The 231,643-nt window shown below is 42.9% G+C and overlaps 3 protein-coding genes across 3 annotated transcripts; 2 read left to right on the forward strand and 1 right to left on the reverse strand.

Annotated features, from left to right (window-relative positions):
* Positions 1 to 17,885: 17,885 nt before the first annotated feature.
* Positions 17,886 to 198,410, reverse strand: RSPH14 (radial spoke head 14 homolog). Its single transcript, XM_065417932.1, has 6 exons — positions 198,212 to 198,410; positions 195,678 to 195,780; positions 195,336 to 195,454; positions 22,643 to 22,868; positions 19,224 to 19,360; positions 17,886 to 18,124 (listed from the first exon to the last, which is right to left on the reverse strand). Exons 1-6 carry the CDS (start codon positions 198,408 to 198,410, stop codon positions 17,886 to 17,888), a joined length of 1,023 nt encoding a protein of 340 aa, XP_065274004.1.
* Positions 84,485 to 172,877, forward strand: GNAZ (G protein subunit alpha z). Its single transcript, XM_065417587.1, has 2 exons — positions 84,485 to 85,207; positions 172,533 to 172,877. Exons 1-2 carry the CDS (start codon positions 84,485 to 84,487, stop codon positions 172,875 to 172,877), a joined length of 1,068 nt encoding a protein of 355 aa, XP_065273659.1.
* Positions 198,411 to 204,909: 6,499 nt separating the features above from the next.
* On the forward strand, positions 204,910 to 219,586 carry RAB36 (RAB36, member RAS oncogene family). The gene is made up of 11 exons (XM_065417845.1): positions 204,910 to 204,994; positions 205,752 to 205,858; positions 208,817 to 208,908; positions 211,842 to 211,907; positions 213,429 to 213,530; positions 215,099 to 215,163; positions 215,305 to 215,356; positions 216,420 to 216,501; positions 218,505 to 218,595; positions 219,148 to 219,267; positions 219,522 to 219,586. The coding sequence occupies exons 2-11, from the start codon at positions 205,790 to 205,792 to the stop codon at positions 219,584 to 219,586; spliced, it is 804 nt and encodes a 267-aa protein (XP_065273917.1). The 5' UTR covers positions 204,910 to 204,994; positions 205,752 to 205,789.
* The last annotated feature ends 12,057 nt before the right edge of the window (positions 219,587 to 231,643 follow it).

Genomic DNA, 231,643 nt, shown 5'->3' on the forward strand with positions numbered 1-231,643 from the left:
ATCAAATCAGTATAATCTAAATCCTAATGCAAACTGTCTTCTTTTAATGAATACAGCAGCAGGGAGCATCTTAAGTCATCACTTTGTTGTGCTATGGAATTCATTATATTTCACTAACTATGAAGGTTTGTATGTATTAAAATTTTTCTAATGTGTTTGGGGTCCACAAAGTCAAGAGTTGGTTGTATAAGACAATGGAAAATGTAAAAAATAAAAAAAATTGCTCTTTGATCACATGCTGAAATCAAATCTCTTAAGTCCTGGTCACTTGCACACCTGGGAGTCCAATGCCCATGTCTAGGGGTCTACAGCTGTTCTTAGGATGGCTCTGGGTTGCTGTAGCAGATGAGAAACTGGTGAATGAGCCCTTCTTGTGGATGATGCAGCTCCTTCTTAGCTACAGTTTGTAACTAAACTGAAAACACTGAGATGATGAGACCATTTGGATAAAGGCAGAAATAACACAGCTGGATCTCCCAGCCAAGCTGAGCAGCCTATACCATGACCCCTTTCTTGGGCAATCTTGATAGTCAGGGTCTGACCTGCTTGTATGTTTCATTTCTCCACCCAGGCTGAGTAATGAAGCTTTTTGGAACTACAGACTGAGAATTGCAGGGACAGACATTTGAAACACATGTGAAGTGACCTGCCTTGGCTCAGGTTTGACAACTAGAGCTGGCAGAGTCCAGGGTTCACAACCATAGCCAAAGCTGACTGCTCCTTAGGGTAATTTGTCTTGCCCTGTAGGAGTTCTACTAAAAGCTGCCTGTGAAATTGCAGTACTGTATGGCTCAGTGGATTGGCGATGGGACACGGAGCCTTTCAACTCTAGGTCACCAGTTCAACTCCATCTTCGGTTGGTAAGTGCTACTATCTGATGTCAGTTTCATGGTCTTATTAATCGAGTTGGTGGTTTCAGTCCAATTTCTAGCAGACTACTGTCTGCACCCCATAGGTGCTGTTAAACTGGTGCATATCAGTAGACAAAGCCAAGAACTAATGTGCACAGGAATTGAACATCCCCGTTCCTGTAGAGATGGGGGTGGCAGATTCTGGTCTCTCATCATTGTACATGTGGAATTTCTGAGGTCAGTGGAGTTATTTCAGAAAAACATCCGGGCACCCTCATGACATGATATAATCAAATAGCAAGAGACTTTTGGGGACAGCTTAGAATAGCCTGTCATGTTTTCATATCTAGATGTATACATTTCCCATAAACTAGTTCTGCAAATCTACATTAATTTCTAGTGATATAAAGGAAGAACCATGTTGTGAAAAAATATCTAGGCTAATAGCACTCTGAGCCATAAGCAGTATGGATTTATAAAGAACAATAGCTAGCCCAGTGGTTTGAGCATTGGCCTGCTAAACCCAGGGTTGTGAGTTCAATCCCTAAGGGGGCCATTTAGGGACCTGGGGCAAAAATCAGTACTTGGTCCTGCTAGTGAAGGCAGGGGACTGGATTTGACTTTTCAAGGTCCCTTCCAGCTCTATGAGATAGGTCTCTCTCTCTAAATGCTGTCAGGCAAGTCTGATCTTTCATTAATAGAATTACTAAGTTAGGGCCAAATCCTGTGAGGTGCTGATTACCGTCATTTCAACCCTACTCTCATTTTATTTTCTGTATCATTGTAACTGAAGTATCTGAGCATTTCCCAAACGTTAATTAATATGCTTGAGAATGTGCTGTGAACTAGGGAAGTATTATACGATCCTCATTTTGCTGATGCACAGAGAAGCAAAATCACTTGGGAAGTCTGTGGCTTAGTTAGAAATAGAACCCTGATCTTCCAAGTCCCAGTCCCAGTCCTGTGCCTGGGCCTCCAAGACCATGGGGAGTATAGAACTCTCAGCACCGCACAGGACTGGGATCTTAAAGCACAAAGTGAATGCAGTAGCTGTACCACATTCAGATGTAACTATTCACAGACTGACTCAAAATTCATTCCAAATTGGTTTGGCTAGGAACACTTTCATGCATTAAAAACTTACTGGAGGTCCACGACCAAGGGTAATGACAAATTGCAATGTGTTGCATTGAGGTGATGTTTGTGCATTGGGTGTCTCAGTGGTAGGCTCTGCATAACTGTACCCCGCATTAATGATTGAAAGATGGGGTAAATGATGTATTGGAACACTGGTAATTTTCTTTGACGAGACCTTGAATTTGTTTGATTCAAATACTGGAGGGGGGTGCGAATCTGCTGCACTGGAGATGGAGGGTTAAGAGGGACAGTAAGGGTATGAGTAGGTAGTGGGATAATGGAGTAAACTAGAGAGGCTGCTGACACGTGAAGGAGGTTTTTTCTAATGCTGTGTAGACTGCCCAGCTGTTTTTCTTTGTGTTCTGCATGCGACACAAACAACTGTAATAGAAGCTAACTAGAGCAGCAGGGGAAGGGAGCTGCATTTATATAGCTCTCATTCTGCTTAACTTAAAATAACGTACCACTAACACAGATGTAACAACAGAGGACAACAGATCACTAGGAATTACGATGAATAAAACGCCAGGCACAGTTTTCAACAGGGCTTCATGCCATTGTTCAGTGAAATGTGTATAGAGGACCAATTCCAGTGCAGTTCTGGGATGGAAACACCTTGGGTGCACCTATAGTCTCTCCAGTGACTTCAGTGCAAGAGACTTTTATCTTCCTTATAGTGACCCCTGCTGGGAGAGACTGGGATAGAGCATCTGAATTTCCCTGAAGTCACCACTCCCACCCCATTCCCTCTAGTGTGAGAGGCTCAGGCTAGAGTAGCTGTGAGTGCCCCCCAGCCAGCACTTCTTAACTGTTCTCTGGATTGACTCTTACTGGAAGAATCACAAACTGGAGTAAATGTAAACTCACAGAGGCAGAATGCGGACCTGTTCTCTACAGAGAATGATGCTCGGACAGATTGAACTCCCTCACAGCCTGTCCTTATATTAGAAGAGGCTGAAACTCAAGTAACAGAGTTGATATTCAAAATTGCCTTTATAACACACCAGTGTAATAGCTATGGAAATCTTTTATCAATGGCAACAACTTGATGTCTAGGCAAGGCAATAGAGGGAGAAGTCCCCAAAAGCTGTTGGCCTTGCTAGCATGGGTCTGAGGTTCCAATTTTTAGTGTACTGGTTTTGCATTTGGGTATGACAAACCATTCTCCTTTTTACAGATATTGTAGTAATTAACAGTGAACCAAAACAGAAGGTCCTCACTTAGTTTTTACTCTGTTCTTAGACAAAATGCCAACTGATGTCTTTCCCTTTTGACATAAGTCTGATCCTACAACTCTTCACACAAAATGATGGGAGGAAAATTTTCTTTTGGAGCATCAAAAAATAGAATTAAAAGCTGCGCTGCCATTTCCCAAAGCTTCTAAAACTGACATTGGTGTTTAATGGCTTTCAATTCCCGCCCCTAGATCAGCGTATTTTAACAGTGACTGGAAACACGTGACACTAGCATGTAAGAACACATGGTAAGGCATATCCATGAGCAGACACAGCCACGGGGTCCTTATCCTTCCAGAAAATAAGGGTGAGAAAAACAATATATATCTTTGTGCCTCCAGGATGAGATTCATCCACATGGAAAGGGAAGCACAAGACCTATACATAGGGGTGAATTCCACTCCCAGTGAGCATAGTTACCCTCCCGCACCACTTCATCTGTCATTCTTGTAATCAGAAAACCTTTATCAACTGACAGTGATGGCTGGCTAAGCTGAAAACGTGATCTCTGCATGTGTAAGTGAACTCATCTCATTGATCTATGACCACATTAATTATAGCTGGGTCTTAATCACTGTTGGCGTCAAGCTGAAAAAACAAATAGATTATTATCGATGTACGAGTTTGTCTACATGCTGATGGCGTCACAATGTAGAACAACACTGTTCGGGGAGCATAAAAACATAGTGCTAAAAACAAGGACTTGCTGTATCCAACACATTTCCTCAGAAACACCAGGCTTAATTACAGGGTATGAGGATGCCAGCTCCTGACATGTTAATTTAAGTATTTATAATATGCATGAGGCAATTCAAAGGGATTTTTTAGCATTTGTGAGTGACTAAGTCTTTTGCAATTATATCACTCGGTATAGTCAGTTGAAAAACGGTGGCATCAACTGAAAAGAACAAGGAGTCTAAGGCTTACAGTAACTAAATGTGGGGACTATTCAGTGGTCTTTAATTAGTCAGTGAATGTACCTACAGTCAATTAGCCACATTTTGCTGATGCAGCTGTTGTGCCGCTAACCCCCAGACTTCTTTTACATACATGTCAAGCCCACAAATTAGGGGCTGTTAACTCAAATGTAGATGTGTTGTAAAGACACTTCAGAGCACTTCGTAACTATAAGATACTGTTTGGGACTCAATCTACCACCCATTTAACTCAATGGGAGTCTTTCCATTGGCTCCAGTGAAAACTGGGTCAGGTCCTTAATTGATAGTGTTTGGATTCTACACAGGCACCACATTTTAGGACTTTGCATGTTCCTCTATTGTGCTCTCTCATTAATTTAACACAGATGTACCTGACAAAGAGCAGGGATGTTTAAGATGCAGCTGGTTCTGTGCTTAAACCAGAATATAAGTCCAAAGTTGAACAAGGAAGAGAAGGAAGCTATGCAGAGAAACTTGACCAGCACTTTTGGCTGCCCATTTGGAGACAGGTAAGTAGCATCACTGTCATCATCTCACTGGAGATGACCACAAAGAACTCAACCAAACTGAATATTAACAAAACCAAACACCCTCTAAGTTACTCCTGTCTCTAGGCTTCCCAGTGCATCCATCCTGTTATCTCTGTTTCTATTAGAATGTTAGTTTTTCAGGACTGGGACGGTCTTATTCTGTGTCTCTGTCTGTGCTGACCACATTGTTGGCATTTACTAATTAAGAAGTAACAAATAAGAGTAACTTAGCACGCTTGTATTTTGCTATGGATATTTTCCACCTATAAAACAGTGTTGCTATGATGACCTAAATAGCTCTAGTGCTGTTGGTTTGAGATTGTGTTGTGTTCTTCAAAAGAGAAATCTTAAATTTGTTAATTATACAGAGTCAGAGAAACTTATGTGAAATATAGATTTGTATTAATTAAAATGATTAATTGTTAAATTCAGAATTTAAACATGCCTAACGGATGAAGAGTAGAAGTACTGAGCCCTACAGGTAAAATTCCAATCTAGTATTTCAGAAACAAAAGTTTCAGGAAAATGCTCTGCTAAATTTCATTCACCTATAGTTTCTGTACATGATTGACTTTCTCTTCAAAATTTACTCTAGGTCTTCTGTCAATATGTATACAGTTCCTTTATTTCATAGAATCATCGAACTTAGAAGGGACCTCGAGAGGTCATCTAGTCCAGTCCCCTGCACTTGTGGCAGGACTATTATCTAGACCATCCCTGACAGGTGTTTGTCCAACCTGCTCTTAAAAATCTCCAATGATGGAGATTCCACAACCTTCCCTAGGCAATTTATTCCAGTGCTTCACCACCCTGGCAGTTCGGAAGTTTTTCCTAATGTCCACCCTAAACCTCCCTTGCTGCAATTTAAGCCCATTGCTTCTTGTCCTATCCTCAGAGGTTAAGAAAAACAATTTTTCTTCCTCTTCCTTGTAACAACCTTTTACATACTTGAAAACTGTTATCATGTCCCCTCTCAGTCTTCTCGTTTCCAGAGTAAACAAATCCAGTTTTTTCAATCTTCCCTCATAGGTCATGTTTTCTAGACCTTTAATCATTTTTGTCACTCTTCTCTGGACTCTCTAATTTGTCCACATCCTTCCTGAAATGTGGTCCCAAAACTGGACACAATACTCCAGTTGAGGCCTAATCAGTGCGGAGTCGAGCGAAAGAATTACTTCTTATGTCTTGCTTACAACACTCCTGCTAATACATCCTAGAACGATGTTCGCTTTTTTTGCAACAGCATTACACTGTTGATTCACATTTAGCTTGTGGTCCACTATGACCCCCAGATCCCTTTACTTCTCTATGTGTGAAATCTTCTTTACATATATATTCCTGTTTGGCTTGATTTCCCCAGTGCAATCTTTCTAAATTATAATCTCTCCTTTCATTTCATGATCACCACTTTAACAGGAAGGGTTAGGAAATCACTAAAACTGACCTACTAGACATACTAAGTAGTAATCCTTAACATGGATGAATGTTCTTGGCACCAGAATGTTGGTCTTGTGTCCACAACACATTGGAAGCCTTGCTGTATAATTCATGCATAGCTGTGGTTCTTCCTTCTCTGTTAGTTCCTCTAATAAGAAATGAGATTATTTTGTGCCATCTATTGTAAAAATGTTGCATTATAATATTTTTCTGAGGAATGCAGCAAATCCTGGTTAAGAGCATCTAACCCATTTAGCTTCTTATTGCCCTATCTGAGGGTCCCAGACCCCTTCATGAGATTGAACAGGAGAGTCTGATCCTGGAGGGGACTCTCCGATATCCATCTGAGGCTGAGGGTGTGATTTTTGCAGGGAGATGCAGGAATCACCATGAAGTTGTAGGGGAGGCAGTATGAGTCACTACAAATTTAAACTGAAAAATTAAAAAGTCCCTCCTAATTCAGGCTCTTGAGGGGCAGGGATACAGTGATGGCATTGGAGCAATTTTCTGATACTGCAGGTAAACCTGTATTTTGTTCCTTTGTCTCCTGTGGTATTCCACAGTTTTCTGCACTGTGCCAATGCAGTGCCTCACAACACACTGCTCCTCTGCAGTATTTTACAGCATGAGATACCATGCACTTAGCTACCAAGGTGACAAGGGCTCAAGAATTACTATGGCTTAGATAGATTAGAATGGGTAGATGCATTGTGCTGCAATAACTGGGATTATTTCTGCACTAGCATACATTCTCCTGTAGCATTCTTCGTATTTTATGTGCTGCTTAATACTTTCACCATTATGCAGCATGCTCCACTTTGCTACTGCAAATGTTTATCTGTGCAATTCACACTCCGTGCAGTATACTGCAGCAAGCAGCGCTGTACCAAAGCAAATGAGTTTAATCCATTGTTACACACAGTCTGGCAGCAAACATAGCCTCATAATGCAAATGGCATCATACAAAGGATCACTGCCGTACTGTGTGTGGAATTTAACATTTTAAAATTAGTTTTCAATTAATCTATGTACATAACAATATATGGCCAGTACAGAAAAAATTGTTGTGACTGAAATGACACACGCATTTTAAACAGGCAGATGTAATAGTACTAATGCGGTACTTGGGAAGGAAGCATGATGCATCCTCATACTCGGGGTGCAACTGAGCCTAAGACCCAGGTCTATTTAGTATGGACTTCTTGTTTCCCGAGTAGGGATCTTACATTTTTATCAACATTCTCATCTAGTAATGTAACACGTCTATCCTCTTGAAACTAAGTCACCAACCATTGTAAGTCATTTGTCTGGAAGTAATATTTCAAGCCTGACACCAGCAAACTTCCTCTCACTGCGGAAAGGCAATCATTTTGAAGCTCACTCTTGGGATCTTACTGCTCCATAAACAAACTGATTATTCTGGCAGTTCTTTGAAATGTGGTATTTGATGTATCAATGGAAAGTATGGCATTCGGGAAGAATTCTCATTGTTATGATACTGCTGCAACTAATGACCGTAAGTGGAGATGAGTATTCTCTTTAGCCCTGTGATGGGGAGCCAACCCCAACAGGAGAGGAAGGACTTAAGGGAGGCCCGAGACTCCTACCATACTACCCTTTCTCCAGGAAGGAGTAGTGGAGGTGAGTCCTCCAAGTAGCATAGAGAGGCTATGTGGAGCGCAGCCAATTAGAGAAGGGCTGCAGGAAGCTGCCAATCCAGGCCCAGCAGGCCCATATAAGAGGCGCTGCAGTGCAGAGCAGGATGAGTTGCTGGGAGATCAAGGAGTGAAGACTGTCTCTTGAGCAGGCTGAGAGACCTGCAGCACCTTGGACAGAGCAACTGCTAGCAGAGACCAGTGGGAGCAAGAGGGAGCTCCTGGCTGGCTGCTGACACTGGGTAGCTGAATGCCCTGAAATAAGGGCGAAGAAGGTGCTGGGGCCGTGGGTAAGTGGCCGAGGGAGATGGAGCAGCATTGGGAGAAGGTAAAGAGTCACAGCAAGAAGCTGCTATCTATAGGGTTTCTGTTTTGGAACCCGGAGTAGTGGGTGGGCTGGGGTCCCTCCCACTTGCCACCGAGGAAACGGGTGGACTATTGGACAGTTGTACTCCCCTCCCAGAAGCGGGAGAAACAGAGTGACCTAGCTGGAGGGCTGAGTTGTGAAGAGGATGTGGCGGTTCCTGAGGCTGATAGGCCACAGACCGGACAGAGAGGCAAAGTGATGGTGTGCAAACTGTGGACATGGGCATCGGCTTCGAGCTAATCCCCAAAGGACCAGTAGGAGGCACCAGCCCAGCGGTGAGAGGTGAACCCCTGACAAGCCCCTTGATATTTATTGCAAAGCTCCCTGGTTATTAAGCTTGGCTTTCTCTTCGTGAACTGGGCACTCTCAGGTATTATAATTATTTATTACATGTATGTTCCATAAGTTTGTGAAGTGCTTTACAGAGCACACAGCAGTTCAGCCAGGATCCCGGGCAGAAAAACCATTTCCAGTTGACTCAGATATCTTTATAAGAGAACAAGAAATTCCCTTTGGTCGAGCTGCAAATTCAAATCCCTTTGATCGCTTCCATAGTGGCTGAGACAGGGCTACCCCCTGGATCGGCACTGAAGCTGCTCACATGGCAGCTCTGGGCTGCTGTAGCAGATGAGAAACTTTGGCAAATGAGCCCTTCTTGTGAATGATGCAGTTCCCTTTTTGCTACAATTTGTAACTAACTGAAAAACACCATGAAAGAGTGAGACCATTCGAGTCAAGGCAAAAACAACTCTCAGCAGACTGTACAGTGATCCATCCCCACTTGGGCGCTCTTGGATTATTCGACTCTGTTCTGTTTGTTCACTTAAATTTCTCCATCCAAGCCTAGTAGTAAAGGCTTTTGAAAGTAAGGACTGGCAATTGCCAGGACAGACATAGTTGTAGCATTTCTGGAGTGACCCACCTGGGTTCTGCAGTGAGTACTCTGATCCTTAACTCTCTTTTCTGTTCTTTAACAACTATCCCTCAGCTTTTAAAACAGGAACCAATGGAGTCCAGAGTTCACAAATTTTGTTTCCTTAAGTCAATATTTGTGTTGCTTGGCAGCATTTTTACTCAAAGCTGCTCATGTAAATATTACGTTATTTTCAATTCTGTGAACAGGAAGATTTTTTAAAAGTAGTGAATTAGTACAAGGAAAATTCAGGGAAGAATTTCTTCCAAAGTAGGGAATTATCCTCTTCAGTTCACTGCACTGTTTATTTCATCTATTCATTTATAAAAGTAATTTCAATGTTTACTTTTTTTTTTTTCAACCTTTGAGGGGTTTTGTTGTTGTGGCGTCTTAGTTTGTTTTTTTTCTCAAAAAAAAAATTTTTTTTTGATTTGATTATTTGTTTGTTTTTTACACTCAAATGATAGATCAGCTTCAGAGACCTACACATGTCTAGGCCTTCCACTCGTGCTTGGGCAAATATTGTTCCATAGGGTGCTGAAAGAGTAACAAAAACAATGCATAATGAACCTGTGGAACTCACTCCCAGAATATATAAAATTATATAGTAAAGAGCTTAGTAGCATTACAAAAATCAATAGCTATTTATTAGGAAAAGAATGTATATCCACAGGTAAATTAACTAGGTTAAAATATGTAAGGGATATAAAACTTTTGTGCTTCAGGGCATATGCCAACCATTAACTGTCTGGGGTTAGGCAGAAAATTTGGCCGTAGGAAGTTACTGCATAATTGTCCACAATGAAGGTTTACACCTTCCGCGGATGCATCTGGTATGTGCCACTGACTTAGATGGACCATTGTTTTAAAGTAGTATGGTCATTCCTGTGTTTTTATGGGATAGACTGATTTAGCTCTATCCTTATCCTGCATTCCTGGTATGTTCTCATCTTAAGTTTTGTCTAAAGTGGGAAAATGCTCTATTGCTGACTGCTGTTGTTAGCAATGGAACCCCTTGAAACTGTGCTGAAAATGATTTAACTACTAGTGCAGACTGGACAAGATGGCTATCGGCATCTTTACAGAATGCATGTCCCATCAAGTCTCTGTCAATTGTCAGTAATGGGGCAGTTTCCAAGTATAGACAGGGCTGTTCAGGAAGTTTAAAGGAAATGCTTGTAATGGTAATTGGTTACTGCTTGTTCAGCTAAGATAAGGAAGGGAAAGGAACTCATACTGAGAGAGGGAGAGAATGGATCATGTAGGGATCAATTTCTCCTATTGCAGGAAAATAGGAAGGTTACTCACCTTATAGTAGTTGCAGTTTTAAGATGTGCGGTCCCTATGGCTATTAATTGTAGGTGCGCACGTGCTCTGGGTGCCCAGGATTGGAAATTCTTTAATAGCAGTGTCTGTTGGTCCATGCCTGTGCCCTGTGCCTCCTTGTGCTTCCATGTGAGGGCATAAAGGGCAGCGCAGACTGACTGCACCCCAGTTCCGACTCTACAGAGAGAGGAAGGAGGGTGGGTTGTGAATACCAATCGGGACCACACATCTCAAAGACCTGCAGCTACTCTAAGACGAGTAATCTGCCTTTCTTCTTGAAGGGATGGTCCTTACAGTTATTTATTGTGGGTGACTCCCAAGCACTGCTCATTGAGGTGGTGGTGCGAGGAAGTATGCTGTACCACAGAATCGGGGATCACTGAGCAAAGGAGGAATCTGTGGCCAAAGCTTGGACCAGAGCATCATGCCTGGTGAATGTGTAGGGAGCTCCAAGTGACTGCTCTGCATGTCTTTGAGAGGGGAATTCCCTGTAAGGAAGCTAGAGATGCAGCTTGAGCTTTCATAGAATGGGACCTGACAGTTTGAGGAGGAGGGGCTTTCATGATGACACAGCAGAGGTATTCAGATTGGTTAAGGTAAAACTCAGATGGCACCTTAGGTATGAACTTAGGATGTAGGTGTAAAGAAACTTTGTCCTCGTGAAAAATAGTATAAGGTGGGTCTGACATAAGGGGTCCAAGTTCCCCTATCCTTCTGGCAGAGGTAATAGCCATCAGAAAGGCAACTTTGAAGGACAGGTGCAGGATGGAACAAGGAGCTAAAGGTTCCAAAGGTTGTCCCGTGAGGGCAGAAAGGACAAGGTTGAGGTCCCAGGCAGGGACTGGTTTCAAAACTGGAGAAAATGTCCTTATGATGCCCTTTAGGAACTTTGCAGTAATGGGATGAGTAAAAACAAAGCATCCTTTCACCCGGGAGTGGAAAGTGCCAATAGCTGCCAAACCAGACGTCTTTAGCGAGAGAAAAAATGGCCGTACCAGAGTGATATCTGATGCCTATGCACATAAGTGATGCTACAGGCACCAACAGGAGAATCGTTTCCATTTCGCGAAGTAGCATTTTTGTGAAGTGGCTCTCCTGCTGTTCTGGAGAATGGCTTGAACTCCCTCAGAGCAGGCTCGCTCTATCCATCGAAAAGTCTCACTGTCAAAAGTAGGGATGCTGGATTGAGTTGGCTCGCCCTGCCCTCATTCCGGGACAGTAGTCCCTGAAATGGCTGCAGGAGGATGCATGGGCAAAAGACTAGTAGTTGTATGGTGGTGAACCAAAACTGCCTTGGCCACCAGGGTGCTATGAGGATCACTGTCACTCTGTCAAGTTAGATCTTCCTGAGAACCTGAGGAAGCAGAAGGGATGGGAGGTATGGCACATATCAGCGGTTTTGACAACTGTACCTGGAATGTGCCCTTGGCAGTCCCGGAACAATAAACTGGACACTTTTTGTTGTGGTGGGTTGAAGAGATCCCAAGATGGGATGCCCTGTTGCTGGGTGAAGTTCCCATTTGTGATCCATGCGGAAATGCCTGCTGAGGCTGGCTGTCCATAAATTCATTAGCCCTGGGATGTGTACAGCTGAGAGGGTGATCCGATGCACTGGTTCCAAAGGCAGATTATGTCTTCAGACAAAGGGGGAAATCTCACTCCTCCCTGCTTGTTTAAATAGTAGATGGTGGTCATGTTGACTGACCTGACATGGACAAGTATGAACAGAATGATGGTGTGACGGGTTCCCCCCCACCTTCCGGGGTGCCACCTGATGTACTGACGTACCTCTGAGCCCGCCTGTTCCACCAGCCTGGGCTCCCTTATACTGTCTTGCCGAGCCAGGCCCTCAAGTCTCCTCCAGCACACACACAGGTAGGGACACACCCAGCTGCAGAAAGACACAGACACTGAAATCAGCTCTGCATGGGTAGGCTTCAGCTAGGGAACTGCCCAGCACTCCAGTGCACACCCCCTCTGGAGTGTAAACCCAAAATTATATCATCTTGCGCTGCACAGGGAACTATACAGCGTACGCTCATGACATTCGCTCCCTCCCTCAGTGTGGAGGAAGATCTGCACAGCTTTTTGTCCCCCACTTATGAATTCCACAGACTGGTTTAAGAGAAAACAAGTTTATTAACTACAAAAATAGATTTCAAGTGATTATAAGGGTTAGCAAACAGATCAAAGTAGAGTACCCAGCAAATGAAACAAACATGCAAGCTAAGCTTAATACTAAAGAAACTGGTTACAAGTAGTAATTTCTCACCCTAAATGTTGTTTTAGACAGATTGCAGAGGTTTTTGCAGGCAAACTGCTCTTTCTTGCAGCTTAAAATTCCAGGTAGTTCTTTCACAGGCCAGACACCTCTCCACTCTGGGCTCAGCTCTTCCCCCCAGCCTTGTCTTTGTTTCTTAGATGTTCCCAGCAGTCATCCTGGGTGGGGATTCAGTGAAGAACGAACGCTCATTATGTCACTCCCCTGCCTTAAATAGGTTTTACATATAGCAGGAATCCTTTGATTTTACAGTGTGGTCGGTTCCCCCCCCCCCCCCCCCCCCCCCCCGTCGAAAAATACTGGTATTCTATCATGGAGTCCAGTACCAGGTGACATGATCACATGACCCTGTAGTGTCAAAGCAGCCATGAGTCAAAGGCTGTTTATAGCATCCCAGGAAGGTAGGAGATTAGCATCTTCAAAGATCTATTGTTCTCCCTAATGGTCCATTGACTGGTCCCCAGCTAGTCAGCCAGACTGATTGCATTCTGTTTGGTGGGCGTTCCCCAGGTGCAAACACTTTTGTAGTACAGATGTATAGTCAATATTCCTAACTTTAGATACAAAAATGATACATGCATACAAATAGGATATTCCTATTCAGTAAATCATAACCTTTCCAATGGTATCTCACAAGACCCATCTTGCAAAAAAATACATCTTAGATATTCTATAATCATATTATAACAATATTTCTATGAAGAATATGGGGCGTAGATGGGCAGGAATGTCTTGCATGCTTTGAGAACTGCTCAAAGCCTAAGGTTGATATGTAGTCTGGATTCCTGTGGGGACCAGGAGCCTCAGGCTGTCTGGCCATCGAGATACCCCCATGCTAGTAGGGAGGCATCTGTGATAAGAGTCTTTGTAGGTGGTATGGGAACAAAAGGGACCCCCACACATACTGTCTCTTTCTTTTCCCACCATGTGACCAATGTCAGTATGTCTTCAGGAAGAGAGAGCTTCTTGTCTAGAATGCTCCTGCTTGGGGCATAGATTGTCCATAACCATATAGGAAGACATCACAGATGCAGGAGTGACACAGGAGAATGCCATCATGTAGCCTAACAGAACCAAGCAGATCAGGCTGTAGGAGGAGGGCTGAAATGAAGCTGGCTGATGAGAGCCTTCATGGCTAGGAATCAGTCCAGAGGTAAGTAGGCCCTTGCTGTGAATAAAGTTCAGGTCTGCTCTAACGAACTGTATGGTTTTCAAGGATGTTAATATGAACTTGTCTAAATTGACTTGAAATCCTAGGGAATGAAAGAATTGAAGTGTGGCTGTGGTAATTGCCTGTATCTTTTGGCAGGACCAACCCATGAGCAGCCAGTTGTCCAGGTAAGGAAATCTCAGTCTCCCTTATCTGCGGTGACCACCACAAATTTTTTTGTAAATACCGTTGGAGTCACTGAGAGACCAAAAGGGAGTGCCCTGTATTGAAAGTGCTTCTGGCACAGGGACCTTTTGTAAGTTGGGTGAAGGTCCAAATGAAAATGTGTGTCCTTCAAATCAAGGGTCGTAAACCAGGCAACTGAGATGAGGGAGGGTAAGATAGAGACCAAGGTGGTCATTCTGAAGTTTCAGTGTCATATAAAGAGAGAACTTAGGAGGGCAGTGGTGCTGGGTGTCTACTCCACTGCATCCTCTGCCACTTCTTGGGAAGTTCATATGTCCTCTGATGGAAAAAGAATGGAGGCGATGAATGATGATGAGGCGGAGGAATCCTAGGATACTTTCTCCAGGGTGCCAGAGTAAAAATATCTAAAGAGTGGAGGGTAACACAAAAGTCTTTGAGGGTATGCAGCGACTCATCAGTCTTGTCACTAAATAAGTTGGTAGCCTCAAACAGGAAATTCTCAGCTGTGGTTTGGATCTCTTTGGGGAAACTGGAGGCCTGTAGCAATGAATCTCTTCTCATGACTATCGAAGTAGTCCTAGAGTGCATCAGTCACATCAAGGGGCACCTGGAGGGAAGTTTGTGCAGCTAGCTTTCCCTAATCCAGGATGTCCTGGAATTGAGGTCCACATTCTTGAGGGAACTTGTTCACAAATTCTGATAGCTTATTGTAATGTAAAAAGTCATATCTGGACATTAAAGCATGTTAGTTTGCTCTCCAGAATGCTAAGGTAGCCAAGAAAAACAGCTTCCTTCCAAAGATGTGTAGTTGCGTGGTATCTCTGTCCAGGGGAGTGGACTTGGGCTGGTATAGCCGACTTGGTTCTGTAACTATATGCATCACCAGGGAATTGGGGTTAAGGAGGGAAAACAAAAATTCCAGTCTCTTGGGGGGAAAGAAGTAATGCTTCTGAGCCTGCTTTGGGGCTGGGGGCTTGGATGCAGATGTATGCCAGACTACTCGGGGAGGTTCCATGATAGCCTCAATAATCATGAGTGCCATTTTAAAAAGAGCTGTAGCCTGAAATATGTCTAGGAGCTTAAGGGTTGCATTCTGGACCTCCTCCAGAGGAGTCTGGAGAGTGCTGCAATTCTCCCGAGAAGGTCTGCTACTGGTTACAATCATCTGGATGTGAGGGAGACATTGGTGATACTGCCTTGTCTGGAGAGCAGGTGGTGCTGATTGATCCTCCTCCATCAGCTGCTCCCATGGAGATTACTATTTTGCCTTGCTGGGTGAGGAACTCAGGATCCTCATACTCAGATGCCTGGAAGCATGGATCCCAGGAGCTCCATTAAAGTCAATGTGATGGATCAGAGTGGAAGAGAGGTGATCCCCATGCTGGGTACCATTGGTCCCTGGTCTAGAATTACTGTTGACAAGACAGGGAGGTGGAGTTGATCTGGAAGCCATGTCCGGACTGATTGTCCTCTGTTGGCTATCTGAAGGGAATGACAGTACTGACTCATATTTGTCCGGTAGGCCTCCTCGTGTTCCATTATTGGGGCTGGGGGTACCATGGGATCTGTGAGCTCCCATTACTGTTGCGGGGTTTGTTTGTTTTCTGTAGGGGCTCCAGGTATGTCTGTTCCAGGGTACAGCATCTTCTAGCAGTGCTGGAGGAAGGGGCAAAGTGGGCCTCTTTTTTGAGGACATATGAGGGGATTTGTCCTGTTTCTGCTGGGGAAATTTGATCTTGTTTGTTTAGTGTCTCTACTTCATGAGGGTTGTGTATTTGGAAGAGGACTCCAAACTGCTGATACTGGACACTGGCGATGCACTGCCTGATGGTTCCAGGTGAGTGGGAGGGCCCCAGATCTGAATGGAGCCTCATGGAAAGCTACGTAAGGCGCTTGTGGAACCTGAAATCTTTTCTGGTACATGGAAGGAACGCATGGCAGATACTACACTTCAAGGGAATGTGAGTTTCCCCAAGGCAGTACAGACAAATTTTGTGAGGGTTGCTCACTGGGAAAACCCAGGGGCAGGCCAGGCAAGGTTTAAAGCCAGGCACTTTGGGCATAATTGATGCCCTGTAGAAAAAAGGGGGAATTAGAGGAGGAAGAGCCTCCAATCCCCAAATAACTAACTAGCACTAAAACTAAGCTAACTAAGAATATTATTTTCAATAGTTTGTTGAGTCTAAGTCGAACACTGACAAGAAGAACAGACACAGGAGGTTCTGTCGCAGACTGTGAGCAGTAGAAGAGGAACTGGGGATGTGGGGTTGGTCTGTACCACCCTTTATGCCCTCACAAGGAGGCACAGGGCATAGGCATGGAGTAACAGACACTGCTGTTAAAGAATTTCCAGTCCCAGATGCACACTGTGTGCACACACTCATAGTGACTACCCATAGGGACCAGTGCTCAAAGAAGAACTTCCTGATATCCAAATATTTTTTTTCCAGTGGAGATTTCTAGGCTGCACAGCGGTTTCTTTCAATGTTCTGCAAGTGACCTGTCATGAAGATGAGGCTGTTTGATAAGTGGCCTTTCAGTAGAAGCTGTTCCAGAACAACCTGGAAAGAGAACTGGAGCTCTCATTCTGTTTAATATAAAATAAAATAACATAATGGAGGGTAACAGATCACTAGGAAATATCATGCCTGCAAACATGTAGATGTGGGGCCAGATTTTTGGCTACTAATGGGTGTGTAAGTTGGGGCAAGTCAATCCACGGAAGTCTCCTAGCGTGTGCCTGCACAGGGGACAGCTAGAATCTTGGTGCTTGCACTCCCAGAACACAAGGTGTGGGAGTATTAGTATAACCAGCAGTGCTAGACACCCCAAAGGGGTTTTGTGTTGCGAGAGTCAGAAGGTTATTACAGATGAGCTCAAGCCATGAAGTTCAGTTTTAAATTTAAATCCCTCTCCACCAAATTTCAAGTCTGTTTGAATCTGGGGGGTTGATTTGGCCCATAATAGGATGGGGCTAGCTGCAAAATTTGGATTGGATCTGGATTGTGGTGCTCCTCCCTCCAAAAGTGTGAACTGAGTTTGGTTCTGGAGGGTTGATTCTGGACCATCTGTAATGTTTGTACTGAAAAGTTGGGCTTTATCAGCTGAATAATGTCCAATTAGGTGTATCTATGTAACCTGCCCCCCTCCCCCTCTTCAGAAAATGGACAGAACTATCAAGAAAGGGTTAGGTTCCATCAAAGAACAGCATGGAGATCCCGGAAGGCATGGAGCCTTCAGAAGATGCTTATTGCCATAGTGGATGGTAGTTTCCACTCAAGAGATGTCACAGAAAAATCACCTGGAGAAGCATAAGCCATCAAAGAGCTCCAGGATTGGGCAGTCCCTGCAGAAGATGCTAGGAGGCTCTGAAGGTGTGACATCTTTCAGGGAATGTTAAGGTGCTCCAAGATAGGTTGATTCCATTTGGCTTATGCCAAGGAGCTCAATGAGAGGGCATGAGGGGTTGGTCTCCTTTACAAAATGCTACTGAGCTCTGGGAAAAATGAACCCCTGAGAATGTTTCAAAGTTCTAGAATGCTCGTGTCCAATTTGAGGGATGGCAACATTGCATGCCATTCAGTTTGGTGCCTTGTAGAAGGACAGAGAAGGTACAGGGTGGGATGTAACCCCCAGCTATAGTACCTTCACTTATCACAGGTAAAAGATAGTTGCACAGAATGGCCATGCTGGAGTAATTTCTACGTGCAGAAATACTGAGGAGCAGTTGTAGGTGAAGTAAAACTCTTCATATGCTAAAACAGATAGGAATTTAATACAGAACATTTAAGAAAAAGTCTGAGTCACACAATGTGCAGGGGTTTTGCTGCTATTTTATTGCTTTATGATGCCCTGGGTTTAAGGTTTCCACTCGATGACTTTGATGGCTATTTTTGCTGCTCTGTTTACAGCCTCACTGGAGTCATTCAGCTGCCCTCGAAAGAGGTCCACATGGTTCAGTAGTGTCTTGCGACCCTCAGGTGCCTCAGACAGCATGGTCAGGGCTTTGATTGCATTCAAGCGTACTTTGCTGGTTTCATCATCGACCAGCTTCAGTAAAGGTGGAATGGCATCTGCACTAAGGGCTGCATATTTCCCTGAGCAAAAAATAATTAGACTTAAAATTTGTTATTGAATATAATCAAATAACCACTTAACAAGCCTGAACCTGTTAATAAACCATGACCACACACTAGAACGGGAGCTAGCTCGATCTCCACTCTGGTTCTAGATTTTGAACACTTCAATATTTGGTAGTGCTGATGGCTGTTGGTTCAGCCCATCTCTGCTAGCGACCACAATAAACCTCCATTTTTTATTCTTAAGAGAGCAATCCCACTACTTAAGTTAACTCCCCTTACTTTCCACATTTTATTTATTTTACTTTGGAAAGAATCACTTAGCTCTCAAGAGACACCAAATGATAAGAAAAAATTTCTCAGGGCAAATGTCCTCAGGAGCGCCCTCCATTCTTTTCTTTTCTAAGACATTCTGAGTAAATACTTAAATCTACTCCTGTATCATCTTCCAGAGCAAGGGGGGCATTTGCAGTGGTATGCAGAGGAGGACTGAAACACAATTACTGTTATTAAGGATTCTTGTATGTCCAATCACATGTTCAGCACACTGAAAAGTTACCCGTTAGTGTTTTCAAAGTCATGTATCTGACTTTGATGAGAACTCCCCCCCCCCCCCCGCCCCAGTAGTGGGGAAAACGGTACCTTTTAAACACACACACAAACTACAGGAAAGTAATGGAAAACGTAGGCACTCCTGCTCTCAGCTAAGGATTGCAGGTTCAAAGCATTCCCAGGGCAGTTGCTGGTTGTGGGACTCTGACCTAGCAGCACCTTTGAGGGAGGGTGGTGCTATAACCATTACTTGCCCTCTGCCAGAAAGAATCTTCCCCAGGCACAGGTAGGCCTGACATACATTTCCCTTAGCCAGTGGAGGTGGATCAAACCAACTATATTGCAATACCTAGACACTATGGGTGAACAAAGTAGCTGAGGGACAGACCTAATGAAATGTCCTGTTTCTGCAACTTTAGCATTATCTGAACCTAGATTTTTTTAAATTTATCTAAGAAAGTTATGAAATAAAACTGTCAGCTGATCAAATGGCACTAGTCTGATAGCAGAATGAGGAATGCTCTGCTTTACAGGAAGTATCCCCAGCAGGAGCTGCCTCTCTCACCTTGGGTCGTAGTGGTGGCATTCATCAGTGCTCCTGCTGCATTGGCTCGGACCTCAGGATCTGAATCCTCCAACAGGCTGACCAGCACTGGGATAACCTCTTCATCCCACACAATATTTTTTCCTTCCAGAGGGATACTGAGGAAGAGAGAAGGTTAACGTGCTTTCTTGAACCTATGTCAACAATCAGTACAACTGACTACAGCCTCCTACCATTTCCCCCCTTCATTTCATGACAAGAATGCTGATGCAGAATTCTCTTCTGTTCTGTTTGGAGCCAGATTATTCTGAATGTTAGAGGGCACTTTAAACACCCATGCCAGAGTTACAAATCGGACAAGGGAGAGGTCAGTTTGTGGTAGAGTGGTTACTGTTGAAACTACATGCTCAATGCATAGGAAAGATAGGAAGTATGGCAAGAGACCACCCTGGCTTAACCAGGAAATCTTCAATGATCTGAAACTCAAAAAAGAGTCCGACAAATTACAAAGGGTGAATATAAACAAATTACACAAGTATGTAGGGACAAAATTAGGAAGGGCAAGGCACAGAACAAGATTAAACTAGCTAGAGACATAAAGGGTAACAAGAAAACATTCTCCAAATATATTAGAAGCAAAAGGAAGACCAAAGACAGAGTAGGCCCGTTACACAATGGGGGGGGGGAGGGAACAATAACAGAAAATGTGGAAATGGCACAAGTGTTAAATGACTTTTTTGTTTCAATTATCACCAAAAAGGTTGGCAGTGATTGGACATCTAACACAGTAAATGCCAGTGAAAATGAGAAGGATCAGAGGCTAAAATACGTCACCAGGGCCTGATGAAATGCATCCTGGAATACTCAAGGAGCTGACTGAGGAGATATCTGAGCCATTAGCAATTATCTTTGAAAAGTCATGGAAGACGGGAAAGATTCCAGAAGACTGGAAAAGGGCAAATATAGTGTCAATCTATAAAAAGGGAAATAAGGACAACCCGGGGAATTACAGACCAGTCAGCTTAACTTCTGTACCCGGAAAGATAATGGAGCAAATAATTAGGCAATCAATTTGTAAATATCTAGAAGATAATAAGGTGATAAGTAACAGTCAGCATGGATTTGTCAAGAACAAATCATGTCAAACCAACCTGATAGCTTTCTTTAACAGGGTAACAAGCCTTGTGGATGGGGGGAAGCAGTAGACGTCGTGTATCTTGATGTTAGTGAAGCTTTTGATACTGTCTCGCATGACCTTCTCATAAACAAACTAGGGAAATGCAATCTAGATGGAGCTACTATAAGATGGATGCATAACTGGTTGGAAAACTGCTCCCAGAGAGTAGTTATCAGTGGTTCACAGTCAAGCTAGAAGGGCATATCAAGTGGGTCCCTCAAGGATCAGTTCTGGGTCCAGTTCTGTTCAATATCTTCATCAGTGATTTAAAGAATGGCATAGAGAGTACACTTATAAAGTTTGCGGATGGGGTTGCAAGTGCTTTGTAGGATAGAATTAAAATTGAAAATGATCTCGAGAAATGATCTGAAGTAAATAGGATGAAATTCAATAAAGATAAATGCAAAGTACTTAACTTAGGAAGAAACAATCAGTTGCACACATACAAAATGGGAAATGACTGCCTAGGATGTAGTACTGTGGACAGGGATCTGGGGGTCATAGTGGATCACAAGCTAAATATGAGTGAACAGTGTAACACTATTGGGGGGGGGGGAAAGCAAACATCAATCTGGGATGTATTAGCAGGAATGTTGTAAGCAAGACACGAGAAGTAATGCTTCAGCTTTACTCTGCACTGATTAGGCCTCAACTGGAGTATTGTGTCCAGTTCTGGGGTGCCACATTTCAGGAAAGATGTGGACAAATTGGAGAAAGTTCAGAGAAGAGCAACAAAAATTATTACAGTTCTAGAAAACATGACCTATAAGGGGAGATTGAAAACATTGGGTCTGGAGAAGAGAAGACCTGGGGTTGGGGGGGCATAACAGTTTAAGTACATAAAAGGTTGTTACAAGGAGGAGGGAGAAAAAAAATTCTCCTTAACCTCTGAGGATAGGACAAGAAGCAATGGGCTTAAATTGAAAAAAAGGCCTTTTAGGTTGGACATTAGGAAAAACTTCCTGTCAGGGTGGGTTAAGCACTGAAATAAATTGCCTAGGAAGGTTGTGGAATCTCCATCATTGGAGATTTTTAAGAGCAGGTTAGACAAACATCTGTCAGGGATGGTCTAGATAATACTTAGTCCTGCCATGAGTGCAGGGGACTGGACTAGATGACCTCTCGAGGTCCCTTCCAGTCCTATGATTCTATATAGTAGTATAGCTCATGGAGGTATTTTGGTGATACTAGCAGTGAGCACTGGGGTTGGGTGCCTATATTTCCACAGCCATTTGCCTTTAAAGCCAGAAGCCAAGTGTTCATATTATCTAATACTCTAACTGTTAAATGTGGTGCCTCACAAATAAGATAAAATACAGGGTCCTTGCCTTGATGCAGGCTTGTAGTTGAACTCTTGGGTTTGACTCACTAAAAACTCTTATTGGTGTACTCTGTGGATGATGAATTTAAGACTTAAATAAAGAGCCACAGGATGATTCTGAGTGCACAGATCTCATTTCTTTAAGAGGATCTGCCATATTGTAGCTCCCTATTCAGCATGTGTTTGGGCTGAACTTAGCATGGTAGTTTTTATAAACAATGATGCCATTTCCATGGAAGATTATTATATTGAACTGTATTACATCATAGTGACCAAATATGTTATCCTTCACCATACTGCATGGTTCTATTAACAACAACTTGCATTTATATTGTGTATTTTACTCCAAGGATTGTGAAATGCTTTACCGACTTAACTAACTGATATACAAAGTATACACAGGAATGTTTTATCCATTGAAATGCAGCCACTCTAGGATAAAATATAGCAACTATTTAACCCAACATAGTAACAAATGACATAAAGTTTATAACAGGAGATGAAGAATGCTGTATCCAACTGAAAATGTAGGTAGGTACAAAATAATTAGTTTAGTCTAACATTCCTCCTCTTGCAAAAAGTTATGATGGGATCTATCTGGTCAAATGGGATCGATCACAAATGATCAGGGTTTTGGTTCTCCACTGTCTCATATACAAAACAGTACTTCCAGCCGTGCTGCACTGCTTAGCACCATGCAGGGACATTAGCTCACTACTAGCGTGAGTGGCAGGGGTGGGAGGGAAGAGTGCCATCTACTGAATCGCCAACACCAGAGCAGCTAAGTCCATGTACACATCTAGCCTGATGTTACTTTGCAATGTGAGATGTGACAAGTTTAAAGTGTAAGGTGGTACAACTGCAAACTAGTGGCCGGGACTCAATCAGTAGACAGATATTGTCTTGGAACAACCCAGGTGCATAGTCCTTTCTTTCCCTTACCTAATTCCCAAGAGGGCACGGGCAGCTTTGCTCCTGATGGCCACTGATGGATGAGTGAGCTTTTCCTTCAGAATGGGAACAGCGCCTGTTGCAAGAGCTTCAAAAGCCTCTACACATAGGCAGCCAGAGAGTGTGTCCAGTATCAACTCTTGGATTTCATCCAGCTCAGTTTTCAGTTTAAGGACAAGTGAAGAAATCAAACTGCTTTCCACTATGCCAACAGCACCTGCAGGCAGAGACAGAAAGGAAACTTGGACTGAAAGTGCTAAGGCATTTAATGCTTCAATCAACATTTTGAAATTTGCTACCACGATTAAAATGACCCAGCTATTTCTGTCCCCATAATAGTGTGGTGTTAAGAGAGATGGAGACTGTTGTAACTGTGGACACTTTACTAGCACTCCTCCAACATTTCCCCAGGATTTATTTGGCAAATTTCACCTCTATTTGCAAACTGTAAGCAGTTTATAGTTTTCTCAAATGTATTCTCTTGCAGAGTCATTCCCTTCAACCTTATTCTGTCCAGTATCATTTGCTAAGAGAGGCAACAAATTATCTACTGCCACAGCTCATGCTTGTTCCTACAATGATATCAACCCAGGTGAGGCTCAAGTTAACAGTTGCTCTGATGTTCTCAATATCCACAAGTGCAATATTTTGTCCCTATAATAACTCCTGCTGAGAGATTACAGGAGTGGAATAGCTGTGTGCTCCCTGTCACGGAGTGTGGGGGGACACAAGGCTCTGCACCTCCGGCTTCCTGTGATTTACCATGACTCTCAGCCAGCCAGTAAAGCAGAAGGTTTATTTAGACGACAGGAACACAGTCCAAAACAGGTCTTGCAGGCACAGACAACAGGATTCCCCCCAGTTAGGTCCATCTTGGGGTCCCAGGACACCACAGCCCCCTTGGGAGGTCAGAGCCCTGTCTGCCTCCCAGCCATTCCACCAGCCAGCTCCTGAAACTCTCCCTTCAGCGACCCCTCCCACAGCCTTTGTTCAGTTTCCCGGGCAGAGGTGTCACCTGGCCTCTAACCCCTTCCTGGGTTCTCAAGTTACATGCTCAGGTATCTTCCCTCAAGGCCAGTCTCCCATCCCCCAATGCAGACCGTCCTAGCCAACCTCCCCTGCCTTCCCAGTCAACACTCCCCACTCAGCATTCAAAGACCAAATTAAGCACAGTCCCAGTTTGTCACACTCCCTTACACCATTCCTTGCAATGATTTATACTGGGAGAAACAGGGGGTTTGAGCTTCCTAGCAGTCAGCACTTCACTATTTCCTAGAAAGAATAATCTTGCTGGGCTACAGCACAGCTGCGAGGGCTGAGTGGCTTACTCTTAAGCGTTCCATTTCTTAGACAATACTAAGCCAACATTGAAACAGCATTGCCATGGAAAAGTGAAAGCAGAAGAGAACACATTGTCCACCAGTAACTATGTGGAAACAAAATCCTCAGCGTCTGGTTGCTAAGACAATTCTTTGGTTACTAAGAGAAAAGTGGCTCCATTTGAATTGATTCATATGTAGTTGAACAAGGAAGTTCAGTGTATGAAAAGCAACAAGGCTACTTAAAAGCAATCTCCTTATTCAGGGATAAAGGGATCTTTCCCCCAAGTACAGCTAGAAAAGGATTTCAATGACCCTTTGGTAACCCATGGGAAAAATTCCCTGAGTTCACAGTCAAGCCTATGACTACTATGGCCCTTTATCAATGTATAGAACCGAATAACCTCTACTCTACTTCTGAGGTTTCGCTGACATTGAGTAATTTCATATGTCATTAGCTTACTGGGCTTTCCTCTCCTAATGCAGAAGCAGCCGTGACAGTGATGTTATTAAAGCTTTTGCTACATTTGGAAACCAGTTGCTGTAAGAGTACAAAAACCATCAAGTTGGGAAAAATGAAAATTGGAATCACAAAAATTATGTTGAAGGCTACAAATAAGTGATGTTTTAAGCTGAGAACTGTGTATTGTGACAGGACAGTGATGTGGGGAGAGCATATACATGTCTTCTGTAATGCCATAGATCAGTGTGACTGCACTGGGGAGTCATGTTGCCAAGGCATGATATTGTAATTAAGCATGATTTCCATTTTCCTTTCTTTAATCAATTTTCTTTCTTTTTCAGGCACGAGGAGAAAGAAACTCATGACCAGATTCTGGCCCCATGTTCCATCCCATTTGTGTTGCTTTGATGGAACAAAAGGGATGATTGGCTTCTCTAATGGGCCAGCTAGAGATTCTCCTCATAAAGGAATAAAGTCTGTATCGCTGATTCTCACTGACTTTTGGCTCCTTTGTAATAGCGCTGTGTTGGGGGTGGGCTGGAAAACAGTGGGGATATAGCAGGGAGTGCTTTGTGTGCCAAGAACCCCTGGCTGGCAGCATGGTCCCTAGAGAACTGATCCTGCAGGAATAACTGAGAACAGCCTAAATTATAACCTGGGGCTGACCTACGCATATTTCCCCCACTGGTCTGGATCCCAAGAATCTGCCTCCACATGTTTTGAAGGTCTTTTGAAGTAAGTTGTATAGTGAGAGAGAAACTTTCAAAAACCAGCCTTTAAAACTGCTCCCATAGTTGTTCATGAGAAAAATCTCCCCATAAGCCCACTGGCACGTAAGACTAGGATAGCCAAAAACTTCCTACTATTTGCAAATGTAGGTCTGCCATGCAAATAATTGTATGTGCAAAATTGGGGGTTTCAATGTCAGAGGAGGAGTTGACCTGCAAGCAGATGGTTCCTGCAGCATCCATCTACTTCCTGTAGACCTGCTGTGATAGCTACTCTGTGATATTTTCAACAGAAAGCACATTTGGCCAACTTGACCTTAAAGTAATTTTATTCTTCCCTGATAAGATGGCATGCTGAATGCAAACGTAAAAATAAATACAAATAGTGGGAAGTTAAAAGCTCTACACTCCTCCTGCTTCCAGGCCTAGTGTGTAGTTTTCATACTGCTGTTCCTCAGGCAAGGGTCACAAGCTAGGCATTAACAGTTCATAAGACAAATATGCTTCTCATATAGCACACTCAGCTCTGATCGAAGCCAAGATAAGCAATCGCTCGCTTTCATTTTCCTTCGGTCTGTTATTACTTTTCTCTTAACTCTTTTTCTGTCATGCCTATTTTCTGTTTGTCTTTGTCCATTCATCAACTCTTCTTAATCCCTTTTTGCCAAACATTTGCCATGCATCTCTTTCTGCCTCGTGCAGTCCCAGCATTTTTTCTCTCCTGTTTGTCTCTCTCATGCCTGCCTTCTTGAATGCTAGCCTAGCACTCTTGCTATCTCCACTACCATTGCTCTTCCTGCAACCATACATATGTGTCTTTTGCTGCATCTCAAAATTAATGGCCCATATCTCTGTTTGCATCCTTCGTCTTTTCATGTGGCATTGATCTGTTTGACTGTTTGCCCCATTTTCATTGGCTTTTGAGTTTGTTTCTGCCAGTTAATGTTTATTGAGCTTCTTTGACTCAGTCATTTTTCCTCTTCATGTCTTACCATTGGTGGAGGCCCTTGCTATTGAGGCTCTGAGTGCAAAATATGTGTCGAACCCAGCCATCTTGTCTCCTTCTGTTACAGTGAGTTGGCTGGGGTTGTACAGAGCATCTTACATAGTGCCAATAGTGGGCTTTGTGCTTGACAAACTAAGTAGGAACACAGGGTCTCTCCCTAAAAGAATCTACAATCTGCTGAAAGAGGCTGCTGGCTGGACTGTAACAAGAAACGATGACTGAGTTGAGGAATCACAGCAAGTTCCATGATTTCTGTTTAGATGGTTATTTTTTTTAAATATTTCATTTCACCTATTTAGTTGACCCTACTTTTGTGCAAGCACTTTGGCTCTTTTCACTGCTAACATTCATCTGCTGTGTCAGGTGTTCTGTGATGGGGGTTCAGTCTCTGCTCTAGCTGCTGGAAGCATAAACATGCATCCCTAATAAGTCTCAAACTTAGCAGCATCTCTTTTTTGTGTCATATAGAGTCAGTAAGCCTTATCCGTAACTGCAACGTCACATCTATGACATCACCAGCATTCTAGATTAGGAGCAACCTATTTTCAGGGCAGTTGTGTGACTAGCAACATAGATTAAATGCATGCAGTAGCTCAGTGCTTCTCCAGTATTTCCTTTCTGCAGGCCAGTTTGTAAAGGAGTGATCCTCTCTGTGCTTCTCCCATCACAACACCCTGATCCACCACTTTGTGGTTCTCAAAATGTTTCATTCATTGGACCACTGGGAAGAATTGACCACTGGCAGTCCATAAAACACAGTTTGAAAGTCCCATATTAGCTAATGTAATTTTAAGATTGAGAATGCAGGGTCCTCCACTCTCCCCCAAAAGATGTGTCAATGAGTAGATAAAGGATAGCAGTATTCTTGAACTAGACTAAAATTTCCATCCAGGGTGTTTGGAGCAGTGGATAGGCCCACCAAAAGTGAAAAAGAGCCCACCTGTGTGCACCACTTCCAACATCTAGCTAAATATGTTCAACCTTCTTACTGAAGAGAGAGACTTTATAGTCATCCCTTGAAATGTCAAACTAATTCTCTTTTAAATTAAGATCCAAATCAGTGATCTGTTTCCAGTAAAGTTGTCTTAGAAAGAAAGTCTGTCAGTGTCTCCAAGAATACTTAGAAAACAAAAATAATCTTTTGTCTGAAAGTTCTCAGCCAGGCAGAAAGGAATAAACTTTAGGGTTTCCACATTAAAAAATAGATCCTAGATTACATTTTTACATAGGAATTACACACTAGATCACACCAATGATCCATCAAATTCAGCATCCTATCACTGACAGTGGTCAGTACCAGATGCTTCAGGGAAGGGCACAAAAAAACTCCCTTATGAAAAATTATGGAACATCTGTTTTTTCCCAGCCCTGTCAGTTAGTGGTTGGCTTATGCCCTGAAGCATGAGCATTTTATCTTATGATACAAATTTTCATCCTGTCTCATTTAACTCAATGTTCACCATCCATATAAATGTCTAATCTCTTCTTCTAAGATCTTAGCTTCAACTGTATATATTGGATTATCATAAATTAGGAAACATCTTGTAGTGTATGCAAAATAATTTAATTTATTTTGTTCAGAAGAAAATGTTGTTTGGCCTACCTACAACAGGTACGTGTCTGGGATAATTCACTTACTAACTGCAATGTGATCCTCACATGTTTATGAACTCCCTCCACTGTGAAGATCTTTCTAAAAAACAACATGAAGGCAGGAAAAAAATCTGACATTGTATTGCTTGCTCTGAAGATCTGAGTTCAAATATAGTGAATTAAAGTATTCAGATGATAACTAATCCTCAGGATCTGTGCTCCAGCCATGTGCTACAATCAAGTTTCAGATGTGACAGATTACAAATCCCTCCTTGCTCCTCTGAGCAGTAAGGGAGACATAAAAAAATAGAGTAAGAGCAAAGTGACTCATAAAACACCCTGCCATAAAAGGCTCTGATGACATCATTGCTTCCACAAACACCTGGCATGATTTATTTAAGTTGTTTACAGAAAGGAAAGATAATTCAATGCGTATAACAAAGCGAACATGTTCATAAGAGAATTTGGATTGATTCAGGTCTCTTCAGTTAATATTGGATTTTATACCTGCCTAAATACTTGCGCGTGTAGATCGAGGGCCCAGACAATCATTAACTGTTACTACAATAAGCCTCTACCAGATCCAATCATTTATCAAACTGCTGCTCTGCATTTTCCATTGACTGTCTGAGTCCATGATCTAGCTCTCTGAGTTGGGCTGCATTGTTTTTTCATTATTTGTTCTATTGCCTGTGTTCCTGTTCTCAACAGGCTTTGATATTGCATATAGGATATTCTCATTTAAACCATTTACCTTATTATATTTATGAAAAGTCCTAAAACTGACTCCTGCACATAGAATTTGACTTTTCACTTCTCTGACAGTAAGGCCAAGAAGTTAGAGACTGCCTTGGCACCCCCAAACAATTATTTTAAGCTCCGATTTAAGGATGGACAGCCCAATATTTAAAAAGAGAAAAAATCATTAATTCAATTGCAGCCAAGGGATACACTAAAACAAATAAAATAATCATCCATTTTTATGATACACAGGCTCTGTAAATATATACATGTATTATATTTTCTATCACAGTTGTTCCTAGAGGATTCAAATGAGATCATAGTTCCATTGTGCTAGGCACTGTACAAATGCATAAGAGCCAGTCTCTGCTTCAACAAGATTACAGACTAAATGGATAAGATGGACAAAGGAGGGGAGGGGAAATATAAGTATATAGAGGTAGAGGTCAGTGAAAGGGTATAGAAATGATCCCAGGTCTCTTGATGCTCAGCCCACTGCTCCATCCACTAGACTACATTGCCTCTCAGGATTCTCTCTCTCTCTTTTATATGGCATTATAAGTATGCAAAGCTAGTATAACTATTCATTTTAATCTACAACAGGGGTAGGCAACCTATGGCACACGTGCCAAAGGCGGCACGTGAGCTGATTTTCAGGGGCACTCACACTGCTCAGGTCCTGGCCACTGGTCCGGGGGGCTCTGCATTTTAATTTAATTTTAAATGAAGCTTCTTAAACATTTTAAAAACCTTATTTACTTTACATACAATAGTTTAGTTATATATTATAAACTTATAGAAAGAGACCCTCTAAAAACATTAAAATGTATTACTGGCACGTGAAACCTTAAATTACACTGAATAAATGAAGACTTGGCACACCACTTCTGAAAGGTTGCCGACCCCTGATCTACAATGTACACTTACAGGTAGAGATGGCATTTTGGCTCTATATCTCTATTTTCAGACAACTTTCTTGAAACACTACCTTTCGGACTGAAATGTCTTACGTTTGGTCTTAATACAGAAATGTGTTTTTTTTTAAATTAAAGTTTCATAAAAATGTGTTGAGCAGTTTAAGTTATCTGAGCATCGGGAAAGAGTGGTTTATAAATGTTAATTGTTTTAAAACAATGTTTTTACAATCAGGCTTTTCATTTGTAAATTTTATTTAAACAAGAGATGGTGAAACATTTTGGATGAAATATGAACTGACTCACCATTCTTCGTCCAAACAAAACATGAATTTCTGATGTTTGAAAAGATTTTTCTATCTTTTGGGAAAAAAAAAAAATCTCCATATCTCAGTACCTGCTGGATATAGCTGAAATCCCATGAAAAGGGCTATTCTGGCTTTTCTCCCACTGTTTCCAATCCAAACTGTGTTGGAAATGGTGATATTTCCAGTCTCCTTTAAAGGGCAGGCACACAAGAAGGGAGTGTTGTTTTCTCCATGCTGTGAACAGTTGTTGGCATTAGTGTACAGCTAGATTACTTAGATAGCTTGAAAAGGGGCCAACAAGCAGCTCCACTCTTAGAAATAGCAAAATAAATCAACACAGCAAAAGGGGACCATATTATGGGGATATACATGAACAACTCACATTGGCTTCAACAGGAATTGCTTGCATATATCTGAGGTCAGAATTTGGCAGAGAGAGAAAGAGAGCGCACACATATTTCTCCCCCAATAAAGAATTAACACACTCAATGTTCAAACACCTTCTTGACCACTTGGACACTGGGAAAGGTCACTGCTGAGAGCAGTGGTAGTGCTTCACACTAACAAAAGTGGTTTTCAACTTTTAAGTCCAGCTACTTTAAGGGTCAGAGGAATTAAGGGCACTTCACTTGGGCTCCTTCCTAGAAATGTGTACTTACAAGTTTTCATTTTTCAGATTTTTTTGCTGTGAACACTGCTTTTTCCTTTCTTTTTTTGTGCAAAAAATTAATTAGATTACTCATTGACATTTAGGTAATACTTTTGTTAATTCTTTGATTTTTGTAAAGTGTGTGTTAATGTTGCAATATCAGCATTATTTCTTAAATTCTGCCCTAACTATTTTTGTCAGAGAAAAGAGCTTCTCCTGCTGTTGACAGCAGAGATGGGAGATTTACAGAAGGCCATGTGCTGCCGGACTCATACAAGCTGAGTTCTACTTTACGCCATGAATACTCCCAGTTACTTCAGTGGGGCTACTTGACAGATAAGGAACTACTCAGCATGAATAACGGAATTAAAATACAGTCAAGAGAAAGGTAGTTTTACAAGTGAAAAATTGTCTTTGACACAGAAAAAAAATGCAAACTATTTAAGGCAAGTATGCCCCTTTTTTCTTTATGCTTCATTGCTAATTCCACAAAAGCAGAGACTTAGCAATACCCTTACAGGATAACATTTAGCTTTTTGACTGGCTTGTGAAGTCTTCTGGTGGCCCTGAGGATCTCTTTGTGGAAGTCTGAAATATCTGCTGACGTTTCTACCACAAAGCATCAGACATGACTCCTGGGGTTGGGGTGTACTTGCTGTAGCGAAATAATGCCTCACCAGTGCAGCACCTCCTGCTGGTTGTCTTGGGAATTAGCTCTTTCAGCACTCAGAGTGCCCTCTGCTGGCTGGTCTCTCACCTGCCTCAGGCCCCATGTCCCTCCCAGACCCCAGTGCCCCTTTATCTCAGGGTTCTGCCCCAGCAGTATCCCCACTCTCTGGGTCTCCCCTCCCCAGGGAACCCCCAACCCTCTATCCCCACCTTGCCTCAGTGGCTACTGCCAGTCATCATCTAGCACCCACTCACTGGGGCAAACTGCAGTCTGTCATGGCCACTCATCATTGGCAAAGAGGTTAGACCAGCTGCCTCTGCTTAACCCCGGGCTGCACCTCTCAGACAGCCCCAGTACCTGTTTTGGCCTTTAGCAAGGCCCAAAGCCTGGGAAGATGCCAGGCTAGAGCTCCCCAGTTCCTCTTGCTTTTCCCCAACCCTGCTCTATTCCCAGTACCCTGCACTCTTAGGCAGTCGGGTCCTTCTCTCTCTACAGCTAGAGAGAGACCGACTCAGTGCTTGGCTCACAGCCCTTTTATAGGGCCAGCTGTGACCTGATTGGGGCGTGGCCCTAGCTGTGGCCCAATCAGCCTAGCCTTTCACAGGAGCGGGGTAACTGCCCCGCTACACTTGCCCCGCTCTGCTCGGTGTCCCTGTCAGGTTCCCTTCTTTTGACCCTTTAATCGCACTCCTGTCCCTGTTTTCACATTAGTTGTCCCCCGTAATCATTTGGGTTTTAGGTCCTGTGGGTCCTCCCCTTAGGCTTGGGGGGGGGATCCTTTAGCAGTGGGCGGGCTTTGCCCGCCCACTTCCCGGAACCCAATAGGTACACTTACCCGGCACTAGAGAGGAAGAGGTTAAGGCAGCGCTTCTGGCAGTGGAAGCCATGCCCCTTTGTCCCTGCTGGGCATGTGCCAACTGCTGCTATGGTATAAAAAGGAGCAGCCCAGCTCAGTCAGGGCTGACTGCAGAGGAGGGAGGATGTACCTTACCAACTCCACGGGATCAGGAGACACCAAGACTCAGACTGGTACCCAGATACCGGCAGATGCCCCATGGAGATTGCAGTTGCTGGGAGTAGCATTGCCCGAAGAGCACGGGGACTCCGAAGACGCCCAGACTTCAACTACAGGAATTACGGTAGGAAGTAACCCAGGAAGGGACTCAGGGCTGGCCTTAGGGAAAATGGCATCCTAGGCAAACTTGCATTTTGGTGCCCCTGGCCCCTGTGGGTGTGGTGCCCCCCCCCATTGTCCCTGACCCCTATGAGCTCCCCAGCTCCTCACCCTCCCTTTGCCCCAAAGGCCTGCTCCCACTCTTGTGCCCCTAATCCCTGCATCCCCTTCACTCCTAACCCCTGCATCTCCCTCCTGCACCAACGTGGGGAAACTGACCTGGATGCAGGAAGCAGCTGGCATTGCTGCTTGCTCCCCCAGGGACTGCTGCTCCTCTGCCCTGCATACCCCTAGGGGGCTGTGAGGGGAGAAGCGAGGAGCAACATCAGTGCTCCCTGCATCAAGGTCACTTTCCCTGCCTGGGCTGCATAGGGAGATGAAAGCAGCAGCTGATGATGCCTCACAGCACAGCCCAGGTGGGGAAAGGTGTGTGTGTGTGTCAGTGTCCATGTCAGTCAAAAGCTAGAGCTGGCCAAAACACCAGCCACGTGCTGCTCCCACTAAAAGGGAATCATCACACTATCTCATCCTTCACATTTCTCATATGAACTACCAGGCCTTGAATTAAAATTTTGTATGAAATTGGGGCAAATTAAAAAACTGTTTACAATGTTTTAAAAATAAAAGTGTGAAAAACGTGAATACATTTTATTCACGGTATCATTATTCATACTACTCTTGCTAGTCCTTCCCCCTCCACCCCCAGGCAGAGAGGCACAGAGACTAGGATCAGGACCAGCTGTGCTCCCAAAAGACAAGGCCAATCCTCCAAACTAGACCAGACCCACATCCCTCCCCAGACCAAACTGGACCAGACTCGCATCCCTCCCTAGATCAGGGGCACTCGTGGGGGGATGGGGCAGGGGGAACTGGGGGTGTGTGTCCAGTCTCCCCCAGGGCTGCTGGTGGGGGGATGGGGCAGGGGGCACTGGGTCTCTCCCAGGGGTGCTGGTGGGGGGATGGGGCGAAGGGACTCCAGTTGCTCCATGGGGCCTGTGCTGAGGGGGCTTACCTGGAGCAAGGAGCACCCACTGGTTGGGATGTCCATCCACTGGGTGGCGGAGCCGCCTGCTGCCCAGCATGGTTCAGGATCCCCACGCTCCCCGGCCTCTGCATTCGAATAATGGTGGGGCATGGGTGGGTGCACAGGGCGGGGAGGGAGCTGCATGCGCAGCACCCTCCCACCAGCACTGCCCCAGGCCAGGCAGGGGCCTGAGAGCCCAGGGAAGAAGCAGGGGGCATGCCATGGGGGATCCCAGCTGTCCACAGCACACGGCAGCCAGAAACCCCCAGGCCTGCCGCCAAGCCTCCCCCTCCACCCCTGATCGCACCACCAAGTGGTACGAGCCTCTGGGGGAGGAGGTGGGACCAGAGCAGAGCCACAGCGGCTGAGGGCGCCTCTCCACCCCAGTAACGGCCGGAGCCCTCAGCTGGCCGAGAGGAGCAAGGGGGGGGGGAGGGCTGGGAGAAGGCAGCCCTGGGCTGGCTGGCCGAAAGGAAGAGAGGGGCTGGGCCTGGGGGTGGGGAAGAGGAGCCAGCGCTGCCCACCAAACCTCCACTATTGACACCCTTCCCTGCAGTCGAGGGGAGTCCTATTGATTCTGCCCATTAGGCCACATATCTCTGAGGCTAAGGGCAGCCATACTGATTCAACTGCGGAGCTACCATGCCCTTACCCTCCCCCACGAGTGACGGGGCGTACTTGCTCCATGACACGACGCAATAAATTATGTTTTTCCTGGTAATCTCTCTCCCCCTCAACGTATTTTCAGTTCTAGGTGCTTCCAAGAACAGCTGTTTCCTATCCCAGTGAAATTGTTTACAGTGGTTTCTGCCTATGGTTGTGTGAATTTTTCATAATGAAACACCAAGTCAGGTTAAATTCTGGGGATTTCCTATATCCGCATACAGGGTGTATCTCAGACTACCCCCACGGTAGATTTGCCCACGCCAAAGTGGTTCACGACTGACCGGTAGCTGTCTGGCGTTGCAAGCTTCCAGAGGGCTATGGCCACTCACTTCTGGACAGTCAGGGCTGCTCGCATCTGGGTGTCCTTGCGCTTCAGGGCAGGGGACAGCAGCTCACAAAGTTCCAGGAAAGTTCCCTTCCGCATCCGAAAGTTTCGCAGCCACTGTGATTCATCCCAGACCTGCAGCACTATGCGGTCCCACCAGTCCGTGCTTGTTTCCCGGACCCAGAATCGCCGTTCCACAGCATCAACATGACCCATTGCCACCATGATGTTCACGGCGCGGGGTCCCGTGCTTTGCGAGAGATCTGTGCCACTCGCAGACTTCATGTCCTCACCGCAATGCCGTAACCTCCTCGCCCGATTTCTCAGCATCTGCCTCTGGAAAAGGTGGACGATAAGGTGCGAGGTGTTGACAACGGCCATAACTGCAGCGATGGTCGCAGCGGGCTCCATGCTCGCAGTGCTGTGGCGTCCGCGCTGTCACTGACCAGAAAAGTGCGCGAACTGATTTCCCGCCAGCGCTTTCAGGGAGGGAGGGTGGGAGTGACGGTTGGATGACGACAGTTACCCAAAACCACCCTCGACACATTTTTTCCCCCAGCAGGCATTGGGGGCTCGACCCAGAATTCCAATGGGCAGCGGGGACTGCGGGAACTGTGGGATAGCTGCCTACAGTGCACCGCTTCCAATGTCGACGCTTGCCCCGTTAGTGTGGACTCACAAAGTCGAATTACTGCCCTTACTGTGGATACACACGTTCGACTTTGTAATATCGATTCCACATATTCGATTTAAGTAAAATCGAACTACTCTCATAGTGTAGACATACCCTTAGGGTCAATGAGAACCAAAGACAGAAGGAGCATTCACTACCCCTGTAGAGAAGGGGCCAGATTGCCCAACCTCCTGAGGTCGTTTCCCAAAGAGGTAGAGGCAGGAAAGGCAGACAATGCAGATGCCTTGTAAAGCTCTGGAATGAGACAGGATGCCAGCCAGCGCTCCCCTTTACGTATTCGGCAAGGATGAAGTAAAAGCCAAATACCCACTCTACATAAATAGATAACAAAAGGCAACTTGGGGAGCAGGTTGAGCTTGGTGGGCGACAGCGGCCCCTGAAAAGAAGGGTGGTGGAATTCCCTGATTTTGTATGAAACCAAGGAGTTTCACTCGGTTTCAGTCCAGATTTGCTTAGAATCTAGGGAAAACTGGAAACTCCATGTGAAATTTGGGAGACACAAATGTTTGAGTGAAACATGTTGATTTTAGATCACTATCGCTCTCCAAAACAAAACGGGTGGGTATTGCACATTCTAGAGACGTCTTTCTGCTTTTCAACTGAGGCTCTCTGTTGTGATAAGGGGCCTAGTTCTCTACTGCCGTGTTCTTTGTGTGCAGGGCAGTAGAGAGGCAGAAAGGATGCAAAGTGGGACTAAAATACTGTCTTTCTGATGTGGTAGCATTTGCTATCCGTTCTGATTATACACGGTGAAGGCAATGGAGAATCAGGCCCACAGACTCTGTCATATTTGTGCAAGCTGTACTAAAAAATTCAACCTGTGCCTGGCCCCTAGATGATGTGCATGAAATAGATAAAGAGCTCTGAAACACAGATAATCCTCCTCCCCATCTTTTACCTTACAGCAGCTTATGCACTCCATGCAGTAGTGTCTAGAGATCAGTATGCAGAACAGAGCTCTAGTGTGAGCAGCTCTCCCTTAGGGATTCATTTCCAGTCACTCTGCTCCAGTTTTTGGAAGATTATATTGTACTTTAGTAGATTTGCATAAAGGGGTGTGATTGGACACAGTCAACTTACAAATAATGTGGAGCAATCCCAGGGGAATGGAAAATCCCAAGGTGGGTGAAGAAAACCCTGATGCTCTTTGTAGAGTTTCTTCCAAATTCTTCTGTTTGGTCAGGTTTATTCCTCCCATGGAAGAAGCAGAGTGTGGCCCTTGAGCCCCATTAATCTCAGGAGGCACAACGCCATCCTTCACACTGGCTTCAAGCCACTCTGCCTCCCATCTGACTCATGTACAGCCCTGTTCCAGTTGAGCGGCCTGCCAGGGAATCCCCCACAGGCAGCTGTCTCTGGAACCAAGGGTTCCCTATTGGGCAGGGGCTTTGCACAAAAGGTAAGGCCAAGAATTTGTGGGGTTTGGGGAAGGATCATCTGTATTCAGAGCCCAAGGACCTCAGTTCCTTTGCAGTTTGCTTTTGTTTTGTATTAATATAGCCCAAGGGACTGGGGCAGGAAATAAAACTCATAAATTAAATCCATTGTAAAGACAGCCCCTTAACCCTACAGATGCTCAGTGCACATAAAGAAATGCAAAGACTTCCAATGGATGACACCTTTTGAGAAAAGGCAGGGTACTACACCCCTTTGAATAATTGGGGAAACTGAGGCACAGCACAGGGGCCAGACTTGCTCAAGATCAGAATGTAAGTCAGTGGCAGATTTGGGAATAGACTCCCAGGAGTTGTGAATGCCAGCCCCCCTGCTCTAACCACTAGACCTCACTTGGAAACAGAAACCAAGAGTTCTCCCTATTCATGCATATAGAGCATTTGTGGGAAAGGCTGACTTCTGACCCCCTTCCATAAAGAAGTGGGGATCCACACATGAAAGGCTCAGTATGCTGAGATCTGGGCGAACAATCAAGCTATGTTTCAGTGTGACCCACATCTTCAAAGGTATTCAGGTACCTAATTACCTTTGAAATCAATGGGAGTTAGCAACACCTGAATCCCTTTAAGGATTTGGGCCTGCAGCCTGTTGGTTAGACCATTATACTGCAACTCAAGAGATTTGGGTTCTATTCACAGCTCTGCCATTGATTTGCTGGATGACCATGAGCAAGTCATGTCACCACCCTGTGCCTCAGTTTCCCCATCTGTAAAATGGGGATAATGATACTGCCCTCCTTTGTAAAGTAATTTGAGATCTAATAATGAAAAGAGCTATGCAAGAGCTAATTAATTATTATTATTTATTATAAAATCTCATTTATATAAATGGGAATATTCTTTTAGAAAAGAATTTTCTAAGCATATTCTAAACTCCTTGTTGTCGTTGCATTATTGCCATTTAGGGAAAGAAGCTGTTGTTTCTCTCAGTGGGAGCTGCAGCCTTAATGATCCTCTGTTGCAAGGGCCCAGTTTGATGAAGCAGAAGAGACCTGATTACTCCCATTAAATTCAATAGGAGCAGGTTTGTGTCCAAAGGTTGAAAAAACTGATTTTCCATTTGAAAAAATTATAAATCAGAAAATTTCAAAACTTCTGTAAGGTACAGTCCTTGAGCCTTAAAATTCCACCTCTTTTTGGGGGGTGTCTTTGCTACTGGAATTCAGTGGTTTTTTCAATGGCATTCGCCCGGCAAGGAAGGGAGGATTTTAAAGCCACAGGACAGCAAGTTTTATCATTTTAATATAAATATATTCTGGTTATTTTTATAGTTGGCTGTACAACAATTAAATTAACCACCCCCCACACACACTTTTTTTTTTTTTTGATCCCTAGGAAAGATATGTAATCAATATGGAGAGAAACTCTACAAACATCTAGAGGTAACGGAACCAGGAGCACCCAGAAGTGTGGATTTTAGGGCTTTAACATGGACAAGGCTCCTATGGCCAGATCTCCTGAACTAGCAAATGGTACATCTACCAGAAGCCACTGAATCCTTTTCTACACTACAGCTCCCATTGGTGCCAACACCAGGACAGCTGAACAATGAAAACAGGTGGTCGTTTTTAGTAATTTTAGTAAAAAGAGTACAATGCTACAGCATCCCCATTAGTCTTCTAACCTTTCAAGATTAAAAAGGACCTCCTATTTAATCTGCCTTAAAGTATTAGACTCAGAGTCTGCAAAAATACACATTATTAACTTAAAGCACAAGAAATCCCATTGACTTCATTGGGACTACTCATATGTTTAAAGTTAAGTACATGCAAAGGTCTTTGCAGAATTGGGGCCTTTACTGGGAAGGGAAAACAAACAATACCTGAATTATAAGAGATTCCAGGAACTGTGTCCTCTTAAAAGGACACAATCAACTCTAAAAACACACTTCTTTCTGGAGCTTTTAAAATGTACTGTTATAAGCAACTCCTAAAACTACATTAGCAGAAAGATTATGACATTTTTTTTTCCTTCTAATCAGTTTGTTTGCTGTGTATACTTGGCAGCAGATTGTCATCTGTGACCCACCACCCTCCTAGTGAAAAAGTTTTTCCCAATATCCAGCCTAAACCTCCCCCACTGCTACTTGAGACCATTATTCCTTATTCTGTCATCTGCTACCACTGAGAACAGTCTAGATCCATCCTCTTTAGAACCCCTTTTCAGGTAGTTTGAAAGCAGCTATCAAATCCCCCCCTCATTCTTCTCTTCTGCAGACTAAATAATCCCAGTTCCCTCAGCCTCTCCTCATAAATCATGTGCTCCAGCCCCCTAATCATTTTTGTTGCCCTCCGCTGGACTCTTTCCAATTTTTCCACATCCTTCTTGTAGTGTGGGGCCCAAAACTGGACACAGTACTCCAGATGAGGCCTCACCAATGCCAAATAGAGGGGCATTTCATGTTCATGTTCCAAAGGTCTAGTCAGAAGTCTGTAAGAGAGAGCTCTATTTTGCAGCCCACCTTTAAGGTTATTAGAACCAAAGATATTCTTGTTAAGGGCAAAAACCCTCTTCTCAAATCTGAACCCTGAAATACAAAGCCAAAGATACTGATGGCATGCTGTTTACTGCACAACTGAGAATGAGCTAAAGACAAAAATTTTACATGATCTAGAGTCTGAAGTCAACCTGCTCTTACAGCGCAAGAGCTAAGCCATGACTTCTGCCCACAGCACAATGACGAGGAAATCCAATGGCTGAATATTTCAGTTTTTCTCTTTCTTCATTACTGAACTCCTATTCTAATGGATCAGATACTGGTTGGGAAGTAATATGGGGCCAAATATTCTAGTGCTGGCTAATCATATGATGGCTGTGTTCTATAATCTTTTCCTGCCAATGGCACTACCACCTGAAAATAATACAAATAGAACTGAACTTTGTGAAATCTGATGTATTACTTTTTCTGTGTTTGCTTATTTTGGGGGGGGGGGGCGGGGAGGCATTCTTTTGAGAGTTAAGTTTACTACTGTATCTCCTTTGTCCCTCAGGAACCAATGGGAGATGTACTTTATTTTCTTATTGGTCATAAATGACAGTTTGTCAAATACTCACTTTTTTGATTGTCTGTATTTATTTCTCAGTAATATGAGCTAGGTCTAGTTTGGGTGTGGTGTGTGTGTGTGTGTGTGTGTGTGTGTGTGTGTGTGTGTGTGTGTGTGTGTGCAACAGCTGCAGATTCAGGGTCACTTTGTGTACTTTTTAAATATAAAACATCTTTTTTGTTTGAAAACCAAAAATACATTTTACAGTTTTTCATGATCAATTATTACTATCTTGTGAAAGACTGTTTTTTCCCCTTATTCCCCACAAATGCATGAAGACAAAACTACAGACAACAACCCAACAAACAATTTATTTTTTAACAATGTTTTCCAAAATATTTCCATAAAGCAGCAGCTCCCTAATGGTGCTGTAATTTTGAAGGCTGAATGCTTTACAAAGAATTACACTTTTGTCTTATTTTATACAATCCCTGTTTGTTTGTTTTTTTCCTCTGAGTCTCTGAAAGAGTTAGGGCCCACCTTTCAATCATGAAGGTTATGATAAGTGAAAACTGCTATGTAATGTTAACTGCACAGCTAAAACTAGCATATCTTCCAGGTCTCTAGGCTAGCCCTTAGGCAGCTGTCCACGGGCTGCTGGATTCAGTGCTTGTTACTGTAGACTTGGCTTCTGTGGTGAATGCTGATTCAGCATTTGACCCAGTGACTGGGAACTACAGATACACTAGGAATATAACAAAAATATGAAGAAAAACTCCTACATAGTAAGAACTGATCTGCAGATGCACTCAGTTCAGAGGAATAACTTTCTCAAAATTTTTTTGTTCATGGGACACCTGATCCTTAGATTTTTCTAGTCTTTCAAGATACAAAAATAGAAAAGACATCCCATTTAGCCTACTGGCAATATTAGCAGTATCAAAGGGGACATCAAGGTTTAAATCCTCGAAAGTCTCTTTCACCATCAAACCTGACGGAGACTAGGGTTATGCCCATACTATGAGCAAGGGGTGTGATTCCCTTGCTCCTATACACATACTCTCTTTGGCTCTTCTCAAGCTAGTGTGAGTATAAATAGCAGGGAAGCCACAGTAGCATGGGTATTGGCATTGTAAGTATGTGTACGTGAGCTGGGGACTCATTCTCTCCCCCGCCCCCCCAAGCTCATAGTGCAGACATACTCCAAGGGCTTGATCTTCTGCAAAGCTCCCATTTACTTGAATGATGCAGGATTAGGGCCTAAATGTGAAAGCCTGACTGGGGCCAGAATTTCACCCGAACAGTGCTGAGATCCACTGGGCTCTCACCTTTTTGAACCTAAGCTGATACCACCTTCAGGAAAGTGCATTCATGATTTCTTTCCTCTTCTTGAAGCCATTGGTATCAAAGAAGCTGTATCCTTGAAAGTTATAAATATTAGAATCCAGTCATCTGTATCTGATGCTATTTCAAATAATTCCACAAGAGAAAAATAAAAATACAGCTACTTGTAATCTTCTTTAAATACTCTGTTCAATTCTTCATGTGCTAGAAAGTGAATCACAGGCCTTTCTTTGTATAATTAACCCAGATCTAAAATTACTTGTTAAAAAGAGGGTGCTAGATAGACAGTTGAATGAAATGAAACTATTATAACTAAATTTTGCAGTACAAAGAAGGGAAATTGAGAGATACCTCTGGTCTTTGAAAACCTCAGTGAAATAAATTAGAAAAAAACCTACTGGATTTTGCAGCTTCTTCTAACGTATTCCTATTTTATGAGAATTTACATTGAAACTAAACATGTATGAATTCTGTATAACTTCAAGAGTTTTGATTGGTCTGAGAAATAAACCTACCCCTCCCCAAAATGCCAGTAAACAAGCAAGGATTCAACTTTGGTGAGTGATTGGCAAAGTAAAGATGCCCAAATACTTGGACAAGCATGGATCCAGCTATACTGTATATTGGGTATTATACAAGAAAAGGATTTCATGACATTTTGCTAGTTAAACATTATCTCCTTCAGACTGACATAAAAATTCTTATTGACAATATGGGTAAAATCCTGGTCTGCCCTACAGAGAGGCATTAGGGGAAGAAAGGGTCCAGACACATCACCCTAACCAGACTACTCTCTCAAACAGTTATTCATCAAGACTCACCTCACAAAGTGACATTTATGGAATTCCTGAGAAGGCAGCAGCATAGAATTGTCCAACAATCTCAAGAAACGAAAACTATACATATTCTTTTTTCAACATGTGCTGTGGATTTTGGGGGGATAGGGTTATATGGGCATATAATCAGAACAACAGTTACAGCATTGAAATCTACTAATAATAAATGGCTTTTCTGGTTATCAAACACCCCAGATTTATTTTGGCATTTAATCTCCTGTAAGAGTTATTTGCCAGCCTCACAGGCTCATCTGCCATATATTTTCCTTACAATTATTGTGGGAGTTGGAGTGCCAATGTTGCAATCAATTAAAAAGAGAAATGCCGTACTGAAGACTTGCTTGCTGCAAGATGTAGAGACTCCTTGTCTTCAGGAGGCTGTGGAGATGAAATAGAGGGAAAGATATGCTTGTGTTCAGTATAGGGATACTGAAACCCCTTTTGCTTGTATTCGATGAGTTTGTATGGAAACATGGGTTTTGTCTGTACCGTTGATCAAGAACATTTGAATTGTCGCCTTAGTGTTGCACTGCCACAACAAAACTAAAAATTGTGTCACCAAAGAGTTGCCACACCACTGATTTGCCTCATTCTCAGAAGAGCTTCACTTCTAAAATTCATTATCCATGTATTGGTGCTGTTTTTCAAATGTAAAGTACATTCCACTGTACCTTCAGAATAGTAAGTTCAGCTTCTTTTGTAACTACAGTACTTGTTCTTTATGGAACAGCAGATTAACCTGCAAAACTTATGATGCCTTTATCCACATACTGTCCTTTCACATATATGGAAACTGTTCTGTGGTTGCATTCCTTTAGCAGTGTAGTTGAGATGGCCTCGTGTGCAATGGGAAGGAAAAGGAATATTAAAAATTAAAAGCAAAACATTATTTCTAGTAGGATTTCAAAACTGGTCATTGTCTCTTAATGCATATGCACCTTGGAATGTATTTGCATATTTAGAATTTCTAGCAACAGTCTCCCAGAACAGTGGGTCTACACTTAAAACTTTTGCTGGTATTATAATGTTGGTTGGGGTTTGAATATTTTTGACATTTTCATGCCAGTAAAGCTCTAATGTAAATGCAATTATACAGGCAAAAAAGTGCTTTTGACAATATAGCTTATTCTGTTAGGTGAATTGGTATAAGCTTTATTGGCAAAAGCACATTTTTGCAAGTATAAGTTGTGGCTACACTAAGAGGGTTTGCCGGTATAGCTGTACTGGCAAACCTTTTCTAATGTTGACAGTGCCTAAGAAGAAAATGCCTAAAGCTTGGGGGCAAATCTCCCTTTTACTCTGAGGTTCAATGCTGGGCTTTTATTTATGTGTTGGATGTGAGAGCACGCTTTTAGGCTGTATCTGCACTTGAAAATTCAACCAGTGCTGCAGCTCAACCAGCGATAACAGTGGAAGTGGTAATGTAGACAGGACTCAGGTGCTTTTACCACCTTGTAGTCTAGCCCCACTTGTTGGTTAAAAAAAAACACAAAACACTCAAGGCCAATCTACACTATAGTTTCCACCATTGCTACCTCCAGTGGAGATGCCCAAGTGGTGAAATATGGCTAAGAAATGGCCTTAATCAATCAGGACAGGAGGATCACACATTTTTAGAGGCTACTGATATACAGTTTGAGAAGTTTCTGATCAGCTTGAAAGAATTAAAAGGAAAAAGTCATCAACAAACAAGGAAAATAATAAGTAAGATAATGTAGGCATTAACGTGATAATGGAATGCTTTATTGCACAGGTAAATTGAAGCTTGTAAGATGTTGATATTGGACACTGACTGCAAAAGAATGCAATGGTCAACCAAATCTATAGCTGTAAAAGGGACAAAGAATGAGAAAATGTCAAAGGCAAAAGGAAAAAACAAGAGAAGAAAATATGTGCAAAGTACAGAGTGAGTGAGAAGGAAAAACTGCAACAGAAACACAAAAATAAACATATGCCCTACTACACTGAATTATGTTTTTCTCCCTCAAGAGAACTGTCATTCTAAAATGTATGTAGATGGTGGCTAATACAATACTATCACTGCCTTAGAAAGAAATAAACAGTAAAATTGTTTTAAAAAATAATCAACACTAATTTAGACTGGGACAGATATGAGGGAAATCTGTACAACTGCAGAAAAAATGGAAGAGTAAAATGAGTGTATGTATGTGTGTGTGTGTGTATAGGTAGAGTGTGTAGTGCAGTGTGTATATGTACATTTGTATTATATAATGTGTGTGTAATATAGCAGTGAAGACAAGAAAATCATTCAGCAGCACAGCTCCTTATACAACGAGACCTATCTAGCAGACAGGGAAAGAGCAAGAGAAAGCGAAGCGCTGCAGTGAGCATGGTTCCAGCACTGCCTTTCCCCTCCCTAAGCAGCAGCACATTCCCTGCTATTCCATTGGAGAGCACGTGTGACAATCCAGGCTCTGTCTTCCAAGATAGCCAATCCCGAAGTACAGTGCCTCTGCAAGTTAGCAAGCGCCTCAGACCCAGACAGCTGTGCTCTACAGTGTGGTCCTCCTTTCAGTGTAAAGATAGCTGTACCCCCACCTTCTGTTGACTTGGAAACAAGCTCTCTACCTCTGACTCCTCCCACTACAGCCAACCAAAAACTCCCCCTGCGCTCTCTTCTGTGTGTGATCACTAAACACCTCCCTGTCTCACACCAGGGGACCACGGGACACAGACAAGTGCTTCTGTTTTATTTTTTTTAAAGGAAGAAAATGGAAAAAAAGCAAATTTTCCTGCCTCACATGGGCTTTTGGTCTAATGCCTCTGCAGCTGCTGTCCAGCTTCTCCCTGTGAATCCTAAATACTGATGTGAAAAAGGGCCACAGGAGAGACAGGGAAGCTCTAGTGGATGTGAACATTTGTACTGATGAATTGAAGAGGTGGAGGCTCCCTGCTTGCCTGGCTGTGAGAAGGTAAGTGAAATGCTCGGCATTTCTCTGGCTCTCTTAAATCAGATTAAGGATTAGCGTAACTCTCTCCTCTGTTTTCTGAATAGGAAGGAATTTGAGAAAGGGAGGAGGGAAAGCTGTGATTTTGAAACAATAGGGAAGGTTTTGCTGGCTGAAGGCACAGCTGAATGTCACTGTGAGCTGGAAATGTTTTACTGTGTAGAGAGAAAATTAGTAAGGGTAGGAAGGCTGCTGATACAGTGAAAATGACCTTCCCAAGGGATACTGGCCTTGTGTCAGCTGCAGGTTCAGCCTGCTATCTTTTTCACAGAATAAAGTCATCATCTCCCTCACTATCCTGGATTCTAATCCACATATATCCAATACCTGAGCCATACTAAGGTCCATTGTGCTCAGCTAATATTTCAGAAAGGTAATTAGCCAGATTGTCTCTGCTGGAAGCCATCCTCCCTCCCTCCATCCCCTCACATTTCCCTGTACAAGACCACTTCATCCTAGAGGGATGCAGATAGCATAACATTAATTAGAAAAGGCACCTAGCTGTTGGATTCTTATGATAGCTTCTCCCTATAAATGGCACATCTTGCTAAATCCTAAGCATGCCTGGCTCTGAGGAGCAGCTCTGTGGCGCTGGGGCGCATTATCTCATTGTGTGTTCATGAATGTGAAGGCGTGGAGAGGTTTTATTATATTAATCTGTACCTGTGCATGCTTCCCATCTGCAGTTCTGAACCACGAGTTTTTAGATACGTGTGTATCTACATTTTAATAAGTTTCAAACATGGAAAGATACCCCAGGAAACTACAGCCCTGCATACCTGCAGGGAAATACATGCCAGTTTTGTTTCTGGTAATAGAATTCTTCTGTTTGTGGCCATTGCTTTATACAAACTGTTTAATATGAGCTTTCGCAGTATTTATTCTAAGGGCTACTGACCTACCTTAATTATATTTTGCCTTTGCAAGATTTGTGAAAAATTCAGTGCTTTTCACTCAGCATTCATTGGTATGCTGTCACTGACACTCCTGTCCCCACAATTCTTAACATTGACTCCATAATTCGCGCCATTGTGGGTCACACCCTTAGGGTGACAGACAAAAATCAATTTCACTGTAAAGGTTATAGCAGTAGGTCAGTTAGAAAACCCTGCCAATGTGAATACTTATATGTGTTAACAAGAAGTAAAAACTAGTTTTGTATTTTGTTGTTTCTTAAGGAGGATTTTTTTAACCTTATGGATTTAGATATTTTATATCCAAGTGATAGCTAAAATCCTCTGTTTTGTGTAGGTGTATTGACTTTTCTTTAGTGGTGCATCTATCTGGTAATAGAAGGGATACTTTCAGCTTTCTGCAGGAGACAGTGCTTCATGCCATTAACATGGCTCACTACTGACTGATTTGTTTGGGAAATGGTCACCCAAAAGGGATTGATCTCTGCCCTTGGATAAAGGACACTATCACAGGATGGGCCCAAATATAAGGAAGGATGAGGTTGCTTTCTACAAGAGAGCAGGGAATTTGTACAATCAAGTAGAGGAGCTCTTGGGTATGCAGCACATTTAAAATTAAAGCCTTTGACATCCCCCAGTACCAATGCATTGGATCTTGTTTTGTTTTTTTGTAGAAGAGTCCCTATTCTGTGTGTATGTGCATGTATGGAGGGGAAACCAAACAACTTCTGTGGAAGCTGGGAAGACCTCTCTCATATCTGAGAGTTGGACCTTAAAAAGATGAATCATCTCTTACATATTACCTAAAGAATGCTTCAGAGCACCCCAGTTTGTGGAATCTGTTCTTGCTTCATTGATCAGTGATGAACTGAACTGAGACTCTTCTGAAGTAATTAATATAGAGTCAGAGAAAATAAGCTTCCAGTACAGTAGGGATTTCATCTACAGGACTTGGGTTTGAATTTAGTCATGACAAAGAAGTGTTTAAAAATGATTTTCAGGTGGCTCTGAAAGTCTGAAATGGAAGTGTGTACCTTGTTTCAGGTCAGTTTACATGTGAATGGTTTTCTGCTATTAACAGTAAAAAGTTAAAATCGATTAACAATTTATAGACAGAACCAGAAGATGGAACCTGGCCCTCCATCTTACGGAGTGTGTGTTGGGGGGAGGGTAAGAGTGATAATGATGTTAGGTGTGTGGGAAAACTCAAGAGACAAATATAAGGGATCAGATCCTCAACTGGTGTAAGTGAGCACAGCTCCCTCGACTTCAGTGGAGCTATGTGAATTTACACCAGCTGGGGATATGGCCCAGGGAATGATTTCCCCTCTATCTTCAGCAGATAATGATCTCACCACGTACAGACTGAAGTGCAATGATGAAGCAGTATGGAGGAATCTTATCATTGTTTTAATCTGATTAGAATCCTTGGTCCAAATTTTACTCTGTTACTTTGGTGTGAATAGCAGTAACACCACTGACTTCTAAGGGGCTTCTCCAGATTGACAGCAAGGTCAGTGAGAGCATAATTTGGCCCATTGTCTCTGCTTAAAGACATGAACCTGATCTCAGAAGAGTTAATGAAAGTTTTGTCACTGATTTTAGTGGGAGCAGGAGCAGACTCAATATGAATGTGCACAGATCCACTATGTTTGCTAATCAATTTCTCCTAAACCCTCTAAGAACAAAAATGCTGAACATTTTAGTGGCAGATTTCAACAAGGTCACTGGCACAATGGCAAATTCCATAACTCTATACAACATCATCAACTCTAATATGTAACATATCAGAAATCATATTGCATAGTTCACAGCAACTACAGTGTTATTGCTAAATAATTGGCCTTCCATAAATACTGTAAAGGATGACACTACCCACTTGCACCAGTAACAGCATGACAAAGTGGCAATTAACACATGTTTGTCAGAATAAAGTCAGAGATAAGTTTATTTTAAACTGTATATTTCCTGATAGTATGGCATATTCAATCATTCTCTTTAGACCAGATGACCTCAGATTCAAATCAGTACTAACACCACATTCCATAACAAGGAAGATCCTAACGAGTGGGATGAGTTGTCCTGTAATGAAATATATAGGACCAAATGTTGCTGTCCATAACACCAGTGAAAATCCAGAGTAAATCCATTGCCCTTAACAGTTACTCTGCATTTACTTCAGGATATCCAAGAGCAAAATTTGGCCTATACTTTATAATCCATACTCAAAATTCACATTATCAAATAATCTTTCCAGAGTGAAAGAAGAGTGATTAAAAAGTCCAAATTTCAGCTATCATAAAGTTGAGATGACTCCAGTGGGAAAACCCTGGACTCAATGAGCAAATAGTCTGAAATTCCTTCTCATTCCAAGTGGTCTTTGGAAATTCAGTCTAGGGTAGAGTTACACAGCTTATGATATGAGAGGACCAAATTCTGATATGAGAGGTTTGCAGCAGCTCCATAGAACAGCACAAGGCATGTGGCTCAGCACTAGCTGAATTCAATCTCATCTACGCTATAATGTTTTAATCAACATTGTAACTAGTTAGTGATATAATTGCTTCTCAACATGATTTATATTCACACACAGTTAATGCACAGTAACTACCCATATCAGCTAATCATGGTCTTGTTAGTGCCTTAGGCTGGCAAATCCTAACCATGTTATTGTATTATGTAGGTGGGACTCCCTAACCAGCCCTGAATAAACAAGTTAGCCAGTCCTTTCCCCTAGTTCTCTGAGCAACGTTCGAGAGTTCATTCCTCACGTGTTACTGGTGCTGCTCTATGTGCATGTCCTCTAGGATTTCAATTCTCTGTTGAGGCAATGTGAAATAACTGCTTGCATTTTCAAAAAATGCACTGACACAAACAGGCAGCATTATAGGTGTTGATACACAAATACACTTGACATAGTTGTGTTGTGAAAAACCAACTCAACTATGTTTGTTGTAATCATGTTGTTAAAATAAATAAATTAAAAAAAACCCCACCAAACCACCACCTTTTCTTCCCTTTGACACTTGATTAAGGCATAAAATCAAAATGGTCAGACTATATTAATAAAATAATTTTTAACACCCATAATACATTTATACATGGAATAAAGTGATATTTCTGTCTTGGTGTTTTAAAAACAAAAAGAGAATAAAGTTCAGTGGCTAACTTCCACTATGGTTGTGCTATGATAGAAGAAGGCTTATAAAACCAGAACTCTATAAAAATAAAATTAAGAACTCCTCTATATAACTAAAGACACCAGACTCTATAAGTCTGTAAATCAAATAATGCAGATAACACTACTAGCAGCCCTCTAACTCAACTGTGCACCAAGTGGTTAATAGAGCTGAGTGAATAATTTATAAGTGTTATGCAACAGCTACAAAACTAAAGCAGTCCACATCACCTTAGAGACTTCCTAGTCCTACATTAAATCTTCATTGGCCATGGCTGCTCTCTTATTGGATTTTTTCCCAGCATTCCTTTCTGTAGCTGGCCCTTTAAATTTGGCAGAGCCAAGCAGCTGCAGTGCTATAGTAGCCATTTTGTAACTGTAGCTTTCTCTCTTCCTACTGGTAAGTGTCTATGATGTTTTTTTCCCCTTTTTTAATACCCAAGAAATAGTACATTCTCACATTCATTAATAGTTTCTTGGGTACACTTTGCTACTTTTTCAAGTATCCACAACAGATCCGTTTATTTTAATTTGTTATTCAATGACTTTTACTATGATGTTTAAAATTCTAAGACTAGTCTTCTTTAGATTAAGCTATTGGTTGATCATGGTATTATTTCTCTTCCTGGACTGGTTTCTTGATGCAAATGTTCACCAAAAGCAAACTTAAAATTTGCTTTACTAAGTGTTTATGTGTGTGCCTAAAAACTTGCTTCCTACAAGCATAAGTGTTAATACAATATTATAACAATGGTTCCTGAGAGGAAAAAACAAAAGCATTGTGAAGATGGTTTATTTGAACTTTTTAAAAAAAATTGAACAAATATTCTTGGGACACTGTCAGTATTCTTGTAATGCTGGTGATTAGCAACAGTTTAAAAGGTTAAGAGGCTTCACATTGAAGTACACTCCTCTTGTTATGTCAGCACAATATCCCTTACTACCGTATGTCTACCCAATATAGATGTATGAAACAATTTTTAAAATACCCAATAATTCAAATTCCAACATCAAAAAGAAGTGTGAATCTCTGTGTCCTTGTAATTGCAAATTACAATCCTCCATCACCCAAATAGGACTGGTAATGTGCTGCAACCCTGAATAGTCTAACCTGCTGGCAACCTAACTTAGAACATTCATACCGATAAATTGCACAGCTACTAGTAGCTGCTTTGCACATTTTGTTCTGGTAACTCAGCAATTGCCTGATCCTGCAAGACACTCAGGAACCTGAGTACTAATTCATTAAATTGAGGGAGCTCAGCATTTCATAGAAGGTGGTCAGTACCATGCAAATATCTGGTTCTAAGTGACTAGCATATTCATTATCCCCCAAAATACAATGGATCTAATACTTGGTTCTGCTACAGCCTCCTGCGCCCCTCTGCAAAGGGGCATAAAGCAAGCTTAACTGGGTACCTGAGAATTCCCCTGGTATGTGGGGGCATCCCCAGCTGTTGTAGAGCTGGCCTAGCAACTCTGGACCTCCTCCCACTTTTGCAGCCAGGGGAAACTGGGGATGGCCAGAGTTACCAGAATAGCCTCTTGGGGTTAATAGACTAAGATTTCTCTGAATCAAACTGGGGGCCGAACTAACCCTCAGATGGCTCCAGAATCCAAGATCCACAAAGGTGATGTAAACCCACCGTTGCCCCTCTTGGATCTTCACTTAACACAGCTTAGCTGGTCCCAAGAATGGGGTCCAACATGTATTTTTGACTTTTTCACTTGCCCTAGGTACCTGCATAGACATTCTTTTAAAAATACACATTTAGCCAACCCATGCCAAGCAGAGACATCTTAAAATCAATCTATCCAAATAACATGCTCCATCATCTGTTTCCTCAGGCAGAAGTCTGAGTAAAGAGTGGACTTTTCATGGTGAGCTGAAGTTCAGACTTGAGCTTTGCCATACCATGAGGGGAAAGTGAATTCCAAAGGCAAAGGTCATCCACTGAAAATAAACTGCCTCCTGTTATCAGACATTCAAATGTAGGCACAGTTATCAACAGCTCATCAGTTCAACTGTGCATGGGAAGCACAGGGGAAAATAGCTTTGTTTCAAGTATTTAGGAATCAAACCATATAGGGCTTTAAAGATCCAGGCTGAATTGTAAAATAGGGAGCCAATGCAATCTTTAGCTCATTGGGCTAACACTGAAGAAAGAAAGCAGCCACGCCCTCCACAAGTTGTACCTTCTTAAGAGGGGGGAGGGGGATAGCTCAGTGATTTGAGCATTGGCCTGCTAAACCCAGGGTTGTGAGTTCAATCCTTGAGGGGGCCACTTAGGGATCTGGGGCAAAATCAGTACTTGGTCCTGCTAGTGAAGGCAATTCAGGGTCCCTTCCAGTTCTATGAGATAGGTATATCTCTCTATATTTATTATTATTATAAGACTCTTCAAAGATACCAAAGGCCCATGTAGAATGCATTACAGTAACCTTGCCTGGAGAACATAAAAGGGGACAGGATAATTTTTACAAGAATCGTACCAGAAAGAAAAAGTAACATATGTTGCAACAAAAACACATTTAAAAAAGCAAGTTGGCCACCACAGTCAACTGGAACTCCAGACTCTTTAAACTGTGCACCTTCCTCATTGACAAAGCGTGGGAGAACCCCTCAGCCATTGTGTAATCATGGTCTTCCCTAACAAACTCTATGAATAATTCCCCCACCAAACAGCATCACCTCTATCTTCTTTGGAAAGAGCCTCAGCCGACTGACTCTCAACCTGATACTGAGAAAACAAAGACATGGAACTCCCCTGGTTTCAATTCATAAGGGAAGCATACTAGTACTACAGCCTAAATCACCTCAGCATCTCCCCCCCCTCCGCCCCCCCAGCAGTCCCACACACTTGCTGGACAAGAAGGATTGACTGACTAGAACTGTACAAAATTACCCAAGAAAGCACATGCAAGATGGATGAGCAATTACCCAGTGTCACCCTCTAAGATCTCTCTGAAAGCAAGAACAAGACCTGCTCAATTATAAACCCCTCCATAGTTAAGTCAAACTTTTTGATCATTAGAATCAAAGGCTGCTAACATCTACAGGAATCACCATGGAAACCTTATCTTCTACCTTGATCTTCAACCAATAAAACCAGCGAAGTCTCCATACCATACTCAGACTGAAAGTATGATTGAAAGTTCAAAGAGATCTAAGGAGCTCAAATGTTTCCAGAATTGCCTCACCACCACATTCTCAAAAAGCTTGCTCCAACAGAATAAGCTAGTGATGGGGGATAGTTAGTCTGGTTGTCAGAATCAAGAAATTATTTCTTGAGGAGGACTTAAAGACTGGTTATGAAAAAAGCTGGCACTCTGTTTTGACCCTCTGGGATGAGATAGCTTCAATCAAGAGTGGAACCAATACCTCCCCATTTATTGTTGTTATATGGTGCACGAGTCTAACACACAGGGAGTAGCCAGAAGCTCTCTCACCACATCCAAAACAGTGAGCGAAAGTAATCAAAACTTGACCAGAGCATTTGTCCCCTCCAGCATTTATATAGCATTTGTCCTCTCCAGACTTAGATCTCTGGACACTGAGGAAGTCAATCCTGTCCAGATCAGATTTATTTCATTTGCAAAGAGGACAACTCCTGAGGATGGTGTAACTTATGTTTTCCTCCTATGAAACTGAGCTTAAGAAGAAGAAGAAAAAAGGCTTCATCCGCCTTGATTAAAAATGTTCTTGAGTTATGTCATCACTATGGTCTGTGTGGCCAAGGAAAAATAAGAATATTCTCCTCATAAATAATGTTTTTAAGACTTCAAGCCACACCCAGAAACCAATCTTTATGATCTGTAAGATCTGGAGGATTGGCTAATAGGCCTAAAGGATACAGAGTTCCACCAAGGGCACCACATCTTAAAAGGGCTTTGGACTAGCAAGGAAAGCATTGAGCAAATACCAAAAAAATTTCTACCTTTTTTTTTTTTTTTTGCTGGAATAAAAACCTGAATCACCTTTGACTGTGTTTGAACCTTTTATATTTGCTTTCCATAATATTTTAGAACACAAGTTTGTTTGTTCGTTTTTTTGGGGGGTGGGGGAGAGAGGGTAAGATCACAAAACCTGAATTTTAAAATATTAGAAAATATTAATGGAGAGTGCATATTGAAATTGTTAAAGCATTCACACTAAAAACTTTATTCTCAGCCTCTTGTATCCAACTTTGATCTATGTCCAATCAAAGCTAACCAATACAGCTCTAATTCTGAATATCAAATATCTTTGAATAAACTATTCACAATCAAGCTACCAACCAAGAATTATTCACAGAAGTCATCTGGAAAATAGAGATTTGTAATAAAAAATAGATTCAAGAAAATTATAAACTGCTTTCAGACATTTTTGTTTATAAAAAAAAAAAAAAAAAAAGAGAGAGAGAGAGAGAGAAAGAGAGGGGCCAGCTGGAATGTTGTCAATATTTGGCAATACTGTTCTTATTTACCAATGAAAAATTATATGCTAGTGCAGTGTGGATTTTATCATAGTTCTTTTTTAATGACACTCTTTATCTGAGAAGTTTAGATGACTTATACTTGACAGTTATATTAGGAACATTTCAATCGTATTGTTTCCTTTGTATATACTTCTGTTCTTTCAATCATCATTGATACCTATTGATCTAAGTTATGCAACTTCAGCTATGTGAATAATGTAGCTGAAGTCGACGTACTTAGATCTATTCACTGTGGTGTCTTCACTGTGGTGAGTCAACTGCTGACGCTCCCCCATTGACTGCGCCTGCGCCTCTCGGCCTGGTGGAGTACAGGAGTCGACAAGAAAGCATTCGGGGGTCGATTTATCGCGTCTGAACTAGATGCGATAAATTGACCCCCGCTGGATCCATCACTGCCCGCCAATCCGGCGGGTAGTATAGATATACCCTAAGACAAACATTCTTTGCTCTTATTTGATTCTCTAAGTAAACCCAGCTGTGTTCTGATCCTTTATGAAGTTGTTTTTAAAGATAAATGATGATCCATTTAGCATCATGGAGCATGTCCTCAAGACATTTTACCTTCCCACCAAGGTTATGTAGTTGAACCTCCAGCATGTTCAGCAGTTCACTTGTATTCTTGACCCAGAATGATACATCTTTGCCCCAAAATGATGTGTGTTCCTTTCCGTACAGTGACAGCAGCCGCACCTTCTTTTGGCACGTAGAAGGGATGTGAAATACTAAGTTATCAGCTCCTGCCTTCAGAGCCTATGTGATGTGTAAAAGCACCAACTAATATGGGAACCTATGGTTTACTCTTAAAGGTGATGTGTTCAGCTCTGTGTGCCATTTTAATAGTGCATTTACAATGGCTCCAAAAAGAACCTTACCTGTCTGTAGTGTCATAAATTAACACTGTACTTCTCAAACACAGATGGAGATGTACACTGGTCCCAAAAGCCTACTATCTAAATAAAGAGACAAAGTGGGTAAAGTAATATCTTTTATTGGACCAACTTCTGTTGGTGAGAGACACCCCACACCTGAAGAAGAACTCTGTGTAGCTCAAAACTTCTCTCTCTCACAAACAGAAGTTGATCTAATAAAAGATATTACCTCGCCCACCTTGCCTCTCTATCATTCTGGGACCATTCCAACAAGAATAGAATAACACTGCATACTATCTAAATAAGATCAGTGAATGAGGAGAGACAAAATGGTGAGAACAGATTGGATAAATCCGAGAAGAGATTACACTAGTTGAGATGTGAGATGAAAGGGCCCAGGCAGATTTTGTCAATATTAACTCTGGAAAGAGGCAGGGAGATCTTGCACAGAGAGAGGGGCAGGAAGGATTTAAGAACTGAGTTGTGGAGGTGAGAGAAAGGGAACTGGGGTGCAGGTGAGGGATTCAGTGAGGGTGCTGCTTGGCCAGGGACATGACAGAACTGAAGGAGGAAAGTAGGAAATTGTAGTGGAGAAAAATCGGCATTATCATGGGACTTCACAGATGTGTGCTATGGAAATAGATGTTGGGGGTGAGCCAGAGCTGGGGGCTGGCTGACAGGATCTAAGTGATGGGAGAAAGGGGTAAAAAGGAATCAAGAGTGGTGGAGACTGGGGTGGATGAAGATTAGATTGAACTGGTGTAAAATTGAGAAGTGATGACAGTGGGAGGGGGCTGAGTATTAGAATAGTCATGGTTGTTAATAAGCTGGAAGGACTGGGCACCAGGATGAGGTGGAAGTGTGCTGTGAAACAGTCTTCCCCTCCCAGTAGGATGACCTTTCCTACACAGATGGCTGAAAGGTTGTCTGGTGTAACTCTGGAACAGTTCTCATCTTGTATCCCACTGGAAAATCTTGTTACAACAGTTACTGACATACTATCATACTAATTAATCCAAGGAAAGTCCTGCTAGCAGTTTGAGAGATTTTTCTGCCATTCTGAGGACCATAATCTTCAGTCTGTTACATAAGTTTTAAGACACTGTATCTCTATTTATTTCAGTGCATTACACCAGCATTGTCATAGGGAGCAGGCTCTAGCCCAAAGCATTTAATGGACAAGGCTGAAAGGCAGGTCATTAATCATCAAAAGAATGTCAAAAATGTTAGTTCTGGAAATCTGATAGATTGCATTCAAATGATTTTCCTTACAACTTAAATAAATAATTATAAAGTACTAATTAATGCAAATGCAGATTAGGTATTAATGTACTGATTGAAGCCAAATAGAATCACCAGTATGATACAAATGTGACAAAATCAGGAGAGTTATAACCACATAGCTATACAGTTACCACTACATACAACTCAAAAGTAACTAGAGTTGTGATCAAACACAAAAATTCACATCTGGAAAACACTCAAACTGGAGGTGCTGAAAATCCAGATCTATGGATTTTGATTCTGGCCCATCTCTACTAGTAACAGAACCTGTCTACTGTATACATGACTTTATACTGAAAGAACCTGTATTGTAAATATTATACAGAGTAGGCCACTGCTCATGCTTATAAGGTAACATGTCCACACAGCCTGTTATTAACACAACTATCAGTGCTCAAACATGATATAAATACCTAGATGAAGATATGGACAACAGAGCCAAATCTACGCGCAGCTTAATATTAACAAATCTGTACAGATATATAGGATACTCATGTTTTAACAGTGACAAATCCCCTACAGTAAAATCTACAGATGGCATGAACCTGAAGTAATCCATTTAGTAACTTCCATGGACCACACTGAAATAATCTGTACTGTTACATGAACACATAAAGCCATACTAACCAATTTCCTGTACTGCCACAATACAATAAAAACAGAACCTGCATAGTAAAATTTCTCTTCTATACATGTAATACTGTGTAAACCTATGAAGAGACCTCTATACATAATGCAACACCAACAAAATCCATGCAGTAGCATTTAGCTGTAGCTGGAAACTAATAATCTATAAAATAACATCAGCAGTGATGATCTGACCATGCTGTAACATGTACAAATAGTACAATAAGATGACAACTATACAGTAATGTGGAACTAATAAAGTAGATGTGAAATTGAATAACCACAGAGATCACCAGGTACAAGTGCTGTTTTGCTGTGAATCACTTACTAAACGCTTTGGTTATCAAACTCTCTCATTGCAGTGCAAATCTGGCTGGAGGAAGGAAATCCATACTTCCCCTTCACATGATCAGATCTCCACCAATAGAAAGGAATCATCTGCCAGCTTTAATAAGTATTCCACATGCAGTATTGTGGATGCAAAACATCAAATTTATCTTTATCTCATTCAAAACAAAACATAGGGGTCAATCCAACTCACATTAAAGTAAATGGAAAAATTCCCACTGACTTCCACTAATGGCAGATGGATCTGGCCCAGAACATGTCTAACAATGATTCCAGTGTTTGCATTGTTTATGGGAAACTATGAATGCTGTGGCCCCAGAATACTACTTCATTATATGTATCATAGGCTTCCACTTTTGCAGTCCCCCCGCACTTCGCTAATGATTGGGGAATCTTAAGGGATTTAAAGTTCAGAATAAGTTCCCAAAATGCAGATGCTTATCTGAAATATCAAATTATCTGAATATTTTAAGTATGCAAAGTTTGGCTGGGAATCACATAAAGGTTACCTGTGAGATTTTCAGTACTTTATTTCCATTTGACCATTCCCCCACTCCCCAAAGTTGTTATCCTCTGTAGGTTGTTTGGCCTTATATAAAATAAATGTTGTGGTCTCATTTTGTTCCCAGTGTCCATGTTAAAGGAAAAAGGCACCATCACAGTTAGTACCAACTGGAACCTTTGTTTTTTGAAGTCTCTGTTGTTTTTTGAAGTCTCTGTAGAGACCAAGACTGAATGGGAATAAAAACCAAACTTGCCTGTAGACATGGTTCTCTTTAGGACTGGTTTTGAATATGCACTGGTGGTAGTATCAGGAAAGCTTGTGCTGTGCTTGTTCTGTGGATAAAGTAGGCCTTTGGTCCCTAGGAATATCAAGCCAGCACTTTCCAGCCATGCTAAATTTGCTTAAAACAAAAGCTTAGTTGGATGTAAGAGACATAAATTGCTTCAGTGTTCCCTAATATACGCAGTATGTGTAGTACAACAAGGATAACAGGGCTCCTCTGTGGACCCACCTAGTTAGCAATTGTTGGAAGCCTGCATAAAGCCTCTGAAATTCTTCTGATTCACTGTGGCAGGTGTGGCTAATTAACTCAACAGAGGTATAAGGAAGATGGGAGTGTCCCTCTGAAGGAAAGGAACTAGATCCACAAAGGGACTTCAGCATAGCAATGCTCAGCATTGCAATACCTTTTAGGTGCCCTGCTGCCCAGTGGAATCTGCAGCCCTGAGTTAGGTATCCAGGCTCCCCATATAATGATTGAGGAGAGTCAGGTGCCCAAGAAAGAGATTAACAGAGGCCAGCAAGCTGATTGGGTAGCTCCCTAAAGTTGCTAGAAGAAATGCTGAGGAGAGGAGTGGGGCCTAACCTTTACCTCTCAAAGGTACCTAGGTGCCTAACTCCATTTGAGATTCTCAACCATAAACATTCTCTTGGAGTTAGATGCCTTGGAGTTAGGTCAGCTAGGGTTACCATTCGTCCGGATTCCCCCGGACATGTCCGGCTTTTAGAGTTAAAAATAGCGTCCGGGGGGAATTTGTAAATGTCCGGACTTCCCCCCTGCAGAGCACGCGCTGCTGACAGGGCAGCCGGACGGATGGTGCCACTTACATGGGGCTCCGACAGCCAGAGAGAGCCCCTCCTCCACTTCCCCCTCCTCTCCCCTGCAGCTGAGAGCACTCCCTCCCTCCCTGCATTCGCAGATCACCAGCCGGCCGTTCGCACCGGCAGTCTGGAGCTCCTCCCCCTGCTCCTCCTCCCCGGCACGCTGGTCTGAGCGGCAGAGTAAGGGGGCCAGGGGGTCGGAGAAGGGGCAGGGAGGTTCTGGAGGGAGCAGTCAAGAGACGGGGGGGGGTCGGGCGTTTGGGGGGGGCCTTTCTGGGGGTGGGGGTGTGGATAAGGTTTTGGGCAGTCAGGGTACAGGTAGGGGGTAGGATCCTGGGGGGCAGTTAGGGTGGGGGGGGTCTCAGGAGGGGGCAGTTAGGGGACAAGGAACAGGGAGGCTTAGGTAGGGGGTGGGGTTCTGGAGGGCAGTTAGGAGCAGGGGTCCCAGGAGGGGTAGTCAGGGGACAAGGAGCAGAGGGGTTTAGATGGGTCGGGAGTTCTGGGGGGGGCTGTCAGGGGGTGGGGAGTGGTTGGATGGGGCGTGGGAGTCCCGGGGGTCTGTCTGGGGGTGGGGGTGTGGATAAGGGTTGGGGCAGGTAGGGGGTAGGGTCCTAGGGGGCCAGTTAGGATGGGGAGAGGATCTCAGGAGGGGGCAGTCAGGGAACAAGTAGCAGGGAGGCTTAGGTAGGGGGTGGAGTCCTGGGGGGCAGTTAGGGGCAGGGGTCCCAGGAGGGGGCAGTCAGGGGACAAGGAGCAGGGGGAGGGTTGGGGGTCCTGAGGGGGGCGGGAAGTGGGAGGGAGTGGAAGGGGCAGGGGCGGGGCTAGGGCAGGACTGGGGCGGGGCTCCTCCCGTCCTCTTTTTTGCTTGCTGAAATATGGTAACCCTAGGTCAGCCCCTTCTCAAAGAAAGATATAGACCCTCTCCCAATGCCAAAATACCTAATAACAGCATAGTTGGGATGTTTGAGGATCTCTGTGGCACCTAAATGTTGGACTTAGGTGCTTAAAGTGGCAGTTAAGCACCAAAATCCTTTTGTGGAATTAGCCCTAGGAGACTAGGCTAGAGGAGGGCCTAATGGGAACTCCTAGTGGCAGCCAAGCTGAGAGAGGAAAATTAATCTGTATGGTGGTGTTTTTGAGTTACCATTATTGCCAAAATCCTGGAAGTGAATGAGTCTGGATACTAACTCAGGGTCTGTGTGCTCTGTTGTGGATGGGGTAGGGACTCAGCATGTTTACATGGGTTCACAGTGCAGCAAGATTTCTTTAGGCCCAGATACGGAACTGCAAAGGTAGAGGGATAGCTTTAAAGGTGGAGATTCATAGCAATAGCATCTCAGCTCCCATGTATGTTTATACAAAAGGAGAAGTATTGGAACCCACATTTAAAGAAATCTGACCACATTCAAGCAACTATTAAAAGTTGCTCACATTTTATTTCTAAGGAAGCATCTTGAATAACAAACTTTTAGTGCAGGGTGGATGATGTAGAGAGGACATAGCAAAGGATTACAAATCTGGCAACAGTAAGTGCAAACATATTTGGCTTCATCTAGTCTATTGAAAGATAATAAAACTTTGCAATACAAGGCTGGAATATTAAAAACAATCCATAGTATATAATATTAGACCTTTGAGGGTTGCCACAGAAAAAGGGGATCTTATATTAGTTTCTTAATTATCATTAGCTGATAAAGGTTTCACTTCTTGGGAAGAAGAATGGCCAATTGAGCTTATAAGGTACCTTTAAAAATCAATAAAAGTAATGGTGTTAACAGATCTTCAAAGTATCTGATCTTAAGGACAAAGAGAAAATCCTGTAAGATGCAAAACTAGGGTTACCATATTCAAACATTTAAAAAAGAGGACACTCCACAGGGCCCCGGTCCTGCCCCCAGCCCCGCCCCAACTCTGCCTCTTCCCCGCCCCCGGCCCCACCCCCGCCCAACTCCACCCCTTCCCCACCCCCATTCCAACCCTTTCCCCAAAGTCCCTGCCCCAACTCTGCCCCCTCCTCTGAGCACCCCACATTCCCCCTCCTCCCTCCCACTCTGATCTTGGTTGGGGGTTGCTAAGTGCTTCCCTGCTCCCCACTCGCCCTGCAGCCCCTGCACCCCCCCCCTGCAGCCTCTGTGCCCCCTGTTCCCACTGGCCCTGCACCCCCCCCGCCCCTGCAGCCTCTGCGCCCCCCACCTGCCCTGCCCCTGCGCCCCCCCTGCCCATGCAGCCTCTATGCCCCTGCCTGCCCTGCTCCTCCTTGCCCTGCAGCCTCCGTACCCCTGCGCCCCCTGCCCCTGCCTGCCCTGCTCCTCCTCGCCCTGCAGATCCTGTGCCCCCTGCTCCCCACTCACCCTGCACCCCCCCGCCCCTGTAGCCTCTGCGCCCCCATCTGCCCTGCCCCTGTGCCCCCCTGCCCCTGCAGCCTCTATGCCCCTGCCTGCCCTGCTCCTCCTTGCCCTGCAGCCTCTGCACCCCCCCACCTGCCCAGATCCCCCGGCAGCCTCTGCCTGGCGGGGGCTTCGGATGCTCAGCGGCGACCGGGGCAGCACGGGTCCCTGCAGCCCTGGCACACGCCGCACTCCCTGCCCCGCACCGCAGCCTCCTTCCTGCCGCGTGGGGTGATGGGGCCGCAGGAAGGGTCCCCCAGTGGCCGGGGAGTCCCCGCCCGTGAGGGAAGCCCGAGCCATTGGCTGGGCCCGGCCTCCCCGTGGTCCTGCGGGCTCGGCTGGGGCGTGCGGTCCGCCCGGCCTCCGGGGGCAGCAACAGCCCCTTCGCTGCCTTCTGCGGCTGCGCCCCCCCTTCCCCCGCCCGAGCTCGCTACAATGTAGCCGGGGCGGCTGGGCTGCACTGCGGACCCGGCGGGTCGTGCTGGGGCCAGGTGGACCCTGGCTTATGCTGCCTCCCTATTTCCCTGGACATGTCCGGCTTTTTGGCAATTCCCCCCGGACGGGGATTTGAGTACCAAAAAGCCGGACATGTCCGGGGAAATCCGGACGTATGGTAACCCTATGCAAAACAGAGAGGAGATTTCTAAAGCCCCCAAAATTCTCTTGTTCTTGAGTTGAGCCATACCTTCCAAGTGAAGCACCCAGCTCTATTTCCAGTTAAGTTATTCATTCTTGAGAAATGAAATGGAGACAGTGATTGTTTTTCCAGTGAACCAGAAGCACTGGAACAATTGTTAGACAGGATCAAGAAAGAAGAAAGGTAACCATCTAGGACTGAATCTAATCCAGAAGAACACTGATTGATCATCCTTTATGATCCTAGGACTACACTAATTTGTAGTAATCTTTCATATGAAATGTGCACTAAGCTTAAAGTATTATTTCTCATTATTGTTCTCGTATAGCTATTGCTCACTGTGACTGAGCAAATATCTAATATAAGTATTAATGAAGCTATATTACTTATGTTGTCAAATATTCAAATTTTAACATATGATGTAGGTGAGATTGATGTTCTGTTAATGGTTAATTAAAAAGGTAAGTATGTTTGTAATATTAAAAAGCCCATTTTGCTAGATCTTAAAGTTTATCTAGCAACTGGTTTATTTACCATATAAGTAATAATTTAAATTTAGAAAGGTTGGAACAATCCTTTTCCCTTAGTAAAATGGACAGTCTCAGACAGTTTTACCCCATAAATTATTTTTTTCAGTTAATCTAGTGTTTGACAAAGGTGATGGTCTGACAACCCTCTGGAATGATGTCCTCTGCTTTTCCACAGAACAGGTATAGTACAGGAAGCAGCAGGACAAATTTACCCACACTGTCCCATAAGTATAATGTGCCTCAGCCTCTGAGAAACCAACTCTAGAAATGAGATGGTAGATCAGTGTCCATGCCCAGCCAATCCCTGATTTCTCTGCTGAGACTGCTAACTAGGATACCAATTAGCACCAACTGTGATAGTAGTTTCTGTGATATGTGGATATTTTTCCCATGGGAAGTGGATTTAGGTTACTAGTCTGAGTGTACTTGTTGAAGTACCCTCATGTATCAAAAGCTGTTGAGGGTATTTTTTTTAAATGGATTTAATCTCAAAAAACTTCTTTTATGATTTGTTTTATATTTTTATGCACCTGAGGCTTGAAAAGCTTTTTCTGTGGATCAAGCGTTGCAATTTGCTGAACTTGTTCTTACAAAGTTGAAATGAGACATGTATATGTGTGCGTGTGTGTAAAAACAAAGTAATTTCAAGGCAACCAATAAAAACTGGACAGCTTCCTGCGTATTAAGGTTGGAAAACAGCCTGGGGTTCTTCAAGAGATTAGCGAAACAGGGTGAGGGATAGACACAGTAATTGTTTGGCTGCCTGAAATATATACCTGCTGATGCTACAGCATGCTGTAAGGTTTTAAGGTTGTCAGTATTTCAGGATCCCAGGAGAGAAGCAGAAAATTAGACAAGGCATAGGCTGCAGCTGTAAGCTACTGCGCTTCATACCATGTATGACCTCTCCCTTGAGTCACGTTTTAGAGTATACTCCGAATTCTGGTTAGCCCCTTGGGTTTTAGCTCTGGGTTGCAGCCTACTGCTTCTTCTACTTTCTCCATTTCCCCCAGTGAGTATAAAATTATTGCCTAATTTGAATCGTTAAGACAGAACTTAAGTTATCCACAGCTCCTTTCTAAGACAGAATTCAGATGATTGTTTCTATATGCAAACTAGGGGCCAAGTTTAGCCCTTGTTAAATAGCAACTTCAGTTTGGTCCTAGGAATTCATCAGTGATAGCAATGAGTCAAGATTCAAAACTATTACATTAAGCAGAATTTTTCTAATGCATGAAGGAGACAATTTAGGAACACAAAACAGGTTTTTATAACAGTAGTCATGCTTGGTATGCTGCGGCCAGGGGCGGCTCTATGTTTTTTGCCGCCCTGAGCACGGCTGTCAGGCGGCTTTCGGTGGTGTGCCTGCGGGCGGTCCGCTGGTCATGCGGATTCGGCGGCAAGCCTGCGGGAGGTCCAACGGTCCCGCGCCATCGGCGTCCCCACCGCCAAAGTGCCGCCGAAGCCGCGGGACCAGCGGACCTCCCACAGGCATACCACCAAAAGCTGCCTGCCTGCCGCCCTCACAGCGACCGGCAGGCCGCCCCCCGCGGCTTGCCGCCCCAGACACGCGCTTGCTGCGCTGGTGCCTGGAGCCGCCCCTGGCTGCGGCTGGAGCCGCCACAGCCACTACCTCACAGTCTGGACTCAGCCCCCTCACGACCAATGAGAACTCTGAACATAGCAGAGGACCCTTCCCAGACAGCAGGAATTCAGGGCTGGGGCCAGGAGCATACCTTCAGACCTTCTGTGGTGGAATTTTTTGTATAGTAATCTTGTCCAGCTGCCACTTGCTCATGGCTCTAACCACACCCCTCTTCTGCATCATACCAGCCATCCTCTTTCTCCTTGCTCCTCCCTTCCTCCCACTGGCTCCATCTCCCCTTCCTGGTTACTCACCCCTCTGTAGTTCCCACCTGCTCTCCACCCCAATTGCCTCCTCTTCTGCCAGTGTAAATCTAGGTTCCACTTCCACATCCTCCTTCTCACCTCTGGTGATATTTACCCCAAACCTGGCCTTCCCTCTAGCCCCACCACCTCCACCTCTCTTGTGCCACTGTTCCTAACCTCATCCCCATCCCCATTCCTCCCCCCTTCTCTTGCTGTCTCTGGAATGCCCGCTCCATCTGTAAAAAAAAAAAAAAACACAACCCTCCACGGCCTCTCCATATCTTGTTCGTTCCTGACTCTAACAGAGACCTGAGGCTTTTCATTTGATACTGCCTCTGCAGTTGCCCTCTCTTATGAAGATCTCTCCTCTCACACATCCTGCCCTGGATCAGACCATGGTGGGCGTGCTGGGCTTCTCCTCTCCTGTTCTTGCAGCTTCCAATGCCCGTCTCTTCCCACTTTTTTTCTTCTTTCAAACAGCACTGCATCTAACTCTTCTCTCCTCTCCCTCTCAATGTTACTTTCGTGAGCCTTTCTTTCTCATTTTGGATCTCTCTTCCTCATTGCACAGTCTCTTACACTCATCCTTTGTGACTTCAACTTCTGCATTGATGACCCATTCGACCCCTTTGTTGCACATTTCCTTGCTATCACCTGTTAATTTGACTTGCAGGCCTGGTTCAACTCTCCGACTCATCAAAAGGCCATTCATTTAAGTTGGTCTTCACCAGGCACTGCCCTCTCACTGATCCCTCTCTCTGAGCACCATCTAGTCCAGTGGTTCTCAAACTATTGTACTGGTGACCCCTTTCATATAGCAAGCCTCTGAGTGTGACACCCCTCCCCCTTATAAATTAAAAACACTTGTTTATATATTTAACACCATTATAAATGCTGGAGGCAAAGTGGGGTTTGGGGCGGAGGTTGACGGCTCGCGACCCCCCATGTAATAACCTCCCAACCCCCTGAGGGGTCCTGACCCCCCAGTTTGAGAACCGCTGATTTAGTCTCTTTCTGGAACATCTCTCAATATACACACCAATGCCATGTCACTTGGCCTTTCTGTGACTTCCACTCCATCAGCATTGGTGACTTCTTGTCTGCTCTCAGCTCTCTCTTCCACTGATTAGGTGGTTGATTCTCTCCATGCTTCACTCTCCTCCACCCTTAATGCTTTTGTTCCTCTCTCCCACTGCAAGGTCAACCCTGCCAACTCCTAGCCCTGGCTCAACCCCAACATCCACTTTCTCCACTCCTGCTCTCACGCTGTGGAGCATCTCTAGCAGACCTATGACCAGGCTGGTTCCTCCACTACAAATTTGTTCTCTCTTCCTTTAATTCTGCCATATTCCTAGTCCTAGCTAAATAACTATACTTCTTCAACTCAACTAAATCCTATGCCTGCAATCCTGGCTGCCTCTTCATCACCTTTGACTCGTTCCACAAACTCTCCTTCCTTCTGCTTCCATTGTTTTCTCTGCACAGGATTTTGCAGATTTCATCCAAGAGAAAACTGACAAAATATGATGTGACCTTTTCCCATCCCTTGGCTTGCCTTCCCTTCCTTCCCTTCACCTCCTACAATTCTCTACTTCATTATCACAGATGGAGATGTTTCTCAATTGCTATCCTCCTCTAACTTCTCCACTTTCTCAAGAGACCCCACCCAATTTCCTGATATCCCTCATGTCCATTCTCATCTCCTCCCTTGCAGTTCTTCATCTCTCTTTCTCCTCACAATCCTTAGATTCTCTTATCTTAAAAAAATCCATTCTTGACCCCACTTGTATTTCAAACTACAGCTTCATCAACCCTTCATCGCTAAGCTTATTGAACAGGCTGTCTACAATCGTTGTCTGGAGTTCCTCCCTCCAATTCCAGCCTAGAGTTTTCCAGTCTGGCTTCCTTCAACCCCTTGAATTCCACTGAAACCATTCTCAAAGTCTCTAATGACCTCTTCCTAGCTAGAGCTCCGAACCAGTACTCCATCCTCATTCTCTTTGACCAGTCAGCCACCTTTGACACAGCTGATCTTGCTCTTCTTCTTGAAATCTTGTCCTCTTTTGGTTTCTGTGACTCTCCTCTCCTGGCTCTCCTCTTCCTTCTCTAATTGCTCCTTCAGCATGTCTTTCAGAGGTCCTCCTCATCACCCCCCCGGCCCTCCAACTTTCTGTTGGGGTTCAGAAGGGCTGTGTCCTTAGTTCCTTTCTCTTCTCCCTTTTATACCTTATTTCTGGGTAATCTCATTCTCCAACATAAATTCAACAACCATCTCTATGCTGATGACTCAGATCTACTGTACTCCAGATCTGTCACCTTCTGTCTAAACTAAAATTTCTGCCTGTCTCTGATGTCATCTCATGGATGTCCAGCTGTCAGATCAAGCTCATAGTTAGGAAGCTCTTAATCTTTCCTCCAAAATCCCCCCATCCCCTTTCTCAGTCACTCAGGTACAACACCAACATCCTGCCTGTCACTCAGGCCAATAACCTGGATGTCATCTTCAACTCCGCTCTCTCCAGATCCTCACATCCAGGCTATGTCTAAATCTTACAGATTATTTTTGCATAACACCTCTAAGATACGGCCTTTCCTATCTATCCATACAATTAAAACACTCATCCAGGCTCTCATCATTTCACATCTTGGTTACTGCAACATCCTTTTTCTGGCCTTGACAAATGCAATCTTGCCTCAGTCATATCCATTCAGAATGCTTCTGCAAAGATCATTCTCCCAGCCAGACTAACCATATCATATATAATATGGAGATATATCTATCTCATAGAACTGGAAGGGACCTTGAAAAGTCCAGTCCCCTGCCTTCACAGCAGGGCCAAGTACCATCCCTGACAGATTTTTGCTCCAGATCCCTAAATGGCCCACTCAAGGATTGAACTCACAACACCCTGGGTTTAGTAGGCCAATGCTCAAACCACTGAGCTATCCCTCCCCCCAACAGCCCTCTCTCTGCATCCCTCCATTAGCTCTTTCTCCTCTATTGTAGCAAACACAAGCTGCTTGTCTTCCCTTTCAAGTCTTTCACAGCCTATCCTAACCTACCTATCATCTCTCAGTCAGTATCGAAATCTCACTTCTTTCTCTGGTTGGCCAGTGATACCAGCCTCCATCTCTCACTTGTTAAATGTTCAAACAAGCACTTTTGTGCTTTCTCCCATGCTGCCCCTTATGCTTGGGAGGAGCTCCCAATACACATCCACAAAGCTTAGGGTTACCATACGTCCGGATTTTCCCGGACATGTCCGGCTTTTTGGGCCTCAAATCCCCATCCGGGGGGAAATCCCAAAAAGCCGAACATGTCCGGGAAAATCCGGCGCCGCTGGGTGCTGGCCCGGGGGCCGGGCCGGGGGTTGGCCCGGGGGTGCGGGGCTGGGGGCCGGGCCGGGCCCGGGGGTGCGGGGCCGGGCGCCGGGCCGGGGGCCGGCGGTGCTGGCCCAGGGGTGCTCGGCCGGGGGCTGGCCCAGGGCCGGCACCCCAGGGCCCGAGCCGAGCCAGGCTGGAGACGCCGGGGCCAGGGCCGGCCGCCAGAGGGAGCCGCTCGGTTGGGGGGGGCCGCGCCTCCCCCCCCCCCCAAGCTTACCTGCTGCCTGCTTCAGGCTTCCCGCGAATCAAATGTTCGCGGGAAGCAGGGGAGGGGGCGGAGTTGGGGCGGGGACTTTGGGGAAGGGGTGGAGTTGGGGTGGGGGCATGGGCGGGGCTGGGGGCGGGGCCCCGTGGAGTGTCCTCTATTTCAACACTCAAAATATGGTAACCCTAACAAAGCTACTTCATTATCCTACAAGTCCCTCCTCAAAATTCTCATTTGCTGTGATCTCTACCAAAAACTTGACAATGTTAGATGGTGGTCTGCTGATACTGCCTAACATACTGACCAATATTGTATTGCTGATTCCTTGTACTCCCCCATCTATCTCTATCTTTTTTCTCATCTTCTACTTAGATTTATAAGATCTTTGGGGCAAGACCCATTTTTTTGTTCTCTTTGTAAAATGTCTACCACAATGGGATGCTGGTCCATGATCAGGGTTCACAGGAACTATGGTAATACACATTAATAATAATAATAATAAGGAAACTCTAACCAAAGAAGTTATAGCCTGCAGCAGGGTGAAACTTCTATTCCTCTGAGGCTGACAGAGCACTGCTGTTGTCATTTTGATAGGGCACTGCTTTTTCATTGTTTTGCTCCATCTTTCACTGAATATAATGTTTGTACATCCCTAAGGCAGCTTCTGTGTGTGTAATTTGTATGATTCTTTGTCTATCAGCCAGGCCTCTCTGCACACCTGTTAGATATCTATTGTAATATTTTTGTCTCTTTTCATCCTCTATGAAAGGATAAAGGTCATATCTAGAGCAATTGTGGATAGATTTTGGTCTTAGTTATAGCATTATGAAGCAAAGTAACTCCAACCAAAGCCAATGGTGTTTATCTGGATTTACATCAATGCATCTGAGAGCAGAATTTGGCCTCTTTTGTCTCACTTCAGGAAGCAACTGGGATTACATGCTGGCTGTGTTGATTGTGTTGACACTATTTTGATTGTGTGAAAATGTGTTAGTGTGTTTGTCTAGAGTTACTAAACAGGGCAGGAATTACACCATTCCCATACAGGAGCTCCTGCTGAGACATAGTGGGAGTGAAGTGTAAACGCCTCATAGCCAGTATTCATCACCATTTCCTGAAGCAGCTCCTGCTAGAAGAGTCTGGGATTGGAGTAGCTAAAAGCTCAGCTCAGCTAGCAGCTCTACCTCAGGCCCTAAAATGGTCCAGATTTTGATCTCTGTCACACTGGCATAAATCTTGAGAAACTCCATTAACTAAAGATTGTAATCTGGTCTCACGAAGGTAAGTCTGGAATTAATATGGAATGCTTCTTGTGCATGTTCAGAGAAATGAATGAAAAATTATTGAAACCCGGTCTAACAAAGTCAGTCTATTTGGAGTGGGAACTTTCTTCTATGTTTTCTATTCTCCCAGGTTTTAGGTCAGGTCTACACACTAAGTTTTAGCTGTGGTGCACATTTTAGCCTGTGGACACCAGTGACAGCTATTATTTATATTTTGATAGTGCCTAAACTATGTTAGGTGTTTCCCAAACACAGACACAGTCCCTGCCCCTATGAATATAAAACAGATTAGTAAAATCTCACTTCAGGAAACCTGTCAGTCATGTCTAGATCATATCATGACCTAAATAAACATGCAACAGCAATTCACTGAACCATTCCACCATTAAAATTCCTATATTTTTAAATTACCGATCAAGAGTTTTTAAAAGGGGAGGTAGAGTTCTGAGGGCCCACATGTCCATCTCTCTTTTCATGCACTATTACTACAAATGTGTGCACAAACATGTCTAATTACCTGATTTGCAGAGGCATTTATTGATGTGTTGGAACAGTTACAGTAAATGTATAAGCCAATGCGCCTGCATTTGCGCACACTGTATACATGGGCCTATGCCTTCTAAAACTTTGTTCAACATACTCCTCATACTCACTCCAATATTGCCCTTCCAGTCTCCCTCCTTTCTCCTGCCTGCATGTCCCCATCTGGCAACTTTATTGACTGAGCCCAGGTTTTAGGTCACAGATCTGTGAAGTCCTGTAATAATAATCACAATTCGAAAAAAGCAAAAAGGAAATTAATGGACCTCCTCCCAGCCATCCCTGTCAAAATAAAAGTAAGAAGTAGCTGCTATTGGGCTGGCCAAGCACAATCCACCACCATTGGTAACAAGGAGCTCACCTTACTGATTTGATCAGTAATGTAACTGGGCCCCCCAAAATAAATCATATTTATATTTTAATTCAATAATAGCTTGTCCTACTGTCTGTCTTGGGAACAATTTGATTTTCAAGTGGAAAAACTACAAGAGTAAAGGGCAAGTCGTTTATCACATTGAGAGTATCTGTTGCCAATGGAATCAGTGGGGTAATATTTGTATTATAATTACACACAAACTAGGGTAAAAGAACATTATTAACATTGCAAAGTCACACACCCAAATGCTAGGAAATTACGCAATTAAGGTTGCCTGTGCAACATTTATTTGAACCCTTTGTATGTATTGTGAGAATCTTTAATTACATGATCATACTATTTTTTCTACAGAATTCCTGCCTCGTTCAGTGCACAGGATGGACTGCACTCAATTGATAAAAAGCTATTTAATATTTTGTTTTATCTCCATTGTTCAGTGTGTGGTCCTTGGATTTACCAACTGCACATTATTCAAACCCTACTATGAAAAAAGACTTACTAATTTCTTCACAGGCTTTTCTATGGCTTTCATCGCTATAGTATCAGAGTGCTACCCAACTGTTACTTTATCTTGAAAGCCCTGTGATGTGGAGGGTGGGTATTATTCCAGTTTTACCAATGGCTAGCTCAGTCACAAAGAGATTAAGGTCTAAGTACCCACTAATTTTGAGTGCCCAATTTGAGATGCCTAGGACTTGATTTTTCAGCATACTTAGTGTTATAATAATAATTAATGGAGATATCCTATCTCCTAGAACTGGAAGGGACCTTGAAAGGTCATCGAGTCCAGCCCCCTGCCTTCACTAGCAGGACCAAGTACTGATTTTGCCCCAGATCCCTAAGTGGCCCCCTCAAGCTCACAACCCTGGGTTTAGCAGGCCAATGCTCAAACCACTGAGCTATCCCCCCCCCATATATTCATGAATAGCTCCCATTAACTTCAGTTGCAGTGGTGAGTTCTCAACACTTCTTCACATCAGGCTCCTAGGTCTCAGATAGGGCACCCAGAAAACAAGGAACACATAATTAGTTACCACCTGTGAAAAGTTTTGTTTAAGCAAGTTGCTTAGCATCACAAAAGATCTCTGTGGCAGAGGAAGGGATATAATCCAGTTCTCCAAGGCAGCATTCAACTGTCTTTTAAACATGGGACCTCCACCCTTTCTCTTCCAGCAGTCTCCTGCCTCATTCACTACACATTTTCCAACTTCTGCAGCAAAGGAGGCAGGAATTGCATAGACCAGGGGTCTCAAACACGCGGCCTGCGGGGTGGTTTTCTGCGGCCCGTGAGCCCCTCGCAGCCCCCCCCGCCCTCCCCCAGTGTTTAACAGAGCGGCGGCCGGACGTGCACCGGGAGCAGGGCAGGCTCCCTGCCTTGCGCAGCTCCGGGAAGAGGCTGGAACGTGGGAAAGGGGGGGCGGAGGGGCTGTGTGTAGCTGTTGCTTTAGGCAGCGCCCCCAGCAGCTCCAATTGGCCGGGAACGGGGAACCGCGGCCAATGGGAGCTGCTGGAGGCAGTGCCTCAAGCAACAGAAACACACAGCCCCTCCGCCCCCCTTCCCCACGGTCCAGCCTCTTGCGGGGGCAGGGCAGGCAGGCAGGGAGCCTGCCCTGCCCCCGGTACGCGCCGGGCCAGATCCTGCCCCCCGAACCCCTCCTGCAGCCGAATCCCCTGCCTTGAGCCCCCTGCACCCTGACCCCCTGCCATACCCTGCACCCCTGCACTCCGACCCCCTGCCTCACCCCGCACCCCTCCTGCATCCCAACCCACTGCCCTGAGCCCCATGCCGTACCCCTCCTGCGCCCTGACCCCCTGCCGTACCCTGCACCCTGACCCCTGCCCTGAACCCCCTGCCTCACCCCGCACGCCTCCTGCACCCTGACCCCCTGCCCTGAACCCCCTGCCACACCCTGCACTCCTCTTGCACCCCAACCCACTGCCCTGATCCCCCTGCCACACCCTGCACCCTGACCCCTTGCTGTACCCCTCACCCCTCCTGCACTCCACACCCCAACTCCCTGCCCTGAACCCCCACCACACCCCACACCCTGGGGGCAGGGAGGGGGCAGAGTTGGGGTGGGGATTTCGGGGAAGGGGTTGGAATGGGGGCAGGGGCAGGGCCTCATGGATGGGGTGGAGTGGGGGCGGGGCCAAGGGCGGCGGCGGGGGGGAGGTGTCAGTAATGCGGCCCTTGGGCCAATGTACTAGTCCTCATGTGGCCCTCATGGTCATTTGAGTTTGAGACCCCTGGCATAGACAATAGCCTCTTATACTAATTCATCCCCGCAGCAGCTCTATGCTGTGCACTGAATGAAGCAAGGATCCTATGGAAAAAGTAGTCTGTGATCATATAATTAAAGATTGTATCATAATACCTATGCACAACTTTTGAGTGCTTGACTTTCCAGCAGTAATAATGTTCTTTTAATTTAAATGTATGTGTAGTTTGCTAGCTTTTTAAAAAAGCAAACTAAAAAAACAAATTCCATCGTGTGTCTTCACAGTGACACCCACATGGTTAACCAGCAGAGTTGGAACCAGACAGATCTGTCACTTGAGCTAAATGAGTAAGTGATAGCAGGTTGCCATCCTTCATGTAGACCAGGCACCAAAGGGAGAATGAGACACATAGTCACTGTGTTTCACAGATGTTTGCTGACAGCAGAGGAATGGTGACATTCAGGAATCATGGGTTCCATTCTAGGCTCTGGAGGGGGGGGGGGTCTAGTGGGCACAGTCTTCTGCCTGTTCCCCCTAGCTTTGACTCCAACCAGACCCTGTTCCAGTCCTGTCTTTTTTGCCACCCCATCCTCATTGCCCCAGTCCCAGTCTTCACACCTCAGGATTCTCATCCCAGTCTCCTTGTTCAACCAGTCCTAGTCTCTCCCTCTGGGCTCGCCATCTGATAAACAGTTTCCTTGCCTCGGCAGTCCCTGTTTCCCCCTCCTTGCTTCTCATCTCTCTACCCTCCACCTCATCAGCTTCTAGTCTCCCTCCCTGGTCTTCTCATCCAATCTTAGTCAGTCCCCCAAACCCCTCCCTTACTCCATATTTCAGTCTCTTTGCCCAGCCAGTCCCAGTCTCCCCTTTGCTTCAGCTCCTCAATTGATCTCAGAGTATTCACCCCTCCCCTGCCAACTGGCTCCCTGTCATCCTGTTCCCCACACCAGCTATCCCAGTTCCAGTCTTCCCAGCCTACTTACCCGACCAGTCCCAGTTTCTCTTCTCCCCTGCAACTCTGTCTCACTGAACTCCTTGTCCCAATCTACCCCTTTTTCACCTCCTTATATAGCTTTTGTATCTTCTGCATTTAAATCAGATGTCTTCCTCCTCCATGCTGCCCAGGTGCCAGAAATCACTGAGAGCACAGGTGAGAATGGGTCCTTGCTCTCACTTTTAGTGGCTGGCTCCTCCTCAATCCAGAGCAGCAATTACTGGGAAGGTTTTTCTGAGCCCTTGCAGCCTTGGCTTTGTGGGAATGGCACATAAGCAGGCGAGTCACACAGGTTCTGTGATGCTCAGTTGCTCTTTTGAGTTGGCATATATGCAGTCTGGTCAGCAGTAGGCGCTGAGAGAAGCTAGAACGTGCTCAAAGACAGACAGAATCTTTGGAGATTTTAGCAGCTAAAAGAAGTAGTCTCTAGTGAGCATGTACAAACAGTCATTTTTAAAAGGCTTATATCTTAAACTTTTATATTTCACGGGAATGGCAAAAGGCACACCCCTAGCACAAAGGTCACTGCCAAATGTCAACTCCCTGTTTCAGAACATGTAGGTGCTAGAGGATTTCAAAGAAAAACTCACAGGAAGTTTTTTAACGTGGGCAAAACAAGTACTTTTGTCTAGCCTCATTCTCAGAAGCATCTCAAATGTTTTGTCTGAAATTTTCCAAAAAATTCAGCCTGAGGCAGACGTCTCTCATGGAAAATTTCAGTCCAAATGGTTGAAGTTTCAAATGGTTATAACTAACTGAAGAAAGGCCTTATTGTAACTGTTGGGCAACCTTAATAAGCCATGCTATCAGCCCTGCTTCCCAGTCTCTCCTCCTTCCCACTCTTAGCCCCAGTCTCCCTGCTTTGGCACTCCTATCTGATCTCCCTATCCCCCATCTCACCACCCACTGGCTCCCAGTTCTGGTCTCCCTCCCTCGGATTCTCATCCAATCTCAGAATGTACAAAATGGAATCTAGGAATCTCAGTCAATCCCCAAGCCTGTTCCTAACTCCATGTCCCAATCTCCAATTAATTTTCATTAACTGAACAATAAAAAGCCTTGTTTGGTATTTTTTTTCCTCTAGTTTTTCTTCAGCTTTTTTTCTTCTTCATTTTCTGTTAGGATTTGAGAAGTTGAAGAATGTTGGCAGAAGGAGTGAGGACTTTCTAAAACAATGTTGCACAAGTTATTTTATTATTTTTATTGTGATTGGAATCTTTTTAGCTCAGAATAAATGAAATACTGTGCAGAATCTAGACTGGATGAGTGGCTATTCACTTTCTCTTACTAGCCACCTCATCTGATCCACAGTTTTGGATTTATTTCACTCACCATCAGGGTAATTTCCTCAACATGGTGTTTACTCCAAGCTATACTCTCACTCTCTGAAGTTTTATCTCTGACATTGCCTAATCTCCTTCAATAGAATTCACTCCTCCACATCCTTCATGCTCTTCCCTCACTTGTGTGCCTCACTTTCCTCCTAGATGGTGCTTCCCCCTCCCTGACAGCTGGCTGGGGGCCAGGCTGCAGACGACAAGGGCTTGTCATAGAATCATAGGATTGGAAGGGATCTCTAGAGGTCATCTAGTTCAGTCCCCTGCACTCATGGCAGGACTAAGTATTATCTAGACCATCCCTGACAGGTGTTTGTCTAACCTGCTCTTAAAAAATATCCAATGATGGAGATTCCACAACCTCCCTAGGCAATTTATTCCAGTGTTTAACCACCCTGACAGTTAGGAAGTTTTTTCCTAATGTCCAACCTAAACCTGCCTTGCTGCAATTTAGGCCTATTGCTTCTTGTCCTATCCTCAGAGGTTAAGAAGAACAATTTTTCTCCCTCCTCCTTGTAACAACCTATCATGTATTTGAAAACTGTTACCATGTCCCCTCTCAGTCTTCTCCTTTCCAGACTAAACAAACCCAATTTTTTCAATCTTCCCTCATAGGTCATGTTTTCTTGATCTTGAATCATTTTTGTTGCTCTTCTCTGGACTTTCTCCAATTTGTCCACATCTTTCCTGAAATGGGGTGCCCAGAACTGGACACAATACTCCAGTTGAGGCCTAATTACTTCTCATGTCTTCCTTACAACACTCCTACTAATACATCCCAGAATGATGTTCACTTTTTTTGCAATAGTATTGACTCATATTTAGCTTATGGTCCACTATGACTCCCAGATCCCTTTCCGCAGTACTCCTTCCTAGGCAGTCATTTCGCATTTTGTATGTGTGCAACTGATTGTTCCTTCCTAAATGGAGTACTTTGCATTTGTCCTTATTGAATTTCATCCTATTTATTTCAGACCATTTCTCCAGTTTGTCCAGATCATTTTGAATTTTAATCCTATCCTCCAAAGCATTTGCAACCTCTCCCAGCTTGGTATCATCCACAAACTTTATAAGTGTACTCTCTATGCCATTATTGAAATCATTGATGAAGATATTGAACAGAACCAGACCAAGAACTGATCCCTGTGGAACACCACTCATTATGCCCTTCCAGCATGACTGTGAACCACTGATAACTACTTTCTGGGAATGGTTTTCCAACCAGTTTTGCACCCACCTTATAGTAGCTCCATCTAGGTTGCATTTCCCTAGTTTGTTTATGAGTAAGTCATGTGAGACAGTATCAAAAGCTGTACTAAAGTCAAGATATACCACGTGTACTGCTTCCCCCCTAGCCACAAGGCTTGTTACCCTGTCAAAGAAAGCTATCAGGTTGGTTGTCTAGACTTAGTTAAACCAGTGCAAACCCTTGTGTGGATGCTCATTAATTTAGACTTTGTGCATATTGGTTTAGTTTGCACTTGTAAATCTCAGGTGCAAGCTACACTGCTCTAAATCAGGCTTTTCAAACTGATACAAGTGTCCACATTCAAAATTGTACTAGATTAAATGGATTAACCTCACACCTCTAGTTAAACTGGTGCAACTTCTCTGTTTAGACAAACAGTGTGAAAGAAGAAGCAGCCAAGGAATCAGGGTCTGTGATTTATTACTAGGAGAAGAGCAGCTCAGAGGAGGTTTCTTCCGCTGGCACACAGTCCCGGAACACTGGCCAAGATAGCAGTTTCCAGGGATGGGTTTTGAAAACCTGGGACTGTTTTAGACAGATCAGGGCTGTTGGCCACTATGGCTAATATTGCTGTACAAATGTTGGTCCTTACACTAGTTTTTATGCTGGTGTAACTCCATTGACTTTGACGGTTCTACTGACAAAAATTCAATGCATTGACTATGGCATACTTAATTCCTGGTCCTGTGGAGTACTGAACACCTTCAACTCCCACTGAAGTCAATGAAGTAACTTTGATTGTACCCTCCATTTGTTTAAGCTTAGTGCAACATTAATGTTAGACTTCACACTTATAAAAGAGACTATAACCCAGCGTACTGTTCTTGCTACACTGCCTGCTACTAGCACCACACTGCATGTTCTCTAACTTGACTGTGAAAGCAGCTATCACTGGTAATATCGCTCCTGCTTTCTACATCCTTCACTTGCTGCTTCTCCGGATAAGGTCTTTTGGACAGGTACTATTCTCAACTAGGGCATTAACACGGCAAAGTGATGGCACTTACTGCAACAAGAGACACTACTTGTTCAAGTCCTGTTGAAGAAATGGATTGTTTTTAAATAGCCAGTTCAGAGGAGGGTGCATGGAGTAGCCCTCCCTCGCTAGGAAGCCTCAGAGAAGTCTGGGGATGGAACAGTTTCCTGCTCCCACAGACAAGGGGAGGAGTGAGGCCATAGCTGCAGACCTTTACAGTAGACAAGCAGAGACAGGAGGCCAGGCATAGAAAGTACGCTTATTAAGTTTGCGGATGATACCAAACTGGGAGGGATTGCAACTGCTTTGGAGGACAGGGTCATAATTCAAAATGATGTGGACAAATTGGAGAAATGGTCTGAGTTAAACAGGATGAAGTTTAACAAAGACAAATGCAAAGTGCTCCACTTAAGAAGAAAAAATCAGTTTCACACATACAGAATGGGAAGAGACTGTCTAGGAAGGAGTACGGCAGAAAGGGATCTAGGGGTTATAGTGGACCACAAGCTAAATATGAGTCAACAGTGTGATGCTGTTGCAAAAAAAGCAAACATGATTCTGGGATGTATTAACAGGTGTGTTGTGAGCAAGACACGAGAAGTCATTCTTCCGCTCTACTCTGCTCTGGTTAGGCCTCAGCTGGAGTATTGTGTCCAGTTTTGGGCACCGCATTTCAAGAAAGATGTGGAGAAATTGGAAAGGGTCCAGAGAAGAGCAACAAGAATGATTAAAGGTCTTGAGAACATGACCTATGAAGGAAGACTGAAAGAATTGGGTTTGTTTAGTTTGGAAAAGAGAAGACTGAGAGGGGACATGATAGCAGTTTTCAGGTATCTAAAAGGGTGTCATAAGGAGGAGGGAGAAAACTTGTTCACCTTAGCCTCTAAGGATAGAACAAGAAGCAATGGGCTTAAACTGCAGCAAGGGAGGTCTAGGTTAGACATTAGGAAAAAGTTCCTAACTGTCAGGGTGGTTAAACACTGGAATAAATTGCCTAGGGAGGTTGTGGAATCTCCATCTCTGGAGATATTTAAGAGTAGGTTAGATAGACATTTATCAGGGATGGTCTAGACAGTATTTGGTCCTGCCATGCGGGCAGGGGACTGGACTCGATGACCTCTCGAGGTCCCTTCCAGTCCTAGAATCTATGAATCTATGAATAAGCTTTAGTTACCATGCTAGATGACAACAATCTGAATTAGAAGTAGAACTTGAATGAATAATGCACAATAAATTTTTCCAATGGCTTTACCCTCTTCTTTTCTGCTTAATCATCAGTGGTCAGAAAATTCACATGATTCTGTTCCCTGGTTCGATGGGTACACAAGTACTTCTGGTACAAACACTAGCTTGTAGGAAGTTGATTCATTTCTGCAACAATCAGGCCAGACACATGACTTTGAAATTTACTGTCCCTGAACATTCATGCCAGCAAAACTTGCCCTCTCAGATGCTGACAGAAAGCAAACAAAGAGGACGTGAATAGGGTTAAAGGAAATTCATAGCAAACATTCACAGAAAAGTATTTGTACAGCTTGAATTACTAGGTTGTTTGGGAATGTTATAGATATAGCAGACTCCCTCTAAATCTTGTAGAACATAAAAAAATACTCAAATAAGAGTGTTAGGGCAGAGGAGGAGGGCTTTAACTGTGGTTTGCTATAAGGAGGATAATAAATGTAAATGAAGCAGCTCCTAATATACTGCTCATCTTGGCTGCACAGAGAAATAGATGTGAATATCTAAGACAGAAGAAGGAAACAGTCAATGAAGTTAAAAGGTGGGAAATTCAAAACTGATAAAATCAACTATTTTTTACACAACATATAAACAACCTGTGGAACTCTCTGCCACAGGAAGTTGACGCCAATAACTTAAGGTTCCAAAAGGTATTGTATATTTATATATATCTATTCTATTCAGATTTCATAACTACTGGTAACCAATTTTGGAAAGGATATTAAGCCTTCTGGGCTTAATCCAGTCTCTAAGGCCTGGTCTACACTAACCCCCAAATTCGAACTAAGGTACGCAACTTCAGCTACGTGAATAACGTAGCTGAAGTCGACATACCTTAGTTCGAACTTACCGCGGTTCAGACGCGGTCCACACGTGGCAGGCAGGCTCCCCGTCGACTCCGCGGTACTCCTCTCGCCGAGCTGGAGTAACGCAGTCGACGGCGAGCGCTTCCGGGATCGATTTATCGCGTCCAGACCAGACGCGATAAATCGAACCCGGAACTTCGATTGCCAGCCATCGAACTACCGCGGTAGTGTAGACCTGGCCTAAGTATTAGAGATCAGAATGAGAGACCTAATGTGTGCAGCAGATTATTTTACATCTGTCTACTGCAGGATTGTTCACCTTCCTCTGAAAACATCTGGTACTGGCCACTGCCAGAGACAGGATGCTGGATGACCGCAACCCACTGGTCTGATCCAGTATGGCAAGTTATATGTTGCTACAACAGGCATAGATTGAGGGTGGGGGAGTCTGTGCAAACAGTATCTGAAACGGCAACACCATTAGCAGGGAGCATAGAAAGAAAAAAACCCTTTAAGTTAAGGCAATATGGTTAATAAATAATGGAAACCTCCAGTAATGGGTCTCTACAGAAAAAGTGGAACAAATCCTGCCTCCAGGTATGCCAGAGTATTTATGCTCGGAGTCAGGTTACTGGAGCTAACTCCAGATTTAACCCAATATAAAAGAGCAGAATTTGGCCATATTTTTAATTATGTCACGTCACTCTTCCACTCTGGCCAGAAGGTCACTGATTTACGTGGCCAAACAGAACTCTAGATTTCATACCTCAATCTTGTCTCAAATGCAGCACTAGGACAAAGCGATTTCTGTGAAGAAAGTACAGCTCCACATTTTAGTGGAGGGTTTTCTTACAGTAGTGTGTTTGGCTATGCCACGGTGAGCAAGGTTATGGTAATTACCACTCTATCATATACTGTGTCATTTTTTCATTTTATGCTGATACATTACTTGTACTTCATGACTTCATTACGTGCCAAGTGAATACCCAAGAGACAAGGGAAGTAGTAAAGAAAAACAAGGTAAATACCAACAACTGATATTGGCACTCTTTTTCAGCAGGCTTGATAGAGTGCAGTTAGTGATGCAGAGTGCAATTTGGTCTTCTGCTAGTGTCTCTGTGTACAGTATGTATTTTAACTTCTACACACACAACTAACGGGCCCTGAAATGAATTCTCTGGGATTATTATTTCGTTAGATTCAGCCCAAAATCCTTTATTATTTTAAAATGTGTGGTATACATGTGAAATATTTCAACTAGTGAAGCCTGTATAATATACAGATTTTAAGTCCTGAATGCATTTGAGGCTTACATGATGTGCCTATATGTTCTGTTCATGCTCCCATTTTTTTTTAAACCATGGAGAAGTGCCACCTGGGGGAAAAGGAAAGGGTGTATGACAAGAAGGGCAGCTTCATTCCGAAACTGCTTAATGAAGAGACCGGCAATAGTAAAATTATCTAGCACATCTAAAGGTGGGAATTGGCATGTATGGGCGGGTGCTAGCGCACGTAAATTAAATGAAAGGAGGAGAAAGGTCAGAGATTTAAATAGCAACAAGGAAGAAAAGGTGATGTGGTGATATGAAAAGGTGTAGCCAATGTTATGAAAACCCTCATTAGAACAGGTGTACAAGCAGCTGTTTCAAAAATGTACATGTTAACAACAGAGGTTGGGAATCTGAAAAAGCGACAGTCAGGAATGAATGGGACTTTGAAGCACAGTCTGTTCGGCCCAGTTCTACAACTTTTTCTGTAGTGAGAATGCCAACTTTGGCTACAGAAGTGTAGATTGTTTTTACTTGCAGAGCAAATTGTTGTAGGTAATAGTCTGAAACTCGCCTCAATACAGCTCTGCTGTTAATGCCAACTCTGATCCATAGGGACGCCTATGACACTTTCGGGGGGCCATGCTTTTTTCAGTGTCTACAGTGGTTCGGTCTCAAGTCTTCCTTAAATCAGGAGTTGTGAAGTACCATTTAAAGTGGGGGAGATTAGATTTGTTTTCCCCCACTCCTGCCTGGCCCTCATCTTTCTTTCTCTGGCACCCTCATCAGCAACCTGACCCACAAGGTCCATGAGCACCTACCCCGACTCCTCCCAAGAGCCTCAGCCCTTGAGGGAGTTCCCTGTCCCATCCACTCCCAGGATCCCTTCCTCCCCCATCCTGCTCCTTACCCCTCCCTACTGGCAAACCTTGCCCTCAGGTGACAGGTCTGTCCTGCTTCCCACTTGCTCCTTGGTGCTGAGGGAAGCTGCTGTAGTTTTGGCAGCTGGAAAGTGAGGGCCTGGCGTGTGGCACACTGTGCACACAGAATGGGACCCAGATGCCAGGTGCGGTGCATCCCCCAGCCATAATATGTGTGGCCATGGGTTACAAATTGCTGCAAAAAAAAAAAAAAAGGTAAATTACATCTCTCAACTGGCAACGGTCAAGAAAGTAGAAAAAACAGCACGGCAAGTCAAAAACCAGCCAAGAGGCAACCCTAACTTCCATGTACTTGTTTAAGTGGTTGGGCCATACCCTAGGAGGCCCCCACAGCTCTGCAGTCTATGCTTTAAATCCATAACTAACTCAGACTCTGCTTAAGGAGAAAGACACAATCCGCAAATAATAAACTTGGGAAATAAGTAGTAGAGGCCTCAACTGTCCCTCAAAGCCTACACACCAAGTTAAGAGCATGGAAAGGCTCAAAGAGAGGGCACAGTTGCTGTTTGTGGACTTTGGCCACCCTTAAATAAACCCTTTAACTGCATGTTGGAGGAGTTAACAATGATTTTTGCTGCTACTGGGTTTGCATTTCTGTATGCATATACTTCGGCCCTTTTGGTATGATTTCATATAGATGTTATAGAACCTGTGCTGTGAATCAAGATTTTGCAGTACATGAACCTGCATAACGTCAAGGCACTGCTGCATAATTGCAGGCCCCAGTGATTCAGAATAATGGAGGCTAAGGCCCCCAATGCAGACACAATCTATACCTATGTACCTTAGGACTCAGCACAGAGCAAGAGATATCTGCAACATGCTTCAAGTTTGTCAAGTGATGACAAGTGCATGACAGAAACTAAAATTAAGATACACATGTTGCTCAGAGTCCATTGTTATAAAGGTTTAAAGTAAATATAGCACTAGAATAGCAGTGTGTGCTGCTAAGCAGAGGAAGTGTGATCACCAAACTTGTTTCATCACCTCACTGAAGGATGAAATCCTAGAAATAGCAGTTCATCCTCCCACCACTTAGGGATGAGTGTTCCAAGGAAAGGAAAAGGGTTGTTTCCCATTTACACATGAAGTACTATGAAATAAAATCTGGTCTCAATTGCCTCCATTTAATACCGATGCAACCGCTGTCAACTGGAAGTTGACTTCATTGGCAGGTTGCATGGGTATAAATGAGGGCAGTTTGCTCCCTGATACTGTATCTCCATTTAGATTGTTTTGGTACTAGCTAAAATTATCCTCTGCTATAGTTACCCTCTGCTGCAATGACACCTGTTTGGGGAGGGTAGATCTCATTAAGTCCCTTGCTGATTAATTCTGTCAACAAAACTAAACCGTGCAAATAGCAAACTTCACAGGGCCACTCAAAGAAATACTGTAGCACCTTATAAAAGAACTGCTGCACTGATCAAAAGTTTTTTTAAAAAAGATGAAAGATTGGCTTTAGAAAGTCATAAAAAGACCAGATTGAGCCCTGACTAAAGTAGTCATATGGCAGTGAGACATCACTCTACTGCACAGCTGTGCAGTTGATCCTCACATCATGGCTCCAGTGTGGCAGAGGGAGAATAGGACCTGTGAACCTGGCACTTCCCTCCCAAGCCAGTGGATGAAGAGTAGGCAGAGCCTTGGCTCCAGCCTCACCATCCAAAGTGCTAGCCAGCTGAACTGACAAGAGTAGAGAGAAGGTAAGCTTCATGCTATAAAGGGCTGTACTAAATTACTTCCCTCCAGGATCATGGGGGCACAGGGAAGGAACAGTGACTAAGTCACAGTCTGTTTTCAGGACTCACTAAAGGTTGAATCTAGCTCATAGGAACTAGAAATGGACAAGCTCCGTTAGACCAAGTTCACCCCCCTGGTAGGCTGAATTGTTCCCTTTAATGCATTTTCTAGTGCCTTGTCCTGTCTAGATTGAAAGGCCAGGAGATTCATTCGGGATAATATTTTCAAAAACACCTAAGTTCCATTTTCAAGAGTGCGTCAGGCTCTTAGGCAGGGCCGGCGCAACCCATTAGGCGACCTAGGCAGTTGCGACCGCGGCGGTATTTAGGTGGCGGGACCTTCCGCTGCCTCTGTGGGGGGTGGCATTTCTGGGCGGGACGGCGGCAGAAAAGCTGGCGGTGCTCCTGCTCTTAGGAGTCTGTCTCGTTGAAAAGCAATGACACTTGTTCTCCTAAGTCACTTTTGAAAATGGGACTTAGGCATTTTTTAAAATTTTACCCTCAGTCTACTTTCCAGAGTATCACAACTACCAGTATATGAAGGTCAGTCAGAACTCCATGAACTGTCATACTTTTCTCTTCCTCATACAAAACATCCACTTTGTATATTAATGGCTCCCTAGTTTTACTGTGATAAAACTGGAAGCGGGGGAGTTAAAATAGAATGATCTGTTTGACTAGTATATCGCTGTATCAGTTAAGCTGGGCACAGGCATCATACCCTACATAATATTGTTTTCTAAGGGGAAGAAAGAATTTGTTAATGTTTCTGTACCAGGGGACACATCTCTTGAGTCCCTCCCACTGCTGCATATGGTACTGCAGACCTTTTCCTGCTGCTGGCACCCTGTAGGTTATCAGCCTCACTTGGAGGGTCTTCAGTGGCTCACCCATTAGACTGGGTGTCACAGTCAAAAATGAACCCCTTCCAGGGTAGCAAAGTGTTCAATAAACTGTCTGCCCTCACCAGGGTCATTAGCCCTGGTTCTCACCCTTTAAATTCAGTCCTGCACTCAGGCTTCTAAACAAGCCTTCCCCAAGCTTAGGCTACTTCACCAGTGGAAACCCAGGCCTGCCCACTACTCCAGTTTCCAACCCAGGGACCCTATAAAGAACAGCCACATACTGTTTCTTTCATTTAGTTACAGCTATTTCCCTGGGCCTTTTCCCACCTGGCCCTTTATCTTCACCCCTTACCTTAGGGTTAAAGTTCTCATGTCCTCTCTCTCCCAGCTTGAGCAAATGCAATCAGTCAAGCTCCTGTGGCCAAAGAGAAGCACCTTCCCTTCCCTTGCCCTTCTAATCCTAGCCAGGAACTGACCTGCTAAGCCCCTTTAGCTCTTTTTATCTGCATCTGCTGGGCTCTGATTGGCTGCTTCTGTTCTGCCTCTCTAGACAGACCTGGAGGGCCCATCTTCGCAGCTCTTTCCCTGAGGCTGGGTGTAGTAGGACCGCGAGGCTGGTACACCTTGTCACAAGTTTCCTGCAAAGATCAATAATTGTGCCTCTTCAGATAAACCCTTTCATAAAACCCTCATGCAAACCTAATCCCCACCTTTCATTTAATCATTTATTTACAAAAATGTTCAATGCAAACAAAATGGATAGAAATGATGAAAGAAGAATCAGGAGGACATGTGTACACACATTTGAGTGCCAGACAACAATATAAATATAAATGAGGGAGGGGGAAAGTAGCTGTGAATCTCTTTCATGTACTCTACTTTGGGAAACCGGTCAGAACAGGGCTGTGCCGGAAAAGGGCTGCCATCAGCTCTTGCTGAGAGAGAATTGGGACAGAGCTCAGCACTGTTTGTTTTCACGGGGATTTGGGTAATAAAAACACAGAAGGCTGGAGAGAAAAGGGGATTTGATTTACTATTGCTCAGGGTACACCTTTTCTAAGGTCTGCAGACTCAAGCTGTCCCTAAATTTCTGCAGTATTTAGAAGATTTTTATTGCTTTTCTTTACACATTTTCCATCGGGATTGTATTTGGGGTAATACAATGTTCAGAAGTGTCAGAAGCAGAGAAAAAGTGAATGTTCTGCAGAAGGGAAACAAAGTCCCCCAATTGTATTAATTTCTTTTCTCTCACTGTTTGACAGGTGGAGAGCCCAGATTCACAGATCTGAACTGAATCAGCCTAAAGAAGTGGGGGGAGAAACAAAACAAACACAACAAAACCGTACCAGACCTTCAGCTGTAACTAGCAGCATCACCACAGCAACCAGAAAAGACAATTAAAAGACAACTGGGGCTAAAGCGGAGCATATGAAGGTGCAGCTCCTTACCTTTGGATAGAAGAGAGCAAAATAATTATGCAGAAGAGAAAAGAATATTTGACTGATCCAGCCACACTATGGAATAGGGAAGTGTCCTTTCATTAACAGGAATGTGCCACTGTTTATTCACAGGAAAGGGGAGTGCCATGAGATCTACTGAGGAGACTATCTGTCTGTGGTTGCATTTCTACATTTGTTTGCACCCCTGCTGGGACTGAACTAGTTGGTACAGGCCTATTGGCCCATCAGGTATTGGATAGTGATTTTTTTCCCACAGGGTGCACCTGGCACGAGAATTGAAAGATATTGCAGCTCTTGCTCAGAGACGGAAAGAGAGAGAGAATCTCCAGTTCTCCTCTTCTGTTACTGTCTGCTATACCATGGGATGTAGGCAAAGCTCTGAGGAGAAAGAGGCAGCGCGGCGGTCCCGGAGGATTGACCGCCACCTGCGCTCTGAGAGTCAGCGACAACGACGTGAGATCAAGCTCCTACTCCTGGGTACAAGCAACTCTGGCAAGAGTACTATTGTCAAGCAAATGAAAATCATTCACAGTGGTGGCTTTAACTTGGAGGCTTGCAAGGAATACAAACCTCTAATTATCTATAATGCCATTGACTCCCTCACACGCATCATTCGTGCTCTAGCCACCCTTAAGATAGAGTTCCACAATCCTGACAGGGCCTATGATGCTGTGCAGCTTTTTGCCCTGACTGGCCCAGCTGAAAGCAAAGGAGAGATTACTCCTGAGCTTCTGGGAGTCATGAAGCGGCTCTGGGCAGACCCCGGTGTGCAGGAGTGCTTCTGCCGATCCAATGAATACCACCTAGAGGATAATGCTGCATACTATTTGAATGACCTAGAAAGGATTGCGGCACTGGACTACATCCCTACAGTGGAAGATATTCTGCGTTCTCGGGACATGACCACAGGGATTGTGGAAAATAAATTTACCTTCAAAGAGCTAACTTTCAAAATGGTGGATGTGGGTGGACAGAGGTCTGAGCGCAAAAAATGGATCCACTGCTTTGAAGGGGTTACAGCAATAATTTTTTGCGTGGAGCTGAGTGGATATGACTTGAAGCTGTATGAGGATAACCAGACGGTGAGTAATTCTGGGTTTCTTCTATGTTTTGGCTTATTATTATTTGCAGTTCAGTAGTGTCTAGAGGCCCAAGCCCCATTGTCCTCCACAGGTAACAAAAAGACCTGCCCAAAAGAGCATCCATGGAATCTAGTAGTATTTTTTCTGCACTCACAAGGTGGCAACTATGTTTCCTAGCAGCATGTAGCCTTTCTCCGTTGTCTTTGTTTCTTCAGTGCTATCAATAGAAGACAATAGGACTTCCTCATGTGGCATAATAGTGCAAAATGAGTTTGTGTCTGAGGCAGAAGCTTCGGACCCATTGGGCTAAGCATTACTCCAAAAGTCAGTAAAAATCTGGGAGAGGTCTTTGGGCAGTTATGGCTTCCTTTTATAAAGGGGAACAGTCAACTAGAAAATCACATTTCAGTTGGGAAATACTGTACCTACTACAGTGACAAATAACACTTAAAATTACTATAATTGAAAGGTTAGCAAAATAATTTTCTCCATTTCAGTCTATTTTATGCATTTGACAGCATTTTGTGTATAGTCGGTTTTGATTTCCCCTGTAGCCTCAGTTTTATTCTTGCTTATAAAGATCAGCGTGAGCAGAAAAAGCCTTTAAAACATTTAAAAGAAATGTTTTATAAAAAGATATAATTTTAAGGTGTGCTATCAGAAACTGGGATATTTTAAAATTAGTCAGTTTCCAAACAATCAAGTTGACAGTGAGTGTCCCTTTAAGTGGCATGGAAATTGTCATTAGAAGTCTGCTTTATGGCTACTTTTGTTATGCACCCAGTCTACTTATTGTCTAATAAATAACTATTCGTCCTGAATTCTCCTTGTATTACTAATACTAGTCTTCGGTTTGCTTAGCACACAGATACTGTAACTATGGAAATAGTTGTATATGTATGTGTGTGTGTGTGTGTGTATATGTGTTTGCTATTGTTTTCAGACTGCTTAACTTGACCTTTTTAGGTACTATTTGGATTTTTTACATATTTTTTTCTATTGTAACCCCATAAATGGACATGATGCTTAAGAAACAATCAGATGTGTTGGTAGAAATATGTTACAATTCCTACAGCTCCCTATTTGCCCATATTCCAGTTTAAAAACAACTGACCATCAGGAGGAACTAAAATCAACCCCCAGAAAATCACTGTCTGGAGACAACTAATTTACTATCAGAGGGGTAGCCGTGTTAGTCTGGATCTGTAAAAAGCAACAGAGAGTCCTGTGCCACCTTACAGACTAACAGATGTATTGGAGCATAAGCTTTCGTGGTTGAATACCCACTTCATCGGACTAATTTACTGTTTACCCAAAGGTACACCCACTTCCTATCATCCCCCTCAGACATCTTCAGTTGTTTCACCTTGGTGGAAATTTCCTGCGGCAAGGCAGCCTCTGGAGCAGAATGCTGCGTGCATTGTTCTTTCACAATAGAAACAGTACTTCAGTGAAAGGGGATCCCAAGAATGTGTTTTGTATACAATATTTAGAATCTAATTGCGATGGTTATGTACATTCTCAGTGCTTGTATTACAGTAAGTCACTTAAGAAATCCTTTCTACCACGCTAATGGTTTGGGCAGACTGTTACGGAATCTGCTCCTTATGGAAATGCTCCACTAACTGCATTAATTGTCATAGCTAGTTCAGTCATTTTATTTTTTTCTTCTGTATGTAGTATGCTTGTTATATCTGGCTTTGCTAGAGAATATCCTGGTTAGAATTCATGATAATGTGCATTCTGTGTATCTACTCATACATACATAAATGGGATCAAATCCAGGCCCTACGTGAATTCATGATGTGAAGCTACTAACAGCTGTGTGAAGTTGTTGGGCTTCCCGGATGCCTAAATGAACTCTGGGTGCCTGGGACACCACAATGAAGTGGCAAGTAGCACCTACTAAACCCATCCCCTTCCCATGGCTGGAGTCTAGGATTCCGTCCCATGGCTGTGATATATAGCAGCCAGATGCTGGGAAATAAAACTGAAAGGGGAAGTGTCTCCTTAACATCCCAGAAAGGTCAGAGAGCTAAATTTCTCCTTAAATACATAACATCCTCAGTGAATGAATGAATCCTGTGGTCTACTCTGACTACTAACTCAGAAACAGATCTTTAAGCCTGGGGAGATCATGTATTCTTCTGGTGGAAGATGCCTTTCCTTCTAAATTTATGGGGGGAAGAGGATAGCTTTCATGGGCTCTGTGAGGTGAAGTGGAAGTGTTAGGCGCCAGATAGGATTTCTTGCAGGGTGTGGAACTACTTTTCATGTGCTTCCCACTTCCCTAAAGAGCTCCACACCACTTGCCTGTAGAGTGGAACCCCTCAGACCTTCCCTACCTCACCGCTTTGCACTGGGCCCAATCGTTCTCAGCATTGATCAGTCAGGTATTGTGCTAAGATTTGTGGCAGTCAAGGGCTATCATGCTTAATGATGCATGACACATAGTCAAGACCTCTATGGTTGGGAATTCCTGGAATAACTGCGGCAAGGTTTTAAAAAATCTGTAACAGCTTCTTGAAAATTGTGTATGCTGCATGTAGCACAGCATATTCATTAGGTCACTGAATGAAGGCAAGTTGATGACAGTACTTCAAACTGTTTAAGACTTGTCTCTCTAATCTATTTCAGTTATTTATCTGGTGCCACTCCAGCCAGCCATTTTATTTAAACAAAAAACAAACAAGACTTGTGCAGCAGCACTTTCCAAGAATCTTATTTCAATTTTTTGGTGGAAAGCCACTCTACTAAGCAGACAAGATTCTAATGGAAGGTCTGGTAGTATGATAACATTGCTTTCCTTCTGGGTGTGGTCTAAGTGTTAGATTATAGGGCTGTAAATCCACTCCCTCTGCTCCTCATGTAACAGGTAAGGAGGTGGGTTAAATATCATGATGTGAAACCTATTATAATTATTGGTACATTAAAGAAACTGCTAAAATCTCTTCTTATTGTAAATACTTTAACACTTTTCTCTGAGGTATGTGGTTTTGGTTTTTGTTTGTTTGTTTTTGCTTAATCCATCTTCTTGAAGATGTTCCTCCCATTAAATGTAGTTAAAGCAAAAGTTGCAGAAGTACAGCAAAGCTGCCTAGGTGCCGTGACACTTAGGTCTGAGCAAAGACTGCAAAATATTTCCCACAAACTTTCATTTACTGTTTTTAAAAGATTGCTTTGACTATTTAAACCTCTTTTGTGCTCACTTCTCATGATTCTCAAGAAAATAAATTTACTGGCAGGAATGTGCACTTAAACTGAAATTTGAACTAGTATTCCAGAATATTCCCATAAACTGAACATTAAATACTCAAAATGAGCTACCAGCTGACATTCTACAGACTAAGACATTATTTAGAGAATTATTTTTGAACAATACATTTGAGAAAATTGCTATCAGTTTATCGATAATTTATAGACAGAAATTGGCAAAATTAATTGAATAAAAGGAAATTATGTAATTCCAAGACTTGAGACCATTTTGTGCAGAAGTGTTTTTGCCCACAACAATAATCTGTAACACAAAAACAGGATCTGACTGCAAAACTCACACAAATATTGCACCAGAAATAAAGGCATTTATTTCCCGCATTTTATTCAGATTCTCAAATAAATGGAGGAATAGCCAAATACAAATAGCAAGCCCTTTAGGAGATTTAATTGTCTTATGTAAATTTCCACATCCCCAACTTTTCCTACTGGTTCTGAAGAAAAACTTCCTTTGGTTTCAACCTGTGAAACAAAATCTTGTCTATAAAAAGACTTTGGCTAGGAAGAAAAAACCTGCTGGTGAAAAGCCTCCAGGTGATGTCCTCTCACTGAACTCCCTAAATTATGCTATTAGAAATGCAGTCATAATCCAAAGTGGCTCACCGGTAGATGATATCTTCCTATGACTCCATCTCAAATAAGACCAACAAAAACTCTTGTGAAAATGGAACCAGCTGATCTCAGTTCCTTTCACCCCAAGGTGTCTACATTGCCACAGTTCCAAATGATTTGCCAGGTTTATTCATGGTATTAAGAATCAGGATGGATCTTGTGATCATTTTTGCTGTAATGTGAAATTCCCATATTTACATTTAAGTTTGTATTGCAGATTTTCTCCAGATTGCCATGGCACTTCTGGTGTGTGGAAAAACTCAAATGTAGGCAGCTACTGAATGTACAGTAATCCCAGTGATAAGTGGTAGCAACTGTGGACCCAAATCCTTTTATACCATGTCTCTTTAGTAGCAGAATGGCAAGTCATCTTTCTCTGTTCACCATCATTCTATTTTGCTACTGTCATGTGGTTTCTGGGCTAGTAATACTTCCCAAGTATTTTTGTGGCTGTCCACCTTCCCGACCTTCATTATGTGATTCCCATTGGGAAGTGTTAGAGGAATTTGGTTTTCTTGGCAACGAGTAAGTGTAGTAGGAAGTAGAGCCCACACTGGTGTCCATAGAAACAGCCTGACTGGAGAGATGCTGTTGGCCTATAGAGGCAGTTGAATTTATAAAATAACGCACTTGATATGTAAAGATGGAGAAAATATACGATACCTTTTAGATCACAATTAAACAATATTTTGTTATAAGTTGTATACCAGCATATTTATACATTGCTGTTTAATTTTAATGACAACTCAAACAGCTAGGCAGATAGATTTAGGTATCATAGTTGATCCATCATTTATACACTGGCCGGAACAATCATGTCTGTGTGTGGTGCTGTACTAGCCCGAATAAACAGTAATTCTAACGAGCTGATATCAGCATCAGTTCTGACAACTGTTTGCAAGGAGGCAAAACCTTCATTGGATAGCATGTCCAAATTGACTACAGGATGGTTCACAGTCAGTGAAAGCTGGACATCTGTTTTTAGAGTTAGCTTCCATTCTTTTTTTCCATGAACACTGTTGGTTTATTCCTGTCTGTGGACAGGTTTTTCTTTTTCATTCACTTATTAAAAATTTAGGACTCAATGTTCAAACTAAGGAACCTTAAAAAACTCACATTAAATATTTGGATACCCAGGTTAGGTGCCCAAAATATAAAATAGGTTCCCTATCTCCAGTACATTTATTAGTACATATACAATTCTTACTTTAAGACCGTTCCTGCAGTTTTCAAGCAATGAAATACAGCAAGTCCATAGAGCATTCTAATGTTACGTTTTCTGAGGGAGAAATTTCATGCACTGCCCTCCCTGGCATGGAATTATCTTAAAATAACTCAACTCTGAAGATCTGTTTAAAAATGTCTGTGAAAATTAACATGAAAGATTGATATTTTAAACATCATTAGGTTATGGAGTTTCAATTGTCTGCTGGTTATGATCTACTTCTCCCATCCTTAACAATCCCATATAGTCATTGTTTAGTGAAACCATAGCATTTAACCATTCTCTTCAAGAGAAATGTTTATGGCATTGCCTTGCTAATATCTATTCAGATTGCTGAGCCTTATCAAGCCTTGACTTGCAGAGATGCTGTTGTTGCAAGCACACTAACAGCAAATTTCACCGACCAATACTGTAATTCTCTTGTGTCCTTTAGGACAGGAATCTTCAAGGAATTTTGATGCTGCAAAAAAGTTACCAAATATACCAGACTAAAAATATAAAACCACTTATCCATCAGACATCTTCATACTTCTTCCTACGCTATTTGCTAATACCGAAGTTTGTTGTGTTGACATACGGGAATCCTTTCTCCCTGCCAATCTTCTCTTCCTTCCTGATCCTGAAGCCCTCATGCTGAATTTGTTACATCACAATAACTTTTATGCCACCAACTTGTAATGTCATAAACATAGGCTTTTTGACTTCACTACAGGATGATGCAGGAGGAGAAGCTGGGATGTGAAGAATTCCTGATGAACACATCAGGCCAGATTCTGCAGTTAAACTAGTGATGGTTTACATTAAATGTCAGATGAAAGTTGGTTAGAAAACTGAATGTAAGTAAATGAGGGTATGTCTACACTACGAAATTAGGTCGAATTTATAGAAGCCGGTTTTATAGAAATCGTTTTTATACAGTCGATTGTGTGTATCCCCACATAAAATGCTCTAAGTGCATTAAGTCGGCGGACCGTGTCCACAGTACCGAGGCTAGCGTCGACTTCTGGAGCGTTGCACTGTGGGTAGCTATCCCACAGTTCCCGCAGTCTCTGCCACTCATTGGAATTCTGGGTTGAGATCCCAATGCCTGATGAAGCAAAAACAGTGTCGCGTGGGATTCTGTGTACATGTGGTCAGGCCCCCCCCCCCGAGAGCAACGGCAGACTATAGTTTCACGCCTTTTTTCCTGGGTTACCTGTGCAGACGACATACCATGGCAAGCATGGAGCCCGCTCAGCTCAGCTCAGCGTCACCATGTCATCTGGGTGCCGGCAGACGTGGTACTGCATTGCTACACAGCAGCAGCTAATTGCCTTTTGGCAGTAGACGGTGCAGTATGACTGGTAGCCGTCATCGTCTATCTGGGTGCTGGCAGACGTGGGACTGCATTGCTAGACAGCAGCAGCTCCTTGCCTTTTGGCAGCAGATGCTGTATTACGACTGGTATCCGTCGTCGTCGTACTCCTCAGTGAGTTCGGTCAGAGGCGCCTGGGCAGACATGTTTTGTCTCCTGGAGACTCAGTCCTGCCGGCAGTCCTATTGCACCGTCTTGATGATGATGGCTAGCAATCGTAATGCAGCATTTTCTGCCAAGCACCCAGAAGATGCCGATGGCTATCAGTCGTGCTGCACCGTCTGCTGCCAGCCTAAGATGTAAAAGATAGATGGACCAGATTTGTTCTGTATTCATTTGCTTCCCCCTCCCTCCGTGAAATCAATTGCCTGCTAAACCCAGGGTTTTGAGTTCAATCTTTGGGGGGGCCATTCTGTGTGACAGTTGTTTGTGTTTCTCCCTGATGCACAGCCACCTTTGTTGATTTTAATTCCCTGTACCTGTACGCCATGTCGTCACTCACCCCTCCCTCCCTCCCTCCCCTGGTCCGTCAGATACTAGTTTCGCGCCTTTTTTCAGACCAGACGCCATAGCTAGCACTGGGATCATGGAGCCCGCTCAGATCACCGCGGCAATTATGAGCACTATGAACACCACGCGCATTGTCCTGGAGTATATGCAGAGCCAGAACATGCCAAAGCAAAACCAGGACCAGCCGAGGAGGCGATTGCAGCGCGGCGATGAGAGTGATGAGGAAATTGACATGGACATAGACCTCTCACAAGGCACAGGCCCCAGCAATGTGGAAATCATGGTGTTACTGGGGCAGGTTCATGCCGTGGAACGCCGATTCTGGGCCCAGGAAACAAGCACAGACTGGTGGGACCGCATCGTGCTGCAGGTGTGGGACGATTCCCAGTGGCTGCGAAACTTTCGCATGCGTAAGAGCACTTTCATGGAACTTTGTGACTTGCTTTCCCCTGCCCTGAAGCGCCAGAATACCAGGATGAGAGCAGCCCTCACAGTTGAGAAGCGAGTGGCGATAGCCCTGTGGAAGCTTGCAACGCCAGACAGCTACCGGTCAGTCGAGAATCAATTTGGAGTGGGCAAATCTACTGTGGGGGCTGCTGTGATCCAAGTAGCCAACGCAATCAAAGACCTGCTGATATCAAGGGTAGTGACTCTGGGAAACGTGCAGGTCATAGTGGATGGCTTTGCTGCAATGGGATTCACTAACTGTGGTGGGGCGATGGACGGAACCCATATCCCTAACTTGTCACCGGAGCACCAAGCCACCGAGTACATAAACCGAAAAAGGTACTTTTCAATGCTGCTGCAAGCCCTGGTGGATCACAAGGGACGTTTCACTAACATCAACGTGGGATGGCCAGGAAAGGTACATGATGCTCGCGTCTTCAGGAACTCTGGTCTGTTTCAAAAGCTGGAGGAAGGGACTTTCTTCCCGGACCAGAAAATAACCGTTGGGGATGTTGAAATGCCTATAGTTATCCTTGGGGACCCAGCCTACCCCTTAATGCCATGGCTCATGAAGCCGTACACAGGCAGCCTAGACAGTAGTCAGGACCTATTCAACTATAGACTGAGCAAGTGCAGAATGGTGGTAGAATGTGCATTTGGACATTTAAAAGCGCGCTGGCGCAGTTTACTGACTTGGATAGACCTCAGCGAAACCAATATTCCAATTGTTATTGCTGCTTGCTGTGCACTCCACAATATCTGTGAGAGTAAGGGGGAGACATTTATGGCGGGGTGGGAGGTTGAGGCAAATCGCCTGGCCGCTGATTACGCGCAGCCAGAGACCAGGGCGGTTAGAAGAGTACAGCAGGGCGTGGTGCGCATCAGAGAAGCTTTGAAAACCAGTTTTGTGACTGCCCAGGCTACGGTGTGAAACTTCTGCTTGTTTCTCCTTGATGAACCCCCTCTTCCCCCCCAGTTCACTCTACTTCCCTGTAAGCTAACAACCCTCTCCTCCCTCCTTCGAGCACAGCTTGCAGAGGCTATAAAGTCATTGTTACTTCACATTCATGCATTCTTTATTAATTCATCACACAACTAGGGGGATAACTGCCAAGGTAGCCCAGGAGGGGTGGGGGAGGAGTGAAGGACAAGAACACACTGCAGTTTAAAACTTTAAAACTTTAACTCTTATTGAAGGCCAGCCTTCTGATGCTTGGGCAATCATCTGGGGTGGAGTGGCTGGGTGGCCAGAGGCGCCCCCCCCCACGTTCTTGGGCGTCTGAGTGAGGAGGCTATGGAACTTGGGGAGGAGGGCTGTTGGTTACACAGGGGCTGTTGCGGCAGTCTCTGCTCCTGCTGCCTTTGCTGCAGCTCAACCATAGGCTGAAGCATATCAGTTTGATGCTCCAGCAGCTGGAGCATCGACTCTTGCCTTCTGTCAGCAATCTGACGCCACCTATCCTCTTCAGCCCGCCACTTGCTCTCTTCAGCCCGCGATTCAGCCCGCCACCTCTCCTCTCGTTCATATTGTGCTTTTCTGCACTCTGACATTGACTGCTTCCACGCATTCTGCTGTGCTCTGTCAGCGTGGGAGGACATCTGGAGCTCCGAGAACATATCATCCCGAGTCCGCCGTTTTCTCCTTCTAATCTTCACTAGCCTCTGCGAAGGAGAAACATTTGCAGCTGGTGGAGGAGAAGGGAGAGGTGGTTAAAAAAGACACATTTTAGAGAACAATGGGTACACTCTTTCACGTTAAATTTTGCTGTTCACATTACACAGCACATGTGCTTTTGTTACAAGGTTGCATTTTTCCTCTTATATTGAGGGCCTGCCGGTTTGGTGTGAGAGATCACTCACGCAGTGCCAGGCAACAGAATTCGGCTTGCAGGCAGCCATAGTAAGCCACAGTCTTTTGACTTTTTTAACCTTCATAACATGTGGGAATGGTTTCAAACAGCAGCACCCTCATTTCCCATACCAAGCACCCGTTGTGTTGGCCATTTAAAATGGGTTTGCAATGTAAAAGGAGGGGCTGCGGTTTCCGGGTTAACATGCAGCACAAACCCAACTAACCCCCCTCTCCCCCCACACCCAATTCTCTGGGATGATCACTTCACCCCTCCCCCCCACTGCGTGGCTAACAGGGGGAATATTTCTGTTCAGCCGAGCAGGAACGGGCACCTCTGAATGTCCCCTTAATAAAATCACCCCATTTCAACCAGGTGACCGTGAATGATATCACTCTCCTGAGGATAACAAAGGGAGATAGGGAATGGATGTTGTCTGCATGCCAGCAAACACTGGGACCATACGCTGCCATCCTTTGTTATGCAATGATTCCAGACTACGTGCTACTGGCCTGGCGTGGTAAAGTGTCCTACCATGGTGGACGGGATAAGGCAGCCCTCCCCAGAAACCTTTTGCAAAGGCTTTGGGAGTACATCAAGGAGAGCTTTCTGGAGATGTCCCTGGAGGATTTCCGCTCCATCCCCATACACAGTAACAGACTTTTCCAGTAGCTGTACTGGCCGCGATTGCCAGGGCAAATTAATCATTAATCATTAAACACGCTTGCTTTTAAACCATGTGTAATATTTACAAAGGTACACTCACCAGAGGTCCCTTGTGCGCCCTCAGGGTCTGGGAGCACGCCTTGGGTGAGTTCGGGGGTTACTGGTTCCAGGTCCAGGGTGATAAACATATCCTGGCTGTTGGGGAAACTGGTTTCTCCGCTTCCTTGCTGTGAGCTATCTTCATTGTCTTCATCATCATCTTCCTCGTACCCCGAACCTGCTTCCCTGTTGCGTGCTTCTCCATTGATGGAGTCAAAGCACATGGTTGGGGTAGTGGTGGCTGCACTCCCTAGCATGGCATGCAGCTCCGTGTAGAAGCGGCATGTCTGCGACTCTGCCCCGGACCTTCCTTTGCCTCTCTGGCTTTGTGGTAGGCTTGCCTTAGCTCCTTAATTTTCACGCGGCACTGCTGTGCGTCCCTGTTATGGCCTCTGTCCTTCATGGCCTTTGAGACTTTTTCTAATATTTTGCCATTTCATTTACTGCAACAGAGTTCAGCTAGCACTGATTCGTCTCCCCGTATGGCGAGCAGATCCCGTACCTCCCGTTCGGTCCATGCTGGAGCTCTTTTGCAATCCTGGGACTCCATCATGGTTACCTGTGCTGATGAGCTCTGCGTGGTCACCTGTGCTCTCCATGCTGGGCAAACAGGAAATGAAATTCAAAAGTTCGTGGGGCTTTTCCTGTCTACCTGGTCAGTGCATCTGAGTTGAGAGTGCTGTCCAGAGCGGTCACAATGAAGCACTGTGGGATAGCTCCCGGAGGCCAATAACGTTGAATTCCATCCACACTACCCCAAATCCGACCCGGAAAGGCCGATTTCAGCGCTAATCCCCTCGTCGGAGGTGGAGTAAAGAAACCGGTTTAAAGGGCCCTTTAAGTCGGAAAAAAGGGCTTCGTTGTGTGGACGTGTCCAGGCTTAATTCGATTTAATGCTGCTAAATTCGACCTAAACTCGTAGTGTAGACCAGGCCTATAGAGTAACTTGCATCAATGAGGAATTCAGTGGATGTGAAAAAGGAGTGTAACTTACACAAGGAATGCAGAAGTGTTGGTACTGGCACTTCAAAAGGATGAAGTTAAAAAAGCAACAAATTAGAAGGTGTAAAATAAAGCTAATCCCCCATTTTATCTTCACCTACTTTTAACCACTAACTTCCATGAAAGTTTTACCATTTGCAAATCAAAGCTCTAATCCTTATTTCACACTGAAGTAACTCAGGAATAACCAGAATGAATCAGAAAGTAGAGGTGAAAGTAAGAAATAGGCCCAAAGTCCAAAACTGGCCCATCTTCAGCTCTGTCTTTACTAAAGGTCAAATTCTGAGGAATTTATACAGGCATATATAGATTTCAGTGAAGAATTCAGATATCTATAGACTTCAGTGAGGGATTTTGCTGAATAAGACCTGAGTAGGAACCAAATAAGGGGCTCGTCATTTGACCTTCTGTTTAAAATTCTCCTATGTGTTAGGCTTCAAGACACTTGACTACATCTGAAGTGACGTTAATTGAGGTGGAGTCAGCTAGTGAGGATCCAGCTGCTGCACTTTTACAATATGGAGATACACATCTGGAGCTAGTGCCATCCAGAAACTCAGACCCATCAAGCTTAAAACCCATTTGAGATCCAGCAAAAGTCTAGAGCAGTCTAGTAATTTAATTTCTAGTAGTAGTGTGTTCAGCTTCCTTTGGAACTTTCCATTCTACCTTCATCATTACACCTCTCTCTCACTGCCTACAGCAATCCCAGATTATCATATTAAAAAACAAATTTCTCCCCTAAATATCAATCAAGATCCCATGCTCTTTGCAAAGAGAGACCAACTCTTTGTAAACACCTCTTCTAGTCAATGTCTGAATTATCCCTTTCTTGTTCTAACACAAATTGATCAAGCCAATCCCCTAGTATTTTATAGGATATTTACCTCTTTTTCATATGCCCTATAGTGATCTTGCAGTCTATTCACCTCAGTTGCATTTTTTGCTGTATCAGTGTCATACATATTCCCCTTTGGTCTATTCCTTGCAGACCCTCCTCTTGACACTGGCCAGTATTTTTCCTACAATAACAGAGTGTCTGTATCTGACAGACCTGTCCTTGAAGTGAGAGAAATATTGTCCTTAATTTTTTCTTTTTATTTCCACAGCCATTAGGAAAGGTATCTCTTAATAAGAGTCTAGAAGTTCATTGGCTTCTCAGAATTCTTCAGACCCTTCATGCTTTACTAGTAAGATTTTAACATTAAAAACAAATAGCCAGTGAAAGAACATAATATAATCTAACAAATCATTGTAGACTGTGCATTGGATACTAGAGCTTAAAAACACATGGAATAAAAATGTCTGAGACATGAGAGAGTGGAGTTCAAGTCCATTTGATTTGTACAGAGCATTTCAACAGGAAGAGTAATCTCCTTCTATGAGCCCTCTTAATCCTTTTCTACCAGCTGATGTTTCTTGGCAGTATTATTTAGAAATGGACTTAAGTCACAAAACACTCATCCAGATCCAGATTTCCAACACCCCTAAGTTCCAGGATGTTCAGGTGATGAGGAATTGGTTTGGTCTATGACAAAAAGACATGGGCAATTTGGAAAATTCATATCCATCGTGAGCCCAAAGGAGCAAGTGCTAGAGTCCCCTTGCCATCTTATGCAATCCCCATAAGGTGGTGTGAGGGAAAGGAAGGTGTTGCTGCTGCAGGATCCCCCAGACAGTGAGCCTAGTACAGCAAAACCCAAGGACCAATCAGTCCCATCAAGAAAAAGCTAAATCTTGAGCCTTGTAAACTAGATCTAGACGATATGAGTCCTATTAAGGTCGACACTAGCTCAGCAGAGCCTGGGACATGGGGTATCAGTCTTACTTTGGTGTCCATCTCAGATGAATGGAGTTTGGGAGAGTACTGGCACTTTGTTTTCCCCAATTTGAGCCCTGTGTAATTGGGAGCAGAATTAGGTGCTGATTGGTTTTACCTGGTTCTCTAGCATTTCCAGCTTTAATTTAAACTGAATATTGGTTTTGGTCAGGGTCTTATTTATAAGAAGCAGTGTCAACATTTCTACTGCTAACAAGTTTCAATGTGATGTACACGTTTCATTCTGGCCCTTGACCCTGACATACGGTCTTCTATTTTATTGAACTCTTCAGAAATATTTTTTCTTTGAACTTCCATGGAAAAGACAGTTTGTACTTTGTCCAGCTTTTTTCGTGTATATTTGCTAAGAAGTCTTATTTGTGAGGCAAATGGGGAAGGCACTGCTATATTGTTCAAAGATGAAATCTGGACTGCATGTGAGACAGAAGTACAGATTTTGAAAAATTATCCTTTGTCCATCTTGCTTCTTCCTTTGGATGTAATTGTATGTTTTCCCCCAAACGCTCTCTGATTGAAGGATTTCAAAAGGATGCTACAAAATTAACGGGATGTCCTAGATACATAGATGTCTTAATTCCATATCTGGAGAACTGAACTGTACTGCTTTATGCACACACAGACCATTTTTCTGAATTCTGAGCAGGTTTGGAAAACAGTGTTAAATAGAACTGGCTGGAAAACAGGAATTCTGTTTTGTGAAAATTTTTGGTGTGTTGAACCTTGTTTTAGTTCTGCATTTTGACAAAATCTGAGGCTTCCTGAAATTTTTCTTTGAAAAAAGAGTGCCCCTATTTCCACTAAGCCCGTTAAAAAAAAAAAAGGGGGGGGGGAGAAATTTGGTTAGCTCAACATGTTTGTTCTTGACAAATCCATGCTAGTTATTCCTTATAACGTTATTATTAAGGTTAAGATTTTGTCATGGTTATTTTTAGTAAAAGTCATGGACAGGTCACAGGCAATAAACAAAAATTTACAGAAGCCCCTGAAGCCTGAGGCCTGCTGGGGGATGGGGGGGACTGACAACTCCAGCCCCCGCCGAAGCTGTGGACATCTGCAGGGCCCCCACCGCCCTGGGGCACACGACTGAAGCTGAAGCCGAAGAAGTCACGGAAGTCTCTTAAAGTCATGGAATCCATGGCCTCCGTGATGAAATTGTAGCTTTAACTATTATCGTCTATGTGCTTACAAACTGATTGTTTAATAATTTGTTCCATTATCTTTCCAGATATCAAAGTTGGGCTGACTGGTCTATAAATTCCCAGGTCCTCTTTGTTCCCCTTTTTAAAGCTAAATACTATATTTGCCCTTCTCCAGTTCTCCGGTTACCCCACCCATTCTCTATTACCTCTCAAAGGTAACGGCTAACAGCTCCAAGATTGCCTCAGCTAGTTCCTTAGGTACCCTAGGATTAATTTCATCAGGAGCTGCTGACTTGAATATATCTAACATATCTAAATATTCTTTAACCTGTTCTTTCCTATTTTGGCTTACATTCTTTCCCTTGTTAATATTAATTTTGTTGAGTATATAGTCACAATTAATCTTTTTAGTGAAGACTAAAGCAAAATACGCATTAAACACCTCAGCCTTCTTCGTGATATCAGTTATTAGCTCTCCTTCCCCACTAAATAGAGGATCTAACTTTTCTTCATCTCTGTCTCCTAATGTATTTAAAGAATCCCTTCTTATAGCCTTTTATGTCCCTTGCTAGGTGTAACTCATTTTGTACCTTAACCTTTCTGATTTTGTCCCTACATGCTTGTACTATTCTTTTGTAGTCCTCATTAGCAATTCATCCATGTTTTCACTTTTTGTATGATTCCTTTTTTACATTCAAGTCATTAATGAGCTCCTGATTGTAGCTATAATGGTCTCTTACTATTCTCCCTATCTTTCCTTCGCATCAGGATAGTTTGCAGTTGTGGCTTTAATATAGCTTTCTTGAGAAATTGCCAGCTCTCTTGAACTCCTTTATCCCTTAGATTTTCTTCCCATGGGACCTTACCTATCAGTTCTCTGTTTGTTAATGTCTGCTTTTTGGAAGTCTGTCCCTTTTCTGCTGCTGTCATTGCTTCCTTTCTTTAGAATCAGGAAATCTATAATTTTCACCCAAATTATCTTCCATCTTCAGACTGGCAACCAATTCCTCCTATTTGCTCAGAATCAAATCTCAAGTGGTGGTCCCCTGATTATTTCTTCCACTTTCTGAAACAAAAAGCTGTTCCCGATACATTTAATAACTTGGAAAATTTGTGTTTTGCTGTATTACATTTCCAACAGATGTTTGGGTAGTTACATTCCTCAGTATTATTGGGTCTTGTGTTTTGGTATTTCCATAATGCTGCAGTAAAAACCCAGACTGCCGTAGGTCTTGTACAGAATGAAAGTGTTTTGGCACATGATGCTGTAAATTAAGGTCCTTCTATTTCCTAGTAACAATTACCTCTGAAAACCTTCTCTACCATCCAGCACAAGATACAGTTTGAACAGGAAGCCCATTTGTTTTCTTTCAGGATTTTTTTTTTATTGATTAAGTAGAGAATTTTTTAAATAATTTTTTTAAAAACAATATGCACCAGAGGCTTGTTTGATTTTTCGGATACTTCAGCTTTTGAGAGTACAGGGTATTAAAGAGCCTTTTAGACATGCAGTTCTTTTCCCACAATACTAATAATAGCTCTCAAGACTGAAGGGAAATTGTGAGTACACAGTATGCAGTATCTTATTAGTACTTGCTGGTATCAATGATAAAAGTCCATATTGCCAAGTATTTCTTTAGGAGAAACATCCTTCCATTAAACTTGGCATCTTGGGAATCTCAGGAAAGCAGCAGTTTAAACTGTTCAGATATTCTCACTTTTATGTAGTATTTCAGGGCATTTGTTGTGAACTTTAATGAGTGGCATAGCCCAGATAACTTCAGTGTTTCATGTGACTAATGTCTAGACACTAATTGGAATTCTGGTTTTGATTTCCCATTTTCATTTTTTCCTTATAAAGGATTCAATGTGTGGCTGTTATGATAAAAAAGACTATGGACAACTAATAAATATATCAGATGGACAATTGTGTGAATATAGCTTCTTCAAAGTATGTAAGCATCACATTGAATCCTAGAAATCTTGCTGCAAATTGGAATGACCAATTAAAACTATCAACTCCAGGAATTTGCTGAAGGCATCATTCCTGTAAAAATACCCAGCCTTCTAGTGTGCAATTTTAGTTATACTTCTTATCTTTTAACCGTGTGCTCTGTACATGGAGGTGAGTCCCTAGAAAGTCCTGTTCCTTGTGTTCTATAGAATGTTCTCAATGCCCAGAAATGCTCTGAACTTTACAGTGAATAACTGTAATTACAGTGGAAAAGAACAGCACTATATATGGTCACATTAAATACGTAGCAAGAAGAACTTATCTCCTTTTAATTGCACAAAACCAAGTTGATAACTCCAGTGATGCATCTTACTGTAGAAGACTGATAATGGCTTGTTTATACAACCAAATAATATCACTAGAAACTGCATTTTCATTTCAGATTGTCAAAGCCTGAGATGTTTATCATTATGAGGTGCAGCCACTTAATCTATATAGACTCATTCTAAAAGCGATTCAACACTGAGAACTGAAATTAAATTAACACCTTTATATTTCTAGAGAACTATGTTTAAACACTAATCCAAAGCAAAATACCCACCGTATAAGTTTTATTTACATTACAGAAATTTGGCATAACCACCGTATTTCTTCCTAGCACTCCTACAATACACTTCATGTCCATATAGTTTCAATAGAACCTAAAATTCCTAAAACGGATAAGATATAACCATGTCATTTAGTCTCATAAGGGACTGCTGCTTCTTACAATAGTAGCCCTAGATTCGTATGTCTATGAATCTCTTGCCTAACAGTTTATGTATATATGACTTTTAAAAGTACAGATGAAGAATGGTTTCTGCGTGTCTTATCCCTCCAAGTTGCTTTTTAAAATTCAATATACTGTTTGAATCAGACATGTAAACAATGTTTCTCTGAAACATGAGGCAACTGTACTCCTGTGAGTCAGTTTGCCCTTGTGAGATTTAGCCTTGTAAGGGAAAGCTATATCCAAATCCCTAAAGATATTTTAGAAGGTGAGTCAAGTCATTCTAGCTGTATTTTATTAATGTAGAGCCAATTGAATTTGGGTTTCATTCACCTAGAGTTGCTCAACCACAATGACATTTGCACAGTGTATGCCTAGAATTCTAGATCCACCAATTTTTAAGAAGTGATAAATTAAAGTAACTGTGATTCTGTGTGGATTTGCTCCATCTTTGTGGATTTATCTATTTATTTATTTTGAAAATAACCTTGTGTGCCTATCCTGATTTTGGCCACATGATAGGGTCACATCATTTTGAACACGTAGCCTTAGACCCAAAACGGTGGCTCAACATATACTACAAATTCACAGATAATGTAAGTTACATATCAGTAAATGAATATGAGCATACTCTGCACCAGACAGAAGAGCAGGGTGGTAGAAACAGAGGTGAAAGTAAGCCGGTATGCCCCAGTACGGCATACCGGCAAGAGCCGGTGCACCGTACCGAGGCGGATCGGCTTCCCCTGGTGGCAATTTAAAGGGCCTGGGGCTCCCAGCAGCGGCTGGAGCCCCGGGCCCTTTAAACTGCCACCTGAGCCCTGCTGCCAGAGCCCTGGGGAAGCGGTGGCGGGGCTCGGGCGGCGATTTAAAGAGCCCAGGGCGCCTGCCGCAGCTACTGCCCCGGGCCCTTTAAATCGTCCTTGGACCCCTGGGGTAGCGGCGGCGGGGCTCCAGCGGCTATTTAAAGGATCTGGGGCTGCGGCAGCCGCTACCGGCCCGGCCCTTAAAATAGACGCCGGAGCCCCGCTGCCGCCTCCCCAGGGCTCCGGCAGCAGGGCTCCGGGGACGATTTAAAGGGTCCGGGGCTCCGGTAGCCGCTACCGCCCCGGGCCCTTTAAATCATCCCCGGAGCCTGCCGGAGCCCTGGCGTAGCGGCGGCGGGGCTCCGGCGGTGATTTAAAGGGCCAGGGGCTCGGCCGCCACTATGGTCCCGCTATGGTATCCTTAAAATAGCTGCCGGAGCACCGCCGCCGCTACCCCAGGGCTCCGGCAGCAGGGCTCCGGGGACGATTTAAAGGGCCCGGGGTCGTAGCAGCAACCAGAGCCCTGGGCCCTTTAAATCATGATTTAAAGGGATCGCGGCTCCCACTGCCGCTACCCTCCGGGACCCTTTAAATCGCCACCCGAGCCCCGCTGCTGGAGCCCTGGGGTAGCAGCCGCGGGGCTCTGGCGGTGATTTAAAGGGCCAGGGGCTCCCAGCTGCCGCTACTGCAGCAGAGCCCCGGGCCCTTTAAGGCTCTGCCAGAGGCCTGGGCCCCCTCCGATGGTGATTTAAAGGGCCCGGGGCTCCACTGCGGTAGCGGCACCTGGAGCCCCAGGCCCTTTAAATCTTCCCCGGGGCTCCCAGCCGCCTCTGCAGCTGGGAGCTCCGGGGGTGATTTAAAGGGCCCGGGGCTCCCAGCTGCTGCTACCACAGCCCCAGCGCCGGGCCCTTTAAATCCTGATTTAAAGTGCCTGGGGATTTAAAGGCCCCGCCTCTTCTTGTAGAGGCCACGCCTCTTCCGGTTGAGGTCCCGCCCCCTCGTAAGGACTCCGGAGTACCGGTAAGTCCTTTAAGTTACTTTCACCCCTGGGTAGAAGGAAACGTAATTGTCTGCTTTACTCAGTGTTTTGGGAGGTATGAGAGAAAGCAGACCTCCATGTAGTATTTTCTTCTGTTCCAACTCCATCTTCCCTCTCCTTGGTGTGAAAATTACACTTCTGCATACCCACTTACTGATGAGATTTTTACATTACCTGTGGCTCTAGGGATCAAATTAATCCCTTGTGTAATTCAACCTTGACTGTTTTTATTCATTCCAAGCTTCTGTTTAGATCATCTGGTTTAAAAAAAAAACCCTAAATACACAGACCAGCCTTTATGGATTACTAATTCTGATTTCCTGAATGGATGAGAATAATTGAATATTTTCCTACTCCAACCCATAATAAAAACTCACAATGAAATATTAACAGTGAGAAATAGATGTCATATTACAAATAACAAGGAACAACTTTATATAGCTACTGATGAGTGTATCCTTTCCCCTCACATGAAGTACTGTATTTCAGGGTTTGAGAAGATAAGAATGACTTGATTTTTATTGCTTTCTGTTATGAAATAACAGCATTACGTAACCCCCTCTGCATGGTGAAAGCCTAAACAATCAGAGGGGATTTTTTTCATGTGAATGTTCTTTTTCTCTCAGCTTTATGGGGCTATATATTTGTTTGTTTAACGCCCATTTCATCTCATTGAAATCCCCATTAATTCCATGTAACAAGATCCACCACTGAAAGGCAGAACTGAGACACTTTTGACCATTTATTTCTGCATATTTAGTGTGGGGGATGGTGTCTTAGTGAGGTCAATGTGCTTGCCATTTTGAAGGCTTAGACTTTATGAACTAACAGATAATCTTGTATGTCATAGATCCCTATGTATATATTCTGCTGTGGACATGTAGAGACACATCAGTGGGACAGAGGGCAGTATATCAGCACCATTTAAAAAAATTCTCTAAACAGGTTTTTATACTGGGAAACGCTTATTGGACCTACACATACAACCAACAGGCATTTTACCTTCCATGGGAATTTCATAGTTTTTTCTTATGTTTGCTATTACTAATGCTCTCTGTGTTTAAAATAAGGACTTTGTTCACTCACCGCTTTCTAAATCTGTAGGATGACAATCTCATTTATACTAAGGCCACTCTGGCATTGTAAGGTGCCTTAAAATGGGAGTGAATTATTTTTACACTCACTATAAGGCTCTTTTACACCTCTATGATGGTGTAAAGTGGCATTAAGTGTAAATGAGAATCAGGCCATAATGCTGAATTTATAACAAAATATTTTCTAGCAGCAAATTGCAGTGTGAAAAACAAGACTGATTGAATTGAAGAATCAAGCTGAAGAAGAGATTAGACTCCAAGGAAGACTATTAAATAACTACTATTAATTGTCACAAAGGAATCCAACTTTGAGTGCTAAGCCTGCCAGGAGTTAGAAACATAATAAAGTTAGTTCAGCTGCTGAGAGAGGAAAGCAGGTCATGTCACTTTCAAAATACTACTTCTGGCTGCTGCTTGCAGCAACACTAATGGCCTTTGGAGGCTATTATGCAGGTCAAGGAGGAATGGGCTTGAGAATCAATAGGCTGGAGAAGGTAGGTCAAAAAGGAAAATGAGATTGAATCCAAAGATTCTCTTCCACCCCGCAAACCTTCATAAATATCAAGAGAACACAGAAAAATACTGGCCAAGTATTTTTCTTGTTAGAGAAAATATTTCTTTTTTCAAGTTTGCTCCAGTATGACAAGAAGTTAATTTCTTTCTTTTTGTTTTCATATGGCTAACTATGCATTGGATCCTGCAAGTCAGCAGCTGTATTTACAGAACAAAAATAGTTAAGGAAAAATCAAGAGACGGCAGTCTGAACTTGCAGACATCGAATGTCCAGAGTTTGGGGAGCATGAGAACAGCAGGAATCAGGTTTTTAGACTCTCTTACAGTGATTGCAACATTTGTCAGAAAACAATATAGAATATTACCAGAATGCTATGTACATGTACCAAACATATAGGCAAGCTAGAAAACTCATTGAAGTAACTACCAAATGCTCAAAAATAATATACCTAATTCAGTATACACCTCTACCTCAACGCTATCCTCGGGAGCCAAAAAAATCTTACCGCGTTATAGGTGAAACCACGTTATATTGAACTTGCTTTGATCCACCGGAGTGCGCAGCCCCCCGCCCCCCAGAGCACTGCTTTACCGCGTTATATCCGAATTCGTGTTCTATCGGGTGGCGTTATATCGAGGTAGCGGTGTATTAGGAAATTTATGGCGAAACAGCTATTTTATGCACCAGTAAAACTATCACTTTCCATCCAATAGTATCAAGTATGTTAGCAGGATGAGACCCTGTTCCTATATTGTACTTAATTTTGCAAATCAAAGAATTGACTAATAAACTCACTCTTCTGAGGGGCTTCCAAAAACATGCCCAGAAAACTTAAGAGCACTCCCATTTACAGTACTGTACATGCATGAACACACACTTATGCCCACAGACATCTATGCCTGTAAAATGAATAACTGCAGCTAATGTGCTAATTCACACGCATGTATGCAGGAGTTTGCTTCCACATACAGATGTATTGTCAAATTTTACAGGATATTTTTTGATGTTTCCTTTGGTCATAAAATTTATACAGTTTGGATAAAACACTAAATCAACAGCACATTTGCAAAAAACATTTCTATACCCCTGCTTGATGCATTCTTGGCTCCTAATAATGAGAGTACCTCTCTGGACACCCACTAATCAACATAAAGCCAGTGTCATTGTCCAGCTACTCCTTGGCTAATTCAAACAAGATAGTATATTTCATCCATAATTAAGTTACGGAGAGAGGTGATTTTATTAATCACTTGTTCCAGTAGAACAGGCAGCATGTATTGGATGGGGAATCACACAGTTAAGGAGCCAACCACGACCCCTCTCCAGCTCAACACAATATACCGGCTCCGCACTCCCATTGGCTGGGAACCGGCCACTGGGAGCTGGGGGGGCGGTGCCAGCTGGAAAGGGCGGTGCTTGCAGGCAAAAGCAGCACGTGGAGCCTCCTGCCCCCGCCTAGGACTTGGACCTGCTGGCCGCTTCCTTGGGCGCAGCGCGATGCTAGCCAGGACAGGTAGGGACTAGCCTGCCTTAGTGCTGCAGCACCGCTGACCGGACTTTTAACGGCCTGGTCACCGGTGCTGACCAGAGCTGCCAGGGTCCCTTTTTGATTGGGTGTTCCGGTCAAAAACCGGACAACTGGTCACCCTAAGATAGAACAGCAGGAAAACAACTTCAGTGGCACAGTCCATCATACAATATGCAGAGTTGAAAGTAAACTATTAAAAACCACATGGCTCAAATGGACCATTATTGACCAATGTTTACTGAATCCATTAGCTCTTCCGGCAGTCAACATCAGTACACATTAATTTAAAAAATATCTATAGTCCAAACACAAAAATATTTTCCATACTTAGAGAAAACAGAAATTATGAGTTTGGCTCAGAAACCATTTTAGTGTTATAAGGTTAGATTTTCAAATATAGTTTGCCTCAACTTAATTTGGTTAAAAAGATCTTTAAATATACACAGTTAATTTTCATCCAGGGAGTAGCCTGTATTTTGTTAAAAATGCCAGTAATTTGTCAAGTAAAAATATAAACATTTCTGAGGTGTTACTGCTTTGCAAAAAAAAAGAAAAAAAAAAGAAAACGTGCATTTGAAATTTACAATACATGTGTGCTTAAAATATTTTTCTCAGGGAACAATTCACTGAGGCTACCCTATCTGAGTTACTGAAAATCAAATTTCCAAACTTAGAAAAACTTGAGACATTTTTATTACATTCGTTAGTGGACAAGAAAAAAGTTTTCTGGCAAAGCTGACAAAAAAATCACTTGTGAAATCCAAAAACATTAGGTGTTCATTTATTCATTAGTATATTTACAAGGTGAGTGGTAAAAATTTCAGCTGCGTATCTCAAGTCCAGTAACAGATATTATCTTACTTACCCCTGAGCAGAGGATTCATCTTTTTCCCTGTCTGAGGTTGGGATCGCTGGGTGGACTCCTATTTTCTTCTACCTAGTGGATATGGTGTCACCCTGGAGAAGTGTGTATTTTAACTCATCCCCATTTTCACACCTATTTATTTCTGAACCTTGTTCAACATGGATGCACTAGCATCATTATCCATAACAGGATTCGGTAGTGTGAATACTTGAAACTGCTAAGCAGATATGTGCTTAACCATTTTCAAAAATTATTATAACAAGCTTGGTTTGAAGCTATAGTGCAGTCAAGGCCAAAGAAAGAAGAGACACAACTTAGGGGGAAAGGGTGAAGAAATAATTAACAGCTAAATATTAATTTTGAGTAGATAGATGTGTTTTTAGAGGAACGTAATAAAATGTGAAAAAATAGAGATGGGACGTTTAATAAGAATATGAAGTTTTACTTTTTTTAAAAAGTAAAATTTGAACAAAAGTTGGCTAAAGAGCTGCTCACAGCCATCTGATAATCAGATTTAGATCTTTGGAAAACCTATTCCTGTGCTGGATCTAAAAAAAGAAAGCTATATAAATATTTTTGAAGAACAAACCTATTTTAAAGCTTCTCCATTTCTTTCCTCACTGCAGCACTTTCCTAGTACCATATGTATGCACTGCCTCACAAATCCTTACATTTAGCAATTAATATCATTTTAATCATTTTTTATGCACTTGTGACATTCTCTAACGACCACCTCCTCACTAACCTAAACTTTCCTAGCACAATATTTAAGCAAGTAGCCTTCTCTCATCTCTACCATCACCTTACACACAACAGTTTAACATTTTATCCAGAAACTTTCTCTGTTTCGCTCTTCCAGTAGAACAGATATGTCTCTTATGTAAAGTCAACAATCTTACCTCATTTCTGTGGATAACATCTTCTTGTCTCTCCTCATTCTCCTTGATCTCAGTACAGACTTTGACAATGTAGACCCACTCCATCTATTTATTCGTCTTAGCTATACATGTGTCTATGTTTCCTTCCTGTCATGGACCCACTTCAACTTATCTAACCATTCTTTCCCTTTTCCTGGGACTGGCACTTCCTCTGCATTAACACCCCTCTACTACAAAGTACTACTGGGTTCAATTCTTGACCCTCTAGTCCTTTCTAAATAGCTCTAGGAATAAATTGCCTAGGGAGGTTGTGGCATCTCAATCAGTGGAGATTTTTAAGAGCAGGTTAGACAAACGCCTGTCAAGGATGGTCTAGATAATACTTAGTCCTGTCATGAGTGCAGGAGACTGGACTAGATAACCTCTTGAGGTCCCTTCCAGTCTTATGATTCTATGATTCTTCCTCTTGGTTTTATTGTTAACCCCGTCTATGACCTTTTACACTGATGATATTCAACTACCTACCTATTTCATACAAAAAAATACAGGAAGTTTAAGGTTGCAAAGTCAAGGATCAAAAGTTAGGAAATGTCAGAAATAAGATTGACCATGCAGGGCAAAATCTGATCTTGATAAGTTAAGAATAGATCCGTGAGGAAGGCATACAAGATGACACTTGGAGGACGTTTCAGGCCATTAATTTGTGGTGATGAAGAAATCTCACTATAGAGTGAAAAGAAAGCTTTCAAGGAAGAGACACAAAATACAGTGGATGAAGTTATTGGAAAATGTAAAGAAACAAGGAAAAGCTTGGACAAGCAATGAAACAAAACATTACAGGAAAAACAAGCAAGACTACTGGGAAAGTAGAAGAAGTAAAAGCATTGTGCAAAGTAGTGAGGAATCACAGAGACTGGATAACCAAAAGTTCTGGAAAGAAGAGGCACAAAAATTAGAGCAGGCATCAAGAAAACAAGATATAAAATAATATACAAAAAGGTTAAGTTGTATAGAAACACAAAGAGGCCAATGATGCAGGTCGTAAGATAAGTCACTGGTGAACTGGCAACAAATGCCAAAGAGGTGCTGGAAATATGGAAGGAGCATTTTGACAAAGTGCTGAAACCTGTAGTTCATCAGGGTGCAAGCATTCTAGACATGCTAGATCAGGGGTCGGCAACCTTTCAGAAGTGGTGTGCCAAGTCTTCATTTATTCACTGTAATTTAAGGTTTCGTGTGCCAGTAATACTTTTTAGAAGGTCTCTTTCTGTAAGTCTAGAATATATAACTAAACTATTGTTGTATGTAAAGTAAATAAGGTTTCAAAATGTTTAAGAAGTTTAATTTAAAATTAAATTAAAATGCAGAGCCCCCCAGACCGGTGAGCAGGACCCGGGCAGTGTGAGTGCCGCTGAAAATCAGCTCATGTGCCACCTTCGGCACGCGTGCCATAGGTTGCCTACCCCTGTGCTAGATGAATAGGGTAGCTTGCAATGCAGAATGGATATCAACACTGAACCGCCATCAGAAGAAGAAATAGAAAGAGCAGTAAAGCAGTTAAAAATGGGAAGCTGCAGGAATAGTCAGTATAACAGCTGGGCTGCTGAAAGCTGGTGGGAGAAGTACTATGAAATCATTAGGAAAAATATATAAGAAGGTATGGGAAGTACTGGATGAATGGATAAAGGCAATAGTTGTACCCATCCTGAAGAAAGGAGATCCTGTTGATACGAATAATTATAGGGGTATAAGCTTATTATCAGTACTGGGAAAAATCATGATGAAAGTAATTGTCAACAGATTAAGGTCAGTTTTAAAGGAAGTAGCAGGAGATGAACAGTGTAGCTTCAGACCAGATCAAAGCTGCATTGATCAGATATTGACACTGACAATTAATGGGGGGAAAAGTGAGAATGGGGATTGAAGATGTTTGCTGTTTTCATTGACTTCACAAAGGCATCTGATTTGGTTTGGAGGGATGCATTATGGAAAGTAGTAAAATCATATGGCATTCCAGATCGGATAACTGCAATTATAAAAGTTTTATGCATGAAGATTCCTGTAGTTCCATCAGAATTGGTGGAAAATTAAGCAACTAGTTCAAGTCAGAATTTGGTGTAGGACATGGGGCATGGAATCACCATAACTTTTCAACATGTTAAGAATGGTGGACTAGTTGGAGGGCATGACACTGTTGATCTAGAGTTAAGCTCCTTATGTAGGTAACATTGTACAACTGGTTGATATGTTTAAATTAATGAAAAATGGTATAGTCAATGGATTTACAATAAATGCCAAGAACACAAAGTGGTTTCATCTTGGAAAAGGGACAACAGATAGTGTTGAAATGTCACAGTGGTGAAGTCATAGAACAAGTAAAATCTTAGGTGTACCTGGGAAGCTTGGTCAGTGCCAATGGTTCCATCAAGGATGAGGTTAAAAGATTATGCCCTTTACTTACAAGTACTGTACAGAAGTTGATGAAATTATGGATTGGTAAATACAGTTCGGTACTAAACCAAAAATGTATCAAACCAGTTTACTAACAGTATTACTCTATGATCTGGAAGCAGCTGCATTAAATGAAACAGACATCATAAGGCTGGAGGCAGTAGAAAAAAAAATTATTCAGAAGATGGCAGTTGTAAAGTGGAATGATTTTAAAACAAATTAAGTTAGAAGGGGAGTAGAATGTGACGTCAGGATACAGGATTGGCTGCAATTGAAAAGATTAAGATGGAGGGATACCATAGAAGATAAACAGATGATAGGATACCAAAGAAAATAAGTAGGGCTGTTGATTAATTGCAGTTAACTCATGAGATTAACTCAAAAAAATTAATCACAGTTAAAAAAATTAATCATGATTAATTGTAGTTTTAATCGCACTGTTAAACAATATAATACCAATTGAAATGTATTAAATATTTTGGATATTTTTCTACATTTTCATATATATTGTATTCTGTGTTGTAATTAAAATCAGTATATATTATTTTTATTACAAATATTTGCACTGTAAAAATGATAAACAAAAGAAATAGTATTTTTCAGTCCACCTCATAGAAGTACTATAGTGCAATCTGTGTGTCATGAAAGTGCAATTTTCAAATGTAGATTTTTGTTGTTGTTACATAACTGCATTCAAAAACAAAACAATGTAAAACTTCAGAGCCTACAACTCCACTCAGTCCTACTTCTTGTTCAGCCAATCACTAAGACAAACAAGTTTGTTTATATTTACAGGAGATAATGGTGCCCTCTTATTTACAATGTCCCCAGAAAGTGAGAACAGGCATTTGCATGGCACTTTTGTAGCTGGCTTTGCAAGGTATTTACATGCCAGATATGCTAAACATTCGTATGCCCCTTCCTGCTTTGGCCACCATTCCAGAGGACATGCTTCCCTGCTCGTTAAAAAAATAATGCATTAATTAAATTTGTGACTGAACTCCTTGGGGGAGAATTGTATGTCCCCTGCTCTGTTTTACCCGCATTCTGCCATATATTTCATGTTATAGCAGTCTCGGATGATGAGCCAGCACATGTTCATTTTAAGAACACTTTCACTGCAGATTTCAAAAAACACAAAGAAGGTACCAATGTGAGATTTCTAAAGATAGCTACAGCACTCGACCCAAGGTTTAAGAATCTGAAGTGCCTTTCAAAATCTGAGAGGGACGAGGTGTGGAGCATGCTTTCAGAAGTCTTAAAAGAGCAACACTCCGATGAGGAAACTACAGAACCTGAACCACCAAAAAAGAAAATCAACCTTCTGCTGGTGGCATCTGACTCAGATAATGACAATGAACATGCGTCCGTCTGCACTGCTTTGGATTGTTATAGAGCAGAACCCGTCATCAGCATGGACGCATGTCCTCTGGAATGGTGGTTGAAGCATGAAGGGACATATGAATCTTTAGCGCATCTGGTACGTAAATATCTTGCGATGCCGCCTACAACAGTGCCATGAGAATGCTTGTTCTCACTTTCAGGTGATATTGTAAACAAGAAGTGGGCAGCATTATCTCCTGCAAATGTAAACAAAGTTGTTTGTCTGAGCAATTGGCTGAACAAGAAGTAGGACTGAGTGGACTTGCAGGCTCTAAAATTTTACATTGTTCTATTTTTAATGCATTTTTCTTTGTATATTATTGTACATTTGTAAGTTCAACTTTCACGATAGAGATTACACTACAGTAATTGTATTAGGTGAATTGAAAAATATTATTTGTTTTTTTACAGTGCAAATACTTGTAATCAAAAATAAATATAAAGTGAGCACTGTACACTTTATATTCTGTGTTATAATTGAAATCAAAATATTTGAAAATGTAGAAAACATCCAAAAATATTTAAATAAAAGGTATTCTATTATTGTTTAACAGTGCGATTAATCGCGATTAATTTTTTAAATTGCGATTTTTTTTTTGTAAGCGCTTGACAGCCCTAAAAATTATGCAAACACAACTAAGGTCAGTCAGTCCTAGAGCCCAGCCATTAACTAGATGGTGGGATGTTGTACACAGGGACATGACCAGAACAGGTTTAATGGAAGAACAAACAAACCAAGGAAGGACAGGAATGAATGGCAGTGTTGTACTGTTCCTTATGTCTGAAAAGATGCATTGGGATGAGAAGAAGAATAATGCAAGGCTACAGTGCATTAGTTAATACCTTCACTGCTAAAGGAATGGCTGCTTTCAATAGAATATCCACAGTGTTGCCAACTCTCATGATTTTATTGCAACTCTAGTGCTTTGGGGTTTTTACCTGTCTCATGAAAATATTATGAAAGGCTGTCAACACCACATTTTCCTTTATTCAAAGTGACCACCTTCTATTACTGTCAATGGGGCTGAAGTCAGCAAGATGGCTGCCATTTCCCTACAGTCTATGTGCATATGGAAGAAAGGCTGCCCTTCATAAAGTTGGTTGCCACATCTCACTATTTACAGTTAGATTGCAGCTAAATGTCAAATGGCTGCCACTCTATGGGTTGTGGGCTAGACAGGACACAGGAACTGTGAAGAGCAGCAGAGACACTGTAAACAATAGATGGGGGGAGCAGGAGGCAGATTTAGAGGTTGCAGGGGAATGGAGTACAGGAGGGAGGCTGATGAAGGTGGGAGATAGAGGATAAAATGATGGCTCCCCCAGCTTGGGTGTAGTGGTGGATAAAAGTATCAGGGGGTAGTCGCGTTAGTCTGTATCTACAAAAACAACAAGGAGTCTGGTGGCACCTTAAAGACTAACAGATTTATTTGGGCATAAGCTTTCGTGGGTAAAAACCTCACTTCTTCAGATGCATCTGAAGAAGTGAGGTTTTTACCCACGAAAGCTTATGCCCAAATGAAGAAGTGAGGTTTTTACCCACGAAAGCTTATGCCCAAATAAATCTGTTAGTCTTTAAGGTGCCACCAGACTCCTTGTTGTTTTTGTGGTGGATAAAACGAGTCCCTTTTGAGTAGCCAGGGGAAGGAAGTATTGTAGTATTGCCACTCTTGTCAACTGATCATGAATCACAGAATTTTGGAGCCTGCAGGAGCAGCTGTTGTGATGACTCAAGAAGTTACTCTAATGCTCTGATTTTCAGGGTTGGGCACATAGGCAGAGCTGTGTGCGAGAGCCTCCTGACACAGACCTGCCCTGCCACTGAGCCCTGCCTTCATGTGTGGCTCAACAGCAGAAAGAAGGTCCCAGGGCAGCTGGTGGGAGGGTAGTCGGAGAAGTAGTGCTGCTGGGTTACAGGTAGAGGAGTCCTAGGGTAGCAGGAGGGACAGAAGTGTTGTTGCTTGGTCAAGACTATAATAGAAAATGGAAGGCAATTCCTCAATCTCAGAGGTGAGGAGAGGGTAAGTGAAATATCCATCTGAACAGCCAGGGAGAGGTGTCCATTTTTGTGTGCATTTAAGGCTGACTTTTCACCGTGAAATTCTCTCTCTCACAGTGGAAGATGAATATAGGGCAGGTCAAAAGACAAACTAAAAAACATAATTTGACTTAAAGAAAACCTCATAATTTTTTGGGTCACTCTCATGATTTTGAGGGTCTGGGTCATGATTTTTGATCTCTTAAGGTTGGCAATACTTTATCCATTTGTTTGGCTATATCATTAGAGCATCCCTTATGAATTGGCTGGCACTAGTGAAAAGCATCAAATTGATTCCCTCAACAAAACTGGCTCTATCTCAGGAAACATTGGGACTAACAGAACAAGCATATTAGTATTTTAAAACTGCCTGATTGTAAGTATGGATATAGACATAAGACTATGTTCCTGCATAGATAGGTTCAAAGGTTAGACCAGACCCTCTCTTAGCATTACTTCTTTCTCTGTTTCTCCTTCTCATTGAAAATGTTCCCTCCAGATGCAATAATTTGCAGTTTCATAACCTGATTTCATTTTGTTATTTTCAGTCCAAGGCTCAAGGTCAGATCCTGGTTTCATTTACATCAATGTAAATCCAGAGTAACTTCACTGACTAAAATGGAATTATTCTAGATTTACAATGGTGCAAATGAGATTAGAATCTGGCACAAAGTTTTAATTAATTGTAATCCTTTGGTATTTTTTCTGTATTCTCACTGGTGTTTAAAATTTGTTCCTATGTAGTATCATCTGTGAATTCATTAACATGCTATGTACTCCCTTTTCTATCATTAATTAAGATATTAAATAAGCCTGGACATACAACAGATCCCTGTGATATCTGGCTAGATGCTTCCTCTAAAGTTGATGATTTGTATTTAGCACTCCCGTTTTATTTGGTCTTTCAGCCACTTTGTCTATTGATAGAGTTCCTATCGAACCCAATATTATATAATTTTGAGAGTACAGTTTCATGAGACACTTTGTCAAATATTTTACTAAAATTCAAATATGTTGCATTGGCCACTTTCTCTTCCTCTGCTATTTTTGTCGTTCTATCAAACCAATGAATCAAGTCTGCCCAACAAGATCTATACTTAAAAAAAAAAAATCTGATTCCATTATTCTCCAGAAGTTTTGTGATTGTTTTCTCTTATTTCTTCCATTCTTTTATTTAACTTCTGTACAACTGTCAGTGTTCACATTCTAAACCTTATTCTTTGGGCTGTTAAAATTTACTTTCAGCACAAATTTCACATTGAGAATTTGGTTCATATCAGGTTGTTTTTTCAGTTAGAGGCAAGGAGAAACAAAGCATTTTGACTTCATATTTTATATTTGTAACTCTTTCTAGTGATTGTCTTTATTTTAAATTCATTAAATGAAAATGTACAGAATGCTATATTGTAATCAGATTAGGCCCCAGTGATCTTCAAACCCCCCCAGAAACAATGCATTTATATATATATTCTTCATGCATATCAACACACTTTTCTCCACATGGAGTCTTCTGTGATCCCTACAGAGACCTCAGTGCTCACTATTTTCCCTCTTTAACATTTTCCACCTTCAAGGCTCCACATCAGAGCTACTATCCTCCTAACTGTGGAAGACAAGTCAGGACTCCTTTGACAGCACAATGGCATCACTCCTAAATTGGCTGCAAGAGTCACTACTGAATGACATGTTTCTTCTCCCACAGAAGCTGAGTATGTTTGCAAACTGAGACTCAGATTTTGCAACTGAATCTGCACACATGGGCACTTGTGCCTGTTCAGAACCTCAACGACTTCAGCTTAAACCAAAGACTGGTTTTAGACTGATATAAGCTACTAACCCATGTGAATTCCATTCAGGATGGGATGTTTACACATCATGATGCAACAGTTCAAAAGCAGAACTTTCTAAAACAGATTGAAGGATCAGGGTCCAAATTTGGGGTTTCATTCTTGTTCTTTTTTCAGTTTGTGTACATTTGTCAGCTCAGTGGACCAACTCCTCTGATCGGGTTGCGTTATAATTCCCAGAGGACTGGGTGGAGGAAGGGGTGGGAGAAAGGCAGATGATCTAGTGTATGTGCATGCCCATAGCCCAAAGGGATCATTCCAGCAGCTGGCAATTGCTGGAGCCCAGGGGCACTTCCAGCTATACCATTTTCCTGCCATCCATGCCACCTCTGCCAAGAAGGATGGATAGACTGCTGGATAAAGAAGATGGCCTGTGGAAACATGTGACTATGAGAACAAGACAGAGGAAAAGAATGGCTAGTGAAGGAGAAATAGAGCCAAAGAGCAGATTTTTTGAGTTGGAAAATGGTGAGATAGGCGGTAACAGAAAATAGGAGGGCAAGGAAAAAGAGAAGAGCAGCTAGTCCTACAAGAAGAGGGGAAGACATAATGGAGAGAGAGCAAGACTTCAGAGCCCAGATGGATAGAGGATGACTCACACAAGATTTCAAGTGAGAACAGAAGGCAAGAAGACTTGCAGCCAGAAAGAACAGAAGGGGGATGGCATGGGAATCACATGAACATCAGGAAGAGGCAAGTCTACCTAATTGGTACGCCGTACTAAAAAGAACACATAGGCTGTCACCAGACCAGATCCAGAGAATAGAAACGTGTGTTGTCTGCCGGGAGTAAAGATGCAGGAGGTGGACCTGAAGTGAAGAAGATTGTAACAGGCATGGGAAAGACAGTGGCGTAGCCAGGTTCTAAGAGCAGGGGGAGCAAACACATAAAAAAAGGCGCCCCCCTTGGCTCCTCCTCCAGCTACGTCACACCCCCCTTGGCTCCTCCTCCAGCCGCGCCCCCCTTGGCTGGCTCCTCTGGCCGCGCCACCCCCCCCGGCTCCTCCGGCCGCGCTGCAGCCCCCCCGGCTCCTGCGGCCATGCTGCGCGCGGCCCCCCCTCACTCCTCCGGCCGCGCCCCCCCCCCTTGGCTCCTCCGGCCATGCTGCAGCCATGCTGCGCCCATCCCCCCTCGCTTCTCCAGCCGCGCCACCTCCCCCTTGGCTCCTCCGGCTGCGCCACCCCCTTGACTCTTCTGGTCACTCTGCGGCCATGCTGCACCCCCCCTCGCTCCTTCAGCCGCGCCGCCTCCCCCTTGGCTCTTCTGGCCACGCTGCGGCCATGCTGCGCCCCCCCCTCGCTCCTCCGGCTGCGCCGCCTCCCCCTTGGCTCCTCCGGCTGTGCCGTGCCGCCCCCCCCCCATGGCTCCTCCGGCTGCGCCACCCCCCCACCCCCCAGCTCCTCCGGCCATGCTGCAGCCATGCTGCGCCCCACCCCCTTGCTCCTCCGGCCGTGCCCTCCCCCCCCTTGGCTCCTCCGGCCACACTGCTCCCCCCTCGCGCCTCGCTCCTCCCCCCTCGCTCCTCCAGCCGCGCCTCCTCGCTTTTTTTTTTTGCTTGGGGCTCACCTCTGCTTCGCCTCCAGCTCCCTGGGCCTGAGCGCACCGCTGCTTGCTTCTCCGCCCCCAGGCTTCCTGCGCAAACAGCTGATTTGCGGGAAGCAGGGGACGGGGCCGAGAAGCAGAGCGGGGCGGCGCCTTCAGGGGAGGAGGCGGAGCAGAGGTGAGAGGTCATTTGTCATTCTTGCTCTCCTTCAGTTTTGGTAATCTGTATAAGATTACCATTACTGTTTCTTCTTTTTCATTCTTTGTAACCTTATGAAAAGAATGTTACCATCACACTCTTTGCTGATGGATTATAGCTCTCTGGCATTATAAATACATTTGAAATAAGTATCAATCATTTCCAACATCCTACTTCTTTAATATCTATCCTGCAAAGATTATACCCCTTTATAATTGATATTCCACTTTTCCAATTGTGAAAATCATCACATCAGGTTTCACTAATGTCTTCTATATCATCTACTACATCATCACATAATTGCTTTGGATACTCCTAGCATTGTGTACAGAATTTAAGAAAAATCTCTCATTCATTCAAATAAGAGCTCTTTTGGTGGTTTACAAATTCATATGAACTGGACAACATGAGAAAGTTCAGGCTAAACTCAAACTGAAATCACAAGTGTTTGTCCAGCTGTAAGTAGCCATTTCTCCCTGGTATTGCTGCTCTTGTCTAATAAGTTCTGGATGACAGAGATACTCTATCATAGTAACTGGTCTCTGAAGAAATATAGAACAGGGATAATACATCTTATACAACATAGGCCAAATCAATTTGCTTGTTCACTGTTTAAGGAGAACAGATGTTGCCTTCAGTTAGCAGAGCTGTGTGAATTGTCAGCCATCCTGTTCCACTTCCCCCACACCCTTTTCCCACCTACCCATCTATCCATAAGGAACAACATAAAATGAGGTTGTAAAATGGTGCCTTCAGGGACTTTTCTACTGTGAGCTCTCTGTACCGCCCAATCCTCTGTATTGCTTGATTTGTAGCTAAATAGAGCTCATAGCTAAAAATGGAACTAATTTGCTTCTTTAAAACAGATTAGCAGTAAAAAGCCACTCATTAACTTACTATAGCAGCCCTGTTAGGGACTTCTGCGTGACATTTTTAAAAGAAAAAACAGGTATAACCTTAAGAAAATCTTTTAAGGATTATTTCACTTAATTAGAGCTATAAAATTCAGTTTAATTTACCATTTTTTCTAATTCTCTTTTATCACTAATCATTATGCATTTATTCAGCATGAAAGTTCAAGACATCATGCATATTGTTAAAAACCTCATTTCACTGTCATTTGAGACATGTCACCATATTATGGTACCAAAAATGGAGTCTGTTATCAGAAGCACTCTAATGTCATAGGGTATGGATGGATGAATCTAAGATAAAGACTCATCAAGAAAAACAAGCAGAACACGCCTAAGAAATCATGTCAGACACAGATTAGTTATGCTCATCAAAAATCATGAAAGCCAGTCTCACTCAGGAAAATTGTTTTAATAACTGTGGTGCTGAATTAATCTCTTATCTATAACATCAGGACTATGAGATTTGGAAGAGAGAGATTCTAATCACTATCAAAGGTGGATGAGCCAAACAGTAGTAATGAGACGATGCCTTATGCAGAGGTACTCTACTAAGCATTCCAGGACTGGCCAAACAAGAGTGAAGATACATATCTGGAATGAAATCCTAGCCCACTGAAATCAATAGAAATTTTGCCATTGACTTCAGTGGGGTCAGGATTTCATTCCTGAGGTGGATTTCTAACAATGTTTTTAAAACTGTGCTAACCACTGTGATATCTGAGCACCATACACATTTAAAAACATTTTAAGTATGTCATTTCTCCCCTCCTTCACTACATAATTTTTTTAAAATGTATTTATTTATTGTGGCAAAGCTAAGTCAAATAAATTAGTTTTGGATTTTGTGATGAAGGTAATAAGATCAATGGACATTCTGATGTGTTCAAGAGTAAGTTTCACTGCTGTAAGACAGCTGCCAAGAGATTTCTGTCCCCTATACTCTTGCGTCTCTCTCTCCCTTGTTGCTGACAATCCATAGTTTCAGTGGAATGTAGTTGTCATGGTTGCTTAATGGTGGTTTTGGTGATGATAATCTTTTGAATAAAGGTTTTGATGGGAAACTCCTTTCATCCAGTGTTTTACTGAAAAATACTGATTCAAGCTAAAACAGACGCCTTTATAGTAATTATATTCCTCCCTTCCAGCCTTCACCAAGAATCTTTTCTGCTTACAGGAAACTGAAAGATCCAGTGCATACTCAATATAATTGATTCTGAAAGCAGTCTCACAAATGCTTTTTTATTACATCTAGCTCACTATTACACAACCTGCCTCCTAAAGGATTTACTAAATCCTAGAGCCATTCATTTTTCAAAGACTTTCTGTCTCTCTATTCTGTTCTTGTTTGGAAGTGGACCTAGATGCTCTACATATAATGTTGCAATGTGTTCCAAAAGCCACAGAAACTGGGTGCACCCAAAACACCCTCAAAAGACCATAACATGACAGTGAACCAAGCCTACAAAGATCAGACTGGTAGAAATAATGTTGATAATTCACTGTCCACTTAAAATACTAAACCGATTTTATTATCTTGCACAAAACCAAAATATTTTTAGAACAACGATACTTTTAATCTTTGTAGGTTTTTGTGACATTTTGCTGCTATGTAATTCTTTCCATGAAACACCTAGCAACTGTTTCAGGTGCTGAGTAGAAATGATGCTATTTCTCAACAATTGAACTACACATTAACAAGTAGTTTATTCTGAAAATATTTTGGCTGCTAGTTGCTAACATTTTTAAGGGAACTTTGGTGGTAGATATTGATCCAAAACCACTCTTAAATTAGAGTATCAAAGGTTAGTCGTGTTAGTCTGGATCTGTAAAAGCAGCAAAGAGTCCTGTGGCACCTTATAGACTAACAGACGTATAGGAGCATGAGCTTTCGTGGGTGAATACCAGGTAGAGGGGGTAGTTGTTTGCCTTTTTCCTTTTCAAGGGAAGGATTAATTTTATCAAAATATTTTTAAAATAACATAATTTAAAGTTATGATTAAACTGTTATTAAACAATGTTATTAAAAGCTTTTGGCCAAGGATAAGTGCTGCTTTACTTACAAGAATATCTACATGAGTTTAGGAAGATATTACAAAGTTAAAACAATTAAATCTTACATTAACTGACAACATCTTAAGTTCTGTGCAAACGTTTGTTTTTTACTGGAAATAGAAAATGAAAATGTTGACATTAAAAATTGTCCTATCCTTTTAAAAAATAAGGCTTTGATTGTTTATTGTAAATTATTGTTTAACACTGATTTTAGTGGGAAAAGGATTACACTCCAACATGGAAATTAAATGCTCTAAATTACATTTAAATAATACAGATAAAGATGGAGAAAGAAATACAACAAAGAAAATTCTTTTTAGGCTTTGCGTGTCTGTGTATTGCAGCTTAATACTGGAAAGTGCCCCAGTCCTATCAATAGGTGGTATTACATACTGATAAAGGCCAAATCCTGCCTTGACTGGATTGCAAAAGGGAGCTGGGACACTAAGGGTATGTCTACACTACGGGATTAATCCGAATTTATATAATTCGAATTTAGGAAACCGATTTTATAAATTCGAATGTATTCGGCCACACTAGGCACATTAATTCGGTGGTTTGCGTCCAAGCTACCGTACTAGCATCGATTTCCAGAGCGTTGCATTGTGGGTAGCTTTCCCATAGCTATCCCATAGTTCCCGCAGTCTCCACCCCCCCTTGGAATTCTGGGTTGAGACCCCAGTGCATGATGAGGCAAAAAACATTGTCGCAGGTGGTTCTGGGTACAGCCTCCCCCTCCCTCCCTGCAAGCAACGGCAGACAACCATTTCGCGCCTTTTTTCCTGAGTGAACTCTGCAGACTCCATACCACAGCAAGCATGGATCCCGCTCAGCTCCAGAACGCAGTCATGAACATTGTAAACACCTCGCGCGTTCTTGTGGAGTTTATGCTTACCCAGGACCAGAAAAAAGAGGCGAGGAGGAGGAGGCGGCGACTGCAGCGCAGCGACAAGCGTGATGAGGACATGGACATGGACCGTGAATTCTCTCAGACCGCGGGCCCCGGTGCTTTGGAGATTATGATGTTAATGGGCCAGGTTATAGGCTTGGAACGCCGATTCTGGGCCCGGGAAACAAGCACAGACTGGTGGGACCGCATAGTGTTGCAGGTTTGGGACGATTCCCAGTGGCTGAGAAACTTTCGCATGCGTAAGGGCACTTTCATGGAACTTTGTGACTTGCTTTCCCCTGCCCTGAAGCGCCAGAATACCAAGATGAGAGCAGCCCTCACAGTTGAGAAGCGAGTGGCGATAGCCCTGTGGAAGCTTGCAACGCCAGACAGCTACCGGTCAGTCGGTAATCAATTTGGAGTGGGCAAATCTACTGTGGGGGCTGCTGTGATGCAAGTAGCCAAAGCAATCACGGAGGTGCTGCTACGAAAGGTAGTGACTCTGGGAAATGTGCAGGTCATAGTGGATGGCTTTGCTGCAATGGGATTCCCTAACTGTGGTGGGGCGATAGATGGAACCCATATTCCTATCTTGGCACCGGAGCACCAGGGTACCCACTACATAAACCGCAAGGGGTACTTTTCAATGGTGCTGCAAGCACTTGTGGATCACAAGGGACGTTTCACCAACATCCATGTGGGCTGGCCGGGAAGGGTTCATGACGCTCGCGTCTTCAGGAACACCAATCTGTTTAAACGGCTGCAGCAAGGGACTTACTTTCCAGACCAGAAAATAACCGTTGGGGATGTTGAAATGCCAATTGTTATTCTTGGGGACCCAGCCTATCCCTTAATGCCATGGCTCATGAAGCCATACACAGGCAGCCTGGACAGGAGTCAGGAGTTGTTCAACTACAGGCTGAGCAAGTGCAGAATGGTGGTAGAATGTGCATTTGGCCGTTTAAAAGGTCGCTGGCGATCCTTACTGACTCGCTCAGACCTCAGCCAAACCAATATCCCCATTGTTATTACTGCTTGCTGTGTGCTTCGCAATCTCTGTGAGAGCAAGGGGGAGACCTTTATGGCAGGGTGGGAGGCTGAGGCAAATCGCCTGGCTGCTGATTACGCGCAGCCAGACACCAGGGCGATTAGAAGAGCACACCAGGAAGCGCTGCGCATTAGGGAAGCTTTGAAAACCAGTTTCATGACTGGCCAGGCTACAGTGTGAAATTTCTGTTTGTTTATCCTTCATGAAAACCCGCCCCCTTTATTGACTCATTCTCTGTAAGGAACCCACCCTCCCCCTTCCCCCAGCTTGCTTTCAAAGGAAATAAAGTCACTATTGTTTAAAAATCATTTATTCTTTATTAATTGATTATAAAAAGAGGGAGAGAACCTGAGTGGGGTTTGGGAGGAGGATCAGCGGGAAGGAAAAGCCCACTAAAAAAAGGTTAAAAAAATGGCAGCCTTTTGCTTGGGCTGTCCACTGGGGTGGAATGGGAAGGTGTACGGAGCCTCCCCCCCGTGTTCTTACACGTCTGGGTGAGGAGGCTATGGAACATGGTGAGGAGGTAGGGGGGTTATACAGGGGATGTAGCGGCACTCTGTTCTCCAGCAGCCGTTCCTGAAGCTCCACCAGACGCCGGAGCATGTCTGTTTGCTCACGCAGCAGCCCCAGCGTTGCATCCTGCCTCCTCTGATCTTCCTGACGCCACCTCTCATCTCGAGCGTCCCTTCTGTCCTCACGTTGGTCCCTTCTGTCCTCACGTTGGTCCCTCATGTCCTCACGTTGGTCCCTCCTGTCCTCACGTTCACTGGCTTCTTTCCTATACTTGCAAACCGTGTCCTTCCACTCATTCAGATGAGCTCTTTCACTCCTGGTGGATTGCATGATTTCTGCAAACATCTCATCTCGCGTCTTCTTTTTCCGACGCCTTATCTGGGATAGCCTTCGGGAAGGAGGAGGGAGGCTTGAAACATTTGCAGCTGCTGGAGGGAGTGAAAAAAGGAGAGAATTTTTTTTAAAAGATACATTTTTCAGAACAATGCTTATACTCTTTCACGGTGACAAATACTATTCACATTACATAGCACATGTGATTTCTGTGCAAGGTCGCATTTTGCCTCTTAATATTGAGTGCCTGTGGCTTTGCTGCTAGAGATCACAGACGCAGGTCCGGGCAACAGAATTCAGCTTGCATGCTGCCATGGTAAGCCACTGTCTTTAGGCTTCTGCGCCCTGCTTTCCCACATACCAAGCAAAGCCCGTTGTGCTGCAGTTTTCCTGTTAACCTTCAGCAGCAGAAAACAAGCTAACACCCCCCCACCATCCAATTGTCTGGGATGAGTGCTTTATCCCTCCCCCCACCGCGTGGCTGGTATCAGGGAAGATCCCTGCAGGAACCAAACTAACACCCCCCCCAACCCGCCATGAATTCTCTGGGATGAGTGCTTTATCCCTCCCCCCACCGCGTGGCTGGTATCAGGGAAGATCCCTGCAGGAACCAAACTAACACCCCCCCCAACCCGCCATGAATTCTCTGGGATGAGTGCTTTATCCCTCCCCCCACCGCGTGGCTGGTATCAGGGAAGATCCCTGCTAGCAAAACGCGAAAAGCTCTGGGCCAATCCTCCCCCCCCCCCCTTTGCACTTGGCTAAATGCAGGGAAGGATTTCTTTTCAGCCACAGGCAAACAGCCCAGTAGGAACGGCCACCTCTGTCCCCTTAATTAAATTCCCGTATTTCAACCAGGTTACCCTAAGCGATATCACTCTCCTGAGGATTACACAGCAAGATAAAGAACGGATGTTGCTTGAATGCCAGCAAACACCGGGACCATACGCTGCCAGGCTTTGTCATGCAATGATACCAGATTACTTGCTACTAGCATGGCGTGGTCAAGTGTCCTACCATGGAGGACGGAATAAGGCTGCACTGCCCAGAAACCTTGTGGCAAGGCTTTTGGAGTACCTCCAGGAGAGCTTCATGGAGATGTCCCTGGAGGATTTCCGCTCCATCCCCAGACATGTTAACAGACTTTTCCAGTAGCTGTACTGGCTGCGAATGCATCCCAAGTGCTCAGGGCAAATTAATCATTAAAAATGCTTGCTTTTAAACCATGTTTTATATTTTAAAAGGTAAACTCACCTGAGGTCCCTTCCATGGGGTCATGGTCTTGGGTACTGGCTTGGGAGGATACTTCAGTCAGGGTGAGAAACAGATCCTGGCTGTTGGGGAGAACGGAGAGCTGGGTGCTCTCTGCCAGCTCGTCCTCCTCCTCTTCCCCTTCCGCGGAATCATCAGGTGTACCTGATGAGATTATCCCCATCTCGGAATCCACAGTCAGAGGTGGGGTAGTGGTGGCGGCCCCCCCTAGAAATGCATTTAGCTCGGCGTAGAAGCGGCATGTCCGCGGCTCTGACCCGGAGCGACCGTTTGCCTCCTTTGCTTTTTGATAGGCTTGTCTGAGCTCCTTGACTTTCACGCGGCACTGATCTGAGTCCCTATTGTGGCCTCTCTCCATCATGCCCTTGGAAATTTTTTCAAAAGTTTTGGCATTTCGTCTTTTCGAACGAAGTTCTGCTAGCACTGAATCCTCTCCCCATATAGCGATCAAATCCAGTACCTCCTGTACGGTCCATGCTGGTGCTCTTTTTCGATTATCAGCCTGCATGGTTACCTGTGCTGATGAGCTCTCTGTGGTCACCTGTGCTCTCCACGCTGTGCAAACAGGAAATGAAATTCAAATGTTCCCGGGGCTTTTCCTGTCCACCTGGCCAGCGCATCCGAGTTCAGATTGCTGTCCAGAGCGGTCACAATGGTGCACTGTGGGATAGCTCCTGGAGGCCAATAACATCGAATTGCGGCCACACTAACCTTAATTCGGATTGACAATACCGATTTTGACGCTACTCCTCTCGTTGAGGAGGAGTACAGAAATCGAATTAAAGGGCTCTTTAATTCGAATTAAATGGCTTCGTTGTGTGGACGGGTCCAGCGTTAATTCGATTTAAAGCAGCTAAATCCGAATTAAAGTCGTAGTGTAGACCAGGCCAAAGAGAAGACTCAGGAATCCTGGCTGGCCACAGCAGGATGCCATAGTGTGGACCTGAAAGACTGTGCCAGGTGCACTTTACTACTGCTCTGAAAAGATTAAGTGTGAACCTCTCAGCATGTGCTGACAATCCCAGTATCTATGATAGCTGGGCAGGAAGATTGACATGTCCCTTGTTTGACACACCCTCTTGGAGCAGTGGAGGGCTGACATGGAGGCTGTTTGCTTACTTGGTGTTATTTTGACTGCTATGAAGAAATCCTTTTTTGTGTGTGGATGTGAGAGAAGGGGAGAGATTCCTATTGTGCTCTTTGCTATATGTTTGCTTCTGTACTGAACTCATTCCCCTACTGTACAAGCATAGCACTGAGCAGATTCTAATTAGGGATGTAAATACTGTTTAAAAAGTTAACCATTTAAACGATTAAAAAATATTTTGTTTAAATGGCTAACTGATTACAGGGCTGGCCGCCAGGTGCAGCTGGCGCCGATCCGGCCAGTGTGGCCTAGGGCTGGGGCCACTCCAGCCAGCGCGGGGCCACTGGGGTCGACGGGCTAGCCAGCGTGGGACTGCTGGGGCCGGCCAGCCCAGGGGTTAACGGTTAAGGCAGGTTAACCGCTAAGAGTAATGCTTACTGGTTAGCATTTTACATCCCTAATTCTAATTCTATATATGAATCTTATTGTATAATATATAGTAATGTAACTATTTTGTGCACTATTCATATTACCACACTACAATTTGTAAACAGTCACCAACTGATGCAGAATGAAGTGTATAACCACAGTATTACCCTAAAACTATGTCAAGGTCTGGAGAGTCATTTTTTATCCTAGCATTAAAGCCTAGGTGTTAATCCAGCATTGTTTCAAGGGCAGGTGATAAGAAAGGATTTGGCTGTGGGTTGTGGCTGGAGGACTTCTGCATTCTTTGTGGTGGGGTGTATCATATATTTGGCAGTGGAATGCTATATATTATGAGGATGGATTTCACTTTCAAAGGGTTGAGGTGAAGTAGAAAATCAAAAAGGCAGCTCCCCGACTCAAAAAAAAAAAAAAACACCCACAGAGAAACACGTCAAACAGACCTACTGCAGGCTACTTCAATGGCAAATTTTAATATTGATTTCTGAATGAAACAACGAAATATAGGAATTATTTTCATTTCTAGGCTTATTTGGAAATAGGATAATTGGTAAGTGTATCTCTATACAATGTTAAAAGAGAAAATGTTGCAAAGTAATGGGGAAAAGGACAAAAATTGTAGTGTACAGGGTGAAATAATTATCCAGGCTGTTTCAGTCAGATTTAAAAATTCAGTTGTGCTTAAATTATATTTTCACCTTCAGCTTGTTACCTTGTTTAAACAGCTCTTGCTGTTTTAAGCTGCAACTAGGGTTGGAGCTATTACTACCCTGAGTGTAATTACACCTTGTGTATGCTAGCAGAGGAAGGAGAGAAACTGTAGGCGACTGAATACTCATACTTCCAAACTGTGCGGTCACAACACAAGCTGTATTCTTCAGCAACTACTCTGTATCAGCCCACACCTGTCATAGTTCATTCAGAAGGCAGGCCAGTTATTTTTAAAAAGACAAAACAAAGCCCCCAAAATTAGCAGAGTAGGACACCGACCTCTCCACAATATCCTCCTGAAATTATCTGCTATGTTGGTTAATCATCAGTGTTCAATGACAAGAGTGGGTCAGCTATCCATCCAGAGTTTCAGCCTGATTCTTGATTTCAATTGCAGCTTGATTCACAATCATTGTACAAGCAGCTCTTTAATAAAGAGATTAAAATGACAATTAGGTGAAATTATTAGGTGAGTGATGGGAGGGAAAGGGCAGTGATAGAGATGATGGAGCTCACAAATAGGCTACTCACCAAAAACTGATCCTTTGAAAACATTGCCTCTGCTGCTGTGCTCTGGGAAACATTTAGAAAAGCAGTGCCCATAAGGACGAGACGAATGTTCTCTTGCAGCACCAAGCAACTTGGGTTGAGGTTGTAAGAGCTCATACTTGACCTAGCTAACTCAACTCCTTCTTCAAAACCTCACAGTGTTTAAGATAGTACAACTCCAAGAAAGAAGCGAAGGTGGGCAGGTAGTGTGAAAAAGCAGAGGAAACTTTCAAGGAATCAGTTCCTGATAAGCAACCTGTCTTTCCTCTTTGACATGGCTTCTGCATACTCCCACTGTTGGGAGCCTACCAAGCAGTGCAGCCCCTAGGAAAAGAGGCTTAGTTCTGATTAAATGAAAACTGCAGAACAACCTTCGCAAAGTGAGCTTCAGATGTCGATGCCAAGCCAAGAGAGTAGAATTTGTATGTAGTTATGTGAATCAAACTGTTTGGCAACCCTATAGATTTCTACACTGGAAACATTATGGAGACTGGCCATCAATGCCATCTTATCACTAATTTAGTGTGCCTGTCCTTTTGGGCCTGAAGTGTAAAGGCCTGGCATGGTGAACAACAATTTAGTAAATAGCCTTCCTCAAGGCACATCAGGGAGCAAGTATTTTCATCCAACTCCAGGAAGACCAAGGGGTAAGAAACATACATCTTAAACCTGGTCTTTCTCCTAGTCTTTTGGATTAGACATCTCAGAACCAAGATGGAGTTAGTCTGAGAATCTAGATTGTGCAATGCTTCAAAAACTACTTAAAATTGCCTAACTAAATTGCTTAAAATGTCTAAAGTAGAAAAACAGGTTGACAGGGTATTTTTGCTTAAAAAACAAGAAAAAGCTCCTTGGACTTGCAGTGAAGGTCCCTACAGCAACAGCTAGTTATGGAAAGGAAGGAAATCACTCCATGGCTTCTTCTAAACCTCATCTCTGAACCAAAGTGCCATGAGGGGGACATTCATAAATATCAAATTGCTTTTCTAGAAGATTCCTAAAGTTCATCAACAGCAGAGGGCACATCTCTGGGAGGAAGTAATCATGATCTCATAGAATTCAAGATCCTATGGAAAAGGACATGAAAACAGCAAAACAAGGACTGGACTTCAGAAAGGCAGATTTCAACCGACTCAGAGACATAGTAAGCAAGGTCCCAATTAGGAAGAAAAGGAGTCGAAGGGGGCTGGCAGTTCTTAAAAGATGTAACATTAGAGGCTCAGCACCAAGCTATTCTGATGCAGAGAAAAGATAAGAAAAGCCACAGGAGGCCAATGTGGCTGCACAAGGAGCTTTTTAGCTATCTAAAAACCAAAAGGGATACATACAGGAAATGGAAGGAGGAGAATGGAAAGCCAAGGCAAAGAATGAGTTTCAGCTGGCAAGAAATGTTAGAGACAACAGGAAGTGGTTCTTCAAATATGTCAGACAAAAAAGAGAGATCAAGGATGGTGTGGGTCCGCTGCTCAATGGAAAAAGTGAGCTGGTAACAAAAGATGATAGGAAGGCAGAGCTGCTCAGTGCCTACTTTGCTTCAATCATCTTACAAAAAATAACATGTGACCGGAAGACTAGCGAAGTTACCATAGACAATAAAGAGGAAGGGAATGCAGATTGGGATAAGTAAAGAATACAGCAGAGATCTTCTGACTAATTTGAATGAATTCAAATCAGCGGGACTGGATGCTATTCACCCAAGGATACTGAAGGAATTAGCAGAAGAAAATTTGTAGCCATTGGCAATAATATTTACAAACTCATGGATGACAGGAGAGGTTCCGGAAGACTGGAAAAGGGCTAATGTAGTGCCCATCTTTAAAAGGGGGAAAAAGGAGGAGCCAGGAAACTATAGACCAGTCAGCCTGACTTGGATACCTGGAAAGATACTAGAGCAATGTATAAAACATTCAATTTGCAAATACCTGGAGGATGAAGAGGTAATTACTAGCAGCCAGCATGGATTTATCAAGAACAAAGCATGCCAAACCAGCTTGATTTCCATTTTTAACAGGGTAACTGATTTGGTGAATAGGGGAGATGCAGTGGATATAATATACCTGGACTTCAGCAAGGCTTTTGACACAGTCCCACATGACATTCTGATAAGTAAGCTGGAGAAATACGGCCCAACAGAACCACCATTAAGTGGATACATAATTGGTTAAACAGCTGCAAACAAAGAGTAACTATTAATGGAATGATATTGGATTGAAGGGAGGTCTCAAGTGGGGTTCCACATGGATCTGTTCTGGGTTCAGTCTTGTTTAATATCTTAATTAATGACCTGGATATAAGTATAGAGAGCATACGGATCAAGTTTGAAGATGACACAATGCTGGGGGGTTGCAATATTTTGAGGAAAGAGCTAAAATTCAAAGGGATCTTGATAAATTGGAGAACCGGACTATAGACAGCAAAATGAAATTCAACAAAGACAAATGTAAAGTGCTACACTTAGAGAAGGAAAACCAAATTAACAAATACAGAATGGGGGGAAATTGGCTTGGCAGCAGCACTGCTGGGAAGGATCTGGGAGTTGTGGTGGATCACAACCTCAACATGAGTCAGCAATGTGATGCTGTTGCAAAAAAAGCAAATGCAATTTTAGGTTACATTAACAGAGGCATAGCATGCAAGTCACGGGAGGTGATAGTACTGCTCTACTTGGCACTGGTTAGGCCTCAGCTGGAGTACTGTGTCCAGTTTTGGTCACCGCTATATAGACAGGATGTAGAGAAACTGGAAAGGATCCAAAGGTGAGCGACAAAGATGATCAAAGGGATGGAATACAAGCCATATGAGCAAAGGCTGAAGGAACTGGGTATGTTTAGTTTGGAAAAGAGGAGATTAAGGGGGGATATGATAGTGGTCTTCAGATACTTGAAAGGCTGCCATAAAAAGATGGAGAAAAGTTGTTCTCTTTTGCCACAGAAGGCATGACAAGAGGCAGTCAGTTCAAACTACAGCATAGCAGATTTAGATTAAATCTCAGAAAAAATTTCCTAACTGTAAGAACAGTAGGACAATGGAACAGACTGCCTCAGGAAGTTGTGGAAGCTTCTTCACTGGAGATTTTCAAAAGGAGGCTGGATAGCCATCTGTTTTGAATGGTTTAGACACAACAAATCCTGCATCTTGGCCGGGGGTTAGACTAGACAATCCTTGCAGTCCCTCCTAACCCTATGATTCTATGATCTCACAAATCTGAATAAAGCAGAGGCCACCTGGAAAAAGAGCTGAAATATCAGCTGTGCCCAAGACCTCCACCTTCTGAGTACAGAGAACACACGAGGCTTTGTTCTGCAATAACCAGTTACCATGAAAACCTACTGAAGTTCTTGCTTGCCAAAACCTGTGATTAGATAAATCCTGATTATTGTAAAACCGTGATAACATCTGTTCATTTAAATATTCTTTATGTACTCACTTCTCCAGAAATTTACACATTCTGCCTAGCAAACTGTGAGATTTACATTTTTTATTCCACCATGCATTAAAAATGGCTGAAGTAAACACTACTGAGCGAAGAAGCTACAGATGGGGGGCATCTAAGTTCCAGATGTTTTGTGCAACCCTTGGCGTTGAGTACTAGATCAGCTTTTTATAATACAAAAAAGGCTCTACAATGCTCTGTTGAATCAAATACCAATAATTTTGATTTTTATTTAGGTTCCTATGGAACTTGAATTCATGGCTCTAATTAATACAGACAGTCCACAAAATATATCTTTATCTGCTGAGGTATATTCCAGGTTCTTGAACACTGCTAGTTTTTGAGTTGTAAAGCTATCTATTTGCTTGCTTAACCAAACCAAAAATATATCTATATATATATATATATAGTGAAACTTGAGAAAATATGAGCTTTCTTTTACTTTAACACAGTAAGCAGTTCAAATACTTCTAACAAGAGGCTATGACTGATATACTCCAGTCTGGCAAAATTGTTACTTGTTATACTTCCCATACAGGCATATTATAGGGGTATCACAGCTGTTCACCTAGAGGAATTATTACTAAAACAGCTTGATGCTGCTTTAAGGTCAGATAGGTTTACACCAATAGTCTCCAGTGGCTGAGTGTAAACAAACAAGAGATTGTAGGAGGGGCTGGCAGCGACTATGGTTAAGGTTGCTTAATACTTTCCATTATATAAATATATATAAACTATGAATGTCAAAAAACATGCCGTGGTTTGCCTGACATGAAACAATGAACACCAGGATGAACAGGGTTTGTGACAAGCCCAGAGATCAAATCTCATTTCTTTGATAATAGTTTCTCACTATTGCCCAGGATGGGTTGTCACTATAATCTCAACACTGCAGTACCTAGAAGCCTTAGTACACATTATTTCCCCACTGTGTGTCATTTATGGAGAACAGCATTACATTAACACCATACAGTAGGACAGTGATACTCAGACTGAGGCTTACGAGTCGCAAGTGGCTCTTTAATGTGTCTCCTGCGACTCTTTGCAGAACATGATATTAAAACACTGTGTGATTAATTATTAACCAATCAGGGTGATTTTACTATTTTTATATATTTTATATATATTATATATATACAGGATCAAGTTTGGGACTACAGGCAAACATACCAACAAGGGAGTTAGACTGGATAATTACCACTGTTAATCATTTTCTCCTTGCATGTAACATCAAGAAGGCATGTAAATTAAAATTAGGCTAGCAAAAACTATTCACGGGGACATCAAAAACTTGGTCAGTGGTGTATTTGGGTCAAGTGATTGTCACTGAATCACAGCAGAATGTCTCTATCAAAGGCAGACTTTTTTTTTTTAAATGTGCTTCATGCTATCAAGATGAACATTTTAAAATATCTTGTTTGGGTGAAGAAAAAGTTTGGATTTTTTTGGTAAGAGCTATGTTCTGCCCATTTCACTGTCCGGTGGGCTCTCTTTAATAGGCTCACCATTTTTGGTCATCCAAATGGTCTGAATGTATAGCGAGTTATCTGATGCATTCTATGCTAATATTTGACTTAGCTTCTGAGAGTTACTGTTTAGACGCTTGCTGGTTGCTATTTTCTGATTAGGATTTTTTTTGTATGTGTGATTTTTGAGAGTGGACTGGGCTTTGTGTGTATGAATGAGTGATGTTGTCTCCATTGAGAGGACAAAGGACCAGTTACAAATAATACCAGCAAAAGATGTTCACTGTTATCTTAGATGATTGTTGAGGATGAAGAATCAGAGTTCTAGTCACAACCCCACACTGTGCGCGAGTGATTTATTCAGTAATTGTGTGTTGTTGCAGAACATGTTTGTTACAATGAGCTCTTAAAAGAGCACAAATGCCTAGAAGTCAGTGAACAATAGCTGAGCAAGATGAACTGTGGCTGAATGCCAAATGGTCTAAGATAATTTGCCAAAAGAGAAGATGTAGATGTATAAATTCCTTGCTCATTACTACTTTGGAAAATGGTGAGTGGAATGCTGTGTTAAGTGTTGGAAATAAGCGATGGAAGAAGCAGAAACAAATAGCATGTATTCACTCCTGGGGGAATTCTGCGCCACTGCGCATGCGCAGAATTTATGTCCCCTGCAGATTTGACTTTCTGACAGGGAAGCAAAGGGAAGCCACAAGAGTGGTCATACGACACTCCCCAGCAGTATGTTTCAGGTGCCCAGGGCAGCCGGCAGAGAGGTAAATCACTGGAGCAGGGGGCAGGACTGGGGAAGACCCAGCTGGTGGCTCCTACCCTGCACCAGGCTCAGCTACTAGTCCTGGCTGGGTTGGGGAGGATGGGATTTCCTCTTCCCCTGAAAGACATGCGGGGCTGTGTCAGACCCACCCCCAGATTTCTCCCCTGGCTGTAGGAAGCTCTGCAAACTGCCCCCCCCCCCCCCGTGCTTCCTGCACCCATTGCTCCTCAGCTGCAGGGGGAGGGATCACTGTACAGGGAGCTGCTCTCCTATCTGCCCAACACCTGTGCATCCAGAACCCCTCATACCCAGACCTCCCACTGAGCCTCTCCCCTGCTCCCACACCCAGAACCCCCCCGATGAGCCCCACTCCCCTTGCACCTGGACCACCCCGATGAGCCACCTGCACCCAGATCCCCACTCTACGGAGCCCCAACCAGCTGCACCTGGATCTCCACCACACTCAGCCCCACTCCCCCAGCATCTGGACCCCCACACTGAGCCCCTCACACCCAGGCACCCCCCCGCTGAGCCCCAACCACCTTCACCTGGACCCCCTTGCAGAGTCCCATTACTGTTGACCCAGAAACCCCTCCCTCCCCCCCCCAACAAGCTCCTGTGCATCCAGATCCCCCCCGCACCCGGATCTCCCACTGAGCTGCCCACACCCAGATTGCCCCACACAGAACCCTCTCAACCTACACCTGCATCCCCCCACACTAAGCCCTCCACACTTGGATCGTGCCTTGCTGAGCCTGCCTGCCCACACCTGGTGCACCTGGCATGGAGGGGCAGGGCCCTGGGGTGTTTCTGGGGCAGGTCTGGTCCTTGCGCTGTGTCAGGGTTGGGTTCAGCCTCACCGCTGAGACCGTATCCTGGGGGGAGCTGCACAGTGATCTCCCACCTCTGTGCAGCAAGTGGCCCATGCTCCTCACTGCCATGCTGGAGCCTCCACATTTATTTGACAAATAAAATTTGCAGAAATTTGCAGAATTTTAAAATACTGTACGCAGAATTTTTAATTTTTTGGTGCATAATTTTAATTTTTTTGGCACAGAATGCCCTCTGGAGTAATAATGTATTGCAGAAAGAGGGTGTAGCAGAATGTGGCAGGCCCCCTTGGCTTCTGCCTCTGCTACGTTCACAAAGTCACTCGGAGACCCTGGGTTTAGTAACCACTGGTGCACTTTATTCTCTAGCTTGTTCCCACCACTGTTTCACCATGTACAAGTAACCCATCACCATCTGCAGGCAGGAGGGAGGGGAGTGCTACCTCTCTGCTTCCATTCCCTTTCCTCCTCCTCTCCCCTGGCTTCCTTCCCCTGAGGCTTTTATGCAGGCCCAGGCTAATTAGGTAGCAGCTGTCTCCGCCTCCCCAGTTAGGGCCAGGCTACCTCCAGTCCGCTCTAACTTGTTCCCCTAACAAGGAGCGGGCATAACAGAGGGCTGAATCTGCAACTCTTCGTCCAGCACCTTGTCACAGAGGGCCAAAAAGCAGAGAGTTGGTCCAGGAACCAATCAGCATCGAGCTCATCTTTGCTCTGAGCCCAGTACACTCAGATGTTGGTATTGGTCATTTGCTGTTTGATCTGGAAAGAATTCAGAGGTTTTAATGTACATAGACAGCAATGATATAGGAAGAGTGAAACCAGAGGTTCCGCACAATCTATTTCAGGACCTGTGTAATAAAGTAATCAGCGAAGTCTGTCAGAAATTCCACCCATGGCCCAAGTTAGGAATATGATGAAATTGGGCAGAAGTAGATCAGTGGCTTCAATATATGACTAAGACAATACTGCAAGAGAAGAGTTTTATGTTCTTAGGAAACCATGGCATCCTCTGGGTCAGGAGAAATGTTTTCACTAAGGATGGGTTTTAGTAGAATAAAATGGACTTGCAGACATGTTTAGGAAGTGTATTTCAATTAGGGGTAAACAGCGGAATACATTAAGCAGGCAGATGAATGACAGAGTACATACATGACCTGAAAGCTAACAGGAGGTTACAGAAACCAATGACAGAAACTCAGCTGGCAATTGTTATCTAGAAACAGTGACCATGTCAGTCAGGTTGAGGTATTTAAAAAGGTGTTTTAAAACCTTTTACAGCATTCAGATACTCATTATCTGCTCAATTGTGAGTCTCATACCTGCATGTCTGCTTCTATTGTTTCCATTACCACAGTTGGGGGTTTATGTACTCCATAATATAACAGGCCCATATGCAAGCACCCCTACATTCCACAGCAATGTTAATTTATTCTATCTTCATGACATACCTTTGTTCCCATCCCTCCCACCCCTACAAAAATGCATTTAAGGCTCATAATTGAAACTATTCATTGAGATAGTCACTGATTATTTTCAGTAACAACTAAATATCTGAGCACCTCCTACGTATTTATGGATTTATCCTCACAATACTCCTCTGAAGTAGCAAGTATTATCATGCTCATTTAAAGGTGGGAGAGTTCAACACAGAGAGGTTAAGTAATTGGCTCAAGATCATACCAGAAGTCTGTGGCAGAGCCAGGAACTGAACCAGAATCTTTTGAGTTCTAGCCCAAATCTTAGCAACAAAATGATTTCGCCTTCCTCATTTGATCAGGCTGCTTTTGAACAAATATTTGCTATGTAGTTTTTATTGCAGAAATCCTTTATACCATGGGCTATAACTATAACAAGAAATCTGTCCAATTATTAACTTAGTATGAAAAATTATGGATGCAAGGTGATGTACACTATACATGCGCCATACTAAAAGTTACATTCTCAGTACTACCATCAACTATGGGCCTGGTTTTCAGATGTACTGAGCACCCACAACTCTTACTCAAGTCAATAGGCACTATGAGTGCGTGGCATCTCTGAAAATCTGGCTGTAAATATATTGATAAAATAAGCTGAATATGCAAAGTTTGAACATAGAATACATGATATAGTTATAGCAGAAGCGAACCCTGGTTATCTGAAGCTCTTGAGAAAATTGTGGGATCAGATAATCCAAGAAGCCATGGCTGGATTCAAATAATCAGGGAGTATTATGACCTTGAGTACAGACTTCACAGCCTGGAGGACTGGCACTGCTATCTGACTAGTGATGCAGCACAATGAGTTATATCGTAGAAACATGAAGGGTAGAAGAGGAGGATGTGTATTATACATAGAGAATACCATTTAATTATCTGCTAGCAATGAAGCGAAGTTGGGAAATAGCAGAACTACTATTAGTGGGAAGAAAGGGGTCAACTGTCTGAGAGTAATTCTGTTGAAAGATTTTGCTGAGAGTGGAAATCCTCTAGCTGAAACAATGGGCTGAAATTAGAAGTGCTGCTAAGGTGCCAGAAGAACACATGGATGCTTTTTTTTTTTTTTTTTTTTTTGGTAGGCAAAATACACAGTGAAAAGTTTTTTTTCCTCTAGAGGGTAAATAACATTTGGAACCTCTCGCCGGGGGAGATGGGGCAAGACACACCAGTGCCATAATTAATTAGCTGCTTCTCGACCAAAGAGGGTAGGCCTAAGGAGGGTCAGGTGATAGCTTAATGGACACATGTCCTTATAAAAGAGTGCTGAGAGAGATCAGTCTGGCAGTTGGAACTACAGGGAGTGAGTTGGCTCCTGTGGAAGTACCCGAGCCAGGGTCAACAGGGCAGTGTTGGAACCACAGGGAGCAGGCAGGCTCCTGTGGAAGGCTCTGAGCCAGGGTCTACAGGGGAAGAGCAGAGAAAGAGCCTCTCAAAGATAGCCCAAAAAAGGAGGATGGAATAGGGTGAAAGGGTGGGATGAAGAGAAGCCCCATAGGGCAGAAGAACCGTTTTGTTTTTTGGGACTTTTTAGTTTGGACTTCTTGGTTTGTGACTTGGCCAGAGGGTTAAGAGACATCTCCAGAACTGTGGAGAGCCATGGAAACCCACCTTAGGGAGGGAGATTGAGGTAGGGAGTGGCTGTAGTGCAACACTTGACCATCAAGGGGCCCCATCGGGCAATCATGCCCTATGACAGCCAGATGGGAGCCATCTTAGTAGGATTCAAGAAAAACTGGACAACTGTGGTATATCAAAGGGTAGTAGGTGCTTAAATATGGTGATTTCTGTTTATATGCATAATATTAAAATTGAGAAAACATTTCCTTGGGACATATTGGAAGTTACTTGGGGGATATTTGCTTTCCTGTGGAGCATCAAGAGGGGGTCTTCTATTGGGATCAGGTGGGTATATCACACTTGATAAACTTCCTGCTACTGAAGATATAGGTTTTAGTAGACCCATTCTTCCTGGTTTCCTCTTCTACAATAGTGCTCTACTCATAGGGCAGCCACAGTAGAACTCTACCTGGAAACCCAACACCAAGTTCTCCCATTCCAGGACTAAGGCAAGGGCTGGTTAAGTCCTTTGCTCTAGTTCAAGTAGAAAAGAGATGAAGCTGAAATTTTCCATGGTTGCCACGCAAATCCACAGTGAAGAGTGAAACATGCAATATGTCTTCCCACATGTAGACACACGGTGCTCCCTTAAACTATTTTTTTAGAATCCTATTGTGGCTTAGAGAGGCAGAGAAACAGAGGTGAGAAGTATGTTTAGTGCCCAACTGAGGACGTGACAGATAAGTAGTCTATGACTATGCATTTCTATTAAGAAAAAAACATAACAAGGAGTCTTATGTCTTTTTCCCCCCCCCCCAAAGTTCTCAATAACTAGATAAAGAAATAGAACTGCTGATTGTTATAAGCTGTGGGAGGACACATTTCATGCTATTATATAACATGAAGCCAGATTTTTTGCCCTCTAATTTCATTTGCACTTTCTTGGTAAAATCTGGGAGGTCCGGAATCTTCCTGAAGGCAGACTGATGGGATTTGAATTTTGAGTTTGCTGAAACATGGAGACATTTCTGCAGTTCTTGCCCAGCTCTACTCAAGCTCTACCCAGTGGCAGATGATATTTGTAAATATTCCCAGTCAAATTAAATCCAAGAAATGAGGTGAATTTATTCACAGGTATAAGATCTTCTGATAAAAATTGTATTTCACCATTCACTTCCTTTTGACAAAAGCAGCTGGCCTTAATCACATTTCAAACCCTTGAGAATGCATCTTTCTGACCTTGTGTACATTACCTACTCTTCCCTTACAGTGCTCTCATCACAAAACCCTTTTCCGCCCTTTTATTAGCAATGCTAGTACAAGTTTCTTTTAAGGCTCTGCAGCAATCAGTGCCATATGAAGTAATAAGAGCAAAGTTTTGAGCATTTAGGAGGAAAATCAGGATGTTAAACATGGGATTAAAACGATAATGGTTTCTGACATTGGATTGGTATTTACAGCAATGATTCAGATACTCATTAAACTTCTAAATTACAGCATAAAGAGATGCAAAATAGTTCAGGAACCACCAGAGGAGAATAGGTATAAACTGGAGATCGACATGTCTGCTAACCCATCACTTTTAGGCCAGATGGAAGCCAAAGGTCTATTTTTCATGCTAGGATACCCAATTTTGACATTGAAATCCCAAAGTTAGGCAACAAAATATCTTTTATATACTGACTTTTTACTGAATATTGGGTTGGTAGCAGTAGAATGGCAATCAGTGATCAGAAAAAAAAATCTGATTTGCAGTAAAGCTTTTTTATGGCTATAGTTTCAGAACAGTTGTTTATACAAAGTTTATTGAGACTATTGATACTGCAACTTCATGCTGGAAAGGCCACTGACTGTGAGGATACTGCGAGAAATCCTGAAACCCGACTGGTTCCAGTTGAGTGAGGGATTTACAAAGTAGGAAATATTAAGAGGCGGGTAAATATCCCTTAAGGATTACAAACTGCCCCCCAATCTTAAATTGATTTCATGACCTAGCCTAGTACAGTTTTTACATTATACTCTAAGGCAGTCTTGGCTATTGTTGTGTTTAAGAGTTGGTTGCATTTTATGTAACACACACCTGCACCAAGATACTTAATAAATGAAAGACTCATCACCAATGTAAAATATCCCCCCAAAAACAAGAAATATGAAGAAGGATCACTATTGTGAAAAAATGTAAGTGAAAAGCCACATAGTTTTCTCTGAATTAGTGAAAAAGTTATTTTTAGTTGGTCATGTGACTATTTATAAACTGCTCTAACCCTTACTTTAGGTTTTGGAGTATATGAATCCTAAGTTAGTCCTAATGTCATGACAAAGAATAGTTCTCTTTGTGTTTCTTTAGTGATGTGTAATCTCCTTTCACATTGGATACAATCATCTGATCTAGTAGATGGATGCTAGAAATAATAAGGAGACCAATGTGAACAGGTGTCCTATATTAACTTTGGGCTTTTTAACCTTGGGATAACAGTTCAAATTCTGAAGTTGCTAAAGAGTCTATATAGGAAATGACTTGAGTAAAATGTGTTTATTCCTCTTGAGGAATAAGAATGATTGTTATTTGTACATAGTGCAGACTGGAAAACCTAGAATATTGATAATGTGGTTTTTAATGCAACTAGTGTCCACAATTACACACAAGGTACAAGCCTTAGTAAGTCTTTAGATGACCCTGTATAGATTTCAGTATGCAAAGAGAAACAAGTGAGTGCAGTCAAGGATACTATAAAGGGAGAGGTTTTTCCTCTAAATAGGGCAGCTTTTATTTTGCTTTATAACTGTGATATATTGGCTGCTAAGAGAACCTATGAATTTCTGACTCTAGAAACATCATAGTACGATAGTTATGTAAGATGTTGTAGTAAAACGTTGTGACCATTAGTGTAGTAGTATTTATTCATCTTTGCTGCATGTCTAAAATCACCCCCATTCCCTTGAGACATTAGTAATTTTAATGGGAGAAACTTGGTGGTGATTTCTTTATTGTTCTAGGATATCTCCTATTTCAGGCATTACAGATCTCATTTGCAGAGTAACCAGGCATTTTCCCCCTGTGAAACTCCTTCTCCTTTTCTCTACAGGGTATGTGCACATGGGCTTGTGAACATTTACATATAGCAAGCAGTTTTATTCCTGACTCTATGCGTCTGCCTCAGCAGTACAGCATCTGCCATATAAATCATCTCTTTATCTCTTTCTCCCTCTCTGTGAATATTTTAACACCAAGAATATACGCACACTTCTCTGCTATTTCCATGGAAACCTGAAGAGGAAGTCAGTCAGAATGACTGCATTGGAATGCACAGGATAGAGAAGAAAGCATCTTGCTATCTCTCCCTACAAGGATAAATTCAGGAATCACTAGGACTAATTAAACCCTGGTGTAACTCTATGAACTTCAATTTAGTTACACCAGGAATGAATCTGGCACATTGGAGGAAATGAATGCTTTGAACATTTGTCAACATCTGTAAACACAAAGATGGGGGGGGGAAAGCAGAAAAACAAACAGCTCTGTTTTAATGATTCAGTAGATATCTATTCTGTTTTTAGAAGACAGTGAGATGGACAAGTGAAAAATAGCCAGGCAAATTACTAAATTCACTTCAAGATTGCAGTAGCTAGTGATCTGGTTAGTAGTGCCCTTTTTTCTTCTGGTACGACTTTCTCTGAATGTCTCTTTCTTGATTCAATCAATGAGCCATTAATTAAGAACTCCTTCACCAGAAGGCTCTCATTTTGCAGGGAGCGCACTGAGAAAGATATTGTTGAAAAAGACCTCAGATGGGTTACAAAGACTATTGCATTATTACTTGTAGTGGGTGAACCTCAGGTTTGAAATTGAACATAAGAACGGCCATACTGCATCAGACCAAAGGTCCATCCAGCCCAGTATCCTGTCTACCAACAGTGACCAATGCCAGAGGGAGAGAACCTAACAGGTAATGATCAAGTGATCTCTCTCCTGCCATCCATCTCCACCCTCTGACAAACAGAGGCTAGGGACACCATTCCTTATCCATCCTGGCTAATAGCCAATAATGGACTTAACCTCTATGAATTTATCTAGTTCTCTTTTAAACCCTGTTATAGTCCTGGTTCAGTTTAGATATTCATCCCGAAGACTGGAAGATTATCTGTCTTTTTGGAGGGTTCTCTTCCATCTCTCCCCCAATATCACCCTACTCCCCTCCCCACTTCAACAATCTCTCTTTCTCTATGACCAATATTTATCTCATGATTTTACCTTTGATTTTGTTATAGTACTGCTTTCCACCATCACAAGCAATAGGGTGATTTTCCAAAGGAATCCCATCATCATCTTTTTACTACCTCGAGGCATCTAGAGTGGCCCATTGCCTTCTCTCCACACCAAGGTGGCAGCAGCAGTATGGGTCAGTTAGCCTGGTGGAGTCCAACAGCCATGTTCGACTCTGTTGCTGCCCACTTACAGCTGTATCAAAATTTTGTGTGATCTGGGACTACTAGCAAGGCATATTCTAAGACAAAATATTATAATGCAGTGATGTGACTCAGATATAGTATATCCAGAAATCCACAGAATCCCATATATTCCAGTAGTTTTAGGGGGGGAAATTCAGAATATCATACTCAAGAGTTGTCTATATAATGAGTACCCTTTCCAGATCAAACCAAGAAAAGAACAAAAATTGAGGCCAAAGGGTGTAGAGAGACACCTTCTTTACAGTTTGAGACAGGAAAAATTCATGTTGTTGTTAGACATATGGAGATATATTTTCCCAGTGAGGAGCAGAAGGAATTATTTGAGGAAGAGTTTTGAAATAGTTCCCCAATGTTCCAGAGAAGAACAGAGTAAATTTTAGGGATTAGAGGTAGTGTAAAAATTACTTCTTTCCAATGTGTGAGAGAGGGAACTCCTGAAGTTTTAAAAGAATAGTGCAGAGAGTGTCCCTTCCCCATGGAGGAAGAAAGTACTCTGAAGATTAGAGGTATGAAGCCAAAATACCACGGCACAGAAAAAAAACAGAGGGGTTAGAAGTATGAAAACAGCCTCTTGCCAGTTTGGAATAAAAGGGAATTTAGGAGCGAAGATACTGATTCCTCTCCTTGTGGCATTGATGTGATCTATGTATTCAATACTGTTTCTATTTTTGTAAGGGTGTTAATGCTCCCAGGAACGTGGGGAGCTAGAGTTTATCCCTTTGGAAGAGGTGCCTCCTGCAACGAGGCCTGCCTGTAAATTTAGCCATGTATCAAAGCTGCCCTACCAGAAGCATCATTTCCAACATCTGTTCAGTGGAGGCGAGGCAGTGATGCTGCAAAAACACTTGAAGGGCACTTCCTGAAGAATAGTAATTCTAGGGCCTGGTCTACACTAGAAAGCTTTATCTGTAAAGTTATGTCCTTTAGTAGTGTGGGGGGAAAACCACACCCGTAACCAACATACATATGCTGGCAAAAGCCCTAATGTAGATTCAGTTATACTGGCAAAAAAAATTGCATTATCTTAATCTGGTCAGAGGACTGGTTTAAGCTATACTGGCAAAAGAACTTTGTCAGCATAAACTGCATCTCCACTAGGAGGGGTTTGCCAGTATAGCTCTACTAGTATATCTATACCCGCAAACCCTTTTAAGTGTAGATGTGGCTAAAAGTATTAATAACATGTTAGCTTGGTAGACTTAACAGATGCTCCCAGGAAGACACACTAGGAGTAGTGAGAGAGGATGAAAAGGAAAAATGAAATACAATGAAATGTGGCATCTAGCAGTAACAACAGAGTTAGGATTAACAATGCAGATCACTGCAGAGTGAAACAAATCAGTCTTTTGAGTCTTTTGTACAGCAGTTCACAAATATCTAATACTCAGGCTGGCTTCAAATACACTGCAGGTGGGATGTATTATAATCTCTTGACAAAACTCATACAACCGAGGAGAAGAGAGGATTACTTAATAAATTTCAAACCTTATGCCTACAGAAAGGCCCTGATTCTGCAAACACACATGTCTGTAACTGCACACATGAAAATAGTTCCATTGAGCTCAACTGGACTTCTTATGTGCATAATATTATGCATGTGCATCAGCGTTTGCAGTTTCAGGACTTTATCCTGTATTTACACAGCCTAGAGCTAATTAGCTAAATTACTCTTCCACAGATCAATACATCTTGAAAGGTTATAAGGGGAATGCATTTGGCCAACTTTTTGTCATTAATTACAAAAAATATGAATGTATAACAAGCTTTAGTAATGTGGCAGATCCTAAATTCTATAGCAGCTTTCACTTCAACCTGTGTTGTTTGGTACTGCCATAGTTTGGGGAAAAGCTAATCTCTTAAAGAAGAAAAACAAAACAGTGCCTAAAAAAGTCAGCCAGCTTTTTTGAATGGTTCCACAAATTGCAACATAGTTTTTTTGAAGTGTTCTACTCAGAAAACTAATTACTATGTAAATACCATATACACAAATAAAAAATCCTATAAACTCCATTCAATATCAGCCATCTTCATTTTACAGCTGCTATTACTGAACTTGTATAAAAGATGCACATTACATTGTACCTAAAGGTGACAAGACGCTACCTGACTCAATGCTGAAAAACAAAGCTGCAGTATTCCAGTATTTCATCCTTACTAAAAATATGCTGGCTTGACTCATCAGGGCCAGTAATTTTAGACATCTCAGTTAGGGACCTATGTTGAGGTTGATTGTTGAGAAACCCCGAGGGAAAAAAAATCATGCATGACTCAGTAATACAAAAATCTTTTTTCACTCTCTCCTTTTCACTAGCCCGGGGCAGTAAGAGCTCTAGTGAGACAACCAAAAAAAAGTTGAGTACTGGACTAGTGGGGATAGTCATAGAAAAATCAAGCAGGAGTAACACAGATGTTTACATGAATGTCACAAAAGGCATACAAATAAAAATATATACACTCAGAAGAAACACCCATAAGGTTTGTTATTCTTCCTCTTTAATAAAACTTGAAGATCTCTTGAATTTCTTGAAAACTTATGAGGATTTACCATATTTGGTAAAATAAATACATAAATAACTGCACCTGCAATGCAAGCAGTAACTGCTGTTGGTGTTTAATTCTTACTGCCATTGCATGCTGGCTGGGATGTGGCCCCTTGAGATTTGGTCTGTGACTGGTGTGAGCAATCAATGGTCACGGGCAAGTAAACCAGAAGCCAAGCAAGCCAGCAGTAAGGTTTCTTCCTTTTTTCAGTTTCTAAAGATGGGGCCCTGGCTGGTTCCTTCCCAGTGGAACTCCTCTCAGGAGCTTTTTGGCAAATCTGAATGGGGCACTCGATTTCTGGGGTCACTGGCATCACCAGACAGGCTCCAATTAGTAACTTTTATGCAAACAAAGAACCTCCCCATTCCAGTAACTTCAGGCTAAGAAAATGCACAGATCCATAAATATACCTAGTCTGTCATTCAGCAGATCCGTAGCTATTTTGAGACATTTGAGGTTATGAGCAGGCCAGAGGCATTATCTCCACTATCCTAAAAAGTCATGACTGAAAAATAATTTTAAAAATGCAAAGCTAGCAAAGAGTTGAAACTAAAATAATAGGAAACACCAATGATACATTCTTTCTGCCATGCTCCGAGAGGGACAGGACTGGTATGGGACAGGTTGGAGGAGAAGGAATCATCTTGAGAGAAATGAGCAGAAGAGTCTGTGTCCACTAGAACACATTCTCTCCAGAGCCTGGAATGGAACCCTCGACTCCTGAGTCTCACCATTTCTCTCCTCGACTCCTGAGGCTTTGTCTTCACTACCCGCCGATCCGGCGGGTAGCAATCGGTCTATCGGGGATCGACTTACCGCGTCTAGTGAAGATGCGATAAAATCGATCCCTGATCGCTCTGCCGTTGACTCCGGAAATCCACCACGGCAAGAGGCGGCAGCGGAGTCGGCGGCAGCTGTCGACTTTCCCCCGTCCTCACAGCCAGGTAAGCCGACCTAAAATACGCAACTTCAGCTACGGTATTCACGTAGCTGAAGTTGCGTATCTTAGGTCGGACCCCCGCTGTAGTGTAGACCTAGCCTCAGTCTCACCGTTTCTCTCCTCCTGAAATCCTCTGGCAAAGTATCTCATCCCCTCTAGTGTTGGTCCACATAGAGGATGGCAACTAACTAATGCTATCAGTTACTCTATTAGCTCAAGTAGCAGAGGTCTGTCCAGTGGATCTAAAGGTTCCAAAACTACTGATAAAACATGATGGAATTTGTTGTTTTCAATATGCATTTTTAAAAAATCTAATAAATTACACACCAAAACTATATAAAAGGAAATTAAGTTGCAAAATCAAGCACTCAAAAGTTAGGAAATGCCAAAATTAAGGTTTAATATGTAGTCAACTGAGTTATAATTCAGTATAACTATAATAACTGAATGCTTTTTAGTAGTGTATTAACAATACTAACATCTGTCAGGTATGGTTCATTCTTTCTTAACCTCTTCCCCAGGGGAAAATTGTGTGTGCAGTGTAGTGTCTTAGTTTGGTTTTGTGTTGGAGTTGGTTTTAAATGTACCTGATGTCATGTGTTTATATTAGAAAAGGCAAGTTTGAAGAAGTATGCCCTACATTTGGAGTGGAAGTTTTGTCATGGTTCTAAGTCCCTGTGGGAGTTTGTTCCAAAGTCTTGGTCCAGCACCCAAGAAAACTGTCTCCTGCACAGCTCAGCTTTACTGTTATGGTAGAAAGTTCCATTGTGCCTGAGAAACAGAGCTGTCAATCACTGTCTTCATCCCAGAGCTTTAGGTGACCTTTTAAATATGCTGATCCCCGACCACTGAGCATCTTGAAAATAAGGACCAAGACTTGGAATTTGACTTGATATTCTTGATTGCAGGGGTAGTCAATAGGCGGAGTGTGGGCCAAATATGAACTGCCAGACACTTTTGAATGGACTCCAGAATCTTTTTATTTACTTGTTGTTGTTGTTGTTATTTTTTTTCCCTCTGGGATCTGGACCTTGACTATACCGTGACAAAGAAATCTGGACCATGACAAAAAAACTATCCTGTTCTGTAGGAAGCCAGTGTAAAGAGCAAAGCGCAGATCTGATTTGCTCACAGTAGCGCATGTTTCTGAGATGTGCTGCAGAGTACTGTACTAGTTGGACTTTCCTAAGGGCTGATGGTTTTATGCCCAGATATATTACATTTCTGTAGTCCAGACAGGAGGTGACAAAGCCATGTATAATTGAGGCCTGGTCCACCAGCCAACAGGAGATGACAGAAAGGGTTACTCATAGATGCTTCTACATAAGAATTTAGTGTCAGTAAGGAATCTAGGAGCACTCCTAAACTACAGACCAAAGGAGGCTGCACCATGGCTGCAAACCCTTCAAAGTGCTTTCCTTTGCCTGCCAGCATAACTTCTGTCTTGCTTGGGTTCAGCTTCAACCAGCTGTTATAAGCTAGTTTTGTCCAAGCACTGGGCTATCTTTGTGGTAGTGGTCTGGTGGTAGTGAAAGATAGGTAGATTAGCATATTGTTGACATTTGATTCCATGTCATCTTACCAGTTCATCTAGTGGCTGCATGTAGATGTTGAATAGGACTGGAGAAAGAACTGATCTTTGTGGGGTTCACAAAGTGAGGGATCTAGCAGCAGAGATGCAGTTTCACATCACTACTCTTGGGATGCATCCCTCCAGGAAGGACTTAAACCATTTGATTGCATTCCCCTGGACCATTACTACCTCTCTCAGACAGGACAGCAGTATCTCATGATCAACAGTGTCAAATGCTGCAGTGAGGTCCAGAAAGATGAGAATGGATGTCAGTCCATCATACACTGACAGCAGGAGATCATCCATCAGTACTACTAGAACTGTCTCCATACCAAGAGCTGGCCTAAATTCAGATTGTGCCAGGTCTAGGATATAAACTTAAATTAGATGAGCTTGTGTGGCAACTTTCTTTATAAGCTAGCTCAGGAATGGAAGATTTGATACTGCGCAGTAGGTTGATAGAGCAGTATTTCCATTCACATCCCTCTACATGCTGTTAGTATATCTGTGATGACTGGCTGTGATCTTGGTTCTTTGTAATAAAAGACCTGTTCTTGCGAGATGCTGAGAGCACCCAATTCCCACTGAATTTTTTACCTAGTTGAAAAGGGTTAGATTGTTGGCCTTGATCTGGCACAAAGGGTATGAAAAACTGGGGTCCATTCTTAAGGGACCATTCTTGCCAGCCATTTGGCTGTTCTAAGATATGCCTGAGCCAAACTAGCCTCTGGCCAGCCCCAGCATTTGGGAGTGGTCGGGTGGGCAGATAGATGCCTTAGAATACAGCTGCTTCAAAAATATTATTTTTCCCACAAAAAACTTCAATGAAAATGAAGAAAAAAATGTTGATTTTTTTTGGGGGGGGGTCTAAATTTTCAGTGGAATTTTTTTACTTTTCATAAAAAATCTTACGTTTGGGGGGCTTTTTAGTTTTCTTACAAAAATCAAAAATTATGCAGACATTTTCACAAAATATTTTCATTTAATCAAAAACTAATTTTCCATTGAAAAAAGTTTCTAAAAATATTTCTTTTCTTTTTTTTGTAATGTGCTTATAGCATGTATTATAATAAGTGCAAATGAAAACTGAGACCAGGAGAAACCAGGATGAGTCCTAAGGTTCAGAATGTTGTTCACTAGTGTGATTCTGAGCCAAATTCTGCGTAGTTACATCTCTGTAAATCTTGAGTAACACCAGTGACATCAGTGGAGTAACTCCTAATTTTAATCTTTGGCCTTTTCCCTTTTACTGAGAGTGCCCTCCCAGCTCCCCCACAGATTCAAAAGAGGGACAGACAGCAAGAGCATAGCTGATGATTGCACTTCTACAACAACAAGCCAGGGAGAAGAGAGGTAGTTTTCCAGGATCCACCATTTCCCCCCTCTTTTTACTCTTCTCCCCACACCCTCAAAGAACAGATACCGTGGCAATCCTCCCTTAAGCTGAAAAGGACTGGATGTGATTCCATGTAAAAACCAACAGTGCTACTTGAAAGTCAACGACTGGTGCCTCCCCATAGTGGGAAGGCACAAGCTAAAGGGGAGGACACATGACCACCCCAGGTGTCTCCCCTGCCCAGTGACCCCTCCCGCCCTGCATCCAGCCTGGGGCCGCAGTGCTCTCCCCGCCCCACGTTACGTGCCGGGGGGGACGACGACTCTCTGCTCGTCTCTCCCTGCGCCACCCCCTCACATCTTTGGCCAGGGACAGCGGCTGAATGTGCCAGGGGAGAGGCGCAAGGAGAGAAGGACAGAGCCCCTCTCCCTCCCCAACCCCAGCAGGCCAATCTGGGGAGCACTTGACACCCACCCCCCATGCCCTCCCTACGCGTCGCCTCTGCTTGAGAGTGAAGCAAGGTGCTTTCTCTGTCCAGGAGCTAAACAGGTTGCCTCTGCAGTGGTCAAAATCCCTGCCAGTCTGAAGGCAAAGGATCAAGCTCAAACCCAGACTTGGGCTTGCATACTATGCTGTGGCTATCAGGTCATCACCCTGTGGGAAATTCTGCCATTAGAAAAAGTCCTTCAACAGCTCTTCATGCAGTCTTCTTGCTCTGATCCTGTTTCACTGACTTCAATCACTGACCTATCTGCCCTGCAGTCTCCATATGCTTTCTAGTTAGTGGGAAGAAACTTCAAGATCATCATGATGGCAAGAGATACCTTAGAATGATAGGCCAGGCTACTAAAAGATCTGAAATTACTGCTCTTGGTCCTCAAATGTGCTACTTTTACCATGTATCATAGATGGGATAAAGGGAGAAGACAGCCATTGTTCCTGTAAGAACTTGAACTGAACCAAGCTCTGCAAGCATTCTGCTTAAAATATCTTCAAAGATGTGATAAAAGGAGAAGGCAGCCAGTCCTCCCACAAGAACTGCAGCTGCATAAAGCTCTGAAAACACTCTTATCATGATGTCACACAACAGCAAAAATAGCCTCAGCGTTTTTTTTCCACAGTGAACATATGCAGTGAAAGAGCAAAGTGACAGCTTAATCATTTACCTTTCTTTTGTTCTAGAATAGGCTTTTTCACTGTAGTTTACTGTGATACTACTGAAGAGAAGAAACAGTGGTAACCTTTGTTCCAGTTACAACTGGTTCAGCCTCAGTGATCCAATTAAAACTTTCCTTCAGGGTCTCCAAATCCCAGCAAGAGGCAACTCTTCTCTCAACATCCCTCTTTGACTGGTGTTCAGAGATTTGGATGGGTGCCAATAGCTGGAAGGTCAGCACAGGAATTCCAAGGTCTGGTGCTCAGCTTCTTGGGGAGCACAGTTTACTGTTTCAAATGATTGTGAAGATTTAAAAACAAACAAACTATGGACTTCTTTATAAATGGAAACATGTCCACAGTAAGCTTCAGAATGAAGCTTCAGCTAGTGCAGAATGCTGTGGCTCACTTCTTGAATAAGATGAGCCATTTTGAATAGAATAACACACCAAAGATCCTTCATCTGCAGTGGCTATGTATTCATTTTTCTGGGGAAAAAGATGTTAAGTTATAATTGATAAAGCCATAAATCAAGTAAGAGTCCTAATCATCTGAATTTGATCTGACTATGGTAAACTGAAAACCTAGTTATCTGGGAGATCATCTCTCTCCTTGTGTTCTATACTATCAGGCTTGACTCCTCTCACTGTTGGTCCACACTTTAAATGTTCCATAGCCAGAGACAGGGCATTCTCAGTACAGGCACCACATCTTTGCAACCTGCTCCTTCCAACAGTTCTCCGGAGGGTGAGTTTTGGTAAGCTTCATGACACAGTAAAAGGTTTTTGATTGACTCTTTTAATAATAGGGAACGGACATTTTCTTGTTAAGAAACAGGATGTTCTGTTATATCTGGTTATATTTTATGTGTTCCTTTTATTCAAGGAAGGCACCCAACTACCTTGGTGATAGATACCAATAAGCATCCTGTAAAGAAAAAACATACATTCAAAATATGCATATTTTAACAAAGCCGCAATAATAAAATTGTTTCTTATGATGTAATCTACTGCCCAAATAGTATGTCAAAAAGGCACAGAATACATTTTAAGGGATGTTATGCAAGGGTGACTAAAAGCCTTTCTTTGCACTTTCATATCCTGGTGCAGCTCTGTGCACAGCCTATCCCTCTGTGTCATGTTTAGGGCCCTATGAAATTCACTGTCCATTTTGGTCAATGTCACGACCAGAGGGTTTTAAAATTGGTCAATTTCAAGATTTCAGCTGTTTACATCTGAAATTTCACAGTGTTGTAGCTATGGGGGTCCCAACCCAAAAGGGGATCTTGGGGGGTTGCAAAGCTGTTGTAGGGGGATCACAGGATTGCCACCCTCACTCCTCTGCTGCCTTCAGAGCTGGGCTCTGAAGGCAGCAGCCGCGGAGCTTCCTGCAGTGGGAGGAGGTTCCCAGAGGTGGAAGTGAGTCCGATATCCCCCGTGCTGCTGGGAGAGCCCCAGCCGGTGGCTCCCAGCTGCTAGTCCTGGCCAGTGGTGGATTAACATGGGCCCACAGGGCCAGTGTCCAGGGGCCGTGTCCAATTTGGGGGCCCCCTGGAAAAATGGGCCCCCTGAACCCAGGCACCACAAGCCCCGGCAGAAGCTACGGGCAGTGGAAGCCCCGAACCCAGCTCCGGGGCTGCTGCAGCACAGAAGTGAGGATGTACCACCCTCATTTCTGCACTACCTCTGGCGGTGGGCCTGATCTCCCCACCAAGAATGGAGAGGACACTCCTGTCGCTCCCAAGCCTGGCCCACACTAGCAGCTAGGAGCCCCTGGCTGGGGTGCTCCCAGCAGCAGGGGGAGATCAGATTTCACTGGGAAGGGCTTATTTCACAGTCCGTAACACGTTTTTCACGGTCATGAAATTGGTAGAGTCCTGGTCATGTTACAGCAACTTAAGGGTTGCAAACCATACAAGGAGTTGAAAACACAACCAAACACTGGCATGCCACAAAAGCAGCCTGGCCATGCCCACTTTCCTGTGACCACATCCTCTTTTCACTGCTTTACCAATAAAGAGCACCTAAAATGGCTCTATGCCATCAGAGGGATCACCCTTACACTAGGCTGATTCTTTCTGGATTGGCTAGAGAAAATATAAGCTACCCTTTTGAAACTCTATGGATACTACTGAAGACTCAGTTGCAGATTCAGCCATCAGCTTACTATCTAGCCACTGGAGTCAATGGAAATCAAGCTTCAGTTTCTCAAGAGAGGCCAGCTTCATCTATTAGCCACTTTGCCTGTGAAACCATGTAAAATGTCAAGTATGTTGAGCATGTTGTGTTGACACTTTGCACAGGAGTGAATTTCCCTCCCAGGGAGAAGAAACATTACAAGAAAAAGAAAGCTAGCAAAACCTCTTGCTGCACAAAACCTTTTGCTGCACAGGTTACAAATACCTAAAGCAGGATTCCCCCAACAAGAGAAGCAATGTGGTAAGACAGCCAAGCCAATGACATCAGTAAAAGGCCAGCACACTGCTGAAATGCAACCAGGTGAAAGGGGACAGCTACCTTGATGCCATTAGCTGTGTCATTGATACATTACAGAAACATTGAAGAAACAACAAAAGTAGCATCACATTAACTTGCTCTAAGAAAGTAAAGAGAACACACCAGAAACTGTTAACAGCAAAAACGTTTGTGAGCTGATCACATCTCCAAAACAGAGATAGCCCTAGTAACAGAGTTGGAGAAGATATGCCATGAGGGTCCACAGTGTGCCTTCAGCAAGTCTTTCTCTGTATACATGAACATATATGGTGCTGCAATCTTTTTATGTGCTGTTTAATCTTCCATAGTTTTTTCTAGCTCCACTCCTCACTTCACATTATTTTTATTATTCTTTGTATTTTGGTATGACCTTGGGGCCCACCAAAAATGGGCTTCCATTGTGCTAGGCACTGTATAAACATAGCATAATAGTCCCTTCCTTGAAGAGTTTACAGACAAAATAGATGAGACAGACACAAGGTAGAGGAAAGGGGTATATAACATACAAGGAGAATGATGGTTTGCTAACGTCATGTTCCACAATTTTCTTTTCACGCATCTGTGGGTGGCATCTTGTTTGGGGAATAGCTCAAAGGAAAGACAAAGAAAGGGAGAGGGGACATACATAGAAGGGAGAGAGATAAGGGGGATAAGGGCAGGAAAGGAAGGAGGGAGGGAAAGATGGAGGACAGCTGGAGTGAGGCTAAAATGAAGAGACTGAGGGAGGGGGCAGCAGTGGAGGTTGAGCAAACAGTCAGAGAGAACATCCAGAGTGAAAACTATAGAAAGGAGTGTGATGACAGCAGTGTTTGACATGTGCTGCAATACCTGCTAAGGCTGCTCCTTACGTTTTCTCCTTCTGGATAGTTTCTTAGGCCTCAGAACTGCTCCTCCCTGGAATTTCTTACTTTTCGAAGCCCATATAGCTGGGGTGGAGAGGACACCATATGGGTTCTAGTGCCATCAGAGAAAAAGATAGTTGTCATGTATGGCACTTTCATCTATAACTGCTGTTATAGCAGAACAATTATTCATTTCTTGATTCAGCATAATTCTGGTGCAGGGAAAGAGGAAATAATGTACAGGAGCCCCCAAAATGTCTGTAACATCTGTGTACATAAAGTACCAGTATCTCCAGAAATAAATAAATTAAACTGATGAATACAAGCAAAGAGATGATGAATACAAGATTGAAGTACAAGCTAACTATAAGCATAGAGAGCACTAACAGTCTGTGATAATAAAGAATGCAGTAAAGAAGCTAAAGGATAAAAGATGTTTCCATACAATTTATTTAAAGATTTTTAACTTATAATGGTGCTTTTCTTGCCTTTTTCACAGCAAATGAATAAATCATGTAATTGAAACTGACCAATCTTGCCAGATCACTTCCAATTGCTACTGTGCCTGGAGCTGAGAGCCTGGGGGGGGGGGGGGGGAGATCTGCACCTGGTTTCCAGTGCAGCTGCCCCATTCCTGGTAGGGAGCGGGGAGCCAAGAAGCCCGGTGCAGCTGCCCCATTCCCAGTGGGGAGTGGAGAAGCCTGGTGAGGCTGCCCTGTTTGGAGCGAGGACAGGAGAAGCCCAGTGAGACTGCCCCTTTCCCAGCTGGGAATGGGGAGCTGAGAAGCCCAGTGCGGTTGCCCAGTTCCCAGCTGGGAACAGGGAGCCGAGAAGCCTGGTGCGGCTGCCCTGTTCCTGGCTCTCAGCCCCCCACATTGCCCCTGTTAAGTCGGTGGAAGCGCTTCTGGTGAGAATGCGCACCAGTGACAGAAGAAAGGGCGTGTTGTGGACATGAACCATCACAGTAATTACTGTGGTGGCTATAAGAACATAAGAACATAGGTTGACTTAAGTTTATAGTGTAGACAGGCCCAGAGAAAGTACAGACTAAAGCTCCCTTTGCATCATGAAAGAATGATTTTTATCAGGTTTAAGGACTATTGAATAAATTCTTCGTGTTCTTCATATAGCTTCTATATAGGAAAACATTTAGCAGTTTGATTTTTCTCTGTGATGACAAAGTAATAGTTAGATACCAGTGTTGTCTTTTGTACTTTACACAACAGTAATAATATAAAGAAGCCACATGAGAACTGTGAGATTCCCAACAACTGTGTTTATTACATATACACAGCGTCCAAGGTCTAGTTACATATATATACTACTGCTCTCACTGGTTTCTAAAACACAAACTAGAGGACTCTCAAACTATTTAAAGGGATACTTCTCAATTCTATATACTACAAACATATTAGAAAAATCCTTTATGTATACATATATTCAGTGCCTGCTTGCTACTTGCTCAAGGAATTAATCATCAACAATGGTGGACACCCACTTTATGTAGAACAAAATTATGCTGTTACCATTGTTTCACAAAACCTGGTGACTACTTGAGTTGGAGATGAACATCCTGGGGAGGAGGTAGGTTCAGGAATGTATCTGAGTTTGGCTCTGATGAACTGTTTCATATGTATTCAGGTAAAATAGGTGGCTTGAGTCTGAAATTCCAAAATTTCTTGAGTATTATGAAAAGCATAAAGTGAGTTTGTTTACCATAGAAAGGAGACAAATAAGAGGGGACATGTATATAAAATAAAGAAGGTAGATCAGGAACTTCTGTTCTCCCTGTTTCATAACATAAGCACATGGGCACATTCAATGAAATTAAAAGGTGACAAATTCAGAACTGATAAAAAGAAATACTCTTCACAAAACACGTAATTAGACTGTGGAATTTATTGTCACAGGATGTTGTTGAAGCCAAGAACTCAGCATGACTCAAAAGATTAACATGACCATCTAGTTATAATACTTAATGCTAACAGAGTATTGGAAGGGAGATAAAACCTCATGCTTCAAGATTTAAGCCAATCTCTAACTATTAGGGATTAAAGTGAGACCTTCATGGGGGGCAGTTTATCCCACATCTGCCTATTGTGGAGTTTCTTGTACCTTTCTCTGAAAAATCTGGTGCTGGACACTGCTGGAGATGGGATACTAGACAAGATGGATTATGGGTCTGATCCAGTATGGCAACTCCTAAACTCCTATGCAATTTCACCTGTTCCTCTGATGGGATTTGTTCCATAGAGGAGAATCGAGTAAACAAAAGAGATTAAACTTGGATAGTGCTATTTCTCTTCTAGAATGTCCCATGAGGAATTAAAGAGCAGATAACTTGGGTGGCTAGACTAGCAGAATTGAGAAGGGAAAAGATTGGATGTCACAGAATGACAAGGCAGGGTCTGTCTCTCAATTGCAAAGCGTCATGGACTACAGTATATGTGCAGTGGATGTTGGGGAATCATCTGGCCATATCCTTCATAAGGGAAGGTATGTATTAATGCGAATGTTATCAGTGGCTAAGTGCCATCTTGTATTTCTCCCAATCTGTCTAGAAAATAATGGGATGAAAACTTTGTCTCATTAGAGAAATGAAGCACAATGTAAAGTTTACCTTTTCATTACCCAATCTATGTCTAACTCAGACTAAAATTCCAAACAGATTATGTTGGGCAATAGTGAGAGCTCTTCCAACCCTAATCTTCTATGATTCTCTGATTACAGGCAGCAAGCTTCATGTATTTTGAAGCCCTATGGAGGTGCAAGTAGTCCCCCACTTAATTATCACACATTATTTTGTCTTGCCAGAAAATAGCCTCCACTTTGACAACATCTGCTTCCAAGCTGCAAAGTATCAAGGCCTATCATTCCCTCTGTACAACTCTGACTCCTTGGTATAGATGAGCACAACGCTGTACTAGGAGTTCTCAAACTTTTTCACGGTGTGGGCCCCACATATAATGTGTCTCATGAACCACCGCTCATTCACAATTTCATTGACCACTTCTCCAACCTAGCCTTTCCCCAATAGCCCCACCAAGATAGAATATTTTAAAACAAAAACCCAATATAGAATTGAGGAAGGGTAGTGAGAGAGATCTTCCTGTGTTTAGTTTAATATATTTGTAAACTTTTTTTTATAAAACCATGGTGATGGGCACAGTATCCACAGAACCTATATAGATAAGATAGGGGCCATAATTAGTGCTGGTTGGAAATTTTCTGATGAAATAGCTTTTTGTTGGAAAATTCTGATTTGTCAAAACTAAAATGTTTTGTAGAAACATTTGGGTTTTGACTAACTTCTACAGAAACACAGGAAGGTTTCCATTGGAAACCTGCCTGGTTTCCTGCCGGCTCTCCTGGCAAGCTGCAGTCGCGGACGACCCTAGGGCTTCCAGGCTCCCTGCCATGGAACTAAAATCCTGAGTGCCCTAGCTGAGCCAAGAACCTCAAATCTTGGGAACCAGGACTGAACTTAATTTTGAAATTTTTGAAATGAAACATTTTGATTATTTCTATTTTTCTTGCTGAAACTGAATGAATTTAAAAAACAAACAAACCATTTCTGAATTCCCACGGAACACCTACAAACCTCTGCACATCTGTCCGTGGTTCAAGCACCTGAAATCAGGATGACTCAGAGAACAGCAGAGTCCTAGATTCTGCCACTCTACTGCAGGACCATGTTTAATTTAATCAATCAGGCCTAGTGGATATGAATCACTGTTTCAGTGCACAGCTGAAAAGATGGAGAATGTTCAGTAGTCTGTTAGAATGTTTCTCCCATTTAAATCTGCTTTGTCTTATTTTAGTTTAGTTTATCCTCACTACAGAGTTAATTTGAGATAAATTCCAGTGTTGCTCCTAAATTGATCCTTTCCCCACACACAAACTCTTGTGGGTGATACATTTAACTCAAGCTGGCTGGCATATCAGAGGCTATAGGCTACAGCTCAAGTTAGCACAATTCCTCAGCTGCTAATAAAATCATTCTGTGAAGCTCAAGTTTTACTTTGCAGTCCACTCTGTCGAGCTAGGCTAACTTGAGAGCAGTTAAACCTGAGTATAGGTAACTCAAGTTAACTTTCCAGTGAAGAAATAGCCATAGTCCACAAGAGCCACTAATAACACTACAACTTTTTGGAGGGCCACTGGGATTATACGTGATAAAATGTTCATAGTATTGCCAGTGTCATCCTATACTGTATCTGACTAAGATCAAAGGTCCCTTATATTTCTGATTAATGCTGCCAGATTCAGTTATTATCTGCAGAGCTTTCCATAATGGGAGCAGTGAGAGTCTACAGGAAATCATCAAGGGAGGAAGCTTGCGATATTACAGCTCTGCCACTTGTTCTACAGCTTTGCTTCTTTGTGTAGATATAATCTTACACCTATCTGCCTACTGTTGGGCATGGGCATTTTCTTTAAAATAATGATGAAATTGGTAGTTTCCAAATTATCTTTGATAGTGCCATGTTCCCACCACTACAGTTGAGGATGGATTTCCTTTAAATATTTTGAAATTGATTGGCACTTCCTATCGAAAGGTGCTTCCATAATAGTTTCCTCTGTTGCTTTTCCACATAAACAATTGCTGTCATTGTCAGAGGATGTTATCTGATCGGTAAGAGGATAGGTTTGTGCAATTTTGAGTGGGACAGGAGGTGTTAGCCAGACCTCTGTATTAATATGTGGCCCACAATAAACAATATCTGGGAAACTTTAGTCAAAACATTTCTTGAAATAATAATAAATAAACTGATTTCGATGGGTTTTCTTTGTGAGGATCCCCTCGCATGCAGTTGGGGCTTCTGCTCTTTGTTTCTAGTTTATTGTAGGTCACCTGCCCTAGCTGGTTACTAGGTTTGGGGTCTTTTTCAGATCGTATGTGTGCAAATGTGTCCACTGTATATACCATAGAATGTAGGCATAGATAGTCAGTGTGTGTCTTCATGCATATGGACAAGTGTTTGTGTGTGGGTGGATAAATAAATAGGGTATATGTATGTGCATGCCCGTATATAGTAGGTGTGTATACTGATATTCAATATAGCACCTTCTTCCAGCAGCCCTCACTCACTTACATTCTTGTACTTCACAACTGGGCCGAAGCTGTGGCAATAGTGGTGAGATCCAAGCAGCAAGCACATCACTTCAGTCACTGTAGAATAAGTTTGGAGTGTGACTTTTAATGGTATTTGTGCTCCTAAGTCACTTAGTCATTTTTGAACATTTCCCATTATGCGCCTTCTTCCTCTCTCGCTCAGTGGGAACCTCACTATCCCAGAGAGGGAAGGGAGACCTGACAAGACCAAACACACTTGCATAGAGAGAGACAAGGTAGGTGGTCTGCTCCATGTGGGAGGTGCCAAGACTAAAGGCAGAACACATGCAAGGGGTGGGAAAATGAATCACATTTTGCACACCACCTCTGCATTTGAAGTGTCTACACAGAGGGCTGCAGGGGTCTATTTTTCCCTTCCCTTCAATTAATAGTTAGTTTCTTGTTCATTGTTAAATGAAAGCAATTCTTTTTGTGACTCATTATCTCTGACACTTGCCACTCATATCCTGAGCAGAAAGAGAATATTTCTCAGTGGAAGAAATGTGCCAACCTGATATCTAGACGTCAGTCTGCATATGTACTCAACATTACAGAGCTGATGTCTGTGCAACCATAGATGAGGCCTTTGGCTGTAGAGTCCTTGGGCTAGTGCCAGGACAGTGGCAATAGGTGCTCCCTAGGTCTACCTCATTAAGTTCAACTGGATTTAATTTTGTGGTACTGCTAGGCATAGCACAGACTGCAAACAGGTATTCTTCAAAGAAACACAATTTACAAGGTAGGACCAATATCTTCCTTTTTCCATTTTCTGGCTGTTAGTATGTGGGAAAAGAGAGTAACAGAGGACTTGTTTTGTATGGGCATTGTCCATCACTTGCTACTGTATGTCTTTTGAAGATTATTTGAAAAATTTTGGCTGAGCAGGCCTTACACTCAGCTAGATGTTTGAATTGTTGTAGCCCTGTCGATCCCAGGATGTTAGAGAGATGAAGTGGGTGAGGTAATATCTTTTATTGAACCAGCTTATGTTGGTGAGAGTGAGAAGCTCGGCTTGTCTCTCTCACCAACAGAAACTGGTCCAATAAAAGATGATACCTCACCCACTCACCTAGATGACATTTCTCTGGCTGTAAAGTGAGAAATTTTGAATATTGCATCTGATTACTTGCAAAATTTCAGGAAATGCTCTAGGCATAATAGCAAAAACTGTAAGACCCTTTCATAAGCCGACCCTATATTTCAGGGGTTGGAAAACTTTGGCTCCTGGCCCGTCAGGGTAAGCCGCAGGCGGGTCGGGACGTTTTGTTTACTTGGAGCATCTGCAGGCATGGAGCCCCTCAGCTCCCTGTGGCCGCGGTTCGCCGTTCCCAGCCAATGGGAGCGGCGAACTACGGCCACAGGGAGCTGAGGGGCTCCATGCCTGCAGACGCTCCAGGTAAACAAAACTACAATGTATTAGATCAGGGATCGGCAACCTTTGGCACGCGGCCCGCCAGGGTAAGCACCCTGGCGGGCCAGGACGGTTTGTTTACCTGCCGCGTCCGCAAGTTCGGCCGATCATGGCTCCCACTCACCTCTCTAGGCCAATGGGGGCGGTGGGAAGCGGCGTGGGCCGAGGGATGTGCTGTCCACCGCTTCCTGCCGCCCCCATTGGCCTGGAGCGGCAAACTGCGGCCAGTGGGAGCCGCGATCGGCCGAACCTGCGGACGTGGAAGGTAAACAAACCGGCCCGGCCTGCCAGGGTGCTTACCCTGGTGGGCCGCGTGCCAAAGGTTGCCGATCCCTGTATTAGATATTCAATTCAATGATTCCATAGAGTTTAAAATCATCAAATTTTGGTGTAGACCCGTTTATAAGCCGACACCCGCTCTTTGATGCGTCACTTTTTTACCAAAAATATTCGGCATATGAACGAGTATATACGGTAGTTGATAACATCAATTAACACCTTCCAGCATAACAATACACCTGCTCATTCTTCCAATAGAGTTTAACATGCTGACACCCTGAATGACTGATCTCCCAGACAGAGAGAGAAATAATAGTGGTGGGGAAAGGGTAGGCACATAGAGCCTCTGGCTGGGAGGGGTGGGGATTGGGAGACCCTGATACAGGAGGAAGTCCTGCAGGGACTTTTGGGGGGCACATAAAACCCCTGGCGGGAGAAGATTGGGGGACCCTGGTACAGGAGGAAGAAGGGGCATACATGGCAGGAGACATGCCTCAAGGTTTCCTTTTAAGATGTACTACAGATGTTCGAACAATCACTATGTGATTGTTTCAGGAAATCTGGTGGTGGTTTTGTGGGTGAGTGTGATGAAAAATACAACTCATGATTTGGCACAGGACAGAGAAGTGCAACCCAAAGACAAAAGTAAATAGTAGCAAATCTCACATGTTGAGAAGTGGGTAGTTGCCATTACCTTCTGAAGTAGAACTGGCACATAAAGAAATGACCTTTTTGATGAAAAACGATGACATCATGGGAGCAATGCAAGTTATCAATCTATATTTTATGGTTTTCCTGGAGATGAAATCTCCAAATCCTATAAAATCTCTGCAACAATTGTTTAAGGTTTAACTTACTATACTAAGCAGAGATTTATCCATGAATGGACTCAGATTATTAGTTCCAAAGAAAAATGAAGACCAGAAATCCATTAAAGAATTTTATATATAGATTTGCTACTGTGTTGCTCTAGTTTTACACCAGTAGAACTCCATGAAATCAGCTGAGGTGCACCCACATAATATTCAGCAATGCAGTGGTGGATCGGGTCCATGATATTCAACTTCACAGAGAACATTCAAGGCCAAAATCAAAGTTAAACTCCAAAGTAACAACATTTTATTTCTCACAATCTGATCAAGCTGTCATGACAATGCTGAACTTATGCTTCAGTTCTATTCCTGGCTCTACCACAGAATTGTTTGACTGTGGGCAAATCATTTCAACCCTGAACTTCATTTCACAGATCTGTAATGTAGGTTTAATACTTAACAATTTACTGAGTTGTTTTGAGGCTTACCAAATTAATGTTTATAAAACATTTTAATAATCATAGATAGAAAGTGCTATTTAAGTAAGCGTAAAGAATTATTATAAATGCCAGACTTTTCATTCAGGGTGCATGTGTTTTTTGTCTACAGATGTGGAAGTGTGATTTTGCAGCAAGGCTTCACAGCTCCACTAAGATTCTTGACACACTTTAGAAATCTGCTTATGGAAATAATTTTCTTGCAGGAGACTCATTTGTTTCACATTGAAGCAAAACTATAAAGGAGATCAGTTTACCAAGTTGTTCTGGCCAAATTCACTTCCAAGAAATATGCTATGATGATTTATTTAGTAATTTACTGTTTGTTTTTATGGAACAGTTCATGGATCCAGAGTGATATTTGCTGGCCGAAGAGATGATTTTTAGGCAAAAAAATTACTCTGATTAATGTCTAGACCTTTGTGAGAGATTCTACTAAGGACTGTTATGCATATGTGTATTATTTCCACTATTGTGTGTCCCTGGTTGGTATAGGAAAACTACAATTGTATTTTGAATCTGAACTACCCTCATTAGTGAGTCCTCTTTCCAAATGTGCTAACACAGAAGATGTGTAAAGACCTGGATTTTATTGATTCTTGGTTATGTTAGAACCCAAGAGAGCTTTTACATTTAGTTCTGCATTTCACTGGTGTGTTTATAGATTTGTTTTTAATCTAATTCCTCTGGTCACTGAGTGGATGCGTGAGATAAAGCAGATGGGATGAAAAGATTATGTATCTTAATTCTTTTCTATGAATTTTGCATTGTTTCCCTCATGAGAACCCAGGTGGTGTTTAACCTTCCACTTTCCAATGGTTTTTCACTTAGTTTTGTTTATTTCACCAAGCACATTCTACAACTGAGAGATTAACTAATTCTCAGAAATATCCATGTTAGCTTGCTAAAATATGCTGAACGTGCACCTACACAGTCTGATAACTACTTTTACAGCTGCTCAGAAACTTATGTGAGACTCTATTTATTGGCATATGAGCTCTATAGGCTAAAGGATCTGCACTGATGTAATACAGCACAGCCACCAGTTAGACCAGGAATATTTTTTTTTCTAAAACAGTGGTCCCATAACTTCAAGTTATTACTGAAAATATTAGATTAAAAATACCAAAATTTAGGATAGAGCTCTTATGATCCTAAATTGCTCCAGGGGCTCCAACTGCTTCCCAAATCAGGGGAGCATAAAGATGGCAAAAATCCACTTGATTTGAGGATTAAGATCATCCTGTTTAGCCACGTTATCTTTTGTGTTCAATGTGGATTAGCGTCATACCACTTCGCCTCACGCATATTCTGCAACCATTTTCCATAGTAAATTGTCACTTTTCTGTTTCCTACTGAGACATGTCACAGGAACATATATATGGGTGCAGAATCTCAACTCCAGATATGATGAACTTAATTTGTGTCAGTGTTCCATTGGATTTAAGAATGAGTTTTAAGCACGCTCAAATTCTATCCCTCCTCTACAGTGCAAAACAATGAAACTGTCACATAAACAGCTAGGACTGAGCTTGCAAAATGTGGAAAAGACTTTATGGGCTTGGAATATTAGCAGATATTTAACATGCATGACCATCACAGTATATATTTCTCATAATTCATATGGTTAGGCCTCGCTAAACAGTTTTGTAAAAGGTGTCTGCTTTCCTTAGGAAAATTTTGATTTTATCCAAAAATCAAAATTGAAATATTTCAACCAAAACCCAAAATATTTTAACTTAGATATGCTGCTGCAGTGCCTCATAGGAGTTGCAGTTTGGTTGCCTCGTGTCCCTATTTTTCTCCATGGGCAGGCTCCTCAGTTGGATTCCATCTCCCATGCTGAATTGTGACCAAGGGACTCCCAGGATGTATTGCCTTTCCTCACTGAGGCTAGGTCTACACTACCCGCCTGAATCGGCGGGTAGAAATCGACCTCTCGGGGATCGAATTATCGCGTCTCGTCGGGACGCGACAATCGATCCCCGAATCGACGCTCTTACTCCACCAGCGGAGGTGGGAGTAAGCGCCGTCGACGGGAAGCCGCGGAGGTCGATTTTGCCACCGTCCTTACAGCGGGGTAAGTCGGCTGCGATACGTTGAATTCAGCTACGCTATTCGCGTAGCTGAATTTGCGTATCTTAAATCGACCCCCCCCGTAGTGAAGACGTAGCCTGAGAGAGGAGATTGTGGTGCATCATGTGAAGTATCATACCCATGAGCCCAATCTATAGAAGAGAATGGGAGTATGAGGCATCTGAACTATAGTTCCCATGAGGCACCACAATGGCATTTCCAAATTGGAATATTTTGGCTTTTGATTTTTCACTGAAAAGTCAACATTTTTCTGCAGGGGAGGGGGCATTTTATGACTAGCTCCACATATGATATATTTGTATTATGAATATTTGGAGTTTCATTAAGAGTTTAAAGCCTGTTTTAATCCTGACTATCTATCCATATTGTAAATGTTCAAGAAACAAATTAGCCATCCTGTAGCCAAGATTACATCAAAGTACCATCTTGTGTTTACGCATCCACTCTAGATCTAGACATCAGGCACTTGCATATAAGTATGCATTTAGGTGTTGTCTGATCCTGTTCAATAAGCCAAGTATGGCTATTTGTGTGTATATACCCAAACTGCTCCAGCTCCACATGCTGGAGAGGGATTATATAAAAATGGATGATGTTTTAGTGTGGCTGGTGGCTTTTTTTCTTTATCTCAGAAAACATAAGAAGATAGAAAATAAATTCTGCTTTCAAATGGAATGTGGAATATTTTCTTGTTCAAATACATGGAAATACAGTATGCTTTCAAACCTGATGGGTTCCTATTTTACTGTATTATAAAATGTTTAACTACTGTGATTGTAAGGAATTTTTACCCACTTTCTCTCATTTTCCTCTCTAACTGCTTTTTCCCATTTGCTGCTTCCTTTTCTTTTCTTTTTTTTTTCACATTTGTCACTCCTTTTTTCCCCATCTTTTCAGTTTCTTCATCCTTCATCTGTTCTTTTTATTTCCGTTCTTTTTCTGGCTGCCTTTTTGTGTCTGTTTTGCTGCCATTCATTTTTCATTTTTTACTTGCCATAGCCATTTGTCTTGGATAAAGAGGAAAAAAGGGGAGTTCTAAATTAAACTCCTAGACTATTTTTCAGTCTCTCCTCCTGGGCAATTTTTTTTATCTCTTTATCATTTTATTTCCAGCTGTAGAATCCTATATAAAACACTCCTCATCAGCTGTACCCAACTACCCAGATCTCAAGAGCACTACAACTGAGGCAAGCCTGAAACTGAAAAAACTCAAAGCATATTCTCTGAGCTCAAAAACAGTTCTTAGGAGTTAGTGGAAACATAGAACCCTTGTCATTTTCAAGACACTTCAATTGTAATATGGCACTAATTAGGATCCAGATGCCTCATGCACTGGATGAAGAGCACATAGTTTGTGATGAGGGATGTGCACTTGCCCCTCTAGCATCCAAAGATGTGTGCATTATCCCTGATTGGTGGACAAAGTATTTTTTTATGGGCTCGGCTGCTTATCAGCTCATGCCTCAGCAGGAAGATGAAAGATGTCCAAATGTCAATGCTTCTGCTAGAAACATTTGAAGGGAACAACAGGGACACACTTTTAACACCCCGTGAACTGAACTGCAGTAAATAGATTTTAGATGGTACAGAATTTAAATAATGACAGTTTGCTAAGAAACAGAGACCATTTTTAAAGGCACTTGGCAATGCTGCAATAATTTTGGCTTCAGTGGGGTTGTACCAGGGTAAATAAAGCAGAAGCCCTAATTTAAGACAAGTGGATACATTTGGCAAGCATTATCCCAGTCTTGGAATAATTTCCCCTTCATGCTAGCCAATGAAGCATAGTAGAACACTTTGATTCACATCTTTGAGGAACAAGTTCTCAGATCTGTTCAGCTGCCTCCTGCTGTGAACTCCTGTAATCACCAGCAGAGGAGCTCAGCAGAAGACATTTTCCCCCTCTCCTGTGGAAGAAACTCTCAGACTTACTCTGCTCCATCACTACCAGCGACCGCCGATTACTACTCCCTGCCCCTCAACTTGTGTGTGACATCACTAGAGAATAAAATTCTGGTAGCCAAGGGAGACAATGAGAAGACACTTGAGGCATCCTCCCCTCTCACACATACATACACAATAATTGCCACTTAGCATACACCCAACATGTCATGTCTTCCCCAACCCATTCTAGCATATTTTTACACCAGATCCACCCTTACAAGGACTATCAAGTAAATGCCCCGGACAAAAGTATGATATGGCACTCAGATCCTTGGAATTTAACTATCCGGAGACCGAGTTCTTTAAGGGATGTGGGACAAAAATATCCCCTACCTGCCAAACCCAAACTACTCCTGGGGTTGGAAAACGTCACCAAGATGTTTCCTTCGTTGTAGCCAAACAATTTATTAACTACAACTTGACACAAAGATCTGGTCATAAATTGGGCATAAGATTTGGATAGGAACATATCACTGCATAAATAAATAGAACTGCTACTGGGAGTTATTGACTTCAGTTCACTTTACACATGTCATGGGTACATACACAGTGAACTGCTCCGAAAGATACTACTTAACACCTTTCCAGTTGTTCAGAATGAAATCACATATTGCTGTGGCACTGTCCACACTTTCTGGAACATTTCACAGCAGTTATAAGTCTAATAAGATACAAAATACTGAGGATTCTTGGGATGTTTTCAAGGCTTAACACTTTCTCTTACCTAGATTACAATCATCTGAGATATTTTAAAATGGGGTTTTGAATTGTACTTCTTCAACTTTCCTTTTAATCATATGAGGATTTTCTATTTTAAACTTGAGGGAGGAAGAAGGATTCCAGTGGGGATTCCTGTATCCAATTCTTATCTATCTCTTTTATTATTATCATTATATTATATGGCTGGAAAAACATCTCTGTGAGCCTTTGTGTATCCATTTTCTTTCTGTGCTCTGCCATTATTTCTATTAAGAAATATCAGTAAAGAGAATTCAAAAATAAGAAAAAGATTGGAATGACTCCTTGGTGATATGTTAAGATTAATTGATGGTGCTTCTTTACTAGCTCTAAGCGGGAAGGATGCCTGTACAATACCACAATGACTTGTTTTAAAAGAGGCTCTTGTCTTCTAAAGAGAGAACACTGAAAATATCAGAGGTGGGCAAGTGCTTGAAGATGTGATGCCCACTTCAACTCTAAAATGACTTAAAATTCCTCAACACATATAAAGAGAACTTGAATGTAAACTTCAATTTTTTTATAAATTCTTGTCTGATCTTATGATCTTGAAATCTCAGCAAACAGTTTTAGACAAAAAATTTTCATTGAGAGTCTCACTATGTGAAAGTTAATAGTATGTCACTATCAAGTGTGGTGGTGGTACACACATGATAGTTGGAATCTGAAGGCTTTTGATGTTGAATAAAAAACATTGAACTTTTAAGACCAAAAGAGCTGACTAAAGTTTTGATATTGGAATCCCAATAAAACTTTTTACAGGAATTAGTACCTAATCTGCAACGTGTTGGAAAGAAATGTCCTTTAGTGTAAATAACTGTAATCGAGAGACTTCTTTCTCCTCTTTGGACAATATTTAGTTGAAATATCGACAGCAGCTGGAACAATTTTCTTCTCTGCTCATAAAACCATAAGTTACAAAGGAGAAGGCCCTTTCTGGCATTCAACCTTCCAGTAGCAATTGGCACCATGGACAGCTCCATCTGCCACTTGTCTACAGGGGGACATCCCCACGTGGGTTAGTTAAACCCCTGTATTCCAAAGTGAATTAAGCTAAATCAAATTAAGGCAACTTTAATTCAGAATGAGGGTTTTCACACAGCAGTTTAATGCGGTTTAACTAATCCACTTAAAATACCGATCTTTAGTTAATTCATATTAATTTTCTATGATGTCCCCATGTAAACAGCCTTTATTTTTCACAGCAACAATATGTGGGAGAACAGTGTGCAGAGGAAGGGTAAAACATGGCCCTAAATTTCTAACAGATCTTTCAATCCAATGTTAGTTTTGTTAGGTCCTCTTCCGGGACCGTTACCTTGTTGTGCTGAAGGGGATTGCCTGTTCCAATGATCCTCGAACTATGTTGTCAGGAGCTTCATGCTCCTGGTAGGGTCTCCCAAGGCAAACAGGTCTGAAGGAAGGTCCCAGACAAAGCACGGTCCAATCCCCCAAATCCTCAACAGTTGATCAGGTGGAAAAGGATCTTCGGATCTCAATAGCTGTGAAAGCGGATGAAGGCTGCAGCAAGTTGGAGATCTCCAGTTGTCTCCGACTTTCCCTGAAACTGGGCCCCAGAACTCCAACTTGTCATGATCGTGTGGTTGCTGTAGGCGCACCAGCTTCCCCATGTTAAAAGAAAAAATGTGCAGACTTCTACCATGGGAAATAACATCTTTCCAGCCTTCCAAGTTCTGTGGCGATGGACTAGTGGTGATGGGGACAGGATTAGTGAATCTGGCAGTTTAGCCACGAATCTGCAGGTAGGTGGTGGTAGTTATATGGTCGTCTGGCACCTGAACTAAGATGGGTGCAATTTGGCAGCTACTATTACAACTGAGCAGTCCTCTTTAGGATCCCCTCTGCTCACCTCGCATGGGGAGAGGGCTAGAAAAGGTGCCCTAAACCTAGGCTGTTTCACCCACTCCTCGCTGGATTACTGCATCCAGTGGGATCACTCTTCCTGCAGTCAAAGCTATAAAAACACACTGACTTTTGCTAGATGCAATGTTCGCACCCTGATGTATAACAAATGTAATGTATGACTGGAAAGAAGAACTGCTATCGTTGCCAGGGAGCTTGCAAGATATAACATCGACGTCGCTGTCCTTAGTGAGACAAGGTGCCCAGATGAAGGTCAACTGAGAGAAGAAGGTGAAGGCTACACCTTTTTCTGGAAAGGGAAATCTGCAAAGGGCCAGGCGCATTTATGGTGTCAGTTTTGCAATTAGGAATAAGTTTGTCAGTCAGCTTACAGAATTTCCTGTAGGAATCAATGAATGACTTATGATTCTTCATCTTAAGCTCAGCAATAACCAGTCTACTGCTGTCATAAGTGCATATTGAAGATATCAAGGAACAATTCTATACAGATCTTGACAGAGTCTTGACCAACATTCCCAAGGAGGACAAGATCATGCTCCTTGGAGTTTTTAACGCTAGAGTCAGGCATGAGTCAGATCTCTGGAATGGCTCTATCGGAAAAGGAGTAGTAGGAAAGGCCAACTTCAGTGGCATCCTCCTCCTGAGCATATATGTAGAACATGGCCTGGTCATCACGAACACCCTCTTTAGACAAAGTGAGAAGTATAAGACCACCTGGAGCCACCCTCACTCCAGGCATTTGCACCTTCTTGACAATGTTATTGTTAGAGCCTGAGATCGGAAGGATGTCCGCATCAGAGGGCCATGCATGGAATCAATTACTGTTGGAAAGACCATTGCCTTGTTAGATCTATCATGAATTTCCAGATTGCCTCAAGGCATTGCAACCAGGCAAAATCAGTATAAAAGAAATTCAACATCCAGTCCCTTGAAGATATAGTGACTTGGGAGAAACTTCAGCAGTGTCTCCAAGAGAGGTTTGCTGCTATGCCTACAGTTGATGATGATAATGAAAATTTCTGGAAAGGATTAAAGACAGCACATGCCAAGAGAATGGCAGAGTTCATCGGCTATGTCACCTGCCATCACCAAGATTGGTTTGATGAGACTGATGCTGAGATTCAGGGCCTGCTCGACCAGAAAAGAAAAGCTCATTGCTATGGCAAAACGACATATTACACCAGCAGAAGAAAGAGTCATACAAGCAACTCAAGGCTGAAGCCCAAAGGAAAATCCATGACATCAAAAATAAATGGTAGTGAGAAAAGGCCAAGGAGATTGAGCTTTACGCTGATAAACATGACATGAGGAGCTTTTTTCAGGCAGTTCAGACCATTTACGGTCCATGCTCCCATGGTCCCACACCACTCTGAGCCCAAGACGGGTCGACATATTTTAAGGACAGCAAAGCCATCAAAGTCAGATGGAAGGAGCATATTGAGTTACCCCTGAATCGTGAGTCAACTGTCTCTGATGCCACTATCGAATCTATACCTCAACGACATGAAAGAGAATCTCTTGCTGACCTCCCCACCCTCAAAGCAGTAACACAAGCCATTATGCAAACCAAGAACAACAAGGCAGCAGGACCAGATGGCATACCAGCTGAAGTCTACAAGTTTATTAAGGTCCTAAGGCTTCTCCATGATCAGATGAATGCCACTGTTCTCTGTCATGGCCTTGAGACTGACCCTTTCATCATCAGAACTGGGGTTAAGCAAGGATGCGTTATTGCCCCAACCCTGTTCTCCATCTATTTAGCAGTCATTTTGGTCCTCGTTAAAGATCACCTCCCCAGTGGAGTTGACATTCAATACAGAATGGATGGATGGCTTTTTAATCTTCGACATCTCCACTCGAAGTCTAAAGTCCTCAGGGTGTCCATTACTGATCTTCAGTATGCTGATGACTATGCTATCCTTGCACACACTGAGAATGACCTTCAGTCTACACTGGATTTTTTTGCACGAGCTTACCGAAGCCTAGGACCTCACTCAATATTTAGAACACTAAAGTGCTCTGTCAGCCTGCTTCATGCCTTGCACATGACACACCACAAATCACCATCAAGGGACAGACTTTGGTGACAGTCGAGCACTTTTGCTACCTCGGTAGCCAACTTTCTCAAAATGCAAAAATTGACAGTGAGATCCAGCACAGGATCTACTGCGCAAGTGCTTCCTTTGCAAAATTGCTCTGACGCGTTTTCACAGACCATGACCTATGGCAGGACATCAAGATCCAGGTCTATAAGACAATTGTTATTCCTACACTCCTTTATGGATGCAAAACCTGGGTGATCTATTGACAGCACTTCAAGAGTCTGGAGAGGTACCACCAATGATGCCTCCCATAGGTGCAGGAACTAGGGGTGAGAGTTTACACCAGATTTTACACAGGGTTCTGCTCCCAGGCCCACATGTGGGGTCCCAGCCCCAGGCCTGGGGCTCTGCTTCTGGCCCCCAACACCGGGGTCCCAGCTGCAGGCCTCGCACCCGGGGCTCCCCCCCGGCCCTGCATGCGGGATCCCGGCTTCCGCCCCACACCTGGGGCTCTGCTCCTGGCCCCGCATGCAGGGTTCTGGCTGCCACCCCACACCTGGGGCTCTGCTCCTGGTCCCGCCCATGGGGTCCCAGCCCTGTGTGTGGGGCTCTACTCCCGGCTGCCACCCCACGCCCGGGGCTCCACTCTAGGCCCCGCACGCAGGGCTCTGCTTCTGACCCCACATGTGGGGTCCCGGCTGCTGGCCCTGCACCCACCCCCAACCTTGGCCCCCTTACCCCATCCAGGTCCCCCCTCCTATAGACATGGTCCTGCTCCTGGCCCCAGCTTGGGGGGGGTGTGGATGGACAGGGGTAAGGGGGCTGGCTTTCAGCAACTCCACTAGTAAAAGTGTCCCAGTGCCACTGATGCCTCCGGAAGATCCTTCACATCAAGTGGAAAGATCGCTGCACTAACGCCAGCCTCCTCACTGAAGTCAATGTCATCAGCATTGAAGCAATGATCCTCATTCACCAACTCCGCTGGGCTGGACATTGTGTGCGGATGCCAGACTTTTGCCTCCCAAAACAAGTCCTCTAGTCTCAGCTCACCCATGCTCAGAGATCCTGTGGTGGTCAGAGGAAACGCTACAAAGACACACTGAAAGCATATCTCAAGAAAACTGATGTGGATGGACATCATAAGCTGGGAGGAGCAAGCCATCAACTGACCCCAATGCGCCACAACCTCCATCAGGCAGTGGCTCGCTTTGAGGAAAAGTACCTTGCATGCAAAGTTGAAAAGATTGAGAAAAGAAAGGAAAAAGAAACAACTTTTTCCCAGCAGGCATCTGGCCTGCCAGGAAATGTCTATACCTACTGCGGGTGGATCTGTCATCTCAGGACACATAGTAAATCTGTTGTAGAGATCATCCTTGAATCGAGGGATCGCTGATGATGATGACTAAATTGGTATTTCCAAAATAAACCGTTCCTGTCAGTCACTCCAATGTGTTGTCAATGGTACTTATTAATTTAGAGTGGCAAGTGGAAGATCAGAGGTGTCTACTAAACCCTTTTAGCCAAATTCTGTCTTCATTTTGAATTGCCCCTTCTGTCTGAGACTAGGATTTGGCCCTCTGGAGGAAAATATACTTTTTTATATATACCCTTCCAAAATTACTATTATTAAAGGGGAAAGGAAATATAGGAGCAAACAGGATCAATTCAAAAATGAAGTACAATTGCATAATTTGTATATACAACTTGTCAAAGCTTCAAGAGCAGACAATACTACATAGACATAACATGTTAGGTTGGGGATACCTGTAATGAAACAGGTGAAGACATACATAAATAGGAAGAGGAAGGGAGGAATGGACCAGGGGGGAAGGGGAAAGAGAAGAGGTTAGGTGGAATGGTGGTGTGGTATTCTTTGAGCCATCTCAACATTTTTTATTCAAATATATCTAGAAACAGGATCTGAATTTCTTTGGATTCATATCATTGATCTTTACAACAATAAGCTATTCTTTCTTTGGCTGCTAACTCAGACAGGTGTGAATTCCACTGCTCAACAAAAATGATTAGGGGGCTGGAGCACATGATTTATGAGGAGAGGCTGAGGGAACTGGGATTATTTAGTCTGCAGAAGAGAAGAATGAAGGGGGATTTGATAACTGCTTTCAACTACCTGAAAGGGGGTTCCAAAGAGGATAGAGCTAGGCTGTTTTCAGTGGTAGCAGATGACAGAACAAGGAGTAATGGTCTCAAGTTGCAGTTGGGGAGGTTTAGGTTGGATATTAGGAAAAACTTTTTCACTAGGAGGGTGGTGAAGCACTGGAATGGGTTACCTAGGGAGGTGGTGGAATCTCCTTCCTTAGAGGTTTTTAAGGCCCAGCTTGACAAAGTCCTGGCTGGGGTGATTTTGTTGGGGGATTGGTCCTGCTTTGAGCAGGGGGTTGGACTAGATGATCTCCTGAGATCCTTTCCAACCCTGATATATTCTATGATTCTATTCTGGACATAAGCCTACTCTTCTATTTTTGTAAAATTATGTGCTTGTTGATTATTGCAGCCCAAAAAATGTGTTTGTAATGCTAGCTTGATTGTGGAAAACAGTGAAGAACTACAGCAGCTGTTCTTAAAAACTTCAGTCTGACTTTGCCTCTCAGTTACCCATTATTAAAAAAAATTAAATCAAACTAAATGAAGCTGTAATCAATAGTGAGCTGCAATATGTCAACTTAAGTGAATTAAGGTTCCTGAAAATTCATCCCAAGGTAAGATGTACAGTCAAACAGGGAGCTGGAATGAGAAACAGATACAAACATTCTAAACAAAAGGGAGTTTGTTCACTAACAGCTGTGATTATGTATTTCTATGTATTTTATATAGTTGTGTTCACATACTGTTGCTGACGTTGTTTCCTTCCTTGCAGAGTCGAATGGCAGAGAGTCTGCGTCTCTTTGACTCCATTTGCAACAACAACTGGTTTATCAACACTTCCCTCATCCTCTTTCTGAATAAGAAAGATCTTCTGGCAGAAAAAATCCGGCGCATCCCGCTAACCGTCTGCTTTCCTGAGTACAAGGGCCAAAACACTTACGAGGAGGCAGCAGTCTACATCCAACGCCAATTTGAGGACTTGAATCGCAACAAGGAGACCAAGGAGATTTACTCGCACTTCACCTGTGCCACTGATACCAGTAATATCCAATTTGTCTTTGATGCGGTGACAGATGTCATCATTCAGAACAATCTCAAATATATTGGCCTCTGCTAAAAATCCATGGGCCTCAATCTGTTTTCCTGAGGTGACACAAAAGGGGCTTACCACCTCCATTTGTGGTGGAAACAATGGGGCAGTACTTCGAAGCCCAAGGAGAGGAAGGGGGAAAGCTGAATTATGTTCACAGCCCCCCCACATCCCTCTTATCCTCGCCGCAAACATTTTTTTCAAAAATACATGTTTTGCAGGGTGCAAAGGCTCAAAAAAAAAGTTGAAGTGTAACTGTGTGGAAATGTTATCACCACAATCACCGCTGGCTCATTCTGTTTGTTTCATTTCATTTTCCTCAAATGGCAGAGCTACCATAGTCTATGTAAGAAATAATATTTCATCCAACTGTCCTAAGAACCATTTTACTGCGAGGAAGATGCAGAGCTGTTGAATGGGAGATGGGCCTGCCTTGCAGTTTTTTTTTCTAGAAGAAAAGCTAGTTCCAATCTAAAGGCAACAGAACAGGAGAATTTCAGTAAAGCCTTCCTTACAGCTGTACAGAAGGAACACGTATCCACCATACTGGCACACACACACACACACAGAGTATATACACACACATCATGTATAGAGATGCACACAACTCGCAGCATATACTGTTTACACACTTCTGCTCTGCTTCATTATGTGTCATGGACATCCTTCCTGTTAAAGGAATTGTTGGTACAGAACTGTTCTATGATTTCTAGCCTGACCTTTAGCCCTTTCTTCAAAGCTTCAAAATATGCAGCAAAAGTACATGAATGAAATAACTAATTAAAACTAGGCCAAATCAAGGTCAGTGTTTCTTCTACTGGTGAGGAATTTTATACATCGAGAGTCTTCTTTACACCTTTTTTTGCCAAATCTTGTGTTTCACCCCAAAAAAACCAACAACAACAAAAAACAACCCTGAAAGTCGAAAAAAGCGGTGTTCTTTTTTTTAACACAGACACATACAAGAAAATTTTAAAAATCACAAGGTAATTTTTTTAACTATCGTTTTAGTGTCCGGATTGCTGAGTGTGAAAGTTGCCAATGGACAATTCTGCTCCATTGCTCCAAAGAAATTCTGGGAAATACAGTGATATTGTAACAGCCTTCCCAGGGAGCTGGAGCCAATTGAGACTGTGTATTATATAGCCTCTAAAGTCTTTTTTGTTGTTTTTTATTTAAAAAATGTGATGTATTATTAGAAGGTTAACAGATGAGCGATATGAACAATAACTAAATGTCTTGATATTTGAATTTAATAATTTAAATTATTTGCAGTTTAGTGAAATTAAAGAAACAGAAGAGATGCATTCCTCAGTTCCAGGTTTCATCTCGTACAGAAATACTACTGGATATAGTACTGTTTCAGTGAAATTATGGCATATTTGAATGTCAGACGAGCTCTGTGGGACTATATTGGAAAATCTCACATGGATCAAATGGGCCTAAATCTCTGGTCATTTGATTCTTTCCCTCCCCGCTCCATAGAAAAGACTTCTTACAGACTTCAGTGTAAAGTCAATGTGTAAATATACATTCAAGAATTGTAAAGCACATTCACACACACTATGGAAATTCTCCTCCCTTCCTTTGTTCCCCACATGTACCAAGATTAGTGTGAGAATTCTCAGCCAAGGGCTCTAAGAAATTAAAAAAAAAAAAAGTTAATTATACCATCAAAGTTAAAGGTTGTCCACATTAAGAAAATAAATAATCTGAATGATACTGAACTGGTCCACAGTGTGTTCATTTATTGGTATTACAATTTAATAGTTTGCACAATTGAATTATTCTAAATCTTTTTGCCAGACTGCAGAATTTTGTTCATTTGCTACAAACCTCTTTTCACAGTTCATCCACCAAGATTAAGGATAATCTTAGTGTACAGCAAAAATTGTATCTAAAGCCTCAAATTAGTTCAGAGAGGATGTTTCTCCCTCTGACAAAACCACCACAAAATTCAATATGATTCCTCAGAAGAGGGCCAGTAGTAACTCTAGGAGGGGTAGTGCAGTTCAAGATTGAGATAGAGCTCTGTGGAAGAAACTTCCATGACACCTACCTGCATTCCCTGGCTCTAGGTGGTGCTTTCACAATCCCCATGTTCAGCAATATGTGTCTATATATAGGTATGTATATAGCCAAGATTTTTAAAAATTCATGCCTAAAATTAGGCCTATAAATCCATACTTATGTGCCTGAAGAAGTGGCCTGATTTTTCAAAAGTGCTGCGCTCTCAGCAATTCTCACTAATATCAACAGGAGTTGCTGGTTGCCTAATACATTTGAAAATCAGGCCATTTATTTAGGGATCTCAATATGGATTTAAGAGCATTCATTTTTCAAAATGCTGGCCATATATGGTGGATTTTTCAAAGAAGCCCAGGTGATTTAGTCACAAAAGTCCCATTAAAATTTTCAAAAAATTGCCCTTAGGCTTTTTGGCAATCTCATCCATCTACAATAACACAAACAAAGGTAACAAGGCACACTCCACTCAACGAAAACCATAAAAGTATGGAAGGAAGAAGTTAAGGGATGTCTTCAGGATTCACTGCCACATTCAAATCATCTACAATGGTGTCAATAACATACTCTTACATTTTACAAAACATTCACTTCTACTTCCAACCATTACCAAAAAGCAATACATACCACTCCTTCACCTAGGCTGCACTCTAATGCAAAACTTTATCTCCAACTTCATGCCCTCTTGTATCAAGAAAGTGGCACACCTGGCTGTCACACATTCCACATGAGTAACATTATTCTACCTTAGTACTGCAGAGGTTGTCATTAAGGTTTTGCTGTCACTCTTTCGGTATGAATTGATGAGCATATAAATGAACAGACAAAGGTTCTGACGCTAACTCCCACCTGCCAAACTGTTTTCAGGGAAAACAGCACAAGAGTGAAATAGTGGTAATTGATTTCCTTAACTCACAAAGGTAAACAGTCCAGTGTTAGAGAGGAAAAAGTTCCTAGATACATGGGCCCAATCTATAATGTGCTCATTCAAAGAATAAAGAGTTTTTAGCTCTGAAGGATTCAATGCTTGGAGCCCAGGGCAAAAAGAGCAACATAATCAGCTACTGTACTGCTGTCCAGACAAGCAATACAAACCAATAATGTGACCTAAAGGCACGCCAGCTGCTGCAGCTCTAGCAGCATGTCAGTCTGGTATGGAGCTTTTCCTTCTTCCTTTCTCCAATCTTTAAAGATATTGGAAAGATTAGTCACTGGAAAGATCTTAGATAAAGAACATCCTTGGAGGTAAAGTCTGGTTTGACTTGCACTGTTTCAGCCTTGTTTATCACATTTAAGATCAGCTGTGGAAATAATAATTTCACTGCACACTCCTTTCTTATTCTAAGTGCTTGGGGGAATTTGAAGCCCTTTGATTTGCCTCTATACATGTCACCATGTGTGCATCCAAAGTCACACCTTTCCCATCTCTTATTTAAGAACCCACTCTCTTTTAAGGGAGTCAGAAACATCTAAATTCAGGCTTCATCTTAGCGTATGAGCAATGTGCCTCAGATTGCACGTGACCAGGATTCATCACCGAATTTGGTCCGCTGGATGGCTAGGATTTCTTTAAGCAACATGGAGGCACAGTCTAATAGGAATTTGAGATTGCTATATGGACTACAATACATTCAAAGGCTGAGTTCAGAGGAAATATTTTTCAACAGCCCTGGGAGGGTACAAAAGTAGTCAAACAATATTCTGTATATGGCAGGGGTGGTCAAACTGCGGCTCGCAAGTCACATGTGGCTCTTTTACAGTTAAAGTGTGGCTCGCGGAGCCCACCATGCCCCCCATTCTCTGCCTACCAGACTGGTGGGGGGACGGGACACAGGGCTTCTGCCCTGCAGTGGGATGGTGGGGCTTGGGGCTTCAGCCTTGTGGGGCAGCCCCAAGCCCCGGCAGGCAGCCTCTCAGGGCTGGAGCCCCAAGTCCCGGCAGACATGCCCAGGTTATGAAGATTATTGTATGCGGCTCAGAGGGTCAGCAAGTTTGGTCACCCCTGGTATATGGGCATCACTGACTCAAGTTATAAGCTAACAGTGGGATTTTCAAAAGCACTCAGCACTGCCCTAAATCAATTATGAAAAAATCCCTCTGAAGTATTCAAGGTGCTGACTTGGTATGGTTCCTATCAACTATAAATGCCAATGTTTGATAATATAATGCATAAGTGCAAAATCCTCTAAACCAGTGATACTCAGACCTCAGTGGTTCAGGAACCAAATTAGCAATCAACATTACCTAAAAGAGCCACAGTAGTATGAATTAATTGTTTCAGTTACTATAGTACTATATATTCATATTTAAACAGTATGACAGGGGAAATATATTTAGTTTATATTTATATTTATTATATATATTCTCACAGAAAAATGACTAATCAGGTATTATTTTATCAGCTTCAATTGGTTAATCACATAGAAAAAGCATCTTGATTGGTTAATAACTTAGATTGGTTAATAATTAAATCACACAGTATTTTAATATCATGTGCTGCAAAGAGCTGCAGGAGACACATGAACGAGTCTCAGTATCACTGTTCTAGACTTAGTCCACTTGTGAAAGTACTAGCCCCTATGAAGGCATTTATTTGTCCCATACTGGAATTGCATTGCAGTCTAGATTTCCCTCCATATTGTAATCTGCTACCATCAGTAACTCGAACTGGGAAAATAAAGTTGCAAAATGGGTTACGCTTCCTTTGGAGTTATGTGTTGTACTGACTTACAGTGTGACCATTTCATTTCAGCACTAGCCTCCATATTACTTCTTATGGCCATTTCAGGTTGACAAGAAGGCCGGAGGAATCAGAAGTAAGCAATGCCCTTAACTGCAGCAGAACAGATATCTGGAAATGATAATGCCTGCTAGGCAATGTAAGGAAGGACAAGAGAAACTTGGGAGAAAAGTTTCCTTAATTTAAAAAAAATATATTTTAATTGGGCAGGTCCTTGAACAGCAGCATCACAGGCAGTGGAAATGGGGCAGCTCAGCCCTAGGGCACTGGTTACATCTATCTCATTCTCAGCAGAGAAGACAAAAGGTGAAGAACTGCAGTTCAATTAAATAGCTTACTCAGCCCCAGAAGAGGGTAAAGAGAAGGGAAGGAGGAATGCAGTTTTACACTTAAGTTTAAATCATCTTCCTTTCCATATATTCGGTACTTGTTTCTTAAATAGCTGTGATTCAGAGACAATCTCTGTTCATGAAAGCCCAATAATATTCTTGATCTTTGTGTTATGAATAATTTCTGTGGTGAATTCTATTTGAAGAGTTCAAGGCTATTTACAAACTTTAATTAATTCAGTTTAGTACACAGGTGGAGTAGAACAATTTTATTACCCCCGATGTATAAATAACAAACCTGAGGCACAAAGAGGTTGAGTGACTTGTCAAAGACAACACAGGAAGCCTGTCCCAGGGACTGAAGTTGAACCAAAGTCCCCAAGTCCTAGTCCTTTGCTTTACCCTCCGGACTGTATTTCCATTCACATATTCATCCAACTCAAACAGTTGACAGTTGATTGGGAAAACAGCTCCTTGACCCCAAATTCCACCTCTTTAGGTAATTTATTTAATGCATTCAACCCTCCGTGTGAATTAGCTTTACTGAAAATAACTCTTCATTCTTACTTTTAGATTGTACTCCTGATTTTTGAACATAGCCAATGTGAGCAATTCATCTGCAACACACTTTTATCATACCTAAGGAAAAAATAATGTTCTGGGTTAGTTTATATTTTTCCCATAATCCACCTCTCCTCCTCTTTCCTGTTTCACAATTTTTTACTTTTCTTGGTTCTTCAGACATGGTGGAATAAGTCTTTTCCCGGATTTTGATAAATCATGCAATTAAATATGCATCTGTTTCCTCAGTCTTCTGGTTCATCAGTGATACAGTACACTACCACGTGGAAGAGACAAGTCCAGTAATACACCTGGGATTCCACTTCACCCCGGCAAAGATGATATTCACAGAATAGATGTTCCATCTGTTGAAATGAGGGTGCCATCTGTCCTTCAGCTTTGGCACTCCATGCAGCAACATTGGCTTCAAAAAGAAATTTTTTCCCCCTTCAACACCGATTATCCACGGATTACATAGATTATTATTTCTTTAGCTGTCGAAGGATGGGATGGAAGAGACATTTTTGAGAGTTAGGAACGTTTTATAACTGGAATTGTTTCTAAATAGAGATGGTGGCAGACTGATAAGCCAGTCCTGCTCAAGTTGTGCCTAAAATAATTTAATGTTTTTATAAGAAAGGGCCACCACCACATGGCACTTTGTGAAGATTTACGAGAATGTGGACAAGCCAAAAGGAGGGACTTTGAAGTGGCAGTGTCTCGTCCAAACACAGAACATCCAGACTCTGTTTGTTTGCCACATGAAAGTAGCTGTCCTTTAAGTTGAGAGCTACATACCAATTTCCCTGAGATAAGGAATGGATAATGTCCCCTAGATTAAGCGTCCTGTACTTGAATGTTCTTATGTACCCGTTGATGTTTAAGGTTCAGGATGTATCTCAAACTGTTGCTCTTCTTACGGATCAGGAAATACCAAAAATAAATTCCTTCGCTCTGTGTTCCTACAGATCCTCTTCTATTTTTCCTTTCCTGAGGAGGGAATCCACTTTTCCCAGCAGGACTTTCTCTTGAGATGGGTCCTTGAGGAGGGAAGGAGGAAGGGAAAGATGGCGAGGTGGCCTGGTGCAGAGTTGGATGATGATGTCTAGTAACCCGTGCTTGGAAGTAATTTTACACCAGATTCTATGGGAGGAGAGTCAAAGCCCTAAGGGAGCAGATGAGGGAGGATGGACATGAGATGTGGTGGTGTAAAAGGGTCAGCTCATTGCTGGCATCTCCATGGGGCAGGGGTGTGTTGTGGCAGCTCTCTCTCCCCTGGGGTCTGTTGTTGCTGGCTGCTCTCCGGCCACACTTCAAAGTCTCTCTCCTTTCGGGATAAACAAAAAGCATAAACAAAAAGCAAAGGGAATTAACACAAATAAACTGAGTTAGTAACAGAAAGGGGGATGACTCTCGGGGTGTATCAGGGTCAGGCCTTCCCTTCCCTCAGGGAGGGACTTTCAGGCAGTGGTTGTGAGGGAAGTTCCTGTCTTCAGTCAGCCCTTTCCTTGGGAGCTGAGGGTTGAAGTTTGCTCTCTTCCCTGGTCTGCTCACAAGTGAGCTGTTCAGCTTCTCTTTTAAACTCCTTCTCCAGACTGTGCATGTCTTGCTGGTGTGGACGGACAGAGCTGGTTGAGCCAAGAGCAGATCCTTAATCCCTTGTGGTCCCCTGTGGGGTTTGTGCACCCCATCAGAGATGCAGATCAGTGTACAGCACTCAACTACATCAAAATTGATGTTTGGGGGCTGCTGTTAAGGGCTGTGAGAACATGCAATGAGGAATCATGCTCCTATAATGCTGAGGTTGTTTGCCAGTATTAGGTTTAGGAAGAGGATGATACCACTTCTGGGACTGCTGCATCCCTTGGTGTTGAGGGAGTCTGTTTCTGCAAGTGAAGTGACAGGTAGGAGAACCTCCTCTCAGCTGAGTAAGAGGACTGTATTAGTTCCAGGAAGTGGGCAGTGGCCTTAGTGACCTTTGATCTTCTCCAGGGTCACCTTTTTTATGCTTAAAAGGCTATTGCCCCCAGATTAAAGATTTTAAATTTTCCCATGATAGTCAAATGTGAGACCAGAGGATCTACGCCAGGAGTGCCTCCCAAGAGCCACTCCTGTAGCCATTGGCCTTGCACTGGTGTCTGAGGCATTATATGCTGCTCTTAGAGAGTGTCAGCGAGCATACGACTGTGACACCCTGGCACCCCAATATTCACCACTGTCATGTAATTAGGATATGTCTTATACAAAGTATGCCTTGTGCGGTGTCATTCTAAAAGTCTTGATCTGCTAGACAGTAATATCTCGTTGGATTGTATGGGCTATCGTTGTATTTGAAGTTATGAAGTTTGGCTATGTATGTGGTGCTGAAACATGTCCTGAGGTTGAAAACACCCACAAGCAGCCTTTCAGGTAGGACAGTAAAAAGACCAAACAATGTTAATGGCTTATTGAGGAGACGCACACAAGCACAAGGATTACCCCAGGAACTGTGTACAATAGAAACCTCTCAGAGATAGCACTACACAATGGGAACTGTTTGCCCCAGATCACAGCAAAAGAGCTTTCCAGCAAGTGGGGAGAGGATATAAAAGGGGGGAAATGACATCATGGGGGCACCTCACTCTCCCTACAACAACAAACTTGGAAACACCTGAGGAACAAAGACTGAACTGTGGGAAGTGATGGTCCCAGGCTGGAAGGATTTTTAGCCTGTGTATGAAAACCTGGGAAAGCCAAGGCAACTTGTGCCTTAAGAATCTGCCAGACTGTTTATCACTCAGGGTGAGAATTTGCTAATTCATATCCTACCTATCTAGTGTGTTAAGCTCAGTTTGTGGTTTTTGTTTATTTACTAAGGTAATCTGCTTTGATCTGTTTGCTATCACTTAAAATCTATCTTTTGTAGTTAATAAACTTGTCTTGTTTTGTCTCTAAAACCAGTGTGGAACTCATACTTGGAGCAGAAAGCTCTTGCATATCTCTCTCCACATTGAGGGAGAGGGCGAATTTTAGGATCTTACACTATATAGTTCTCTGTGCAGCACAAGATGATACAATTTTGGGTTTACACTCCAGAGGAGGTGTGCACTTGTGTGCTGGGCATTTCCTTAGCTGAGTTCTCCCATGCAGACCTGATATCAGCATCTGTGTGAATATAGCTGCAGCTGGGTGTGTCTCTACCTGTGTGTGTGTTGGAAGGGGGCTTGAGAGCCTGTCACAGCAGCACAGAGTAAGGGGAACCCAGGCTGGTGGAACAGGTGGGCTCAGTGGTATCCCAATTCCAAGTGGGACCCTGGAGGGAACCCATTACAATGAGCTTTGGTGACCAGAGGCTTGCCTGCTTTCTTCTGTTCCTCTGGCAAGGAATCTGAGAGTCATACATTCTAAGGCCAGAAGGGATCACTGTAATCATCTTGTTTATTTGGTACAGGCCATAAAACTTCCCAAAATAATTCCTAGAGTGAATCTTTTTTAAAAACTTCCAATCTGGATTTTAAAATTGCCAATGATGGAGAATCCACCACAACCCTTGAAAAATTGGTGATTACACTCACTGTTAAAAATTTATGCCTCATTTCCAGTTTGAATTTGTCTACCTTCAACTTCCAGCCATTGGATCGTCTTATACCTTTCATGATTTGACGAGACCATTATTAAATATTTGTTCCCCATGTACATTCTTATAGACTGTAATCAAGTCATCCCTTATCCTTCTCTTTGTTAAGCTAAATAGACTGAGCTCCCTGAGTCTGTTACTATAAGGCATGTTTTCTAATCCTTTAATCATTTTCATGGCTCTTCCCTGAACCCTCTCCAATGTATCAACATCCTTCTTGAATTATGGACACCAGAACTGGACACAGTATTCCAGCAGTGGTCAAACCAGTGTCAAATACGGAGGCAAAATAATCTCTCTACTCTGACTCAAGAATCCTCTGTTTATGCAGCCAAGGATTGCCTTAGTCCTTTTGGCCAGAGCATCACACTTTGAGCTCATGTTCCGCTCATATCTACCCCGACCCCCAAATCTTTTTCAGAGTCACTGCTTCTCAGAATGGAGCCCCTGCATCCTGTAAGTATGGCCTACATTCTTTGTTCCTAGAGGTATACATTTAAACATGTGTTGTTAAACATGCACCCAGCATACCAAGTGATCCAGATCGCTCTGTATCAGTGACCTGTCCTCTTCATTATTTACCATTTCCCCAATTTTTGTGTTGTCTACAAACTTTATCAATTATGACTTTGTTTTTTTTCCAAGTAATTGATAAATACGTTAATAGTGTAGGGCCAAGAACTGATCCCTGCAGGACTCCACTACAAACACCATCCACTCAGTGATGATTCTCCATTTACATTCTGAGACTTGTCAGTTAATCATCTTTTAATCCATTTAATCTGTGCCACACTAATTTTAATTATTCTAGTTGTTTAATCAAAATGTCATGTAGTATCATGTCAAATGGCTTACAGAAGTCTAAGTATATTACCTAACACTATTATCTTTAATAAACTTGTAAACAAACTTGTAATCCCTTCAAAAAGATATCAAGTTTGACTATATCTATTTTTCATAACCCCATGTTGATTGTCTTTAATTATATTATCCTCTTTTATTCTTTATTAATAGAGGCCTGCATCATCATGCCCAGCATTGATGTCAGACTGACATGCTTATAATTACCTGGGTCATCCTGTTTGCCCTTTTAAAAAGTTGGCACAACATTAGCTTTCTTCCAGTCTTCTAGAACTTTCCCAGTGTTCCAAGGTTTATTGAAAGTCAATATTAACAGTCCCACAACCAACTCAGCCTGCTCTTTTAAAACTCTTGGATGCAAGTTATCTGGACCTGCTGATTTTAAAATGTCTGTCTTTAGTAGCTGCTGTTTAAGATACTCCTGAGATATTAATGGAATGGAAAGAGAGTTGTTATCATCATCATATGATATAACTACATCCTCTGCTTTTTTCCCAAATACAGAAGAGACTACAAATATAGGGATCCTGGCATCCCAGAAAATATAACTGTAGTGAGACAATGGCCTGATAGTTGACCATCTGAAGGCCTATTGACCCAGAGCTGCCAAATGCACTTAGTTTATGTTCCTCTCTGTCAGAAGAAGTCAAATGAAATGTTTTGTTGCCCCTGACTCTCTCTTGTGCTGCAGGCATCACCATGGGGTTAGTTGGAGAATTTTGTATGTCCTTCAACGGACACAGGAGACCATAGTTGGGTAAGAGGAGAGAAGAAAGGGGAAATAGCTAGATATCCTTGCCTGGGTTGGGACAGCCAGAGCTAAGAGGCAGAGTCAAATTCTCCATGGTCTGCATTTGTGATATGTCAAATAGGGGATCAGATTTTTCCAATGCTATCAACTTGTTTGCAGTTGGAGAGTATTTGCTGTTCTCCCATCAGCTCCTGAAAGTATCTTTGATCATCAGAAGGAGAAACAGATGAAGCACTACTCTGTTTTTCTGCTGTGGAGCTCTGTACATTCCTCCAAAGGTAACTTGTATGGTTTCTCTGAAGCTTCATTCCATTCCTCAAATATAGGCAGATCCCCCTGCATATGTGAGGGATCTGGTGCCAGTAAGGAAGGTTGTATTGGCACGAGATGAAGAATAGGCTCTGGTTGAGGGCATTGGTACCAAAAGGAGTATTGGCACTGCCACCAAAGTTGGTGCCAGAGTTGGTCTTGCAGCTTCCAAAATGGCCTTCACAGAGTCCTCTATGTAGGGCCACACCAGTAACACAAGAGGGCCCTGCATGATATCATTCCATGATGCCTGGATTTGAAGCAAAGAAAGAAGTCCAGTATCCCAAGGTCAGGGTGCCACGTGAAGGTAAACACTGAGATGGGTGCTTCCTGCATCAGCATCCAGGCTACTGAGGCCTTAACAGGCAGTGGTGGTTTTGTCTTCAGTGCTGCTTTTGATTTAACTGGTGCTGGATGAGAGCTTCACTCCAGCATAAGGCATAGGATATTCCAGTCTTGAACCCATGACAGAAGGTGGTGCTGAGGCCAGAGAAGCAAAGTGAGCCTGGGGTCATGTGTAGGAGGACCTCAACACAGAGTCTGGTTTTAATTCCCTGAATTGGCCCACTGGAGTATCAGGATGCAGGCATCAAGAAGCTAGATGAGCCTGGAGCCCCACATGTTTCTCCCTTCCAGCATAAGAAGTGAAGGCAGAGCAAAACATACATTGCTTTATTGAGAGTGTCTGGCGCAGACATACAAGACACTAGAGTTGCGCGTTGCTCTCCAGTACGATTGATGGGCACAGGATGCACCTTCTGAAAATCCTTATGGGGCTCTGGGTCTGACATGGTCCCAATAAGGGGCCAAAGACTCCCAGGACAAGGAAAGGGATATCCTCACTAAACTATCCTAAATGATTAACTATTTATAAGAAAATCTTAAACTAGGCTAAGGGAAGGTCTAGTCTGTGGACATGCAGATGAATTCCATTTGCTCTCTGTGATGATAGGGGATGTACTCCCTTATACAGAATAGGGCGATGAAGTCACCTTTTCATGAGATCTCTATCATTCCCAATAGTCACGGCTTTTCAAGGTTCATAGATTCATAGATTCTAGGATTTATCACACACATGCACCCAGATGGGCTGTCCTAGAGGCGATATCTCTGCACTGTGGGAGATTTGGGATCTGGGCTCATGTACACCTCACACTGTTGGACAAAGACCCCCTGCAGCCGATGAGGCGTTGCACTCGCAGGCTCTGAAGAGAATCCCATTGTTCTGCAGTTTGACTCCAGGAGCATCATATCCCAGAAATGGTAATGCATGGAGGTCCTTGAAGAAGAATGTATTTAATCCTAAATTATTGATTTGTACTCTCAACATTAAAATAATCTTAATTAAATTTCTGTCTGGGGTATATGTCAAAGGGAAGATGTTCAAAGGCAGAAAGAGCAATTAGATGCCTCACTCCCAATGAAAGTCAACGAGAGTAGGTTGCCTAATATGTTTGAAAATCTACCCCTAAATATATACTGGTAAGTATAAAAAACCTCATACATCTCTACATATATTTCAATATAGTTGTATCCAAATTCCAAACAATATGTGGCATCTATACCCCAATAATATACTGTAACAGCAAAAATGTGCACACATTCTGTACACTTTTTCTACTTATACTACTACATTTTTAAGGATCCAGTCTCACTATCCTGAGGAAAGTAAAAGGCTTGTTATGGAGTATCAGATGTAAGTACATTAATAATATGCACAGAGAAAAAAGAATTTTACAGGAACTATTTAACATTCGCCAGCACCTGAAAGATTAATCACATACTGCCTCTTACTGGTAAGAAATTGAGAAGACTTCATAATAATGCACCAGAAAATGCTAAAAGCACAGTGTTTCTGTAACTTGGAGAGAAAAAGAAAGTTTCAGATTGGTAGGTCAAACAAACGTCAAATGTGATGAGTCAAGATGAAGGAATAGAGATGAGGATAACACTGGAAAAGCAGATGAGCGAGCAGGGGAGTGGATGGCTATCAGGTCAGAGAAACAGGGTGGAAAGAGTTCACATAGAGTTTTGAAAACCAGCAGGTCATTTTTTAATTGGATTCCGATATGGATAGGAAGGTGATGGGGTTGATATAGTCTAATTTCCTGAAGGAAGAAAGCAGTCATGGCATGGTATTCTGGACTCCTTGAAGTTTATAAGATAGTGATTCAGGAAAACTATAAAAGGCAGAAATGCAATAGTCAAGATGTGAAGTGATAAAAGCATGAATAAGGATTTCAGCAGAGAACAGGGTCAAGATAAGGACAAATTCTTGCAATGTTCCAGAAGAGGTAATGGACAGGCTTATTTATAGATAAGGGAGTTATGGGAGACAAAAGTAAGTTCAGGGTCAAAGCTGACATCAGGCAAGATTAAGAAGTAGAACTAACATCTGAGTTAACCCTATTGAGACAGTGGGTCTATATACGTATCTGACTAAAGATTTATTTGGCTCACCAAATGGAAAATGCCAGTGTTTTAAGGGTTAGGGAGAATGATAGCAGAATTGGACACATGGGACATCAAAGGGCTAGATTCATCCAAGTTGTCTGCAGGATGCCACTGTGACGGGTTGGATCACAGAACCCCCCTTGGGAGCTGCCAACTGATGTGCCAAGACTACTTCTCTCCCCGCTTTCCTGCCCTGTCAGCTTAGGACTTCAGTGCCCTGCCTGGTTTGAGCCAGACTCGCTAGCCTGCTGCAAACCCAGACCCAGGTCTGAATCACGTCCCCTAACAGCTGTAGGCTTACCTGAAAGCAGCTTACAGAGGTGTTCTTGTCTTTAACACTCAGATGCCCAATTCCCAATGGGGTCTAAACCCAAATAAATCCGGTTTACCCTGTATAAAGCTTATGCAGGGTAAACTCATAAATTGTTCGCCCTCTATAACATTGATAGAGAGATATGCACAGCTGTTTGCCCACCCAGGTATTAACACATACTTTGGGTTAATTAATAAGTAAAAAGTGATTTTATTAAATACAGAAAGTAGGATTTAAGTGGTTCCAAGTAGTGACAGACAGAACAAACTGAATTACAAAGTAAAATAAAATAAAACACGCAAATCTAAATCTAATACAGTAATACAACTGAATATAGGTAAAATCTCACCCTTAGAGATGTTTCAATAAGTTTCTTTTCTCAGAATGGACACCTTCCTAGCCTGGGCACAATCCTTTCCCCTGATACAGCTCTTGTTCCAGCTCAGGTGGTAGCTAGGGGATTCCTCATGATGGCTCCCCTTTTGTTCTGTTCCACCCACTTGTATATCTTTTGCATAAGGCGGGAATCTTTTGTCCCTTTGGGTTCCCACCCCTCCTCACTGGAAAAGCACCAGGTTAAAGATGGATTCCAGTTCAGGTGACATGATCACATGTCACTGTAAGACCCCAAGCCTTCATTCCTCCCAGCCTGACTCACAGGAAGGCTTGCCTGCAAACAGGGCCATCCACACAGGGCTGCCCAGAGGATTCAGGGGGCCCGGGGCAAAGCAATTTCGGGGGCCCCTTCCATAAATAAAAGTTGCAATACTATAGAATACTATATTCTCGTGGGGGTCCCTGTGGGGCCTGGGGCAAATTGCCCCACTTGCCTCCCCCTCTGGGCGGCCCTGCATCCACAGTCAATTGTCCTGGTTGCTGGGAGCCATCAAGATTCCAAACCACCATTAATTGCCCACACTTTGCATAATTATAATAGGCCCTCAGAGTTATATTTCATATTTCTAGTTTTAGATACAAGAGTGATACATTTATAGAAATAGGATGAATACACTCAGTAGATTATAAGCTTTGTAATGATACCTTACAAGAGACCTTTTGCATGAAGCATATTCCAGTTACGTTATATTCACTCATTAGCATATTTTTATAAAATCATATAGACTGCAACGTCACAGGTATTCCTTATACCTCCATAGGCCATGGGAGGTTTAAACCCCAAGGGCCCAGGGAGGTGATATTACAGTTCCCTCAAGGTTTCTGTTAGGCAAAGGCAGCTTCAAATTGCTATCAGGGCTCTGCCATCTGAGGCTTCTCAAGTAACGTGCCAACTCACTGCATTCCCCAGCCACCCTGACCAGTCACCATTCCTGGAGACTGCCACCCATAACCATAGAACCATAAGAAGACAGTGCTGGAGACAGCAACTTTTTGCTTGAGAAATGTATGTCAAATCTGACTTTTCTCACACATGCAAATAGTCCCATTGCAGTCAGTTTGACTTTACTCCCCCACATGTAAAATGAGCACAATTTGGCCCGAAGTGATACATAGCATGATTGGACCAAGTGTAACAGAAATGGGTGAAAGTGTTAAAAATATTAACAACATATAACAGTAACACAATTTAAAAAAAAAAAAAGACCTCCACAATTTGGTCCCTAATAAGGCAATTCTGCCTCCTCCTTTCAATTGAATTTGCAATGAGGGCACATGACAATTTTATGCAAGGATGTTTACTGCATAACTAAGTAATTTTCACAACTATGTAAATCTGTTGTTTCCTGAATATTAACTGTTGTGAGTCTTTCAGTAGAAAAAAAGGTAACAAATGTTCAGAGGATCTATTTATCTAATGAGGAAAGATTTGACAGTTTAGATAGTTTGACAGGGTGGACTAGGCCCTCAGGCCCCCTGGTGGATGCCTCAGAGCCTTGCCACACCCCACCCCAGAAAAGGGTAGTGGAGAGGGTTCTCTAAGCTCCCTAGAATGACTGCATGGGATGCAGCCAATCAGGAAAGAGGCTGCAGGGAGCAGCCAATCAGGGCCCAGCACTCCCGTATAAAAAGAGCTGCTGGGCCAGTGTGAGTTCAGTCTGTTGGCACAGAATGGCAGAGCAAGAGGTGCTCCTGGCTGGCTGCAGTGTCTGAAAGGGCTGGACAGATCAGTTGTTGGTAGGGACTGGGGGAGCATGAGAATAGCTTCTGGGGGGCTGCTGGAACTAAGCAGGTAGTTATTGGCAGGGCCCAGGGGAGTGAGGAAGAAGTTCCTGGTTGGCTGCTGGGGCTAAAGCAAGCAGTTACTGGGGGAAGAGGAAGGAGCTGCTGGCTGCTGGGACTTAACTAAGATGGGCTATGGGGAAGTGGCCCAGGCAAACGTAGAGCAGCAATTAGTAAAGGGATACAGCATATGGCTGCTACTTAGAGGGTCCCTGGGTTGGGGCCTGGAGCAATGGGTGGGACCAGGTCCTCCCCCCCACCAGCCACTTGGGGGAAGTGGATACACCCTAAGGAAGGGAATTAGAACTGTGGCAGCCCAGGGAAGGGGGCTGCACTGGGACTGACTCAGCAGGGAGCTGTGGTCAGAGAACTGAGCCCAAGAGGGGTGGCTCAGAGGAAAGCCGGGGTCACTGAGGACTCAAGTAAAGGCAAGGGGTTCCCAGGGAAGAAGCCCTCTGGGTGCTGCTCAGTACCTGCGTAGGAATCTTGCAAACTAGCTGGACCAATCGAGGGTACTGTAATGGGCCCTGTTGGACTGGTTAAAGACTGAGTCCAGGATGGGCTACAAGAAGATGCACGACCTGAGGGGGTACTGCAATAGGCCCCTGTTGGACTAATTAAGGGCCTCAGCCCAGGGAGGTCCCGTATGTTGATGCCAACGGAGAGAATACTGCTACAGGCCCTGTTGGACTGTTAGAAGACTGAGCCCAGGGAGGGCTGCAGGACATTTTGGACTGTACACTGGAAGGGGTTTGTTTGTTTCGCACATGGACTGTGTGTGACTTGGCTGGAGGGCTGAGTCACTGAAGACCTGCCTGACAAGCGCAGCAGCTGACCGGGGGCACTGTGAGCAGAGAAAAAACTGCAGGCACGCGCACACTTGACCAAAGGGCGCTTGCATGAGGTGAGTGTATCCCATTACAGATATTTTATATGGGGGGGGAATAGCTATCTGTAGCTTCTTTATCTTCTTTTCATACCAGCCAATTGTCCCCACCTGCTCTCTTCCTGCTCTTTTGAGAGCTCCAGTATTTTTCACTGTAACTAGTCAAAAATGTATTGAATATTTGATTTTTGTAATCTGCTTCTTAGCCACTAGCAATAATGGTTCAGATATCACTATGACACACACTAATAGCACATTTTGTTTTATGTGGAATTTTTGAGTAGTAATGTTTTAGGCTTTGGCACCACCAAGAGTCAATTTTGCTTACTACCGCATTTAATTGCTAGATAGACTCAGATGTTCTAATGAAATCCAAAGCTGTCTGCTTTTTGTGTAACCCTCAAAGTCTCTCTCTAGAGATTCATGTGAAAGAAAAAATAGTTTTGGTTTTGAATTGGTAGTGCCCCTGGAAAAACAATTATTTTGGAAGTAGATGCTACTGCTGTATCATTTGTCTTTGTAAAACTTGAAGAATAAGATGAAAACTACAGCTTGAGATATTTCATCAACTGTATTTTTGTCATACGCATCTGATTGAACACTGAACAAAAAAAGCAGAGTGACTGATACAGCTAAATCATACAGGTAATTCATTAACAACTTTGAATTATAAACTAAATATACAACCTGAAGAAGCACCAGTCAACAGAAAACCATCCCTTATTTTTGAAATGCAATGTTGGTAACCCTAGTGTTTACTAATGAAATAACTTAACTTAGCATGTGCCATATGTGTCACAATTTGATAGCTAAATGATAACAAGAGGTTGTGCAAATGTTTGACAGTAAAATATACACAGAGAACATGCAGTAGATGGATTTTCAAAAGTGACTAGTGATTTTTGGGTGCTTCAGTTTTTCGGGGTGCTGCTTGAGACACTTTCAAAGGGCCTGATTTTCAGAAAATGCTGGGCACCAAGTGCATGATTTTACAAAAATGTAGGCTTATGCCCAGAATAGAGCAGTGATATTCAGACTGGTCTGAGTTAACAGGCTATTGTTTCTTTGGCTATCGCTGTAGAGATCAATTATATGGATTCAAAGAAATTTGGACCGCATTTCTAGATATATTTGGATTAAAAATATTTAGACTGCTCAAAAAACACACTTCCATTCCTTCTAACCCCTCCTCCTTTTCCATCCCTCTTTGGTCCCCTGTTTTTCCTATTTATATATGTTTTTGCCTATTTGATTACTGTAACCCCCACTGTAACTATGTATTTGTAGTATTGTCTAGTTTTGTACTGTCTGGTCTTGCAGCTTTGAGTTGTAAAACTGCATAAGTCTTCTGGGGATCCCATGAAGCATATGGTTCTTGGAAACATATACAAGCTGCAAGTCATCCACCTTTTTGTATTTTTCACTTAATTTTTTTTTTTTAATAAAAGACACTCACAAAAGAGATGCTCAGCACTCACTCTAGAGAAAATCTGGATCCTTTAAGATTTCTCCAGTTTGGCTCCCAAAATTTGAGGTATGCAAAATCACAAAACTCTGGGCTTGTATTTCTGTTCAGGATCAGTATCTAAGGCTGGTAAAATAAGACTGTTCTTCAACAGTGGCACCCATTTCCGTTAACTACTGATCAGGACAAACTAAGGCCTAAATCCTGCAGTGAGCTCCATGTAGGTGAATCTTTGCATCCAAAAAGATCTCATTTCAGGATCTAAAAAGTGTCCAAGTGTTCTACCTGAAGTCAGACAGCAGCATTCACCTGTCCTGAAAAATTAATTACTTTACTGAACATTTTCTCTACAAACCAAAATCCAGATGGAAAAACTTCCTGATACTAAACAAATAAGCAGAGTAAGAAGTCCCTTGTCTTGACTTTATTTTGCAAAAAGGTACTTGAACTATGTATTACCCCTTTTGTCCCATGCTGTTAGCCAATATTTGTGATCTTGAGAGTTGTTTCCGTTAACAAGAGAAATTAGTTAAACTAGGGTTACCATATTTTGAGCCTCCAAAAGGAGGACACTCCACGGGGACCCGGCCCAGCCCCGCCCATGCCCCAACTCCGCCCCTTCCCCAAAGTCCCCGCCCCAACTCCGCCCCCTCCCCTGCTTCCCGCGAACGTTTGATTCGCGGGAAGCCTGAAGCAGGTAAGGGGAGTGTGGGGGGAGGAGGCGCGGCCCAGTCTGCCCCCCCCCCCGGCGTCTCCAGCCTGGGTTGGCTCGGGCTCTGGGGTGCCGGCCCGGCCGAGCACCCCCGGCCCGCCCAGCACTGCCGGCCCCCGGGCCCCCGGCCGAGCACCCCCGGCCCGCCCAGCACTGCCGGTCCCCGGCCCGGCCCCCGGGCCCCCGGCCGAGCGCCCCCGGCCCGCCCAGCACTGCCGGTCCCCGCCCCGAGCCCCCGGCCTGGCCCCCGAGCCGCCGGCTCGGCACCGCCGACCGCCGGCCCGGCCCCCGGCCCAGCACCGCCGGCCCCGCATGTCCCGATTTTCCCAGACATGTCCGGCTTTTTGGGATTTCCCCCCGGACGGGGATTTGGAGCTCAAAAAGCCGGACATGTCCGGGAAAATCCGGACGTATGGTAACCCTAGTTAAACAGGACTATATCAAAGAAATACCTCTAGTTACAAAGAACGTACACAAGGTCCTGTTTCCCTGAACACAGCAGAAATCAAACAAGAGACAGTTTCCACGCTCAATACTCCAAGACTCTTTCGACCCATCACTCTACCAAAAAGCTCTCGCTTTCTTTGCTTTCTCTCAGGACCATGTTTGCTGTACCTATCTTGCTGCTTTCTCCCTCCCTACAGCTTCTTCTGATCCACAGCCCCATGCATTTTCAATCAGATACCAACAAAACTATTTCACCCACATAGCTCAGTTTCTGACTGGTATTGTATGTGGTTTGTGTTTTCCATGGGGGCTCCTATTGTTTCAGCTATCTTACTCCAAAAAGAAGCTTAAGTGCTTCTTACGTTTATCCTGAACGAAAGGTGGCACTCGCACCCGCCAGCTCCAATAAGGTTTTTGACTGCAGTTAAGGGTCAGACATTTCTTCTGGTAGCCACTGAAATCTTTGCCAAAAATATGCATGAATAGTTCCCTAAAATTAAGGGCTGCTGTACTGTTTACATTCAGACATCTCTAATGGGTGAGCCAGCAATAAATTCAGTAACAGTAGCTCCATGCATGCCATAGAATAAATTGGATTTATAATATATGGTACACTGCCATTATGTTCTGCAGGAAATTCCTGGCAGCATGGTTAAAAAAAGACACACTAAAGGTGTGATTTTATTTTATTTTTTTCATATACACTAAAGCCCCTTTATATCACTCTGGCAATGTAAAGGGACTTATGTGAGTGCAATGTAATTTATTTCATGTTAAGGTCTGTTTACCCTGCTATCCGTGACTATTTGTATGTTAAAGTATTCTGCTCTGAAAAGGATATACCAAGAATTCTGCTTGCCTTTAACATTTCAACACTGTCAACTCTGAAGAACAGTCAGTCAAGGAAAACCAAAGGGACAGTGTGATACTCAAACACATGCTTGAAAATAAATACACAGTAATATGTCTAATTTTAGGCCTGCTAGCGTTGATAGCAACTCTTTAAACATATAATTCTGATGTGAACCAACTGGCATAATTTCTTCCTGTGACATTTTCTTCTCTCATAAGTGCCACAAAACACTATTTATCATCCTGACTACAGAGCTAAATGAATAAGTACCCTGATAGATCAGGACATACCAGTACTAAAAAGTCACATTGCAAGCCACCTTCTCATTAGATTTTAAAGTCCACGGGATGATTAATAGAACAAAATAATGCAGAAAAATGTTAAATTACTGTTCTACTTGAAAATCCTTTTATCTGATTGATATGTGATCTACTACACCTTAATGGTGATCACATAAAAGTTGCCTTTTGTTTTGTTTGTTGTTTCTCACTGGATTGCTTTGCTATATACTGATTTATTCACTTCAGACTTCACAATGAGCTGCATTCACATAAAAGTTCTTTTCTATAATTCAAGCATGCTCACTCAGCAATTTTTTTTAAACATTCACTCAATGCCTTTTAAGCACCACTAATATGATGGAAGTCTTCCACTTGAAATTTGGTATGTTTTCCCTTGTGTCTTAATATAATGGATTTTAAATGGATATTTCCTGTAGATACTATTGTACTTCTGAACTCTGACACAAATCAGTATTTTTAAACACTGTGGACAAAAGGATAAAAAATCAGGGCCAAACCCTTAAGGCAAAAAAAGACAGAAAACTAAAAATGTATGTAGTTAGACTAAAGAAAACATTTTAAAAGTATAATGAATTACCCCACTATTATTTCAAGTCAGAGACAAATTCTTATGATTGAACTCCTAGGGCTAAATGCTGTACGTACTCCACTTCCTGAGATGCAGCCCAAAAAGATTGATGGGAGGCAAAGATGCAGTTATGTTATGTTTGTACCCTATGAATTCTAGGCTGCTAGAGGGCTGAAACAGCAGCCCATAGCCTAGGCATAGTAGCCCAGAACCCCTGGAGCACTTGATGTTATGGGCTTGCTCCTTCTGCCACTGATATGCCCCCTACACCAGGGCTTGAGAGTAGGGTGAGGTGAGGGATATTTACACAGGATCTGCACTACCCTTGCACTGGAGAAATTTGCCCCAAGCCTCTTGCAGCTCCTGTATAGCCCCTATGAGCTGCCAGAGTAGTGTATGGGGGCTGGAATAGTAGTCAAAGTTAGCCCCCTAATATTAAGAGAGAGGTCTCACCTGATAGACAGAATAAGGAGCCTCTTTAATGCAATATCATTCATGGCAATTCCTGAAATCCAAATTCAAGGGAGGAATCCTGCAAATTCTTATTCAAGAGAGTAGCCTTACACATGCGAGCAATCTCACTTAAGTCAATGGAATGTCTTGTGAGTAAGAGTTTGCAAGATCAGCCCCAAAAGAAAAAAACATACATTGCTCTTCTGTCACATTACAACAGAACCTTGTTTCAACATATGTGAACTGAGTGAGCCTTTATCTTTTAAAAGTAAGAATTCACACTGCTATTACAAAACCTGCAAACAATTTAAAAAGTGAGAACAGCATCATCATGCAGTATAATTGTCCCTCACTCAAAAGCAGCAAGCCGTTCTTTTAAAGTCTTCAGATGTAACTCAATGATAAATTACAAAAATAAGAACACTAACTAAAGAAAATAAGATCAGCGAAAATAAGTAGTTATTTCTCATGAATGGAATTTTAAGTAAACTGAAAAAATTTAAGCTGTAAAATTTTTTATTTTTTTTAAATAAGGCTTTGGCCTCCTTACGTATTTAATCATTTTAAATGCATACTTAAAATGACCTGGAAAGATTAAGATGCCAGAGCACCTTATGTATCTTTCTGAAATAAATATTATGAATTTAAAAAAAAAATCCTACCCGCCGGTAACTCTGCCATTATTTCAAATGCCCGGTGCATGTTTCTCCGACAGATATCCACTGGATCATTCAAGAGCTGGGACAGGGCAGGAATGACTCCGTTTTCTATAAAGCCATCCCTACAAACAGAAAGCTGGGTTTATGGGAGATTTAATTAGGTAAAACAAAACTCATAAATCCTACCAATGTGTAATAATCTCACTGACATTCTATTCTAAATCTTAACACACTCCAGCAATCTTGATGAAACTTGGAAACTGCTGCTGAATATTCTTCACTGAAACTTGAGCTACCATCTCCACTTCCCAGTATCCTCAAGTAAACTCTGGTGAATATACTTGCCTGCCAACATTATGAGTAGCCATTATATAAAGGACTTCAGTTGTTTTTTCTCGAACAGTGCTATCTTGGTCTAGAAGCAAATATTTCAGGTTATCCAGGAATCCTAAGAGACAGAATAGATTAATTTTTTTAACATTTCTTTACTTATTAAAATAGCAATGATTGGGTCAAACTCTGGCACTGACACATCAAGAAAGAAAGTGACTTCCAGAGTTGAAAACTTACCACCAAAAATGCGATGCCATGAATCTCCCAGTATTGAAATTTCACAACTGTAGTGTATGAGTTATAGCTGTAATATGCTTAACACAGCTAACATCACCAAGAGCATGATTCAAAACCCAGTGAAGACAATGGAAAGATTTTTGTTAACTTCAGTGGGCACTGGATCAGGCCATAAGCAATTAGGCTGTTGTGTTCTGTACTAGCTAAGGTCCTAATCCTGCAAATACTTATGCATTTGCTTAACTCTATGCTTGTAAGTAGCCCCACTAAGGCAAGGGCTCAAGTTCTCAAAATTGTTTGCTGGACCTCTTTTGAAAATATTTCAGGCTGTGATGACCAAACCCCCCACCCTCCCCAATACCATTCCACTGATGGGCAGCAGGTATCATAGGCTGGGCCTCTCCAAACAGCCAGGCCCACGCTCCACAGCTCCCCCTGTGCGGTGGCTCCAGGGCTGAGGCTGTGCCATACATCCTCCTGGAACTATGGGGCTAGGGCCACGCTGCCTGGGACAGGAGCCGTGTCTCCCAGCGTTCTGGAGCCGGCAGCCATGGGCGGGGGGTGTAGAAGGGGCAGGGTGGGGGTGGGGCTGGGGGCTAGCCGGCAGTTCACGCACCGCCAGGGCTGGCGCAACCCATTAGGCGACCTAGGCGGTTGCCTAGGGCGCTACAATTTGGGGGGTGGCGACCATGGCGGTATTTCGGCAGCGGGACCTTCCGCCGCCTCTGTGGGGGGCGGCATTTCAGGGCGGGACCTTCCGCCGCCTAGGGCGGCAGAAAAGCTGGCGGCGCTCCTGCGCACTGCCCATGATTCCACCATTACTTCTGCACTGCTGCTAGCGGTGGCACAGCCTTCAGAGCTGGCTGCCCAACCAGCAGTTGTTCTCTCGGGACCCCCAGTTTGAGAAACACTGCACTAAAGTCAATGGAGCTACTTATGACTAAAACTAAGAACATATAAGTTTGCAGGATTGGAACCTAAACTGTTTGGACGTTTTTTAAGGGTAGCCCCAAGCAGCGGTTATGTGAAGAAGAAGAAGAAATGAACTTGATTTCCTTACTTGACCATACATTTACTAGGCTATTATTGGCTGGGGGTGGAGGACAGGCAGTACACCTGGTAGCAAGGGCAGAGTATGAGTCTTATATTATTACCTTTGCAACTGTAGTTCAGATTAAAAAATAACTTGACAGGTTCCAAATGGGATGACCACTATTCCTGGGTAGAGGAAATATCACCAATGGAAGGACTTCAAGGCTAGCAATGGGGGAGGGAAAGCTCAGTGGTTTGAGCATTGGCCTGCTAAACCCAGGGTTGTGAGTTCAATCCTTGAGGGGGCGATTTGGGAATTGGTTCTGCTTTGAGCAGGGGGTTGGACTAGATGACCTCCTGAGGTCCCTTCCAACCCTAATAATCTATGAATGGAGATTAGAATGGTGGCAGAGCTGAAGCAAATTCCTTCTTTAGTTTAAGTTAAACTAGCTATAGGTATGCAGCACCCAGAATGCGCAAAAAAAAAAAAAATGCATAAGAGACTGAATTCAATGGAGCTGTGCCAGAGCTGAGTTGGGGTTTGTTGGGGTTTTTTTAATGACTGTTTGCAGTAGGAGATCATTTAACCTGCCCACACCAGGGGAAAATATTGATCCAAATCTTGGGAAAACAGAGGTAATAAGATACAATGCAGATGACTCTCTTATAATATTCATAGTTTTGTAAGCCTGACAAATATTTTATTCCATATTATTTAAAGGTTCATCAGATCATAGACCCTGATCCTGCAATGTGAACTGATGGTTTGGACCGTTACACCTGTGCAGAATGCCAATGAGGTCAACAGGACTCCACATGGATGTAAATGTCAGCACTATCTGATCCATGGGGGTGGTTTTCCATGAGTGGACTCTTATGCCTCTGCAAAGCCCCCATGAAGTCAGTAGATTTACACATGGGTGTAAGTGTCCAACTGCGCAGAAGAGCCTGGATGCTCGGGGACTCTGAGAACAACAGTTCCACCCTCAGACACAGTGTAGGAAGAAAGTTAAGCAGAGATCCCCTGCACATAAAATCTAATTAATGGATAGGGAAAGTCTTTTTCTCTTGGACTATTTACAACTTTTTAAAAACATTTGCTAAACCAGGGAATGTGAGGCATGATGTTCCTTGTATTTCTGAGGTAAAAAACAAGCAGGAATAAAATGAAAACCTTTACAGGGCCTTTTGTACATCCTAAAGAAACAAACAAAACCACTTTTCCCCTTTCCCAGAGCCCGGTATTCTGGAAATCTGTGGCATCAGAGATCACTTACCTAGTTTTATTGCTTGGTAGACATTCTCTGGATCATGCACCAGATCACATAAGGCCATCAATGCCCTCTGCCGGGTGAGCAGCTCAGGGGACTGTAACTCCTCATTCAGCTTAGGTAGGGCCCTCGCCCCAAAAGCAATGGGGGCTTTAGTGGGGTCAATGTCGGGGGGCAGTTTGGCTGAGATACGAGCATGTGCCATCCCTAGGTACTATGGGATGGAGTCCCTCTGTTCTCTAAAGACACCCCAAAAATCACTTTCCCAGAGGGGGTGGCTAAAGTACCCCAGGAAGCAGGAACTCCTGCTTTCAACTCGCACTGAGCCCCCAGCAGAGCTACTCTGGGAAGGAGTCAAACTATGACGAGCGTAGGACAGAGGATTTGGGGGGGGGGGACATAGGCCCCCCGTTTATTTCTGTCTCTGTCGAATTCTGCTGCGCTGACTCGGCTGGACGGTTTGGTTCTGACTGTTGTGAAGCCAAAAAACGGAAGCAAGACCCCCACCGGGGCAGGTTTACAGTGGGGTAGCTGGGGGAAGGGGGCTTCTTCCCGCCCCCCAGAAACGTTAAAAACGGCTCCTCTGATCGAACTACGGGGGCGGGGTCGTTTTCAGGGAACCCCCCGAAGCCGTTTGTTCGGTCTGAAGTTTCAAAACAACAACTCGTAAGGGTCTGTCCTGTTTAAAAAAAATCCCAACCCGAACGGAGCCAAGTGGGCACCCCCCACCGGGCCCCGCTCCTCGGCCCCCTGCGCCTCGCCTGGCCCTGCTCACAATCAGTAGGGCCCGGGCCGGCGCTGGTTGCTAAGCAGCGGAGACGCTCTATGTGTGCGCCGGGTTCTGTGAATAGGTAACTGCGGGGCCTGCCACTGCAGGCTACCGGCCTGCGCAAACAGCGCAGCTAAGGCATTCTCCGCTTGTTGCTAAGCCGGGACAGCGCCAGTGACGTAGTTGGTGAATAGGAAGCTGGGGCCGTTATTAGCGTTGGGAAGGGCACCGAGGAGAGAAGTGACCGAACCATCGAGCTGGGGAGGCGATGTCCCTACAGGAGGGACGGGAAGAGAGAGACTCTTCTTAGGAGGGGTGAGCCCCCCCCTCTTAGGGCCGGATAATGGGGGCCCCGCTGACAATCCCCGATGCGGGGAGGGTGTGAGCCCCGGTGAGGAGAGTGTTTATAAATCTCCCTCTGGGGAAAGGGGAGACGCCCCACAACCTGCCCCATTGGGGGGGGGCATTGTTAACTATCTCCGGGGGGGGGGGGCACCTGTATGGTTTTGCGTGGCTCATTTAAACCCTCCCTTATCAGTGTTTGAAATCTGCCTTCTTCAAATGAGAGCCATGGAGAGGCCCTCGACTAGGATTGTTGGTCTGCTGGTCACTCCCTTTACACACCCTGCCCAGAGTCCTTGGGCCAAATCCTGCTCACAGCTATACTCCCTGCATCCCACTGACATCGCTGGGGCTGCATGGGGTGTAACTGAGGCCAGAATTTGGCCTTCTATCTATCTATCTATCCATCCAGGGGCAGATGTACACAGTATCCCAATGTTTATGACGATACAATTAAATCATTGGTGGAGAAAAGCCAGCACCAGGGTTCACTCTGAGTGAAATGGGAGCGTAGCCTGTATAAAGATTCAAGAATCAGGCCCAAGGATGGGAGGAGAGAAGAAGGAGGTTTGGGGAGGCCAATACAAAATAATTTTGTTTAGGCTGGTAATAAAAAGAAGGAGGTGCATTATTTACCTGTACCTATTATTTATAGGTAATAATATTGAACTTGAATGATTTCAGACAGTCAGAATGCAGGGATATTGCACAGTGACTGACATATAACTGTATGCTTATGTCTCTTTTATGCCTCTTTCTGCACTCTAGCTGAGGAGTTCAGGTTTCCATAATTACTGTAAGATTGTTTCTCAATAGCTGTGTGATATGCACATCCCTGTTTTCTGACCATATACGCAGCACGACTGTTATCCAAGTGTCTCCAGGAGGCTTAAAGAACTGTACAAACTGTTGGTTATATTTCTGGAGTGGCTGCCACTCACTCGCTTGCTGCATGACTTTGGGCAGATCAGTTAACTTCTCCTTGATTCAATTTCCCAGTCTGCAAAATTAGGATAATAATAATCAACTTTATAAAGTGCTTTGAGGTCCTCAAATGAAAGGTGATATATTTAAATGCAGAATACTGTTATGATTTTGGGGGAAATATGCCAGAATGCTAAAGACCAAACTATATTAAAAAAACTTGATTTATAATAAGGCAACACTTTTTAATGGACCCATTTGCAGACTATTATTTCTGTAGAAAACAAAATATTTAAAATTATTCTAATATTGACCAAGAGAAAGGCATTGTTTAGTAATTTGATAATGGGACTGGGCAACAGGCACTCCTGAATCCTAATCTTAGCTCTGCCTCTAATTCTTTCTCTAGCCTTGGAAAGTCATTTAGCTGCTGTCTCAGTTTCTCCATTTGTAAAGTGGATTAATATTTGCCTACCTCACAGAACTGTTTTAAATATTACAGTAGATGGGTATTTTTTGTGAAGTGCCTTGAACATGAAAACAACAATTTAATTGTTAAATGTTATTGGTTCAAGAAAGCCAAAATAAGAGTATCTAGCCTGGTTCATGTTATTTGATTTAGAGTTCTACTCTTACAGGGTGAAAGGACAGATCTGCATTAAAATTGGTATCACAAAGGCACAAACAAGCTCAATATTCTGTGATTTCCTAATAACAATACAAAGGAAGACTCAGCAGATGGTTGAAGACATTTTAATCCCTCTGTATGTGAAGAAGTAAAAGTGGATATTGTCTCAGATCAAATATGCATAACAGAAGAACTTGTGTAAGGTTATTTGATTTAACGAACAGTGCATACATCATACTAAATCCCCATGCTTCATAGAGATGGCACAGTCATGTGTTTGCCTTCCTCCTACAGGTAGTTCCTGTTGAAATCAACGGGACACCTCTTATGAATAGTAAGTAAGGTTTACGACCTGCTCCTTCTTCTCCCATTTAAATTAATGATAGCTTTGCTATTGACTTCAATTGGAGCAGAATAGGGTCTCTTGCCTTTTAGTTGAAAAGTATATGTTTAATTTATTTAATTATGTTAAAGCTTTTGCACTTAAAGCAATTAGTGAAATGGTTTCTCAGCATGCAGCCTTTTAAGAGAGGAGGAAATTTCAGGCATATTTAAAAAAAGGGAAAAAAATCTTAGTATTTCACATCAAACTTATGCTTCTAGGGGACTTTGAATCCCTGAAGGTGTGAAATGGCTGTATTAGTGGCCTCGGGGCCTTATGAAAACCACACCATGTGGTGCTGGGCAAACCTAAGATATGTAGTAACCATTATTTTGATGCACTGGTTTGTCAACATCCCTCCTGACACATTTTATTGTATGTCACAGAAATAAAACACATAGCGGAGAAAAAAACGTTGGTGGAGCCAAATGCTTGAAAAAGATCCGACTATTGTTTTAAAATAGCTGAGAGTTGGAGCCTATAAATTAGAGACTGAAAAGGGCACAATTATGTGGGATGCTCGTTAATCTCTCTATAATAAGGTTGATATAAAAACAAAAACATTTTTAAACGATTGAAAGTAAATATAAAATTATGCTTTCCATTAGACATACACTGCTTTGGCCGCTGTTCTCCACCTATGCAGGGTTTTGGCCATATGTCTTTACTTTATGCATAGATCTACTAGTCATACCCTCATTTCTGGGCCATGCCCACATTTCTTCCTCCACATTACTTTCCAGAGACCCACCACAGATATGACATCTGGATTATATGAGGATTATTTCCTCTGTACATTGTTTCCACTTGGTAGACCCTTACACATACACATAAGTGGCCTCAAGACTTGCCTCTGTTTTTCAGTACCAGCCCATTAATGTTTATGGCATAGGATTATGTGGAAGTTTAAAATTTGATACCTTGGTAGGCAGGAAGCATATGTCACTGCAATGCTGATTACCTCAGTCTCGGGGTGCTTTGGGTTCTCACTCAGGCAACCGTGACATGTTCTGGCATCAGGGAAAATCAACTGTTTGTGCAGCTTGTGCTACAAAAAAGGTTACTTCCCCACTCTTCACAAAGCAGTTAAATATTCATACCCATGAGCTAATTTTCATTATGTTTGTGCAACAGCTATAATAATCAGAGTTCTTAGACAGGATTTTACAAAGACAACGGTATGGGTCAGTCAGATCAATAGGATTAACATCAGACAAAGGAATAGATGCTGGCTTGTCTGTCATTGAAATCCACAGTGGCAAACTTTGTTACTGTTAAAATGGTCTTCAAGAAAACATACTTATTTTCTTAATCTCAGAATTTGGGAGCAAATTGTCCAGTAAACCAGGTAGGCCCATGTTGTGGGTTAGAAACTCATTGAGTGTGCACTTGTGGAGTTTCCTCTTACTTCCACTGGGATGTGGGCTCTTCCATTTGCAGAATGGGAAGAGGGTGTCCTGAATAACCTGCAGACCTCCCAATATCCACAGGAAACCAGGCCATCCCTACAAAGGACCTGTGCCTCCACTCTGCCTTCTCTCCTACCTCCTTGGTCCTTTGGCATGAACCATGCTGTCCTGGGCTTCTCCAGAGGCCATTAGCTTTGAAAAACTCCTTCAGGAGTAACAGGGGCAGCATTAATTTATTCTAATTTTCTGAAGGATGTTGGAGAGAAAGATGGAGAATAGCTGGCCTGCCAGACCCAAATTCCCCCTCCATTCATAGTCTGTTTTACATAGAATACTGATAAAGATGTTTCTATAGCACTGATGGAAATGGGGGATGAGGCAATGAAGGCAGCATGTCCCTTTTCTTTCTCTATAACCAGGTCCCCTCCAACCCTGTAGGCAGAGGGAATGATCTGGGCCTTAATACAGACCTCTGGTCATAGCCAGCTTTAAAGTTTTCTTATTTTCCTTAGTGGTTTTTGACAGCTTTGTATTTCTTAAATCATTATCCATGCTCCCTCATTGTACAGTACAGTTTATTGATTTACTTGCTGGGAGAATGGGACCGAAGCATGAGAAAAGTAAATATACTGGTTACTAACCAAGACAACCGGGTTATTTAAATTGGTTACCTTGGTCTCTACTGCACTTTGGATTCATTGAGAGTGGTATTGATTTTTATAGTTTTGTGAAAGGGCTCTAGGAGACAAGCAGTGACTAAGCCTGTGTACACAGGGCAATTGTTTACATGATTAGGATGTTCTAGAACAGAATAGAGGGAGGTTAAGGAAGCAGCTCATATGGTGAGACTGTCACCCAGTCATTAAGGTTTTTGTTCTGATTTAAAATTATTAATTTAAAATGTGAAAACTGGCTAAAATCGATCCCCATTAGCCACAAAGGCGTCTTATATGTAAAGGTCCAAATCCTTTATAGATTCCAAGGCTAGAAGGGACCATTGTGATCAGGTAGTCTGACCCTCCTGTATAACACTGGCCATAGAATTTCCCCAAAATAATTCCTAGAATAGATCTTTTGGAAAAACAACCAGTCTTGATTTAAAAATTGACAGTGATGGAGAATCCCCCATGACCCTTGGTAAATTGATCTCACCTTGTGCACACATAGATAGGCTAATTTACTTCCCTAGGACTATTCACATGAGTAAAACAAGCTGGATTTAGTCCAGGGGCTGTAGAATTGATAACATTCCAGCTTCTCTGGATGATCTATTGATAGCAAACCCTGGTCTCTTGTTTGTTTTTGCAATATGCTTATGTTCACATGAATGACTAAAAATATTTAAAAGTAACTGCACACAATAGAGAACAAAGCACTGGTTCTAGGTAGCAGATTAGGAATTTCAGCTGTTTAATATTCATTGTGTATAGTCTGAACAAATCATTGTCGTTTTTTCATTTTTCATTGTACATTCATGTATTGTTTTGTAAGGTACTGATCCAAGTGGGATTGCCCCTCAAGACTTTGCTCCAGGACTGCCAGGCTGGACTCCAGGACTGACCAATAGAATGTGAGAGGTTTCTTTTATTCACAATTTTTAAATCTCATTGAAACAGATGGCGAAATCCTTTGTTATACAAGATTACAATTAATCCATAAACCTGGAATAGAGGTAAGGCCGGTATGCATTGTGTACTAATTAATAGGTAGGGGAGTGCTCCTACCATACAGATCTGCATTTGATTCCTCAAGGCCCGTCTCTTATTCCCAGGATGTTAGGAGGAGAGATCACTTAAAGGCTTGATAGAACAAACAATTCTTTGTATAAAGGACTCTTTAAAACAGTGTGCTGGTGAACTGTGCACCCTGATTCTGAAATTGAGCTGAAGTCCATTTAGCTGAAATTCTGAAAATTCCTCCTAGGTTTCATCACATTCTCTCAGGGGTTCCATCATTAATATCCTTAATATTACCTTATTGCTAATTTCCCAGTCCTCCAGACCCTTTTCTAAGGGGCTGATCCTGCAAGTCCTTACTCAGGCCCACCACCCGCTGAATTCAGTGGCACTATTTCCTTAATGCAGAATCAGAGGCCCATTGTGCTTACTAACCAATAGCATCTGACTACCCACATCCATAAGTAACCAGTTCAGCCCTTTAAAACTGCTCCATGTTAGAGGGATCTGCAGTATTCTCATGTAGTTAGTTACTCTCTATTCCAGCTCCGCCTTCAGATGTGGTTGGGGGGGGTGGAATGTTTCAAACAGTTGCTATGGTCACACAGTAGCATGTGGAGCTGCCGGAGTAGCTGAGAACCTGCTGCATCAGCTGCTACATGGTGAGTCCTATTTGCTACATGATCAGTTTTCTTATTGGAAATGTCTTTATTGTAAGTGCTGGTAGCAGATAATTACGCTAATAAAGGACTTTTCCCCGCATCCCTCAAAGCTGCATTGTGTAGGTAGTTGGGGTAACTGGGATTTCTTAATATATGCATGATTCATATGAACATTACCCTTCTTCCAAGTCACGTTGTGTATTGACTTAATTCTGTCTGAGTTGCTTTTGGAAGACAGTTTTGTTCAATATCAGGAAAAGTGGCAACTTTATCATCCTTCCGCCCCCAACCAATTGGATGAAATGAGATGTCATGTAGGATTTATAATGCAACATGCATTGGGAAGGGGCATGAGGGAGGTTTCAAATAACAATATGAGAGATTTTTAAATGTTGTGTTGAGACATGTTACAAAATTATTTATCAGATGGAGAAACTATAAACACTTGTCTGTAAAATTAATCCCTGCGTGAAGGAGTCTCTTCCATCTTACTGAAATGAGACTTGGCTGCATTGTAACCTCAGAAAGCCACTCGTTGCTGTAACAGCAACATAATGAAAGAGTTCCTTTTAGCTAAGAAATGGGGCATTTATTACCAAGTGAAATCAAAGATCTACAAGCAGTGGGCTGCCATCTGCTTGGTTTTGTACCAGGAAAACAAAGATGCAGTATCCATAAAGAATGGTCATTTCCTTTTTTCATTCATGTTTGGGGTCTGCTGAGATGATTCATGATCTTTGTCTGTCTCCTTTACAGGTTTCATGTCTAATTGAGACAGACTGGATTTGGACGATGAAGTCCAGCCTAATGCATTTGATTCCTCCAGTGAGTAGGGACAGAATAATCTCCCACTTCCCCAAGGTAAGCAGCTCTTCCTCCCTGTGCCCATACAGCTTGGCACCTGGCAGGCTAAGTAGTGCCTTCCCCACCCACCCAGGAGTTTTTTCCCCCCACTTACATACAATTATTTTTTGCTTTTTTAAAATGCAGAAATTTTAATAATTTCTCAGCATTTCAGAGGGACCGACATCATTTCCCCTTTCTCTTCCAAGGCCGGTATCTCAATTACCAACCTTGATCCCTTCCTTCAACCAAAAACAGACGTACATCTTGACACACAAGCCTTGTCTGTAATTCCCACCTGTTCTTTGAACTGACACAGGTAATTGCCACAGTTAGGGAGTTGTTACAGTAGTTTGGGAAAGGTGAAAAATGTGGCTGGTATTTAATAGGCAAAAAAGGAAAATAGATTAAGGGGGGCTATAGTATTTGATGGAGTTTCCTTTCTGATGTTCTTTTTTTCAGTTGCTCAAAGGTTCTTTAAACATAATCCTTTTGGGCTGTGCCTGAAATAGTTCATGCTTGATCTCAGCCCAAAGATTTTGTTTTTAATTTGATCAGAGTCAGCTCAGTTGTTTTATAAATTATGCAAGCATGGAGGGAAATACACTTTTTCAAAATATTCCATTTGAAATGTTTGCACTTGCATAATTCCCTCTAGAGAAAGAGGTGTTGTTAGCCTCACCCTGCACACCTGTAAAATCTTACAGGATACAAAGGTAACAACCATTGCCTAAATCATGGGTTTCAAAGTAGCAGCCGTGTTAGTCTGTATCCACAAAAAGAACAGGCGTACTTGTGGCATCTTGGAGACTAACAAATTTATTTCGTGGGCTACAGCCCACTTCATCAGATGCATAGAATGGAACATATAGTAAGAAATATATATACATACAGAGAACATGAAAAGGTGGAAGTAGCCATACCAATTGTAAGAGGCTAATTAATTAAGATGAGGTATTATCAGCAGGCGAAAAAAAACTTTTGTAGTAATAATCAAGATGGCCCATTTTAGACAGTTGACAAGAAGGTGTGAGGATACTTAACATGGGGAAATAGATTCAATATGTGTAATGACCCGGCCACTCCAAGTCTCTATTCAAACCCAAGTTAATGGTATCTAGTTTGCATATTAATTCAAGCTCGGCAGTTTCTCGTTGGAGTCTGTTTTTGAAGCTTTTCTGTTGCAAAATTGCCACCTTTAAGTCTGTTACTGAGTGACCAGAGAGGTTGAAGTGTTCTCCTACAGGTTTTTGAATGTTATGATTCCTGATGTCAGGTTTGTGTCCATTTATTCTTTTGTGTAGAGACTGTCCGGTTTGGCCAATGTGACCTCTCTGGTCACTCAGTAACAGACTTAAAGTTGACAATTTTGCAACAGAAAAGCTTCAAAAACAGACTCCAATGGGAAACTGCTGAGCTTGAATTAATATGCAAACTAGATACCATTAACTTGGGTTTGAATAGAGACTTGGAGTGGCTGGGTCTTTACACATATTGAATCTATTTCCGCATGTTAAGTATCCTCACACCTTCTTGTGAACTGTCTAAAATGGGCCATCTTGATTATCACTACAAAAGTTTTTTTCGCCTGCTGATAATACCTCATCTTAATTAATTAGCCTCTTACAGTTGGCTAATTACTTCCACCTTTCCATGTTCTCTGTATGTGTATATATATTTCTTACTATATGTTCCATTCTATGCATCTTATGAAGTGGGCTGTAGCCCACGAAACCTTATGCTCAAATAACTTTGTTAGTCTCTAAGGTGCCACAAGTATCATGTTCTTTTTGCCTAAATCATGCAACAGTCAGAGCAGTGTACAATAACCGTAAGACTAAAAGACCAGCCATACTGGGTCTAGTGGTCCATCTAGCCCAGTATCCTGTGTTCTGACAGTGCCCAATGCCAGGTGCTTCAGGGGGAATGAACAGAACAGGTAATAATCAAGTGATCCATCCCCTGTCGCCCATTCCCAGCTTCTGGCAAACAGGCTAGGGACACTTCAATTTGTGATACTATGACTGAATTTAAGAAATAGCAGGGATCAATTGGGAGGGTTGTGGGAGAGGGAAGGGAAATCAAGCCTGCTTTATTAGAAATCAGTCATAACAGAAAGAGCTCCCTGCACAATGAGGGTATGTCTTCACTACCCGCCATATCGGCAGGTAGCAATCGATTTATCCGGGATCGATATATCGCGTGTCGTTAAGATGCGATATATCGATCCCCCGAACGCGCTCACCGTCGACTCCAGAACTCCACCAGAGCGAGCGGCGGTAGCGCAGTCGACGGGGGAGCCGCAGCCGTCGATCCCGCGCCGTGTGGACCCCAGGTAATTCGATCTTGGGTACTTCGACTTCAGCTACGCTATTTGCGTAGCTGAAGTTGCGTATCTTAGATCGATTTTTCCCCCCTCTAGTGTAGACCAGCCCGATGAGGTATAAAAGATGGTGTAGTAAGAATGACCTGATGGATAGCATGACCACAACTGAATTTTTTTCATTTATGGGGGAAATTAAAGTTCCTGAATCTTTAACGCCAGACAAAAAACACATAGATATCTTGTGTACTGTGGAGTTTATCTAGGGATTTACATGATGAAGGAGGCTTACACTCAAAAAAGTGATAAAATAAGTGACGGAGAAGATACTTTTGTTGTCTGAAGAGGAAGCTGCTGGTCTACTTGGGAAGTTATTCCTGATTAACTCCATGTGTGGATGCTTTTAATCTGGAATAGTTAATCCACTTTAAATTCACTCCCTGTTTTATTCCAGATTAATTTTCATGTGTAGACAAACCCACATACTGTGTAGCCTCACTGCCTGTTAATCCAGGGAATCTTTCTCCCCTGCCTGTCCTTGATGAGGGCTTCAAATTCATCACCTTGTTAATTTGTTCCTGTCTGGCTGGACTCCTTACATGTTAGACATCATCACACAATACATCCAAGTGACTGCTCTGTATTATCTGCAGTGGTATACGCCAGAGGCCTGTCTCCAGTTCAAAGACCACTTCCATGCACTGATCAGGAGTGCTTGTCAGCAACGCAACACTGGGACAGTTGGGTGAGTCTCTGTAATAAACTGGCCTTTACATTTTAAAAAATATTTTAAGTTCTTGTGTATATACCCACTTTCCTTAGTGTCTTAGCCTCACTTCTCCCCTGCCTCCATGTATTTTAGGCCACTTAAGCTGTGTCTGTACTGGAATTCTCAGCCATGTTTGACAATAGTTGTCCAATGCAGTTCCCTCTGCTTCCCACAAACTGGTGTTGAAGTCGTTTTTCCTGCTGATGTAGACAGGGTCAGCCAAATTCAACAACTTGGGTCAACCATGGTTAGGGTCATCCAAGTCCAAAGGATCAACCATGATTTTTAAATGGGTATGGAAGTCTCTTTATCCTGTGCACACCAGCAGGACAACCAAGTTCAAAATTAGCAGTAGGGAATAGGGTAGATGCAGTCTTGCTGTCGTCCTCTCAGTTGATACCAATACTGATTGAGTATAGAAAACCAGTAATTAATACAAATCTTTGGGCCAAATTCTGTTTTCATTTACCCTGGTGTAAATGTGGAGTGGCTCCATTTTCAGTCAATGGAGTTACCTAGAAATCTGGCTGTAATCCTTCAAAACTATTTCTTTCAGAAAAACTGACATTTTATACCTTCTCCTTAAGGCTGGAGCATTATTCTGGAGAAGAATAATATATTGTGCTGAGAAATGCAAATCAATTTTCTTGTGCCTTTCATAATGCTTCTTGAATTGTTTTTTTTTAAATGTCATCTCTCCCAGAGCAGGATTTCCTTTTACTTGTTCTTTCAGTGAAATAATAATGTTAAATTTCACAAACTCAGCCTTATGATTTCATTGCTGAGTCAATTCAGAGAGCTGAGCTGGGGGGGAGATCATCCCTATTCAACTACAATAAATAGTTTAAAAATAAAATTGAGAAAGTTATGGGCAAAGTATGTCAATGATATAAATATTCTCTTTTTGGGGGGGTTGCTCCAGTGTGAAAATCTCTCTCTAAGGGAAACTAACTGTATTTTGAGTACTCAAAATGTAGTTTACTACTCTTAAAGACAAAACTTGTTAATTTTATTGAGCTATATCCATCTTTAAGCAGAACTCCTCATTCATCTTACTGGGGAGTCTTGCTTAAAAACTGAGGATATAAGGGCATACTATGGCCCTGTATTGCTACTTTTTCTTTGCTGTACATCTGTTGCAGGTAGCAGGGTCATTTTCTGAATCTTTAGCATGCTGGCAAAATATTTACTGAACAGAAATATTCTTCTCATCTGTAACCCAGACATTATTGCTTTTACAAGAATTATAGCAACTCCCCTTTCATTTAATCTGGCCCCAGTGAATGGCTAAAAGGATTTTTATTTTGGCTCCTTAATAAAATTAAAGCCCTCTCTTTTCAATGGTCACTAGATCAGACCATTCTTATGCTGCTTCTTGGTAGACAGCTGATGGTTTGACCCCATATATGCAAAACAAGAGCACTATATGTCATGAACAGCTGTTATTTTCCTTTCCTATTATTAATGTGGAATATTTTTCTTTGGATGCAACAAGATAGTGTGAGCAGTTCAGTGACTGGTGGACCATATATTAGGTCTCAGTTCATGTTCCATCAGTGTGTGAGCCCCAGAGTATTTTGTTCTACTAGGAGTTAATGGAAGTCACATACTCAAACAGTTATATTCTTCTTTTGATTCCTTTTGCCTTTAATGTAGCTGATTTAATCAAGTATCATATCATCAGCAGTTAATAATCAGGGATCAGAATTTCATGGAGCTGTGATATAACCTGATATATTGTTAAATAAAATTTGTTTCTCTTTTAAAAAGTCAGTATAGAACTATTAAATCTACTAAGGTATTACTGTAGCATACACACAGGAGACACTAAATTATCATTCAGAGGTTGGTTCATCGAATACAGTCACAGTTACCCACCCACCTGCAGCTCCTTAAAGACATACTAAATTACAATTTTAAGAATACAACTTGAGTCACTTAAAGCCCATCTGCTGCTTCCTGTGGGAGGATCCAGAGCAAAGAGGATTATTTGAAGCCAGCCTCAGATTAATACTATTCCAAATAGTCAGGAAAACTTTTGGCACTAAACGCTGTGTTTTCTCCAGAGATAAATCTCACAGTAGATTAGTCATTATCAGATATTTTCTTGTTCAGATCCATAGGACCCGATGCTGTGCCATTCAAGTCAATGAGTCTTGCTATTGATTTTAGTGGCAGCAGGATTGAGGCCGCACATTTCCACATGCTCACAAATACACAGATTCTTGTATGCCGTTATGTGCAAATGCTCACACCTGCACACACACACACACACACATAAACATACACAGTACAAGCATTCTTAGTAGGAGAGAGTCTCTGCCCCAAAGAATTTACAATCTAAGAAAAACTGGACAATGTAAGAAGCACACTATTTATCTCTGTTCACAGTATTCAGTTCTTTTTGCAATTACAAATTCAGGGTCCTCCCTTCTCCTCCTTTAGTAATTGCAAATTCAGGCTCTGATACTGCAGTTGATTAAGCTAGGGCGGATTCTTGCAGCTGCACACATTCTGCGAAAGCATACCATTCTGCCCTTGCATCACAGCTTACTGGATAGGAGCCTAAATCACCATTATATGGTAAGAATATTGAAACTAAGGGCAAGTCTACACTACAGAGCTACATCAGCACAACTGCAGCGTGTCTGGTGAAGACGTGCTATGCCAATGAGGGAGTGCTTTCCTGTCGGCACAATTACTCCACCTCGCCGAGAAGCAGAAGCTATGTTGGCAGGAGAGCATCTCCCACTGACATAGCACCGGTATGGACAGCACCAAACTTGCGTCGCTCAGGGGAGGGGTACTTTTTCACACCCCTGAGCAACGTAAGTTATATTGACTTAGGCTGTAGCGTAGACCTGCCCTAGTATTAACAGTACTGAACAATAACAAAATATTTGTTACAGGCTGAAAATATCCAAAGTGGTTGTGGTAGGAGACCTCTATGTTGGGAAAACCAGCCTCATCAACAGGTATGGTATATCTCAGCAGATTGGGTTTGCTGTTTAAATGTATAGCAATTTCTCTGCATGCTGGACTCTGTTCCTTTACCATCTATGTTTTCAGGATGATTGCCTCATTGTAGTAAGGACTTTCAGTTTTGTATTAAATCAATAATAAAAATATTAAGTATTTTTATTCACCCCTCTGCTGATCACAGTACCCCACATTGTCTGTCTCAAGGTGGCTTTGGGGCATTAAACTGAAGGAAAACCAGAAAATCTACAATGATAGGCACTAAAATTCACTACAGCATCATAGAAAATCCCTGTTAGCACCTTGATCAATCCTTTTTGGCAGTGTAGGATTATTCCCTCTATGGTATAGTCTCAAATATTTTGACCAGTCTTGTTTTAAATGATCCAAGATATGGGGCTTTCAGCATTTCCTCTGGAGGGCTGGAGTGGCCCTCAGATTCTCAGTCTTCTTTGGAGAATTGTTCCTTAAAACATTTTTAAAAGATCTTGCCTATTCACTGACCCCAATAAAAGGAGCTCAGGCTAGAGCACTCTCCTGAGAGGTGGGAGACACTTCCCCCCCCCCCCCATTCAAATCCTTTCACTCCAGCAGAGTCCCAGGCACGTGTACTAACCAAAGCATTAATTTCATTGATTCTTCCCAGAATACTAAGGCCAGTTCTATACTTTATGATGTGATGACAATATCGGGATATGGAATTTAAGTAGCTTGTTATCACTATAGCTTCCTTACTATCCTCACAATTTCAGTCAGTTCCTCAATATTGGTAAGAAGTAGATTCTGGATGGTTTCTCATCCTTTTGGATAATTAATTTTTTCTCTACTTAACGTGATCCATATTCATCTATATTTGCCACCTAGCAGATATCCCTTATAAATAAAGTATTCCATGGTTTTAATTTCTTTGATAGTCAAAAAATAGTTTATTCTGATTTTCTCCAGTCCTGGGGGTCTGTTAGGGTATGTCTACATTACAACTGGGAGCATGCATCCCAGCGTAGGTAGACAGACTCCCTGTGAGTGGGGCTCGAGCTAGCATGCTAACAATAGCAATGTGGATGTTGCAGCTTGGGAGGCAACACAGGCTCTCAAGTCCATCCGACCCTCTGGATCTGAGCTTGGATAACTAGCCCAAGTCTCTGCTGGGGCCACGACAGCCACACCGCTATTCTTAGCATGCTAGCTCAAGGCCTGCTAGCACAAGTCTGTCTACCCGGGCTGGGAGGCTCATTCTCAGCTGCAGTATAGACATACCCTTAAATAAGCCCACTATAGTTTTCCCTTTGTTTCATTTACTATATCCTTACTCAGAGTAACTACCCTCTTCATTATCAATTTGTTTCTCATTGATTTGGTAAATATTTTTGAAATACAATGTGACTGAATACAAATCTTCTGATCCACAGTTATTTAACTCCTCCCTATATAACACACCTTGCACAATACTGAGGCATGATACGAAATTTAAAAAACACGATGCTTTTGGCTTTCTCCTAATACTTTTTTCATTGCAGGTTTTGTAAAGATATTTTTGACCGAGACTACAAGGCAACCATTGGAGTGGATTTTGAAATTGAACGGTTTGAAATAGCTGGAGTGCCATATAATCTCCAGATGTAAGTTGGAACATTATAGTACCAGCTGTTTTCTTTCTTGCATGCCTACAGTTTGAACAGAACTTGAATTGCTACAGGCTTTAGTGGTATCAAAACCTCTGGTTTATATTCCACACAACATAGTGCAATGTGAGAAACACCTGCTATTCTTGGACACTGAAGAATTTCAGGATTTTAGTATAAACTTCAATCTGTTGGGTTCCTTGTCTTTGAAAGCTTTATAATTGTACCACCCACACTCACCTTAGATACCATGTCTGATTTTTTTTAGTTGGGTTCTTTCTTTTTACTCAGTTTTCCTGTAAGATTGAATGAAGCCCTGAACAGCAAATTATATCCTGGGCTACATCTGTCCCACTTTGTTGCCTTCAGTGGGAGTACATGGATGTAAATGAGCACACTGTTTGGTTTTATGAGATTTGGGCTTTGCTCCTGCACCCATTGAAGTCAGTGGCAAAGCTCTCGGTGGCGTAGGATCAAGCACTAAGGCCCAGATCCACAAACCGCAGACTTAGGCGCTTACATTTCATCTTCAGATTCCAATTTTGGCTCTACTGTGATCCACAAAACTCTTGCCAAATCCTGTAGATGCCTAAACTCACTTGGCTCTAAAGTTTTCTGGGTGAAAGCTCCCTCAGCACCTAAGTTTCTGCCTCTGGGCATGCACACTTCTACCTCATTCTAAGTGTCTGGATGCCTATCTCCTGCCTAAACCTCAGACTAATCTACAAACCAGGGGAAGATAGGTGTTCTGCCTAAATCATGTGCAGGGCCCAATCCACTAGGCTTGGTCAGAGTCCACCTACTGTATCGGGTCCCATTCAAAATTTTGCTGGAGGAGGAAGTAGTGCTTTCCACTTATAACTGTTAGCCCAATGGTTAGTACACGTGCCTGGGACTCTGCTGGAGTGAGAGAAAAGATTTGAACGGTGAGTCTCCCACTTCTCAGGAGAGTGCTCTAGCCACTGAGCTTTGGAGCTCCTTCAATCTCTCCTGCTGAAGCTATTCTAGTTTGGATAAATAAAGAGTGATTGGAGCAGGGGGATTGGAACCTGGGTCTCCCATCTCCTTCAGTGGTTGCTTTAACCACTGGGCTACAGAACCAATCTCTCTGTCTCTTCCCCCAGTGACTTTTTCACTGTGGATAGATACTTAAATAGTCACTGAGTCAGAGATAGTACAGGGAGTCTAGGCGTCTAACTCAGGTTTTGTGGCTCATAATGGTGTTACTGTGATTTTCTGCACACCTAAAAGTTAGGTGCTGCGATGCTCAGCACTGCAATGCCTAAGACCCTTTGTGGATCTGGGCCTAAATGACTTCCCCAAGGCTAAATCATGTCTGTGCTGAGAATAGCAAATACAGGGTTAAAATGCCTTGATTAAAATAATGGTGCTTTACACTTTACAGGATGTCTAACAGAGCTTAATGGGTAACATATTCCAGATGGTAACACTTCTCAGGTATCACATTCTTCTCCAACTTGTACCAGTCTGTTGCTTCATTAGTGTGTTTGCTCAGGTTGCACTGGGTTTGATTGACCTGAAATTTCTCTTTTCCTTCTGCACAGATGGGACACAGCAGGTCAGGAAAAGTTCAAGTGCATTGCATCTGCTTACTACAGAGGAGCAGAGGGTGAGTAAGTCAGAAAGCACTTCACAGTCAGGATCAAATTAATTGTGCTCTCACTGTATGCTTCAGGAGCTGAGTTGAACCCGTAAGATTTCTAATTCACTGTCTCATTTAATTATTTTTTCTGTGCTGTTTTTATTGCAGTTATTATAACAGTGTTTGATCTGGCTGATATCCAGACCTTGGAACACACGAAGTAAGTTCCTGGCCAAGTCTTTGAGATTTTAGTAAAAGGTCTCCAGCATAAAACTGAACTGGGAATTAAAATTCACTGGGCTTGATTTTATGTGTAGGTATCTTACTAAGCCAGAAAAATGAAGGGTGGATTTAGCCAATGTGTCTGAATAATTTAGTGTCTCAAATGTTACTCATTTCCTAGGCTTTCTACTTACCAAATAGCATTTTCTTACTCCAGTACTGTCTTTAGTGATGATTCTGATAGAAAAGATTCTGGTACTTAGATTTAAAGCAGAATGTGGGCTGTAAAGGGGAGGGAATGGGATATTGGAGAGACTACCTTGCACACATCAGTCATAAGTACTGCAGTGTCTGCAGCATGTACAAATATCATTTTATTAAATAGTGTCTCTGCTTAGTAGAAGGTTGAAGTCTGGGGGCCTAATTTTTCTTTCACTTACATTGGTAACTCAAAGATAACTCCACCTAAATCAATGGCGTTTCACAGGTGTAAAACTGGTGTGAGATAAGAATCAGGCACAGCTTCATAGTGATCTTTTCCATTATGTGGCTGAGTAGATTCTTGCCCCAGTGGGAGTTTCTCTCGCTTTCCTTCACTCTTTCTTCTTCTCTGCTTCAACGTTCATCTTTTTCATTCTCCCTCTGCTTCTCCCTCTCTCTTCCTGTTCTTGCATCTTATTCCTTATCTCTGGGCTGTGTCACCATTACTTTGGCCACATCCCTTGCTGTGGGTGAATAGTGTGGCACTTTTGCATTCCTTCTCTAGGGGCTCTGATCACTGGTGGACTTACATTCTAAAGTGGGCAAGGTTGGCTGAAACAAGAACTACTTTCACAGGATGGTAAGTGTGTATCCAGAGGAGCTAGAATAACTTCCAAGCCATTTATTCTCTAGTGGGAAAGGCACATGACACATCAGCATCTTCCTCGTCTCTCATTCTCTTTGTTGTTGGTTTCTTTGTCTCTTTCCCTTTTCCTCCATAAACCTCTATTTCTTTCGCTCCTCTTTGCCCTCTTTCTTCCTCTCTAATTACACCTTACTTCTCCTGTTCTGTGTTTCAGGCAGTGGCTAGAGGATGCATTGAGGGAGAATGAGCCAGGGTCCAGCTTCATCTTTCTGGTTGGAACAAAAAAAGATTTAGTGGTAAGTAGGACAAAGACGGTTCATAAAATGTGTCTCCCCTAACTCATTTCAGCGAATTTCCATTTGAAGTTAAGTCCAGGTATTGAGTCCCCAAAACATGTGGTAGCTGCTGCAAAGATCTTGAGAAACAAACTGTATAATTACCAAAGCAAAGAGAAGTCATGTAGACGTGGAGCAGTAAGCTTCCCAGAATGGAGCAGAGTGAACATTTTCTAGAGTGCTGGAGGTCACCAAATCACTCCCTGTTCTGTTGGAGGCACAGCTTTACCAAACACACCTGAAGTCACACACAGCAAAGTTTAAGACCTGAGAAGATTCAGTGCCATGGTAACACCCCTAAAGACTGCTATGTAGACAATGGATTTAAAAGCTCAGTTATGTCCCCACCCCCTGCTTCTTTGAGGGGGTCATTTGCAAAAGGAGGAGGGAGCAGTTGGCCTCTTCAGACTTGAGTTTATCTCCTTCATTAGCCACCACCCTGTCAAAATTTAAAGATTCAAAAGTAAACACCCTTTCCTGCTGTTTAGCTATATTTTCTTTCAGTTGCTGCCTGCATTGCTACTCATATCCCTAAAGCTCCGTAGCCCACTTACTTTCCATCAGTTCCTTGGCTGTCTGAAGGAGTGCTAACGCATCCCAGAAGGCTTTGCTCCTATCAGTTACAACATGTGAAGCTCTTAAAATCTTCTGGCCTGTATCAGGGCAGCAGATAGTGTAGGTAACAGAAAAAATTAAACAGGTTTGAGAGGTCAGGGGACACGAGAGATGGGCTCAGGTGGAACTGGAAGTAAGAAGGAATTCTGTTTGGAGGAATGTGGGACTTTGTCTTGTGTGGCAGGAGAATATTGGATTAAAACTGGAAAGATGTCAGCAGGTACAATAGGCTGATTATTAGATTCCCCACCTATAAATACTCTTGAGGTGCTTGCTGATCATCTATCACTCTCCCAGATGCACTTTGAGTAATTGTAAGCCAGTGAACAGTGGCTGAAGCAGTGAGAAGCTCTTAATACATGGAGCCAGTGGCAATGAGAAACTGACTTGGGTCCTGATCCTGCTGCTGCTTATGCAAATACTTAACTTTAAACATTTGAGTAGTTCCATTGACTTTATTGGGATTACTCACATGTTTAAATTAAGCACTTTGCAGGACGGGGCTTTAGGATTACACAATACTAGTCAATTTCTATCTATAGCCAGTTGACCATAGAGAGCAAATTAAGAGAGAGAAAGTCTTTTAAAATGAAAATAAAGGTACAAGAAATTAAAAATAAATAAAATAAAAATAGAAGGGAAAGAAAAAGAAGGCAATAACAGAAAAGCAGATTAAGAGGAAAAAAAGACTAGCAAGAGAGCAAAAAAGTGGAGGGGGAGAGAAAACAGCAAAAACAAAAGGGTTAGAAAGAGGAGTGAAATCGGGAGTGCAACATGAGACCGATGGAGGAGGAAGAGCAAGGAGAAAGGACAATCACAATTACTAATGCCCTATTGTTGGTGGCTCCTGTAATTTTCTGCTTAGAATTATTTAGAGACCATCTCTTTTGTTCTGTATTTGTACAGCATCTAACAAAATGGGGTCCTGGTCCATGAGTAGGGCTCCTCACCGCTATGGTAATACAAATTATAATAACCACCTGAAGGCAGCATTTGATAGCTCTCTAGACTCCCATATTGTTAATGTGTTCACTTCTGCTATCTGATGCTTCACTGCTGTGGAATAGAGAGGGAGAATTATATTTAAAAAGAAGTCCTATGTCAGTTTCCCTGTCAAATATCTATCTCGCTGTTTTCTTTCACTAGTTCTGTCTTGATATATGGGACATCCTGGTGTACAAGCTCTAAGGCAAGGCCAGGAAAAGGAAGGACTGGTCACTGTGAAAGCTGGAAGTCTCACAATGTAGGGACTGGTAGCATCTTTGCATTACTGTTACCCCAGATATAATCTGGGAGTATTGTGCCTGCTGTATGTTGCAGACAAAGTGATTCCCTGCTGTTTTATTCAGTCAGGTGCCGCATGTGAGCGGACAGAACTGGATGCCATTCGCTTTGCTAATGAGATGCAGGCTGAATACTGGTCTGTCTCAGCAAAAACAGGTTAGTCACTGCACTGGAGACTGGTTGAGTGTGGCCAGTTCCACTTGCTGGGAAAGAGGGTATCAAGTTACTTCCCCTGACTGTGTGCACACCAGTTGATCATGTGCACACTAGGCTATATATATGTTTGAGGATATATGTTTCTAAATGGTTCTACATGGCTGTATGTACATTTGTACAATCATGTTTGCAGAAACGTGCATTGTATTTGTATGCATTGTCTAGGTTTATTCATAGATGATGTTGCACAAGTGCTTGTGTGTGTATCAGTGCTCAAACTGAGGCCATAGGAAGCTATATTGCACCACACATTTCCTCTGCTGCTGCTCATCAAAAATATATTTGTATGTGTGGTTGAAGGAGGGAAATGAGAAAACGTCACCATGGGGTGGTGGGTCTCCAGGATATACTGTCACTTTGTGGGGAGCACTTTTAGGGTGGCACACTATCACTTTACTCTCCAATTTGACCAGTGTTTTGTGTTATGTTTGTATATTTGATCATGCGTAGCTGTGGGTTTGTAAAACATGGTGGTTCTCTCCTGTTTCCCAGGGGAAAATGTGAAGGAGTTTTTTTCTCGAGTTGCTGCCTTGGCCTTTGAACAGTCTATGCTGAAGGAGCTGGAGAAGAGCAATGGTCGCATGGCCCAGATTGGGGCAGGAAACCTCATCAGTACGTTCAGCTTCACTGTCTCTGTCCACTTCAATCACTTAAAAGTTTGGGGGAATGCGGATGTTTCTTGAGGGCCAAATTCTTCCTCATTTATACCAGCGCAACCTCTCTGACTTCATTGTCTGTCTATCTTGGTTCTTATGTGTAGTTGCACAAGTGTTACTGAAGGCTGAATCTGGTCTCTGTCATCTTTATTACAGGAAGGTGATCCTACATGGATTAATTATGTAACCCTTTGGTTTCCTCATTTACAGAAATAGAAGGAAATTCACTGGAGACTCCAGAAAGCAACAGCCAAGCCAGCCTGAACTGCTGCTAGCTTCCAGTCATTTCTGCAAGCATCACACCTCCATCTGCATGTGCGTACACCTGCATGGCGCACCTGCAGCAGGGAAAGCTCTCAAGCAGCTTCCAGTTGAGAGATGAAAAGTCAGTTTGTCTCAGGAAAGAATGGAGGAGCTGAAAATGATTCAAGCAACTTCCCTTCAGACAGATGATCTCTCTCCCACCCCTTGCTTTGTGCTCTCCTTGTGCAGGCGGCACAATGGTACATAAACCTTCCCTGTGCAATAGGGAGATTGCTTGTGTGATCACCTGAGGGATGGCAAGCTGTCTTTACTCAAGGGGATGGAATCAACCGACCTTTTCCGCCTACTACCAGGAGGACCTGTAAAAAAATGTTCTGTACTTGTTTTATGTTCTTGGTAGCCACCAGAACTCTAGAATCTTGGACAGTGAAGTCCTGGCCCCATTCTTGTGGGAGCAGAAAACACATGGCAGTGCTGATTATTGTGGTGTATTTGATCTGTTTTGTCTTTTAAACACAAAATCCTTGTACAAAATTATGCTGACTTGCACCCAAGCACACCCAGTTTACCATGATAGCGCTGAGAGAAATATTCCTCTTGTTTCTGGGATCAGGATATCTGGTTTCAGGATATCTGTCGATCCGTTGTAATTTTTAAGTCTATACATATTCTTCTTCCAATGGATGCAGACCAGAATTCCACTCAAGTGTGTGTGTGACCAGTGTGCTGGAGTAGTACTCGTCAGAGTGACAAACATGCCTTGAGCCTCCTCATGGCTCCTCCTAAGGCTATATAAGGCTGATGCCACCCTGACCCCCCTCAGGCCCTTCTTATCACTCATGGCCTGAGTCGCAACTTCCCATGTGGTTCTCCTCATGTTTTTTTTTCCTGCTACATAGTTAACTTCATTAAATCTGTAAATAGCTATCAGTACAAAAATATCGCTCAGGCATGCAGGAGTGAAATCAGGAAGGCCAAATCATACTTGGAGTTGCAGCTAGCAAGAGATGTTAAGAGTAACAACAAGGGTTTCTTCAGGTATGTTAGCAACAAGAAGAAAGTCAAGGAAAGTGTGGGCCCCTTACTGAATGAGGGAGGCAACCTAGTGATAGAGGATGTGGAAAAAGCTAATGTACTCAATGCTTTTTTTGCCTCTGTCTTCACGAACAAGGTCAGCTCCCAGATTACTGCACTGGGCAGCACAGCATGGGGAGGAGGTGACCAGCCCTCTGTGGAGAAAGAAGTAGTTCAGGACTATTTAGAAAAGCTGGACGAGCACAGGTCCATGGGGCCGGATGCGCTGCATCCAAGGGGCTAAAGGAGTTAGCGGATGGGATTGCAGAGCCATTGGCCATTATCTTTGAAAACTCATGGCGATCGGAGGAGGTCCTGGATGACTGGAAAAAGGCTAATGTAGTGCCCATCTTTAAAAAAGGGAAGAAGGAGGATCCGGGGAGCTACAGGCCAGTCAGCCTCACCTCAGTCCCTGGAAAAATCATGGGGCAGGTCCTCAAGGAATCAATTCTGATGCACTTAGAGGAGAGGAAAGTGATCAGGAACAGTCAGCATGGATTCACCAAGGGCAAGTCATGCCTGACTAACCTAATTGCCTTCTATGATGAGATAACTCCCTCTGTGGATGAGGGGAAAGCAGTGGATGTGTTATTCCTTGACTTTAGCAAAGCTTTTGGTACAGTCTCCCACAGTATTCTTGCCGGCAAGTTAAAGAAGCATGAGCTGGATGAATGGACTATAAGGTGGATAGAAAGCTGGCTTGATCATCGGGCTCAACGGGTAGTGATCAATGGCTCCATGTCTAGTTGGCAGCCGGTATCAAGCGGAGTGCCCCAAGGTTCGGTCCTGGGGCCGGTTTTGTTCAATATCTTCATTAATGATCTGGAGGATGGCGTGGACTGCACCCTCACCAAGTTTGCAGATGACACTGAACTGGGAGGAGTGGTAGATACGTTGGAGGGTAGGAATAGGATACAGAGGGACCTAGATAAATTAGAGGATTGGACCAAAAGAAACCTGATGAGGTTCAACAAGGACAAGTGCAGAGTCCTGCACTTAGGACGAAAGAATCCCTTGCACTGCTACAGACTAGGACCGAGTGGCTAGGCAGCAGTTCTGCAGAAAAGGACCTAGGGGTTACAGTGGATGAGAAGCTGGATATGAGTCAGCAGTGTGCCCTTGTTGCCAAGAAGGCTAACGGCATTTTCGGCTGTATAAGTAGGGGCATTGCCAGCAGATCGAGGGATGTGATCGTTCCCCTCTATTCGGCATTGGTGAGGCCTGATCTGGAGTACTGTGTCCAGTTTTGGGCCCCACACTACAAGAAGGCTATGGAAAAATTGGAAAGAGTCCAGCGGAGGGCAACAAAAATGATTAGGGGGCTGGAGCACATGACTTATGAGGAGAGGCTGAGGGAACTGGGATTATTTAGTCTGCAGAAGAGAAGAATGAGGGGGGATTTGATAGCTGCTTTCAACTACCTGAAAGGGGATTCCAAAGAGGATGGATCTAGACTGTTCTCCGTGGTACCAGATGACAGAACAAGGAGTAATGGTCTCAAGTTGCAGTGGGGGAGGTTTAGGTTGGATATTAGGAAAAACTTTTTCACTAGGAGGGTGGTGAAGCACTGGAATGGGTTACCTAGGGAGATGGTGGAATTTCCTTCCTTAGAGGTTTTTAAGGTCAGGCTTGACAAAGCCCTGGCTGGGATGATTTAGTTGGGGATTGGTCCTGCTTTGAGCAGGGGGTTGGACTAGATGACCTCCTGAGGTCCCTTCCAACCCTGATATTCTATGATGGTGTGCTTGCCCAGGGATTCAAGTGTCTTTTACTCTCAGCTGTCTCCAAATTCCCTGGTAATCTTGGCTGCCATTGAGAAGTCAAGGCAAGAAAGGTTCATGTCAACACCCAAAGAAAGAGAACTGAAAAGAATGAGTGCCTTGGGCAGAAAGATTTATTCTAAGTCATTTCTCCAAATGCAAATAGCTAATCAACAGGTGCTGTTAGCTAAGTATGATTTTTCATACCTGGGAGGCTTGTCAAAGTTTACAAATAAACTCCCTGAGGACTCCCAGGAAGAGTTCAAAGCCTTTTTGGCAGAGGGCCATCTGGTCACAAAGACATCTCTTCCGTCTACCTTGGATGTTGCAGATGGTTCCTCTGGAACTATGGCCTCTACAATGAGAAGAGTTTCATGACTATATAACTCTGGGATAGCCTGCAACATACAACAGTATAGAAGACCTTCGCTTTGGGTATTTTCTATTTTCAGATAAAATTGATGAAATATTGCACTCATTTAAAAGACCTTCAAGCAACCCTCTGCTTCTTAAAGAGTTTATGTCCCAGTGTCCAAGAAAAGAGACACAACTCCCTGCATACCCAGTACTCCTAGCAGTACTATAGAAATCCTTTCTACCACCCAGGCAAGTTGACATGCTGAAAAGTACGCATAGACCTCAGAGAAGAAGGTCCACTAGCTCAGACTCCAACCAGCAGGCCCATTCTCAGACATCTGCAAGGAAAATCTGCCTTTTGACTTTTCCAATGAGGACAGCAACCTAGTTATTCACAACCCACACACTATTGTCTCTCCATTTGGGAGCAAACTATCTCGCTTTCTGGATAATGACAGACAAGTGGGCCCTAAGTACCTTGAGACTGGGATAGTCAATCCAATTCCTTTCCATTCCCCCTTCCCCGTCCTTTTTCAGGTACCCAACTCATGAGCCTCTGCTCCTTCAAAAGGTCCAGATGCTGCTTGCTGTAAGGGCTGTGGAAGAAATTCCCATACAGTTTCAAAGAAAGGGGTTTTATTTGGACATTTTCTAATTCCCAAGTCCAAGTGTTGTCTAAGGCCCATTTTGAACCTTTATGGTCTCAACAAGTTTACTAAATAAGTGAGATTCTACATGGTTTCCCTGACATCTATCCTCCCCCCTCAGAATTGGAACAATTTGTTTGCTGCCCTCGATCTTTGCAATGCTTGCTTCCACACCACAATGATACCAAGTCATAGGAAGTTCCTCAGATTTATGGTAGTGAGGAGACACTATCAATACACCGTTCTTCCCTTTGGCCTATTGTCAGCTCCTCATGTGTTTATGAAATGCATAGCAGAGGTGTCAGTATTCTTGAGAAGGATTGGGATACATATCTTTCCTTACTAGATGATTGGCTCATCCAGGGCACATCACTCTGTGAGGTCCTCAATCAGCTTCAATTCATTCTCCATCTCTTTGACTGGCTAGGGCTCATGCTGAACAAAGAGAAGTCCACATTAGTGCCCATGAAGAGGCTGAAATTCATTGGGGGCTCTGCTTGACTCTATGGTAGTGAGGGCCTTTCTTCCTTGAGAGGTTTCGACCATTTACAATCTTTGTGTGTCTGTCAGGTGTCACCTGTCCACCATGGCCAGAGCATGTCTCACATTGGTACGTCACATGGCTCCATGTGTGTATGTGACCATGCATTCCAGACTGCACTTCCTCTACATACAAACATGGCTAAAGTTGGTTTACCAACCAAGCAGACATCTGGACAAGTTAGTCCAAGTTCCTCCTGTAGTCTTACACTCTCTGGAGTAGTGAATGGACTAGGACATTGTATGTGCGGGGAATCCCTTTTCTTGTTCCCTTCCAACTAGGACAATTATAACTGACACTTCTACATTAGGCTGGGATGCTCACCTGGGTGGTTCATGGGGGCCCAAGGGATATGGACATACCAGGAAGGGAGGCTTCATAACGTTCCAAGAGGTTTTATGTAACAGAAGGAAACAATCAACTAGCTCCACCTATTCAGCTAAGTGGAAGTGTTCTTCACTTTTGACTTCTGCTCAAGGGATTCAGTCAATAAGGGTGAGTGTCCAGGACAAATCTTCTGGCCCTTTCTTAAATTCAGTGAAACTTCACCTGGCAGCCATTTCTGCCACTCAGGGAAGGAACAGTGTTTTCCAATCCTATGGCTACAAAGTTTCTCAAGTAAATTACTTGTCTGTTTCCACCTGTAAAAGCATCAGTTCACCTTAACACAGTGTTAGCCACTCTCATGGAAAAACCTCCATTTGAACCTTTTGGCTATTTGCTCCTGGGCACATTTGTCCTGGAAGATGACCTTCCTTATCGCCATCACATCTGTGAGGAGAGCTGGCAAGTTGCAAGCATTAGCGGTAGACCCTCCGTACACTCATTTTTTAAGGACAAGATGGCTCACCCAAAGTTTTTAAAGTAGTGTCAACCTTCCACCTTAATAAGATGCTATACCTAGGTCCTGTGTTCTTTCTGAACCTGCATGCCAGTTGGGAAGAAGAGTGTTTTACATACCTTGGATGTAAGACGGGCATTGGCCTTTTTCATAGACAGAGGTAATTGTTTAGATGTTCTCCTTGACTTTTTGTTTCTTATGAGGCTAGGATGAAGGGCCAAGTGGTCTCGACCCAGACAGTCTGTAGATGGGTAGCTTCTCTCAATGATGTACCTTTTCTGGACACTTAGAAGGCTGCTGCCTGGTCCTATATATATATATATATATATATATATATATATATATAATGTACGTACGTACATACATACATTACATTCACTTGTCACTATGCGATTGCAGCAGCTTCAAGGGAAGATGCGAACTTTAGCAAGGTCACTGTCCAAATAGAGTCCAAGCCTTGCCATCTACGATACTGCTTGTGAGTCACCTGAAGGGAATACACATCTGCATCCACTTGAATAAGAAAGAACAGTTACTTACCTGTATTGTAACTGTTTGTCCTTCGAGATGTGGGTGCAGATGTGTATTCCATAACCAACCTGTCATCCCCTCTGCATCAGAGTTTTAGGCCACTGGCTGGTGCAAAGGAGCTGAGGTAGATGGGGGCAGCAGCATCCTTATGTAGCCTCAGGAGGGGTCATAAGGAAGCACAGGGCATGTGCATCACCTCCACAGGTATTGCTGCGGAAAACATTTCTGGCTCCGGCATGTTGAGGACGGACGGACGCGCACACACACACACACGCGCGTGCGCACACGCACACACACGCGCACACACACACCCCCTCTGAATTGACTACATTTCTGCATCCACATCTCTAAGAACACCAGTTACAAGTAAGTAATTGTTCTTTTCCTGTTTAATGAGTTAGGGTCTGAGACCATTTTTACATTTTGCTTTTATAATTTTTTTTAAAAGCATATCATGTCTGCTGAAAGAAGACCTTAATCGTGCTCCCCTCTACTTCCTTTACTTCTCTGTAGAGTGGGTGGCAGATCTTTCCTTGTGCCATCAGAATCTGGTCCTATGGATACAACTTCAGGGTAAAAATCAAAAAGGGAGATTCTATTGAATGGAGGAAGCTGTGAAATTATGTAATAGGTACAGTAAAGGAGAACACATAAACACTGATAGGAAAGGAAGTTTATGAGGTTATAGCAATATGCTGATAATGATTTTTTATTGATCTAGTGTCACTGTGTTTCTGCCTTTGACATTTCAGGTGGGCAAAACCAGAACCTAGGATCCTAATATTCTGAAACTTTGTGGAAGTCCAGATCTGAAGTTTCCAGTTTAATTCCATCTCTGTTTAACATTTCAAAGGCTTGATTCTTCTCGGCCTTGTGCTTTATGTAGTCATATGCATCTGTGTAAAATAGTACCAGCTCTTTATATATAACCAGAATATTATAATTTTTCACTCTTTGTGCATGTGTGAATGGCAACAGAAAGTGCAAGGCACAGGAGAATCAGATTCCATGTATTCTGTAATTCCAAGAGGAAGTGGGTATACACTTTCCCCTTCACTTGTTTTTTATAGATTCCATCTACGCTACAAGTCTAACCAGTCACAGCTAGTATAAGTGATGTGTTCTAATGTCTCTTTTTGTTTATAATATAGATGGGACATGGTTTTTTGAAGCATGTTACAGCCGAAGTAATGAACTTGGTCACCCCTCTCCATGCTAGATAACTGTGAGCTGGTAAGGTTAGATGCTACAGTGTGGCTGGGCATATAATTGGTTTGACTGCTCTCGCTGGAGAAAGTGTTCCAGTCCCTTGATGCTAGTGCTAGAGAAGGATTTTTGTCCTTATTTTCATATTACTTTTACCAAAATGGTGTGTGTTATGTGTACTTGCACTCTTTCTACATAGAAAGAGAGAGTGAGTGTTTTCCAATACAGGTTTCAGAGTAGCAGCCGTGTTAGTCTGTATCCGCAAAAAGAACAGGAGTACTTGTGGCACCTTAGAGACTAACAAATTTATTAGAGCATAAGCTTTCGTGGGCTACAGCCCACTTCTTCGGATGCTATATGCATGTATATTGTGCATGTACTCCAACATGCACAAGTACTCCTGTTCTTTTTCCAATACAGAAACCCTAACGTGCTTGCCGTGTGCAGGTCTCTTAATTGAATGGCTGTTGCAGAACAAGCACTCTCTACGTGATTGCTGCAGCCTGGTGAGCTTGTCGGGTCATGCACCTTCCCTGGTTTCCTCTATTATTCCAAGAGTCAAATGCCCTTCTGCCCTACCCCTATAAGTTTGATTCTTTAGGAGCTAGGATGATCATGTGTTAAAACAAGGCCCATGTAACATGGAATAGATTGTATGAAATTCAGAGGCATTGGGAAATAGAATGGAGCAACTCTGTGCTGGAGAGTCTTCTGCTGTGTGAGCAGCCCTGACTTGGTGTCATAGGGACTCCTGTTTAAACCTTGTTAGTTGTCCCTGCTGATTTAAATGGCATGGTATTGTCAGAAATAACTGTAATACATACCTGCTGGATCAGTATTTGTGAGACCGCTTTTACTATGCATGATTATTGTTTATAAATCTCTGATCAGATTGGTTTTGCTTATTGAACTTCAGCGTATACTGCAAAAGTACAAGGCAAACTTCAAGAAATAACACCCAAGGGTATGTTCAAAGAAACTAGCTGATATCTATGGTCATACATCAACATAAAGAAATGGACTTAGATTTCATATAGAACACACTACATTATTCTTACACTCTTCTTTACTGGAACAAATTTTAGACAGGAAGAAGGAATTTAAACAAGGCAATCCCTCACTGATTTGTAACATTCAGACTCATGTACCTAATAGGCAATATTCCCCCAACATAAAAGAGGTATTGTAAATCTTTCACCAACATGAAATCAGGAAAACTCAGAGCCATAAAAAACTACTATAAACATTCTGAGTCAATTAACGAATCACCCTCAAGAATCAAACCAAGGCATCAGACCACCATTCCAGAAAGCTTGTTCACCAATAATTTGATGTCCACAAAGCCCTGGGGCCAATGGAATCACTCTGAATTTACACCAACATAAGTGAGAGCAGAATGTTTCCATAAGGTCCAGTATACTCCTAGTACAATGTTTTGGAGGGAAAGAAAACAGAAGACCTTAGGACACTTATTAATTATTAACCCCATCATGTAGTCACTACACATGCATCAGTAAACAGGGTGCTGAATGTAAGAATCTAATTGGATCCTAACGCCTCAAAACATACCAAGGAAAATAACAGAGAGACTTTTGGTAATATAAAAAATAACCAGACACAATGGGCCTGATTCTCAGTTATACCATTCCTGCATTTAGATAGGGATGTGGGGGAAAGTGAGGAGAAATGTGGCTTAAAACTGCCTTTGTATTTCCCATATACTGTTTTGCTCACAACGTAAATTAGAACAGTCTCATGGAATTGTATGTATGCAACTTCTCTTGGGAATTGTATGTCTTCCTTTCATCTTCAGACAAGGCTGTTATTGGCAACCATGCCAGTCCTGTTGGCACAGAAAATGTGTACCAATTGGTGGAGGAGGTGAATATGTGTGCCTGTGTAGAGTTATCGATCCAAATATGTAATGTTTTGACCTTATATTCTGTGTAGTTGTTCATCTCTCAAAACTGTTTCATGACGATGACTAATAGATGCTCCCTTAAACCATGCTTATTCTATTAAGTGGACAGCACATCTAACTTCGTGATTACTGGGTTTGAATCACTACTGGATGGCTGAGTAGAAGGGGTGGCTCACTATACTGGAGGATACGATATATGTATATAAAATATGTCTTTCAGCAGAAGCAACCAACATGCTTTGCAAGCATAAACTAATTGTCACATAAGCCCCCTTTTGAGGTACTGTACTGTGAGTAGTGTTAGCCTCATTTTACAGAGGTGTAAACTCAAGTTCACAATGATAACAGGCCTGGTTTTCAAACTAGCCCCTATTTTTGTGGGCATAGTGCCTGAAATAATTTGGGCCCTAAAATTTTATATCCCCAGGTTCGTTCATGCTTTTTCCTGGCAATTCATTGTTGGTGCTGAGGTATGGGCATAAATTGTTAGACAGAAAACTGCGCCTCTAAAAATGGTTCTAAAATCAGGCCTTAAGTGACCTGCCCACAGTCACACAGTGAGTCAGTGACAAAGCTGGGAAGAAGAATATTTTTTAAATTGCCCTGCAAGTGTTGCTTTTATTATTGTTAGACTTGTGTGCAATAACTCATGGATGAAGTCTCTTCAGCAATGCTATGATATTGCTCTGAAAATCAAATGAGGCAGCTTTCCCACCTTATGTCTATGAAGAGTATGGGTCCTTTAAAACCACACAGTGCCTTGGCCTCAAGGGAAAGTGAGATTTGGTTCCAGAGGGCTCCTCCCTTCCCTTTTCTGTATATTGGGAATACTGAACTTGGAAGAAAACTGCCTTTTGTTTTCTAGTAACAGAAATGACACAGTAACTTGATGTCACTATCATTTTATTTCTCTTCTAGCTCCAAGAATCTCACTTATAACAGCAGGACAATAAATAGCCTTTGGAAAGAGCCTAATCCATCCCAGTCAGTGATGGATGCTGCAAGGCCTGCCTCGAAAGCCCCATTAAGATTTCCCGAGCACAGAGCCCATTATTAATTGATTCTGTAAAAATGAAACTCAGATCATGTTACTATTGATGAATTGCTTAGACAGGGGAACACAAGGAAAGGGTTCCAACTCTCTGAAAAGTAAACACCACTGTTCATTTGTAATTTCTTGGACAGATGTTCATGTCTCTGGCCTAGATTTTAGTTGTGTGTGTTTAATTCTAACAAAAAGCCTAGTTGCTTTGAAGAAGCCTTTTATATAGTGAGTAATATGTCAGGAAAGAGGACAACTGTATCAGTTTTGAATGCAGGCTGTTTGTCGCATTCCTAGATATATTAACTCTGGAACTAGCTGGTGAATCCCCCACAGTACATTTGGCAACAATGCCTGTCTCCTTTGGGGAATTTTGTTGGAGGGAGTGTGGAGAAGGGTGGTGATTGGGGGCCATCCGAAGACAAAGCTAAGGTGCTGGTGTAGTAATTTTTCTCAGAACAAATACCAATGTGATGCCTCTTTTTGTCACAATAAATTGAAGTTAACGTGCTGATTGCCTATTATTTTAAACAATGAGTATGTGTGTCTTTTAGTCAAAGCAGTAGATGATGGATCACAGGCCATTCAGCAAACAGCCCTGTGGCAAGTGATATTGTTTTTGGCTTTCAGGTTAAGGTCAGGAGCTGTTAGAATAACAATTGGTTTTATTTTTTTGTATCAGTTTTGCCATGTGAGTGAATATTTGAAACTCAGTTTTCCTATTGCCAGTAGGTCATGTGATTCACATCTCTCCTGTTATTTCTCAGCACCTAAAAGACTCAAGCCTGCTGTCCCTACAGGTGCATTGTTCCCAATATAATCATCAGTTGTCTCTTGCATGAGAACTGCAGGGTCAGAACCTTACGGGCTTTTCTGCGGACAGTGCTTCCTACTTTTTCTAGCTCTTTCTTTACCTCCTTCATCACCCGTTTCTCCCCTCATCATCTTCATCCCATGTCTTCTCAGTTTTCTCCTTCATTTCTCTTTATCTCTACAAACAGGAGGATTCTTCATGCCTCTCTCAGAACCCTGGGTCCCTTCAGTTCTTACTCCCATGCATCCTAGGGTCCTTGCTACACTAACCTCTCCTCCTGGCAGTTCATCAGGAACAGTTGTTGGAGGCATTCCCTCAGCCAGGGGCTGAGTGTGTTGCCCTCATGACACTCCCAGTCTCTGCAGGTCTGGGAGATAGGGAACAAACATGGGACCTACTTAAAGTTTCCCAGAGTGGTTACAACCACATTATAGTCCTTTGCCTTCATGTCTTTCTCTTTTCTGGGGCAGGAGGTTAGGGAAGAGACTTTAATCTTTGAGTGAGTGCTACACGGATCACTTGGTTGGTCACATGAGAAAGGTGCTACTGCTGTGTGTCAGTTTTCTGCTAATTTGTGCCCTTAGATTGTAAGTTATTCAAGGGACTGACTTGAGTGCAGTTTTCCTCTTGTAATGTGCTGTATATCCTTTCAATGCTATGTTACTAAAAACTGGCATGCATCTGTTGGAATACATTGTTCTGTTCATCATTCTGTCTGCCCAACTACTCCCATGCCAGATATGGGAAAGATAAGGGAAAGTTGAGTGTAATAACATCGTGGGTGGAATAGAAACCATGATGAATTAGATGAGAGAAGAGAAAAAAATATTTCAGTCACCCTCCTCATTCCTTTAGAGGGTTGTGATCAGAGTCCATTTCAGATGTGCACCACAATCCAGTGTGGGTTATTCTCCTTTCTGAGCTACACCCAGAGTTCATTCGAGATAATGGGAATAGATTTATTCACCTCTGTCTCCTCGCAGGCTTTGACTCATTCCAAGAAATACAGAAATCTTCATTCACAGGATCCTGAGTGGGAATTCTCTCTCTTTCCCGCTCTTGTGCAGAGGTCACACAGTTAGAAAACATTTTTCATCAATCACAGGCAAATTATAGACTGTATTTAAAAAAAAATCCTTGAAAAGGACTCTGCTGTTAGGGTCCCAGTCTCACTTATATTGAACTCTGTAGTAGGGTTGAGCCGGGGGTCTACCCTCCGGGACGGAGGGGCGCCACACCGGCTCACTGTAGCACAGACAGTTCAAGTTCAGGCCCCTTTCACAGGGCTTAGCAAACACTCAGCTAGCTCAGGCCCTTTGGTGCTGGGGCTGAGC

The sequence above is a fragment of the Emys orbicularis genome, chromosome 16 (assembly GCF_028017835.1).
Source record: "Emys orbicularis isolate rEmyOrb1 chromosome 16, rEmyOrb1.hap1, whole genome shotgun sequence".
Classification (NCBI taxonomy): domain Eukaryota; kingdom Metazoa; phylum Chordata; order Testudines; family Emydidae; genus Emys; species Emys orbicularis.

What these genes read in the sequence shown, in the direction of transcription:
- GNAZ (XM_065417587.1), top strand. Translation starts at nt 84,485, where the DNA reads ATGGGATGTAGGCAAAGCTCTGAGGAGAAAGAGGCAGCGCGGCGGTCC. An exon ending in TGTATGAGGATAACCAGACG is followed by an intron (nt 85,208 to 172,532) that starts GTGAGTAATTCT and finishes CCTTCCTTGCAG; the next exon opens with AGTCGAATGGCAGAGAGTCT.
- RSPH14 (XM_065417932.1), bottom strand. Translation starts at nt 198,410, where the DNA reads ATGGCACATGCTCGTATCTCAGCCAAACTGCCCCCCGACATTGACCCC. An exon ending in GCTACTCATAATGTTGGCAG is followed by an intron (nt 195,455 to 195,677) that starts GCAAGTATATTC and finishes TTCTGTTTGTAG; the next exon opens with GGATGGCTTTATAGAAAACG. An exon ending in TGCCACCACTACGACCCAAG is followed by an intron (nt 18,125 to 19,223) that starts GTGAGAGAGGCA and finishes TTTTTTGCTCAG; the next exon opens with GGAAATATGCAGCCCTTAGT.
- RAB36 (XM_065417845.1), top strand. Translation starts at nt 205,790, where the DNA reads ATGAAGTCCAGCCTAATGCATTTGATTCCTCCAGTGAGTAGGGACAGA. An exon ending in TAATCTCCCACTTCCCCAAG is followed by an intron (nt 205,859 to 208,816) that starts GTAAGCAGCTCT and finishes TATTATCTGCAG; the next exon opens with TGGTATACGCCAGAGGCCTG. An exon ending in AAAACCAGCCTCATCAACAG is followed by an intron (nt 211,908 to 213,428) that starts GTATGGTATATC and finishes TTTTCATTGCAG; the next exon opens with GTTTTGTAAAGATATTTTTG.